The following is a 288,358-nucleotide window of genomic DNA, read 5'->3' on the forward strand; positions in this document are numbered from 1 at the left end:
GGTGGTGGGAATCTGGAACTCACTGCCTGAGGGGGTGGTAGAGGCAGGAACCTTCACAACATTTAAGAATTATTTGGATGTGCACTTTCGATGCCATGGCATACAAGGCTATGGGCCTCGTGCTGGAAAATGGGATTAGAATAGTTAGGTTCTTGTTTAACCGGCGCAGACTCGATGGGCTGATGAGCCTTTTTCTGTGCTGAGAACCTCTATGACTCTATGACTTTATGTAAAGGAGACTGCATTGGGACTAGCGAATACTGGGGCCCAGGATCGGAGGCCTAACACTTCAGCTTCAACTAAGCAGAGAGAGCGAGTTCCAGTTGGTTTTAAAAAGTATATTTTGAATCTCAATTCTAACTTGCTTTCAGATTAAAGGTAAATAGGAGAAATATTTTACAGATTGATAAACTAAAGACAAGTAGGAAATTTAAAAACAAACTAATTAAATAAAATAGAGATGCAGGGCCAGGCGATGTGTTGTAGCTGCATGATGTGGGAGCTGGTGGACCTCATTGTGGTTCCTAGTGACCACATCTGTAGCAAATGTTGGTTGCTCGAGGAACTCCGGCTCAGAGTTGATGAGCTGGAGTCTGAGCTTCAGACACTGTGACACATCAGGGAGGGGGAGAGTTACCTGGATGCTGTGTTTCAGGACACAGTCACACTCCTTAGATTAACTACCTTAAAGTCGGCCAGTGGTTAGGGACAGGAGGGTGTGACTATGAGTGAGGCAGGTAGGGGGATCCAGGAAGTAGCACTGAAGGAGCCCCAGCCCTTGCCCTTATCCAACAGGTTCGAGATTCTTGCTCCCTGTGTGGACGAGAGTGAGGACTGTAGGGAGGATGAGCAAATTGACCATAGCACCATGGCACAGGGAGACATTCAAGTGGAGGGAGAAAAGAGAAATGTAGTCGTAATCGGGTTTAGTATAGTTAGGGGAATAGATACTGTTCTCTGTAGCCAGGATCGAGAGTCATGAAGGCTGTGTTGCCTACCTGGTGCCAGGGTTAAGGATATCTCATCTGGACTGCAGAGGAACTTGGAGTGGGAGGGGAAAGATCCTATCGTCGTGATCCACGTAGGTACTAATGATATAGGTAGAACGAGGAAAGAGGTTCTGCTGAAGGAATATGAGCAGCTAGGGGCTAAATTAAAAAGCAGAACCTAAAAGGTAATAATCTCCAGATTACTACCTGAGCCACGAGCTAATTGGCACAGGGTCAATAAGATTAAAGAGATAAATGCGTGGCTCAAAGATTGGTGTGGGAGAAGTGGGTTTGAATTCATGGGACATTGGCACCAGTACTGGGGAAAGAGGGAGATATTCTGTTCAGAAGGGCTCCACTTGAATCATGCTGGGACCAGTGTCCTGGTGATTCGCATAACTAGGGTTGTAGATAGGGCTTTAAACTAAATAGTGGGGGGGAGGGTTCAGTTCCATGGAAATATAAAAAATCAAAGTTTAAGGAGAGGGTAAGAGTGCAGGTTAGTGACGAGGCTGATAGTTACCAAAAAGTGAAAGGAAGGGACAGAGTGTGTGAACGCCATGTTGCACTAAGGAATCATATAAGAGTAGGGAAAATTGACAATAGGGCAAACTTAAAGGCTTTGTATCTGAATGCGTGTAGTGTTTGGAATAAAATTAATGAGTTAACAGCGCAAATAGAAATAAAAAGGTATGACTTGGTGGCAATTACTGAGACGTCGTCACAGGGAGAACAAGTTTGGGAGTTGAATGTCCCAGGGTACTCAGTGTTTCGGAAGGATAGGCAGGAAGGAAAAGGAGGTGATGTAGCTTTGTTAGTAAAGGAAGAGATCAGTGCCATAGTGAGGAATGATATAGGTGCTGGAGAGCAAGATGTAGAGTTAGTCTGGGTAGAAATAAGAAATAGCAAGGGAAAGAAGGCCTTGGTGGGAGTAATCGAAAGGTCCCCAAACAGTAGTTCAGCAGTAGGACACAGTATAAACCAGGAAATACTGGGAGCATGTAAGAAAGGGACAGCAATAATCATGAGTGATTTTAATATGCATATAGACTGGACCAATCAAATTGGCAAGGGTGGCCTTGAGGGAGAGTTCATAGAGTGCATTCAAGATTGTTTCTTGGAGCAATATGTTGTGGAACCAACCAGGGAGCAGGCAATTCTGGATTTGGTTTTGTGTAATGAGGTGGGATTAATTAATGATCTCAGAGTAAAGGATCCTCTAGGGAAGAGTGATCATAGCATGATAGAATTTCAAGTTCAGTTTGAGAGTGAGAAACTTGAGTCCCACACTAGTGTTCTGAAGTTAAACAAAGGTAACTACATAAGTATAAGCGCAGATTTGGCCCTAGTGGACTGGACAGGAAGACTACAAGGTAGGACAGTTGATGAACAGTGGCAGATATTTAAGGAGATATTCAATTCCTCCCAAGTAAAATATATTCCAAAGAGGAAGAAAGACGCTAGGAGGGGGAAAAAGCATCCATGGCTAAGCAGGGAAGTTAAAGATAACATAAAGGCAAAAACTAAGGCATACCAACTTGCAAAGATCAGTGGCAGGCTGGAAGATTGGGAAACTTTTAAAGATCAACAGAGGGTTACTAAAAAAAAATAAAAAGAGCAAAGGTAAATTATGAAAGAAAACTAGTGCAAAATTTTAAAACTGATAGCAAAAGCTTCTACAAGTATACAAAAGGAAAGTGAATAGCTAAAGTGAATGTTGGTCCCTTGGAGCATGAGACTGGGGAGTTAATAGAAATGGCAGAGACGCTTAATCAATATTTTGCTTCAGTTTTCACGGTGGAGAACATTAGTACTACCCCAATAGTAACAGGTAGTGCAGAGGGTTTGGAGAAGGAGGAACTTAGAACAATCACCATCACTAGAGAAAAGGTATTAAGCAAACTATTGGGATTAAAGGGTGACAAATCCCCAGGACCTGATGGCCTACATCCCAGTGTCTTAAAGGAAGAGGCAGTGGAGATAGTGGGTGCATCGGCTATAATATTCCAAAATTCCCTGAATTCTGGAAAGGTTCCAGTGGATTGGAAAAATGCTAATATAACTCCCTTATTCAAAAAGGGGGGAGGCAGAAAATAGGAAACTATAGACCAGTTAGTTTAACGTCTGTCGTTGGGAAATTGTTGGAATCCATTGTTAAAGGAGCAGTAATGGGGCATTTGGAAAGTCAAAATACAATCCATCAGAGTCAGTGTGGTTTTATGAAGAGTAAATCGTCTTTGACTAATTTGCTAGAGTTCATTGAAGATGTGACAAGCAAAGTGGATAATGGGGATCCAGTAGATGTAGTATATCTGGACTTCCAGAAGACCTTTGATAAGGTGCCACACAAAAGATTATTACACAAGATAAGATCACACGGAGTTAGGGGTAATATATTAGCTTGGATAGAGGATTGGCTAACCAAGCAGAGAGTAGGGATAAATGGGTCTTTTTCTGGATGGCAAGCTGTAACTAGTGGGGTGCCACAGGGTTCGGTCTTAGGGCCCCAACAATTTACAATCTATATTAATGACTTGGATTCAGGATAGAAGGTACTATAGCTAAATTTGCAGATGGCACCAAAGTAGGTGGGAAAGTAAGTTGCAATGAAGAAATAAGAAATTTACAAATGGATATGGACAAATTAGGTGAATGGGCCAATATTTGACAGATGGAGTTTAACATGGATAAGTGTGAGGTTATCCATTTTGGTTGGACGAATAAAAAGGCGACTTATTATTTAAATGGAGAGAAACTTCAGAATGCTTCAGTGCAGAGGGATCTGGGTGTCCTTATTCATGAATCGCTGAAAGCTAGTATGCAGGTACAGCAGGTAATAAGGAAGGCAAATGGAATTTTGGCATTTATTGCTAAAGGAATAGAATATAAAAATAGGGAAGTGTTGTTGCAACTGTACAAGGCATTGGTGAGACCGCACCTGGAGCACTGTGCACAGTTTTGGTCCCCTTGCTTGAGGAAGGATGTAGCTGCATTGGAGGCGGTTCAGAGGAGGTTCACTAGATTGATTCCAGAGATGTGAGGCTTGTCTTATGAGGAGAGATTGAGCAGTTTAGGCCGACACTTGCTAGAGTTTGGAAGGATGAGAGGAGATCTAATTGAGGTATATAAGATGCTAAAGGGGATAGACAAAGTAGACGTGAGTGTATGTTCCCCCTTGTGGGCCATTCTAGAATGAGAGGCCATAGTTTTAGGCTAAGGGGTGGTAGATTTAAATCAGAGATGAAGAGGAATTACTTTTCTCAAAGTGTCGTGAATCTGTGGAATTCACTACCTCAGAGTGCAGTGGATGCCAGGACACTGAATAAATTTAAGGAGGAGATAGACAGATTTTTAATTAGTAACAGGCTGAAAGATTATGGGGAGAGGAAATTGGAGTTGAGACCGAAATGAGATCAGCCATGATCGTATTGAATGGTGGGGCAGGCTCAAGGGGCTGAATTGCCTACTCCTGCTCCTAGTTCTTATGTTCTTATACATAATTGAAGGAGGTGCAAGTGAAGCACTGCTTCACCTAAAAGAAGTGTTTGGGGTCTTGAGTGAGGAGGGAGTAGGTAAAGGGGCAGGTGTTGGATCTTTTGCGATTGTATCTGAAGGTGCCGTTGAAAGGGGCGAGGAGTTAGGGATGATGGAGGAGTGGACCTGGGTGTCACGGAGGGAATGATCCCTATGGAATGCCGCCGGGGGGGGTGAAGGGAAGATGTGTTTGGTGGTGGCATCATGCTGGATTTGGCAGAAATGGCGGAGGATGATCCTTTGAATGGGGAGGCTGGTGGGGTGAAAAGTGAGGACAAGGGGAACCCTATCATTGGTTCTGTGATGGAGGGGAAAGGGTGAGGGCAGAGGTGCAGGAGATGGCTCGGACATAGTTGAGGGCCCTGTCAAATACAGGAGGAGAAAACCTCTGTTAAGGGAGAAGGAAGGAAGCGCTGTTTTGGGTGGGATCATTGGAACAGATGTGACGGAGGTGAAGGAACTGAGAGAATGGGATGGAATCGTTACAGGAAGCAGGGTGTGAGGAGCTGTAATCGAGGTAGTTGTGGGTGTGGGAGTTGGTGAGCTTGTAATGAATATTGGTGGACAGTCTATCACCGGAAATGTAGTAACAGAGGTCAAGGAAGGGAAGGGATGTGTCATAAATGGACCATGAGAAGGTGATAAAGGAGTGGAAATTGGAAGCAAAATTGATAAATATTTCCAAGTCCAGACGAGCGCATGAAGCGGCACCAGAACAAAGAATGTTCCACATACCCCTCAAAAAGACAAGCATAATTGGGGCCCATGTGGGTACCCATAGCCACACTTTTTATTTGGAGGAAGTGAAACAAGTTAAAGGAGAAATTTTCAGTGAGAGTATATAAGTTCAGCAAGGCAGAGGAGGCTGCTGGTGGATAGGGATTGTATGAGCTCTGCTCAGGGAAGAAGCGGAGAGCTCTCAGACCATCCTGAGGGGATGGAGGTGTAGCGGGATTAGATACCCATTGTAAAGGGGAGGCGGTGTGGGCCAGAGAACTGGAAATTGTTGGTATGATATAGGGATCAGAGGAATCACGAATTTAGGTGGGAAGAGACTGGATGGGGGTGGGGGTGGGGAGAGAAAGAAGTCAATAGAGGAAGAAATGAGTTCTGTGGGGCAGGAACAGACTGACATGATGGGTCTACCAGTCCTGGGTCTACCAGGGCAGTCCTGTTTGTGGATTTTGGGAAGGAGGTAGAAGCGGACCGTCCAAGGTTGGGTGACTATCAGGTTGGAAGCTGTGGAGGGAAGATCTCCAGAGGAGATGAGGTCAGTGACAGTCCTGGAAACAATGGCTTGATGTTCGGTGGTGGGGTCATGGTCCAGGGGGAGGTAGGAGGAAGCCTTGGAGAGTTGGCGCTCAGCCTCTGTGAGGAAGAGGTCAGTATGCCAGACAACAAGACCACCCTTGTCAGCAGGTTTGATCACAAAGTCAAGGTTGGACCTGAGAGAACAGAGTGCAGCAAGTTCAGAAGGGGACAGGTTAGAATGGGTGAGAGGAGCAGAGAAATTGAGATGGTCGATGTCACACCGACAGTTTTCAATGAAAAGATCAAGAGCAGGTAAAAGGCCAGAGTCGAGGGAGAACAGAGACTGGTTAAAGGATCCATTGAACAGTGGGAGGACTCGTGCCCAAAGAAGTGAGCATGGTGAAAAGGGCAATGGAAAAAGAATTCAGCATCATGCCGAGCCATAAAAAAAAACATAAATTAATTGAGGTGAGGGCATAAGGGGATGGAACCTTTTGTTATCTTAGCTTTATGGCACTATCAGCACCTTCTTTACTCTTCACCATTACCATTGTCTTGTGTCCATGACATCTTTGTCATCTCCCCTTAGCTGTCACCTATCCCTGACCTTCTATCTTGTTCCACCTGCTCCACCACCTCTTAAATAGTATAAAATCCATCATATTTCTACTGTTCTTTAGCTCTGAAGAAGAGTCATGTGGACTCAAAACATTAACTCTGTTTCTCTGCCCACAGATGCTGCCAAACCTGCTGAGTTTTTCTGTGGAGAGAAAAACAGAATTAACATTTTGAGAAGAAAACTCTTCTTCTAAGAAGAGTTGTGTTCATCAGGAGGTCCGCTCTTCTTCAAGATAGCGTCATGGGAAGCATCTGTGGAAAGAAACAAATGAAACATCAGTTTAATTCTCACATGAAAGATGACACCTCCGACAGCACAGTACTCTCTTGGGACTACACTTGAATCTCAGCCTGAATTATGTGCTCAAATCCCTAGAAAAAAAGAGATGCCAATAGGTGAGGCAGGGCTTATTTCCAGAAGCCAGTGAGGAGATGTTTAAATTTGTACAAGCTCTTCCAAAGTTTGAGGAAAGGGATGTTGAAGCATTCTTTATTTCATTTAAGAAGATAATATAGTTATGGGTTAACCCATAAAGGATGAACTGGCCAAAAGGAAAACTGGACATTACCCATGCAGTGCAAATTGACAGGTAGAGCACAGGAAATTTTTGCTTCACTGTCAGAGGAGGTTTCTAGGGATTATAATCTGGTGAAAAAAGCCACTTTGAGTGCATAGGAATTGGTTCCTGAAGGATACAGACAAAATTTTCAAAATTTAAGGAAACAGCCTGGGCAAACTTACTTTGAATTTGAAAGGGTTAAGCAAAGTAGTTTTGACAGGTGGATACGAACAGTAGGAGTTGAAACTACCTTTGAAGTTCTCAAAGAGACCATTCTCTTGGAAGAATTTAAAAACTGCCTACCTTCTGTAATAAGAACCCATATTGACGACCAAAGGATTGCAGCTGCTAGACAGGCAGCAGTAATGGCTGACGATTATGAGCTGATTCTTAAAACTAAACCTTTTTTCCATCACCCCCATAAATTTGAAAAGGATAGAAAATGGGAGAGTGAAAGGAAGGCAAGTAGCCAGGGTAAAGAACGGGTAGCTGGGAATAGCTTGAGATCTCCTCCCCAGATCAGGAAGGAAGGTACTGAGGGTGGAGGTGACACTTGAAAACCTAAGTGGTTCCATTGTAATGAAGTGGGACACATTCATTCAGAATGCTGGAAGTTGCAAGGGAAGCCCATGGGGCTTATCGGTGTTTGTAAGAGTGAGTCCAGAAGAACACTCAAAAATAAAATGCCATGGGTTAAATTGTAGCTTTAACTACAAATAAAGGTCTGGAGGTAAACACTGCTGTGAATGCAGGTGAAGTAAATAAGGTAGATGAGAGGTAACCCCTTTATCATCAAATGATGCAATTAAACCCAGAACTATATTAAGAGACACAGAAGCTACTCAAACTCCTTTGCTGGTGAAGGACCTAGTTTTCCCTCCAGAGAGTTCAATGAAAGCTAAAGTATTGGAAAACGGGATAAGTGGAGAGTATATCCTGGTTCGATTTGTTGATGGATCGGTGGTTGTCGGAGTGGTTAAAAAATTACCCGTAGATGGAGTTGATTTACTCCTGGGGAATGACTTGGCAGGAGTGAAGATTATAGCTTCACCTATAATTACGAAAAGTCCGAGAGAGGCTACATAGACAGAGCAGTTACAAGAACAAGTTCCTGGTATTTTTCCATCGTGGCTGGTGACCAGAGAATGGCTAAACAAAGTCCAACACCAGAGGTTAAAGTAATACCACGAGCAGACGTTAGAGTAGCCAAAACTTTCTTTAAGGATGAGGATAATTTTAAGTGTTTGCCATGTCTTCATTAATTGAGGCTCAGAAAGCAGATCCAGAGTTAAACAAGTTAGCACAATCAGCTCACACTGAAGCTGAGGCTGATGGAGTTCCAGATGTTATTACATTAAAAATGGAGTTCTGATGAAGAAGTGGAGACACCCTCACTGACCTGCGGATGAGAATGGATGGTTGTTCATCAGATAGTGGTACTGCCCAAATATCATAAGGAGATATTGTGAGTAGCACATGAAATTCATTCGGCAGGACATGTAGGAATATGGAAAACCCAAGCATCAATAAGCAGGTATTTGACAAGGCCAAGACTTCATAAGGACGAAATGCAATTTTGTAAAACGTGCCATACATGTCAGGTAGTAGGTAAGCCTCAACATGTAATCAAACCAGCACTTTAATACCCATACCAATTTTTGAAGAACCATTCAGTCAGGTATTAGTAGATTATGTAGGATCATTATCCAAAACGAAAGCAGGACATTAATGTATCCTTACAATCATGGATATGACAACCCAATTTCCAGAAGCTATTCCTTTAAAGACAACTACAGCTAAGGTGGTAGTGGAAAAGTTAACTCAGTTTTCCACTCGTTATGGCCTGCCAATTGAAATACAATCTGGCCAAGGTCCTAACTTCATGTCTAAAATTCCCCAGGATATAATCAGCAGTTTGGATTTCAAACAACTAAAGTCTATTGCCTATCACTCACAGACACAAGGAGCTTTAGCGAGACACCATCAGACTCTCAAATCCATGATTAAGATGTATTGCCATGAATACCCAAAGGCTTGGAACAAAGGATTAGATTTCTTCTATTTGTTACCAGAGATTCTCCAAATGAATCTACTGGATTTTCCCTCCAGAGAGTTCATTTGATTTGATCTATGGTCATGAAATAGGAGGCCCATTAAAAGTGATTAAGGAACAGTTCCTAAAGCAGAAAGACGAATCCTCTTTGCTGGATTATGTGTCCATGTTTCTAGGAAGACTCACAGGAACATGTAAAGTAGCTGAAGCACATAACTGTGTGGTTTATTTAGACAATGTTGTAATATATAGAAACACATGGGAAGAACATGTGAAGCAATTAGAGGACCTGTCTAAGCAATTGCAGTTGGTGGCTTACCTCATACATCTGGCCAAAAGCGAATTTGCCTGGGTTACATTGTAGGAAAAAGGCAAGTGTTGCCAAGAATAGCAAAAGTGAACGGTCTAATAGAATTTCCCATTCCTAAAACTAAACAAGGAATCTTGAGATTTTTGGGGATGTGTGGGTTTTATAGATAGTTTGTGCCTAACTTCAGCACACTAGCTGTACCTCTCACCAATTTCTTAAGAAAACAGGCAAAAGTGGTAAGTTCAGCAGAACGACTAGCAGCCTTTGAAAAGCTGAAGGCAATCTTAATAAATGAACCAGTGTTGGCCTCCCCTGTCTTTACCAAACCTTTTAAAAATAGCAATTGACGCTGGTGACTTGGGACAAAAACAAAAAAATGCAGGAAAAAGTCAGCAGGTCTAACAGCATCTGTGGAGAGACAAAAATCAGAGTTAAAGTTTTGAGTCCATATGACTCTTCTTCAGAGCTTTGGGGGCAGGTGCAGTCCTATTACAAGATGATCAATTAGAGCTAAAGAAGACAGTGGGGCACTTTTCCAAGAAAGTAAATCAATATCAGAGGAAGTACTCTACAGTAGAAATAGAAACTCCTGCATTGTTGTTGTCTCTCCAACACTTTGAAGTTTATGTCTAACACAATAACAGAAACACTAATCTACACTGACCATAATCCACTGGCATTCATTGCAAAGTTTAAAACTCGAAATGTGAGACTGTTTAGATGGAGTCTATTGTTTCAACCATTCAATATAAAGATTAATCACACTGCTGGCAAAGATAATGAGATTGCAGATGCATTGTCCCGGGTGTAAAATACTAAAATAAGTTAAAGGGGTAAGAAATGCTGAAGATTGTATGGGGAGGTGGAAGGATGAATGGAGTAAGTCTCGTGTTTTGTTGTCCATGTGTCACATACCTTGTGATGAAACACATTTTTGAAATGGTGTTTCATCTCTTTAAGGGTGCAGGCTAGGCATGTTTTTCAAATATATCTTTTTACTTCTGTTGGACTGTTGTAAGGAACATATCTTTTTATTTCCTGTTGGAATGTGGATTAAAATTACAATGGCTGCAGTTTGAAAAACATGTCTCCTGGAACAGTGGGAGGGATATATACAATGTTGCAGTCTTGGAACAGAGTATGCCATGAAAGACAGGATGGTCCCAGAAAGGAGCCCGGTACCAAGGGAGCTGCCTGACTTTAGCAGTGCAGCGGAAAGACTCTGGCCTGCAATCTAAAATCTCTTTCCCTCATGTCTCTTTAACCTGCTCTCTCTGAGGAAACCCCTGTGAAAAGGAAAAAGGGGAAAACCACTGTTAGAGACATTCAAAAGCAGGTTCTCAACCAGTGAACTAAATACTGAAAGTGCTGGGAGACCGCCTCATGTCATCAACAAAGAACTGAAAGGAATTTGGAAGACATCAATCAAAATCAACCCATCGAATCTTGTACTCCAGATTGATGTTATTGAACTGTTTTAGCCCACCCTTAAAATCCATGTTTTGTGTGTCTTATGTGTGTGTATAGGGATTTAAGAAGGGGGTAGAGTTTAAGTGATAGTGTTAGAAGTTGGCAGTTCATATTTCTTTCTTTTGCCACTAGTTAAAGACAATTTGTTCAATAAACATTTATTTACTTATTAAGTTTACAAACCTGGTGCTCACATTCTGTTAACCTAAATTAAAGTTAGGTAGAACTGTGGCAATCTGGTGGTTTGGTCAAAACTTTTTTTTAATGGAAGAGAGTTCCAAACTTCTACCACCCTTTATTTTGTAGAAGTGTTTCCGAATTTCACTCTTGGAAGGTCTGGCCCTAATGTTTAGACTATTCCCCCTAGTCTTAGACTTCCCAACCAGCAGAAATTGTTTCTCTCTATTTGCCCTGTATGTTCTCCTTAACATCTTCAAAACTTTGATCAAATCACCCCTTAATCTTCTAAATTCCAGGGAATACAATCCTACTCTTTCTTTGTACTTTAACCGTTGGAGTCCAGATATCATTCTAGTAAATCTATACTGTACTCCCTCCAAGGCCAATATATCCTTCCTCAGGTGTGGTGCCCAGAACTGCTCAGAGTAATCCCGGTGTGGTCTAAGCAAGGCTATATATAGCTGAAGTGTGACTTCTATTGCCTAGTACTCCAGTCCTCAAAATATAAAGGCCAGCATTCCATTTTGATTATTTTCTGTACCTGTTCATGATAATGTTAATGATCTGTGCACATAAGCCTCTGGTTTCTTCGGGCCTCCACTGTTTTCTAGATTTTCACTATTTATTCCTTTTAGGTCAAAAGTGGATGATCTCACATTTACGAACATACGAACAAGGAGCAGGAATAGGCCACTCGGCCCCTCAAGCCTGCTGTGCCATTTAATATGATCATGGCTGATCTGATAGTAGCCTCAAATCTGCATCCCACCTAACCCCGATAACCTATCGCCTCCTTGCTTACCAAGAATCTATCCACCTCCGCCTTAAAAATATTCAAAGACTCTGATTCCACCACCTTTTCAGGAAGAGAGTTCCAAAGACTCACGATCCTCTGAGTGAAACAATTTCATCTCATCTCTGTCTTAAATGAGCGACCCCTTATTTTTAAACAGTGACCGCTAGTTCTAGATCCTCCCACAAGAGGAAACATCCTCTCCACATCCACCCTGTCAAGACCCCTCAGGATCTTAATGGTTTCAATCAAGTCACCTCTTATTCTTCTAAACTCCAGCAGATACAAGCCTAACCTGTCCGACCTTTCCTCATAAGACAACCCGCCCATTCCTGGCATTCCTGGTAAACTTTCTCTGAAAAGCACAATTTTATGCATTTGTCTACATTGAAGTCCATTTGCCACAGTTTTGCCCATCCAGTTAATCTAATAATTTCTTTTGCAATGCTTTCATCTACAATGCTTGCAATGCTGTCTATATTTGTGTCCTTGGCAAATTTTGATATGTGGCTTCCTATAGCATCATTCAAGCTGTTAATAATATAGTGAACAGTTGAAGCCCCAACAAACATCATTCTAGAGACTAGTCACATTCTGCCAATTAGAATACCTGCCCATTATCCCTATCTCTGTCTCCTGTCACTCGGACAATTCCCTAATCAGGAAATAATTTGCCTTCAATTCCATGAGCTTCTTTGGCTAACAGTCTCTTATTAGGCACTTTATCAGATGCCTTCTGGAAGTCCATATAAATAACATCCATAGATATTCCCCTGTCCGCTGCTTTAGTCACCTCTTCACAAAATACAATCCAGTAAATCAGGTATAACCCATCCGTTACAAATCCATGCATGATACCATGGCTAACAAAAGAAATTAAGGATAGTAACAGACCCAAAGAGGGGTCATATAAAGTTGCTAGAAAAAGTAGCAAGCCTGAGGATTGGGAGCAGTTTAGAATTCAACAAAGGAGGACCAAGAGATTGATTAACAGGGGAAAAATAGAGTATGAGAATAATCTTGCAAGGAATATAAAAGTGGACTGTAAAAGCTTCTACAAGTATGTAAGGAGAAAAAGATTGGTGAAGGCAAATGTAGATCCCTTACAGTCCGAAACAGGAAAATTTATAATAGAGAACAAGGAAATGGCAAAGCAATTAAACAACTACTTTAGTTCTGGCTTCAGAGAGGAAGACACAAATAACTCCCCAGAAATGCTAGGGAATTGAGAGTATAGTGAGAAGGGGGAAATGAAGGAAATTAGTATTACTAAAACAATAATGCTGGAGAAATTAATGGGATTGAAAGTGAATAAATCCCCAGAGCCCAATAACTTACATCCCAGGGTAGTAAAAGAGGTGGTCATGGAAATAGTGGATGCTTTGGTTGTCATCTTCTAAAATTCTGTAGATTCTGGAACAGTCCCAGCAGATTGGAGGGTTTTTTTTTAAAAAGGAGGGAGGGAGAAAACAGTGAATTACAGACCAGTGTTAGTCTAATATCTGTAGTATGGAAAATGCTAAAGTCTATTATGAAGGATGCGGTAACAGGACACTTAGAAAATATCAATGGGATTAGACAAAGTCAACATAGATTTATGAAAGGGAAATCATGCTTGACAAGCCTACTGGAGATTTTTGAGGACATAACTAGCAGAATAGATAAGGAAGAACAAGTGGATGTGGTGTATTTGGACTTTCAAAAAGCGGAGTGGCAGGCAGTGACTAGTGGGGTACGACAGGGATCAGTGCTTGGGCCCCACAATATTTATCAATGATTTGGATGAAGGAACCAAATGTAATACTTCCAAGTTTGCTGATGACACAAAACTTGGTGGGAATGTCAGCAGTGAGGAAGCTTCAAGGTGATTTAGACAAGTTGAGTGAGTGGGCAAGTACATGGCAGATGCAGTATAATGTGGATAAGTGTGAAGTTATCCACTTTGGTAGGAAAAACAGAATGGCAGAGTATTATTTAAATGGTGATAGGTTGGGAAATGTTGATGTACAAAGGAACCTGGGTGTCCTGGTAGACCAGTCACTGAAAGCAAGCATGCAGGTGCTGCAAGCAGTTAAGACAAATGGTATGTTGGCCTTCATTGCGAGAGGACTTGAGTACAAGAGCAAGATTGTCTCACTGCAGCTGTACAGGGCCTTGGTGAGACCACACCTGGAGTATTGTGTACAGTTTTGTTCTCCTTACCTAAGAAAGGATATACTTCCCTTGGAGGCAGTGCAATGAAGATTCATCAGACTGATTCCTGGGAAGGCAGGATTGTCGAATGAGGAGAGATTGGGCCGACTAGGCTTGAATTCACTAGAGTTCAAAAGAATGAGAGGGGATCTAATTGAAACATATAAAATTCTGACAGGGCTGGACAGACTGGATGCAGGGATGATGTTTCCTCTGGCTGGGGGGGTCTGGAACAAGGGGTCACTGTCTCAGAATACGGGGTCGACGATTTAGGACTGTGATGAGGAGAAACTTCTTCACTCAGAGGGTGGTGAACCTGTGGAATTCTCTACCACAGAAAGCTGTGGAGGCCAAGTCACTGAATATATTTAAGAAGAAACTAGATAGATTTCTGGACTATAAAAGCATCAAGGGGTATGGGGAGAGAGCGGGAGTAGGGCGTTGAAATAGAGGATCAGCCATGATCATATTGAATGGCAGAGCAGGCTCAAAGGGCCGAGTGACCTACTCCTGCTCCTATTTTCTATGTTTCTTTGTTTTCCATGTAGGGTAATTGCACGGTACATGTTGTTCACTTGAAGCTGCCATACAGACTTGTACCAGGAGAGGGAGTCTGCAAACAGAAGCAGAGAGTAAGGCAGAACAGATTTCATTAAGGGGCTCTGTGGCTCTCTCTGATCAGCTGGAAGTTTTCTAGGGGCTGAATTGTTAGGTTGGTGGGTGGGCGTGATCGAGGGGCCCGGGATCAGCTGGGGAACGGACCACTGACCGCGGTCAGGCCCCTGACTGACCATTTCACGCTGGCCGGCCAATTAATGGTCAGCCAGGGTGAAGCGCGCGCTGAGAAGCTCAGCGTTGCTGGGGTGGGGGGTGGGAGGAGGGTGGGCGCTGACGTCAGCCTGGGCGTGGGCTGGGGCCGACAGAAAGCTGCCTGAGGTCAGGGAAGCCGAAGACCCGAAAGGCACTAAATAACGGTTTTAAAATCAGGAAAAAAATATGCAAGCACCACAATCAGTCACCTGAACACATACACCATAAAAGACGTTCTCCATAGATTTTTCTTTTTCTTTCATTTAATAACAGAAACCTTCCCCCGCCCCCCCCCGCCCCCACCCCCCTGACCTGGGCATGAGGTTTCATGAAAAATCCGAAGCCTGCCTGTCTGTAAGGTTGGACGGACCACAAAAAATCGGAGGCAATTGCACCTTTAATAACCTTAATGAGTTGTCGGCGGGCGCGCTTCCGACTTTTGCCCGTGTCCACCGACCGCAATATCGCCCGAGCGCAGGATGGCGTCGGCACGTTCGCCCCTTGTCATCTCGCACGATTTTGAGTCCGATTGGATCGGGTGCACGCCCGCCCGCGGACTGAAAAAAAAAAACCTGCCCAAGGTGCTCCGTTGCCCCTGTCTACCCTGAGTTACAGACTCTGTCCTTGCCTGAAGTTCCCACTGCCAAGTTTCCTCAGCGAGGAGGCAACCCCATGACAATCAGGAGCGGAAACCGGGGGGCGGAATTTAGCCCTGGGATGGGCGGGCGGGCGGGCCCCACCGGCTCGGCGGGCGGCTGAACTCCGCCGCCGAAACGGGGCCGGCCGGCCGCCATTTTGGGTGGGCGGGCCAATTGAGGCCCCGCCCCCAGCGGCCTTCCCGACGGGGAACGAAGACAGACTAAGTGCTGTCTCAGGGAGATTCGTGAAAGGTAAGTAATGTCAAAACATAGGGAAATATTAAAATTATTAACATGCCCCCCCCCCCCCGCCCATATGACAATGTCACACGAGATGGGACATGTTGATAACAAACTCATTACATTTATGACACGGTTACAAAACGGTAATGGAACTTCATCCCGCCGGTGGTTGAAGTTTCATTAATAACCTGCAGCCCGCTGGGGGCTCCTGGCCTGCCCGCCAGCCTTAAGGTTGGCCAGTCAGGGTGTTTAACTATCTTACCGAGCCTGGCAGTGGCATCAGTTGGCCATTGACAGGCTGGCGGGTGGACAGCTGATTTCGCTCGCCCGCCTTCCTGAAGATTTAAATGGCCCGGGATGATGTCAGGGATTCCTCCCAATGTCATCCCGCGTCATTTTTCCAACGGCAAGCGGGCCCCGCCCCCCACAAATCGCCAAGGGGAAAATCCTGGCCCTTATCTCTCTCTCTCTCTCTCCATAACTTTGTGGCTCTGGGCCCATTTGCAGCACAGATCAGATTCTGAAGCTGTGTCCCTCCTTATCTGCCAAGGTGACAGATAGGAAATAATTCAATTAAAATAAAAACCACATCTACACTTTATCAACATGCTGGTTAGACCTCAGCTAAACTATGTCCAATTCTGGGCATCACACTTTAGGAAGGATGTCAAGGTTTTGGTTGGGGTGCAGAGGAGATTAACTCGAAAGTTACCAGGCACGGGGGCCTTCAGTTGTGTGGGGAGACCCGAGAAGCTGGGATTGTTCTTCTCAGGGCAGGGAAGTTTGAGGAGAAATTTGATTGAGGTGTTCTAAATTTTAAAGGGTTTTGATGGAGTAAACAAGGAGAAACTGGTTCTACTGGCAAGAGGGTCAATAATCAGAGGACATAGATTTAAGATAATTGGCAAAAGAACACCATGGGTTCTGATAACCTGGAATGTGCTGCCTGAAAGGGCCGTGGAAGCAGATTGGAAAGGAATTGGATGAGCATTTGAAAGGGAAAAATATGCTGGGCTGTGGGGAAAGAGCAGGAGAGCACGAGACACTGGAATTGTGGTAATGTCACTCAACCAGTAATCCACAGCTCCAGGCTAATGCTCTAGGTTCAAATGCCAGCATGGTGGCTGGTGGAATTTAAATTCAATTAATTAAAAATAAATCTGGAATTGAAATCTTGTCTCATTGATATGAAATTGTCATCAATTGTCCTAAAAACCAACCTGGTTCACTAATGCCCTTTGGGGAAGGAAATCTGCTGTCCTTACCTAGTCTGGCCTACATGTGACTCCAGACCCACAGCAATGTGGTTGACTCTGAACTACTACATAAAGGGGCCTACCAAACTGCTACAGAATGGACTGCAGTAGTTCAAGAGGGTGGTTCAGAAACACTTTCTCATGGCCAACTGGGAATGGGCAATGGAAGTTCTCCTCCAAGTCACTCACCTTCCTGACTTGGAAATATATCACTGTTCCTTCATTGTCGCTGGGTCGAACTCCCTTCCTAACAGCACCTGTGGGTGTACCTACACCATATGGACTGCAACAGTTCAAGAAGGCAGCTCACTGCCACCTTCTCAAGGCCAACAAGCGATGGGCAATACATGCTGGCCCAGCCAGCGAAGCCCATATCCCATGAATGAATAAAAAACACATCCCTTGGCAGAATAAAAAAAAGCTTTTAAAGGAGCTGGCACAGGCATGATGGGCAGAATGGTCTCCTTCTGTGCTGCACGATTATATGATTCTGCAAGCAAGCTAAAGGTGCTGGAAGATTTATATTCTGGACTCTTCTGACCGTCTCGGCCAGAGTCTGTCTGAGGTAAACGTTGAGATATCTGTTAGAACTGAAAACCGACTTCATTTCAAGGATTTGATCCTGAGTGAAGCTTGTACGTTTTCTGCTCTGAAGCATCAATGTCAGCTCTCCATGGGGTGGCAGAGGAAGCAGCTTTGGATTACTATACTCCATGGACTCGGTGAAACCTGTTTCTTAATTTAAAAAAATATATTTACATTGATCAGCATTTAGTTAATCACTTCATTTAGTGTAGGGGGAGGCAGTGGTGTAGTGATAATGTCATTGGGCTAGTAATCCAGAGGCCCAGGCTAATGCTGGAGGGACGTGGGTCAAATCTCACCAAGGCAGCTGGTGGAATTAAAATTCAATTAATAAATCTGGATTATAAAGCTGCTTTCAGTAATGGTGACCATGAAGCTATCATCGATTGTCCTAAAAACTCATGAAACCACCATCAATTATTCTTAAAAAAAACCCATCTGGTTCACTAATGTCTTTTAGGGAAGGAAATCTGCCACCCTTACCTGGTCTGGCCGACATGTGACTCCAGACCCACAGCAACGTGATTGACTTTTAACTGCCCACTGAAATGGCCTAGCAAGCCCCTCAGTTCAAGGGCAATTAGGGATGGGCAACAAATGCTGGCCTTGCCAGCGATGCCCACATCCCATCAAAGAATTAAAAGGAGTTGGACCTAAATTTCTGCAGCCCAACACCTCCCCCCCGCGCTGCCTCCCCCACTGCATCCATACACCTTCTCACGGCACCAACTCCTTTAGGTAGCTTGCTTGTGTGAGCTCCTCCAGTCAGTTCCCCTGCACTGCTCTTTCCCCATAGCCCTGCAAAATTTCCCCCAACTAGTATCGGTCCAATTCCATTATGACTGAATCCGCTTCTGTCACCCTTTCTGACAGTGAATTCCGGGTCAGAGTAATTGCCTGAATAAATAAAATTCCCATCAACTTGCCCGGTTCTCTTACAGTTCCACAAAGGGAATGAGCCACATGGATCGGGAGTCATCCAGGGCTGAACCACCGCGCTCCCCTCCCCCGCCCCATTAGAGCCACCACCCCCCACACCCCGCCTCTACCCCACTTCACAACCATCATCCCCCCCACCCACCCCATCAGCCACATTATCAGGAACGTCTGGTGAATAGCGACGTACTCCCCGGGGACCCCCTGTAATTAATGACACACTCCCCGGGGACCCCCTGTAATTAATGACACACTCCCCGGGGACCCCCTGTAAATACTGACACACTCCCCGGGACTTCCTGTAAATACTGACGCACTCTCCGGGGACCCCCTGTAAATAATGACACACTCCCCGGGGACCCCCTGTAAATACTGACGCACTCCCCGGGGATCCCCTGTAAATACTGACGCACTCTCCGGGGACCCCCTGTAAATAATGACACACTTCCTGGGGACCCCCTGTAAATACTGTCACACTCCCCGGGGACCCCCTGTAAATAATGACACACTTCCTGGGACCCCCTGTAAATACTGACACACTCCCCGGGGATCCCCTGTAAATAATGACACACTTCCTGGGGACCCCCTGTAAATAATGACACACTTCCTGGGACCCCCTGTAAATACTGACACACTCCCTGTGACCCCCTGTAAATAATGACACACTCCCTGGGACTTCCTGTAAATACTGACACACTCCCCGGGACTTCCTGTAAATACTGACACACTCCCCGGGACCCTCTGTAAATACTGTCACACTCCCCGGGGACCCCCTGTAAATACTGTCACACTCCCCGGGGACCCCCTGTAAATACTGACACACTCCCCGGGGACCCCCTGTAAATACTGTCACACTCCCCGGGGACCCCCTGTAAATACTGTCACACTCCCTGGGGACCCCCTGTAAATACTGTCACACTCCCCGGGGACCCCCTGTAAATACTGTCACACTCCCCGGGGACCCCCTGTAAATAGTGACACACTTCCCGGGGACCCCCTGTAAATACTGTCACACTCCCCGGGGATCCCCTGTAAATAATGACACACTTCCTGGGGACCCCCTGTAAATAATGACACACTCCCTGGGACTTCCTGTAAATACTGACAAACTCCCTGGGACCCTCTGTAAATACTGTCACACTCCCCGGGGACCCCCTGTAAATATTGACACACCCCCGGGGACCCCCTGTAAATACTGTCACACTCCCCGGGGACCCCCTGTAAATACTGTCACACTCCTCGGGGACCCCCTGTAAATATTGACACACCCCCGGGGACCCCCTGTAAATACTGTCACACTCCCCGGTGACCCCCTGTAAATACTGTCACACTCCCCGGGGACCCCCTGTAAATACTGTCACACTCCCCGGGGACCCCCTGTAAATACTGTCACACTCCCCGGGGACCCCCTGTAAATATTGACACACCCCCGGGGACCCCCTGTAAATACTGTCACACTCCCCGGGGACCCCCTGTAAATACTGTCACACTCCCCGGGGACCCCCTGTAAATACTGTCACACTCCCCGGGGACCCCCTGTAAATATTGACACACCCCCGGGGACCCCCTGTAAATGCTGTCACACTCCCCGGGGACCCCCTGTAAATATTGACACACCCCCGGGGACCCCCTGTAAATACTGTCACACTCCCCGGGGACCCCCTGTAAATATTGACACACCCCCGGGGACCCCCTGTAAATGCTGTCACACTCCCCGGGGACCCCCTGTAAATATTGACACACCCCCGGGGACCCCCTGTAAATACTGTCACACTCCCCGGTGACCCCCTGTAAATACTGACACACTCCCCGGGGACCCCCTGTAAATACTGTCACACTCCCCGGTGACCCCCTGTAAATACTGACACACTCCCCGGGGACCCCCTGTAAATACTGTCACACTCCCCGGGGACCCCCTGTAAATACTGTCACACTCCCCGGTGACCCCCTGTAAATATTGACACACCCCCGGGGACCCCCTGTAAATACTGTCACACTCCCCGGGGACCCCCTGTAAATACTGACACACTCATAAGGAGCCTTTAAATTCTGATTAGTCAGGGACCTCATGACTGCTTAGAATTTGACGAATCTCCTACACCCACACTTGTGTTATGTTAATGGATGAAAATTAGTGGTGATCATTGTCCAGGTTCCTGACAGTCCGTCCCAGCAGGTGAAAGTCCGTGTCACAAACATAAATTTTGAGTTCCCAACCCAACTCAAATTGTTTTTATAGCTACAGTAGTTTAGTTAAGCTTTGTCTCCATCCAGTGGCCGTTCTATGTGCTGCAATTGTTGTCGGCTGCCCCTCAATTCGTGGGTAATGTCTGCTCCGGGTTGCCAGTTTCTACCATGGGTCTTCATGTGACTAAACAGGCTGATTCTCGACCCACAGGTCTTTGGGCATGTGGGGCAGGATGTCCCACGAGGTAGTGGGACCCGGAGGGCAGGATTTGTTTCCCTTTCTTCCCTTCCCGGCCACCGCTCTGTCTCATCATGATGACATTGTGACTCCAAATGTGGGGCAGCTCGATGGACAAGTTGTCTCCATTCTGAACCCCTGGTAGTGAGCCCCTCCCAGTCATTTACAGTCAATGCTGCTGTGCTTCACGGAGAACTTGAGAGTGTTTAGGTAATGCACTTGGGGAGGGCTAATAAGACAAGGATTTACACTATGAAAGGTAGGACCCTGGAAAGTACTGAAGATCAGAGGGACCATGGTGTGCATATCCATAGATCCTTGAAGGTAGCGGGACAGGTAGATAAGATGGTTTAGAAGGCATATGGGATACTTGCCTTTATTAGCTGAGGTGTAGAATACAAGATCAGGGAGTTTATGCTGGAAGTGTACAAAACGCTGGTTAGGCCACAACTGGATTACTGTGTGCAGTTCTGGTCACCACATTATAGGAAGGATGTGATTGCACTGGAGAGGTTGCAGAGGAGATTCACCAGGATGCTGCCTGGGCTGGAGGGTCTGAGAATGAGGAAAGATTGGATAGGCTGGGATTGTTTTCCTTGGAGTAGTGAAGGTTGAGAGGGGACCTGAGATTATGAGAGGTTTAGATAGGATGGATAAGAAGGCACTTTTTCCATTAGTAGAGGGGTCAATAACCAGGGGGCATAGATTTAGGGAAAGAGGTAGAAGGCTAAGAGGGGAGTTGGGGATAATTTTTTTTCACCCAGAGGGTGGTGGGAATCTGGAACTCACTGCCTGAAAGGGTGGTTGAGTCAGAAACTTTCGTAACATTTAAGAAATATTTAGATATTCACTTGTGTTGCCAAAGTCTCCAGGGCTATGGGCCAAGCACTGGAAAATGGGATTACTGTAGTCAGATTTTTGTTCACTGGCGCAGACACGATGGGCCAAATAGCATCTTTCTGTGCTGTAAGCGTCTTGAGAGAGAGAACGAGAGGGGAGAAGAGAGAGAGAGAGAGAGAGCACACAAGAAAAATTAAGGATGTGTAATAAATGCTGGCCAACAATAAAAAAGGGAGAAAGATGTAGCGAGCATGAGAAAGTAGACAGTAAGATGTACAAGTGTGAATGAGAAAGAAGTGGGAGAAAGTGTCAGACTTTAGTGTGAGAAAGACAATTAGAGGAAAGAAGAATAAAAAGGTGAGACATCAGCAATAGAAACTAATGAGATGGAGGAGAAAAAGAGACCATTTTAATTATATATTATCTTTATTTATAAATATTTAAAGCTGCTTTCAATTTTATACACCATACAAAAGGTAACATATCTGAAAAGGCAGTACTACATACACTAATTCTGATTTAATTACAACGGTATATAGAACTATCTGCTTGAAATTGAGAAATTTTGAAAGAGTGCAAGGGGAAGATTCTATTTACATTGAGAACTAGAAAGGGAGAAAGAAAAGAGGCACTAATACTAACAAAAGATACAGACTTTAAAAAAAAACCTTTTCAACCATAACCAAGTACAAAACCTGTTAAAGTTTGAAAATAATAGTTCTGTGAATGTTTTTTTGCTTTTTTCTAAAACATTTAAAAAGTTACCTCAGTTTCTCCATCCCCAGGTTTGCTTAATGATCAAAAATGATTATTTGTAATGGTTTCCCCTAAAGTTACTCTTCAAATTGGGAATTTATTAAAGATTCAAAACTTTACAATAATCTACATTAAACTGGAAACATTTATTTACCCACTCATTACAATATAAACATTTAAACACACTTTAAAAAAAAACGACCAACTTTCACATGACAGATTTGCTCCCCTGCATCACTTGCATTGACATGTCCTGTGATCCTAGGAGAGGGGGCATGGGAAGAGAAAGGATGGGGCAGTGTGGGAGGCAGTGACATGAGGACAGTCCCAACCGTCATAGTAAACTGCTTGTTTATCAGGTGGGGAAGAGATAGTTTCTCAGACAAGTGAAGTCACAGACATTTTTCAGCATCTCCTGACAGTATCAGCTTCTTCTCCCTCAAAGGCATTAACTCCTCACTACAGCTCCACAGGCAATACTCATTATTACCCGAATACGGGTGTCACTGTTGGAAGTTACAGCACAGAGAATTGGACTCAGCTAAGCACAACACCCCTCCTCAACCCCATATATACACACACACGCACACAAATAGTGCTTTGCTAGACAGCAGGGAGATTGAGAAGCCCAGCCAATTCTAACACCCTGCCTCAGCTGTACCACCAATCAAGACCGGGATCTTTCTGGTCCCATTGTGAGCAGAGTAGAGGACAAAGACTTGAACTCTGAGAGGAGGCCAAAGGGAGGACCAAGGCATCTTATTACACCCTCTCTCCCCTCTTTAGCCACTTGTCTTCGTGCGGCGCTTCACTTGAAAAGCTGTTGCGTTTTTTTGCTGCGAGTGGCGGACATCTTCTTGGCCAACACAGGTTAATGAGTTCTCGCTTTGCTCCCCAAAACCAGAGGTAGAACTCAATCCGGGGGTGGTACTACAATGAGTAAACCTTTTGACTGGAGGTGTAGACCATTCAGTCATTCACGCCTGTTTTGAAGGTGGGGAGTGAGGGGGAGAAAAATCATGACACAAGTGGAGACAGAATAGAAATATTTGAGCAATGTGGAACTCCAGGACTGGAAGATGCAACCGGTGCATCAGGAGATCTCTGTCATGACATACCTTTTTTTTTGTGTTTTTAAAAATAAAAACTATTTACATTTTTACATAATTCAGCCTGACATTCCTCAGGTGAGTCGGTATCTACCTCAGTTTACAATTAATATTTACAGTTAGAGAAAGCATGAGTAATAAACCTTTAAATGACAAAACATACAAAAATAAATCAGATTCCTGAAAAGCTCAGGGTGCTGCGCTACATATTTAATGAAAAAAGTACAGAGAAAGAGCACAGAAATTGCTCTCCCTCTTGTTTGTATGTGTTTTAATTATTTTTTTTTTAAAAAAAAAACCTCTTCTTTCCTTCTGCCACTCATGGGGCAAGCTCACGATTGACCCATGCGACTGCCTGGAGAGGGGTTTAACATGTTTCCTTCAATCCCTGTTTGTGTTGTTGGCAGTGAAGGCATGGAGGTTCCCCATCTGGCTGAGGCCGCTCTGGATGTGGGCGACGTGGATTTCTACGTTGTTTTGGAAGCAGCTACAGAAACAATAACACATATTTAGATCACCCCTTTTACACAGGAAAGCATCTCAAGGCACACTAGACCAAAAGGTTAGTCAAAGAGGTAGATTAAGGAGTTTTAAAGGAAGAGAAACGTAAAGGGGTGGAGAGGTTTGGGGAGAGAATTCCAGGGCTTAAGGGCTCGGCAGCTGAAGGCATGGCTGCCAATGGTGGAGCGATTAAAACTGGGGATGAGGAAGATGTTAGAACTGGCATCTGTTGCGACGAAAGGTCATCAACCTGAAATGTTAACATGTTTCTCCCTCGACAGATGGTGCTGGAACTGCTGAGCATTTCCAACATTTTCTACTTTTATATCAGAATTGGAGGAGTGCAAAGGTCTTGGAGGCTTGTTGTAGGGCTGGAGGGGATTATAGAGGTAAAAAAAAGGGGCAAGGACATGGAAGGGTTTGAAAAAAAGGATGAGACTTTTAAAAAATCATGGTATTACTGGAACGGGAGCTAATGTAGGTCAGTGAGCGCAGGGGTGGAGGGTGACGAAGGCTTGGTGTGGTATGGGCAGTAGAGGTTTGGATGAGCTCAAGTTGATGGAAGGCAGAAGATGGGAGGGCCAGCCAGGACAGTATTGAAATAGTCAAATCAATAGGTAACAAAGGCATGAATGAAAATTTCAGCAGCAGATGAGCTGAGGGAATGGCAGAAACAGGCAATGCTGTTGAGACAGAAGTAGGCATTGCTCATTAAGAGGATATGTAATTAGAAGCTCAGCTTCAGATCAGATAGGATGCCAAGGTTGTGAGTGGTCTCATTCTGCCTCAAACAGTGACCAGGGAGGGAGAGGGATGGAGTTGGTGGCAAGGGAAAGGGGTTTTGGTGAGAACCAGAGACAATAGCTTTGGTCTTCTCAATACTTAAATAGATGATATTGTGGCTCTGGATCTTGGATGATGGGGTGTTGGACAAGCAGACTGGAGGAGTCGAGAGAGCTGAGTGTTAACATTCACATAGAAACGGATGTTTTGTTTTTGGATGATGTTGCCAAGGGAAAGCATGCAGATGAGAAATTGAAAGGAGCCCAAATAGGTCCTTGGGGGCTACCAGAGGCAACAGTGCAGGAGTGGGAAAAGCAGCCTTTACAAGTGGCTCAACTGAATAGGAACAGTGGAATCAGGTGAGAGCAGTCCCACCCACTTGGACAATGAAGGAGAGGTGTTGGAAGAGGATGTTGTGGTCAATCATATCAAAAGCTTGAGAAGGATGAGGAGAGAAAGTTTACCTTTTGTCACAGTCACACACAATGGGCAGGATTTTACATATCGGCGAGCGGGGGCAGGGCCCACTCGCCAATGCATAAAATAACGCAGGATGATGTCGGGTAGAACTCCCAATGTCACCGCACCCCACTTAAATTTTCAGGTAGGTGGGGGCTCAGCAAAATCAGCTGCGGGTCCGCCAACCTGTCACTGGCCAATTGAGGCCATTGACAGAGTCAATTAAGTAATTAAAGGACCTGCCTGTCCAACCTTAAGGTTGGTGAACAGGCCAGGAGCCCCGGCGGGGAATAGAAAAAGCATCAAACCTCATCCACCGGCGGGATGAGGTTTCATGAAGGGTTTTAAAAACTTTAATAAAGTTTTTGTAAAAATTATGGACATGTCCCAACTCGTGACATTGTCCCATGAGAGGACATGTTAGGAAATTTTATTTTTCCATTTTTAGCTTTTTGACATTTTGAGCCAATCTCCCTGAGGCTAAGTGCAGCCTCAGGGAAATGACTGCACTCTTTTGTGCGCATGCGCGAGAGACCGCACTCTCGATTTTGGGATTCCCCCCCGTGTGCACAATGCTTCGGTGCGGATGTCACGCTGGGCGGGCCTTAATTTGCCTGCCCATGTAAAATGGTGCCGTGCCCCCAACTGGGGGCGCCGATCGGAAGTACATCTGTGCACGCCCGCCCTTCAACTTCGCCCCTGACTGGGGGGGGCGGGGGATCCTGCCCAATGTCATATGTAACGTTGATGATGTTGCTCAGTATTGTGGCACGGACAGAAAGCCAATTGGAAGGACTCAAACATCAAGTTCCAGGAAAGACAGGCATGGATTTGGGAGGGACAAAACATTCAAGATCTTGAGGGGAAAGCGAGGTTGCAGACAGGGTGGTACTTGCAAGGACAGAGCATTAAGGGCGGGATTTTATTTAAAGGAGGTGGGTGATGATAAATTTAAAAAGGGAGGTAATAATAATTGGCTAACATGGGGACAAGGAAGGGAAGTTGGGTGGCTAGCAGTTTAGTGGGAGTAGGATCAAGAGAATAGGAGGGTTAGTCTTATGGACAAGAGAAGGCACGAGGGGAGATGGGATAGAAACTGGAGAAAATGTCAGTACAGGACTCAGGCAATGAAGTTTGGTCCAGTGGCCCAGGGGAAGGGAGGAAATTAGCAGAGACAGCTGAACAGACAGTCTCAATTTATTTACAAAGAAAAACATGAACTTCATTGCACTTGTTAGAGGTAAGGTGGGGTGGGGAAGAGGTTTGCAGGGGAGGTTATCATTGCTTTTGAGGATTGGGCCTTTATTAAGGGTGAAAATAGAATTACCCCAGTCCATTTCTATACTGTTGAGCTGGTTGGGACCCATACACTTGTGCCAGGCTCTCTCTCTCTGTCTCTCTTTAGATCCCTGCTTTCTCTTGTCAAATGATTGACCCATATTGTGCTAGTTTAGAAATGAAGATTTTCCTGCAGAACCTTGGCTTACTGATCCTTGCTTCCACATCAGCCCAGACAGTACATGCCTGCAGGCTGATGAACTTTAAGCAGCAAAACAAATCCCTGCCTAACACCTATGCTTTCCAGGAATTGGATGCAGGAACCGTGGTTGAATTTTCCCAATCCTAATCCAGGGACATGGAGACCCTCTATGACATGCCCAACTCTTGCCATCATCTAACCAAGACATCTAACCTTAGCCAACACCTTCCAAGCTCAGGACCACTACCATCTAGAAGGACAAAGGCAGCAGACACATGGGAATACCACTACCTGGAAGCTCTCCTCCAAGTCACACACCATCTTGACTTGAAAATATATCACCATTCCTTCACTGGCGCTGGGTCAAAATCCTGAAGCTCCCTTCCTAACATCACTGTGGGTGTACCTACACCACATGGACTGCAGCAGTGCAAGAAGGCAGCTCACTACCACCTTCTCAAGGGCAACTAGGGATGGGTAATAAATGCTGGCCTAGCTAGTGATGCCCACATCCCATGAATGAATAAAAACAAACTCAGTGCAGTCCAGGGATAGGATCTGAGAATCTTGCTGGGGGTTTATAGCTCTCAGCAAACGGTTTGGGAGGAAACCACATTTCACCTACCTTATATTAGAAGCATCTATAGAGCTCTTGATGTCATTCAAAGAGTCTGTCAATGACTTGAATTCAAAAGAGTTTAAGTCCCCTCCTTCTGCCAGACACTGGAAGGAGAAAAGATCAATGAGTTTAGTTTAATTAAAAACAAAGTTTTCAATGCATGAAATCTGAAATAAATGTGTGCTTGATTTAGAATCAAGGATGTAAGCCAACTACCGGTCCACTGAAACTCAACCCTTTAGTTCAGCTTCTTCACACTTTTCCCCATCCAAACATTTATCATTGGAGATCACATCAAGAGGAAGTTGGGGCCGGGGGGGGACCACCGGGGGACCCAAAAGCAGTCCACAAAGTGTGGGGGGGCAAGTGCAACAGGAGGGAAGCCAAGAAGAGACCACAAAGGGGTGGGAGGGAGATAACAGGAGCCCCTCTCTTGCAAAGAGTTTCCAGATTTCTAAACATGATTGGTGGTAGTTTATTCAGAATGCCTCTATTGTATACCACTCTTCCATCAGATCACAGTGACATATTAGATGAGGTGTCCGAGATACAAGCTGCCTGGGTGTTGTTAGTGTTACAATATGAAGGCTGGGTGGTATACACCCCGATACAAGAACCAGAGGGAGCGTTAATTTAAGTTTTGTCTGTAAGCAAAGAGGTAGGAAATTGACTAGTGATATTTACGACTGAAATATTTGAAAGATTAAATCTCTGGTGCTGTCTGGTGTAAGAATTGGTGACATTCATATCTTTCTTACCATCTCTCAAAACTATTATTGAGGCCTAAGCTATTCTAGCAGTTTTATGTATTTTAGAGCGGTTACAATGTGCACATACACACACACACTAGCAGATCTTGTGTGACATTGTTTATAGAGAGTTGGAAGGCGCACTGTTTTTTTTGACTAGTAGAGTGGAGTGAAAACACTGGCAAAGACCAGCCGTGCCAAATGGTCTTTAAAAGAAAAACAATCGGTTCATTATGACACAGCTCCAGCCCTATTCACTCACTCCCTCTCCTTTCAGGAATTAATTAGTTGTGCTCAAATTTGTTGATGTAAAACCTGCATTCTGATTATTGCTGTTTAAAAATTTAATCGGCCAATAGTGAACCTTTAACCACCATGCTCATGTCAGTTTCTAGCTTTTAGGCTGTAGGCAAACATGGTAACTGACTCACTTCTTTCAAAAGGCTCTGAACCGATGCTGGTAAAGGTGGAGGGGCAGACATGTTTCGCCTTGTATAGTAGCAGCAGGAGTCAACTCCCTTCTACAGCTGGCTACTCTGCAGATTCCAGTTCCACATAAAAGAAACATGCACACTGTTTACCATTATCCCTGAAGTCTGGGCTCAGATCTCTCAACTCAATCAGGACTTCCTCTTGATTTCAGCTTAGTCTGTCCCCAAAATCCTCTGGTGCCTTTTCCCCCTTTGAGCATCTCACACTAACATTCCATAGTGAGTAACACCATCAGTAGCAAATAGACAAACTTTCTCATGCCTGTAGAGAATCTGACCATCAGCATTAAGACAACATAAGTCATGGTGCAGTACGTTGCCATCCTGATTACCCTCTAACCAGGCTTCTGCTTTTTATTCTCTCATGGGATGTGGGCGCCACTGGCTAGCCCAACATTTATTGCCCATCCCTAGTTGCTCTTGAGAAGGTGGTGGTGAGCTCCCCTCTTGAACCTGCTGCAGTCCATGTGGTGTAGGTACACCATAGTGCTGTTAGGGAGGGAGTTCCAGGATTTTGACCCAGCGACAGTGAAGGAACGGTGATATATCGTCAAATCAAGATGGTGAGTGACTTGGAGAGGAAGTTCCAGCTGGTGGTGTTCCCTGCCACAGGACCGACCAGCCCTATTAAATGTCACAAGTGATGTACCTCTCACTGTGGGTAAGCTAACCCTCAAATTTCTTGACATGGCTTTAGCCTTTTGACACAGTTGACCACACCATCCTTTTCCAATGTCCCTCCTCTGTGACCCTGCTGAGTGGGACCACACTCGCCCAGTTCCTTTCTAATTGATCCAGTTGTATTTATCCAATGGCTTACCTACAATGGTTCCTCTTCGCACCCATACTCCATTACTGCTTTGCTCCCCAAGGATCCATCCCTTGCTCCTCTTATTCTTCATCTACATGCTGCCCCTTGGTGACTTCATCCAAAACACATTAGGTTCCACATGTACAATGATGACAATTGATTCCACCTCACCGCCACCTCTCTTGATCTTTACACGTTTTGTCATCTGACATTCACTCCCAGATGAGCTGCAATTTACTTGAATTAAACATTGGAAAGACCAAAGCCATTTTACAGAGGTCAGTAGCAAAGGTTGAGAGGGGACCTGATGGAGTTGTGTAAGATTATGAGGGGCATAGATAGGGTGGATTGGAAGGCACTTTTTCCAATAGTAGAAGGATCAATAACCAGGGGGCTTAGATTGAAGGTAAGAGGTAGAAGGCTATGAGGGGAGTTGAGGAGAAATTTTTTCATCTAGAGTGTGGTGGGAGTCTGGAATTCACTGCCTGAAAGGGTGGTTGAGTCAGAAACTCTCGTAACATTTAAGAAGTATTTAGAAATTTACTTGTGTCGCCACGGCCTCCAGAGCTATGACCAAGTGTTGGAAAATGGGATTTAGTGTAGTCAGATCTTTGCTTACTGGTGAATGGCTGTGCCTCATAGATATTTACAGCACAGAAAGAGACCCATCATGTCTGCAGCAGTCAACAAAGAACTGACTACACTAAATCCCAGATCTTTGTTGACTGCTGCAGACATGATGGGTCTCTTTCTGTGCTGTAAATGTCTATGAGGCACAGCCATTCACCAGTAGGCATGACAAAGATTGTGCCAGTCCCCAACCAGTGCCTTTGCCATAACTAAGGGATTTCACAGGATGATTTGATAGGTTGACAAGGCTGCAGTTACATATCCAATTCCCTTTTGAAAGTTGCTAAATACTGGAAGGGGATACTTTGCAGAGTTATAGGGAAAGAGCAGGGAGAGTGGGACCAATGGGATTGCTCTTTTAAAGAACCAACACAGGCACAATGGGCCAAATAGCCTCCTTCTGTACTGTATCAATCCATGCGTGTGAAAAATGCATACTAACAACATTCTCACCAAGTTACTGAGCAGGATTACATGCAAACCATTCTCCCACTAACATGGAGCAACATTAGAGTAGACCAGATGGTACAAAGTTCAGATCTGTTGCTCTTAGGATTCTCAGGATTTGAGCTACACTGGAAACGACCCATTTCCACTTACACTGATGGTACAGCTAGGTGACTTGCTAGGCTACAGAGGTCATTATAGTGTCAGAGAGACACTGGAGTTACCTGTAGGCCATACCACATCCAGGTTCTTTCTGACATTGCTGAGTCAGATGAGTTTTTTTTGACAATCCGAAAGTTTTCAATGCAATTTCTAATCTGCTGATGAACCACAAACCACAAGATTATTAAATCAAGTCTCACAACTTTCCTGGCGAGCCTGTGAGATTGCGACCTTTGGGTTGCTAAGCCCAATAGCGTGCACCACTGCGGCCTGGAAATGAGCTCTGCACTTACCTTTATCTGTAGCAGCACTGCTGTGAGCCTGGCTATTAGATCAGTGAGGTTTTCATTCCTAACACTGGCCTGCCCGGTTTGTGAAGTGTTTGCTTGTCTTACTAGCTCGTGAGCCTCCTCCTCACACCTCCTGCGCATGTCTGTGGGCTGGTCCATGGGCTGCAAGCCCTGGTCAGGAGCAAGCTGTTATTTTTAAGATAACATAAAAGGCAAGGTTAACAACTGAAGCATAAAATCTCAGCCACTGCACATCAATATCACCTGAATTTTGACAGCTACCAGGAGCAAGCAACACAAAGCATGAAGGCAACTGAGTCGACAACTTACGTTTATATAGCACCTCTGATGTAGTAAAACAACCCAAGGCTCTTCACAGAGTATAATCAAACATAATTTGACACTGAGCCACATAAAGAAATATTAGCTGTAACTTCTGATGGAGTGGTAATTGACTCAGTATGAGGCCTTGGGGCTGGGGGTTGGGGTAGCGGGAGTTAGTTACCCAGAAGCTACAAGTGGTTTTGATTCTCTTGACTGTTTCCGGTAACTACTGATGTAACGTAGTCGGAACCACCTGAAGTTTGCAATTTAAAATTGCATTTTTGGATGGTTCCCAGTGCAGGGCAATTGCTCATGGGAAGTTTGCACTTCCCAGGCAACTGCCATGCAAACCTTACCTGGGAACTTCTGGGGAGTTGGCTGGGGGTGGGGTGGTCTTCAGTGCATCTTTGGAGTGCCTCCCAGATACGACACCCTGGAGCTCGGAAGTTACGGTCCATTAGGACATTTAAAATTTGGGATTTAAGGAGCAACTTAAAAGGGGGAGAGAGGGAGGTTTAGGGAGGGAATTCCAGAGATCAGGGCCTAGGCAGATGAAGAAATGGCCACCAAGGTTGGAGCAATCAAAACTGAGAATACTCAGGAGGCCAGAATTGGAGGGATGCAGAGATCTTGGGAGAATTTCAGGACTGGAAGAGAGTAACAGAAATAGAGGGGGACTTTTAACACACGAATGAGGATTTTAAAATTAAGGTGATGCCAGACCAGGAGCCAATGTAGTCCAGCAGACAGAGGGGCCAGAATATTGCTGTTGACGTGCGGAGGTGGGCCCAATACACCGATGCTGGATGATGTCGGGCGTGCATGCTCACCCGCCGACCTATCAAAGGCCTTTTAAGGCCATTAGGGAAGTAATTTAGATAATTAACAGCGCTGTCTATCCAACCTTAAGGTTGATGGGCAGGCGAAGAGCCCAAGTGGCCTTTGCATTCTTCAGGAAACCTCATCCAGGGTGGGATGAGGCTTCCTCAAGGTTTAATAAACTCAATAAATAAATTTTGCTAAATTGACATACATGTTCCAGCTCTTGTGACACTGTCACATGAGGGGACGTGTAATAATTTTTCTCTTTCTTTATTAAAAAATTTCAGTATGTACTTAATCTCCCTGAGACAGCTCCGTGCCTCAGGAAGATTGCTACGTTCTTTCACACGCATGCACGCAGGCCCCGACTCTCCCTCCTCCCCCCGCCCGCACAGGTAGTGCTGAACGCTACCGGCTATGCGTCATGTAAAATGGCGGTGTGCAGCCGATCACAGGCAGCGATCGACCCCGCGCCCACTTCCGCCCAGCTCAGCCCGCCAGGGGTGCTGGGTGAGCAGGGCTTGGTGCTAGTTAGGATACGGACAGCAGAGTTTTGAATGAGCTCACGTTTCACACAAGTGCAGCACGTGACATCCATGCAGAGCAAGTGTCACTGTGCACAGGAGGAATGGAAGGAGGGGAGAAATTAATAATACTTGAAATAAAAGTGGAAATTTTAATCACATGCGGCTTCCTTCATGCTCGGGTGACGCCAGATGCCTGTCTCTGTCCAGGTCCAGGGTCTGGGGAAAGAGAAGGAACCCAGGGCAGATTACAAGTTTAAGAAAGCCAGGTAAACAATGTGAAGGACGCTCACCTCATAACAATACTGTTGGACTTTATTCAGAACCTTGTTCAGATCTTTGTTCAGCTGCTCCAATTCTAAAACAATCATCGCATATCGTTTTTGAAAGTCTATGCCAATGGGTGCCGAGTATGATTTCTGAGGGGGTGAGAAAGTAATCAGTCATTTCCTACCTTAATAGGTCCGACACTGTCCTTAAAGTCAACTCCTGAAGGGCGGGTTTGGGTGGGTGAGAGAGGGAATGGGAGAGAAAAGAAAAACCCACATTTGCAGGAATAATTACTAAACGTTCCTCCCTCAAGTTCTACTACCATCACCAACAGGCAATATACTAACTTGCTAATTAACCGTTTATAGGTTCTTACTGAAGACTAGCTACCATGCTAGTCTACGTGCACTTTGAAAGGTTAATTGATTCTGCGAAAGGTAAGTCTTGCATTTCATAGAATCTTACAGAACACAACAAGGCCATGTGACTCAGCATTCTTTTTCTGGCTACTTGAAAGATTGATCTAATTAGTCCCATTCCTCTCCACTTTGTCCATAATCCTGAAAACCTTTCAAGTATTCATCCAATAGCCTTTTGAAGTTATTGAATCTGCTTCCGCCACCTTTTCAGGCTGTGTGTTCCATAACTCATACCTTGCTGCATTAAAAAAAATCTCCTCCTCTCCCTCCTGTTTTTTTTTTTGCCAATTACCTTAAATCTGGTTGCTGACCCTCTTATCAGTGCACACGATTTCTCCTTATCCGCTCAAAGCTTTCATAATTTTGAATACTTCAACACTTATATCGTGCCTCATCCGGTTTCACACGTTACAAAATGCCCCACATTGGCAGGGGGTGGAGGTGTGGGGAAGAGATGGTGATGTTGTGGTAATGTCACTGGACAAGTAATCCAGAGGCCCAGTCTAATGGTCTGGACAAGTGTTCAAATCCCACCATGGCAGCTCGTGGAATTTGAATTCAATTAATAAAACCTGGAATTGAATGCTAGTCTCAGTAATGGCAACCATGGAACTACCATCAATTGTTGTAAAGACCCATCTGCTTCACTAATGTCCTTTGGGGAAGGAAAACTGTCGTCCTTACCTAGTCTGGCTAACATGTGACTTCAGACCCACAGCAATGTGGCTGACTCTTAACTGCCCTGGCCCAGGAAGGGCAATTAGGGATGGGCAACAAATGCTAGCCTTGCCAGCGACATCCACGTCCCATAAAAGGTTCCCTTTGAAGTCCAGTGACTTCAGTAGCCAAATACAGCATTTCCTTCAACAGCAATGATATGAATCACCCGTTAATTTATTGTTTCTTGTGGTATCAGAAAGAATATTATCTTGAAGTATGGGAGAACTTCCTGGTCGAAGAGGGCTGGGGAACCTTAGGGTACCTGAGGATTACCAGGACAGGTGGAGAGGACCTCAGATTATTGTTCTAATCAGAAACAAACACCTCTGACAGGGTAGCATGCCCTCAGCACTGTCAGTCTAGATTACTCACTCAAGTTTTGGTCTGGGGTTCAATCTCTGACTCAGGAAAGACCGCCATCCACTCTTACTTTGACTTGATGCATTTCCTGAACTCCCTTATAGATTGATAAAATCTGCTTTCACCTGGTTCAGCGTCTCTACCGCCTGGCAACATCTCCAACGTTTTTCTAACGTGGATGAGACTTGATGTCTTTCAGCTCAACATTGGAAAAACCAAAACATTTTCCTTTGGTCCCCACCACAAGCTTCGCTCCATCGCCAGTGATGCCCAGTTCCCTCCCCGGGCACTGCCTCAAGATGAACCAGATGGTACAATTATCCCATTCTGTTCGACCTTGAGGTGGGTTTCAGGTCTTTATCCTTCTATTGCGAAGTCCATCCACTTCCTGAAGTGTTGCCCACTTCAGCCTCTTCACCAACTTGCATTGATGTTTTCATCATCTCCAGACTTCACCACTCGAATCCTCAATATACAGACCTCCTGTCACCTGTAAACTCTGAGTTAAACTGGTGTCCTGCAGAGGGCCACTCCCAAATCCCCTCCCCCTCCTGCCCTCAGATCAATCACCAGCCTAGTCCTCACTGACCTAGGTTAATTTACACCCTTGAAGGTCTCAAATGTAAAATCCATGACCTTGTCTTCAAATCCCTCCATGGTTTCACTTCCCATTCGTACAAACTCTTCCAGCCTTATATTACTGCCCTCCCCAGCCCTACCACAGAACACTCCATTCTATGTCTCTGACCTTTCGCGCACTCCCATTCCTATGTCCCACCATTGATGGTTGTGCCTATCCTGTGGAACTCCCTCCCTAAACACTTCTCTCTGCCTTTAAAGAAATCTCCTGAAAACACATCTCTTCACCAAGGTTCTGGCCAGTTTTCTAATCCTACCTCTCCCAGCTTGATATCTGTTTTCCACATTATTTACTTGATTGTACCTCAAGCAATAGGGGCGGGGGGGGGGGGGGGGGGGGTGCGATGGCATAGTGGTATTGTCACTGGACTAATAATCCAGGGACCCAGGGTAATGCTCTGGAGACCTGGGTTCAAATCCTACCATGGCAGATGGTGAAATTGGAATTCAATAAAAATCTGGAATTAAAAGTCTAATGATGACCATGAAACCATTGTTGATTGCTGTAAAAACCCATCTGGTTCACTAATGCCCTTTAGGGAAGGTCTGGCCTACATGTGACTCTTAAATGCCCTCTGACATGGCCTAGCAATCCACTCAGAGTAACAAACTGCCACAAAGTCACAAAAAAAGAAAAAGGAATAAAACCGGATGGACCAGAGACGACAATGGCAATTACAGCCTGTCGACTAACATCTGGGGGCTAGTGCCAAAATTGGGAGAGCTGCCTCCCAGGCTAGTCAAGCAACAGCCTGATATAATCAGTCTCATGGAATTATACCTTACAGATAATGTCCCAGACACCATCACCATCCCTGGGTATGTCCTGTCCCACTGGCAGGACACACCCAGCAGAGGTGGCGGCACAGTGGTATACAGTCAGGAGGGAGTTTTCAACATTGACTCCGGACCCCATGAAGTCTCATGGCATCAGGTCAAACATGGGCAAGGAAACCTTCTGCTGATTACCACGTACTGCCCTCCCTCAACTGATGTTGATGAGGAAGCACTGAGGGTGGCAAGGGTGCAGAATGTACTCTGGGTGGGGAACTTCAATGTCCATCACCAAGGCTGGCTCGGTATCACCACTACTGACCATAATTGCTAGACTGGTTCTGTGGCAGGTGGTGAAAGAACCAACAAGTGGGAAAAACATACAGCACTACCACCTTGCTAAATGGGATAGATTTTGAACAGATTTAGCAACTCAAGACTGGGCATCAATGAGGTGCTGTTGACCATCAGCAGCAGCAGAATTGTACTCAAATCTGTACCAATCTGTAACCTCATGGCCCGGCATATCCCCCACTCCACCATTACCATCAAGCCAGGCGATCAACCCTGGTTCAATGAAGAGTGCAGGAGGGCATGCCAGGAGCAGCAGCAGCACCAGGTATACTTAAAAATGAGGTGTCAGCCTGGTGAAGTTATAACACAGGACGACTTGCATGCCAAATAGCATAATTAATAAGTAGCAGGTGATAGACAGGGCTAAGCAATCCCACAACCAATGGATCAGATCTAAGCTCTGCAGTCCTGCCACATCCAGTCGTGAATGGTGGTGGACAATTAAACAACTCACTGGAGGAGGAGACTCCACAAATATCTCCATTCTCAATGATGGAGGAGCCCAGTACAGCAATGGAAAAGATCAGGCTGCAGCATTTGCAACAATCTTCAGCCAGGAGTGCCGAGTGGATGATCCATCTCGGCCCCCTCCGAAGGTCCCCAGCATCACAGATGCAAGTCTTCAGCCAATTCGATTCACTCCATGTGATATCAAGATATGGCTGAAGGTACTGGATGCTGCAAAGGCTATGGGCCTTGGCAATATTCCAGCAATAGTACTGAAGGCTTGTGCTCCAGAACTTGCAACATCCCCAGTCAAGCTGTTTCAGTACAGCTACAACACTGGCATCTACCCGCCCATGTGGAAAATTGGCCAGATAGGTCCTGTACTCAAAAACCAGGACAAATCCAACCGGGCCAATTACCGCCCCATCAGTCTACTCTCGGTCATCGGGAAAGTAATGAGGGGGTCATCAACAGTGCTATCAAGCGGCACTTGCTTAGCAATAACCTGCTCACTGACGTCCAGTTTGGGTTCTGCCAGGGTCACTCAGCTGCTGACCTCATTACAGCCTTGGTTCAAACAAGGACAAAAGAACTGAACTCTCCTGAGGTGAGGTGAGAGTGACTGCCCTTGACATCAAGGCAGCATTTGACCGAGTGTGGCATCACACCTAACCCTAGCAAAACTGGAGTCAATGGGAATCAGGGGGAAAACTCTCTGCTGGTTGGAGTCATACCTAGCACAAAGGAAGATGGCTGTGGTTGTTGGGGTCAGTCATCTCAGCTCCAAGACATCACTGCAGGAGCTCCTCAGGGTAGTGTCCTAGGCCTAACCATCTTCAGCTGCTTCATCATAAGATCAGAAGTGGGGATGATCGCTGATGATTACACAATGTTCAGCACCATTCGCCACTCCTCAGATACTGAAGCAGTCCATGTCAAAATGCAGCAAGACCTGGACAATATCCAGGCTTGGGCTGACAAGTGGCAAGTAACATTTGCGCCACACAAGTGTCAGGCAATGACCATCTCCAACAAGAGAGAATCTAACCATCTCCCTTGATGTTCAATGGCATTACCATCACTGAATCCCCTACTATCAACATCCTGGGGGTCACCATTGACCAGAAACTGAACTGGACTAACCATATAAATACCGTGACTACAAGAGAAGGTTAGAGGCTAGGAATCATGCAATGAGTAACATACCTCCTGACTCCCCAAAGCCTGTCCACCATCTACAAGGTGCAAGTCAGGAGTGTAATGGAAACCCCCCACTTGCCTGGATGAGTGCAGCTCCTACAACACTCAAGAAGCTTGACAACGTCCAAGACAAAGCAGCCCGCTTGATTGGCATCCCTTCCACAAACATTCATTCCCTGCACCACTGACTCACAGTAGCAGCAGTGTGTACCATCTACAAGATGCACTGCAGGAATTCACCAAGGCTCCTTAGACAGCACCTTCCAAACCCACGACCACTACCATATAGAAGGACAAGGGCAGCAGATAGATGGGAACCCCCACCACCTGGAAGTTCCCCTCCAAGTCACTCACCATCCTGACTTGGAAATATATTGCTGTCCCTTCACTCTCACTGGGTCAAAACCCTGGAACTCCTTCCCTAACAGCACTGTGGGTGTACCTACACTACATGGGCTGCAGCATGTCAAGAAGGCAGCTCACCACCAGCTTCTCAAGAGCAATTAGGAATGGGCAATAAATGCTGGCTCAGCCAGCGACGCCCACATCCCGTGAATGAGTAAAAAAAAATGCCAATAGATTTTCTACAACGTCTATATGCTGTGACTTACGACACACACGAGCCTGTACAGGTGTAATGCCTTGGGATCTTTTTATTATGCTAGAATTGATAGTTCACCTTCAGAAAATATTTTGATACATAACATATCGTAATTTGAGACATGATGCGTGGTATGTGTAACATGTTTGGGAGGAACAGGTAACTTAGGGCCTAGGTTCCAGAACATTTTGAACCCCTCCATTCCAATAGGGAGTTATCCTTGTCTCACGTTTGGGTCTGTTGTTGACTAATCAATACAGATTCATTGCTATGACTAGTCAACAACTTCAACTTCATTACTGTTCTATCATGTGACTGCTGGGATGGTAGAAAATAAGATAGGTGAAATTTGGTCTGTTATCATTTTGAAATTCAGTTACCAGAATGCTTTTTTGTACAAACCCACCCTGTAGCAGCAACATTGTGGGGCGGATACCCTCAGCAGCCACAGTATAAAATCTATCTGGTTCTCTGAGTCTCGGTTCACATCTACATCAGTGGCCACTGTGCCTTCTCCAATATCCAGGCAATCAGGGTTGTTGGCCTGCACTAGTTGCCAGAAAACATGGCCACATTCATGTTAGTACAGCCAGGGACACCAGTGCCTTATGGCATTGATAAGACTATATGGTTAATATTGGTAACGGAAGGGGAAATGGTTAGGTGACACGTAGAAGCAGCACCGATACTGGCCATTTGGCCTACTGCACCTATGCCAGCTCTCTGAAAGAGTTACCAGCTTAGGTCCACTTTCGTGTCTTATCCCCGTACAATTTATTTTTCTCCAATGTCTGCTTCCCTTTTGGAAGTTATAATGGACTCTGTTTCCACGCCTGTTTCTGGTAGGGCACTCTGTGCCCTCCGCGGAAACCAACAATTTCTTCCAACATCACCCTACCCCCTCTCCCCCACCCTTTGTTCCCTGGTTGCCTGTGCACACCTGGGGCTACCAAGACTAGGTTCTAGCAACCTAAGCTCTCTGGGATTCAGTGGGTGGGATGGGTTCTTATGGGAAAGAGAGAACCCACACTCTACATCAGGCAGGCAGAACTCTGTGGCTTGGGGAGGACCCTTTATGGAAATTACTTTGGTGATGGGTTTGGTGATGCATGTCAAACATCCGGCTGATCTAACGGGGAAAAAGAAGAGCAGTCAGGGCACCAGGACCGCCCATCAGCATTCCCTCAACCAACACCAAAATCAATGTCAATCTCTGGGTGGACAACCATTGGAGAAAACAATCATTAATCAAGTGCTTTACTTAAAGCCTGAGGGAAAAAAACTGGGAAGAGCCTTTACCAGTTTCTCTGCTTCCGTGTTCATTTCTTTTAACTGTTTGATGTGTTCTTTCTTGATCATGAGAATTTTTGATAATCTTGTCTAAAAGGTAAGACAAAGGTAACAGGAATCAGACAATGAAGATGAACTTGCTGTGGCTCCACATGGCATGGAAATTGTTTTCCTCTCCGCACAATGAGGATAAGTAACTTGATACGAGGGATGGTTACTCGATAGTTACAGCAAACTGTGCTATGTACAGCAAATATAGAAATTCACAGGATATTGCACTATGACAAAAACCACTTGCACTGCATGAGCGTCATGGCCAGGACCTCCGTTCCTGTGCCGCTTAGTGACTATAAGATGTAGGAGCAGAAGCAGGCCATTCGGCCCATCGAGTCTGCTCCGCCATTCAATGAGATCATGGCTGATCTGATAATCCTCAACTCCACTTTCCTGCCTTTTCCCCATAACCTTTGATTGCCTTACTGATTAAAAATCTGTCTATCTCAGCCTTGAATATACTTAATGATCCAGCCTCTCTCCCCCTCTGCTAAAGTAATCTCATGCCAGGGAAACTGGCAGCGCTCTGGTAGCTAACCCAAGTGTTGCATGTGACAGGGAAGATCAGCAGGTTATTCAACTATCAAGCTCAGTCCTGTCTCATCAAACATACATGTGCATATATTTACCATCTGACCTGGCGCCATCTCTATTAGATACCATTCTTCGCTGCCTTAGTAAATTTGTAGCCTCCTAATAACTATTAATTCCACCGGTTGAGGTGGAACCTTTACATAAGGAAGGATGTACCTCCCTGAGGGGCACTGCAGCAAAGATTTACTAGGCTGATTCCTACCATGAGAGATGAAGTAAAACAGAACTATACTCTCCAGAGTTTAGAAGAATCCAAGGTGATATGATTGAAATATTCTGAGGCTGCTTAATGGGGCCTGGTAGGGAGTGGGGTAGATGCTGAAAGGCTGTTTCCCTTGGGGCAGGGGAGTTTAGAACTGGGAGACAGTGTGTTAAGATAAAGGATCAATCTTTAAGACTAAGATGAGGAGGAATTTCTTCACTGAAAGGATTGCGAATCTTTGGAATTCTCTAGCCCAGAGGGTCCCAGTGCTCAGTTGTTGAATATATGCATGGCTGAGACTGACAGAGGAATCAAGGGATTATGGGGATCCGGTGGGAAAGTATAATTGAGGTCCAAGATCAGGCATGCTCGTATGAATGGTCGAGCAGACTTGATGGGCTGTATGGTCTACTCCTGCTCCTATTTCTTATGTTATTAATCTTTTCTTTACTCCTTCCGTAGTTTTAATATTCCTCTTACAACAGGGTACCCAGAGCGCTACCCAATACTCCAAATGCAGCCTAAACAGGGAGTTCAGATTTGTAAAGTTTAATTACATAAAAATAAAAAGGTTGCAGTTGGTGCACAGGGAACCCTGTTGTACAAGTAATATATAAAGGAGGTAATAAGAAAGTTGTGAAAAACAGAAAGAGATGCACACATGCAGAATATGACGGACACACTCACTTCCTGCAATGCTTTTCTGTGGGCAGCTGATCAGATCTTTCAGAATTTAGTGTCGTACAATGTGTCATTATTTGCAGAGGATTCCACAGCACTAACCTGTGAAAGCAACTGCACTGTACAGATTGACAGTCAGATATTAAACCACAAGTTGTGCATGCACCTTGTGCCACACTGCTTGGAGCAAAGTGACGTGTGCAATTTCATACACCATATTCAGGCTCTGCAATGAGTCACTCAATCGGGGATGTAATCAAAACTTTGAGTGAAAGCCTGTTTCGCATTTGTTGGTTAGTGCCTGTTTTTCAGTCTCATTAACCAAGCTGGATGATGCCCATTTCTCAGCTCCATACCTCTTACATGAATTTCTTCCATTTGCTCAATATAATTTATGAATTTATTTAAAAACTCTTAATATTTATAAGAACATTTGATATTTAAACACACATACTCACCACCTGAATAAGGAATTCAATAGGAAATCCTCCAAGCGTGTCTCCTTCAGTGGCCGACAGTTTGCTTTTCCAAGGCGATTGACCCAAAAGTGGATCGTTATCCTGTCAAGTGCAAGGGGTGGGGGGGGAATAAAACTGTTAACGCAAAGTGGCAGCGGCATGGAGAAATATCGGGAATGACTCCCAATGCAAAAATTGGAGTTTGGGGTTAGCTTTAGCTCAATTGTAGCACGCTCCCTTCTAAATCCGAAGATTGTGGGTTAAAACTCATTCCAGGGTGGTAAGCTGTATTGCGATGACATTTCAGTTAGGATTGTCTGGAGTCTCCCAGGGACTACTGCTTGAAGAACAGGGCGATTGTTGCCCTTTAAATTCCTCTCTGTAGCAGCACAGCACCTCTCTGCACCCCCCTTGTGTCTTCACCAGCCACATAGAAGCTTCTAGATTGGTAACATCGCTCAACAGATCATAAGAAATATGATAAGCCTGCTCCGCCATTCGATAAAATCATGCTGATCTGATTGTGGCCTTAGCTTCACTTTCCTGCCTGTCCCCCATTACCCTGAACTCCTTTGTAGATAGATGTTGATATATATTCAATGAGCCAGCCTCCACTGCTCGCAGGGAAAGAGAATTCCAAAGATTAATCACCCTCAGAAGAAATTCCTCCTCAGCTCTGTCTTAATTGAGAGACACCTTATTCTGAAACTGTGCCCCCTAGTTCTAGGTTCCCATTCAAGTGGAAACATTCAGTCAATATCCATCCTGTCAAGCTTCTCAGAATCTTATATGTTTCAATAAGATCACCACTCATTCTTCTAAACTCGTGATTATTGGCTCTGCTCAGCCTGGGTTAAAGCAAATATAGGACATGGGAGCAGGGTTAGGCCATTTGGCTTGCTCTGCCGTTCAATAAGATCATGGCTGATCAGATGTGGCCCCAATTCCACTTTCCTGCCCACCCACCATAACCTCTCTTGTCTACCAAAAATTTAACTTGGTCTTGAATAACTTCAATGACTCAGCCTCCACTGTTTTCTAAGGAAAAGAATTTCACAGACTAATAAACCTCAGAAAGAATTTCTCCTCATCTCCATCTTAAAAGAGAGAACTCTTGTTTTAGACTGTGTCCGTGTGTTCTAGTCTCCCCGACAAGAGGAAACACCCTCCTGGTATCCACTCTATAAAATCCCCTCAGGATCCTATATGTTCCAATAAGATCACCTCTCATTCTTCTAAACTCCAGTGGGTGTAGGCCCAACCTGCTCAACCTTTCTTCATAGGATAAGCCTTCATCCCAAGAATGAGTCGAGTGAAACAGCATGGGAGTGAGCCTAATTAGCTCTTTCAAAAGAGCTGGCACAGGCATGATGGGCTGAAATGTCTCTTCCTGTGCTCTAAGATTCGATGAAACTCCATATCCCCACTTTGTGTGTAAAGAATTTCCTCCTAAATTTTTTATTTGATCTGTGCAGTACTGAGGGTATACCACACTGTCAGAGGTTTCTTCTTTCAGGTGAGATGATAAAGAAACCTGTTTACTCTCTCAGATGGATGTGATTTCTGGGGCCTTGTGTTTAGACTGGCTGTGACGTTTGTCCACATTGCTAATGTAACTATAGCTCTGGCTGTGAATCATAGTTCTTTTTCTAAGCGCTGTGCTGCTGCAGTACTGTTTAGTTCCACTAAGGGGAGCTCTAACATACTGTATATGATCATACTGTTTCTCCCTTCAACTCCTCTCACTTCCTCCAAATAAAAGGTGTGGTTATGGGCACCCGTATGGGCCCCAGCTATGCCTGTCTCTTTATGGGGTATGTGGAACATTCCTTGTTCCAGTCCTACTCCGGCCCCCTTCCACAACTCTTTCTCCGGTACATCGATGATTACTTCGGTGCTGCTTCATGCTCTCGTCTGGACCTGGAAAAATTTGTTAATTTTGCTTCCAATCTCCACCCCTCCATTTTCACGTGGTCCATCTCTGACACTTCCCTTCCTTGACCTCTGTCTCAATTTCTGGTGATAGACTGTCCACCAATATTCATTATAAGCCTACCGACTCTCACAGCTACCTCGACTACAGCTCCTCACATCCCGCTTCCTGTAAGGACTCCATCCCATTCTCTCAATTTCTTCGCCTCTGTCGCATCTGTTCCGATGATGCTACATTCAAGAACAGTTCCTCTGACATGTCCTCCTTCTTCCTTAACTGAGGTTTTCCACCCACGGTCATTGATAGGGCCCTCAACTGTGTCCGATCCATCTCCAGTGCATCTGCCCTCACGCCTTCTTCTCCCTCCCAGAAACATGATAGGGTCCCCCTTGTCCTCACTTATCACCCCACCAGCCTCCGCATTCAAAGGATCATCCTCCGCCATTTCCGCCAACTCCAGCATGATGCCGCCACCAAACACATCTTCCCTTCACCCCCCCCCGGCGGCATTCCACAGGGATCGTTCCCTCCGGGACATCCTGGTCCACTCCTCCATCACCCCCTACACCTCAATCCCCTCCCATAGCACCTTCCCATGCAACCGCTGAAGATGCAACACCTGCCCCTTCACTCTCCTCACTGTCCAAGGGCCCAAACAGCCCTTCCAAGTGAAGCAGCATTTCACTTGCACTTCCCACAATTTAGTCTACTGCATTTGTTGCTCCCAATGCGGTCTCCTCTACATTGGAGAGACCAAACGCAGACTGGGTGACCGCTTTGCGGAACACCTTCAGTCTGTCCGCAAGCATTACCCAGACCTCCCTGTCGCTTGCCATTTCAACACTCCACCCTGCTCTCATGCCCACATGTCCATCCTTGGCCTGCTGCATTGTTCCAGTGAAGCTCAACGCAGACTGGAGGAACAGCACCTCATCTTCCAACTAGGCACTTTACAGCCTTCCGGACTGAATATTGAGTTCAACAATTTTAGATCGTGAACTCTCTCCTCCATCCCCACCCCCTTTCCAATCCCCTTTTTTCCAATAATTTATATAGATCTTTCTTTTCCCGCCTATTTCCATTATTTTAAATGTATTTCCATCCCTTGTTTTATCTCTACCTTTTAGCCTGTTTTGATCCCTTCCCCTCACCCCAAACCCACTAGGGCTATCTGTACCTTGCTTGTCCTGCTTTCTACCCTTAATTAGCACATTCCTTAGATAATATCACCACCTTCAACACCTCTTTGTCCTTTTGTCTGTGACATCTTTTGGTTATCTCCACCTATCACTGACTCTTTATTCAGCTCTACTTGGTTCCCCCCACCCCCACCCCTTAAACCAGCTTACATTTCACCTCTTTTCTACTTTTACTTAGTTCTGTTGAAGGGTCATTTGGACTTGAAACGTTAACTGCGTCCCTCTCCGCCGATGCTGCCAGACCTGCTGAGTTTCTCCAGGTATTTTTATTTTTGATTTGGAGTTCCAGCGTCTGCAGTTTTTTGCTTTTATCTTACTGTTTTCCCCTGGTGCCAGGTCTTGGGCAATGTACCGTGTGGTAGTGTTATTGGTAAACCTCATATAACCAATGTAGTTTCCAATAAGTTATAAAACAGGTCTAGTCTAGCCTATTTCACTTTTTAAAGGAAAATCAAAAGGAACATAGGAGCAGGAATAGGTCAGTCAGACCCTTGGAGACTCCTCCACTATTCAAATAATTCAGGGCTAATCTGGACCCCATCAACTTGCTTCCGTAACTCTTAATACCCTTGCCTAACAAAAAAATCTCAGTTTTGACATTTTCAACGGATCCTCAGCTGCTTTCCTGTGGGAAAGAGTTTGCGACTTCCATTTGTGTGAAGTGGTGTTTCCTGACATCACCTCGGAACAGTCCAGCTCTCAAGGTGAGGTCCATCTCCCCTCGTTCCGAGCTCCCACCAGAAGAAATAGTTTCTCTCTGTCAATTTATCAACTCTTTGAATCATTTTAAACACCTTTTAGATATGCAAGTTTCAACCTCAGGAGAATCATCATTAGACTCCGTTATAAACACGTACACTGACCTTTCTCCCTTCATGTTTCAAAGCAGACTAGCAAGACCTGCTTTCTCTAACTGGAAGATATGCCAAGTTACCAAACCTTTAGTCTCACTGACGCTTTCTCACAGCTTCACTGTCTTAAGGGTCGCCAAGATGGGTAGGGAGTTCGACACTGCTCTGATTCAGACTACCTCCTTTGAACATCCTCACCAGCCACATCCACTGCCCAGCAATCCCCACCAGACACACCACAATAATTGCTGCTTGTGTTTATAAAACCTTTTACATAGTGAAGCATCCTGGGGGCTTCACAAGAGCATTACCAAATGAAATTTAACGCTTATGACCAATGCAGTTGGGTAAAGCTGAGTTATTTTAAAAAAACCCAGAGGGAAACTTTAAACAACTGTCATAACCTATAATTTTAAGTGTTATGTTTGAGATGCAACTCTAAATTCAGGAATCAGACCACCAGTTCGAGAGATTTTATATTAAGCTAAATGAAACATTTTATTAATTTACACAAGTTAAATACATACACATGGCTACAAATTACTACGATCATGACTTTTATCAAATTCCCAAACTAATCTCCATTAAGGCCACAGCGACCCATAGACTAAACCAAACACCAGGCAAAGCATTTTCACCTTACAAATTTCAAATGAGGTCCTTTTTGCTTTGGTTCCTGTGGAGACAGTTGGAAGTTTACAGCTGCTTTTGATCTCACATTGCCTCTGCTCTGCACACACAGCCCGTTGAATGTAAATTCTCATTGTAACACCAGCCTTTTCTAACAATAAAACCTCTTTTATAGTGCCAATTTTATTAGCAATATAAACATATCGCTTGGTCTCTGCTCACTAGGTGCCAGAATTCACCCCATTTCTTGAATGGTCTATTCAAAAAATGCAAATGTACTCTATCTCTCTTCCATACCAAATCTAATACACATCAAAGCACCCAGACTAGCTGGCTTTAATCCAATTAAGACACACCCACAGACTAAACCTCTATTTTAAAAGAAAAATATTTTCCAATAATATATACATTAATAGCTTCATGACAAACACCGAGAAAAAGCTTGGCCAAAGAGGTGGCTTTTAAAGGATCATTGTAAAAGGAGGAGAGAGAGGTTTAGAGAGGAAATTCCAGAACTTAGGGTCTAGGCAGCTGAAGGCCTGGCCAGCAATGGTGCAGCGATTAGAATTAAGGATGTGTAAGAGGCCAGAATTAGAACAGTGCTGCTATACTGGAGGGTTGTAGAGCTGAAGGAGGTTACAGAGATATGGAGAGGTAGGCCAGTGAGTTCAGAGGTGATAAGGGACTTGGTTCGTGTTAGAATACTGGCAGCAGAGTTTTGACTGAGCTTAAGTTTATGGAGACTGGAAGATGGGAGGCAGGCCAGGAATGCCTTAGAAAAGTCAAGTCTAGCTGTAATGGATGAGGGTTTCAGCAGCAGAGGAGCTGTGACAAAGGTGCAGTCAGGCAATATTATGTGCTCTTAATGATGTCGTGAATATGTGGTTGGAAGCGCATCTTAGAATCAAATATGACACAGAGGTTGCGAACAGTCTGGTCCAACCTCACAACTGCCAGAAGAATGGAGTTTGAGGTTGGGACTGAAGATAATGACTTCAGTCTTCCCAATACTTAATGAAGGAAATTTCTGCCCATCCAATACTGGATGTTGGACAAGCAGTCTGATGATTTAGACATTGAAGAGGGTCAAGGTGTTGGTGAGGTAGAGCTGGGTGTTGTCAGCATACATGTGAAGCATGATGTTGCATTTTCAGATGTTGCTGGCAAGGGGCAGCATGTCGATGAGAGGTAGGAGGGGGTCAAGGATACATCCTTGGGGAAACTGAAGGTTCCAGTGCAGAGATAGAAGAGAAGTTACTGTAGGAGATTTTCTGGCTATGGCGGAATAGGTAAGAAAAGAACCAGGTGAATACAGACACACCTTGAAACAGCCCCCTCCAGACCCAGCCACGTCCGCCTCGAAACAGCCCCCTCCTCACTCAGCCACGTCCACCTCGAAACAGCCCCCACCACCCAGCCTTGTCCGTCTCAAAACAGGCCTCCCACCCAGCCACATCCGCCTCGAAACAGCCCCCTCCTCACTCAACCACGTCCACCTCGAAACAGCCCCCACCACACCCAGCCACGTCCATCTTGAAACAGCCCCCTCCTCACTCAACCACGTCCACCTCGAAACAGCCCCCACCACACCCAGCCACGTCCATCTTGAAACAGCCCCCTCCTCACTCAACCACGTCCACCTCGAAACAGCCCCCACCACACCCAGCCACGTCCATCTTGAAACAGCCCCCTCCACACCCAGCCACGTCCATCTTGAAACAGCCCCCTCCACACCCAGCCACGTCCATCTTGAAACAGCCCCCTCCACACCCAGCCACGTCCATCTTGAAACAGCCCCCTCCACACCCAGCCACGTCCATCTTGAAACAGCCCCCACCACACCCAGCCACGTCTGCATTGAAACAGGCCCCTCCACACCCAGCCATGTCTGCACTGAAACAGGCCCCTCCACACCCAGCCATGTCTGCATTGAAACAGGCCCCCTCCACACCCAGCCACGTCCATCTTGAAACAGGCCCCTCCACACCCAGCCACGTCCATCTTGAAACAGGCCCCTCCACACCCAGCCACGTCTGCATTGAAACAGGCCCCCTCCACACCCAGCCACGTCCATCTTGAAACAGCCCCCTCCACACCCAGCCACGTCCATCTTGAAACAGCCCCCTCCACACCCAGCCACGTCCATCTTGAAACAGCCCCCTCCACACCCAGCCACGTCCATCTTGAAACAGCCCCCTCCACACCCAGCCACGTCCATCTTGAAACAGCCCCCTCCACACCCAGCCACGTCCATCTTGAAACAGCCCCCTCCACACCCAGCCACGTCCATCTTGAAACAGGCCCCACCTCACTCAGCCACGTCCATCTTGAAACAGCCCCCTCCACACCCAGCCACGTCCACCTGGAAACAGGCCCCCCCTCCATGCTACACCCACCAATAACACCCACCTCTGAATAACTGTATCACCTTCTGAAAGCCACTATCTTGAACATAAGTCTAATCTTGAGAAGGCATGTCTCTCTCTCTCTTTCTCTCCCTCGAAGGAAGTCAATTTTCAAGCAAATGCTCAAGACCTCGCCCTCCCATATAAACTTATAACAACAATTCATATGCACTGATGCATTTGAATCTCTTAATTGTTGTATATGCTGTGATTATGATCATTTGTATTGTCTGCGAATTGTATGGGAATAAATAAATATAGTCCCCAAAAATCTGAACAGAAAAAATGGTCTAATGTGAAAGCATGTAATTACGTTATATGTGCAGTGGGCCATGGGTTTGTACCTTACACTGGAGGTATCCTACACAATCTTTTAGTACGTGATAGTTTGAAAGGAGATAGAAATGTTGATCAGATTTTTTTGGGGGAGGGGGAAGTGGGGATGGCCTGGATTAGGCTCCCTCCACCGCCTCCCTAAACCCAGAAACACACTTTGTTATTTAGGATACTACCAATTACAATATGCATTGCATTTTTGAACCATCTTAAAATCGGGTATTTGTTCAACTTCACTGAAAACTGATTTTCATTCACTATTCAGGAATGAATTTTTCCTTTAGATTGTAAAATCCTGATTCGCTCAGTAGTAGGAGGAGGTTACTGGGAGAAAAAATATAGATCATTTTTTGGTTTATAAATGCCTAACAATTGGAGGAATTGAGTTCCATCTAATTGACCATCAGGTCAGCTCAGTCAGAGCTGTGGTTAATGGCAACCATCCTTCCAAACTGGTGTAATATTGTTCGGAATTTTAAGGAATGAGCTACCTTTGAAAATTCTGAATGATCACATTAAAAATGTAATTTAATTTTAACCATTTATATTGTTTACAAGCAATTGCTTTAAAGATGAAAGAAAATCAATGACCTTTGTGGGTTCAGAACAGAATAATTAAACCTAGTTCCTGAAAGAGGGTTTTGATGGAGAAAGTAAGGGCAAACCATTACAGCAGCAGAAGGGCCAGTAACTAGGGGACTAGATTTGGGGTAACTCATAGATGTTTACAGCACAGAAAGAGGCCATTTGGCCCATCGTGTCCACGCCAGTCAACAAGGATCTGATTGCACTAATTGGCAAAACAGCCAGAGGCGAGATAAGGAATTATTTTTACATAGCGACTTAAGATGATTTGGAATGCACTGCCTGAAAGGATAGTGGAAACAGATTCAATGTTAAGTTTCAAAAGGCAAATGGATAAATACTTGAAAAGGAAAAATTTGCAGGGGTCAGGAATTGGGACTAAGTGGATCGCTCTTTCAAAGAGTTGGCACAGGCATGATGGGATTAATGGCCTCCTACTGTGCTACAACATTCCATAGTTATCTCCAGTTCAAAAGACTGGTGTCCCTAAATCCAATGAAGACGGCCACACAATATCCTTAAGGTGGGACTGGCGGGGGGGGGGGGGGGGGGAATCACAGAATGACATCACCACATTCAATTCTGAACATTTCCTTTTGCTTATAGGCCAGTAAGAGAGCAAAATGAAAGAAGCAACTTACTGCGATGGGAGACTGGGCGCTGGTAGTGTAAGGCAGTCGCGGTGGTGTCAAGTAATACCTGGAGGGTCGCTGCTTCTGAGCGAAGGCAGTGATGGGCATAGTTTCATGAGGCTCGTTACTCTGAGGGTGACAGCAAAGTACAATAAAATTCTGAATTCAAATATAAATGTAGACTTTTCTTTTTTAAAATTGCAATTGTACAGCAACAAAACTTAAGGGCTTAGCAGTGTAGTGGTTATGGGTATTGGGCTAAGCTGTTGAAAGTTCAAACGCCCAATGTGACGAGTTGCACTATTAATAATGTAAATCTGGCGTTCTATGAGCTGTCATGAGAAAAAAACGAGAAGTCCTTGAAAAGCTACTGAATTGTAGTTTAAAACCTCAACCGGTTCATTAATGTCTTTCAGAGAATAGAACCAGCCGTCTCTCTCTCTCTCTGGTCAGGGCCTACAAGTAACTCCAGTCCCACGCTACTGACACTAAAAGCTGAGGGGGCAAACCACCCTGTCATAGAAACAATTGCTGAACACCTAGCACCGTCTTTACAGTAACCGAGAGCAAGGACAAACAGGGCTGTCGGGTAAGAGTGGTGGAGTGAGACTAGTTAGGCAGCTCTTTCCAAGAGCCAGCACAGGCATGATGAGCCAAATGGCCTCCTCCTGTGCTTTAAGGATTCTAGGTTATTAGTAGTAGCAAGGTTTATTATTTAATAGATAGAGGAATGGCAGGGCAGCTCTCACCTCAAGTGCACATCTTGGACTTTGTGGGAACTCCTGGATAACCATGTGTGCAGGAAGTGTCATCAGTTGCAGCAGCTCGCCCACTGGGTTTCGGAGCTTGAGCTACAGCTGGCATCACTGCAGCGCATCCATGAGGTTGAGAGTTACATGGATAGCTTGTTTATAGGTGTGGTCACTCTGCAGCTTAAGAGTGCAGAGTGGCGGAAGGAATGGGTGACCGCCAGGCAGTCAAGAAGAAACGGGTAGATAGTGCACGAGGCCCTGAGTGCATCCCACTCTCCACCTGTCTTCAGTTCTGAATACTGATGAGAGTGATGGTTCGTCTGGGGATTGTAGGCAGGGCCAAGTTCAGATGTACAGGGTTGGATGGGGGGTGGGGACAGGAAAAAGACTGGAAGAGCAATAGTGATAGGAGGTTCCATAGTTAGGGGAACAGACAGGTGTTTCTGCAGCTGCAGATTTGAATCCTGAATGGTATGTTGCCTCGCTGATGCCAGGCTTAAGGATTTCACTGAATGGCTGCAGAGCACCCCGAGGGGGGAGGGTGAACAGCCAGCAGTTGCGATCCACATCGGTACCAATGACATAGGTAGAAAGGGAGATGTAGTCCTACAGTTAGAATTTCAGGAGCTAGGTAGAAAATTACAGGCAGGACCTCAAAAGTATTAATCTCCAGGTTACTCCTGGTGTCACACATGAACGAGTAGAGAAATGGGAGGATAAAGCAGGTGATTGTGTGGCTGGGAAGGTAGGTGCGGGAGGGGAGGGCTTTAGATTCCTTTGACATTGGGATCTGTTTTGAGGGAGATGGGGTCTGCACAGGCTGGATGGGTCGCATCTAAACAGATCTGGGACCAATTTCCTTGTGGGGTGATCCGCTAGTTCTATTGGGGAAGGTTTAAATCAAAATGGCAAGGCTGTGAGAATCAAGAGGTAATATCAGAGAGGAATATCAAGTTACAGAGAATACTGGGGGAGACAGATAGCGCTAGAGTAGTAAACAGTGAGCTATTAGGTGGGTTCAGAGTAAGGAGAAAAGTCTAAATTAGAATTACTGCACATGTGTGTGAATGGGTGCAGTGTAGTAAATAATGTTGATGCGGTACAGACACGGGGTACCATTTGGGAATGTGATGTTGCGTTGATAACAGAGTCCTGGTTCAAAGGGCAGGACTGGGTATTAAATATTCCTCATACAAGGTGTTCAGGAAAGATAGGAAAGGAAGGAGATGGGGTGGGGGGGTGGGTGGGGGTGGGTGGGGGGGGGGGGGGGTTGTGTGTGTGGTGTCAGTATTGATGAAGGAGAACATTGCAGTGCTGGAGAGAGAGGATGTCCTAAAGAGGTGAAGGAAAGAATCTATTTATTAAGGCTAAGGAACAAAAAGGTGCAATTACATTGCTCGTTGTAATCTATAAGCCACAAACTATTGGGAAAGATTCAGAGGAACAAATTTGCAAGGAAATTACAAAAGTGCGTAAATTCTAAGAACATTACAATGGGGGAACTTTAATTATCCGACTATAGACTGGGATAGCAGTAGTATAAAGGGCAGAGAGGGTCAAGAGTTCTTAGACTGTGTTCAGGAGAATTTTCCATAGCAATCTGTTTCCAATCCAAAGAGAAAGGAGGCACTGATAGATCTGGTTCTTGGAAATGAGGTGGGCCAGGTGGATCAAGTGTCTATAGGGGAACATTTAGGGGACTGTAATCATTTTATCATATGGTTTAGGTTTGCTATGGAAAAGGACAAGGGGAATCCCGAGTAAGAATAATTAACTGGGAGAAAGCCAACTTCAATGGAGTGAGAATGGATCCGACCCAGAGAAATTGGAATCAAAGGTTGGCAGGCAAAATGGTAGCTGAACAATGGGCTGCCATTAAAGAAGAGATAGTTCAGGAACAGGGGAAAAGGTAGGGAAAACAAATCCAGAGCTCCTTGGATGACAAGACAGAGATTAAGATGATGAAATAAAAGTCAGGTGGATAATACAACCGAGAACCAGGCTGAATATAAAAGGTTCAGAAGGGAAATGAAAAAGCAAATAAGAGAAGCAAAGAGAGAGTATGAGAAGAGATCGGCAACAAACATAAAAGAGAATCCAAAAGTCTTCTACAGGCATATAAATAGTAAAAGGGTGGTAAAAGGAGGAGTGGGACCAATTAGGGACTAAAAACGGAATTTACACATCAAGGCAGAAGGCACAGCTGAGGTATTAAATTAATACTTTACATCTGTCTTTACCAAGGAAGATGCTGCTGCACAGGTCATAGGCAATGGCCCCTATGGAATGCTGAAAGAAGAGGGGAAGATGTGTTTGATGGTGGCATTGTGCTGGAGGTGGCGAAAATGACCGAAAATGATCTATTGAATATGAAGGCTGGTGGGGTGGAAGGGGTGAGAGCAGAATGTGGCGTATACAGTTGAGGGCCCTGTCAAACACGGTGGGTGCAGGGAGATTCCTCTTAGAAAAAAAAAATCTCAGAAACGCTGGTGTGAAAGGCTGCATTACTGGAACAGATGAAGAACAGATTTGTAAGTGAAGCTAAAGCTCATGGAATAAAAGGAAAAGTAGCAACATGGCTATGAAATTGGCTGATTAAGAGGAGACAGTCGTGGTGAACAGTTGCTTTTTGGACTACAGGAGATTTATAGTGGAGTTCCCTAGGGGTTGATATTAGGATCCTTGCTTTTCCTGACATATATTGATGACTTAGACCTTGGCGTACAGGGCACAATTTCAAAATGTAGAAGTATTGTGAACTGTGAGGGGATGATGTGGAACTTAAAAAGGACATGCAAAGATTGGTGGAATGGGTGGTCAAGTGGCAAATGAAATTTAATACAGGGATGTGTGAAGTGATTCATTTTGGTAGAAAGAATGCAGAGAGACAATATAGAATGAAGGATACAATTCTAAAGAAGGTGCAGGAGCAGAGGGACCTGGGTGCATATGTGCATAGATCTTTGAAGGAGGCAGGACGGGTTGAGAGTGGTTAATAGAGCATACAGTATCCTAGGCTTTATCAATAGCGGCATAAAAGCAAGGAAGTTATGTTAAAACTGTATAAAACTGTGGTTTAGCCTCAACTGGAATATTGTGTCCAGTTCTGGGCACTACACTTTAGGATGGATGCGAAAGTTTTAGAGAGGGTGCAGAAAAGATTCACTAGAATGATTCTAGGCATGAGGAACTTCAGTGACATAGATAGATTGGAGAAGTTGGGATTTTTTTCCTTGAAGAGAAGGTTGAGAGGAGATTTGACAGAGGTATTCAAAATCATGAGGAGTCTGGAGAGATGGGGAGAAACTGTTCTCATTGGTGGAAGGATTGAGAACCAGAGGGCATAGATTTAAGGCAACTGGCCAAAGCAATGGTGACATGAGGAAATACTTTTCACACAGTGAGTAGTTAGGATCTGGATTGCACTGCCTGAGATCGTGTGGTGGAGGCAGGGTCAACTGAGGCTGTTAATAGAGAATTGGATTATCTGAAAAATAAAAATGTGCAGGGTTATGGGGAAAAGGCTGGAGAGCGGCACTAGGTGAATTTCTCCTTCAGAGGGCCAGCACAGACACAATAGGCCAAATGGCTCTGGTTCTATAGGAAACTATGAAATGCTCCCTTGGCAGCGTTCTCCACACTGAATGAAAAAACAAAATGTCAGTATATCACCTAACTGATGTTTCTGCTTCTCAGATTTGGGAATTGTCACCTCACCACAAAAATGAAAAACCGGCAGTTAGTTACTTACAAGGACTTCATAATCAGGTACAGTGTGCGTTCCCAGTCCCGTCCGGTCAAACGTTACTCGGTATGTTGCGTTAATAGTGTCAACGGCATCAATTTGTCCCGTAAACAGGCCGTCATGAAAACCTCGAAGTCGTGCTAAGGTGGAACATGATGGAAGAAAGAAATAATCACAAACTTAACCAGGGTCCAATACGGTACTGAATGACAACACTAACTATTTTAGTGTTACCACTGAACCCAACCCAATACCTTACAATAGCCCATTCTGCACTTGGATTTAATCAGTAATTGGTACTGTTACTTATATTTACTTTGCATGAACTCCTGAGTTTTAAGGACTGTATTTATACATTTTGAATCATCATTGCTATGGGTGTTATTAGATACTTATGAAATTCTAAAAACTTTCACACAAAAAGTACAGCACAGAAAACAGGCCCTTCAGTGCAACTGGTCCTTGCCACTGTTTATACTCCAAATATGCCTCCTACCACCTGACTTCATCTAACCCTATCTGTATATCCTTCTAGTCCTTTCTCCCTCATGTGCTCCTCCAGTTGACTCTTAAATGTGTTTATGTTATTTGCCTCAGCTACTGTCTGTGGCAGAGTTCCCTATTCTAACACCCTTTGGGTAAAAATGTTTCTTCTGAATTCCCTGTTGGATTTGTTGGTGACTATCTTATATTGATGGCTCCTAGTTCTGGTCTCCAGACAAAAGGAAACATCCCTATGCCTATCCCATCAACCTCTTCATAAATTTGAGGCTCTCTATCAGGTCCACATTTAATACAAGGGTTCCAGCTGTTGATGAGAAGTATAATTTTTAGTTCTGATACCATTCTTGTAAATCATTTTTGCACCTTCGCCAATGGTTCTATATCCTTTTTATAATATGGAGTGTGCCAAGTGTGAGTGGTGGGGGAGAAAATAAGGACACAAGGCAGGATAGTGCTGGGGTAACTGACTTACCGGTGACTTTTGTCCCTATAACTAGAGGTAATGGGATTTCATCTGGGAGATCTTTGTACTGGGACAGCTCTGTCACTTTCCTCTGTTGCAGAAGTCTGATCTTCTGTCGTTTGTGTTGTAAGGCAGACCGCTCTTCTGCGAAGAATGCTGCCGAACATCTGCAGTACAGGAGAAAGTGTTACAACGGTATGCCAGGTATGACTTCTACCCAATGGCTGTAATCGTCATTGTAATGACTGCACTATCATTTTCATATAGGACATAATCCTGTATGAGATGTCAGGATCTCCATGATTTTATTGCATTGCACTGGTATTTTTTTCCAGGATCCAGAGCACTGCTCTGCCAAAGGGTGGCCAGTGGGCTCATGTGTCACAGTTAGCAACAGGGCAGCTCTGGATTAAATCATGCTGAATCACAGGTTAAACTAAACATCTAATTCCAACCTATTAAAGCTAGCTTTTCATCTGTGCGTGTGCATCACACCTGATGTTTCTCTCCTCGGTCATTGCTTTTCCTTCTTGCTCTCTTGCTTTTACTGCCATTTGTCAATGCCACTGAAGGTGAGAAAAAGCAGCAGCATCAGGACTGAGGCAAGCAGGTGAGTTTAAGGTAGCAACTTTTACCTCATAATGTCTGGAGTTTTGTGAGGAAGAGCTGACACAGACACAGCTGGACGCATGTAGGGTGAAGGGAAGGGAAGGGGAGGAGGTCTCTAGCTGCTGCCCTCCCATAATGGATGCAGTTTGACAGGCGGGTAGGTAGAGATATTGCCACACTCAGGGTCATGTGAGTTGCTCCAAGGCAGCCGACAAAGAGGTGAGCATCCCCCCCCGACCATTTCCAACAGAGTTGTGTTGGGTGAGACAATGTTGGCAGAAATGGGTAGCCTGCAGATGGAGGAATAAAAGAATCTGCACAGGAGTAACAGCAGCCCTGAAACATGCGGCCTGCTTCTAGTTGGGTCCCGCTGTGTTTGAATCCATTTTTGGTTGTCTTAAACCATCTCCTCACTCTACTCCATCCTCAGCTTCAACAGTAAGTGCAAGGAGCTCATGGACTTACTTGTCACTAAAATTGAGATCAGCTACCTCTGCTGGGTCACACCCTGCCACTATCCCACCTGGACAAACTTCCTCTGATGTTCCCCACACCCTAGGCCTGAACTTGCATCTTTCTTTAGTTTCTCTCCTACTGCTCCCTGTATCCTCTCTGAGCTCATTTTGTCCATGAGACCCATCCCTGTTCCCTTGGTTCCTATTCCCACTAAACTGATCACCCAAATTGCCTTTCTGGCCCCCATGTTAGTGGATATCGTTAAGGGTTCTCTCTCTTCCGATGTTGTTCCTCTCTCCTTTAAATCTGCCATCATCATCCCTCCCCTCAAAAAAACCAACCCTTGATCCCATCATCCTTGCAAACTATTGCCCAATCTCTAACCTCCCTTTCCTCTGCAAAGCTCCTAATCGTGTTTTTTGAAATTATTTATTCTTTCATGGCATGTGAGCATCGCTGGCAAGGCCAGCCTTTTTTTGCCCATCCCTAATTGCGCTTGAACTGAGTGGCTTGCTAGGCCATTTCAGAGGGTAGTTAGGAGTCAACTACATTGCTGTGGATCTGGAGTCATGTGTAGGCCAGACCAGGTAAGGATGGCAGATTTCTTTTTCTGAAGGACATTAGTGGATCAGATGGGTTTTCACAACAATTGACAATAGGTTCATGGTCACCATTACTGAGACTAGCTTTCAATTTCAGTATTTTATTTATCTAATTAATTGAATTTAAATTCTACCAGCAACCAAGGTGGGATTTGAACCAGTGTTGTCAAAGCTTTGGCCTGGGTCTCTGGACATTCCAGTGACATCATGACTACACCCTGTCTTTCTCAATGCCTCCCTAATCCATTATCTTTCCTGGAACTCCGCTGTTTAAATCCTTCCAGTCAGGTTATCACCACTGCCACAGCACCAAAATGTCTCTTCTTCAAAGTCACCAATGGCATCCTATATGACTGTGACAAAGGTAAACTTTCCCTCCTTGTCCTTCTTAACCTGTCTGCAGCCTTTGACACTGTTGGCCACACCATCCTGCTCCAACACCTCTCCACTGTCATCCCTGGGCAGGACTGCTCTCACCTGCTTCAATTCTTATCTAATTATAGCCACACATCAGTTGCTATGGCTTCTCCTCCTGCTCCCAAACCATTACCTCTGGTGTCCCACAAGTACTTATCCTTGGTCCCCTTCTATTTCTCAGTTACATTCAGACCCTCGAAGACATCATCTGAAGGCACAGGATTAGTCTGCACATGTATGCTGACAACACCCAGCTCGACCTCGTCACTACCTCTCTCAACACCTCCCTCCACTGTTGTTAAATTGTCAAACTGCTTATCCAACATCCAGTACTGGACGAACAAAAATTTCCTCCAATTCAACATTGGAAAGACTGAAGCTATTATGTTCAGTGCCCACTCCAAACTCTCTTCCCTAGCTACTGACTCTACCCCTCTCCCTGGCTGAGGCTAAACTAAACTGTTAGCAACCGTGGTGTCATATTTAATCAAAGGTGATCTTCTGAGCACATATTCATGCCATCATTGGTAACATGGGGAGATGGTGGCGTTAATGGCAATGCCACTGGACTACTAATCCAGAGGCCCAAGCACATGCTTTGGGGATATGGGTTTGAATACCACCACAGCAGCTAGTGGAATTTAGATTCAATTAATAAATCTGGAATATAAAGCTAGTCTCAGTGCCAAGGAGCATGAAACTATCATCGCTTGTTGTAAAAAAAAAATCCATTTGGTTCTCTAATATCCTTTAGGGAAGGAAATCTGCCATCCTTACCTGGTCTGGTCTACACACGACTCCAGATCCACAGCAATGTAGTTGACTTTTAACTACCCTCTGAAATGGTCTAGCAAGCCACTCAGTTCAAGGGCAATTAGGGATGGGCAAAAAATGCTGGCCTTGCCAATGATGCCCACATTCCATGAAAAAATAAAGACATTTTGCCCATCTCAGTTCATCTGCTGCTGAAACCTTAACTCACTCCTTTGTTACCTTTAGATAATTCATAGAATCACAAAGTTTACTGCAAAAAAAGAGACCACTTGGCCCATCATGTCTACACCAGCTGAAAAATGAGCCACCCAGACTGATCCCACTTTGCAGGGTTTGATCTGTAGCCCTGCAGGTTACAGCACATGAAGTACATATCCAGACGCCTTTCAAATGAGTTGAGGTTTTCTGCCTTTCAGGCAGCGAGTTCCAGACCACTACAACTCTAAGGGTGAAAAGCATTTCTCTTATCTCCCCGTTAATCTTTCTACCAATCACTTTAAATCTATGCCCCCTGGTCACTGATCTCTCTGCTAATGTAAACAGGCCCTTTCCATCCACTCTCCCCAGGCCCCTCACAATTTTGTACATCAAATCTCCCCTCAGCCTCCTCTGTTCCAAGGAGAACAATCCCAGCCTATCCAATCTTTCCTCATAGCTGCAATTTTCCAGTGCTGGCAACATCTTCATAAAACCCCTCTGTACCCTCTCTAGTGCAATTACATCCTTCCTGTAATGAGGTGATCAGAACTGCATTCAGTACTCAAGCTGTGGTCTAACTAATGTTTTATATAGTTCCAGCATAACCTCCCTGTCCTTATATTCTATACCTCGGCTAATAAATTAAGGGATTTCACATGCCTTCTTAACCACCTTATCAACCCTTCCTGCTACCTTCAGGAATCTGTGGGTATTCACTCCAAGGTCCCTCACTTCCTCCAATTTATCCTGTATTCCTTTGCTTTGTTTGAACTCCCCAAATACATCACCTCACACTTCTCTGGATTGAATTCCATTTGCCACTTTTCTGCCCACCTGACCAGTCCATTGATATCGTCCTGCAGTCTACAGATATCCTCCTCACTATGTACCGTGTGGCCAATTTTTGTGTTGTCTGCAAACTTCTTAATCATTCCCCCTACATTCGAATCCAAATTATTAATACACACAAAAAGCAGGGGACCTAGCATTGAACCCTATGGAACCCCACAGCCTTCCTGTTGCAAAAACACCAATCAACAATCACCCTTCGTGTCCTGCCACTGAGCCAATTTTGTATGGGAATTCTTTTATTTTTTTTAACCAATCTGGCATATGAACCTTGTCAAATGCCTTGCTAAAATCCATATGGAGCACATTGACTGCACTACCCTCATCAATCCTCCTTGTTACTTTCTCAAAAAATTCAATCAAATTAGTCAGGCATGGCCTTTCCTTAACAAATCAATGCTGACTGTCCTTGATTAATCCATGCCTTTCTAAGTGACAGTTTATCCTTCCCCTCAGAGGTCATTCCAATAATTTGCCCACTACTGAGGTCAGACTGACTGGCCTGTAATTATTTGGTCTATCCTTCACTCCCTTTTAAAACAAAGGTACAATATTAGCAGACCTCCAATCCTCTGGCACCTCACCTGTATCCAGTGAAGATTGGAAAATGATGGTCAGACCCTCTGCAATTTCCTCCCTGGTTTCTTCTAACAACCTGGGGTACATTTCACCCAGCTTGGTGATTTATCCACTTTCAAGGATGTTAATCCTCTTAATGCCTCCACTCTCCTATTGTTTATCACATTCAATACTTCACACTCCTCATCCTTAACTACAATGTTTGCAGTGTCCCCCTCTTTTGTGAAGACAAACGCAAAATATTCAATAAGAACCATACCCACATCTTCCACCTCCACATTTAGGTTACCTTTTTGTCTTTTATGGGCGCGACATTTTCCTTAGTTATCCTCTTACTCTTAATGTATTGATAAAACATCTTTTGGTTCTCCTTGATTTTGCTTACCAATATTAAATTCTAACACAGTCCTGGCTGGTCTTCCACATTCTACCCTCCATAAACTCGAGGTCACCCAAAACCCCGTCTTAGCTCGCACCAAGTCGTGGTCCCCAACAGTCCTGTGCTCATGGACCTACACAGGCTCCCAGCCAAGCAATGTCTTGGTTTCAAAATTCTCGTCGCTGTTTTCAAATCCCTCTGTGGGCAGGATTTTCTGCACCCGCCTGCCGCTGGGATCTTCTGGCTTGCCGCAAGTCATGGGCTTCTGGCTGGGGCTCTGCCTCGCCTGTGGCAGGTCTCCCCCACGACGGGGCCAAAATGTGCTGGCCCATGTCCCCGATCCTCCCTACCTCTAACCTCCTCCAGCTCACAACTCAGTTATCTGTGTTCATCTAATTCTGGCCCCTTGAGGATCCCCGGTTTTCATTGCTCCACCATTGGTGGCCATGTGTTCAGCTGCCCCGGGGGCCTAAACCCTAAAATTCCCTACTACACCTTTCCATCTCACTTTAAAACAGTCCTCTTTAGCCAAGTTTTTGGTCATCTGACCTTACATTTCCTTATGTATACCTTGATTTATAATACTCTTGGGAAGTGCATCGTTTCTCACATAAACAATGCTATTTTAGTGGTTGTCCCTGTTATTATTTTAGCCAGTAAAGCCTTTGTCACTGAACCTGCACGCAGCTGCTGAACATAGAAAACCAGATTCAACACTTTATTCATTCTTTTGACATGGCCAAACGTGGTGACTGTTTGGACAACCTAGCAGCTTGCTCGATCACTTCAATGGGTGATGAGCGAGGGCTTGGAACTGGAGTTGTGAGTAGGCTAGACTCCACTGGAGGTTAACCAGCGAATCAGCTGAGTGTTTAAAATAATCTGGCAGCTTTTGATGTAATTTATTTTCCCCCACCACCTGCCCTACGGTCAATTCACAATTCGCCACAGGGCTACAACTGGATGAGCAAGGGTCCTGAGCTCTAAAGCACCGTACTTGTGTTGCTGCTCCTCTCCCTGACACTTACCGCCGTGGTTTTCCCATTAGCCTCCTGATTTTGCCCCACTCGACTCTGGTCAATTTCCTGGTTTTTAGATTTGGGAAGGACTCCTTCAGGCACACGCAGAAATCATTATCCCCCTCAAAAAGCGGCCTAGAAAACAGAACGCATCAAAACTAGTACACAGGGGAGCAGGGAAGGACAAAGAAATGTGGAGTTTGCAGAATTAAATATTAGGAAAGTCAAATGAAACCCACTTGTCAATATTTGAGTAAAACCACTCGTAAATGCACCACTTGTGTGCCTTGGGAAGTTTCAGCAGGTTCCGTAGACGCAAGCCGATCTTCTGGGCAGCTTTCTTGTCGGGCGTTGCCAAAGCTGCAGAAAGTTTCTGACGAGAAATTGTGTTTTATTGCAAATGGAAGAAAAAGCCCATGATCATTTTTAAAACAACATCAGAAATGAGAAAGGTTGAAGCTGAATGTTTTATGAAGTTCAGATGAGCACATGGTAAAATGTTTGAAATCATTTTTTTGGGAGCGGTTTTGGTGATACTTGCCTTGTTACCCCTGTGTCTAGAGTTCAAAGTCAGCCTGGATGATTGGAATGAGGCATTATTACCATCATGAGGAACATGTTCGGACAGTCTTGGCCCAATTTCTAATAGACAAGAGCCGAGAGGACCAAACGTCCATGATTCTGAACTAACTGGCAACGTCAGCGATGACTGTTATGAGGGAAACTAAAAAACACCACTGTTTTGTTGAAGGTCTGTTACCTGCTGGATCAGGCTCAGGAAGTTTTAGCTTACATCTGAGCCAGGCCAGGGTCAGGGTCGGCGCCAGCCAGGCTGGCCCTGGTCGGAACTGCTCGATGTGCTTGTAGTTAATACTGGCTCCGAATGAAAGAGTGGTGTCACTTTTCAGCACCGTCTTTCCTCATCCGCAAGGATAATGATTTAAAAAGCTTGCTTACAATCGTCTTTAGGAGTTAAAAGCTAATCTACAGTATGGAGGGGGAAGGCCAGAGTGTTGCCGTATATAGGGAAGTGCCAGAGTTGTGGGCTTGATCTGTGCGTATGGCAGGTTCCTCAGGGCGAACATCCACAGAGACGGCATCACAGCCAACTGCAGTCAACCACCCAAAAAAAAGTCCCCTTGTCCCAAGGTCAGAATTCAAATGTTTGTTAAATTAGCCCAGTCTTTTTTCCCTACTACTCTTCCTGAAACTTTATTCCATGATCACAGCACGCTCCGAATTCCCCAGTGTCAGTCATAAGCTTACTTCTTGCCGGTTTGAACCCATGCCTTCTTGTTCTGTTGTCATAGTTTAATTACTATACCATTTAGTAATGTTATATATTGTACAAAGTTCTCTTCTGAGTCACCTCCCTTGAAGGCTGAAAGCAGCAGGTGCCTCTGCCTTTTAATGGTGAGGGGATCAAACACAAGGCTCCTCCCAGAAATACTTCCAGAACACAGTAGTCAGTGAGAACAGGACAGCACTCGAAATCTATTACCACCGGCACTCAACACTGTTTCAGCACAACATTCCCCACCTTCCACTGTACCACTCTGACAGTTTTGTTGCTTTTGTCTGGTTGTAGTTAAGGCTTCTCTGGAGAGGTGCCAAGTAGACAAGATACACTTCCCAAACAAGGAAGTGGGGGTTGCTGGAGGATTAACAAGGCCCCTCAGTATGCTCCGACCTACCTCTTAGCTGCTGACAAGAGAAGCACTGGCAGAGGCCTGGATGAAAGACAGCCATTCCACCCTCTGAGTCAGGGACGGTACAAACTGCAGGGAAACCCTTACCCTCTGAACTTTTATTTAAAAAAAATCTTTAGCCAGTCAGTCAGAAATGTGGTTTCATTCATAGTAGGGGAAATCGTACCTGAGGTTGCATGGCAACTCTCTGATTCCTTTTGGGAGACTTAGTGTTCTGCAGCTGCCTCTCCTCCTCTTCACTCAAAAGTCGACTCCTTTTCGTGCTTCTTGTTGGCTGAATGGATTGAACATTTTACAAAAAAAAGTCAGATCCCAAGAACTTTGTATCACAGACACAAGAACAGATTTCTATCAATTGCTGGGATTAGTCTGTATTCAGATAATGCAATATATGCAAGATCCACAGGACTTCAACAATTTATCTTCTAAAGCCCACTTTTCTGCTGAATCATGCTGCTGACATCCTTGTTGGGGAAATGGTTCCTTTGCCTTTCAGCAACATGGTCATGTCCAATGGCTGAGCAAAAAGGAAAAATAAGTACAGATGGGCTATTCAACTATATGGGACCTCACAGGCAGACCTGATCCAGTTCCCCTATCTGGTGTTTATACATGCAAACTCTTCTGGACAGTGACCTGGATCAGGAACCTGAGCTGATTTTCAAATAGAGAGTTCTCAAAGCCATTTACAACACCAACTATTTTGGAATAGGCAGAGGATTAGAGCTGGAGCTGCCTGGGCAATGCACTCAGCTGAGGTTTTACATCAGGACATCATTCAGCTTGTATCCAATCAGCCTGGAATAGAGTGGAATGGACAGAGGGGTTAGGCAGGCCCCATTTTGGGGTGGGAGGAGAGTGTTAATGGGGTGCCAACATGCTCCTCCTCCACACTTTCAATGAGAGCAGACTGACTGCAGGATATTCATAGGCAGTTTGGTAGAGGGGGTAGGGGTGGCCGGAAGGAGTTCAAGAATCACCTGTAGAGTCCCTGGCTTGCATTACTTTGCTCTGCAAATCCATATGATTACCTTTGTGTATTTAATGCACTTTTAACCATTTCCCAGCAACTGCTAAAATTGGCTGAGCTGCCCAAACAGAGCTACACACTTCTTTCTCCAACCCAGAGGGAGTGTTGTGTGGTGCAAAGCATCCTTCAGATGATCCAGTAGCTCACCTGTCCCAGGTGCAAGAGTGCAAATTAGAAACTCAATCTGGGCACCATTTTTAAAAATATTCAATCATGGGATGTGGGTGTCACTAACTGGGCCAGCATTTATTGCCCATCCCTAATTGTCCTTCTTCAGAGGGCATTTAAGAGTCAACCACATTGCTCTGGGTCTGGAGTCACATCCAGATAAGGACGGCAGATTTCCTTCCCGAAAAGTGAATTAGTGAACCAGATGGGTCTTCACCACAATCAGCCATGGTTTTGTGGTCATCTTCAGATTTAAAATTCCAAATTTTTATTAGATTCAAATTTCACTATTGGCCGTGGTGGGATTCGAACCCGCGTCCCCAGAGAATTACCCTGGGTCCCTAGAATACTAGCTCAGTGACAATACCACTATGCCACCACCTCCCCAGGATTTAAAATACAAGGTTGCCCAGTGAGAATTCTGCTGGCAATGAGCTTGGGCTTCAAATGTCTGCAGATTTTGGGAGGAAGGGAAAACTGGAGCAAGACTAGGAAGTCCAGAGCTTTGACATTTGTGAGAAGGAGAGAGAGTGCTGATGTACTGAGTGAATTTTGAATCTTAGTGACAAACTGTGCCAATAAAGGTCTGGTACATCCCTGCTACAACAGCAGGGGATTAAAGTAGTGTCGTACCATTCCTCACAACTCACATGAAGCCAGTTCACAGGCAGATCTCCAGATCAAAGTGACGCTGGCAGCTCGGCAGAATTGAGACCAAACCTGGCGAAGGTAGTCTGGTCACGCAATCTCTGTCGTTACTCAAAGGGGTTCTGGGGCACGGTTGTGATGTTTTGCTGCTAACCTGATCTTTCCAGAAACTGCTTAATAACCCTGCTGGGCCCCTTGTAAAAATATGCAGAAGTCAATTAAATAAAAAAGGTCAGCAAATTGTATATTTGAGACTCCAGGGCAGAAACCAGAGTAAAATGAACAGTTTTCTTTCACTGATTTTGTTACTGATGCTAAACAGTCTTTCCAAAGTGGGACAGTCATGATCCATCCTTGTATTAATGCAGGAAATGTTCATGTCGCAAGTCTTGCGTGTAGGTCACACATCCTGTAAGTTCTACATTTACTTTATAGCTATTCTTTTGTCACCTTTCTTACATAGAATTTACAGTACAGAAACAGGCCATTCAGCCCAACTAGCCTCGGTCAATCTCGAGGCTCAACTCAAGCCTCCTCCCACCTTACTTCATGGTACATCCTTATAGTCATAAAATATTGCACCTTCTGACTCACTATAAATAACACGAGGAGATCTGCTAGTATGTGTACAGTCACACAGACACAAAGTAAAATGCTCTAGTTATAGAATACATAAAACTACACAAGTGATTTAAGCCATAGTAGCCATTCAACAGTGGACAGGCATCACAATTGAGCGCAGCCCTTAATGTCTAGACCCACATTTTCCATCAATGATTACTGATTTTGCTCTCTCCCTCCATCCTCAGCCCACCTTCCCTCTCTCCAATATTCCCGACTGGTCAAGGTCAGCTAGCTCAGCAGAGTCTCAAGGAATGGACCTGGGACCTTTCTGTTGTGTACTGCTCAGTGTCACACATTTATCCATCGAGTCAATGGAAGGAGAGTGGATTTTTTCATTTTCTATTAAGTAGAGTTAAATGAACTGTACAGTACCACCTTTGACGCAATGTGGTCAACACACAATACATTTTTCTGCAGCAAAGGATTCATTATTGCTCAGAACTCTGCATTTACGCTGCCTACATTGCTTTTGCACAAGGTCCTGCTCGCTGACATACAAAATTCTCATCCCCCATGTTCAAGTCCCTCCATGGCCCTGCCCCTCCCCATCTCTGTAACATCCTCTAGTCCTACAATCTTATTTCTAATGCTCTTATGTTATCAGTCCTCCAAAATCTCTGCAATTCTCCAAGTCTGATCTCTTTTGCATCCCCACCCCACTTGCTTCCCCCCCTTCAATAGTGGTTATGCCTTTAGCTGCCTAGGCCTCAATCTCTAGATTTCTCTCCCCAAATCTCTTTCCTCCTTTATAACACTCTTAAAACCTCTCTCTTGGACTGCTCGGCCACCTGTCCTAAATTTCTTTTCTTCCATTAATTTTTTCTTGCATCATGTCATGCTTTACTGTGTGGTTGTTATTGTTTTGCGGGACACAAGCACAGAATTGCTACAGGGCAGAAGGAGGCCTTTCGGCCCGTTGAGCCTGCGCCGGCTCTCTGAAGGAGTAATTTATCTGGTGCCACTCTCATGTCTTCTCCACATAGTCCTGCACATTCTTCCTTCTCAGGTAATAATCCAATTCCCTTTTGAATGTTTTGATTGACCCTGCCTCCACCACACTCAGGTAGTGCATTCCAGGTCCTAACCACTCGTTGCATGAAGAAGTTTTTCCTCATGTCGCCATTGCTTCTTTTGCCAATTACCTTAAACCTGTGCCCTCATTCTCAATCCTTGCACCAATGGGAACAGTTTCTTCCTATCGACTCTGTCCAGACTCCCCCATGATTTTTACTACCTTCAAATCTTCTCTCACTCTTCTCTGCTGCAAGGAAAAAGTTTCAACTTCTCTAATCTACGTCACTGAAGTTTCTTATCCCTGGAACCATTCTCATGAATCTTTCCTGCACCCTCTCCAACACCTTCACATTTTTCTGAGAGTGTGGTGCTTAGAACTAGATGCAACACTCTAGTTGAGGCTGAAACAGTGTTTGATACAAGTTTAACGTAACTTCCTTGCTTCTATACTCTATGTTCCTTTTAATAAAACCCAGAATGCCATTTGCTTTATTAACTGCGCTCTCAACCTGTCTTGCCACTTTCAATGATTTATACACATATACACCCAGGTCCCTCCACTCCTGCTCCTACTTTAGAATTATACCCTTCATTTTATACTGTCTCCAAGTATTCTTCCTACCAAAATGAATCACTTCACACTCCTCTGCATTAAATTTCATCTGCCACTTGTTCACCCATTCCACCAACCTGTAACTCCTTTTCAAGTACGCTATTCTCCTCATAGTTCATAATGTTTCCAAGTTTCATTTCACCTGCAAATTTTGAAATTGTGCCTTGTACATCAAGGTCTAGGTCATTAATTTATATCAGGAAAAGCAAGGGTCCCAAACTGACCCCTGGGGAAACTCCACTGTAATCATTCCTCCAGTCTGAAAAACATCCATTAACCACTACCCACTGTTTCCTGTCACTCAGCCAATTTCAAATCCATGTTGCTACTGTCCTTTTTATTCTATAAGCTATAACTTTGCTCTGTTGTGTGGCACTTTATGAAAAGCCTTCTGGAAGTCCATGTACACCACATAACAGCATTATCCTCATCAACCCTCTGTTACCTTTTCAAAACATTCCAGCAAGTTAGTTAAACATGATTTTCCCTCAGCAAACCCGTGCTAGGGAATGGGGAAGAGTGGTCACATGATTTCATACTAAGCCATTTAGTCTAGACCTGATATACCTTTGTTTTACAATTCAGCTAGCTGGCTCAAGATCAAAGCTGTACACAAATCGTCCACATTTAATAGTGATGATTCGAGGCTCAGCAGCCCATTTTTAAACCACCAGAAACACTATTTCTTTTCACAGCAATGCTAAGCAGAGAGGAGGGAATACATTCTCCTTCAACTCACCCAAACACTAAAACAGTTACAAAAAATAGAAAGTAGAATGAAGTGCCTTACAGTGTCAACAATAGAGCAGGAGTTTCTCCCTTTCCATGGAGGAGTCTTGGATAATGCAATGTACTTCTCATTCCATGTGCTGGACAAGCTTCCTTCTGTTTGAGACAAAGACACCAGACTCAGAAACTATCTTGGCACCTTCACCCTTCTTTGCTGAGGCCTTGCAAATGCATATGGTTCAGAAAGAGAGAGAGAGAGAGAGAGACACAGACAGAAACACAGAGACTGAGAGAGAGGGAGAAGACAACAACAGCTCTGGGTTCAGTTAGAGCTTTGGTGCAGCATGCCAGGGAAAGGATTGTCTTTCTGCCAATGCTCTGATTGTGTGTGATCCTCTTAATAGCTGACCTCTCAGCACTGCCACCATCGACAGGCTGCAAACATCCCCCGGCACTTACCTGGACTGTTTGAGCCAGCCCATATTTGGAAGCGCAAAACACCTGTAACTGTTCAGATGGGGAAGCAAGTTATGCCAGGCCATTCAACTTATTATATATAGTGACATTATAAAGGTATGCATGAAGGTTTCCTCTGTATCCTGGCGATAATCTGAAAAGGCTCTATTCAGTTCCGACTGAGGGCTGACATCTAGGAAATTAACCTGCCACCGCCCTTTTCAGAGTCTGACTGATCTGCTGTGGATTTACAACACATTGTGATTTTACTTCAGATTTGCTGTCCTTTGAGTTTTTTTTTAATGTTCACAGTGTTGTTAGAAGTGTGAAACAAATCTTCTGAAAAATACATTTTCCATGCTGCACGTAGGAATTTCTGATCCCCCGCCCCTCCCCCAAAAAATAGAGCAGAAAAGCGCAGAAATTAGAGTATCTTTGAAGGCTACACCAATAATATCATGAACTGTGAAAACAAAGTTCTAGCATCTTATAATCTGAACACTGTAGCTAATTAAAGCTTTTGAAATGATATAGTTATTGGGGTGTGGTGGCATTGTGGATTGCTAGTCCCGTGACATAACCAGAGGCCTGGGCTAATGATTGAGAAACACAAGCTCAATTCCCATCATGGCAGATGAAGAATTTAAATTCACTTGAATAAAATCTGGAATAAAAACTTCATCAATAATGGTGACCATGAAACTATTGGATTGTCATTAATCCCACCTGGTTCACTAATATTCTTTCGGGAGGGAAATCTGCCATCCTTACCCAGTTTGCCCTGAGAGTCCAGACCCGCAGCAATGTGATTGACTTTTAACTGCTCTCTGTAAAGGGCTAGCAAGCCACACCATTATATTTAAGAAGGTGGTTCACCATCACCTTCTCAAGGGCAACTGGGCTGGGCAATAAATGTCAGCTTTACCAGTGATATGCTTAAATTTTTTTTTAATGTGACACATACAAGATTCAGTTGCATATACTCCAAAAAATAATGTAACCATTATGTTGGTTGAGGGGATTAAAAGGGGACAAAATGAAAAAGAGGGTGGGGAAAGAATATAAAGCAAAGGTAATGCTAAACCTATATAAATCACAGGAATACTGCATCCGGTTTTGGGCACTTTGATAAGGATACTTGAGGAAGATGCAGAAGAGGTTCACTAAGGTCCAAGGACTGGAGGCTTCAGTTGGGGCAGAGATGAGAGAAACCAGGACTTGTTTCACCACAGCAGAGATGGTTGAGACCAGATAGATCTGTTCAAAACTGAGAGGTTTTGTTGAGCGAAATAACGAGGAATTATTTCCACTGGTAAGCAAGGGTTGGTAACTGGAGAATATAAATTTAAAATCGCCTAAGAGAGATATTGACGTTTTTGAATTTTAAATGCAGACCATTTCTGAGATGTGCAATGGCGCAAAACAAAATGGTAGTGGAAGCAGAATCCATAACTACTCTTAAAAAAAGTGGATAAATATTTAAAAGCATGTAAAAAGGGAATGGAGAAAAGGCAGGACAATGGTACCAAGTGGGACAGTTCTGAGAGTCAGCACAACCATGATGGACCTAACAGCTCCTCCTGTTCTATAAAGCCTATGGGGAGATAGTGCATTCAGGACACATTTCATCAGCTTTGCCCTGCAGCAAACCTCAATTTTTAAACCAATATTTTCATTAAGGCGTTGATAGATTTCTGCCTGGAAATCTTCGCTCAAACCAAGAATGCGTGCATTGACAATTTGTGGTTAGGCACCTACAATACATTAAATCGTGTTTCTTTGGTGCTGCCCACAGAGCTGCCGTCAGAGTAATTCATTTGGGGGACTCTGTGTGCAGCAGGAGTTACACACTGGAGCTCAATAACAGATAAGTTAAGAAGCCAGAACAATGAGCAGGTTATATTGAGTTGCAATGAGCAGAGTATAGGGACATGATGGTTTTGCTCTTGGTTTCCAGCATCTCCCCCATGTCGGTGGTCAGGAAGGGTCTTGCATCTCCTCTGATTCCCAGAACAGCAGCCAACCAAAGGGCTCAATCACTGCTGTGTGGGCAGGTACTCTAGATCAGGAATTCAGCCATCCTTCGGGTCTAAAATTGAGGGCAAACTATAGACCTGGTTAGAAAATGACAGATGCGTACTCAAATTAGAAGAAGTGACTAGTGATGTCCCACATAGATCTGTGCTGGGGTCTCAACTATTTACTGTATTTATTAATGACTTTGATAATATAAGAGAGCCAAGTCTGTCAACGACACAACAATTGGTACTGTTAATGGGAACTTTGAATTACAAAAAGGGCAATGATTCTTGGAGTGGGCAAAACCGTGGCAGATGGATTTCAACACGTGGTAAATGTGAAAGCATCCATTGTGAAAATTTAGGAACAATGCAGGTCCAAAGAGATTTGGGGGAATTTGTGTACCCAGATCACTAAAATATAGTAGCCACAGAGCGATTACCAAAAAGGCTAATGGAATGTTAACCTTTCTAAACACATGGGCTGGAATATAGAGGGGAGGAAGTTCTGCTATAGCTATACAAAGCCCTGGTTAGACCACATCTGGAATAATGCATACAGTTCTGGAAACACCACCTTAGCAAGGATATGTACCTCACAACATTTATGAAGTATTTAGATGAGCGTTTGAAACACCATAGCATACAGGGCTATGGGCCAAGTGCTGGAAAATGGGATTAGGATAGATAGGTGCTTGATGGCTGGCACGGACACGATGGGCCGGGTTCTGTGCTGTATAACTCTATGACTCTATAATGCAGGAAATGCAGATTTAGCAGAACGTTACCAGGACTTCAAGGGTTAGAGCAAGGGGTGAGATTACATGAACTTGGCCTATATTCCTAGGAATACAGAAAAGGTTAAGGTATGACTTGATTAAAATTTTATGATTTTGAAAGGAATTGACAGGGTAGATAATTAAAATAAAAACTTTTTGAGCTGGGGGAGGAATTTTGAACAAAGGTACATAACCTCAGAACCTGAGCAAGATCATTCAGGTAGGAAAAGTTAAGAAATAATTTTGCATGTAAAAGGCGGTGGTAATGTAGAACTCTCCTCAATCAGAACAGTGGATGCTAGTTCAGTTAATAATTTTAAACCAGGGATTGACAGAATTTTGCCTACTGTGAGTATTAAGGGATATTGAGTCAAGATGCTTGGGTGGAGTTCAGTTATACATCAGCTCTGATCTCACAGTGATAGACAGGCTTGAGGGGCTGAATGACCTCCTCCTGGTTACTTTGTAAACTTCAATTCACCCAGCGCACAGAGGAAAGAGTTTTTCTAGAATCCTTCTTTCATTTTCAACACGGTAGATCATCTTTCAACCTTCTAAACTCGTGAATACAAGCCAAGTTTATCTGCCCTCACTATTTAACACTTGAAGCCCTGGTATCATTCTGTCTGTACTGGACCCCTTCAAGGCCTTCCTAAGATGCGGTGTTCAGAATGGAGTACAGTGCCTTAGATTAAGGGCGATCTTGTGCAACGCATTACCGTTTTCATAATGGGATGATTATGTTTAGATTCGGAGAGTTTGGCATCCCTTGAGCCAGCTCCCTTGCTTCTTCAATCTGTCTCCCTCATCCTGTTGACAGACTTGGAGAGCTGGTTTCTTGTAGGCCCTAGGAGTGTGACACCAGGCTAAGGGAGCTGGGTTTAGCAGTGCAAACACTTGTTGGGGGTGGGGCAATGAGTAAATTCACAAACAACAGGATCTTGGAATCAGAATTAAAAGCAGTGCCACTATTATTGAAGTGGTTCCAGGTTCAACTTCCTCACAGTTGGTCAGCAAAACTCTAGACTAACCACTGACAACAGATTCATTTCAGTCAAGAGGCAACAGTCACAACTTGAATGATTCTGCTGCTCATGGAGGAGTGGAAATAAAAAATGCTCACAAAAGACCCAGAGACTGACAACACCAGTCTGTTTTGTGCAGTGAACTGAAAGCCATACATTTGACAGAAAAGATTGTCTTTTAGAAAGCCTGAGAAGGAGAACAAAGAAACTGAGTGACACACTGGCCTTTCAGCTTGGAAACAATGCCCAAAATCCAGCTAAAATTAATTGCATGAGACATCTCCTCTATTGGTAGGAAGGTCCAATGTGAAATGGATCCAGGCACTCTCCAGTTTCTCAGGTTTTAGGCCTACTGAAAGCAGCCCTAATTCAGTCCTCACTGGCAATCTCATTCAACAGGCCAATGGATGGCTTCTGTGAGTCACAGGGAAGAAGAGACATAAACGCTCCGTTGAGGTTGGAAACGGAGACACACCAGAGCAGAGTACACTTTACTGTATGGGTAGCTGCCTTATCTGTGGCCTGGGAATGCTCAGAGAAATTTTATTCTGCATAGACTAAGGTCATGGTTTACCAGGCAGCAATGATCCCTGCACTCCTACATGTTTCAGAGTCTTGCACAACTTACAGCAGGAACCTCCTCAAAGCACTGGAGAAGTACTACCCAAGTGCTTTCGCAAGATCTTCCAAATCCAGTGGCAAGAAAGATGGTCCAACTGCAGTAACCTCTCTCTAGCCTATTTGCCCAGTATCAAGGCGCTAATCACTCAAAACCAGCTCCACAGGGCAGGACATGTCATTCGTTGGGAACTGCTCTACTTGGAACTCAGTCATGGCAGGAGATTCCCAGCAGGACTCTCAGGAGGGGGAAATGCTTTACAAGTGTCCTCTAGGCATCCCTGGAGGTCAAACATCACCGCCAACTCATGGGAGCCCTTGGCCTGTGACCTGCCAAAATGGAGGTGGTTTATTTGGGGAGGCACCGATCACATCGAGAGAATTCGTCAGGAACACGCAGAGGTGAAGCAGAGAGAACTCTCAACCCTCCATACACCTCATCTGCCCATCCCTTCAATCACCACCTTCCCCACATGAGGTGGAGTCTGCAGATCAGGCGTTGGACTTATCAGCCAGGTCGGAACCCATCAAGACAGAGTGGAAGCAAGAGATCCCAGATCCTGAGGTTCTACCTAGAGGTTCCCTCTTCTTGCCTGGGAATGTTCACAAACATAAAATAGTGGGGAGAGGGGAGCAGAGGATAGAAATATAATAACAAAAATATCTTACCTTTCAAACTCACAAGAGCTTTTGCTGAAGAGCCTGTAAATGGAAAACAGTGACAGTTAGGTTCACTGGGAATGGGCTGAAGTTCTTAAACTTTAAAAATGACATTGTCCAGTCACTGACAGAACTGAATTTATACAGAGGATTCAAATCAGACACACAATACTGCCTGTATGCCACAGCATCAGTTTAGTAATCACCATTAATACTTTGACAATAGCCCATCCCACTTAAGCGAACAATTGAAGAATATTTGTTTAGTTATTGCAAATTCAAACTCTTGAAACCATTTTCCTTTAATCCATTCCATTCACAGCCATTAACATGAACCAGTTATTTCCTTCAAACCTGATTCTAGAACATTCCCACTGCTCGCCTGACTCTGGCCTACCTCTGCACCCACCCCTCCCTGTTCTACCTTCAGTCACCCAGCCATCCATTGTTTTGGGTCTCAGATGCTGAAACAATGCACTTGCTTGAAGAAAGAGAAAATTGTCCCCATCAACATCACAATATTTACCCCGCAATCAACATCACTAACATAAGAAATAGGGTCAGGAGTAGACCACATGGCCCATTGAGCCTGTTCTGCCATTCAGTATGATCATGGCTTTTCTTCAGCTTCAACACCACTTTCTTGCCCACTCCTTGTATCGGTTGATTCTTTAGAAGACCAAAAATCTCATCTATCCCAGTCGAAAATATATTCAACCCTCTGGGGTAGAGAATTCCAAACATTCACAACCCTTTGATTGAAGAAATTTCTCATCTCAGTCCTAAATGATTGGCCCCTTATCCTGAGACTGTGCCCCCATGTTCTAGATTCCCCAGCCTGGGGAATCAATCTCTCACTATCTACCCTAAGACCCTTAGAATATTGTAGGTTTTAATGAGATCATGTATCATTCTTCTAAACTCCAGAGAATATAGGCTCAGTTTACTCAGCCTCTCGTCATAGGACAACCCCCTCATCCCAGGGACCAATCTAGTGAACCTTCGATGTACTCCTTCCTTAAATATGGAGACCAAAACTATACACACTACTCCAAAATTGTGTTCTGACCCTGTAAAACTGTAGGAAGACTTCTTTATTCTTGCACTCCAATCTCCTTGCAAATCTCTGCAACGGGTCATCTGGTAATGATTACTTTGCTGCTTCTGGGATCTTGCTGTGCTTTTGACTTTTTGGCTGCTGTATTCCCTACATTACAACATTGACTGCAGTTCAAAAAGAACTTTGCTGGCTGTACACTGCCCTGGGATGCCTGATAGTCATGAAAGGAGTTATTTAAATACAAGTTCTAACGTTGCAATATAGCTTATATTAAAAATAAATCAGTTATGAAAGGGTTTATTTCAAAGTTAAATTCTCATCACGAACATCAATGGGGAACTTCTGTTTGCTCAGCTTTACTCTCGTATTAATATTCTGCCTCTCTTGAATGCATTAAGATCCTGACTGGGATTCAGTTCCTTGGACAATTGTCACCCACTGCTGCCTCACCTACATGCCCATATAAGACCTCACATTCTACTGTTCACCCTGGTGAATCAGCAGACTACCAAGGCCAGATATTCCACCAACCATACCAGAGAAGCATGGCTGAGCATTATGCTGTCTGTACCAGTGAACCGTCGGACTGCTGGTGCCTGGCATTATACCGTCTGCACCGGTGAACCGACAGACTACTGGGGCCACCACGCCTTCTACACCGGTAAACTGGCAGACTACTGGGGCCAGGCATTGTGCCGTTTGCACCGATGAATCTGCAAGCTACTGAGGCCAGGAATTATACTGTCTGCACTGGTGAATCAGCAGACTACTGGGGCCAGGCATTCCACCGATGTTTCTGTATTGTATTGCACAAAGCCAAGAAGGAATGTGCACCCCAGTAATACAATGAATGGGAACATGACCAATACACCATCCTGGCTGATGCAGCCAATTGTAACCAACCATAAACAAATCAAAAGATAGTGAGGTGGAGAGTTGTAAAGAGGAACTTCCAGAGTTTAGGGCCTCGGCAGCTAAAGGCATGATCGCCAACAGACTAAATCAGATTGCAAGAGGAAGAATTGGATGAGCGCTGATATCTGAGAGGTCTGTAGGGCTGGAAGAGGGTACGAGGTAGGGATAGTGCAAGGCAACGTAGGGATTTGAAGTTAAAAAAAGAATCTGAATTTTTAAAATTGAGGACATGCGGGACAAGGAGTCCCATGTAAGGCAGCTAACACAGTAAAATTCACCTATTGAACATCAACTTGTGTGCTCAGGGACTGAGACTTTACGGTTTGGCTTTTTAAACATTAATGCTGTTTGATATCACTGCAGCTACAGACTTACAACTTTCCCTGGGAGCCCATTATTACCAAGATGAGCTGCATTCTTTACTTTACCAGATACTCCCAGATTATTTTGAATTCCCTCAGTAGGTACAAAAGAATTTGGTGAACATCTCACCTCCCAATATCTGCTCTCCTTCAAGTCCAGAAATTCCTGCACTAAACAAAATGATTTCATAGTAACCACACCGTCGCCAACAAACAGGAGACCAAAACGACCCAATTCGAAGTGCCCAGAGGCATGGCTATGACGACAATAATTACATGAAATTAATTGAATTATATGATCTGAAAGAGAAGAAAAATATTTGCACGTACACAAACTCACTGCTCAAAGATGAACTGGGACTGAACAGATGAGTAATGGGTGGAAGCTGGTAGTGGGGAACAACCCAACCACAAGATCTCATCGCATCAGTAGACAGCTCAGTAAGACAGCTTGGACAAGGATAAAAGCAAAAAACTGCGGATGCTGGAAATCCAAAACAAAAATAAAAATACCTGGAAAAACTCAGAACTTAGTTCTGTTGAGTCATACGGACTTGAAACGTTAACTGTTCCTCTCCGCAGATGCTGCCAGACCTGAGTTTTTCCAGGTATTTTTATTTTTATTTTAGCTTGGACAAGGAGTTGGCTCAATTAATATTTCACACCTGTGTACCAAGGACCCGATGATATCACGAACACCTGCTTGGGATGGCAAGTTATACATTTCTGACCAGTTCTGTTTGCCGACTGGAATCAAAACCCATTGCAGTCAGTCATTCTACTGAAGTGGAATTCTGCTAAATACTTGTATTTCAATAAAACACTAAAAAAGTCTCTGTTGGCTGAAATCCAAGACATTGGGTTTTGGATAAATTCAGTTCATATAGAAAAGCAGCATGTCACCAACAAAATCCTGGCATTTCATTTCAACTATAGAACTCTCTGCAGCTGTCAGCAAGCTCATACCAGACTGGAGGTGATGGGCTAAACCTGCACATCTCCCTGGCTTAGTGACAACGAAACGTGTCAAGTCGGAATATTGTGCAACTTGGAGGGGATGGCGTTCCCATCGTTTTCTTGCTCCTCACTGACAAGATTGCATTCACCCACGTTAATGTTCAGCCACTTCCTCGCCTCCCTGAATTCTGGTTTCAAAATCAAATTTTGACCTAATTTCAACTGAACAAAAGTGAAGCAATTTTAGCTATGCTCATTTTCATTCTCGTTTTATTTCATCCAAAACAGCGTGCGTGTGAAATGACTGCTCTCATTCTTCGACAGTGAGAATAAACTGCAACAGAAGTTTGCAACCACAAGACAACAGTGTGCGGTTTCAGAGCTAGCAAAAATGGATTCCATCTTGGGAGTAAATCTGTGACATTTACTATTTTTAGAAGTGAGAAGAGTTTCATGAGTTTACAGTTTAGAAGACTGGACTTATTGGTACCAAAACAACATAGGACAGCAACTCTCAAACTTGTGTGTGCATGCGGGCATGTGGATTGTTCTGCAAATATCGGCACTCCTAGGAATTTCCAAAATCTGAAAGATAGTGTCTGGCATCAGATGCAGCTGCTGCCTGTGCTGGTGGATCTGACAGAACAGATCACATGGAGTGTCTGCAGAACAGTCAACAACAAGTAAAAAAAAGGCATGCCTGCCTCCTGTGCAGCATTCACTTCTTCATACTAAACATTTATTAGTGTTTTGTAACACAGATCCTACCAGCATGGCTGGATTACAAGGCTCACATTTGGCAGGAGAGAACAGCAGCTTAGTTACATTTATTCATGGGTGCTTTGCCTAAGCCCTGATAATCAACAACCAAGGAGATTTTTCTGTCTGGAGGTTGAAGGGCAGCGGCCACAGCTCAAAGGCGGCAACAGCTATCCATGCAATGTGTGTAATCCCTGTAGTTTATATACAAGTAAAGCGTCTTTAACGTTGTAAAAGGTATAATGGGATACCGAGTCACAGGTATATTAGGGCAGGTGATTAGAAGCTTGATTGAAGAGCTGGTTTTAAACCTCTACTAGTAGTTAGTGGCATCCCTTTCCTTGTTTTAGATAAGGAGGCTGTTAATACCTTATTATCTTCATCTCCTCCATCATGCTCCTAATTTCATATTTTCTCTTATATAGAGGAAGTTCTTAAAATTCTGGCTAGATATATTGTGAACTTGCTGTCTCCTCACCCCCACCCTGGCAATGTACTATACAGATGTGAGAGGAAGAGGGGCCAATTTCCTTTGCTATGCGCGGCCTGTTTGTTGCACTGAGTAAGACTGCCATGCAGCTGCGTATGTACACATTTTAAAAGGACCACTTTTCGTGCGCAGCCCTTTAGTCTCCTGTGTGGCAAGTTCTGTACTGTACCCACACAGTTTACAGGGAATGTCGGAGAGGAGAGAGCTGATATCCAATACACTGGTTAGGGAGAGGATCCAATGGCACTATTTCAAAGAAGAACAGGGGAGTTAATCCTGGTGACCTGGCCAATATTCATTCCCTCAATCAACATCACTAAAACACAGGTTAACTGGTCACTACCACATTGCTATTTGTGGGAGCTTGCTGTGGGTGAAGTGGCTGTCGCGCTTCCTATGTTGCAACAGTGACCACAAGTATTTCATTGGCTATAAAACATAATTTTTAGCAGCCAACCACGAAATTTGATGTGAATATCCAGTTATCTGGAAATTGGAATTAAAACAATAACATTTTCAGAGAGCTGTTCAGCACTAATACATTTCTATTCAGTGCCTTTTGGTACACCTCATCAGGTAACTGTACAGTCTACTCCGCTTCAAGTTATGTATTTTTTCTCTCTTATTGAGGGTTGGTATCAATACTCTCAATGGTTATGCTGTAGACTCACTCTCTCTTTTCTTATGATATAGATGTAGAGCAACAACTGTAATTTTACATTCAGGTGGTTAAGCCAGATAACTGCACCAGGAGTAGCCAGCCAAATGTAGTGTTGAGAAGCTTCCAGTGTATTTGTGAACCAGGCACAGTCGTTATGTGCCATGACCTGTTCTGAGTGACCACAGTCACACACTGCAGGGTTTTCAGTTTTCCTTTTGTGAATCAATTATCTGCACCCACCATGGTTTGTGCAGATGGAGTTTAGGATTGTCCAGGAGTTTCATGGAAGATTGAAGGCAGAGATCTTTCATGTCAGGTCACTCAAGAGATGTTAGCGAATTCCCGTGAACTGCATTCGGCTCTCCAAGCTGCAGCAGGGCTGAAGTTGGCAGGACCTTTTAAACACCTTAATCAGGTAGAAGGGATTCAAAGTATTCGTGGAATTCTTGCTAATTTGTTAAGCAAATTTAGACCACTCAGAAGGATAGGTTGCCACTAAGGTGGTATGAAGTAGAGAGAACATGTTGGGGGAACATGTTGGTGGCACAGTGCTATTGTCACTGGGCTGGTATTCCAGAAGACCGAGGGCAATTCTCCGGAGACCCGGGTTTGAATCCCACCATGGCAGATGGTAAAATTTGAATTCAATAAAAATCTGGAATTAAAAGTCTAATGATGACCACAAAACCATTGTTAATTGTTGTAAAAACCCATCTGGTTCACTTATGTCCTTTATGGAAGGAGATCTGCTCCTTACCTGGTCTGGCCTACACGTGACTCCAGACCCACAGCAATGTGGTTGACTCTTAAGTGCCCTCTGAACAGGGCAATTAGGGATGGGCAATCAATGCTGGCCTGGCCAGCCACACCCACATCCCATGTGTGGAGGGGTGCATATGAAAAGACCAGTGAGAAAGCAAGGGAAGTTTTATGTTCAGCTGTCAATTCATTAATTGACGGTCCTTGGGACTCCTCGTTGCAGATTTAATAACATGACAGCTTCAGGCTAACACAAAGGAAGCTCAATTCCATGCAGCCTATAGAAACAATGGCGAGAATCCAAATGTAGTCAATGCCTCCTGTTAACTTGAAAGGGGCACACTACAAAATCCTACCTACAAATGAATTCTATACAACTGAAAAACTAAAAGAATTTAATTTTCAAAGTACTCTTCCCTTTTCTGGTTCCAATGCCTAAACCAGCACTGACTGCCAAATTTTTAACGACTTGTAAAATGGGCCAAGGTGCTTCACAGGAGTGTTATCAAACAAAATTTGACATTGAACCACAGAGAGATATATAGGACAGAAGAGGTGGGTTTTAAGGAGTGTCTTAAAAAGAAAGGGAGGTAGAAAGGCAGAGCTTAGGGCTCAGACAGCTGAAGCGCTACCACCGATGTTAGAGGGATGAAGCACTAAATTCAAAAAATAAATCAGCTGGTTAAAAGTAATTGAATTGCCTTTGAATATGACAATGGCTCTATTACCTTGCTAAAGTGCCTGGTGTTTGGTAGGCTGAAATTGTACACTTCCTGAACCTGAACTCAGTCACCATGCACTGGACATGAGGTGTCTACTTTCAGTATGATGGAGGAAGGCAGGGATGACTAACACTGATTCCCAGGATTTTATATGTTTTATAACATATGGGTTAAAAAAATACAAGCCAATAACACTTCAATATTATGTGGCGTTTAGCACTTTATAGCACACCAAACAAGTAGGAAGTTTGAAATCAGGGAAATTAAGGTGAGTGGTGGGGAGTGTGGATGAAGCAGGTCATGTCAAAGGGGAGGGTTTTGAAAGCAGCAGGAAATTGTATGGAAAGGAATAGCTGAACAATCGACCACTAGGACTGAAGCAGAGATGTAAGAAATAGTCCAGCGGTAAGAGGAGCAGAGTATGAGTTAGAAGAGCAGAGGGTGAAAGTGAAGACAAGAATTTTCATATGAATTTAATGGGAGCCAGGGAAGCCATAGAGTGGTTGGGAGAGGAGAAGATGGTCATGCAGATTTCTACCTCCAGATTGGGCTTCATTACAGATGTCCACCTGCTTTTTGACCCTAAACAGTCAGGGATTTCTTTTGTTCGGCCAGATGGAACACTGAACCCAAGTTGGATCTCATTCTTTCTTACAAAAGATGACAACATTCTCTTGTAAGCTTCATGAACAGTACTCAAAACCTTGCCATCGTAGCCAAAACCACTCCAGGGCTCTGCACACTAGGTTAGGAGTTCCACTTAGTGAATCAACACAGTGCAATAGCCCTAATTTTTAAGGTGACACATACAGGGTCTCGTCGATTTCCCAGGGTTTCTGTTCTCGAGTTCATCCAATTCTCTTGGATATTCCTGGTTTGCAACACTCCATCTTTGGTGAGTATGCCATAAACTTTGGAACTCCCTCCCTAAATCTCTCTCACCTCCTTGAAACCCTTTGACTAAGCTTTTGAGCACTGTCCAAATACCCGAGTCTCAGTATCACATTTTGTTTGACAACTGCCCCTACGAAGTGCCTTGGGTCATTTTCCTACACTAGAAGAATTATATAAGTGTAAGTAGTTGTTATGAAAGCTGCCATAAAACACTTCCCATGCAGCTATTGCAAGGTTTATAATCATCCTTGGTAGCCAGAGTTACGGGTATCTGAAGGATGTCACTACCGATAGTGCATTCCCTCAGTACCCCACTCAAGCCTCAACTTAAATTATGCCCTCAAGACCCTAGAGCGGAACTTGAAACCACAACTTTCTGATTCAGATGAGTGCTTTAACACTGAGCCAAGGCTGACACCAATAGGCACAATTATGCTTTACAATGACTGGTGGGAATTTTCAGCTGCATAATAGTCAGGTGTGGCAACAAGAGCAATCTGAAGTGATGCATTGGGAGCACTGCACAATACAAATTCCACAAAGTAAATCTGGAGAGAAAACCTGATGATCTTGGCATATATTAGAACACAGGAACTTTTGCAATTGCCTGCACTGGTCACCAAGATAATTACTAATACCAGCTATGCTCTACTCACATGACCCACAAGTTGGAGCTGGTCATTTGGGCACAGGCCTTGGGGGCATCAAGTGTGCATTTGCCAGAGTGCAACTGTCCTTTCAACTAAAGTGTATTATATGTACATCTTAGGATGAGAACAGGTACTTAGGAGCATTTGCTATATTACTGAATTATAACCTGTCTATATAGCAAAGTGGGGGAAAAGCAGTGTAACATATCCACATCCTCAACAAATTGCCTTCTAGGGACACAGGAACAACAGGACATTTAGTCAGCTCTTAGCTGATCTGTGACCTAACTCCCTATATCTGCCTTCACCAAGAACAACCCCCAACCTGCCACAATGTTCTTTAATTGCTTTGGTTAACATAAAAACAATTGTCAATTTTAATATTAACAATTGAACTAGCAGTTGTTGCTAGAATCCAATATTCTTGCAGGTAGAAGTGTTTCCTAATTTCACTCCCGAAAGACCTGTTAATAATTTTCAGGCCACGCCCACAATCCTGGACTCATCAACCAGCAGAAATAGTCTCTAGTGCCCTGTCCCCCTTAATATCTTAAAAACTGATATCACCCTTAATCCTCTAAATTTCAAGGAATGCGACTTGGTTTGTGTAATCTCATAACTTAACCCCAAAGTCCAGAAGTAAATCTATGCTTCACCCTTTCCATGGACAATACATCCTTCCTAAGGTATGGTCCAACTGTATAATAAGAGGATAATTATAGATGAGGAAACCACTGAAATCATAAATTAAATACATTTAGAAACACCGCGGCAGCATGTGATTGCCTTGTGAACAGTCAAGTGCTTTCAGTGCAGTACTTCCTGATATTAGGCTTTGTCACCTTGTCCTACTTTAGCAGTTTATTTTAAAGCAGTATCCCACATTTACATAGACCATTCAGCCTGCCCTGCCATTCAATTAGAACATGACCCATGCTGCACCTCAACTCCATCCTCATCTTGAAAATTTCAATCGACCCAGGATCAAGTGGCTTCGAGTATTCCAGATTTCCATTGTATCGAAAATGTCCTCTCTGATTTTCTAGCTTTAATTTTAAGATTATGTCCCCTTGTTTTGGATTCCCCCACCAGAGGAAATTGTTCCTCTGAATCTAATTTATCAAATCATGTTTGCATTTTTAATTGCACCTCGTTCAGATCACTCCTCACTCTTCAATATCAAGGGAATACAAGACATTAATGATCTAGACATGAATGTAGGAGGTACGATCAGTAAGTTCACATGACATGAAAATGGATGGTGTGATAAATAGTGAGGAGGAAAGCCTTAGACTACAGGACGATTTAGATGGGCTGGTCAGTTGGGGAGAACAGTGGCAAATGGGATTTAATCCTGAAAAGTGTGAGGTGATGCATTTTTGGAGGACTAACAAGGCAAGGGAATACATGTTGAACGGTAGGACTCTAGGAAGTACCGAGGATCAGAGGGACCATGGTGTACATGTCCATAGATCCTTGAAGATAGCAGGACAGGTAGATAAAAGTGGTTAAGAAGGCATATGGGATATTTGCCTTTACTAGTTGAGGCATTGAATACAAGAGCAGGGAGGTTATGATGGTGCTGTATAAAGCGTTAGTTAGGCCACATCTGGAGTACTGTGTGCGGTTCTGGTCGCCACACCGTAGGCACCGGAGAGGGTGCAGAGGAGAATCACTGGGATGTTGCCTGGGCTGGAGCGTTTCAGCTATGGAAAAAGACTAGATGGGCTGGTGTTGTTTTCCTTGGTACAGAGAAGGTTGAGGAGGACCTGATTGAGGTATACAAAATTATGAGGGGCATAGACAGAAAGAAACTTTTCCTCTTAGTGGAGGGTCAATAACCAGGGGGCACAGATTTAAGGTAAGGGCAGGAGGTTTAGGGGGGATTTGAGGAAAAGTGTTTTCACCCAAAGGATGTTTGGAATCTGGAACTCACTGCCTGAGGGGGTGATAGAGGCAGATACCCTCATAACATTTAAATAGTATTTAGATGCACACTTGAAATTCCATAGCATATAGGGCTATGGACCATGTGCTGGAAAATGGGATTAGAGTAGATAGGGGCTTGATGACTGGTGCAGACAGGATGGGCTGAAGGGCCTCTTTCCATGCTGTAAACTCTATGATTCTATGACATGTTTATGCCATCTGTCCTCATAATTTAACCTCTTTGCCCCAGTACAGTATTGTTCTGGTGAATCATTGCAAGATAAATATATCCTTTAACAGTGCAGTGTCCAAAACCTTAACGCAGTACTCCAGATGGGGTATAATCTGTCAAGTGGCTCCTTTCCAGGATGAAAAGCCTAAGTTTCTCTAGCCTTTCCTCACACCTCAGGCCTTTGGCATAAAGGATTGGCCTCATGCTTTTTTCTCTGCACTGTTCCCGGAATTTGAGCAACCACCTTCTGTTGTAGTGGCCAAAATGAGACACAGCAGTTAAGGCGCATTTAGGGTAGCCAGCTGTTACTTTCCCCCATGCCCCAGTCATTAGTCAGCCAATACATCCATCCTTGTGATGCACTGCCTTCCTACACCAATTGGAAAGCAAAAAGACTCATTGCTCATATTGGATGCTTTTAAAAAAAAATTTATTTGTCATGGGATGTGGACATTGCTGGCTAGGCCAGCATTTATTACCCATCCCTAACTGCCCTTGTTCAAAGGGCATTTTAAGAGTCAACCACATTGCTATGGGTCTGAAGTCACATGTAGGTCAGGCCAGGTAAGGACAGCATATTTCTTTCCTTAAAGGACATTAGTGAACCAGATGGGTTTTTACGACAATTGGCGATGGTTTTGTGGTCATCATCAGACTTTTAATTCCAGGTTTTAATTGAATTAAAATTTCACTATTGGCCATGGTGGGATTTCCCTGGGTCTTTGGAATACTAGTCCAGTGACAATACCACTATACCACAGCCTCTGAAGAGTCATATGGACTTGAAACGTTAACTCTGTTTTTCTCTCCACAGATGCTGCCAGACCTGAAGAGTTTTTCCAGCGTTTTCTGTTTTTGTTGTTGAACATTTTTATATCTGATAAAGAGAAATGTTCAAAACAAATGACAAGAGACTCAAAATCTTTTTTTTATGTCCTGGTGATTTTTCTCCAGGGGTAACACACAGCTGTGCCCTGGAGATTGATCTTCAATCCCTGGAGATTCCAGGCCAAACCTGGAGGGTTGGCAACCCTAGATGCAATCTAGCCAAATCGTTGCATGGTTTGATCTTGACTACTTCTGACAACAGCCCAGCTACAAAAAAGCAATCCCTTGCAAAGCGAAGATAGAAAATACTGCAGATGCAGGAAATCTGAGGTAAAAACATAAAATACTGGAAATACTCAGCAGGTCAGGCAGCAACTGTGAAAAGAAATAGAATTAACATTTCAGGGCGATGACCTTTCATCAGTTTTTGATTCGCTACAAAGGTGCTGCCTGTCCTGCTGGGTATTTCCAGCATTTTCGGTCATTATTGTAGAAAGGGGATAGATTTCTGTGCATTGAACAAAAGTGAATGCACTACAAGGCAGTAGCATACTGAGGCATTATGACAGATAAAACAAAATACTGATTTCTAACAAAAGGACTTCGCCCTCAGTGTTAACTTGTCTTTTCATTTCTCAGATGGTGATGGGTTTGCCATGTGTTTCCTGTTATTTCTAAGCTATACACTTGTGTTAACAGTCTCCACACTCCAGGCTGCACATTATCCCATGTTCAAACAGACTGCTGGCACTTACTCAAAAAAGTCTGCATGGACCACCACCTCTTAGGCCCTTGGAAAGCATTTGGGGTTCCTGTGGCAGACCAGTCCCTGCAACTGTACATCGAATAGATCTTCCACAGGAATCCCATGCAACGGAAACTGGACAAAACCAATGACTCTGATCACAGGCCCTCTGTATAATATAAGCACAGCTTCCAATTTCAACAGAAGAACTGGCAGAACTGCAGAACACAATTCCAAAAACTTAAGTTAAAAAAAAAAGAAAATCACAGAACTAATGAGTAACATTCAAGCAAAACACTCATTCAACATAAAGCAGGAGCCTGGATGCCAATTTCTGTAAAATTGGCCAAAATAATTTACCCAACTCTACAGACAAAAGGCCATAAATAGCCAATCTGCTGTTCATTTAGTGTGTGGAGTTTTGCCATGATTATTCAAGAGACTGTGTTAAATCAGAACCCTAGCTACATGGCAGCCTTGGGAAGTTAGTAGATTCTGTGACCCGACTCAAAAAGGACTGGGATTGATATTGGAGGAGAAGGGGAATTGATTGAGGAACTGACATTAATCTGCACGCGTTCACATAGGAAAAGGAGAAGTTACAAATGTGTTGTTGCAGACAGTAACTCAAAAGGCAGTTTCAGATGGTGTCTTAAACCTCTTGAAACTTAAAAGCATCAATGATCAACATGCTTAAGGAGAAGCTGGTTAGGTTCATGAGAGAGAAAGGAATAGAAAGATATACTGACAGGGTGAGATGAAGTAATGCAGGAGGAGGTTCACGTGCAATATAAATACCAGCAGAGATTAGTTGGGCTGAAGGAATAGTTTGTGCCCAAACAAGTAATATTCTGGGCACAGCAATTCAGTCCATTTTGCTGAAAAAAGAGGCATTCTGTCAAAGCTTCCAGTCTTCCACTCATCAGGACAAATTTGCAAGAGTACCAAATCTCAAAGGGAACAATTTATACTGCATGGGAAGGTGAAAAGCTTCGACAGCATGTCTCTTTTTTCAGCAACACTCAGTCCATTTTACTGTGAAAATTATAAATCAGTGGCCTAGACAATAACTTGCTGCCTGAGAGGGGCATAAAACAAATATCCAGCATTAAAGATAGAGGAAGTTGGGGACAAATGAATTTCCTTGGTCAGTTATGCCTGCATCGATCCCCGTGCCCAAACACATCTCAGTTCATTGTAACAGCTCTGCCAAATGCTAAAGAGACGACCACAAAAAATTCCTGCAGTTAAAGCAGTTAAAAAATGGATGCAAAATTATGCCGAGAGTTTCAGTGCAACAGACAAGTGATTTTTGACTCGCTATGAAAAATGTGAGACCTGCACTGTGTTTGACATTCAATGGCATTACCATCGCTACATCCCCCAATATTAACATCCTGAAGGTTACCTTTGACCAGAAACTGAACTGGACAAGCCATATAAATACTGTGGCTACAAGAGCAGGTCAGAGGCTAGGAATAGTGCGATGAGTAACTCACCTCCTGGCTCATCAAAGCCTGTGCACCATCTACAAGGCACAAGTCAGGAGTATGATGGAACACTCTCCGCTTGCCTGGATGAGTGCATCCAACACCACTCAAGTTTGACACCATTCAGGATAAAGCAGCCCGCTTGACTGGTACCCCATCCAGCACCTTAAACATTCACTCCCTCCACCACCAAGGTAGTGGTAACAATGTATACCATCTACAAAATGTACGGCAGCAACACTGCAAGGCTCCTTTAACAGCACCTTCCAAACCCATGACCTCTACTACCGAGAAGGAAAAGGGCAGCAGATGCATGGGAACACTACCACCTGCAAGATCCCTTTCAAGCCATTCACCATCCTGACATAGGACATAGTCGCTGGGTGAAAATCCTGGAACTCCTTCCCTAACAGCACTGTGGGTGTTCCTAAACCACATGGGCTGCAACGGTTCAAGGTAGCTGCTCACCACCACCATCTTAAGGGCAATTGCTTAGCAATAACCTGCTTACTGATCCCCAGTTTGGGTTCTGCCAGGGCCACTCAGCTCCTGACCTCATTACAGCTTTGGTTCAAACATGGACAAAAGAGCTGAAATCCCGAGGTGAGGTGAAAGTGACTGCCCTTGACATCAAGGCCGCATTTGACTGAGTGTGGCATCAAGGAGCCCAAGCAAAACTGGAGTCAATGGGAATCAGGGGGAAAACTCTCCGCTGGTTGGTGTCATACCTAGCACAAAGGAAGATGGTTATGGTTGTTGGAGATCAGTCATCTCAGCTCCAGCACATCACTGCAGGAGTTCCTCAGGGTAGTGTCCCAGGCCTAACCATCTTCAGCTGCTTCATCAATGACCTTCCTTCCATCATAAGGTCAGAAGTGGGGATGTTCGCTGAATATTGCACAATGTTCAGCATTATTCGCAACTCCTCAGGTACTGAACCATTCCATGTTCAAATGCAGCAAGACCTGGACAATATCCGGGCTTGGGCTGACAAATGGCAAGTAACATTCGTGCCATAAAAGTGTCAGGCAATGACCATCTCCAACAAGAGAGAATCCAGCCATCACCTCTTGATGTTCAATGGCATTACCAGCACTGAATCCCCCACTATCAACATCCTGGGGGTTACCATTGACCAGAAACTGAACTGGACTAGCCATATAAATACTGTGGCTACAGGAGCAGGTCTGAGGCTTGGAATTGTGTGATGAGTAACTTGCCTCCTGACTCCCCAAAGCCTGTCCACCATCTACAAGGCACAAGTCAGGAGTGTGATGGAATACTCTCCACTTGCCTGGATGAGTGCAGCTCCCACAACACTGAAGAAGCTGAGCACCGTCCAGGACAAAGCAGGCCGCTTGACTGGCACCACATTCACAAACATTTACTCCCTCCACCACTGACACACAGTAGCAGTAGTGTGTACCTTCTACAAGATGCACTGTAGCAATTCACCAAGGCTCCTGCGACAGCACCTTCCAAACCCAAGACCACTACCACCTAGAGGGGCATGGGCAGCAGACACATGGGAACACCACCACCTAGAAGTTCCCCTGCAAGCCTTTCACCATCCTGACTTGGAAATATATCGCCGTTCCTTCACTGTCGCTGGGTCAAAATTCTGGAACTCCCTTCCTAACAGCACTGTGGGTGTATCTACACCACGTGGACTGCAGCTGTTCAAGGTGGCAGCTCACACCACCTTCTCAAGGGCAACTAAGGATGGGCAATGAATGCTGGCCCAGCCAGCGAAGCTCACATCCCATGAATGAATAAATTTTAAAAATCTATTTCTTTCTGTTTTGTCCAAGTCATTAATATAGATTGCAAATAGCTGAAGTCCCAGCACTGATTCTTGTGGCACCCCACTATTATAGTTTGCTAACCTGAAAATTACCCATTTATCCTGCCTGTTTCTTACTAGTTCGTCAGTCCTCTTTCAATGCTAATATATCGCCCTCAACACCACAATATATTACTACACAAGGTAAGAGCTTATGTACCACCTTACTGAATGCCTCTTGGAAATTAAAATACACTACATCTGCTGGTTCCCCTTCATCCTCCCTGCCTGTTGCATCTTCAAAGAACTTCAATAAATCTGTTAAACACTATTACCGTTCACACTACCATATTGATTCTGCTTGATTGTATTATGATTTTCTAAATGTCCTATAAATACTTCCTTAATAATGAACTTTAGCATTTTCCCAATGACAGATGTCAGACTAATTGGTCTACAGTTCCCTGCTTTCCATCTCCCTCCTTTCTCGAATAGGAGCAGGCGGTACATTTGTATTTTCCCACTCTGCTGACACCTTTCCAGAATCTAGGGAATTTTGATAGATTACAACCTATGTATCCACTTTCTCTGCAGCCATTTCTTTTAAGACCTTAGGATTATGGCCATCAGGTCCAGGGGACTTCTCAACCTTTAGTCCTATTAGTTTCTTTGTACTTTTTCCTCTAGTGACAGTGATTGTTTTAAGTTCGTCCCTCCCTTTTGTCCCTCTATTTTCTAACATTCTTGGAGTGGGAAACAAAAGTTGATGTTTCAGGTCAATAACCTTTCATCCATGCCGATCCTTTTTTTCACTCTCTACAGACAAATGTCTGACATGTTGAGTGTTTTCCAGCATTTTCTGTTTTATATTAAGATTCAGTTTGATCAGTCAAGCCTATCGAGTTGCCAAAAATGTTCCTTCTAGATTTTCAAGAGAACTAGATTTACAAAGATGGGAGTGGAAACAGGTCAATTGGAAACTGCTTTGCCAAAGGGAACTGAAATAGCTTGAAAACCATGGTAATGCAAAAAGAAGCCCTGCAAGTCTCAAGCGAATTGAAAGGCACATGATGGAACAAAGGCAAACTGGCTAAGTGGTCACGTGCAAGGGCAAATTAGATCTAAACAAAAACACTTTTACAGACTGAAAGAAGACTGGAATGAAGCTCAGCTCAAGGGACCGTCAAAGGCGCCAAATGGTCAATAGGAAAGACAATGATGGTGGATAACTGTGGCAACAATATGTGTTAAGAGGACCACTACAAAAAAAGAGGTGCATTTTTATATCACTTTTCACAACCATCAAACATTGACAAAGTGATTTACAGGCAATGAAGTACTTTTTGAAATGTAATCATTGTTGTAACGCAGGAAGTGCAAAAGCCATTTTTTGCACAGCCAGCCCCCACAAACAACAATGTGAAAATGCTCAGATAATGTTTTTGTGATGTTGATTGAGGGGTAAATATTGGCCAGAACAAAGGGATAATTCCCCTACTTTTCTTTGAAATAGTGCCAAGAGTTCCTTCCTTTACATCCAACCAACCAGGCAGATGGGGCCTGTATTTAACTTCTTAGCCAAAAGATAGCACTTCTGATAACGCAGCACTCCCTCAGTACTGCACTGGAGCGCAGCCTTAATTTTTGTGCTGAAGCCCTGGAGTGGGGTTTCTACCCGGAATCTTGTGATTCAGAGGCAAGAGTCTACCAACTGAGCCATGGTTGATATAAATGTGCACCGCAAAAGGCAGATCAAAGTGGACTCCCAGAACCACAACTTTTAAACGACGACTTCACATCAGTTTTCACTCCAGTAGACTGCACTAATAAAGAAGTGTACAGTCCAAGTGTCAAAGTAGATGCAGATATGATTCTGAATAGTATTAGAGTTGTCAAACCAGACTCAGCTGCTGGTCCTGGTGACATTCACCCAAGCTGTACTCAGCAAGATTCTTGTCCATATTAAACAGCTCATTAGGATCATGGATTGTTCCCATGGAGGAGACTGACTTTTGTGGTATCAAGTGGTGCAACAGCACAAGACAAAGAAATTATACACCCTTTAACTTGACTTCAGTTATTGGCAATTTATTGGAAGGGATCAGTCCAGATTCTCTGCATGACCACTTTGACCAAGGAGGGGTTACTAGAAGGTCCCAACATAGCATCTGGTTTGGGGGGGTGGGGCAGGGGGGAAATCACATCTTACCTAGTTGACATTTATTTTTGGAAGATTGCTGGATATAGGCAGCCTGGATGACATTATAGATCTGGATTTCCAAAAAGCTTTTGATAGTCTAGGTAAAAGGATAGGGCCCTGTGGGGGTTGGGTAAGAAACTGGCACAGAAAATCGTTATTAATGGCAGTGATACTGTGTGGGGATGGGCGATGAGTCCGTTGGGATCAATGTTCGGACTGTTACACTTCACAATCTTTCACAATTTATATGAAAATGGGGGAAGATGGTGGTTTACTGATAATGTCACTGGACTAGTATTCCAGAGGCCCAAACTAATGCTGTGGGGGCAGGTTCAAATCCCACCATGGTAGCTGGTAGAATTTAAATTCAATTAATAAAATCTGGAATTGAAAGCTAGTCTCAGTAATGGCAACCATGAAACTATTGATTGTCATAAAAACCCATCTGATTCACTAAAGCCCTTTAGGGAAGAAAATCTGCCATCCTTACCTGGTCTGGCCTACACATGACTCCAGACCCACAGCAATGTTGTTGACTCTTAAATACCCTCTGAAATGGCCTAGCAAGCCACTCAGTTCAAGGGCAGTTGGGGATAGGCAAAAAATGCTGGCCTTGCCAGTGATACCGACGCACCATGAACAAAACAAAATAAATAAAGCAAAGGTATTGGGGCAATTATATGCACATTCATAGATGATGCAAAATTACTGCATGTTTTAAAACTATAAGAGGAGTAGAAAAAAATCAGATACAGATGTTACCAGGTAAACAGGTCCACATCTGGTAGATGTAATTTATTATATTGCTGAAAATGAGAGACACACCATCAAAGCTTTTCGTCTTCTACTCATCAGGACAGCTCTCAAGGAATTGCCAACAGTAATGGGGGAACAACAATTTATACTGCATGAGAAAAGTATGCTAATTGATTGGCAAGTGGACTTTGATTGGTGGAGCAGTTGCAATGGAGAATGCAGCATGCAACAGTTAACTGATCGGCTTTGTTCAAATTCAAACTGGGCAGGTCGATTCTAATTGGCCACCACTTTCAATCCTGAAAAGTGCCCAGTCTATCTTAGAGCACCATGGAAGAGTAAGGCGTCTCAAAAATTTGAGCAACAGATGAAGCTAACCGTTGCACGCTGTTACAATGTATTAGCACACAAGTGCTATTCTCTACTAACTGGATGCTGCTGCCAAGCCAAAAAGATGTTCTGCCTATCACACAAATGAATAATGCGGTATATGAATTCCAATGCTGGTGTGATGCAGGTATGTATGTCATATATTTCAATGACTGGCGGATTGTATCAAACAGCATGTCTCTCGGCTGTTCGCAACATAGTACTGACCGGACCAGCAACACGTGCTAATCAATCCTGTTTGTGCTAAGAATTTCACTGAAAATCAATTTAAGAGCATCAGTCAGGCTTGCAGCATGGTTCACCTACACATAGGCTAGAAGCCACATATATTCACACACAGCGCCCTGTTCCTTGCAGACGGACAGAACATGTCCACTCATAGTGCCTTAAAGCTTGGGGAAGTCATTCCCTGGTTCATCCCCCAGGGCAATGCTTTGACCAGAGTCGACCTGCCCGGTTTGAACTTGAACAAAGCTGGGCAGTTAACTGTTCCATGCTGCATTCTCCATGGCAACGGCTCCACCAATCAAAGTCAACTTGCCAACCAATTAGCACTTTCTTCTCATGCAGTATAAATAATTGTTCCTCTTCACTGTTGGTAATTTCTTGGGAGTTGTCCTGATGAGTGTAAGATGAAAAGCTTTGATAGCATGTCTCTTTTTCCAGTAATTTATTCTTGATAAGTACAGTGTTACACAGATGGGTAATGCTAATCCGAAACATAAGAAATAGGAACAGGAGTAGACCATTCGGCCCCTCGAGCCTGCTTCGCTATTCAATAAGATCATGGCTGATCTTCTTGTGTTTCGATTTCCACGATCCAATCTAACCCCGATAACCTGTGATTTCCTTGCCTAACAAAAATCGATCTACCTCTGCCTTAAAAATGCTGTATGACCCTGCCTCTACCACCTACTGAGGCAGAGAATTCCAAAGTTGCACAACCCTCAGAAAAAATTTCTCCTCATCTCTGTCCTAAAAGGACAACCACTAATTTTAAAACTGTGCCCCCTAGTTCTGGACTCACCCACAAGAGGCGACATCCATCTTGTCAAGGCTGTTCAGGGTCTTGTATACTTCAATTAAATCACCCCTCACTCTTCTAAGCTCCAGTGGAAACAAACCCAGTCTGTCCAACTTTTCCTCAAAAGGCAACCCATTCATTTCAGGTATCAATCTAGTAAACCTCCTTTGAACCGCCTCCAATGCATTTACATCCTTCCTTAAATAAGGAGACCAAAACTGCACACAGTATTCGAGGTGTAGTCTCACCAATACCCTGTATAACTGAAGCATAACATCCTTACTTTTACGTTCAATCCCTTTTGTAATAAAGGATAGCATTCCATTAGCCTTCTTAATTACTGTGGATTCTAGGCAGAGTTCAGCACTTAAAACTACAGAAGGGGTACATGGGCGTTCTGAATCTCTTCAGGTTCACATCAATGATGATAAGGAAAACAAGTAAGTATTCGGATGTATCGCTGGTATGATCCAATGCGCACATGCACAAACATGCCAACAATGCAAAATGAAAACTTGCAAAATGTATTTTCTGTTGGCTGGACCAGAGCAGTGCCCTGGACGCTGACTAACAGCTTACATGGAATTATATATAATCTACAGGACCGAAACAGGCTATTTGGCTCAACTGGTCCATGTTGATATCTGTACTCTACATGAGCCTACTCTCACTCCTTTTCATTTAACCCCATAAGCATATCTTTCTCCCTCATGTGTCTATCTAGCTTCCATTTACTGGTAAAAGCACCTAGGCTATTCATTTGCACTATCCTTTGTGGTACTGAGTTCCACATTTTCATCGGTCTAGGTGTAGAAGTTACTTAAAAAGCAGCTTGAGTGATATAACCTACTGTATGGTGAATCTACGGGAGAGATTCCCTTACAGATGGGAGCTCCTACTCTCACCTGTGCTTTCAGAAGAGTCCTGAGCAGACGCCTCATATTGTTTTGCTGGAAAGCAGAGGGAGATGTGGCAGGAAAAGGATCAGGAGAGGCTGGATGCAAATCTCTGAAAACCTCAGGGAAATAATGAAGTCTGACATTACATTATATTCACATTGTCCAAAGGAGAACTGCTAGACACGGGAGAAATAGCCACTATACTAGAACAGTCTGTTACTTCACACACTGTCAACTCACCATGTCATACATCTCCTCTCTGTGGAAACCTATTGACATTGTCAGGGTTCCCTAACTTATTCCACAACTCCTGTCTTTTGGGTGAACAGCGTTGCTCAGCTTTCCTTCTTTCTAACCGCATTTCATCTCTTTTCCCCTGTTATTTGAACCCTTCGCTGCAGTGAGCAATTAACCTGGATCAGCTATTAATGAGTCCACAGGAGTCTAGCAGTTAAATCAAATGCTCAACTCAATTGGGTGGTTGGCAGTGGCCGAAAACAGAGAGAATTTTTGTTATCTAAAAAGCAAATTATTTTTAGTATACAAGGTGAAGACTGCTGATTGTTAACCAGAAAAGATGAAAAGTGATCAAATTAAATGGGAATTTGTAAAAACAGCAAGGAAAATTAAAAAAAAAAGGTTTTACTAAACTTCAGTGTATATTCCTGTCAGCTATCTGGAGGGTTTAAGACTCGCAATGTCCAGCAGCTACATGCATGGTTTAAGAGGCGAGGTGATGTGTGCTGGCAAGACACACCTTTGATATTCTCTTCCCCACCATCCACCGCTCAAGTCACTATCCTATCCCTGTGTCATGCCATAAACGGGAGGAGGAGTAGGACACTTAGTTCTTCGGGTCTGTTCTGCCATCCAATTAGATCATGGCTGATCTGAGTCTTAACTCCATCCATCCATCTTGGTTCTGTAATCTTTACCTAATGAAAATTTAACAAGCTCAGTTTTGAAACTTTTCACTGACCCCCAGCCTCAGCTGTTTTTCTGAAGAGGAATAGGGTGAAGAAGGCATTCCCGTTTTCCACTATCCTCTGTGTAAAGAAGTGCTTACTGACAACACCAGTCAATAGCCTAGTTCTAATTTTAAGGTTATGTCCCACTTATCCTGGATCGCTCCATCAGAAGAAATAGTTTCCCTCTATCCAACCTATCAGCTGTACACATCAATTAGATCACCCCTATATATTCTACATTCAAGGGAATGGTCCATGGAACTTCTGCTTTATAGCCCTGGTATCATTCTGGTGAATCTGCACTGCATCATTCTCTCCACCATGTCAGACTATGTCTGGGTCTCACTGGCTGGCCAGCATTCCAGAAATGCTTTTTCTGCCATGGCCCAAAAATCAGTCAAAAACACACCCTATACTTGGATAAACACTTAGTTGAGATATTTGCCTGTGTCTCTAATCCAGTCAACTCTCATTTTCTCCAAATTATCCAACACAAGAATGCATAGCACAGGAACAAACATTTTGACCCATCTAGCATGTCATTAAGTGAAATACACAGCTCACTGCCTACATCTCTCAATTGATCTGCTTGCTAAATGTCTATTCAACCTATTCAAAAGTCCCCAGTGTTAACAGACTCAATCATTTCCCCGGATATTACAATCCAAACATTCACCACTCTCTGCACATAGTGGTTACATTAGATCTGTCTGTTCACCTCTACCTTGGAGCGATATTCCTTTTCCCTCCACCAGTCATTCTCATGGCACAGTGAATTGCTTTTGAGTTAATGCCCCTAAGGCTTTTGATGCGTTCAATGAACTTAGTTCCTACAGCTTCTACCTGCAGCTCACATGTCTGCTCCCACTTGTCAGCTGTATACAATAACTTTCATTTACTTAATGCCTTGAACATGGTAAAACATTCCAAAGGAATCGCTTCATGGGCATGACTGAACAAAATTTGACATTTAGCTGTATAAGGAGATTAGAACAAGTGACCAAATGCTCGATCAAAGAGTTACAACAGAAACCGTGAAGCCCTTTGGTGCACAGTTTTCAGTGCTGCAATATCTTTCCAGATCCTTTATAAAGATATCGAACAACTGGAGCTCCTGTCATATTCTCTCAGGATGATCAGAAGCCCAGAATCACAATTTTCTGGGTTCTATTGGTCAACCTATGGTGCACCTACTGTAAATAATTCCACTGATTCCCACTGTCCTTGTTTTCAGAACCAGGCTTTCCTGAGGAACTGAAAAGGCCTTAATGAAATCTAAGTACAGCAAATTACTGCTTTATCCCCAAATTCCTCTGTCGCACAATCAGCTGGGCTGACAAGGCTTCCTCTTCCAATGAATTCATTGACTATAGTTTTATTTCTTCCTAGTTGCCCCATGATCTTGGCCTGGATTTTGAAGGTGTTTTTAAATAGTGAACTGTCAGCACCCCTCTGAAACTGGCTGCAGCTTCAGGATTTATTACAAGCAGAGGTTAACACAGGAATCCTGAAGTTGCGGCCTGCCATAGGCTAGGTTGTGCTGCAAACCCCGGCCCCAATTCCACCGTTCCCCAGAGCCAGCAATCAGTGAAATCAGTTATCAACCAATTTGGCCCTGAAAAATAATTTTATGTCTGTGGAGTGTTGCTAAATGCCTCCAATATGATTAATTACTAGATTAAAAGAAATCATTTTCAGTCTACTCACCCCATGTGTATGGTCCAATATTTATTGTTCTTTATAGAAAGCTTTTTTAAAACAAGAGATTTGAATTTAGTGCTTTTCATTTCCTGGCTGCCTGTCTGTGAGATTCCATTCATGAGATTGGCTGCTTGGACAGCCTGATGACTTCACTACAGCTCCACACTAGGTATCCCCTTTGGACAGCATTATAATCCACTGCACAGTGGTTGGAGGTAAAATCCCTACCACCAACATCGCTAGATCTCACAATGAGGCTTTGCGCAAGGTCAGCAACAAGTGTCCTTCTTTCTCCATTGACCAGGCCATAATCTTCAAAATGCTTTAATGACTTCACCAACATTGTTCGTCAAACTCATTGATCTCTTGTTCCATGTGTCACTTTTGTTATCTTAAAAAAATAAAAGCAACATCTGCCTTTTGTCTGTGCCCATACAATACTCCAATAATTCCTGGGAGAATTGTGACAGAATTACAGCAAATTCCTTCTTTAGTTCCTTAAGGATCTCTGGATGCATTTTATCCGACTGAAGAATTATTTACCTTAAGTTGTACAGCCAATGTGCTGACACCTCTGGATAGTTGTGCGACTTACCTCTGCAACATCTTCTAGTTCCCTTTCTAGATTAAATGCATTATGATACTTATTTAGCACAATTGCAGCTTGCACAATATCAGTTGTTATGCCCTCATCCAATTGCTCCCTCAGAACTGTACGGAGATCTCAGCCTGAGTTTTCTGCTCAAGTCTCTGCAGTGGGACTTGAACACAATCTCTGGCAAGTGCGGAGCTAACTGAACCATGGTTGACATTAATGTTCATTCCAGGTACGGTCAAACAGTAAAAATGTATTTCAGCATGAATAAGTGATTTTACATTGGGCTGCTTGACTTAATAGGGAAAGTATGGGACTTATTTATCAGAAACTGAAGTTACATGATCAGGGGTTTTTTAAAACACCAAACATTGTAGTCCTCAGATAGAAAATCTTGCCACTTTCACCGAGTGAGCAATTCTTGACTTTATCATATGATTTTGGGATGTACCAATCACTGCCCATTCAGTGTGACCTCTCACTTCTACTCTGAAACTTGATAAATTCCCTCAACAGCTAACTACATTTCAAAATCCTTCATACCACAAGAATGAACCTCTGACAGCTTAAAATGCCCCCCTTCTCAAGAGCAACTTGAGATGGGCCATAAATGCAAGCAATGTCCATATCCGAGAATGAAATTAAAAACCCGATTGTGGCAGGAGGTAGATTTACAGACATTACAGTGACTATACTTCAAAACTACTCCATTGGAAATAAAATGCTTGGGAGGGACCTGAAGTTGTGAAAGGCACTACAGAAGTGCAAGTTCTTTACCCAAAATTATACAATCAGAATGGTTACAGCACAGAAGCAGGCCATGTGGCCCATCATGTCTGTGCTGGCCCTCTGAAGGATCAATTCACCTAGAGCCACTCCCCAGCCTTCTTCCTGTAGCCCTGTAAACCTTTCCTTTTCAGATAATGATCCAATTCCCTTTTGAAAGCTTCAATCGACCCTGCCTCCACTACACTTTCAGGCAGTGAATTCCAGATACTAACCACTTACTGCATGGAAAAATTTTCCTCATGTTGCCATTACTTCTTTTGCCAATTACTTTAAATCAGTGTCCTCTGATTCTCAAATCCTTCCACCAAAAGGAACACTTTCTCCTTCAATGATTTATGCATATATACACCAATGTCCCTCTGCTCATGCACACCCTTTTTTTATACTGACTCTGCGATCTTTCGACGAAATGAATCACTTCATCCTTCTCTGCATTAAATTTCATCTGCACTTGACCACCCATTTCACAAACCTATGTCCTTTTGAAGTTTTACACTATCCTCATGGTTCATAATTCTTCCAATTTTTGTATCATCTGCAAATTTTGAAGCTGTGCCCTCTACACCAAGGTCTAGGTCATTAATATATATATATTTCAGGAGGAGCAGGGGTCCTAACACTGACCCCTGGGGAACTTCACTGTAAACCTTCCTCCAGTCGGACAAACAACCATTCACCATCAGTCTTTGTTTCCTGTCACTCAGCCAATTTTGTACCAACGTTGCTACTACCCTTTTTATTCCATGAGCTCTAACTTTGCTTACAAGTCTGTTGTGTGGCACTTGATCAAATGCCTTCTGGAAGTCCATGTATACCATCAATAGCATTACCCTCATCAACCATCCCTGTTACCTCATCAATAATCTCCAGCAAGCTCATTAAACATGATTTTCCCGTAACAAATTATGGCCAGTGCCTCCACAATTTCCACTTTCAATCCGTTCAGTATCCTTAGATACATCTCATCTGGTCTTGGTGCCTTACCAACTTTAAGTACAGACAGTTTATCAACACCTCCACTGCTCTCTGTGGAGGAGAATGCCAAAGACTAACAACTTTCTGAGAAGAAATTCCTCCTCATCTCTGTCTTAAATGGGAGACTCCTTATTTTTAAACTGTTCCTTAGTTCCAGATTCTCCCATGGGTCCTGTACTTGTGCTACTCCACAGTTCACTGGTCGGAGTCATACCTAGCACAAAGGAAGATGGCTGTGGTTGTTGGATGTCAGTCATCTCAGCTCCAGGACATCACTGCAGGAGTTCCTCAGGGTAGTGCCCTAGGCCCAACCATCTTCAGCTGCTTCATCAATGACCTTTCTTCCATAATAAGGTCAGAAGTGGGGATGTTCACTGATGATTGCTCCATTTTCGGCACTATTTGTGACTCCTCAGATACTGAAGCAGTCTATGTCCAAAAGCAGCAAGACCTGGACAACAGTCAGGCTTAGGCTGATAAGTGGCAAGTAACATTTGTGTCACACAAGTGCCAGGCAATGACCATCTCCAAAAAGAGAGAATCTAACCATCTTCCCTTGACAAATCAATAGCATTAGCATCACCGAATCATCCACTAACATCATCCTGGGGATTACCATTGACCAGTAACTGAGCTGGACTAGCCATATAAATACTGTAGCCACAAGAGCACGTCAGAGACTGGGAATTCTGTGGAGAGTAATTCACCTCCTGGCTCCCCACAACCATCTACAAGGTATGAGCCAGGAGTGTGATAGGTCAGACAAGTGTAGAGTATTCTAACAGCACACAAGCAGCTTGATAACATTCAGAACAAAGCAGCCCACTTGACTGGCACTGTGTCCACCACCTTAAACATTCAATCCCTCCACCACCGATGCACAGTGGCAGCAGTGTGTACCGTCTACAAGGTGCAACAACTCACCAAACCTCTTCAACAGCACCTTCCAAACTGCAACCTCTACCATCAAGAAGGACAAGGCCAATAGGTGCAAGGGGACACCTCCAACCTCAAGTACCCCTCCAAGCCGCACACCATCCTGACTTGCAACCATTCCAGACCAGGAATTAAATCATCCAATGGAGGATTGGTTCCTTTCCTACTTCCCACCATCACTCCCTTTGTTGGGCTACAGGAATTCATTGCTTTTTCAAGACGCCATTATCTGCATGCGAGGTTAGTTGGCAGGAGGGGAGATTGGAGCCCTGCCAGATGCTATGCTCATCTGACAGCTACATACATTCATTGCAAGAGGGTTCATGTACTTCATTAACTAAAGTGCTGTGGCTGACATGACAAAGGAAAGGTCATTCGTTTTGGCCAATCTCGCCCTCCCCAGCTCAGGGCCACACAGAAAACGACAGCACTTTGATTTCCACCTCGAGTAAAATGAACTGACTCAACACAGGCTGGAGCAAAATGAAACCAGGGACCTTCCTGTCTGCTGTGTGTGTTTTACCCATTCACTGGATAGTCAGCCGCTGCAGATGCAAAAATTGGATTTAAAAATAAAATAAAGTTTCCAAAAAATCATGGTGAGATAAATAATCACTAGTATGTAACACCCTCACGTACAGGTGAAACCTTTAAGCAGCAATAACATTTTTTTAAATCCATTCTTTCAAGGGATGTGAGTGTCACTGATAAGGCCAGCAGTTGTTGCCCAACCCTGATTGAGAGAGTAGCTTTGCTAGGCCATTTCAGAGGGCAGGTCAACCACATTGCTCTGGGCCTTGAGTCACATTGGAGGCCAGACCAGGTAAGGATGGCAGGTTTTCTTCCCTAAAAGACATCTGTGAACCAGATGGGTGTTTCTTTTTTTTTAATACGTCAAATCGATGATAGTTTCATGGTCACCATCACTGAGCTTTTATATTCCAGATTTATTAACTGAATTCAAATTCCACCAGCCGCCATGGTGGGATTTGAACCCAGTCCCCAGAACATTTAACCTGGACTTCTGGATTATGAGTCCAGTGACATTACCACTGCACCACAGTCTCCCCAACATAACAGCAAGTGAGGTGGAAAATGGTGCAGTACTTGTTTGTCACAGTTATGGGCAACTCAGCTGTACTCTATCCCTTTTAAATTAATTTTCCTAAGTAAGTACATCCCCTGAGCACCATCCTCCACTTAGCGCACACGCACACAAGCAGACAATAACACTCCCATGGGATAACCCCAAGGCTTCCTCAATCAAATCCTACTATCAATCCCTGTTTAACATTTAGGGGAATCCAGAACGCTGTGCCAGAAAGACACTACCAACACAAAGTCCTTTCACATTGGAACTCAATAAAAAGTCACAACAGACCACTTGGTCCACAGCAGGTCGGCCCTCTAAATACTCCATACTCACCTACTGTGCCTGCCATTTCAGTGGTGCCATTTTTATCTCAACTATCTCACCTGGTAGATTATTCCAAATATTTAAATGGTACAAGCTCTTCCTAATATCTGCTTCAAAAGCTATTTTTCCATTATTTTCTCTTTGCTGGTTCAACTGAGATTACCCTATCTATAACATTTAATATCTTGCATACCTCACAAGATCCCTCCCTTGACTTCCTCCTTCTAGACTATCAACCTGGTGACTAGCAGTCATTCTTTTCAAGCCTAATGGATGTTGAGTTTAAACTGAAAAGCATTCTAGAATCTATTATGTAGTGCAGGAGGCAACTTATTGCACTAACTCACTTTCCTTTTCAGTGACTTATTACATCATTAAGCTATGCAAACACCTCAGCAACCCAAACAGAAATATCTTCCAGGATTAATCTCTATCTCCTTGGCTTGTTTGGCAGCAGTTTTACATGAATCACATGGCTATGGATCCAAGTCACAAAATCTAGGCTGATAGCCAGTGAGGGAGAGCTGAACTTTCACAGGTACAAAGGTCTACATTTGATGTTAAGTTTTTGCTATAGTTATAAGTCTGACACTGTCTTGGTACCAGAGGTACAGTCAAAGATCCCACAGCGCTATTCAAGGAGCCCAACATTCCTGCCTCAACCTACACAGGCAACAAAAACTACAACTTTGCATTTATACAATGCCTTTAATGTAGTAAAGCATCCCACGGTGCTTCACAAAAAAGTTATCAGATAAAATTGACGCCAAGTCACACGAAGAAATATTAGGAAAGGTGAGCAAAAGCTTGGTCAAAAAGGAGAATAGAGAAAGGGGTGGAGAGCTTTCAAGAAATCCCAGAATTTAGGGCCAAGGGAGCTGAAGGCATGACAGCCAATGTGGAGAGAAGAACCTGGAATGCTCTAAAGGCCTAAATTGGAGGAGCGCAGAAATCTTGGTGGACTGCAAAAGGTTACAGAGACAGGGAGCGGAGAAGCCACAGAGAGGCATGAAAATGAGGATAAGTTTAAAATCAAGACCTTATCTAAACTCCCCTCAAATGCATCTATATTGTTCACTTCAACTGCTCCCGGTGGTAGCGAGTTTACATTCTCAACACTCACTGGGTGAAGGTGTTTCTTTTGAATTCCCTATTGGATTTCTTGGTGACTATCTTATATTGATGTCCTCTAGTTATGCTCTTCCTCACAAGAGGAAACATTCTCTCTGCATCCACTCTTACCTTTCATAATTTTAAAGGCCTCTATTAGCTCACTCCCTCAGCCTTCTTTAGCTGGGTGAAAAGAGACCCAGCCTGTCAATCCTTTCCTGATACTCACATATTTCTGGTATCATCCTTGTAAATCTTCTCTGCATCCTCTTCAGTGTCTTTATACCTTTTTAATACCGTGGGCGACCAGAAGGTCAAGAATTACGTCAAGTGTGGTCTAACAAAGTTTGATACAGGTTTAGCGTAACTTCCCTACTTTTCATAGAGTCATAGAGTAATAGATGTATACAGCAGAGAAAAAGGCCCTTTGGCCCATTGAGGCTGCACCGGTCAAACAAGTACCTAACTATTCTAATCCCATTTTTCAGCAATCGGCCCATCGCCTTGTAGACCATGGTATCACAAGTGCACATTCAAATACTTCTTAAATGTTATGAGGGTTTCTGCCTCTACCACCCCTTCAGGCAGTGAGTTCCAGATTCCTACCACCCTCTGGGTGGAAAAATTCTTCCTCACATCCCCTCTAAACCTCCTGCCCCTTACCTTAAATCTATGCCCCTTGATTATTGATCCCTCCACCAAGGGGAAAAGTTCCTTCCTGTCTACCCTATCTACGCCCCTCGTAATTTTATACACCTCAATCATGTCCCCCCTCAACCTCCTCTGCTCCAGGGAAAATAACCCTAGTCTATCCAATCTCTCCTCATAACTAAAACTCTCCAGCCCAGGCAACATCCTGGTAAATCTCCTGTGCACTCTCTCTAGTGCAATCACATCTTTCCTATAAAGCGGATTCCAGAACTGCACGCCAGTACTCTAGCTGTGGCCTAACCAGCGTTTTATACAGTTCCAGCATATCCTCCATGCTCTTACATTCTATGCCTCGGCTAATAAAGGCAAACATCCCATATACCTTCTTAACCATTTTATCTACCTTTCCCGCTACCTTAAGGGACCGGTGGACGTGCTCACCAAGGCGCCTCCGATCACCGGTACTTCCCAGGGTCCTACCATTCATCCTTTATTCCTGTGCCTTGTTTGTCCTGTCCAAGTGCATCAACTCACACTTATCTGGATTAAATTCCATTTGTCACTGATCAGCCCATTTGACCAGCCTGTCTATATCCTCCTGTAATATAAGGCTATCCTCCTCTCTATTTACCACCCCGCCAATTTTCGTGTCGTCCGCGTACTTACTGATCAACCCTCATACATTCAAGTCTAAATCGTTTATATATACCACAAACAGCAAGGGACCCAACACCAATCCCTGTGGAATCCCACTGGGCACAGGCATCCAGTCACAAAAACACCTCTCGACTGTCACCCTTTGTTTCCTGCCACTCAGCAAAATCTGGATCCAATTTGCCAAATTGCCTTGGATCCCATGGACTCTTACATTCATTTTCAGTCTTCCATGTGGGACCTTATCAAAAGCCTTGCTGAAGTCCAAGCAGGCTATGTCAAATGCATTGCCTTCATCCACACACCTGGTCACTTCTTCGAATAATTCAATCAAATTGGTCAGAAATGACCTCTCCTTAACAAAACCAGGCTTACTGTCCTTGATTAATCCCTGCCTCTCCAAGTGGAGATTAATTCTGTCCCTCAGAATTGCTTCTAATAACTTCCCCACCACTGAGGTTAGACTGACTGGCCTGTAGTTCCCTGGTTTATCCCTTCCTCCCTTCTTGAATAACGGTTCTAACCTTCTAGAAATTAAGCTTAAAACTCAGTTTGTTTTTAATTTATGGCCTCTAACCAGTGGCACAAAGTTTCATGGTTGGTGTATTTGTACTCCAAGATCCCTTTGTTCTTCTACCACACCTGGACCTTAACCTTCCAAAGAATAAGTGACCTTCTCATTCTTTCAACCAAAATATATTACATCACATGTATCGGTGTTGAACTTCATTTGCCAATTATTAATGTCTTCCTGTAATTTAATGCATTCATCCTCAGTATTGATTATCCTCCACAATTTAGTGTCACCCGCAAATTTAGAAATTGTATTTTTGATTCCAAAGTCCAAATCGTTAATGTAAATTGTGAACAGCAGTGATCCCAGCATTGGTCCTTGTGAAACATCAATTCAGAATTCAGATTCTGCCACTCTGAATAACAGCTCTTTACTCCCACTCTCTGCTTTCTGTCTTGAAGCCAGCTCGCAATCCGTTCTGACGCTTGTCCCTGACTCCACATTCTCTGACCTTATTCATTGGTCTATTATGGGGCACCTTATCAAAGGCCTTTTGGATACCCAGATAAATATCTACTGGATCACCAATGTCTACTCTCTCTGTTATCTCCTCAAAAAACTCAATAAAATTGGTCAAGCAAGATTCTCCCTTTTTGAAACCATGCTGACTTTTTATTATTATATTTCTCATTTCTAGATGTTCTTCTGTTCCCTCCTTTAGTAAGGATTCCATTATTTTTCCCACCACTGATATTAAGTTGGTCTGGTCCATAATTCCATGGACATGTTCTGTTCCTATTAGTGGATATAGGAATTACATTAAGTATCTGCCAGTTCTCTAGCACTATACCCTTTTCTAATGAATTATTAAGTATAAGTAGTAACGTCTCTGCTATCTCTTCCCTACATTATTTTAAAATACATGGATGCCATCCGTCTGGATTTCAATTCTGATAGGGCTTCTTGACGCCACACTCGGTCAAAAGCTACCTTGATGTTGAGGGCAATTATTGAGCTCAGCTCCATGTTGGACTAAGACTGTAATGAGGTCAGGAGCTAAGTGATCCTGGCAGAACACAAAGTGAGCATCAGTGAGCTGATTGCCAAGTGCCACTTGATAGCAATGTCGACGACCCCTTCCATCACTTTGCTGATGATTGAGAGTAGACTGATGGGGCAATGACCGGCTGGGTTCGAATTGTCCTGCTTTTTATGTACAGGACATACCTGGGCAATTTTCCACATAGCTGGGTAGATGCCAGTGTTGTAGCTGTACTGGAACAGCTTGGCTAGGGGTGTGGCTAGTTCTGGAGCACAAGTCTTCTACTATTGCCGGAATGTTGTCAGGGCATATAGCCTTTGCAGGGGGAGGTGATGGCACAGTGGTACTGTTGCTGGACTAGTATTCCAAAGACCCAGGGTAATGCTCTGTGGGCCCGGGTTTGAATCCCACCATGGCAGATGGAGGAGTTTGAATTCAATAAAAATCTGGAATTAAAAGTCTAACAATAACCATGAAACCATTGTAAAAACCCATCTGGTTCACTAATGTCCTTTACAGAAGGAAATCTGTCGAACTTACATGTGACTCCAGACCCACAGCAATGTGGTCGACTCTTAAGTGCCCTCTGGGAGCAACTAATAGATGGGTAATGCCCACATCCCATGAATGAAAGCTGTTCTTGATATAATTGAATTGGCTGAAGACTGGAGAAGATGGATCATCCAATCAGCACTTCTGGCTAAAAACTGACATACATTCTGTATTCTTGCCACCTCCAAGTGGTGTTCATGGAGGCGTACTGATTCATCGACAGGAGGGGAGGGTACATGGTAATCAGCAGGAGGTTTCCCTGTACATGGAGTCAATGTTGAGGATTTCCAGGGCAACTCTCTCCTGACTGTATACCACAGTGCCACCACCTCTGGTGGGTCTGTCCTGCAAGTGGGACTGGGCATACCCAAGGGTGGTTGGTGATGGTTGTGTCTGGGATATTGTCTGTAGGGTTTTATTCTGTGACTATGTCAGTCTGTTGCTTGACTAGTCTGTGAGATAGCTCTCCCAATTTCAGCCCCCAGATTTTAAGGGGGGCTATGCAGGGTTGACAGTGAGTTTTCCGTCATCATTTCCAGTGCCTAGGTTGATGCCAGTGGTCCATTTGTTTCTATTCCTTTTCGGCTTTTTAGTGGTTTGATATAACTGGGTGGCTTGCTAGGCCATTTCAGAGAGCATTTAAAAGTCAACCATCTTGCTATTTGTCTGGAGTCACACGTAGGCCAGGATTGTAGATATCCTTCCCAAAAGGGCATTAGTGAACCAGCTGATTTTAATGGCAATCATTAGGCTTTTAGTTCCAAATTTTTATTGAATTTAAATTTCACCATCTGCTGTGGTGGGGTTCGATCCCAGGTCGCCAGAGCGTTACCTTGGGTCTCTGCATTACTATCCCAGTGACAATGCCACTACACCACCACCTGCCCCTAGTCAACCTTCTTGAGTATTGTTGGAGCTGCACTCATCCAAGCAAGTGGAGAGTATTCCATCACACTCCTGACTTGTAGATGGTGGACAGGTTTTGGGGAGTCAGGAGGTGAGTTATTCTCTGCAGAATATACAGCCTCTGACCTGCTCTTGTAGCCAGAGTATTTACATGGCTGGTCCAGTTCAGTTTCTGGTCATTAGTAACCCTCAGGATGTTGATAGTGGGGAACTCAGCAATGGCAATGCCATTGAATGTCAAAGGGAGATGGTTAGATTCTCTCTTGTTGGGAGATGGTCATTGCTTGGCACTTGTGTTATTCAGCCTAAGTCTGAATATTTTGTCCGTATGCAGCAACACATGGTCATGGCCTGCTTCAGTATCTGAGGAGTCATGATTGGTGCTGAACATTGTACAAACTTCAGTGAACATAAGACCATAAGACGTAAGAGCAGAAGTAGGCCATTCGGCCCATCGAGTCTGCTCTGCCATTCAATGAGATCATGGCTGATCTGATAATCCTCAACCCCACTTTCCTGCCTTTTCTCTATAGTCTTTGATTCCCTTACTGATTAAAAATCTGTTTATCTCAGCCATGAATATACTTAACAACCCAGCTTCCACAGCCCTCTGTGGTAAAGAATTCCACAGATTCACTACCCTCAGAGAAGAAATTCCTCCTCAACTCTGTCTTAAATGGGCACCCCCTTGCTGAGATTATGCCCTTAGGCTCTCCCACAAGGGGAAACAACCTCTCAGCATCTACCCTGTCAAACCCTCTAAGAATCTTACATGTTTCAATAAGGTCGCCTGCCTCTCAATCTTCTAATCTCCAATGAGTACAGGCCCAACCTACTCAACCTCTCCTCATAAGAAAACCCCCCCATACCCGGGATCAATCTAGTGAACCTTCTCTGGGCTGCCTCCAATGCCAGTATATTTTTCTTTAGATAAGGGGACCAAAATTGTTCACAGTATTCCAGATGTGGTCTAACTAGTGCCTTGTACAGTTTTAGCAAGACTTCCCTATTCTTATGTTCCATTCCCTTTGAAATAAAAGCCAACATTCCTCCCTATTAACTGTTGAACTTATATGTTAGCTTTTTGGGATTCATGCACAAGGAGTTCCAAATCCCTCTGTGCTGCATGCAGTCTTCTGCAATCTTTCTCCTTTTAAATATCATTCAGCTCCTCCTCTAGCTTTCCTGCCAAAGTGCATAACCTTGCATTTTCCCACATTATATTCCATCTGCCAAGTTTTTGCCCACTCACTTAACCTGTCTACATCACTCTGTAGACTCCTTGTGTCATTCTCACCACTTGCCTTCCCACCTATTTTTGTGTCATCTGCAAACTTGGCAATAGTACACTCACTTCCCTCATCCAAGTCATTAATATGTAGTCAATAATTGAGGCCCCAGCAATGTGGCACTCCACTAGTTACAGGTTGCCAATCTGAAAATGCCTCCCTTATCCCAACTCTGTCTTCTGTTAGTTAGTCAATCCTCTATCCATGCTAACATGCTACCCCCAACAACATGGGCTCTTATCTTATTAAGTAGCCTTATGTGCGGTACCTTGTCAAACGCCTTTTGGAAATCCAAATATATTACATTTACTGGTTCTCATTTATCTATCCTGCTTGTTAACTCCTCAAAGAATTCTAATAAGTTTGTTAGGCATGATTTCCCCTTCATGAAGCCATGCTGCCTCTGCTTGATTAGATTATGTATTTCTAAATGCTCTGCTATTACATCCTTTATAATAGGCGGCAACATTTTCCCAATGACAGATGTTAAGCTAACTGGCCTATAGTTACCTGTTTTTGTATCCCTCCCTTTTTGAATAAGGGTGTTAACATTGGCCATTTTCCAATCCTCTGGGACTTTCCCAGAATGCAAGGATTCTTGGAAGATTACTACCAGTGCATCCACTATCTTTGTACCCACTTCCTTTAATATCCTAGGATACAACCCATCAGGTCCAGGGGGCTTATTGGCCTTTAGCCCCATTAGTTTCCCTAGTATTTTTTCCTTTAGTGATAGTTTGTTGTATTTATTGCCTCCCCCCACCCCCGCCTTTTGCCTCTTGATTATTTAGTATTTTTGGAATGCTATTCGTATTTTCTACTGTGAAGACTGAAGCAAAGTATTTATTCAACTTCTCTGCCATTTCCTGGTTCCCCATTATTATTTCTCCAGCCTCATTCTCTAAAGAGTCTATGTTCACTTTGGCCTCTCTCTTCCTTTTTATATACTTAAAGAAGCTCTTACTGCCCGTTTTTATATTACTTGTTAGTTTAACCTCAAAAGTTTATTTTCTCCCTCTTTATTATTTTTTTGGTGATCTTTTGTTTGTTTTTAAAACTTTCCCAATCCTCTGGCTTACCACTCATCTTTGTCATATTGTACTTTTTTTCATTCAATTGTGATACTGTCCTTAACTTCCTTGGTTAACCATGGTTGGTTTATCCTCTTCCTAGAATCCTTCTTCCTCACTGGGATATATCTTTGTTGGGAGTCATGAACTACTTTCTAAAACATCTGCCATTGTTCATCAACCATCTTTTCTGCTAAACTGCTTTCCCAGTCCACTGCAGCCAACTCTGTCCTCATTCTATTGTAATTAATTACCCTTATTTAAGTTTAGCACAGTTGTTTCCGACCCAAGTTTCTCACTCTCAAACTGAATGCTAAATTCTACCATATTATGGTCACTGATTCCTAGAGGATCCTTTTCTCTGAGGTAATTTATTAAACCCGCCTCATTACACATTACTAGATCCAAAATAGCCTGATCCCTGGTTGGATTCACAACATATTGTTCTAGGAAACTGCCCTAAATACACTATGAATTCCTGCTCGTGTCTACCTCTGCCAATTTGATTTTCCCAATCTACATGAAGATTAAAGTTACCCATGATTAATGTACTGCCTTTTTTACATATCCTCATTATCTCCCGATTTATTCTCTGTCCTACAGTATAGCTACTGTCAGGGTGCCTATAGACGACTCCCACCAGTCTTCTTCCCCTTGTTATTTCTTACCTGCACCTTGTGGATTCTACATCTTCGGATCCAAGATCATTTCTTGTTATCGTACTTATTCCATCTCATACTAACAAAGCTACCCCACCACCCTTTCTTTCCCGCCTGTCCTTTCAAAAAAATCACATACCTCTGAATACTCACTTCCTCGCTTTGATCTTCTTGTAATTATGTCTCCGTAATGGCTATAAGATCATACCCACTAACCTCTATTTGTGCCGTTATTCCATTTATTTTGTTCCGAATACCATATGCATTTAAGTAAAGGGCCATTAATTTTGCCTTTTTACTATTTTTTCCCCCTTTGACCCTATTTGCTGCTTTTTTTAATGTTTGTACACTATCCCTTCCTGTTACACTCTGGGTATCATTACCTAAATAGCTGCCGTACAAGGCTGCCATATCCTTTTGCTTTGTAAGCTTACATATCCCTTTTTCAGAACCACCCCCCCCACCACCCCCCCAGCTGTATTTAGTTTAAAGCCCTCTCTACAGCCTTGTTATTCGGTTCACCAGGACGCTGGTTCCAGCATGATGCAAGTGAAGCCCATCCCACCAGAACAGCTTTCTTCTACCCCAGTACTGGTGCCAGTACCCCATGAACTGAAACCCATTCCTCCCCACACCAATCTCTGAGCCACGCATTTAACTCTTTGACTTATTTACCCTATGCCAATTTACCTGTGGCAATCCCGAGATTATTGCCTTGGAGGTTCTGCTTTTTAATTTAGCTCCTAACTGTTCAAATTCTTTCAGCAGAACATCCCCACTTCTGATCTGATGACACAGAGAGGGTGGGATGAAGATGGTTGGGCAGAGAGAAGTTACTGTTTTCAGTCCCCGCCCCAAACTGCAGTCCAACCCTCTCCCTTGCAAAGGTCTAATATTAAGCCAGTCTGTTCGCAACTTGGTGTCACACTTGATCCCAAGATGAGTTTCCGACCCAAGACCGTTTATTTCCACCTCTGTAATATTAGTTGACATTGCCCGGTCTCAGCTCATCTGCAGCCAAAACCCTCATCCATGTCTTCATCACCTCTAGGTTTGACTATTCCAACGCACTCCTGGCTGGTCTCCCACATTTTATCCTCTGTAAACTTGAGGTTATCCAAAACTCTGCTGTCTGAACTGATAGTAAGTGCCGTTCCCCGACACCCGTGCTCACAGGTCTACATTGACCCTGACCTGAACCAATATCTTGATTTTAAAATTCTCGTTTTCAAATCCCTCCATAGACTTGCCCCTCCTTATCTCTGCAATCTCCTCCAGCTCCATTACTCACCAACATAACTGGCATCTTGTACATTCCCAATCAAATTTACTCTACCATTGGTGGCAGCGCTGCCAGTTGTTTCAGTTCCAAGCTCTGGAATTCACTCCCTACCCCTCTCACTTTCCACCTTCAAGACACTTCTTAAAACCTACCACTTTGCGGAAGCTTTTGGTCATCTGACATAATTTATGGCTCAGTGTCACACATTGTTTCATTACGTTCATGTGAAGCACCCTGGGATGGTTCATCGCATTAAAGTCACTAAATATAAAATTTTTTGTTATTGTTGTGTAGGTACACCCACAGTGCTGTTAGGATGGGGGTTCCAGGGAGAGCGAAGGAACGGCAATGTTGTTCTAAGTCAGGAATGGTGTGTGGCTTGGAGTGAAACTTGGAGATGATGTTCCCATGCATCTGCTACTCTTGTCCTTCTAGGTGGTAGAGGTCAGGGGTTTGGAAGGTGCTATTGATGGAGGCTCGACGAGTTCACAGAATCGTTACAGTGCAGAAGGAGGCCATTTGGGTCATTGAGTCTGCACTGGCTCTCTGAAAGAGCATTCTACCTAATCCCATTCTCCTGCCTTATCCCCATAACCTTGCACATTCTTTCTTTTCAGATAGCAATCCAATTCCCTTTTGAATATCTCGATCGAACCTGCCTCTAACACCATTTCAGACTCCAACCAACCTCTGGGTGAAATTTTTTTTTCCTCACATCACTTCTACTCCTTTTGCCCATTATTTTGAATCTGTGCCCTCTAGTTCTTGATGTATGCGAGTAGAACAGTTTCTCACTATTTACCATGTCCATACCCCTCAGGATCTTGAATATCTCTATCAAGTCTCCTCTCAGCCAGAATGAATTACCTCACACTTCTCTGCATTGAACTTCATCTACAATTTGTCTGCCCAATCCACCAAAAAGGCTATGCCCTTTTGAAGTTCAAGACTATCCTCACAGTTGACAATGCTTCCAATCTTCGTACCATCCGCAAATTTTGAAATCAGGCACAGTCTAGGTCATTGATATATATATCAGTTGCTGCAAAGCATCTTGTAGATGGCACACACCGCTGCCACTGTGTGTCGGTGGTGGAGGGAGTGAATGTTTGTGGACTGGGTGCCAATCAAGTGGGCTGCTTTGTCCTGGATGGTGTCAAGTTTCTTGAGTGTTGTTGGAGTTGCACTCATCCAGGAAAGTGGGGAGTATTCCAATCACACTCCTGACTTGTGCCCTGCAGATGGTGGACAGGTTTAGGGGAGTCAGGTGGTGAGTTACTTTCTGCAGAATTCCCAGCCTCTGTTCTGCTCCTATAACCATAGTATTTATATGGCTAGTTCAGTTCAGTTTCTGGTCAATGGTAACCCCCAGGATGTTGATAGTGGGGGATTCAGCCATGGTAATGCCACTGAATGTCATGGGGAGATGGTGTGTTGTTGGAGATGGTCATTGCCTGGCACTGCGTGGTGTGAATGTTACTTGCCACTTATCAGCCCAAGCCAGAATGTTCCAAGTCTTGGTGCATGCAGACAAGGCCTGCTTCAGTATTTACCATCTCCTTATTTACTCTATGAGACTATTTTGTCTATTGTATAATTGTGGGTTCTCTGCACTATGGCATTTCACCATTTCCCAAGGTTCCTCAATAAACCAAAGGATCTAATGGAAGGGAATTATAACCCCTAAAAATTACTCTAGGGGAGGGATGGAAGGGAGGATTTAAAAAATCTTCACTGGACAGAATTTGTGTTTTAGAATCACCTTTCCAAATGGAGACAACAACTATGACTAGTCATTAATCTGACAGGGGATAAGGGGAAAACACACACACACACCTGGTACTCCCCGTCACGGGAGACAGGTTCTATTTATATCCCAAGCTACAGAGCAATAAGAACATCGTACCAGACGAGAAGGAAGAAAACAAGCACCTTTCCCACAACCTCCCATTTGGAGAACTGGTGAGACCATGTAGAAAGTCAAATCAAATCCCAGACTCAGTGAGGGCTAGTTTCAAGCCAAATAAGCACATTAATTCAATGGCCAGCATCAAAATCTCCAAAACCAGAAGTCACTTTGTTTTGCACGTGTATGTGTGTCTATGTATTTATAAACTACAAAAGTAGAGAGTAGAGTCACAAACAGATTAAGGCTGTACACACAGGTCTGTCAACAGCAGACAGAAAAAGCATTCCAGACAAGCACCTCTCATGACAACGTACTGTTAACCTGCTCCCCCTTGTTCCAATACTTACAGGCTGTATTAATTACGTTATCTCAAACTGACAGCAACTGTACTACTGTGCTTCTAAAACATCAATAATACTGACTCAGGAACTCCTATACTGAGCAATACAATATCAGGAAATAATTAAATGGAATCATCATAACCAAAACTTGTGGGAGGGGGGGATACACCACATGAGTAAGTCTGGAGTGATTTTTAAATGTCAGCAGAATCCAGCATTTGACTCACCTTGCACTCTCAACAATGTGGATATTGATCATCAGAGTACACTGAACTTGAATTGACCAAGTAGGTGGGCAGAGAGGGGGGGTGCATTTCTCTGCTAATATGTAATCACCTGAGTTTACAGCACACTCATGTTTGATGACTTTTACATTGCAGAACGAGCCATCAAGACAGAAACATTACAAAGCTAGCTGGCCAAAAACCCACAAGCGTGGAACAACAGCAAGGCCCCATTTACTGCCCACCCTGAGTTGTCCTGTAGTGGTGGGCTTCCTCCTTGAATCGTTGAACATTTTGTGGTGTTGGTGCATGCACCATGGAGTCAGACTTTGAGAACAGGAGTGAAGGTTTAAAAATAGGGAACTATTTAAAAAGGTGCTTTTATGCTCTGTGCTTCTGACATTTGTTTCACAAGACAGCAGCACCCATACACTGGGGCCCTGAAACAAACTGCAGAATCTCAAATTCTCAGAACAAAGTTGGCTTTTACAAACAGGAGACATCCATTCAGCTCTTTGAGCCTGTTGTACCATTCCATTGGTTTTAGTAAGAAATGTGCAATGCCTCAGAACAGCAATGCTTCTGAGGTAAGACATGGAAGTGTAGGAGATGTCAAACACAAAGCACATATAAAAACACTTGTGCTGGGGGAGGGGAGATGAACTGGAGTTTTCTTGGATGGATGAACTGAAAGATTGGCCTGATCCAGATTTAACTTGTGTGATCTTGTGAAGAGGTGAATGGACCCAAGATAAAATAGCTTTCAATTTACTCTCAGTCCTTTGTTTTCAATTAAGTTCATTTCGGTGTAATAACTGCAGCCCAGTTTCAGTTCTATATAGGGAAGGCCACACTGTAGAAGTAATAATTTGCCATACTGGTTTAATTAAGTGATTGGCAAACCAAAAACTAGGGCTGTCACGGGATTTCACTAAAATGTAATGGTGGGTGCGTGAGATTGGTACAATACATATTTACGTGAATTCAAAAAATTCTATGTTGTCTGGAGAGAGCGCATCATGCATCATAAGCTGTAGATGGTAAGTACTGGTGGTTGCAGATCTGTCACTAGGTTAGAACAATAATTTAAAATGAATTCAAAGCATCATACAGACAAAGATTTACTTGCACAATTTACGTATCACTGTTGACGTGTTAAACAAGCTCAACAATGAAAAATCAGTTCCACACAAAACTTTATACTGTTACCTCTACACAATGCTGTACCTCTCAGGAGCTCAGCCATCATCCACCAGTAACCACACTCAGCAACCCTGCTACACTGGAGAACATTCAGCCCATCGTGTTTGTGCCAACTCTTTAAAGGAGTTTCCAAGTACTCCCACTGCACCCCCCCCTTGCTCTTTCCCCAGAGCCCTGCAAATTTCTCCTTTTCAACTATATATCAATTCCTTTTACAGCAGGCAAAGGAACTCTCCTCAGCGGCATCACAGTTCTATCAAAGGTTGGACTTAAAAATGAAGGACTAGACATCCAGTTCCTTGAAATCTGTGATTATGCTTTAGGTCTGTGAAGGCAATTTACAAATACACCACAACTTTGATTCATCTGAAGCAGCAGCCTGTTAAGAGCTCCAAGTGCTTGTGCAGCACACAAACCTGTCACTAGTAGTGACAATTGTAAACATTCATTCAGCACAGTTGTGAAAATTACCCAAAGTGTACACAAAAACGTTCCCTCTCACCTAAAACAGCGTTTCTTCAGACTGTCTCGATGGACCACTTGTCCACCCCTCCCACAAAGACAAGCACTGACACGAACTCGAGAGATATAAATCAGCATCCTTAACTAAAACCTTATTTCACAGTCATGGAAATAAAGCATTAGTAAATAGGAAAATGCACCAACTTGTATTTATATTACACTTTGAATACAGAAAATGCTCCAAATGCATTTTACATGAAAGAGAGAATAAACAACAAACATAAAAATTTGGTGGCCTCTCAGGTGCTTTATTCTCCCCACCTCCATAACCAAGATAGCCTCAGACCACAGATTAAAAACCTGCAGCAGAAGCATTTATTTACAGAGTGCTGCAAGTGCAGTAAAACATTCCAAGGTGCTTCACAGGAGTGAAGCCAACAAAATTTGACACCATGCAAGACAACATTAGGGCAGGTGACCAAAAGCTTGATCCAAGAAGTAGCTTTTAAGGAATGTCTTTTTTTTAAATTCGTAGGTGTCACCAGCTAGGCCAAAATGTATTACTGAGCCCAAATGACCTTTGAGAAGGTGGTGGTGAGTTGCCTTCTTGAATTGCTGCAGTCCAGGTAGTTTAGATACACTCACAGTGCTGTTAGGGGGGGAATTTTGACCCAGCAACAGTGAAGGATGGTGATATCATTCCAAGTCAGGATGGCTTGGAGGGGAACTTCCAGGTGGTGGTGTTCCCATCTATCCGCTGCCCTTGTCCTTCTAGATGGTAGTGGTCATGGGTTTGGAAGGTGCTGCTGAAGGAGCATTGGTGTGTTGCTGCAGTGTGTCTTGTAGATGGTGCACACTGCTGCCACTGTGCATCAGTGATGGAGGCAGTGAAACTTTGAAGGTGGTGAATGAGGTGCCAATAGAGTGGGCTGCTTTGTCCTCGGTGGTATTGAGCTTCGTGAGTGCTGTTGGAGCTGCACTCATTCAGGCAAGTGGAGAGTATTCCATCACACTCCTGACTTGTGCCTTGTAGATGGTGGACAGACTTTGGAGAACCAGGAGGCGAGTTACAATCCACAGAATTCCCAGCCTCTGACCTGCTCTTGTAGCCACAGTATTTATATGGCTATTCCAGTTTGGTTTCTGGCCAATGTTAACCCCCAGGGCGTTGACAGAGGGGGATTCAATGATGGTAATGGCAGAATGTCATGGGGTGATGGTTAGATTCTCTCTTGTTGGAATTGGCACTTCTGTGACATGAGTTATTTGTTATTTATCAGCTCAAGCCTGAATATTGTCCAGGTCTTACTGAAGCAGTCTGTGTCCATATGCAACATCTGAAGAGTCGTGAATGGTGAACATTTTGCAAACATCAGCGAACATCCCCACTTCTGGCCTTATGATGGAGGGAAGCTCACTGATCAAGTAGCTAAAGATGGTTGGGCCAAGGACAATACTCTGGAGAACTCCTGGGACTGGGATGATTGACCTCAACTATCTTACTTTGTGCTAGGTATGACTCCAACCAATGGAGAGATTTCCCCTTGGTTCCCACTGACTTCAGTTTTGCTAGGGCTCCTTGATGCCACACAGTCAAATACTTCCTTGATGTCAAGGGCAGTCACTCTTACTTCACCTTAAAGCAGGAAAGGGCAATAAAGAGGTTTATCGAGGGTATTCTAGAGCTTGAGGCAATTAGAAATTAGAAAAACAAATGCTGGCCTAGCCAGCAACACCCACAGCCTGTGAAAGAATTTTAAAAAATTGGCCTGGGCAATTGAATGCACAACTGCCAATATGGGAGGGGTTAACATCAAGAATGTTCAAGAGGTCAGAATTAATGGAGTGCGGATATCTTAAGGTTGTGGGGCCATGGAGGGATTTGAAAACAAGTAAAATTAAAGCATTACTTAACTGGGAGCCAACTTAGATCAACTAGCACAGGGATAACAACAGAACAGACCTTGGTCAGACTTAAGAATGGGCAGCAGAGTTTTGGATGACCTCAAGCTTACGTAAGATGGAATGCAGGGAAACCAGCCAGGAGTACAGTGGAATAACAGTAACAGGCCATTCAGCCCCTCAAGCCTGCTTGCAACACCCGTAGCCACCAAATGCCCAAACACTGGGAACATGTCCAGGAAACCCCAATGAGAACAACAGGGAACCCAAGAATCAGTCTGACCAAATTACCTGCAACCTTAGGACTTCTGGCAAAGCAGAACAAAGCAGTATTAAGTTACACTGTCAAATAACTTATTATATAAATACAGACATTAAAAACAGGAACCAAATTCAACCCCAAATTTAAATAAATATCACAACTTTTCTTCCAGCAGTGGGAGTGTGTTGAAGGTGATTTCCACCGCCCCCCCCCCCCCCCCCCCCCAACCCCAACCCCAACCCCAACCACAGCTTCTGCTGTGATTTATATTTTCTAACCAGGGACCCAGTCCCCCCTCCTCCCCTCCCCAAATGTCTCTGTCTGTCCTGGGCACTGACCCCCGAGGAGAGGTGGGGATGCGGGTAGAGACCCGGGCTGGGGGCGGGGCGGGGTGGGGGGGAGCCTGAGCCTGACAGCCGGCCGGCCGGCCGCCCATCCTCAGGCAGCCCCAGGGCCGCCTCCACTCCAGCTCGCTGTCCCGGTCTGCGGCAGAGGTGAACGCCCGGCCCGGCCCGGCCCGGCCCAGTCCAGCCTGGCTCGGCTCGCCTCGGCTCGGCCCGGCTGGCCGGCCTGTCAGTGCCGGCTCCTCGGCCTCATCAGGCGGATCCCTGTCCCTCTCTCTCTCTCCCCCCCCCCCCCCCCCACCCCACACACCCACCGCCTATGGGGTGGGGGGGGAGAGAGAAGGACAGCAGGTAGCGGAGGACCAGCCGGCGGCAGCAGCGGCAACAACTTAGACAAGCTCCCCAACACCACCGGGGGAGGGGAAGGGGGGGGGGGGGGGGGGGTGTGGGGAGTGAGGGTGAGGGGGGTGGGGGGTTGCAAAGAGGAGGTGGCTCCTCGCTGTCCGCTCCCCTCAGGCCGGGTCCCCGTGTCTGGTTCAGCCCCCCCACCCCCACTCCCACTCCCCGGGCTGCCGGCTCTTCATTCCCGTCCCCGGACTCACTCTCATCCGGCAGCTCCTCCACCTCCGCCATCTTGAATCGGCCGCGCCGCTTTTCAAAGGGAGCCGCGCGGCATTGTGGGTCCGCCAGGGCGGCAGAAACAAAACCCCAGACACCGTGGCCTAGTGGTCATGTCACTGGGGCTGGAGAGCCAGAGGCTCTTGGGGGACACGGGTTCAAATCCCACTCCTAGATTCAATTCAACCCCAGGCCTGGTGGTCATGTCACTGGGGCTGGGTAGGGTACAGGGGTATCTAAATTCAATTAAAGCAAAATACTGCGGATGGAAATCGAACAGATCAAAATGCTGGAAAAAAATTCAGGTCTAACAGCACAGGTGGAGGAGGGGAAAACAGCGTTCGTTTTGAGACCCGAAAGGTTTCTCCAGCATTTTCTGTTTCAATGAAACCCAGACCTTGTGGTCACGTCACTGGACTGGAGAGGCAGAGGATCCGGGGACATGGGTTCAAATCCCAAATCTAAATTCAATTAAACCCAGACACCAAGGCCGGGTGGTCATCTCTGGGGACATGGGTGAATTGCCAAAGAAGCTACTGCTCCTCAACCCATCTGGTCCCTTTAGAGAAAGGAATCTGCCATCCTTACCTGCATCCAGACTGTCAAACAAGCTGAGTACAAAAAAGTACCACCAGAAATAACAATGGCACACCTGGCCTTGTGGACTCCACAGTCTTGCTTACTAGCCAAAATTGGGGAATCATACATTACCACTAGTCTCAGACACTATCACCACCAACCCACTGACAAAACAGACCCAACATAGGTGGCATGGGAGGGAATTGGGGCCATCCTGAGGTGGTATAAACGGGATGGGGGAGGGACAGCGGGACTGAACAAACCAGGTTTTGATCCCTGGCCAATGCTGAGTTAGTGGACTTCAATCAGGTTGGAGAAGCCAAAGTGCATCAACATTGCCAGCCTGTCACTAGTGTGTCACCGTAGTGCCACCTCCTGGCCTGTGACACTCCACAAATGAGGGAAAACAGACTTATAATTAAATATCTTTACACAGCCTCAGGATGTCCAAAATGTCCTTGTTATAAACAGCGCTAAAGTAACTGACTTTAGCAGAAAGGTCAAATGGTTAAAGACAGACATTTATATAGCACCTTTCATCTGCTCAGGATGTCCCAAGGCAATTTGCAGCCAATGACATTGTTGTCACTGTTGTAACGTAGGAAACACAGCAGTCAATTTGCACACAGCAATCTCCCACAAATAACAATATGATAATGGTCAGATAACCTATTTTTAATTATGTTGGTTGAGGGTTAAATGCTGGCCAACAGAGAATTCCCTGCTCTAATAGTGCCATGGGATCTTTTAACATTGCTTTAGGGGACAAAAGCCTCAGTTTAATGTCTCTACCTGAAAGTTTTGTACCATTTGCCTAATAAACCAGCTGAATTATATACTTATTGGGATACAGAAGCAGAGGTCTCCTTGTAAAAGGGGTCAGTACCTGGGAACATTGATCAAGGCTAGCATAAATCTTTCCCAGTCTGTCGTTCCTCGAATGTTTGCAGTCAGTGTTAAATGGCGGAATCTGTATCCAAAAAAAGGGAACCATCCATGAGGGAGAGAATGGGCTGAATGGTCTTCCCTACTGCGCTTAGGATTCCAGCAATCAAATATAAAAGATACCATGTACAGAAAAACATCTCACAGGCTGTCTTAAAGCTACTTAAAGCAAGGGACAAAAAGTTTAAATTATGAGCCAGATCTTCTCTGAGGTAAATGGAAAATGAATTTTTTTTTAAAAAAAACAAGTCAAACAGTTAAGTAACCACAAATGACCCTCACTCTTGGCCAGAGAATACCTAATTAACTTACCATGGGACAATACAAGTTGACAGCTGCACTCCCCCCTGTGATAATAACAGTGATCCCCACGGTCAAGAGATGAGCTTAGGTCTTCACACTCCTCGGAGGCACTAATTAAGCATTTCTCTGGGTCAGCTCGCCCTCTGCTGTTACATGTTTGGGCTGAGTGGTTAACCTCATTTGTGAAGATCCCAATTCCATGCAATGTCGGAAGCTCATGATGGTTACGCCCACCCCTTCATCATGGCGGATGAATAACCAAGTATTCCTTTGCTCCATTCCCAGCTCGTGGCTTGTGCGGTTGACTTAGCTTGCAGTGTGCAGTGGGTTTCCCAAGCTCAAATCGTGGAATGGCCGCCATCTCTGCTGGAGGATTTTACAAGTTGTTTCACAATGTCAGGCCACCGCAGGGCTCTTCACACTCAATGAATTGCATTTGAACAGTCGCAGTGTAGGAAAGGCAGCAACCCATTTGTGCACACCACTTGAGGCCTAGGTTTAACATCCCAATGGAAGGACGGCACCTCTGGCAACACAGCACTCCCCAAGTAGTGCACTGGGAGTGTCAGTCTGGATTATGGGCTCAAGTCCTGGAGTGGGACTTGAACCTATGATCTTCTGACTCGGGCGAGAATGCTACCGGACTACTGACACCGAAGGACAGGCAATAAATTGCCAGCTTTACCACACTGTTAGAATGAAGAACAACTCGAAGGTACAACTAATTATTCTAGCATTATAATAAACACAGACGCAAGGTTATTTTTTTAAGCTATCCTTTATTCCTCACATAATATAAAATGGAAAAAGAAAATGCTGAAGGGATGGCTGAAGTGAAAGAGAAATAGAATCACCTTTTCAATGAAGAGAAGGTGGTAGCAAATACAAAAAAAACTATACAGCCCTGGGTCTGTCAGCCTTTAGGGTTGGTAGGGATCGCTATCCCCTACCTCTCTTTTCCCTCCCATCTCGCAACAAAGGTTTCTCACAAGTAAACCAAATGCTTTCCAACTGTCAGTTAAGCCACTTCACTTACTAAATAAAATTAACAGCCATTTTAACGCTCAATCAAACCCCTCCCCCAGAGTAGTCAACTTGCACTTAAAAAAACTCTAAATAACAATCATCCTCATTTATGGCTTTTGTCAGTTTGTAATATGGGGAGGGGGGGGTGGGTGTTATTTCTCCCCCACCTTCACCCAAAGCCTCCCCCTCCCCCAGGCCACTGCCCAGCTGAGTATGAGAATGCCAGCTCTGATCTTGTCCCTGTTGCTGCCCCCTAACCTTGGTTCTTCCTATAACCTGACTTTGCGAATGGTGGGATTTATTTAGTGGGAGGTGGAGTGTTCACCACAGCGAGCTTTTGTACTTGAAGTTCAGTTTCAGCAGGTACTTCATGTTCACCTGGGCCACATCATAGACAATGTACCTGAAAGGTCATGAGTTAAGGTAGAAAACCACACCCCAGTGAAACAACCGTGCTTCCCCTCCCACATTTGTCCCATCGCTGGCTGACTCACCCTGTGGTACAGCTTCACCTGTGGTCTGTTCTTCACTAGACACATCAGCAAGTGTTGAAAGACTGAGTCTCAGCCAGTGGATGTTGGGTGTCTTAGCCAGTGAGGGCGTAGTGTGTGGAGGTCATCTCAGCCAGTTAGCACACAGTGAGGTTCACTGTGAGAGTCGTGTGTTGGGGATCTTGGCTGGTGAATGCAGAGAGGGGCTGAGCCCTGCCTTGGCTAAATATTGAGTGCGCAGAAGGGTTCTTGCACAGGGTAGGCACAGATAGGATGGGCCAAATGGCCTCCTTCTGCTCTGTATTGCTCTAAGGAAGCCCCTTCCACTAACTGTTGGGATAAGCAAGGTGTGCCCAGCTCTTGCCTGTATGCGTGGAGGTGAGCATGGGGGATGGGGAGTGGGGTTCCTCACCCACTTAAGTCCCATAGACCAGCTTGTAGCAGCAGCTCTCTTCGAGAGTCCAATTGGATCCAAGTCCATTTCTCATTGGGCTCTCATCCATTAGAGCAAGGCCAGCTTCCCATCAAGTCTCCCCTTGAATTTGGTTCAGGTGTCAGAAGTGAAAGGTCGGCAGCCTGTTTGAAACAAAAACGCATCAACTTGTGGCCCCTTCCCCAACCTGGACAGCAGGGTTGCAGTACCACAGGCCTGGTTAGTTTGAAAGTGCCCGCACTGCTCCCACACAGAGAAGGATACTCGTTGTACAACAAGCTGGAGTCTGTGACTTGTGTTTGGACGCCTTTCCCCAGTGGAACGTCCACTCCATCCATCTTGATGGTGGCATCAGGATCTGGAGCTGTCTTCCCAACGCCTGTGAAGAAACAGGAAGCACAGTTTTCTCGGAGATGCAGTGATATTCCTAGCCAGCCTGACGCTCTTTGCCCAGTCCCCAGCAGCTAACAGGGAATTGAAGCTAGCCCCTTGTAAACTGCTACCACCCCCCCAACCTCCCTCCCCTAGCTACTGCCATCACCTTAAATTGGAGAGTGGGGCCTCAGGACCCAAAGCCATCTGGTTCCACATCGTCCCCTCCATCAACATCATCAATTGGCCCTCAGACCCGTCCCTGCGACCAAAGCCCAGCATCAGAAACAAGTACAAATTCTTCCTGGTCTCCCTCTAGAGGAAACACTCCAACCTGTGCGGGATCATCGCACACAAACTGGAAAGGGATGGAGATATTGATACTGATTCCAAGTCTCTGTGTTCTTCCCTCAGAGAACGGAGTGCAGGAGTGGAAGAATCGACGGTCTTAACAGTCACAGTGTGAGCTCTCCTTTCAAGTCAACCTACAGCTCAGTCCTGTATGCTGGGAGGGCTTTATGGGCTGCGAAAGGGTGGGGCCACACACACACCCACCAGACAGGAGGACCAGCCCCCCGCCCCCACCACCCCACTCCCACAACCCAACCCCACTGGGCATCAATGCAGACTTCAAAGCCTGAGTTCTGGTCTCCCCTGGCTGGGAATGTCTGGAGAGGAATTCAAACCCTCCAACTTGTGACTTGGATGGGATTGCTACCAAACAGTTCCAGATAGCTTCCTTCAGTGGGGAAGACACTGGCAAATTGGCACTCTGAGGCTGGGGGAGGGGGTGAGGAAGGAAACCCCAAGAACCAAGGCAGAGTGAATGCCAGGGACGAGGTATAACAATGAGTGGTGATATCCCAGTGCGTCATTTATCTCACCCCAACACACTGGGAAGAATTCCTTCACACTCAGCTTCATTATATCATGGAACAGAATGCACCCTTCGCGCCATGCTCATCCTTCATACTGTACTTACCTTTCACACTGTGCTTGCCTTTCGGTAGTTTTGTAATATGATTTGCTCGTTTCAACTCATGCCTGTGAAAACACAATATTAGACACTAACTGCCCTTGCGAACAGCACTGGACTTTGAACTGTGCCCATCAGTTCAATAGAAAAGTTAGAATTTCATCACAGTAGGAAGCTACGAACTGCAATCCCAAAGTGAGCTCCACAAAGTAGGTGCCAATCCAATCTTGGTCCTAGTTCCACACTGGAGCTACCAACACCCACCTCAGTCCTAGCTCCGCACTGGAGCTACCAACTCCCACCGCAGTCCTAGCTCCACACTGGAGCTACCAACTCCTATCTCAGTCCTAGTTCCGTACTAGAGCTACCAATTCCCACCTCAGTCCTAGTTCTGCACAGGAGCTACCAACTCCCACCTCAGTCCTAGTTCCACACTGGAGCTACCAACTCCCACCTCAGTCCTAGCTCCACACTGGAGCTACCAACTCCCACCTCAGTGCTAGCTCCGCACTGGAGCTACCAACTCCCACCTCAGTCCTAGCTCCACACTGGAGCTACCAACTCCCACCTCAGTCCTAGCTCCACACTGGAGCTACCAACTCCCACCTCAGTCCTAGCTCCACACTGCAGCTACCAACTCCCACCTCAGTCCTAGCTCCGCACTGGAGCTACCAACTCCCACCTCAGTCCTAGCTCCACACTGGAGCTACCAATTCCCACCTCAGTCCTAGCTCCGCACTGGAGCTACCAACTCCCACCTCAGTCCTAGCTCCGCACTGGAGCTACCAACTCCCACCTCAGTCCTAGTTCTGCACTGGAGCTATCAACTCCCACCTCAGTCCTAGTTCCGCACTGGAGCTACCAACTCCCACCTCAGTCCTAGCTCCGCACTGGAGCTACCAACTCCCACCTCAGTCCTAGCTCCACACTGGAGCCATCAACTCCCACCTCAGTCCTAGCTCCACACTGGAGCTACCAACTCCCACCTCAGTCCTAGCTCCGCACTGGAGCTACCAACTCCCACCTCAGTGTTAGCTCCGCACTGGAGCTACCAACTCCCACCTCAGTCCTAGCTCCGCACTGGAGCTACCAACTCCCACCTCAGTCCTAGCTCCGCACTGGAGCTACCAACTCCTACCTCAGTCCTAGCTCCGCACTGGAGCTACCAACTCCTACCTCAGTCCTAGCTCCACACTGGAGCTACCAACTCCCACCTCAGTCCTAGTTCCACACTGGAGCTACCAACTCCCACCTCAGTCCTAGCTCCGCACTGGAGCTACCAACTCCCACCTCAGTCCTAGCTCCACACTGGAGCTACCAACTCCCACCTCAGTCCTAGCTCCACACTGGAGCTACTAACTCCCACCTCAGTCCTAGCTCCGCACTGGAGCTACCAACTCCCACCTCAGTCCTAGTTCCGCACTGGAGCTACCAACTCCCACCTCAGTCCTAGCTCCGCACTGGAGCCATCAACTCCCACCTCAGTCCTAGCTCCGCACTGGAGCTACCAACTCCCACCTCAGTCCTAGCTCCACACTGGAGCTACCAACTCCCACCTCAGTCCTAGCTCCACACTGGAGCTACCAACTCCCACCTCAGTCCTAGCTCCGCACTGGAGCTACCAACTCCCACCTCAGTCCTAGCTCCGCACTGGAGCTACCAACTCCCACCTCAGTCCTAGCTCCGCACTGGAGCTACCAACTCCCACCTCAGTCCTAGCTCCACACTGGAGCTACCAACTCCCACCTCAGTCCTAGCTCCGCACTGGAGCTACCAACTCCCACCTCAGTGTTAGCTCCGCACTGGAGCTACCAACTCCTACCTCAGTCCTAGCTCCGCACTGGAGCTACCAACTCCCACCTCAGTCCTAGCTCCACACTGGAGCTACCAACTCACACCTCAGTGCTAGCTCCGCACTGGAGCTACCAACTCCCACCTCAGTGTTAGCTCCGCACTGGAGCTACCAACTCCTACCTCAGTCCTAGCTCCGCACTGGAGCTACCAACTCCCACCTCAGTCCTAGCTCCGCACTGGAGCTACCAACTCCCACCTCAGTCCTAGCTCCGCACTGGAGCTACCAACTCCCACCTCAGTCCTAGTTCCACACTGGAGCTACCAACTCCCACCTCAGTCCTAGCTCCGCACTGGAGCTACCAACTCCCACCTCAGTCCTAGCGCCGCACTGGAGCCATCAACTCCCACCTCAGTCCTAGCTCCACACTGCAGCTACCAACTCCCACCTCAGTCCTAGCTCCACACTGCAGCTACCAACTCCCACCTCAGTCCTAGCTCCGCACTGGAGCTACCAACTCCCACCTCAGTCCTAGTTCCACACTGGAGCTACCAACTCTCACCTCAGTCCTAGCTCCACACTGGAGCTACCAACTCCCACCTCAGTCCTAGCTCCGCACTGGAGCTACCAACTCCCACCTCAGTCCTAGCTCCGCACTGGAGCTACCAACTCCTACCTCAGTCCTAGCTCCACACTGGAGCTACCAACTCCCACCTCAGTCCTAGCTCCACACTGGAGCTACCAACTCCCACCTCAGTCCTAGCTCCGCACTGGAGCCATCAACTCCTACCTCAGTCCTAGCTCCACACTGGAGCTACCAACTCCCACCTCAGTCCTAGCTCCACACTGGAGCTACCAACTCCCACCTCAGTCCTAGCTCCGCACTGGAGCTACCAACTCCCACCTCAGTCCTAGCTCCGCACTGGAGCTACCAACTCCCACCTCAGTCCTAGCTCCACACTGGAGCTACCAACTCCCACCTCAGTCCTAGCTCCGCACTGGAGCTACCAATTCCCACCTCAGTCCTAGCTCCACACTGGAGCCATCAACTCCCACCTCAGTGTTAGCTCCGCACTGGAGCTACCAACTCCCACCTCAGTCCTAGCTCCACACTGGAGCCATCAACTCCCACCTCAGTCCTAGCTCCGCACTGGAGCTACCAACTCCCACCTCAGTCCTAGCTCCACACTGGAGCCATCAACTCCCACCTCAGTCCTAGCTCCGCACTGGAGCCATCAACTCCCACCTCAGTCCTAGTTCCGCACTGGAGCTACCAACTCCCACCTCAGTCCTAGCTCCGCACTGGAGCTACTAACTCCCACCTCAGTCCTAGCTCCGCACTGGAGCTACCAACTCCCACCTCAGTCCTAGCTCCGCACTGGAGCTACCAACTCCCACCTCAGTCCTAGCTCCGCACTGGAGCTACCAACTCCCACCTCAGTCCTAGCTCCGCACTGGAGCTACCAACTCCCACCTCAGTCCTAGCTCCGCACTGGAGCTACCAACTCCCACCTCAGTCCTAGCTCCGCACTGGAGCTACCAACTCCCACCTCAGTCCTAGCTCCGCACTGGAGCTACCAATTCCCACCTCAGTCCTAGCTCCGCACTGGAGCTACCAACTCCCACCTCAGTCCTAGCTCCGCACTGGAGCTACCAACTCCCACCTCAGTCCTAGCTCCGCACTGGAGCTACCAACTCCCACCTCAGTCCTAGCTCCGCACTGGAGCTACCAACTCCCACCTCAGTCCTAGCTCCGCACTGGAGCTACCAACTCCCACCTCAGTCCTAGCTCCGCACTGGAGCTACCAATTCCCACCTCAGTCCTAGCTCCGCACTGGAGCTACCAACTCCCACCTCAGTCCTAGCTCCGCACTGGAGCTACCAATTCCCACCTCAGTCCTAGCTCCACACTGGAGCCATCAACTCCCACCTCAGTGTTAGCTCCGCACTGGAGCTACCAACTCCCACCTCAGTCCTAGCTCCACACTGGAGCCATCAACTCCCACCTCAGTCCTAGCTCCACACTGCAGCTACCAACTCCCACCTCAGTCCTAGCTCCACACTGGAGCTACCAACTCCCAACTCAGTCCTAGTTCCGCACTGGAGCTACCAACTCCCACCTCAGTCCTAGCTCCACACTGCAGCTACCAACTCCCACCTCAGTCCTAGCTCCGCACTGGAGCTACCAACTCCCACCTCAGTCCTAGTTCCGCACTGGAGCTACCAACTCCCACCTCAGTCCTAGCTCCGCACTGGAGCTACCAATTCCCACCTCAGTCCTAGCTCCACACTGGAGCCATCAACTCCCACCTCAGTCCTAGCTCCGCACTGGAGCCATCAACTCCCACCTCAGTCCTAGTTCCGCACTGGAGCTACCAACTCCCACCTCAGTCCTAGCTCCGCACTGGAGCTACCAACTCCCACCTCAGTCCTAGCTCCGCACTGGAGCTACCAACTCCCACCTCAGTCCTAGCTCCGCACTGGAGCTACCAACTCCCACCTCAGTCCTAGCTCCGCACTGGAGCTACCAACTCCCACCTCAGTCCTAGCTCCGCACTGGAGCTACCAACTCCCACCTCAGTCCTAGCTCCGCACTGGAGCTACCAACTCCCACCTCAGTCCTAGCTCCGCACTGGAGCTACCAACTCCCACCTCAGTCCTAGCTCCACACTGGAGCTACCAACTCCCACCTCAGTCCTAGCTCCGCACTGGAGCTACTAACTCCCACCTCAGTCCTAGCTCCGCACTGGAGCTACCAACTCCCACCTCAGTCCTAGCTCCGCACTGGAGCTACCAACTCCCACCTCAGTCCTAGCTCCACACTGGAGCCATCAACTCCCACCTCAGTCCTAGCTCCGCACTGGAGCTACCAACTCCCACCTCAGTCCTAGCTCCACACTGGAGCCATCAACTCCCACCTCAGTCCTAGTTCCGCACTGGAGCTACCAACTCCCACCTCAGTCCTAGCTCCACACTGGAGCTACCAACTCCCACCTCAGTCCTAGCTCCGCACTGGAGCTACCAACTCCCACCTCAGTCCTAGCTCCACACTGGAGCTACCAACTCCCACCTCAGTCCTAGCTCCACACTGGAGCTACCAATTCCCACCTCAGTCCTAGCTCCGCACTGGAGCTACCAACTCCCACCTCAGTCCTAGCTCCACACTGGAGCTACCAACTCCCACCTCAGTCCTAGCTCCACACTGCAGTTACCAACTCCCACCTCAGTCCTAGCTCCACACTGGAGCTACCAACTCCCACCTCAGTCCTAGCTCCACACTGCAGCTACCAATTCCCACCTCAGTCCTAGCTCCACACTGCAGCTACCAACTCCCACCTCAGTCCTAGCTCCACACTGGAGCTACCAACTCCCACCTCAGTCCTAGCTCCACACTGCAGCTACCAACTCCCACCTCAGTCCTAGCTCCACACTGGAGCTACCAACTCCCACCTCAGTCCTAGCTCCGCACTGGAGCTACCAACTCCCACCTCAGTCCTAGCTCCGCACTGGAGCTACCAACTCCCACCTCAGTCCTAGCTCCGCACTGGAGCTACCAACTCCCACCTCAGTCCTAGCTCCACACTGGAGCTACCAACTCCCACCTCAGTCCTAGCTCCGCACTGGAGCTACCAACTCCCACCTCAGTCCTAGCTCCACACTGGAGCTACCAACTCCCACCTCAGTCCTAGTTCCGCACTGGAGCTACCAACTCCCACCTCAGTCCTAGCTCCGCACTGGAGCTACCAACTCCCACCTCAGTCCTAGCTCCACACTGGAGCTACCAACTCCCACCTCAGTCCTAGCTCCGCACTGGAGCTACCAACTCCCACCTCAGTCCTAGCTCCGCACTGGAGCTACCAACTCCCACCTCAGTCCTAGCTCCGCACTGGAGCTACCAACTCCCACCTCAGTCCTAGCTCCACACTGGAGCTACCAACTCTCACCTCAGTCCTAGCTCCGCACTGGAGCTACCAATTCCCACCTCAGTCCTAGCTCCGCACTGGAGCTACCAACTCCCACCTCAGTCCTAGCTCCGCACTGGAGCGACCAACTCCCACCTCAGTCCTAGCTCCACACTGGAGCTACCAACTCCCACCTCAGTCCTAGCTCCACACTGGAGCTACCAACTCCCACCTCAGTCCTAGCTCCACACTGGAGCTACCAACTCCCACCTCAGTCCTAGTTCCGCACTGGAGCTACCAACTCCCACCTCAGTCCTAGCTCCGCACTGGAGCTACCAACTCCCACCTCAGTCCTAGCTCCACACTGCAGCTACCAACTCCCACCTCAGTCCTAGCTCCGCACTGGAGCTACCAACTCCCACCTCAGTCCTAGCTCCGCACTGGAGCTACCAACTCCCACCTCAGTCCTAGCTCCGCACTGGAGCTACCAACTCCCACCTCAGTCCTAGCTCCGCACTGGAGCTACCAACTCCCACCTCAGTCCTAGCTCCACACTGGAGCTACCAACTCCCACCTCAGTCCTAGCTCCGCACTGGAGCTACCAACTCTCACCTCAGTCCTAGCTCCGCACTGGAGCTACCAACTCCCACCTCAGTGCTAGCTCCACACTGGAGCTACCAACTCCCACCTCAGTCCTAGCTCCGCACTGGAGCCATCAACTCCCACCTCAGTCCTAGCTCCACACTGCAGCTACCAACTCCCACCTCAGTCCTAGCTCCGCACTGGAGCTACCAACTCCCACCTCAGTGCTAGCTCCACACTGCAGCTACCAACTCCCACCTCAGTCCTAGCTCCACACTGGAGCTACCAACTCTCACCTCAGTCCTAGCTCCGCACTGGAGCCATCAACTCCCACCTCAGTCCTAGCTCCACACTGCAGCTACCAACTCCCACCTCAGTCCTAGCTCCACACTGGAGCTAACTACTTTACGCCACGTTGGTATATTCTCTAGTTCCCCCAAACTACTGCACTGTCAATTCCAGGGTCCTCACCGCCTCCTATTCTAACCTACTGCAAAGGAGGTCTTGCGGAGCAGTGGGTAGCATCCCTGCCTCTGAGCCAGGAGCTCCAGATTCAAGTCCCACTCTGGGACTTAATAGCAAAGGAAGGTGTGCTCATATTGTGGCCAAACAGGTTCGGTATCAGCTTGTAAATCCTTCCAAAATACGCCAATGGTAGGCCGTAAGAGGAGAGATTCCTCGTCAGCCATGTGCTGGAAAGTAATTGGAGCCTCTACCATCACTATCCATAGCTTCGAGACTACAAGATGCATGCAAAAGTACATGTTGCCACAGCAACTTGGCCTCCTGGGGAGGCTGGTCGGCTGGACAGCCAGTGCGGATCAGATTGGTGCTAACAGCACGGGGTTCAATCCCCCTTTCTGGCTGGGGTGGATTTGGGACCTGCCTCCTTACCCTGCCCATGGTGGAGGTTCTGACCCTGTGGGTCGGACCTGCGTTCAGACTGAGAAAAGAAGAATGCCAATCATAAATGTCAATCGCCCTCCTGCTGAGTGAGAACCTCTTGAAATGTGTCTTTTACTGGCTGGGACCTGTCTCCACTTGTTTAAAGTATTTTCACAGTTTCAAGTATTTTATGAAACTACTTTTTTTCCCCCCTGAATCACTTCCTGTTAAATTAAATAAATGAGCTTGAGTAGTCTAGCTCTTCTGTATTTATTTTTCTCCAGGCTGTGTGTACAGTGCAAGACTTACGCCTGCGCTCCAGCCAGGGCTGTGGATGGTGACTAGGAGCAGGACTACAGCTGGTTTCCCTCTTGCTGACTTGGGGAGGGGCTTTACTGCACCTGGCTCAGGTTAGTGAACTCAGCCAAGACCAGGGATCGTATCCAGGGCCTTCCAAATCTGTACAGCCAAGTGCAGGATGTGCTTCACATTACTGAGCCTTCAGCTCTAGGCATCACAGCTCAGCATTGATATATTAGACAGAATTAACTGGAACCAGATGAGTTAAAGTACAAACACAGGTTGCATAATCTAGGTTTGTACTGCTTTGAGGTTTGAAGTTTAGTGGGTGATCCAATTGAGGTGTTTAAAATGATTAAAGGAGTTGATAGAGAGAACAAATTCCTCTGGTGGGGAGTCGAGGGCACAAAGGGAGAATCTTTAATTAGAGCAAGGCTGCTCGGAAACAAAAACAGAAAATGCTGGAAAAATTCAGCAGGTCTGGCAGCATCTGTGCAGACAGAAAATAATTAACATTTCAAGTCCAGGATGACTCTAACCTCTATTCAGGGGTGATGTCAGGAAGCACTCCTTCGCACAAAGGGTAGTAGAAATCTGGAACACTCTCCCCCCAAAAAACTGTTGAGGCCGGGGGCTCAATTGAAAACTTGACAAGTGAGATTAATATTAGCAAGGGGACTAAGGATTATGGAACCAAGACAGGTGAGTGGAGTGAAGATACAGATTTGTGAAGAACTAATGGCAGAGCAGGTTTGAGTAGCTGAGCAGCCTACTGCAGTTCCAAAATCAAATCACTGTGACATGAATTGCAAATTGATTCTTCACAAACTGACACACATACAGACAACGAAAGCCAGCTTTGCTACTCACATGTTCCCCAACGCCACTTCAGCCAACAGAATGAGCCCCACAGGTTCGGCCTGTGACGTGTGGCAGTAATTTGCACTTTTGGAGACCATGTCAGCAAAATAGACGCCTTTACCGAACATGTAACCGGTCTATTAGGAAGCAAAAGAATGATAAATACAATGATGGAACATTCTCCTTCACACATCTGTTAGAAAATAAGAGATATTTAAGTAAGTTATATTTGTATTTGGGTGTGTTAGCTGCAAGGTATATCTTTAAGTTTAATGTATATTTGTGGGTTAAGGGTGAAACCTGGGATCTAGTTTCATTTTGGATTGAACACAGAGTGTTTAAGGGTTTGTTTGTGTGCCTGCATTCTAATGAGATTTTATGACTCTTGAAGGCAAGTTAAAACAAACGCAAGGTAGGAAAAACTGTGCTGTTGCTTAGCAACAGGGGTGCAGAGAGAGGTCCAGTGTCAGAGGATACCAGAAAAGCAATTTTAGTTCAGTTGAAGTCAGGATTCCAGAGAGGCTGAACATAGCAGAGGGAACTGCAGAGAGAGCAGATTTCCAATAAAAACTGAAGGAGAATGTCCCAGAAACCAGGGAATAGGTTCTAAAGGAAAAAACTAAAGTCGCAAGAATACCTTCTAGTCAAAAGGAAGGACATGAATCCGGAAAAGGTCCTGTTAAGTGACGTTAAAAGTAAAGGGCAGAGAGAAAGGCTCCAAGCTTCAAGAGAGAAAGCTACAGGATGCAGATTTAAGGCAATATAGGCTTGCGAGAAGCCAGAAGATCCAAGGAGGCAGCTGAAAGTCTGTAACCCTTGACAATTGGCATGTGAAGCAGTAGTGTTCTGTTGGCATGGCTGAATATCGGAGAGGGAGTACACAGAAGGAAGCTTGAATGCATGTGGCGATCCAGGGGAGAGGAACATCAGAAGGAGAATTTCAAAGCTTGGAGGTGGACCCTTGTGGAAGCTGTCCGAGAGAAAGTGTCATTTCGGAGAATATTCTGAAGAGAGTTCTTTGAGAGTGGAGATTGGAAACGCTTGTGTGAAAGACGGAGTTCAATGAGACTGGATGACTCACAGTATGACAAGTGTCTGTGGGGGTTGGGGTGGGAGTGGGGTGGTGGTGGGGGGGGGGTGGTGGTGGTGGGGGGGGGGGAGCGGTGGTGGTGGTGGCAGGGGGTGATTTGATTGAGACCCATTGCATCTGTTTGGGGTAGCATCTGTCACTTGATTTCAGAGTGTGGTGCTTGACCACAGGTCACCTATTGGTTTACATGGACTGTGTACTTACTGGGAACGTTAGAGCATAAAATAGCTTTTATGACTTGTGATATCCTTACAAATCTGTATACATCTGTAAAGGTATAGTTGTGGGTGAAGGAGTGTTGTAATATAATTCATCTTCTCTTGTTTAGTAAGTGTTTTATTCTTTTGTTAAAAGTTCATCAGCTGACTCCAATGCCTCTGTTCAGGAGCTGCCCTCCACGTTTCTAAACAAAAAATGAAAGTTAGGATCTATCAATCCGGATTCCACCTTGGGATCTGACTTGTCCAGTAGTATCATCTGGGATTATAACACATCCTCCCACCCATCACTGCCTCTAACCCAGGAGGCCGCATGCTGCCTCCCTCTGAGCTGGGAGGAGGCCCCATGTTGCCTCCCTCTGAGCCAGGAGGGAAGTGGGCCAGGAGGTTGCAAAAACAGTCCAATCAGTTGAAGGAGAGCAATTGACTGAATAGGGAAGCAAAAAACTGCGGATGCTGGAAATCCAAAACACCTGGAAAAACTGAGCAGGTCTGGCAACATCTGCGGAGAGGAGCACAGTTAACGTTTCGAGTCTGAATGACCCTTCAACAGAATAGGGAAGCAGGTTGGAAATGGAGCAGTGATGTGGAGCACAGATCTGGAGCCAGATTGAGAATTTATATGGGTGCATATCTTACAAACCCATCAGTGTAAGGCCCAATTGAAAGGCAGGTAAGATACTGGTTTGCATTAACAGAGGGACACAGTACATATCAACAGATTGCATTTATATAGCACTTTTAACAAATGTAAAACATTACTAAGATGCTTCAACAAATGAATTAGCAAACATAATTTGTTACTAAGCCATGCAATTAAATATCAGAACAGCCAACCGTGAGCTTGGTGGATTTTGAGGGGTATCTAAAAGGAGTAAAAAGATGTTTATAGAGGGAATTCCAAAGCTTAGGGCCTTGGCAATTGAAAGCATGGCCACCAATGGTGGAGGCAAAGCATGTGTAAGAGGCCTGAATTGGAAGAATGCAGTGATCTCAGCTGTAGAGGTGGAGATCACCGAGCTAGGGAGGGGATGTTGCCATGGAGGGATTTGGACAGGAGGATGAGAATTTTAAAACTGAGGTGTTAGTAGACAGGGAGACAACGTTAATTAGTGAGCACAGGGAAGTTTGCTTTCTTGGTGGACGACACACTGACGTCACACTCTTGTCTGGAGCACCGTACAAAGCCCCAGTCACCAGGTCGCTGGAAAATGTTAAAAGTTAGACCAGTGACTTTAGTCAAATCCTGGGAGTAGATTTTCGGCCCATGTGCAAAATCAACTCCACCAAATGGGCGTAAAGTAAGGTCGGGCGTTTTAAAAAAAAAATAACAGGGGCTGATCCAGCCTCAGTTTTATGAGTTCAGTTGTTCAGCTGAAAATCCACCACTACTGGGGACAGCTCTGGCTCAGTGAAAACACTCTTGAATTCACAAGCCCTTGGCTCAGACAAGTCCCACTCCAGGGACTGGAACACAATCTCGGCTGACACCCCCAGTTGAATAATGAGGGATGGAACGTTATAACTCAGGTTCCTGAATGGAGGGTGGGGGGATATGAAAGATCTTGGACCCTGTGGGGTAGGTGGTGAGCCTTGCACCTCCCTCCCCACCTGATAGAATCAATAAATAGCAGCAATGAAAGTAAAACACAAGAGCCATGATCAGAATGACTGCTTCACCATTTACAGCTTGCTCCCCACCTCCCTCACTCACCACGGGAGCCTCTGGCGGCGCGATGCGGAGACCCTGTGACAAGATGCCAGCAAAGTTGGTGATGCGAGACCCGTGCCAGAGTAGCTGGCGGTTGTGAAGCTCGCTGAAGGGCCCGAAACGCTGTTCTTCCCCTTCACGCTTAATCTTAAATATCTACGGAAAGGAAAAAGACGACTCCACAATGTGAAAACTGACCCATTCCAGACTTTTATGTTACACATGCCAAGGGGTGAAAACTGACCATGCTAAATACAGGCAACAGGTGCTCTGGCAATATGTGTGGGGACATACATATCAGCGTGTAACAACAAGGACATAGTTTGCAGCCAAAACTTATTCCAGCATTCTTTTGTGAAGGTGTTGAATCACAACTGACACTGTCCCAAAGGAGCAGACTTCTTGCTCATTCTTCCCACAGCTCCCCAGACTAGCCAGCTACTTGACTGCAGAGGGGACTTCCGGAGCGACCTGGGATCAAAACCCGGGAGCCTCCTGGTCTGTGTAGCTGAGTTCCCCACTGCCTGGGGCACTGACTCACCAAATCAGGGAGCTCCAGATTCTGTTTCAATGGGGAGTCACTTATGTAGATGTACGTACACCACAGAACTGATGTGAGGGGAAACCAGACAGCAAGTGTGATACTAGGGCCTGGATTTCATAATCGACAAGGTTGCTGTCATCTGAGTTGCAGCAAGGAAGTACTGAAAGAGAAGACCAGGGCTCATGCCAAGGGCAGGCCTGAGGTCCCCCGCTTGGATTACCTCAATGTCACCGGTTTAAGCAGTGTGAGGGAGGACATTCAGAAACGGTGTTCCCTTTCTCTCCTGGAGAAAAAGAAAAGCTGGAGTGGAATGGACCCAGATCTAAATGGTCTGGTAACCTACTGGGAAGACCTCAAAATAGAGCCAGTGCAGGCCCCTAATAGAGGCCTCCCACCAAGGCCACGGAAGGGGACAGCTATGTATCCATGGCAACTCCAAACGGCAAGTGCTGTCCCGAGATCAGGCTGAGATCAGTCTGTGAAGTGTTAGCACACTCACCTCCATCACTTCGAGATCGTACTGGTTGTGCGTAGCAGCGTGTGTGTTTTTAACATAGTCTCTTATTAACTTGGCTTCATCTGTTTTCTTGTCCAGAACCTAAGACACGGAGTTGACAGAAAGCAGAAATGAATTGAGTGACAAATACAAATACAGCAATGTCAGGGTTAACTCTCAGGCGATCACTTTGGGAAATGATGGAGGGAATTGGGAGGGGAATGGTGATCAAGGGAAATGTTGCCGTGGGAGTGTTAAATAAGATGACAAAATTACAATAATTCAGGGATTATTCCACAGCGGGAGCCACAGCCCAGCAACTGAGTGCTGTCATCATTATACGATGATCTCCCCAAACCGCCATTTCCTCTCTTTAACATAGAGACTATCGTTGAGGGTGAGGCCCAGCCTGATATCCCGGCAGTGAACGTTAGCAGAATATTTAACAGAGTGGTTGTGTGTGTGTGTGTGTGTGTGTGTGTGTGTGTGTGTTGGGGGCCTGGGGGGTGGGGGAGTTGCGGGGGGGAGCGCATCAACATTGCAGCCAGATCCAAAACTTCACAGTCCTTCCACCCAAAGTCCAGGGACACAGATTATCTGCAGTAACCTGCTGAAGCTCAGAACACCCACTGTGCACAGTTCAGCTAACGGTGCATTGATTCAGGAAGCTGCTGGGGAAAGTTACAGGGATTTGGTTTAAAAGGAGAGGGCTGCACCAGTCACCTGAATGTCTGTGTGCAACTTCTCGTAATTAACATCGATGGGGTTCTTGGCGTCATCTTCCTTGCCACCTTTCAGGAGACTGTAGGCGACCTCAATGTCCAGTAGGCTGTCCAACATCTGCACTTTGGCCTGAAGGTCAAAGAAAGAAACAGCGAGGTTAGAAAAGCACCAAATGACAGATCTCAAAAAGGTCAGGTTATATGGGTGGTGACATGGTTGGGGTTGCAGGGGTGTTTATGGGCACAGGGAAGGGAGAAAGAGCAGGGGGTTGGGAGGGAGAGGGAGAGAGAAAGCTGCCGGCGGGAGGGGGGGGGGTAGTAAGAGGGAGCTGGGGTGGGGGGGGGAGTAAGAGAGAGTGTGTTGGAGGACAGGAGAGAGAGAGAGAGAGAGAGTGAGTTGGGGGGTAGGGGAGAGAGAGTTGGGGGACGAGAGAGAGGGAGAAAAGGAGTGTTGGGGGGGCGGGAGACCGAGCTGGGGTTGGGAGAGAGGGGTGGAGAGTGGGAAAGAGAGAGAGGGGGCAGAGATAGAAAAGTAGTGGGTTATTCAAACTTTTACAGCATCACAATCGAATCCCATTCTGGACTTTCTGACCAGGACAGAGCAATTCCCATTTACTGAATATAACCTAATTATTCCCATCTCCATCCCAGCCAAAACCAATTAAGCTAAACCCAGATTGAAACTGTATTGTCCAGAACACACAGTACAGTTAGCTACTGACCCAATAGGCAAAAAAACACTGGTGTCTTGAAGATTATATTTTGCCTGCGACTGTACTTGGCATGAACCTGGTCCAGATCCTGAAATCCCCTCTGGATATTTCATAAAATAGAATGCCATAACATAGGAAGGGGCCATTCGGCCCATCGTGCCTGTGCCGCTCTTTGAAAGACCTATCCAATTAGTCTTAGCCACCACCCTCCAGCCAACTCTTTCCCCCTTCCAAGTACTTCAGTACAAAAACAGAATTACCTGGAAAAACTCAGCAGGTCTGGCAGCATCGGCGGAGAAGAAAAGAGTTGACGTTTCGAGTCCTCATGACCCTTCAACAAAACTGTTGAAGGGTCATGAGGACTTGAAATGTCACTCTTTTCTTCTCCGCCGATGCTGCCAGACCTGCTGAGTTTTTCCAGGTCATTCTGTTTTTGTTTTGGATTTCCAGCATCTGCAGTTTTTTGTTTTTATCCAAGTACTTCAGTATTTCAGTCAGTGTATTCCAGGTCATCACAACTCTCTGGAAACGTGTGTCGTGAAGGAGAGAGGATCCATGAGTCGCTTTGGGCATCAGAGCACAGACCCAAGGATGGAAAAGCGTCACCTAACTCTACTGCCCACCTTAGTTTAAAAATAAATCACTGGCTCTAGAAATTCAAAAATGGAAAACATGCTGGAGCCCGCTATGCTGCAAGTCTGCAGAGCCTGTCTCCTTTCACCCCTCCAGTCAAGGCTATGAATCCAGACAAACATGATAACGAGCTGCTCTCTCTCTCTCAGATGGTCCAGTTTAATTTGCGTTTGGGGCTGTCTAACAGGTGTAGCTGCAAAGTAAAGGACAAGGAAATGACTGCCTATATTTCAGTAATAAGTGATCAATCTCAACTCAGAAGGGGATCGTGAGGATGAGAACTGAAGTGCCAATTTCTGCCAAGGCTGTAGTTTAAGGGACAAGCACAGGGAGGGGGAGCAACGAAAGGGAATTTATTCCAGGTTGTGACATGTAGCAAACTTGGACACACGTTGTTTTGGTATGAAGTCGATGATGTAGCTACACACAGCACACCCATCATTATTCTCAATGGGAGCAGTGAGTCACAAAGGTCTCAACTCCTTACCTTACCCAGCAGTAAAATACCCCAACTGCATCACAGAATTATACAGCACAGGATAAGGCCATTCGGCCCATCATTTTTAAATTCTTTCATGGGATGTGGGCACCGTTGACTAGGCCAGCATTTATTGCCCTTGAGAAGGTGGTGATGAGCTGCCTTCTTGAACCACTGCAGTCCATGTGTTGTAGGTACACCCACAGTGCTGTTAGGGAGGGAGCTGCAGGATTTTGAACCAGCGACAGTGAAGGAACGGTGATATATTTCCAGGTCAGGATGATGAGTGGCTTGGAGAGGAACTTGCAGGTGGTGGTGGTGTTCCCATGCGCTTGCTGCCCTTGTCCTTCATCATAACTGCGCTAGCTCTTTGACGGAGTTATCCTGTTAGTCTCATTTCCCAGCCTTTTCCCTAACAGCCCTGCAAATCAAGTACGTACCCAATTCTCTTTTAGAATATTAGGAATAGGATCAGGCCTCTCGATGTCTCAAGCCTGCTCTGCCATACAATGGCCGACCTTCCACCTCAACTCCACTTTCTCACTCAATCATCGTATGTCTCAATCCCCCTCATCATTGAGTGTGTCTCCATCACTCAATTCACAACAACTCTGCATGAAAATATTTCTCATCTTGGTCTCTGGCTCTTTTTGCCAATTATCTTTAATGTGTGTTCTCTGGTTACTGACCCTCCTTGCCAGTGCAAACTGTTCCTCCCCATCTGCTCCAATCAAAACCCCTCATCATTTTGGAAAAAAAAAACTTGTACTCAATCTATTTATCACCCTGGTTACCTGGATATATTCTTCATTATTCAAGAGTGGCGGTTTCTTCATTCCAAAGTCATGTGGTATGAGTGTGTAGAAGCGATTGGAGAGGTCCAGTATCTGAGATTCCGTCCCATTGCCAGCGACAACCTTAACACAGCAAAATGATAGACGTTTACCATCTTCTGTAGAGATTTATCTCTCTCATCATGCAATTTTTTTTTGGGAAAAGGAATCGACTCCCACCTTTTACATTTTATTTGGCCTGGGGCATGAGGATGCTGCTTGGCAAGACATGCATTTATTGCCCCCTGCCTGGGGTGCCCTGAGGTGATGGCGGGCCTTCTTCTTGTGGTCCTTTTGGTGTGCTTACAGAAGGGTTCAGTAGGGCAATAACCAGCTCCCCTCATGGCTTAGCTCCTTGGTGGAACTATCCAATTAGTGAATGAAAATACTTCCCAGTGTAGTACTGAGTCACAAAGGCCAGGGAGAAGCACTGCCCAATGCACTATTGCAACGCACAGACCTGGACGATGTACTGGAGTCGCACGGACAATATCGACTCTGTTGCCAGTCCCACGGCGATCTGATTTTTTTTGGCAAGTTCGCTTTCACAACTCACCGTGGTGGGATTTGAATTCACAGCCTCTGAGCACTGCTATCGAATTCCCCTAACCACTAGGCTACCATAAGGAGAGACAGCTGCAGTCCTACCTGCTGAACCTCACTGAGAATGGCATAGGCACTCTGGATCTGTCTCTTGCTCAGTTTGCCCAGGGGCATCTTCTGAAGATCGATCTGTTGGGAAAGAGACATAGCAATTGATGGCATTAAATACCAGATGGTCCCAGGGAAGCATGAATTACAGCCCTTCCACTACAGCCAGATACATACAGAAAATGTATTTTGTATATAGAAGTGTTCATATATCTTCACGTATCACAGAAGAAAGCCCATTACTTTGAATCTACAGTGCAACTTGCCCAACGAAAGGAAACATTTGCAGATTATCTTTGAGTCCCGTCCTCTATATACCCAAGTATTAGCCAACAAGCAATTAGCCTGAGTGACCCAGGAAGGTACAATAATTACAACTTGTAGACACACCCAGCTGCACAGCAGAATAATACCCAATCCTAGGAGATCCCCAGTGGCATTGCTCCCTTCAGGGCCAGAGGATAAAACTGGAGCCACAGCACCACCCAGTGAATACAGCGTGACCAGGGCCTGTTTACATAGGGAAATCTCATTCAAAATGTGCACAGCTGGTTTCAATATTAAATGTTGATATCAAAAAGTGTGTCCAAAAATTGCAACAGGAAGTGAAGCTTGATAATGGGAAATATGTCCTTATGGAAGGCTTTTAAGCCACATATTTCATGGTATAATACAACAGTTTCTCCTCCAACCTAGTGTGAGCAGCAACAGGGTAAGGATTTGCTATTATTTCAGAAGTGAGGCAAATTGGATAGCTCTTTCAATGAGCTGACGCAGGCACAATGGACCGAATGGCCTCCTGTGCTGCAAAATTCTCAAATTAAAAGAAAATGGTAGTATACAGGCCCAAATAGGTTTACTACTGGAATGAAACACTTTTATTTCTAAGACTTTGTCAAAGGGTCTAGCTCCAACAATCCGCCAGCTTGAATTCGTCCTATTCATTAAAGGACGTGACAGGCTGCAGCTCAGTTTCCGCGCCCTGTACTTGACCCCATGACGACCCCACCCCACCTCCAATTGTGCCCTTCCCCCGGCAAATCTTCATACCTCAAACTCCACCATGGCTTTCTTCATACTCTCTACATCGAAGATAGTCTTGATGAGGTCCTGCACAGCCTTATCAAGCTTGGATTTGGTACTGGAATTTGCAGTTAGCTTCTTCACAGCTTCTTCATCCTATGGGCAGAGGGACTGAGAAACATTAGTTACTGAAGGTACATTATCAGTACAGTGACATCCCAGAGACTGAGGGGAGTGTATGTACACAAATCTTTGGAGGAAATGGGGTAATTAAAAAAAATTCATGGGATATGGGTGTCAGTGGCTAAACCAGTATTTATTGCTCATCCTTAATTATCCTTGAGAAGGTGGTAGTGAGCTGCCTTCTTGAACCGCTGCAGTCCATGTGGTGTAGGTACACCCATAGTGCTGTTAGAGAGGGAGTTCCAGGATTTTGACCCAGTGACACTGAAGGAACGGTGATATATTTCCAAGTCAGGATGGTGAGTGACTTGGAGGGGAACTTCCAGGTGGAGGTGTTCCCATGTGTCTGGTGCCCTTGTCCTTCTAGATGGTAATGGTTGTGGGTTTGGAAAGAACTGTCAAAGGAGCCTTGTTTTGTTCCTGCAGCACATCTGGTAGGTGGTACACACTGCTGCCAGTGTGTCAGTGGTGGGAAGAGAGAAACAGGGTTAACATTTCAAGTCCGTATCAGGGCAGGGGTCATACGGACTCGAAACGTTAACTCTGTCTTTTTCTCCACAGATGCTGTTAGGCCTGCTGAGTTTTTCCAGCATTTTCTGTTTTTGTTTCAGATTTACAGCATTTGCAGTATTTTGCTTTTATCACAGGTTTAAGATAACTGGCAAAAGGGCCAGAGGGAAGAGCACAAGTTTTTTTACGTAGTGAGCTGGAATGTGCAGTGTGAGGGGGCAGCGTGAGCAGACTGAATAACTTTTAAATGGGAACAGAGTCAATACTTCAAGGGGATTATGTAGTCAGGCTATGAGAAAAGAGCAGGGCTGTGAGCCTAGGTGGACAAATGCTTCAAAAGAGCCAGCACAGGCATGATGGGCCAAATGATCCACCTTCTGTGCTGTACCTTTCAATGATCAATTAACCAACCAAGAACTGCAGGAACATTGTGATTGCTCGATGCACAAAGACCATGATCCATCTAGCTTGGCGAGTACCATGCTGGTACAATGTTAGAGAGACAATGGAGCAATCAACCTCTATCTATTCATCATCTTTCCGATCGGTGTGGGTGGGGTGGGGGTGGGGGCGCGGCGGTGGGAGGGTGTCCAGGGTGGGGAATGGAACCCACCTGGCCATAGTCGATCTCCAGGGGGTAGAATCTGTTGGGGTATTTGGTGAAGTTCTTGGAATGCCAGGCATTGCCTGTCTTTTCCTCATAAAGCCCCAGGAAATGGTCGACAGCTTCCTCTTTGGATGACATCTTCTCCAGTTTGTTGCCTCCGATGGTAGTCCCCACGCGGCCCCAGGACCTGAAGACCCAGTACCTATGAGAGCGGAATCAAGCTTCCAGTCAACACAGTAATCACTGGACTCCGGGAGGCTTTTTCTGTTTCATCCCCCAACTCAATGCCTGGTGTTGCCAGGATGAAGTCCCACCAGCTTTCCCCCACCCACCACATGGGGAGAGCGAGGTGTAGAGGAAGAGAGAGACAGAGAGAGAGAGAGAGACAGACGGAGAGAGAGACAGCGAGAGAGAGAGACAGCGAGAAAGAGAGACAGCGAGAAAGAGAGACAGCGAAAGAGAGAGAGAGACAGCGAAAGAGAGAGAGAGACAGCGAGAGAGAGAGACAGCGAGAGAGAGAGACAGCGAGAGAGAGAGACAGCGAGAGAGAGAGACAGCGAGAGAGAGAGACAGCGAGAGAGAGAGAGAGACAGCGAGAGAGAGAGAGACAGAGAGAGAGAGAGAGACAGAGAGAGAGAGAGACAGACAGAGAGAGAGAGAGAGAGACAGACAGAGAGAGAGAGAGAGACAGACAGACAGAGAGAGAGAGAGAGAGAGAGTGACAGAGAGAGAGAGAGACAGGCAGGCAGAGAGAGAGAGAGACAGGCAGGCAGAGGGAGAGAGAGACAGGCAGGCAGAGGGAGAGAGAGACAGGCAGACAGAGGGAGAGAGAGACAGGCAGACAGAGGGAGAGAGAGACAGGCAGACAGAGGGAGAGAGAGACAGGCAGACAGAGGGAGAGAGAGACAGGCAGACAGAGGGAGAGAGAGACAGGCAGACAGAGGGAGAGAGAGACAGGCAGACAGAGGGAGAGAGAGACAGGCAGACAGAGGGAGAGAGAGACAGGCAGACAGAGGGAGAGAGAGACAGGCAGACAGAGGGAGAGAGAGACAGGCAGACAGAGGGAGAGAGAGACAGGCAGACAGAGGGAGAGAGAGACAGGCAGACAGAGGGAGAGAGAGACAGGCAGACAGAGGGAGAGAGAGACAGGCAGACAGAGGGAGAGAGAGACAGGCAGACAGAGGGAGAGAGAGACAGGCAGACAGAGGGAGAGAGAGACAGGCAGACAGAGGGAGAGAGAGACAGGCAGACAGAGGGAGAGAGAGACAGGCAGACAGAGGGAGAGAGAGACAGGCAGACAGAGGGAGAGAGAGACAGGCAGACAGAGGGAGAGAGAGACAGGCAGACAGAGGGAGAGAGAGACAGGCAGACAGAGGGAGAGAGAGACAGGCAGACAGAGGGAGAGAGAGACAGGCAGACAGAGGGAGAGAGAGACAGGCAGACAGAGGGAGAGAGAGACAGGCAGACAGAGGGAGAGAGAGACAGGCAGACAGAGGGAGAGAGAGACAGGCAGACAGAGGGAGAGAGAGACAGGCAGACAGAGGGAGAGAGAGACAGGCAGACAGAGGGAGAGAGAGACAGGCAGACAGAGGGAGAGAGAGACAGGCAGACAGAGGGAGAGAGAGACAGGCAGACAGAGGGAGAGAGAGACAGGCAGACAGAGGGAGAGAGAGACAGGCAGACAGAGGGAGAGAGAGACAGGCAGACAGAGGGAGAGAGAGACAGGCAGACAGAGGGAGAGAGAGACAGGCAGACAGAGGGAGAGAGAGACAGGCAGACAGAGGGAGAGAGAGACAGGCAGACAGAGGGAGAGAGAGACAGGCAGACAGAGGGAGAGAGAGACAGGCAGACAGAGGGAGAGAGAGACAGGCAGACAGAGGGAGAGAGAGACAGGCAGACAGAGGGAGAGAGAGACAGGCAGACAGAGGGAGAGAGAGACAGGCAGACAGAGGGAGAGAGAGACAGGCAGACAGAGGGAGAGAGAGACAGGCAGACAGAGGGAGAGAGAGACAGGCAGACAGAGGGAGAGAGAGACAGGCAGACAGAGGGAGAGAGAGACAGGCAGACAGAGGGAGAGAGAGACAGGCAGACAGAGGGAGAGAGAGACAGGCAGACAGAGGGAGAGAGAGACAGGCAGACAGAGGGAGAGAGAGACAGGCAGACAGAGGGAGAGAGAGACAGGCAGACAGAGGGAGAGAGAGACAGGCAGACAGAGGGAGAGAGAGACAGGCAGACAGAGGGAGAGAGAGACAGGCAGACAGAGGGAGAGAGAGACAGGCAGACAGAGGGAGAGAGAGACAGGCAGACAGAGGGAGAGAGAGACAGGCAGACAGAGGGAGAGAGAGACAGGCAGACAGAGGGAGAGAGAGACAGGCAGACAGAGGGAGAGAGAGACAGGCAGACAGAGGGAGAGAGAGACAGGCAGACAGAGGGAGAGAGAGACAGGCAGACAGAGGGAGAGAGAGACAGGCAGACAGAGGGAGAGAGAGACAGGCAGACAGAGGGAGAGAGAGACAGGCAGACAGAGGGAGAGAGAGACAGGCAGACAGAGGGAGAGAGAGACAGGCAGACAGAGGGAGAGAGAGACAGGCAGACAGAGGGAGAGAGAGACAGGCAGACAGAGGGAGAGAGAGACAGGCAGACAGAGGGAGAGAGAGACAGGCAGACAGAGGGAGAGAGAGACAGGCAGACAGAGGGAGAGAGAGACAGGCAGACAGAGGGAGAGAGAGACAGGCAGACAGAGGGAGAGAGAGACAGGCAGACAGAGGGAGAGAGAGACAGGCAGACAGAGGGAGAGAGAGACAGGCAGACAGAGGGAGAGAGAGACAGGCAGACAGAGGGAGAGAGAGACAGGCAGACAGAGGGAGAGAGAGACAGGCAGACAGAGGGAGAGAGAGACAGGCAGACAGAGGGAGAGAGAGACAGGCAGACAGAGGGAGAGAGAGACAGGCAGACAGAGGGAGAGAGAGACAGGCAGACAGAGGGAGAGAGAGACAGGCAGACAGAGGGAGAGAGAGACAGGCAGACAGAGGGAGAGAGAGACAGGCAGACAGAGGGAGAGAGAGACAGGCAGACAGAGGGAGAGAGAGACAGGCAGACAGAGGGAGAGAGAGACAGGCAGACAGAGGGAGAGAGAGACAGGCAGACAGAGGGAGAGAGAGACAGGCAGACAGAGGGAGAGAGAGACAGGCAGACAGAGGGAGAGAGAGACAGGCAGACAGAGGGAGAGAGAGACAGGCAGACAGAGGGAGAGAGAGACAGGCAGACAGAGGGAGAGAGAGACAGGCAGACAGAGGGAGAGAGAGACAGGCAGACAGAGGGAGAGAGAGACAGGCAGACAGAGGGAGAGAGAGACAGGCAGACAGAGGGAGAGAGAGACAGGCAGACAGAGGGAGAGAGAGACAGGCAGACAGAGGGAGAGAGAGACAGGCAGACAGAGGGAGAGAGAGACAGGCAGACAGAGGGAGAGAGAGACAGGCAGACAGAGGGAGAGAGAGAGACAGGCAGACAGAGGGAGAGAGAGACAGGCAGACAGAGGGAGAGAGAGACAGGCAGACAGAGGGAGAGAGAGACAGGCAGACAGAGGGAGAGAGAGACAGGCAGACAGAGGGAGAGAGAGACAGGCAGACAGAGGGAGAGAGAGACAGGCAGACAGAGGGAGAGAGAGACAGGCAGACAGAGGGAGAGAGAGACAGGCAGACAGAGGGAGAGAGAGACAGGCAGACAGAGGGAGAGAGAGACAGGCAGACAGAGGGAGAGAGAGACAGGCAGACAGAGGGAGAGAGAGACAGGCAGACAGAGGGAGAGAGAGACAGGCAGACAGAGGGAGAGAGAGACAGGCAGACAGAGGGAGAGAGAGACAGGCAGACAGAGGGAGAGAGAGACAGGCAGACAGAGGGAGAGAGAGACAGGCAGACAGAGGGAGAGAGAGACAGGCAGACAGAGGGAGAGAGAGACAGGCAGACAGAGGGAGAGAGAGACAGGCAGACAGAGGGAGAGAGAGACAGGCAGACAGAGGGAGAGAGAGACAGGCAGGCAGAGGGAGAGAGAGACAGGCAGGCAGAGGGAGAGAGAGACAGGCAGGCAGAGGGAGAGAGAGACAGGCAGGCAGAGGGAGAGAGAGACAGGCAGGCAGAGGGAGAGAGAGACAGGCAGGCAGAGGGAGAGAGAGACAGGCAGGCAGAGGGAGAGAGAGACAGGCAGGCAGAGGGAGAGAGAGACAGGCAGGCAGAGGGAGAGAGAGACAGGCAGGCAGAGGGAGAGAGAGACAGGCAGGCAGACGGAGGGAGAGACAGGCAGGCAGGCAGACGGAGGGAGAGACAGGCAGGCAGACGGAGGGAGAGACAGGCAGGCAGACGGAGGGAGAGACAGGCAGGCAGACGGAGGGAGAGACAGGCAGGCAGACGGAGGGAGAGACAGGCAGGCAGACGGAGGGAGAGACAGGCAGGCAGACGGAGGGAGAGACAGGCAGGCAGACGGAGGGAGAGACAGGCAGGCAGACGGAGGGAGAGACAGGCAGGCAGACGGAGGGAGAGACAGGCAGGCAGACGGAGGGAGAGACAGGCAGGCAGACGGAGGGAGAGACAGGCAGGCAGACGGAGGGAGAGACAGGCAGGCAGACGGAGGGAGAGACAGGCAGGCAGACGGAGGGAGAGACAGGCAGGCAGACGGAGGGAGAGACAGGCAGGCAGACGGAGGGAGAGACAGGCAGGCAGACGGAGGGAGAGACAGGCAGGCAGACGGAGGGAGAGACAGGCAGGCAGACGGAGGGAGAGACAGGCAGGCAGACGGAGGGAGAGACAGGCAGGCAGACGGAGGGAGAGACAGGCAGGCAGACGGAGGGAGAGACAGGCAGGCAGACGGAGGGAGAGACAGGCAGGCAGACGGAGGGAGAGACAGGCAGGCAGACGGAGGGAGAGACAGGCAGGCAGACGGAGGGAGAGACAGGCAGGCAGACGGAGGGAGAGACAGGCAGGCAGACGGAGGGAGAGACAGGCAGGCAGACGGAGGGAGAGACAGGCAGGCAGACGGAGGGAGAGACAGGCAGGCAGACGGAGGGAGAGACAGGCAGGCAGACGGAGGGAGAGACAGGCAGGCAGACGGAGGGAGAGACAGGCAGGCAGACGGAGGGAGAGACAGGCAGGCAGACGGAGGGAGAGACAGGCAGGCAGACGGAGGGAGAGACAGGCAGGCAGACGGAGGGAGAGACAGGCAGGCAGACGGAGGGAGAGACAGGCAGGCAGACGGAGGGAGAGACAGGCAGGCAGACGGAGGGAGAGACAGGCAGGCAGACGGAGGGAGAGACAGGCAGGCAGACGGAGGGAGAGACAGGCAGGCAGACGGAGGGAGAGACAGGCAGGCAGACGGAGGGAGAGACAGGCAGGCAGACGGAGGGAGAGACAGGCAGGCAGACGGAGGGAGAGACAGGCAGGCAGACGGAGGGAGAGACAGGCAGGCAGACGGAGGGAGAGACAGGCAGGCAGACGGAGGGAGAGACAGGCAGGCAGACGGAGGGAGAGACAGGCAGGCAGACGGAGGGAGAGACAGGCAGGCAGACGGAGGGAGAGACAGGCAGGCAGACGGAGGGAGAGACAGGCAGGCAGACGGAGGGAGAGACAGGCAGGCAGACGGAGGGAGAGACAGACAGGCAGACGGAGGGAGAGACAGACAGGCAGACGGAGGGAGAGACAGACAGGCAGACGGAGGGAGAGACAGACAGGCAGACGGAGGGAGAGACAGACAGGCAGACGGAGGGAGAGACAGACAGGCAGACGGAGGGAGAGACAGACAGGCAGACGGAGGGAGAGACAGACAGGCAGACGGAGGGAGAGACAGACAGGCAGACGGAGGGAGAGACAGACAGGCAGACGGAGGGAGAGACAGACAGGCAGACGGAGGGAGAGACAGACAGGCAGACGGAGGGAGAGACAGGCAGACAGAGGGAGAGACAGGCAGACAGAGGGAGAGACAGGCAGACAGAGGGAGAGACAGGCAGACAGAGGGAGAGACAGGCAGACAGAGGGAGAGACAGGCAGACAGAGGGAGAGACAGGCAGACAGAGGGAGAGACAGGCAGACAGAGGGAGAGACAGGCAGACAGAGGGAGAGACAGGCAGACAGAGGGAGAGACAGGCAGACAGAGGGAGAGACAGGCAGACAGAGGGAGAGACAGGCAGACAGAGGGAGAGACAGGCAGACAGAGGGAGAGACAGGCAGACAGAGGGAGAGACAGGCAGACAGAGGGAGAGACAGGCAGACAGAGGGAGAGACAGGCAGACAGAGGGAGAGACAGGCAGACAGAGGGAGAGACAGGCAGACAGAGGGAGAGACAGGCAGACAGAGGGAGAGACAGGCAGACAGAGGGAGAGACAGGCAGGCAGGGTGGAGTCAGAGAGTTAGAGGGGGACGGGGAAGCAGAGATAAGGGAGAGGGGGAGGGGGCTCGTCCATACTGAAAACTTCCTATGGTTTCGATGAGTGAGTGTTCCTGCACTTCATGTTCACCCAGTGTCTCTAGTGAAGAGTGAGGGCGAGGGTGAGTGAGAGCATGGCAGATAGCCCACCACCAGGAAACCTGTTCACACAAAGTGCAGGCACTGAGGCCAAGGAAAACTAGGGGATTGCTGAGGAGGAAGGCAGAGAAAAACAAAACCAAAACAAACTGTTCTCCCCTCTTCCTTCACCCTCCCCACATCCCTGAATACATCAGAAAATGGGGTAAGTAAAGGTGCTGTGTCGCACCAGATTGTTTCATGGACTGTTGGTACCAGGGGTATCTCAATCCCAAAATGCCCCTTCAGACCAGGCTTCTTGCTGATGGTCACACAATCAAACTCATCTAAAACACCTCAGTTGGCAATGATATAGTTCACCAACAAAGACCTGGTTTAAAATCCTCTCCATTCTCTAATAGAGGTCTAGGCTGGGCCAGCAGGAATGATCCACTCGTATCCCAGCAGAGAGGCCTGGTTGACCATAAGCACCCCCCTCGGTTGGAGGGTCCTTTTGTATAAGCTGGAGCCGACACTGAACCCAGCACCAACCTCCTCTTGTTGTCGTCCTCCAGCAGTTGCAGCTTGTAGTAGGAGTTTGAACCACGGGAGATATCGACCAAACCCAATGTGGCGCTCAGAATTCTGCCGCCCTGCTCAAAGACATGAGCCGAGTCCTCTAGCCCTGAAAACGAGTAAACAAGAGTATGGGGTCCTCCAATTCACAACTCCCCCACCCTTGCCCCCTCCCCCACATCGACCTTCTCACTCCAGGGCCAGTTCCACTCCTAATATTCCCAAGCTGCCAGGCTGAGCAACCTTGGCTCTCCACCACACCACCCCCATCAGCTTAAACTCTCAGTCATGGTTCAGTGGGTAGCACGCTAGCCTTCGAGTCAGAAGGTCATAGGTTGAAATCCCACTCCAGCACAAAAATCAACACTGACAACTCCAGTGCAGCATTGAGGGAGTGCTGCTCTGCCAGAGATGCTGTCTTGAACGAGGCCCCACCTGTCCCCTCAGGCGGATGGAAAAGATCCCCCACCGGCAGATTTTTTTTTTGAAGAGCCAGTCTCTCCGGGCTCCTGGTTAGTTCTTGGACCGAACTGAAGACGGATTTTACGAGCAGTCACTGGAGCCGAGGCCTAAAGTGTACGCCTCGCAACCCCAACCTTTCAGTGAGTGAGCAGATTAACGGGTCCTTCACATGCTTGTTCCGAAGTTTCAGTTTTAGTGCTCAGGAAGCCAGCAGAGATGGTAAAAGGATTTTTTAAAAAAATAAGTAATTTGAGACCTGACATGTGGTGAGTGGAACTGGCTTGGGAGGAACAGTTGACTATGGCTCCCAAATCCCTCCAACGCTGGGGGCTTTCCTAACCTCATGTCTGTGTCTGTTGTAGGCTAACTGAAAGAGATTGGTCACTATGTATAGTCAACAACTCCACTATTATATCATTGTATCGAGAGGAGGATAGGTGGTGAGTGAAATGGACCTTCAGCTTCTTAACATCTGGCAATTGCTATGTTCCTATGGAAACACTTGCAGTTGGTGCTGATATTCAGGCTCCACATACCAGAGTCAGGATCCACAGCACCTCCTCCTTTAACCGTCAGCTTCATCTTCTTTTCAGATTTGCTGGTGCCTGTAAGAAAGAGAGAGAGAGAGAGTCAAAACTGGCTGGGTTTCATCCTTACCAATACAAACATATGAGCTTAGAGCAGGAGTCGGCCTTTTGGCCCCTTCAGCCTGCTCCGCCATTCAGTAGGATCATGGCTGATCTGATTGTGGCCTCAGCTCCACATTCCCGCCTACCCCTGGTAACCTTTCACTCCCTTGTTAGTCAAGAATCTATCTCCTCTGCCTTAAAAATATTCATTGATCCAGCTTCCACCGCTCTCTGGGGAAAAGAGTTCTAAAGATTCACACCTCTTTCAGTCTTAAACGAGCAACCCTTTATTTTTAAACTGTGTCCCCTTGTTCTAGTCTCTCCCACAAGGAGAAACATCCTCTCCACATCCACCCTGTTAAGTCCCCTCAGGATCTTATATGTTTCAATAAGATCATCTCTCATTCTTCTAAACTCCAATGGAAACAGGCCCAGCCTGTCTGACTTTTCCTTTTAGGATAACCCCTTCATTTCAGGAAGCAGTCTTAGGAATCTCCTCTGAACTTCTCCTAAGGCATTTATATCCTTTCTTAAATAAGGAGGCCAAAACTGTACACCACATCTGCAGTACAACTGCAGAAAAACATCACTACTTTTATATTCTATTCAGCTTGCAATAGAGGACAACATTCCATTTCCCTTCCTAATCACTTCTTGCAACTGCATGCTAATTTTTTGAGATTCATGTACTAGGACACCCAGATCCCTCTGTACCTCTGCAGTCTTCCTCCATTTAAATGATATACCGCTTTTCTATTCTTCCTGCCAAAGTGGACAAGTTCACATTTTCCAACATTGTACTCCATCTGCCAAATTTTTGCCAAAAATTGAACCATCTAAATCCCTTTACAGACTCTATGTTCTCTTCACAACTTAATATCCTACCTATTTTTGTGTCATCAGCAAATCTAGCACCCAATACTTCAGTCCCATCATCCAAGTCATGGATATAATTCTCAGCCAGGAATCTGAAGTTTATTTTCGAACAATGTGGCTGACCCTTAACAACGCTCTGAAGAAATTTCTTCAGTCGACCCCCAAACCACTACAAATCACAACTGAGAGACAGGATCTGCCCCACAGGGAGCAGCAGGGGTTCAAGGCAGCAGCTCACCACCATCTTCTTAAATACAATCAGGGATGGGCAATAAACATCAGCCTTGCTGGTGGCACTACATCTCAAGGATTATTTGCAAAACATTTATAAACTCTTAAGCCCAACCTCGGTGTCAGCTGTGGTTCAGGGGGTAGCAGCCTCGCGTCAGAGTCAGAAGGTCATGGGTTCAAGTCCCACTCCAGTGCAGTACTGAGCGAGTGCCGCATTGTGGGCAGTGTCGCCTTTCAGGTGCGTTATTAAACCGAGGCCCCGCTTGCCCTCTCAGGTGGAGCTTTATGAAGAGTTATTCCCAGCATCTTAACCAGTATCTACCCCTGAACCAACCAACCCCTTGAGCCTGCCTTGCCATCATAGATCACGGCCGACTTGTACTTAAAATCTATATCCCTAGTCATATTAGTGAAACAGGTTATCTAGTTATATGTTTCCTTGCTGGTTGTGGAAGCTTGTTGTGCACAAATTGGCTGCCCCAGTTCCTACATTATAACAGTGACTGCACTTCAAAAAGTACTTCATTGGCTGTAAGAGCTTTGGGGTGTTCTGAGGTTGTGAAAGGCACTGGTATGAATGCGTCTTTCCTTACAGACGATCATGTGGAACTCCGTTACCTTCCTCCTGCTTGACTTTGCCACTGGAGCTTTTCGCAACCTTGTTCCCAGTGGACTTCCCAGCGACAGGTGGCTCCGACACCACCTCAGGGGCAAGTTCAGCTCCCCAAGAAGAGATCTTGTGGACTGACAGCAACTCTGGAAGGCCCTTCCCTGACTGAAGATCATCGAGGAAGTCCTCAGAAACCACCCTGACATTGGCTTCCTTCACCTCTTCCATCTTCTTGTTCATTTTGTCCAACTCCTCTGCAGGAAAATCACCAGCAATCAGTTAAAACCGCCCAGAGGGAAAAATTCAACAGAGGATAATAGAATCAGGCCATTCAGCCCCTCAGGCCTGTTCTACTGTTATAGAGGAACACAATAACAAGAGGCCATTCAGCCCCTCAGACCTGATTCACTTTTGTAGAGGAACACAGTGACAGGAGGCCATGTCTTGCCATTCAATTAGTTCCTGGGGATCTGCACCTCAATTCCATCCACCTGTTTGAAGTTAACTCTCCAGTCAACACACTTGATGACGCTGTTCCATCAAACACTCCCAAGACAGGTACAGCACAGATTTAATATAGAGTGAAACTCCCTCTTTTCCCTATCAAACAATCCCAGGGCAGGTTGGCCATTAAATCTTGATTCTAACAATGAGCTTCATTATTAATCCCAGTAGAGCCTCTGGAACTTATTGAAATCTCCCTCAATAAACCTGTGGCCCTGGTGAGGTAGAGGTTGAAACCAGCCCTAAATTAGCAGCCAGATGGTGGCCGCATGAGGGTGTGATAGAGTCTGCGGGGGGAAGAGAGGGGCGGGGGGAAGAGAGGGAGGGGGGGGAGGAGAGGGGAGGGAAGAGAGGGAGGGGGAGGGAAGAGGGAGGGGGAGGGAAGAGGGGGAGGGAGGGGGAGGGAAGAGGGGGAGGGAGGGGGAGGGAAGAGGGGGAGGGAGGGGGAGGGAAGAGGGGGAGGGAGGGGGAGGGAAGAGGAGGAGGGAGGGGGAGGGAAGAGGAGGAGGGAGGGGGAGGGAAGAGGGGGAGGGAGGGGGAGGGAGGGAAGAGGGGGAGGGAAGAGGGGGAGGGAAGAGGGGCAGGGAAGAGGGGCAGGGAAGAGGGGCAGGGAAGAGGGGCAGGGAAGAGGGGCAGGGAAGAGGGGCAGGGAAGAGGGGCAGGGAAGAGGGGCAGGGAAGAGGGGCAGGGAAGAGGGGCAGGGAAGAGGGGCAGGGAGGGGGAGGGAAGAGGGGCAGGGAGGGGGAGGGAAGAGGGGCAGGGAGGGGGAGGGAAGAGGGGCAGGGAGGGGGAGGGAAGAGGGGCAGGGAGGGGGAGGGAAGAGGGGGAGGGAGGGGGAGGGAAGAGGGGGAGGGAGGGGGAGGGAAGAGGGGAGGGAGGGAAGAGGGGGAGGGAGGGGGAGGGAAGAGGGGGAGGGAGGGGGAGGGAAGAGGAGGGAAGAGGGGGAGGGAAGAGGGGGAGGGAGGGGGAGGGAAGGGGGGAGGGAGGGGGAGGGAAGAGGGGCAGGGAGGGGGAGGGAAGAGGGGCAGGGAGGGGGAGGGAAGAGGGGCAGGGAGGGGGAGGGAAGAGAGGGAGGGAAGAGGGGGAGGGAGGGGGGAGGGAGAGAGGGGGGAGGAAGAGAGGGGGGAGGGAGGGAGGGGGGAGAAATGGAGGGGGGAGAAATGGAGGGGGGAGAAATGGAGGGGGGAGAAATGGAGGGGGGAGAAATGGAGGGGGGAGAAATGGAGGGGGGAGAAATGGAGGGGGGAGAAATGGAGGGGGGAGAAATGGAGGGGGGAGAAATGGAGGGGGGAGAAATGGAGGGGGGAGAAATGGAGGGGGGAGAAATGGAGGGGGGAGAAATGGAGGGGGGAGAAATGGAGGGGGGGCATCCATTTCCTTTAATCCAGTTAGAAAGGAAATAATTTCTTGCTCCTCAGTAAAATCCTCACATTAAAGCTGCTGAAGTGATTCAGTTAAAAGCTTTGTTCCTGCACTAAGAGATTCCATACTTTGTGAGCTGATGCACAGCTTGGCCTTGCTGGCTGTTCCTGTGATCTTCCCTCCAAACTCCTCCACCAGGCGCTTCAATTCATCCTTTTTCTTTGCGAGTTTTCCCAGGGGGAGGACCTTCATGTTCGCCAGAGGTAAACCTACAAGGAGAGGAGAAAAACATGACACCATTAAGGAGGCATAAAAAATACCCCTTCCTCCCCCAGGTGATGCTGGGACCCAAGTTTCAGGCCCATTCACGGATTAGTTACGGTGGTTGGGGCTGATGTGGAGCCTACGAGTGGCCTCAGGGGGGGTTGAGGGCAAAGCATTCAGTCAGGTTCCCAGTGCTGACTGCTCCCCTCCAATCCCAGTCCCAGCTCCACACTGGTGCTCTCTCACTGGGCCTCTACCCATTGGAGTTCAGAAGAATGAGATGTGATCTTATTGAAACATATAAGATCTTGAGGGGACCGGATAGGGTGGATTCCAGGAGGATGTTTCCCCTTGTGGGGGAGACTAGAACCAGGGGACACAGTTTAAGAATGAGAGGTCTCCCGTTTAAGACAGGGATGGGGAGAATTTTTTTCTCTCAGACGGTCATTAGCCTGTGGAATTCTCTTCCCCAGAGAGCAGTGGAGGCTGGGTCATTGAATATAATCAAAGCACAGTTAGATAGATTTCTGATCAACAAAGGAGTCAAGGGTCAAGGAGAATAGGCACACTGAGTTTGTCCCACACAGGCATGATGCTGTAAGATCATAAAAAATAGGGGTGGGAGTAGGCCATTCGGCCCCTCATGCCTGGTCCACCATTCCAAAGGATCATGATTTGGCCTTAAACTCCACTTTCCTGCCTGCGCCCCCCACCCCCCCACCGCCCCCAGAACCCTCGAGTCCCCTGCAGATCAAAAACCTAACTCCGGCTCGAATATATTCAAAGATCCAGTGATCTCGGAGGGAAGGGGATTTTAATGAAGGTGCTCATTGTTCAGAATCCCGACACCGGCCTTTACCAGCTGTGATTCTACTTTTTGAAAGACCCCGACTTTTAAAGAAAGGAGTCAGTCCACTTGAATCAACTGCAAAACAGAGATTATTTCTAAACTCTCCCCTCCAGTTGAAATATGTCATTACAGTTTTTCCTCATTGGCACACTGCAAAAGATCCCCCCCAAATCCTCTCCCAGTTTTGAATTGAGCCAAAGGCAGGCTTGCGGAAAACAGTGCGATCCCGGGCCGGGCCTTGCGTACCTACGGGTGTCGAGGCAACACCGGCATCAGCAGAGGCAGAGTTCTCAGTGCTGGCAGCCGGGGGCATGGGTGGGAAAATCCGGACCTGCCTCTTGAACTTGAACTTCTTCAGGTAGGGAATCTCGTGGAATTCCTGGAAATCACAAAATTCCGCAGATGAAGGTAAATCCTGCAAAAACACAGTGAAGGACGGGCAAAGGAAGGATAGAGGAGGCAGTGACGGCCTTGGGAGAGAACGTAGGGCTCCAGGTCGAAAACTGAAGGCCCGCCCGAATTAAAAGGCAACATCTCATTCCCACTGTGCTCTGGGAATAGGGTCAAAGACACTCATCCCCTTGAGGTCTGCCAGGCTGGGGTTGGATGGGAATCCCATTTTAACAATTGGAGACCCACACATTGACCCCACAGTTGACAGGCCCAATGTGAAATTGGCCTTTATACCTTGATTACTATAAAAAAAAACCCAAACCTTCAGCAGCAGCAGCAAGAAAAGGTAAATGTGAGCAATGTAGAGGTTGCAAGTTCAAATCTCACTGTGGCATGTTTATATCTTAAACATTCCTGGGATGTGCGCATCACTGAATCTCCAGCGACTGAGAGCGACCACCATTCTTTCACCCATCCCTAGTACATAACTGCTCTCTGAAGAAGAGTCAACCACATAATCGTGGGTCGGCAGTCACATGTTGGTCAGACCAGGTAAAAGTGGCATCTTTCCTGCCCTGAGACTTCAGTTCAAGCAGTTGCATTTTTATGACAATCTTTGGCAGCTTCATCTTCACTTACACAGACACCAGAATTATTTATTTTTACCCCAAACTCAAATTGCGAAACTGCCCTGGTGAGATTTGGACTTCCATTCCCTGGCTTACCAGTTGCTGAACCTAACCACTACAGACAAGATAATAAAGACAGAAAATGCTGGAAAAACTCAGCAGGTCTGACAACAGATCATCTTCAGAGGTCATACGAACTCAAAACGTTAGCATCTCTGGAGAGAGAAACAGAGTTAACGTTTCGAGTCTGTATGACCTCTGAAGACCAGCTGCTGAGTTTTTTCCAACATTTTCTGTTTTTATGCAGTTCTTTGCTATTATCACTACAGACAAGACCCTGTCTAAACAGAGTGGGTAGCAGAAAATTAAGCTTTCTGTGAAGCTGTGCCCAGTATTGCTCACTCCTCAAAAATATACATGCTTTCTATTTAAGGTTAATATGACACAGAACATGATTTTTATGAGTGAGGTATAGCCTTATAACAGATATTGGCAAATAACTTCTATAACTAGGAAAGTGAGAATGTTTGGAATTGACAGTTAAAAAAATAAAAGGCATTTTCAAAATTCAGCAACAATAAGAACTGGAAAGAATAATACAGCACAGGAGGAGGCTATTCAGCCCATTGTGCCTGTGTCAACTCTTCGAAAGAGTTACCCAACTAGCCCCATTTCCTCTTTCCCCATGGACCTGCAATTTCCCCCTCCCCCCTTGCATATTTATCTAATTCCTTTTTCAAAGTTATTATTGAATCTGCTTCCACCCTCCTTTCAGGCAGAGTATTCCAGACCATACCAACTCGCTAGGTATAAAAAAATCTCATCTCCTTCTGGTTCTTTTACTTAATTATCTTAAAAGGGAGGATTTGAGAGCATGATGAATACTTGTGGCCTTTTTCCCAACTAGTTCACTCCATCAGTTCTTACTAATAGTGAGCAGGGACCTGGCACCCTCCAGCAGAGCTAAAGGCTGCAGCAGTGACTGACACAGCTATTCTGCATCAAAGATTCTTCCAGCTTAAGGTCCGGGGGCTTACTGGGATTTGCACGATACCATGTAATTGGTTCGTGCAGCACCATGTCCAAAGGGACCATGTTGGACCGCTCTCTGTTGACCACTAGAGTGAGCTGCCAGTATGGCAGCACGCCGCCATCTAATGGCTGATGACCAATACTACACCACTCTTCACTGCCATCTCCTGGTTGGAGCTGGGTAAACGGCAGCAACTGGTCAAGTGGGTACCCAGCAGACACAAAGTGAGTCCTGATATCCCTCGCCACTAAGAAGAAGTGAACTTGCATTTATATAAGTCCCAAAGTATATTGTAGCCAATAAAGCCATTTTGAAATGTAGCAGCCAATTTGTGCTGTTCGTGGAAACTTGCTATACAATTTAACAATAACCAAACGGTCTGCTTTTGTGATGTTGGTTGAGGGATAAATACTGTCCAGGAAACCAGGGAGAAAGTACAGAGGAGGTTCACAAGAATGATTCCAGGGTTAAAGAACTGTAGCTGTGAGGATAGATTGGAGAGGTTGGGACTGTTTTCCTTGGAGAAAAGAAGGCTGAGAGGAGACTTGATAGAAGAATTCAAGATCCTGAGGGGTATGGGACAGGGTAAATAGTGAGAAACTGTTCCACTCGAGTACATCAAGAACCAGAGGGCACAGATTCAAAATAATTGGCAAAAGGAGTAAATGTGTTGCGAGGAAAATTTTTTCACCCAGAAGGTGGTTGAAGTCTGGAACGAACTTCCTGAAAGGGTGATGGAGGCAGATTCAATTGAGGAATTCAGAAGGGAATTGGATTACTACCTGAAAAGAAAGAATGTGCAAGGTTACAGGGATAAGACAAGGGATTGGGACTATGTAGAATGCTTTTTCAGAGAGCCAGTGCAGGCTCGATAGGCTGAATGGCCTCCTTCTGCACTATAAAGATTCTGTGAGGTCCCTGCAGTAGGACTCAAACACACAACTTGGGTGCCAATGTGCTATCATTTGAGCTACAGCTGACACCTAATGGAACAAAAATAAATTGCAACCAATAAAAGCTGTAAACACGGAATTTTCATCATGGCAGTGATATCACGTACCTTCGGCATGACCCAGTCCTTGCGGTTGGGTGTTTGGATGCTAACACAACACTTGGTCCAGGCGGTGATGTTACCAGTGCAGCAGTAGGCATCCCCTTTCAACACCAACTGCCCTTTGCATTCTTCACAGGGCAGCAGTGCACCAAACAACATCCCGTCTGACACTTGATCCAGGATCTACATAGAATCAGAGCAAAGCAGACGTGAGCAGCAGACTGACCCAGCAGGGGAGGGGGCGACAGAACTCAAACCTCCTGCAGTCAGCATGCTCCATCCCCATAGCAACAACCTAAATGACATTAATATAAAGGTTGACACACACGCCTGTCATTCCCTGCTCCCACGTCATCCCTGGCTGCTAATATGAACACTCCACTCCGTTCTCATTTATCCGCTACTGAATCCACAGCACTGAGGGAATCAATACTCATGCAAACCTGTAAAGACACACCAGACTACTAAATACAACAAGGGCAATGTTGTCCAGCTTCCATTTTGCCTGATCAGCCAGGGTTTGGGCCTTCCTCATCCAGGAGGGGCAGGGCTGGGTGAGCCAATTGCAAGAGGAGGGGCAGGGCTGGGCGAGCTAATCGCAAGAGGAAGAGCAGGGTTGGGTGAGCCAATCGCAAGAGGAGGGGCAGGGGTGGGCGAGCCAATCGCAAGAGGAGGGGCAGGGCCGGGCAAGCTAATCGCAAGAGGAGGGGCAGGGGTGGGTGAGCCAATCGCAGGAGGAGGGGCAGGGGTGGGGGGTGAGCCAATCGCAAGAGGAGGGGGCAAGGCCGGGCGAGCCAACCGCAAGAGGAGGGGCACGGCTAGGCGAGCCAATCGCAAGAGGAGGGGCACGGCTAGGCGAGCCAATCGCAAGAGGAGGGGCAAGGCTAGGCGAGCCAACCGCAAGAGGAGGGGCACGGCTAGGCGAGCCAACCGCAAGAGGAGGGGCACGGCTAGGCGAGCCAACCGCAAGAGGAGGGGCACGGCTAGGCGAGCCAACCGCAAGAGGAGGGGCAGGGCTGGGCGAGCCAATCGCAAGAGGAGGGGCAGGGCCGGGCGAGCCAATCGCAAGAGGTGGGTGAGCCAATCGCAACAGGGGAGACTGTACCTGGCAGTCAATCAAAGTAACTGGAATATTTCTGAAAGAACCAATCAAAATAGTGGGGCAGGATTATGAGGTGAAAGGGGTTTGGACCAATATAACTTTTAATAGAAAGGACCCCAGACCCTTTCCCAGTCTCATTACACACTCCTTTCCATATCTACCATCACATATAGGGAAAGGAAATTAGGAACAGGAGGAAGCCATTCAGCCCCTTGAGCTTCTTCCACCATTCAACATGACAATAGTGGATTTGTGCCTTAATTCCATTTGTCCCCCTTTACTCCACATCCCCAAATAAAAATCATTCAATCTCAGTCTCAAATACTCTGACACCAGCTCAGATTATTGGGGCTGAGGAAAGAGTTCCAGTTTTTCATCACTCTCTGGGTGAACATTCCTAGTTTGAGCAAAAGACAAGGGAAATACAAAAGTCACTCACGGCTGATTCTCCAGAGGCAACCTCTTGCTTGTTGGCGATCAGAAGCTCTCTGAGGTCATTAGTAGAGCAGCACTTCTTCAACTCATCTTTAATACTCCAGATTAATTGGCTCTGTTCCTGCACAGAGGGAGTGACAGAGGGTGAGGGAGCATACAAACATATGAATTAGGAGCAAGAGCAGGCCACTCGGCCCCTCGAGCATGTTCCACCATTCAATAAGATCATGGCTGATCTGAATGTAACCTCGATCCCAGACTCCCCCGATAACCTTTCACCCCCTTGTTATTCAAGAATCTATCTAGCTCTGCCTTAAAAACATTCAAAGGCTCTGCTTCCACCACCTTTTGAGGAAGAGAGTTCCAAAGACACTCAGCTTTCAGAAAAAATTTCTCCTCATCTGTCTTAAATGGGCGACCTCTTATTTTTAAACAGTGACCCTTAGTTTTAGATTCTCTCACAAGAGGAAACATCCTCTCCACATCCATCCTGGCAAGACCTCTCAGGATCTTATATGTTTCAATCAAGTCACCTCTTATTCTTCTAAACTCCAGCGGATACAAGCCGAGTCTGTCCAACCTTTCCTCATAAGACAACCCACCCATTCCCAGTGTTGGTGCAGTAAATCTTCCCTGGACTGCTTCTAACACATTTACACCTGTCCTTACATAAGGAGACCAGTACTGTGCACAATACTACAAATGTGGTCTCAGAATTTTAACAGCACAGGAGACCATTTAGCCCATCATGTTTGCACTGGCTCTCCAAATGAGCTTTATGACCTAGTGTCATTGCCCTGCCTTTTCCCCATACCTTTGCACATTGTTTCTATTCAAATAATCATCTAATGTCCTCTTGAATGCCTCACTTGAACCTGCCTTCACCACCTTCAGGCAGTGCAATCCATACTGAACCACTTGTTGTGTGAAGAAGTTTTTTCTCAAGTCACATTTACTTCTTTTGCAAATCACTTTAAATCTGTGTGCTCTCATTTTTGATCCTTTTGCGAGCGGGAAAGGCTTCTCCCTATCTACTCTGTCCAGCCCCCTCATGACTTTGAACATCTCTATCAAATCTCCTCTTAGCCTTCGTCTCTCCAATCTATCCTCATAGCTGAAGTTTCTCATCCCTGGAACCATTCTTATAAACCTCTTCTGCACTCTCTCCAATGTGTTCACATCCTTCCTATAAAGTGGCGCCCAGAACTGTACATAATATTCCAGCTGAGGTCTAACGAGTGTCTTAGATAAATTCAGCACAACCCCCCTGCTCTTGTACTCTATGCCCCTCTTAATAAACCCAGGATACCAAATGCTTTATTAACTTCTCTCTCCACCTGTTCTGCCACCTTCAATGATCTATGCACATGTACACCCAAGTCTTTCTGCTCCTGCACCTCTCAAAATTTCATCCTTTTTTTTTATTCATTCATGGGACGTGGGCATTTATTGCCCATCACTAGCTGCCCTTGAGAAGGTGGTGGTGACCCAACTTCTTGAGCCGCTGCAGTCCATGTGGTGTAGGTACACCCACAGTGCTGTTAGGGAGTTCCAGGATTTTGACCCAGCAACAGTGAGTGACTTGGAGGGGAACTTGCAGGTGGTGATGTTCCGTCTATCTGCTGCCCTTGTCCTTCTAGATGGCAGTGGTCGTGGGTTTGGAAGGTGCTGTAGAAGGAGCCTTGATGAATTGCTGCAGTGCATCTTGTAGATGGTGCACACTGGTGCTACTGTACGTTAGTGGTGGAGGGAGTGAATGTTTGTGGATGTGGTGCCAATCAAGTGGGCTGCTTTGTATTGGATGGTGTCAAGCTTCTTGAGTGCTGTTGGAGCTGCACTCATCCAGGCAAGAGGGGTTTATTCTGTCACACTCCTGACTTGTGCCTTGTAGATGGTGGACAGGCTTTGGGGAGTCAGGTGGTGGGTTACTCACTCGTTGCATGACTCTTAGTCTCTGACCTGCTCTTGTAACCACAGTATTTATATGGCTAGTCCAGTTCAGTTTCTGGTCGATGGTAACCCCCAGGATGTTGATAGTGGGGGATTCAGTGATGGTGATGCCATTGAACATCAAGGGGCAATGGTTAGATTCTCTCTTGTTGGAGATGGTCATTGCCTGGCACTTGTGTGGTGTGAATGTTACTTGCCATTTGTCAGCCCAAGCCTGGATATTGTCCAGGTCTTGCTGCATTTGGACATGGACTGCTTCAGCATCTGAGGAGTCATAAATGGTGCTGAACATTGTGCAATCATCAGAGACCATCCCTACTTCTGACCTTATGATGGAAGGAAGGTCATTGATGAAGCAGCTGAAGATAGTTGGGCCGAGGACACTACCCTGAGGAACTCCTGCAGTGATGTCCTGGAACTGAGATAACTGACCTCCAACAACCACAACCATCTTCCTTTGTGCTAGGTATGACTCCAACCAACGGAGAATTTTCCCCAATTGCCACAGACTGTTAGTCAATCTCACCTCACCTCGGGAGTTCAGCTCTTTTGTCCATGGTTGAGCCAAGGCTGTAATGAGGTCAGGAGCTGAGTGGCCCTGGCGGAACCCAAACTGAGCATCAGTGAGCAGGTTATTGCTAAGCAAGTGCCGCTTGATAGCACTGTTGATGACCCCTTCCAATACTTTACTAATGACATTCTGCCTAATCTTCAGACCTGAAACCCATCTTTTTGCAATTATATACATTTTGTTCAACTTTGATACTGTCTTTAACTTTTTTAGTTAACCATGGATTGTGGGTGTGGGGGTAGAGGGGGCAGGGGGGAAAAAGAGGAAGGGGGAAAAAGAGGAAGGGGGACAAAGAGGAAGGGGGGAGAAGAGGCGGAGATTGGCAGAAAGTGGGGAAGAGGGCATAGGCACGGAGAGAGCGACATGGGTAGAGGGACAGGTAAAGAGACAGTAATGACAGGCAGACAGAGGGGAGAGAGAGTATCCCTTTGTGATAGTAATACCAGATTGACAGCTGAGTGGCCTGTCCCGAGCATTACTGATACCACACTGTCCTGTTGCCCACCCCACATACTTCAACCCCTCACTTCCCACATTCCGGCACCATCTACCCCACACACTCCGCACCCCCCCCAAACCCCTGCTCATGCCAAGCCCCCATTCACATCCCAATTCCCCCAACCAGTCACACTGCAACCCCCATTCCCAGCCCACGAACACTCCCCAACCCACTTGCACCCTAAACGCCCACCCTCCTCACATTCCAATCCCCCCACCCCCATCCAAAACCCCTGAACACAAACACTCTCTCCCCGACCTTCAGCTCCTTCTCCAGCTTCGACATTTTCTCTTCCTTCTTCTTTTTCTTTTTGGCCGTTGCTTCCCCATCGACCTCGTCCCCTTTCCTTTTCCTGTAGGATCAAGAGAAGTGTTAAACCGGGAGCCCAACACCCTTGTTCCCCCAGGGCCCAGCAAACCCACTCATCCACCCAACCCCACACCCCCACCACCTCTCCCCCCGCAACCTAGCCCAGCACACCACACCATCACCGCTGGATGGGAGTGTGTGGGGATAACAGAGTGTGACTGGGGCCTGTCGGTTTGGACGAGATGGGGAGGTGGGAATGATGACACTAGGGCCTGTCAGTGCAGACGGGGGGATGGGACACTGGGGCCTGTCAGTGCAGACGGGGGACGGGACACTGGGGCCTGTCAGTGCAGACGGGGGTGGGGACGGGACACTGGGGCCTGTCAGTGAAGATGGGAGTGGGGACGGGACACTGGGGCCTGTCAGTGCAGACGGGGGGACGGGACACTGGGGCCTGTCAGTGCAGACGGGGGGGACGGGACACTGGGGCCTGTCAGTGCAGACGGGGGGGACGGGACACTGGGGCCTGTCAGTGCAGACGGGGGGGACGGGACACTGGGGCCTGTCAGTGCAGACGGGGGGGACGGGACACTGGGGCCTGTCAGTGCAGACGGGGGGACGGGACACTGGGGCCTGTCAGTGTAGACAGGGGTGGGGACGGACACTGGGGCCTGTCAGTGCAGACGGTGGGGGGGACCCTGGGAGTGTGTTGACACTGCCGAGGAAGCCCAAGTACAACAGTATCTGAATGTTTCAGAACAGGTTACAAAGGGTCAGGCAATAAAATCTAATCTAGTCTCTCCACTCGGACCCAAGCTATTTAAATTTTCAAGCATTTTCTACTCATTCTAGATGACATCTTGTCAATTCCTGGCCATGCTCAAAACACAAACACACAGGGCTGTGGGCGAGTCTGCCCACTGCCACTGATTAAAAAAAACACTTCACTAATGATCAGCTCCTTCCCCCAGCTCTCCAGTGAGGCCATTATTCCGGGTGGGAGGGGGAGCACGGGACACTGTTAACTCAGATTCATGTCATCTGCAGCCTCTCACCTGGAAACCTATCTTTAAAAAGAGCCTCTCAATTAGAGCAGCAAGTCACGTAGCTGACAGCTCCTCGCACGGACGACATCTCTCCGAACGGACAGATGGAGGGCGCCAAGCAACGAACAGATGGTCCAGGTACACAATCAATGCAGGTAAGGGAGGTTGGAGCTGCAGCCTCACTAAAAGTGAGACTGAAAGCCCTGGCTGTTGTAAAAACCCATCTGGGTCACTCATGCTGCGTAAGGAAGGAAATCTGCCACCCGTAACTACCCTCTGAAATACCCTAGCAAGGGCCTCTCACCAACAGCCTCTAACACTGATCAACCCGATCTCACAACACTGACAGGGAGAGGTGTGAGCTGCTGATCCTGGAGTGCAGGGTGGACAGGGGGAAAGGTGGGTGACTGAATGCCTGATTGAGCAGCTAGGTGGCTTTTGCAGGCAGGAGGCTGGTTCACAAAGGAGCCCAGTCTGAAGAGCAGAGGGTACAAGATGGGGAATAGGATTGAAGGATGGGGAGAGACTACAGTCTTTCCTAAACAAGGATTTTAGTTCCACAACATCCATTAGTTGAGGAAAACCCAAAGCAAAACTCTGTAGATGCTGGAAATCTGAAATTAAAACAGAAAGTGCTGGAAAAACTTAGGTCGGGGTAGGGGAAGGGGGAGAGAGAGAGAGAGAAATAGAGTTAATGTTTCTGATCTGTCATCCTTCACCAGGACTGGGAGATGTTTGTGAGAAACAGATTTTAAGCAAGGTATTCCTAGCACTGCAATTAGTTAAAATCTGTTTCTCTAACATCTCTCAGTCTGAAGAAGGGTCATCGCAGTGAAACGTTAACACTGTCTCTCTCTCTCTCTGTCTCCGCAGATGCTGCCAGATCTGCTGAGAGTTTCCAGTATTTTCTGAGCTGAATAAAAAGGACTAGCATTTCTATTGCACTCCCTCAGTACTGCCTAGATTCTGTGAGCATCATTGGAGCAGGACATGAACCCATAACCTGCTGGCTCAGGAGGCGAGCGTGTTACCCAATGTGTCACAACGGACACTGTGCTGAATCCAAGATCCTCGTCTAGAAGGCTGAAGGCTGTCAGGTCATTTCATGCTTAAAACAATGAGTCGTTTTATGTGGAGGTGGTTTGGGGGGGGGGGGGGGGGGCGGCGGGCGGGCTGCAGGTGGATATCTGTTGCTGCAGTTTTCAGTTTAGCATCACAGAACGAAGGAAAGTCTCGTGGCACCCTGATAGTGTCCCTACCTCTGGGCCACAAGCTCTGGGTTCAAGTCCCAATTCAGGACTTGATAGCCATAGAAAGTGTGTTCATAACATGGCCAAGCAGGTTGATAATCACTCTGTAAATCCTTCCAATATGCCGGATGGCAGGCGGTAAAGGTTGGGAGAGTTTCCAGGTCAGCCAAACTGCAGAAGGCAACGGCAAACCACTGCCAAGTATAATCATGGACCTATCAAATGTAAGTCCCTGGTCACCAATGTTCTCTTAGGAGGCGGTACCAGGAGGCCATTTGGCCCATCATGCTTGTCCCAGCTCTTTGAAAATGAATTCCACTTCCTTGTCCTTTTACCATAGCCCTATAAGGAGTTATTTAATTCCCTTTTGAAAGTTATCATTCCTTCCAGGCACTACATTCCAGATCAGCAGAACTTACTATAGAAAAAGAAGTTCTCATCTCACCTTTTATTCTTCCGCCAATTCCCTTAAATCTGTGCCCTCTGCTTACCTGTCAGTGGAAGCATTTTCTTCACAATCGCTCTATCACAATCACTCATGATTTTGAACACCTCTATCAAATTTCCTTTTAAGCTTCTCTTTTCAGAGGTGAACAGCCTCAGCTTTCTCCAATCTATTCATATAACTGAAAGTCCTCATCTCTGGAGCCATTCTTGTGAATCTTTTCTGCACTCCCTTTACCTCCTTCACATCCTTCCTAAAGTGCGGTGCCCAAAACTGGACACAATACTACAGTCGAGGCTTAACTTCATTGGCTGCAATACATTTTCAGACATCCTGATCACATCCAGATTGTGAAAAGAGTTAGGTAGGGTGACATAGGATAGTCAGCACACACACGGGCCATTCAGCCCAGCCAGCTCATGCCAGTGATTATGCTTCACTCAAGCCTCCTCCCGTCTTTTCTCATCTAAATCTATCACTGTAACCCTGTATTCCTGTCTCAAATGCTTGACAAGTTTCTCCTTAAGTGCCAGAACACAAGATAGTGGAGCAGAAGACCACATGGCCCATTGAACCTGCTCCGCCATTCAACACAATTGTGGCTAACCTTGGACTTCAACTCCAATTACCTCCATCTCCCCCTGACCAACTGCCCATGTCCCTTGATTCTCTGAGAGACCAAAAATCTGCCCAGCCCAGCCTTAAATGTATCCAACGATGGAGCATCCACAACCCTCTGGGGTAGAGAATTCCAAAGATTCACAACCCTTTGAGAGAAGAAATTTCTCCTCATCTCAGTTCTAAATGTTTGGCCCCTTATCCTGAGACTATGCCCCTGTGTTTTACATTCCCCAGCCAGAGGAAACAATCTCTCTAGGGAGACGATAGCATAGTGGTATTGTCGCTGGACTAGTATGCCAGAGACCCAGGGTAATGTTCTGGGGACCGGGGTTCATATCCCACCAAGGCAGATAAAAATCTGGAATTAAAAGTCTAATAGTACCATTGTCAATGGTCATAAACACCCATCTGGTTCACTAATGCCCTTTACAGGAGGAAATCTGCCATCCTTACCTGGCCTGGCCTACATATGATTCCATGTAAATGCCCTCTAAAATGGCCTAGCAAGTCACTCATTGGAATCAAACCACTACAAAGTCTCAAAAAAGGAATGAAACCGGATGGACCACCCGGCATTGACCGAGACACAGGAAACGACAATTGCAAACTCAGCCCTGTTGACCCTGCAAAGTCCTCTCTACTAACATCTGAGGGCTAGTGCCAAAATTGGGAGAGCTGATTCAGACTAGTCAAACAATAGCCTGACATAGTCATCCTCACAGATTCATAACCAGACACCACCACTAATTCTAATGTCCTACCGACAGGCAGGACAGGCCTAGCAGAGTGGCGGCACAGTGGTAAACAGTCGGGAGTGAGTTGCCCTGGGAGTCCTCAACATCGACTCTGGAGCCCATGAAGTCTCATGGCCTCAGGTCAAACATGGGCAAGGAAACCTCCTGCTGATTACCACGTACCACCATCCCTTAGCCGATGAATCAGTGCTCCTCCATGTTGAACGCCACTTGGAGGGAGTATTGAGGGTGGCAAGGGTGTAGTATGTACTCTGGGTGGGGAATTTCAATGTCCATCAACAACAGTGGCTTGGTAGCACCACTACTGACCGAGCTGGCTGAGTCCTAAAGGACATAGCTGCTAGACTGGGTCTGCAGCAGGCAGTGAAGGAACCAACAAGAGGGAAAAACACACTTGATCTCATTCTCACCAACCTGCCTGCCTCAGGATACATCTGTCCATGACGCTGTTGGTAGTCGTCGTGGAAACAAAGTCCTGCCTTCAAATTGAGGATACCCTCCATCCTGTTGTGTGGCACTACCATCATGCTAAATGGGATAGATTTGAACAGATCTACCAACTCAAGACTGGGCATCCATGAGGCACTGTGGGCCATCAGCAGCAGTAGAACTGTACTCGAACACAATCTGCAACCTCATGGCCCGGCATATCTCCCACTCTACCATTACCATCAAAGCAGGAGATGAAATCTGGTTCAATGAAGAGTGCAGGAGAGCATGCCAGGAGCAGCACCAGCATACCTAAAAAATGAGGTGTCAGCCTGGTGAAGCTATAACACAGGACTATTTGCGTGCCAAACAGCATAAGCAGGAAGTGACAGACAGGGCTAAGCAATCCCACAACCAGCGGATCAGATCTAAGCTCTGCAGTCCTGCCACATCCAGTTGTGAATGGTGGTGGACAACTAAACTGCTCACTAGAGGAGGAAGCTCCACAAATATCCCCATCCTCAATGATGGAGTGACCAGCACATCAGTGCAAAAGAAAGGCTGAAGCATTTGCTACAATCTTCAGTCAGAAGTGCAGAGTCAATGATCCATCTCGGCCTCCTCTGGAGCCGCCCTGCATCACGGATGCCAGTATTCAGCCAATTCGATTCACTCCACGTGATATCAAGAAATGGCTGAAGGCACTGGATACTGCAATGACCACGGGCCCTGACAATATTCCAGCAATAGTACTGAAGACGTTTGCCCCTTGACATTCAATGGCATTACCATCACTGCCTCCCCCTATCAACATCCTGGGGGTTACCATTGACCAGAAACTAAACTGGACTAGTCATATAAATACTGTGGTTACAACAGCAGGTCAGAGGCTAGGAATCCTGCAGCGACTAACTGACCTCCTGACTCCCCAAAGCCTGTCCACCATCTTCAAGGCACAAGTCAAGAGTGTGTATGGAATACTCCCCACTTGCCTGGACCATCCAGGGCAAGCAGCCCGCTTGATTGGCACCACATCCACAAACATTCACTCCCTCCACCATTGACATACAGTAGCAGTAGTGTGTGCCATCTACAAGACGCACTGCAACAATTTACCAAGGCTTCTTCGACACCACCTTCCAAACCCATGACCACTACCATCTGGAACCACAAGGGCAGCAGACAGACGGGAACACCACCATCTGTAAGTTCCCCTCCATGTTATTCACCATCCTTACTTGGAAATATATCGTCATTCCTTCACTGTCGCTGGGTCAAAATCCCTCCCTAACAGCACGGTGGGTGCACCTACACCACATGGACTGCAGTGGTTCAAGAAGGCAGCTCACCACCTTCTCAAGGGCAACTAGGGATGGGCAATAAATGCTGGCCCAGCCAGCGAAGGCCATATCCCGCAAATGAATAATAAAAAAAAACCCTATCAAGCCCCTTCAGAATTTTGTATGTTGCAATGACATCATCTGTCATTCTTCTAAACTCCAGAGAATATAAGTCCAATTTACTCAGCGTCTCATCCCAGGGACTAATTTACTGAACCTTCACTGTACCATCTCCAATGCAAGAATATACTTCCTCTCTCCACAGGTGCTGCCTAACCTGCTGAGCTTTTTCAGCACTTTAACTTCATTTATGATCTCCAGCATGTGCAATATTTTGTGCTTTGGGTTTTCTTTAACCTCCATTGGCTCCCAGTCATGGAATTAAAATCCTTGTTTAGGAAACATTGTAGTCTCTCCCCAACCTTCAATCCTATGCCCCATTTTGTACCTTCTGCTCTTCTCTCTGGGTTCCCAGTCTCTTTGTGATTCAGCCTCCTCGAAACTGCAGAGTACTCCAGATGTGGTCTCACCAAAACCCTGTATAATTGTAGCAAGACTTCTTTATTCCTGTACTCCAATCCCCTTGCAATAAAGGCCAACATGCCACTTGCCTTCCTAAATGCTTGCTGTACCTGAATGCGTCTTTGTACAAGGAAAGACATTGGTATGATTCACTTGAACTGCTCCCTGTGGTAGTGAGTTCCACATTCTTAACTCTCTTTGGGTGCAGATATTTCTTCTGAATTCCCTATTGGATTTCTTAGTGGCTATCTTAAACTAAGTTATTCCCCACAAAAGAAAACATTCTCTCTGTATCCACTCTGTCAAAACATTTCATAATTTTAAAGGCCTCTATTAGCTCACTCCCTCAGCCTTCTTTAGCTGGGAGAAAAGAGACCCAGCCTGCCAATCCTTTCCTGATATCCACATATTTCTGGTATCATCCTTGTAAATCTTCTCTGCAGTGATTTTATATCTTTTTTATACTATGGCGACAAGAAGGGCAAGAATTACGCCAAGTATGGTCTAACAAAGGCTGATACAGGTTTAGCGTAATTTCCTTACTTTTCAATTCTAACCTTCTAAAAATTAAGCTTAAAGCTCAGTTTGTTTTTAATTTATTGCCCTGCTGACCTGTTTCACGTTTGGTGTATTTGTAGTCCGAGATCCCTCGTTTCCTCTACCACACCTATACTTGGAGAGCCAGTGCAGACAAGATGGGCCAAATGGGCTCTTTATGCGCCATAACAATTGTGATTCCAAGTAATAAGTGACCACCTTATTTTTTCTACCAAAATGTACTACCTCACATTTATTGGTGTTGAACTTCATTTGCCAATTATTAATGTCCACCTGTAATTTAATGCATTCCTCCTCAATATTGATTATCCTCCACAGTTTAGTGTCAACCACAAATTTAGAAATTGTATTTTTGAGCCCAAAGTCCAAATTGTCATTGTAAATTGTGAACAGCAGTGATCCCAGCACTGATCCTTATAAAGCATTACTCCCACTTTCTGCCTCTCTGAATAACAATTCTCTACTCCCACTCTCTGCTTTCTGTCCTGAAGCCAGCTCGCAATCCGTTCTGACACTTGTCCCTGACTCCACATTCTCTGGCCTTATTCACTGATCTATTATGGGGGACCTTATCGGAGGCCTTTTTAAAACCCAAATAAGTATCTACTGGATCACCAATGTCTACTCTCTCTGTTATCTCCTCAAAAAGGTTGGTAAATCCTAGATGTTCTTCTCTTCCCTCCTTTAGTAAGGATTCCATTATTTTTCCCACCACTGATGTTAAGCTGTAAAGACAAGATCTTTCTTCCTTGTTTTTATACCCTGTGCCTCTATAAAGCCAAGGATCCTGTATGTTTTTTTTTAAAAAGATTACCTCATAGGCTTGTCCTTGCACCTTCAAAGATTTGCGTTTGTTTCTGCACCCTCTTTAAATCTTTATCAGCTAGTTAATAACTGTACCAGCTAGTTAATAACTGTACAATCATTCTGTATCAGATTTAAGGTGAAGAGAACCCTGCAAGCAAAGGGAAGACAAAGGCTGTCGGACCAGCTCGTTCAAGTTTGACAGAGTCTAAAAACAAGGGGAAGATAGAGGTCAATAGACCGAAAGCCCACGCCAAATCAGAATGCCTTTTGACACAGACACACAAAATGGTGACTCCAACGAGCATGGCCATTGGGCAGACAAATGCCACGCTTACCAATCTAAATGCCATGACCCTCAATCTTCCCTATGTGCTGGCAGAGCTAGTGATTGCAGTAGCATCCACCATAGGGAATGTGCTAGTCTGCGCCCGCCGTGCTCCGGGATCATCGACTGCGCGCTGTCACCAACTACTTCCTGGTCTCGCTAGCTGTGGCTGACATCTGTGTGGGTGCCCTGGCCGTCCCCTGCGCCATACTGACTGACCTGGGAATCCCCAGGCACAACTTCCACCTCTGCGTGCTGATGCTCTCTGTCCTCACCATGCTGACTCAAAGTTCCATCTTTAGTCTACTGGCTGTGGCCATCGAGCGCTATGTGGCTATCTTCCGTCCCCTGCGCTACCAGTCCATTGTGACGCCCAGAAATGTGGGTGCCAACATCGCCATCACCTGGCTCCTGTCTCTGCTCATTGGCCTGGTGCCCCTGATGGGCCGGCATCAGCTTCTGCTGGCAGACGGGCACTGCTTCTTTGTGACAATGATGGATATTACCTACATGGTCTACTTTAACTTCTTTGGTTGCATCCTGGGACCCCTGGCTGCCATGTTTGCCATCTATGCCCACATCCTGGCAGAGGTGCGGCGGCTGGTAGCCCGGAGGTTGGGTGAGGGGCGGCGGGATAGGGCACAGGCTGTGGGAGCCAGACCAGAGATGAAGACGGCTAGCTCGCTCTTCCTGGTGCTCGCCCTCTTCGCCATCTGCTGGGTTCCCCTCCATGTGATCAACTGCGTTCTCCTGCTGTGCCCGCAGTGCCCTGTCCCAATGCCACTCCTGCTGACTGCCATCATCCTCTCTCACGCCAATTCAGCCGTCAACCCAATTCTCTACGCCTTCAAAATGAAGGCCTTCCAACGGGCCTTCAAGGCCATATTCCTATGTCACCCTTCACAAGTGGGGCCTGCCATGAGGGTAGAATGACCCCTGCTCCCCTTCCCGAGGTAGCCGGTGCACACGCTCTCCATGTTTCACAACCAAGGATTCCAAGACCAGAATTGCCCTCTTCTCCCTCTCTTAATGGTCTCACCTCGTGCCACACTGCAGCTGCAAAGGCAGCTCACAGTGCCCTAGCACTCTGCCAGTGTGGGCAGCCAGAGTACGATGGCCAGTGTCAATAGAATAGACAACAACGAGGAGAAGCAGCATCACAACCTAGCCTAAACCAGTCTTCAACTAGCACCCAGTTGCTCTTTCCAACAGAGCACACGGAGCAGGAATCAGGGAACAGGTCCCCTCTCCAATCCAGAGTATCTGAAATACTCTGTCCATTATCTCCTCTCTCTAAACCTCAGTCTGAGGAACACTGTGGGTAGTACCTAGCAATCTGTATTGAAATTTACAATTGATCTCTAACCTTCACAAGTGGTTGTGGGAGAGAGCTCCATGGCACTCTGTGTGAAGAAATGATACCTGACATCACCCCTGAATGGCCTAGCTCTAATTTTAAGATTGTGCCCCCTTTTCCCGCAGCTTCTCTCGTCTATCCATGGAATTGCAATTCCTCATCCCAGAAACTAATCCTGTTCCGATGTCAGAGGAATCACAGCCATTAGTCCCTCTCCATAGCCCAACGTAAATGCAAAATCACAACATTAAATTATAAAAAGAGAGAAGGCCAATGTTCGAGTTGCAGGCCCAGTAGCTCAGAAACAGCTTTACTGACCTGGATTTGCCTGCTGCAAGCAAAGGCCTTAAAGGTACAGGCCAGGCTAGCAGCAAAACCAGCCTTCATACCGCACGCATTAGAGATATCCTGGGAGAGGAAAACTTGTAATTATGTGTTAAAATTATGTACTGGGTGAGACGGTGGCATGGTGGTAATGTCACTGGACCAGTAATCCAGAGGCACAAGCTAATGCTCTGGGGATAAGCGTTCAAATCCCATCAAGGCAGCTGGTGCAAGTTAAATTCAATTAATAATCAGGATTGAAAGCCTAGTGTCAGTAATGATGACAGTCGATTGTTGTAAAAACCCATCTGATTCACTAATGTCCTTTAGCGAAGGAAATCTGCCATCCTTACCTGGTCTGGCTGACATGCGACTCCAGACCCACAACAATGTGGCTGACTTAACTGCTCTCTGAAATGGCCTAGCAAACCACTCAGTTCAAGGGCAATTACAGATAGGCAACAAGTGCTGGCCTTGCCATTGACACCCACATTCCATGAAAGAAGAAAGAAAAAATATACAATACAGACAGGGTTTTCTAATTATACCCAAGAAAGCTCACCTTTCCTTGAGCATTCAAACTAAAATGATAAGCAACCAGCAATTCCACACAGTTGGCAGACTGAGACACATCAACAACTGTGCACATTTTCATTTTACATGCGGCTCATGATACGTTTCCTCTTGGTCAATGACCAGTGTTACTTCCGACTGGTCAATCATTGGGTGGAACTGAGGAATGATTGACAGTGGTGACTGGCCTGTCAGAAGAGGAGGCAGGACAATCATTCACCAATCTGAAAGGCCCATACTTGTGCCCACTGAAGCCACATGGCCAGTCCTCTGGAGTGGCAACCAATAGGACAGCCCTAATGGTGACACAAGAGAGAAAAGTAAACTCCTCTTTGTAATCTCCTCCAGCCCCACGATCCTCTGGGATATCTGAGCTCCTCCAATTCTGGTCCCTTGAGTATGCCTAACTTCAATCATTGGTTGCCATGGCTTCGGCTGTCTAGATTCTAAGCTCTGGAATTTCCTCCCTAAACTTCTCTGCCTCTCAATGTCTTTAAACCTTTGTAGGCTTGAGGAACCGTATGGTCTAACCACTGCTCATATTGCTCAAACTCTCATTCCTCCTTTAAGACACTCCTTAAAACCCCACCTCTTTGACCCAAGCTTTTAGTCACCTGTCCTAATGTCTCTCAAATATTGTTTGATAATTGCTCCTGTGAAGCACCCTGGGATATTTCATTATGTTAAAGTGCTATACAAATGCAGATTGTAGCTGTTGTACCTGTGATACTCAATACAGGTTACATGGAATATCAGGATCAAATAATGTACTATATAAATTATTTAGAAACCACAAGGGTTATCTGCAAATGCACTGGGACAGACTCTCAAATATGTTTAAGATGGAAATTCACTGGCTTTCATTTATAATAGTGACAATGAAAACCATTTGTACAAAAAAGCATACGGAAATAGCTTCCTGCTCTTTGTGGAGTCTGGCTGCAAAGGTCTAATTAAAAATTGAAATTGGAGGACTTCTTGAGGTACTGGAAGGGAGTAGAGTCAGGTGGAATGCTGAGAATCTAATCGAAGGGTTCAGATGGTTTATTTATAGAATAATGGATATCTGGGAGTGATTACAGACTGGAATCTAATCGAGGGGTTCAGATGGTTTATATATAGAATAATGGATATCTGGGAGTGATTACAGACTGGAATCTAATCGAAGGGTTCAGATGGCTCATATATCTGGGAGTGATATCAAGTATTTCAGTGCAGAATGCAGTCCGTTAACGGGCATTTGAATTTTCATGAATAGATAAATACCCTTCACTCTTGACAGCTGGAAGCTGCTTCTTCAGTTCTCCCTTGTCTTCTGCACTCAAAGCATTGAAGCCCTTCAGTTGGCTGGCGCTGTAGGTGGGCAGAAAGCCAAGTTCTGCTTTGTTAGCCACAAAGCAGTCAGGGTGGTACCAGTGGTCGATCATCCCCAGCTGTGGCTTCTCAGGGTTGATCATTTTCTTGGAGACACGGACAGTATCCTGTGTGGCAGAAATGCAACAGGGTTTTTACAGAGCAGTGAACGGCAGGGGGGGGGGGGGGGTACAGATATAGCTGTGTTCCTTAGCCTAACTTCTCTGCTAGAAGGACATTCCCTCTCTCCACTACCAACACACAGTAGCAGCAGTGTGTATCATCTACAAGATACACTGCAGCGACTCACCAAGGATCCTTTGACAGCATCTTCCCAAGGCAACTACTACTGAGAAAAACAAGGGCAGCAGACACATGGGAACACCATAACCTGGAAGTTCCCCTCCAAGCCCCTCACCACCCTGACTTGGAAATATATCGCCGTTCCTTCACTGTTGCTGGGTCAAAATCCTGGAGCTTCCTCCCTAACTGTACTGTGGGTGTACCTACGCCACATGGGCTGCAGCAGTTCAAGGCAGCAGCTCACCACCACCTTCCAAAGGGCAGATAGGAATGGGCAATAAATGCTGGCCCAGCCAGAGAAACCCACATCCCAAGAATGAATGCAAGAAAATGATAGCAAATTTGCCTGTCATATAATTTATATCAAACCAATGCCTAAACATCCAGCAGCGAACCATTAGCCCTTTCATCAGAGGCTTCTCAACATATGCGTTGCCATGTGTAGTATTGAGCCCCACACCGTGGGGTGACACTCTGAAGGAAATTGATTCAATTCTGCCCTTACCAGACTTCCACACAGCCTCCTTCCAGGAGGGATACTGGAGGAAGACGGGATGGGTGGAGTGGAGGTGGAGGACGCTGGGGCAGAGAAGACAACCATTGTGGTATCAACCCTCCTGCTACTCAGGAAAGCCTCAGTATAACACCTCAGCCAGAAAATAACACCTCTGATGGTGCAGCACTCCTTCAGTGGTTTATGGGCTCAACTCTCTGGAGTGGGACTCAAATACACAAACTCAAAAACAACAGCACTACCCACTGACACCTACATGAAAGTGAGATTATCTTCCTCCTGTATTACCAATGCGATTTAAAAAAAAATGCATAATACAAATGAGGTGCCAAACCTCGGACTGTGTACTTCTAACTAGAACTGAACTCCTGCAGTGTGCTATTCTACGTTTTGTTTTATAATGCTGCTGCAAAGCATCAAGGGAGGTTTTATTACATTTATTTTGCCCCTTTAATGTAAGTTGTTTTAGAACTAGGCCCCAACTCCCAGACTGTGTTACTCTAATTAGGCCCTAACTCCCAGACTGTGATACTCTAATTAGACCCCAACTCCCAGACTGCGTTACTCTAATTAGATCCCAACTCCCAGACTGCGTTATTTAACTAAGCCACAACTCCCAGACTGTGCTATTCTAACTAGGTCACAACTTCCAGACTGTTTTTTCTAATGTTATGACCACAGCTGATGTAATTTGCTGAGCAACCCATATCCCAGAGGGAAAATGGTCTTACTGATCATACCTTTTTTTTGTATTTTGAAAACGAGGGAAAGAACTACTGATCCCAGAAGCATAGAATCCGAGTAACACTTTTAGGATATTAAAATTAAAAGATTTATTAACAAGAAGGAAAAAAAAATCTTAAGCACCCAAGATTAAAGCTACAAAACATCCCCCCAAAACCCCCCACCTTGGTCAGGACACTCAAGTAAACTACTTGGCAACAGCTCCCTTATAGATTTTTAACCATAAAAATCCAGTAATATTACCCAAATGTTACAAAAGTATAATTTTCATAATATTGTGATTTATTGTAAAAGTAAGTTAATAGTGGGGTTTGGATGGTTTGTGTGTGTGTGTGTGTGTGTGTGTGTGTGGGGGGGGGGGGGGTGCGGGGGTGGATTTAATTGAATTGGAGACAGCTGGTCTGGAGATTTTGACTCATCAAAAGAAACTAGGTTTGAAATGCTAAATACGTAAACATGTTTGAAGTATTAGAATGTAAGGTTTTGAGATAAATCAGGGCAGTTTGAATTTCAAAGAGTTGCAGGATTTTACACCTAGCCAAAGAAACTAGGCCAAGCAATATGTTTATTTTTCCCAAGGGTTACTGACAATAGTCGCATCGTGAAAAGTTTTATATTATGGGAAAGTACATTTTCAAAGACATATAGGACAATGGAATTTACAGATTAAAAAGAGAGAAAACTTATATAAAGGGGGGATGAAAGGCTATGTTGAGAGAGATGCTGTATAGCAGAAGCTGGTGAAACATCCTCAGAAACCGCTGTAGCCATGTCTGTATGAGTTTTGCTGCGTCCAGCCTTAAAGGTGATAATTGTACTGGTCTGGTTTTTTCTAACTTTAAGATCTATTTGGGACTGTTGCCTTACGAGGGGGTGTATTTGGGAATCAGGTTAGGCAGGAATTTTAGTATTTACTATGGTATGAAGTAACTGGAATTTTATGTATGTGTTTGACACCTTTTAAAGTTTTAAATTAAAATATTTATTAACAAAAGAAAATTCTAAAGGTCTTAGTGGACTCATTACTTCTGATTTCAGTGCTCAGTCTTCTCGTAATAAATACAAATTGCAAAAACTGTTGTGACCAAGGAACCTCGTGGATTTGGGCCCGCCTGGCACACATCATCTGCTGCATCACAATACAAGGCAAAAACTGCTGTCGCTTTAGTAAAGGTATGGTACACGACTTCTCACCCTCTTCCAATCTGCTGTGGAAATCCAAAAGAAAGGTTCAGAAACAGGCTGCTTTCTGAAAACAAGGAGTTCTCCGGCTTTAAAACTCGATGGCTGCTTCAAATTCATAACTTTCACACCTTCTCCCAGCACAGATCTGGTCTCAGGACATCTCCCCCACACTGCCACCCAACTCAGCTCAACATCTTTCCTTAAATATCCTTTTCCCCTTTCATCTGAGATTCCATTGTTCTAAGCACCTCTTTGAACTCAACTTTTCCAAAATGTAAAACTTTTTTCATGCTTTCCTATTGCCTCCACTTTCAGGTCAAATAAAATTTAATAAGCTTCCCTTGTTTACTTATGAAACTTTTGTAGTAAGTCTTGTCACTTGTAAACTCCCCTTTGAAATTCAATAGCTAAAAAGTCAAGTCCCTACTTATTTCATAATGCAAATTCTACCCAACCTATTTACATGTAAATCCAACCTCACCAGCCTCTCATTACAAATGCATGAATCTAACGCCTTTACCTTTCATCCCTCAGTTCCCACAGACAAGTTGTCTTTACTGAATTACTACCAGTTTAATCATGGACACACACACACAGCCTTCTTTACAGAATACCACCATATTTCCAAAAATATTAAAAAAAAACATTCATCTTCACATCTAACTAGCCCCCAACTCCAACACGATGTTATTGTAGCCAGGCCCAGGCCGGGCTGGGCTACTCGAACCAGGCTCCGGCTTCCAGGCCGGGCTGGGCTACTCGAACCAGGCCCCGGCTTCCAGGCCGGGCTGGGCTACTCGAACCAGGCCCCGGCTCTCAGGCTGGGCTGGGCTACTCTAACCAGGCCCCGGCTCCCAGGCTGGGTTATTCTAACCCCTCAACGTCAGAAGTGACTGTTCAACATCCACTCACCTTTTCTATTTTTTTACTGCAGCCTTTACACACGCTCCTGTTTGACTTGGCGTATTCCACTACAAAGTCATTCAGGGTCTTCTCCCCTTTTCCCTCTCCCGGCTCACCACCTTTTCCTGTGTGTTTGAAAAAGGAACATGTTTTACCGGCAAAGCAGAATGGAACCGCAATACTACATATTCAGTAGGGTGGATAAGAGTGCGTCCATGATTTGGCCTCATGAGTACCATAGTACAGCTATAATTTATGCCTCGTGCATCCAAACTTCTTATCCGAAGAGACTGGTGAAGCTGGAATTATTCTCTTTAGGGCAGCGAATACAAGTTTGTCTGTTAAAGAAAATTAAGGGGAGATTCGATAGAGGTGTTTCTAAATTATAAGGGGCTCTGGTAAGAGTAAATAAGGAGCAACTGTTTCCACTGGCAGAAGAATGGTAAGCAGAGGACACAGTTTCCAGGTAATTGGGAAGAGAACCTCAGATGGGCCTGCCTGAAAGGCGATGGAAATAGGCTCAGTAACAACTTTCAAAATGGAAGTGGATAAATACTTGAAGAAGAAAACATTAGGGATGTAGTGAAAAAGGAGAGTGGGATTAATAGGATATCTCAGACATGATGGGCCAAATGGCCTCCTTTTGGTGCTGTATCATTCTGTGATTAGGCGGTAGGGAGATAAATGAAGTTTGTTTGCGCTTCCCTAAATTTGTGGATATCTCAAACTGTTGAGGCCAATAAATCTCAGTGTTTTGATTTAAGATTAATCCACCAATAAGGCTGAGAATAGACATTCCTGAAACAACGCAACTCAAATAGGATGAACTGGCAAGTCAGGAAATGTAATCGTAGATAAAACTACAATGCCAGGTCTCCATGTCTCACAGGCACAGCTCTGGGTGGGAATAGGCAGGGAGAAGGACAATCATAACGTAAAATTGGAAATACGCTCTCATCTGCCTCATGCCTCGAGGAAGATTTACGCGAGACAGGAGGGATTGACATTGCGAGTCTGGATGTTGAGATGGCTATTTGTCCAAGACACTGTCCTGTGAAAATTTGGATGGTAAGCTGGAATGGTAGAGAGTCAGGATTCCACTGCATTTAAACAAAAACTCAGGATATTTACTTTGGAAAAGCAAAGCCAAGATTGTATAATTGAAACATGGCAAGAAACTTGGTTTTATTCCGTTTTGAATGAGTATGTTAAGCACCTCTATATAATCAGATGTCCTGTATCCGACGCATCCAGAGTGGCAAACCTTAGATGTCAGTGGTCTTTAAGGCAATAATAAGACTTAACCATCAAGTTGCCAATCACCTAACCAATCGAAACTACTTCTACACTCAACTTTTTAAAACAGTGAATAACAAGGAAAACAGCTCTGAAAACAGGGCAAATTGTTTCATTTGTTTTAAAGCCACTAATTTAGAATGATCCATCATTTTGAATTTTTTGATCTACATGAACAGTAACTTTAACAACACAATTAAAAAATAACAAAACAATTCTATTTAAGATGCTTATTATTCATCGAGCTGCCTGGAGTAGGTTGTAAATACCAGGGTGAGGGCAGAAAAAGCAGGGGAAGGGAAAGAGGTATCTGGGGAGAAGGACAGTCTCTTTCCTCATTCTAACCTGATATTTTTTAAAAGCTGAATTTTGAAAGCCAAATAAAAACCCTAAGGGGAAGAGATATGAGAGGTAGAATAAGATGGAGAGTCAAACCTGAGGTAAGTGAAAGTGGAGCAAGGGGGAAGGGAGTAGAGAGAGGTTGAGGGAGCAGTTTCTAGGAGTGTGCCAGTAGAAATATAAAAGTAATAATGTGTAGTACCTCCTCCTGCTCCTCCAGTTTCAATGGCCTTTTTAATCTTCTCTTGGTCGTCCCACCGAAGGTCTGACAACCCATCTACATCTGTGGGTGACACAACCCGTGCTCGCTTCCAAAAACAGGCATAGTGGTGCCAGTGGGGCACCTTCCCATCAAACATCGGCGACTGCAAGGGAACACAATTCACACAAGTGTCACACTGGGGCAACTTCAACATTGATCGATTGGCTAGATAGCCTGCAGCATCGGAAAAGGAGGAAGGAGGGAAGGAAAGAAAGAAAACAGCTACCTTCAATGATGTCAGGATGTCCCAAAGAACTTTACAGACCCTGAAATGTTGTCACTATTGTAATGCAGCAAACGCAGCAGCCAATTTGCAGACAGCAAACCCACTTACAAAGTAAGTGATAATGACCAGATAATGCTTTCATTGATGGGATGTGGGTGTCGCTGGCAAGGCCAGCATTTATTGCCCATCCCTAATTGCCCTGGTGGTGGTAAGCTGGCTTCTTGAACTGCTGCAGTCCATGTGGTATAGTTACACCCACAGTGCTGTTAGGGAGAGGGTTCCAGGATTTTGACCCAGTGACAGTGAAGGAACGGCAATATATATCCAAGTCAGGATGGTGAGTGACTTGGGGGGGGGGGGGGGGGAGAGAACTTCCAGGTGGTGGTATTCCTATCTATCTGCTGTCCTTGTCCTTCTAGATGGTAGTGGTCGTGGGTTTGGAAGGTGCTGTCTAAGGAGCCTTGGTGAGTTTCTGCAGTGCATCTTGTAGATGGTACACACTGCTGCTACTGTGCGTCAGTGGTGGAGGGAGTGAATGTTTGAGGAAGGGTTGCCAATTAGGTGGACTGCTTTGTCCTGGATGATGTTGAGCTTTATGAGTGTTGTTGACTGACAGTTAAATATTGACCAGGAAAGGGCAAAAACCCCTCCTTTCAAATTGGACCCGCAGGATCTTTTGCATCCACTGGAGAGGGTGGACGGGGGCCTAGGTTTAACATCTCATCCAAAAGACAGCACCTCCCAACAATGCAACACTCCCTCAGTATTGCATTGGAAGTGTCAGTTTTGATTATGTGCTCCTGTCTCTGGAGCAAGATTTTAACCCACAGCCTTCTGATTCAGAAGTCATAGAGCTACCACTGAGCCTCGATCTCAAGCAGGTGAAAATGTTTAAACGGGAAGTCTTTCCTTTGCTTTAGGTTTGTGAAGGAAAACAAATGCTTGGACAAGTCGACTGTGTTCCGTAGGGTGGACTGTAATCTGATCATTCACTCAGTGGCCTAGTTCAGTCCAATTGATGACATGCTCGTCTCAAAGGCACTCTGGTGCTCAAGCATATAATCTAGGTCAAGACATGAAATATTAAAACAGCCTCTGTTGCTTGAATTGTACTTCTCACGATCCTGTTACATCCAGAACAAAGAGCTTGTTCAATCAATATTTGGCCTTGCTTCTTCATCCAAAATGGCTGCGATAAAAACAAAACTACAAACAATTCTTTGCTCCAGATTTTTTTTTGAGGGATTATGGAAACTGACTTTTCAGCCCAATCAAGTATCTAATGTCAAACAAACGTGGTCATGGTCTCTGCTCCAGTCGCCAATTCTGCAGCCTCACAAACCTCAATGGAATAAAAAAAAAAAATCACCCAGAGGGTGGGTTGGAGTCCAGATCGAACTTCCTGAGAGGGTGGCGGAGGCAGGTTCGATGGAGGTGTTCAAAAGGAATTGAATTTATACCTGGAAAGAAAGAATGTGCAGGGTTACAGGGATAAGGGAGGGGATTGGAACTAGATAGGATGTTCTTTCAGAGATCCTGAGCAGACTTGATGGGTTGAATGGCCTCCTTCTGCACTGTAAAGATTCTGTGAAAAAGATATTCTCCAATTTTGTGTCCTGTATCTATGTCCCCTCAGTAGAAATCTTACTATCAGTGCAAATAGTCTTTTATGGTGCCATATAAATGCCAGACCCTCTTTCCATAAGGATTAAGTCTGTACTACGTTGGGTACAACAGGAGGAATCTCCCCCCACACCTGCCCATCGGGGCCCAAGCAGGTGAAAAGATGTTCTCCCTCACAAAGAGAGTGAGCAATACATGGGAATGAATTCCCAGAGAGAGCGGTTAAGGTTAATAAAAACTCGAACTATTTCAGAAACAGTTGGATGTCTCAGTGGGAGGGATGAGCGGACTATAGAGTGTTTCTACATAAATAAACAAAAAGATGGGCTGAAAGGAAAATATTGCGGATGCTGGAAATCTAAAACAACAACATAAAAGACTGATGAAGAGTCATATGGACTCAAAACGTTAATTCTGTCTTTCTCTCCACAGATGCTGTTAGACCTGTATTTTCTGTTTTTGTTGTTGAAAAAGATGGGCTGAATAGCCTTCCTTGTTCAGAGTGATCGTCATCACTGTTCCAGAGACCCAGGGTAATGCTCAGAGGACCCGGATTCAAATCCCACCACGGCAGATGGTGAAGTTTGAATTCAATTAAAATCCGGAATTTTAAGTCTGATGATGGCGCAAAACTATTGCCAATTGTTGTAAAAACCCATCTGTTTCACAAATGTCCTTTTAGGGAAGGAAATCTGCTGCCCTTACCTGGTCTGGCCTGTGACTCCAGACCCACAGCAATGTGGTCGACTCACCATCCTGACTTGGATATATATTGCCGTTCCTTCACTGTCACTGGGTCAAAATCCTGGAACCCTCTCCCTAACAGCACTGTGGGTGTACCTATACCACATGGACTGCAGCAGTTCAAGAAGCCAGCTCACCACCACCAGGGCAATTAGGGATGGCAATAAATGCTGACCTAGCCAGCGACGCCCACATCCCATGAACGAATAAAAAGAAACCCAAGGATGATTTATTCACCGTAATCCTCAATGTACCATTCTTCTCATGGTTTATTAAGTCAAACTTGCCAAGCAGCATCAAAATAGTGCAGGCTGAAGGATGGCCTGACAGATTATGAAAGGGTTTGATAGGGCAGAGAGAGAGAGATGATGTCTTTGTTTGTGGGGGAATCCTAAACTAAAGGTCATAAACGTAAGACAGAAACTAATAAATCCGATAGGAAATCCAGGAACAAACTTCTATCCTCCGTGTGTTTAGAATGGGATACTTGTTACCATAGGGAGTAGTGGAGGGGAATGGGGCACATATTATTCAAGACGAAGCTAGATAAGCACAAGAGACAGAAAGAACCAGACAGATCTGTTAGTTGGGGAGGGACGAGAGAAGACTCATGAGGAGCATGGCACAGAGCAGGTGAGCTGAACAGCCAGTTTCTGTGCTATAAATTCTACATAAGCGCTTATGTCACTGGCAGCGTAACATCTTGTGACTTGGAGTCTACACAGCTTGTGCTTTTAACGGAGACAACTCTACACCGTAAAATGACAGAGCAAGGCTGTTTTATCTCTCAAGAAGCATGCGATCTTGACTGGGACTGAGGGCCTAAAAAATGCAAGGCTGTCCACTCCACAGGCCGGCACTGCTCATCTCAATAAGCAGAAAACTACCCAAACTGAATGCATGTTTAATCCATGTCACTACGATGCCGTCCTTCACGACAACATTAAATGGTTACAGCATGGAAAGAGTTCATCGGCCCACTGAATCCGTGCCAGCTCTTTGCATGAGCAACTCAGCCAGTCCTCCACCCCTGCCTTTTCCCCAGAACACCCCCAGTGTTCAGCCTTCAGGTGTTTATCTAATTCCCTTTTGAAAGCCACAATTGAAACTGCCTCCACCACATTCTCCTGATCCTAACCACTCACTGCATCATGTTGCCATTGATTCTTTTCACTTTGTATCTCGATCCTTCTGCCAATGAGAACATTTTTCCCTATTTACTCTGCCCAGACACCTCATGATTTTGAAGAGCTCTAATAAATCTCTTCTCAACCCTCTCTTCTCTGTGGAGAACAATCCCAGCTTCTCCAATCTACCCTCGAGTTGAAGGCCTCCATCCCTGGAACTATTCTCCTGACTCTTTTCTGCACTCCCTCTAAAGATTTCACATCCTTTTGAAAGTGCAGCACACAGAACTGGACACAATATTCCAGTTGAGGCTGAACCAGTGTTTTATAAAGGTTCATCATAAAAGTTCTGAAGAAGAGTCATACAGATTCAAAACGTTAACTCTGTTTCTCTCTCCAGATGCTGCTGGACCTGTTGAGCTTTTACAGCATTTTCTGTTTTTATTTCAATGTAATTTATTTGCTTCTATACTCTATGCCTCTATTTATAAAGCCCAGGATGTTGTATGATTTTTTTTTAAACCACTTTCTCAACCTATCCTACCATCTTTGAATGTTTGCACACTTATACCCCCAGGTCTCTCCATTCCTGCACCCCATTTACAATTGTACCTTTTAGTTTAAATTGCCTCTCCCCATTCTTCCTACCAAAATGGATCACTTTGTAAATAAAAGATGCTGCTAGGAGAACCTACTTGGGTCCTCACTAAACAGGTCATTTTGTAGGATATGTGGAACTTTTCTTGCTTCAGTCTTCCCCCCATCCTCAACACTTTTTCCAGTATATTGATGTCGGTATCATTGCAGTTTCCTGCTCTTATTCTGAATTGGAAAACTTCATCGACTTTGCTTCCAAGTACTTCCCTTTCCTTCTCCAATTCTGGGATAGGCTGTCTGCTAATAGTTATTACAAGCCCACCACTACCACAGCTACCATGACTACACTTCCTCACATCCTGCTTTCTATAAGGACTCCGTTCCATTCTCCCACAGTATCTCCATATCCGTCGCATCAATTCTGATGATGCGACCATTCATAGCATTGCTCTCAAGATATCTTCCCTTTTCTTCAACCAAGGATCCCTTCCCACTTTATTTCAGATTTCCAGCATCCGTAGTATTTTGCCCTTGGATCACAATACTCCTCTGCATGTTCCACCTTCCGTTTGTAAAACAAACATTTCCACAACGACACTCTCCTCAGAATCCAACTCCGCATTTCAATGTACAACATGATAACTGGCGCAAAACAAAAAGAACAGACAACAGAGAAGTAGAGGGCTGGATAAAATGGAGGAATCCTACAGAGGAAATGCAGGGTCTAGTCACGTGAAGACCCTAGCAGCGGGGAGGCTGGTCCGGGGAACGGGGAGTTTGGTCTGGGCAGTGGGGAGGCTGGTCCGGGGAATGGGGAGTTGGGTCTGGGCAGTGGGGAGGCTGGTCCGGGGAATGGGGAGTTGGGTCTGGGCAGTGGGGAGGCTGGCCTGGGCAGCGGGGAGCTTGGTCCGGGCAGCGGGGAGGCCGGTCCGGGCAGCAGGGAGGCCGGTCCGGGCAGCGGGGAGGCCGGTCCGGGCAGCGGGGAGGTGGGGAGGCTAGTCTGGGCAGTGGGGAGGCTGGTCTGGGCAGCGGGGAGGCCGGTCTGGGCAGCGGGGAGGCCGGTCTGGGCAGCGGGGAGGCCGGTCTGGGCAGCGGGGAGGCCGGTCTGGGCAGCGGGGAGGCCGGTCTGGGCAGCGGGGAGGCCGGTCTGGGCAGCGGGGAGGCCGGTCTGGGCAGCGGGGAGGCCGGTCTGGGCAGTGGGGAGGTCGGTCCGGGCAGTGGGCAGGTGGAGAGGCTGGTCTGGGCAGTGGGCAGGCGGGGAGGCTGATCTGGGCAGTGGGGAGGTCGGTCTGGGCAGTGGGGAGGCTGGTCTGGGCAGTGGGCAGGCGGGGAGACCGGTCTGGGCAGTGGGGAGGTCGGTCTGGGCAGTGGGGAGGCTGGTCTGGGCAGTGGGGAGGCTGGTCTGGGCAGTGGGCAGGCTGGTCTGGGCAGTGGGCAGGCTGGTCTGGGCAGTGGGCAGGTAGGTCTGGGCAGTGGGGAGGTAGGTCTGGGCAGTGGGCAGGCTGGTCTGGGCAGTGGGCAGGCTGGTCTGGGCAGTGGGCAGGCTGGTCTGGGCAGTGGGGAGGTAGGTCTGGGCAGTGGGGAGGTAGGTCTGGGCAGTGGGGAGGTAGGTCTGGGCAGTGGGGAGGTAGGTCTGGGCAGTGGGGAGGTCGGTCTGGGCAGTGGGGAGGTAGGTCTGGGCAGTGGGGAGGTAGGTCTGGGCAGTGGGGAGGTAGGTCTGGGCAGTGGGGAGGTCAGTCTGGGCAGTGGGGAGGTCAGTCTGGGCAGTGGGGAGGTCAGTCTGGGCAGTGGGGAGGTCAGTCTGGGCAGTGGGGAGGTCAGTCTGGGCAGTGGGGAGGTAGGTCTGGGCAGTGGGGAGGTAGGTCTGGGCAGTGGGGAGGTAGGTCTGGGCAGTGGGGAGGTAGGTCTGGGCAGTGGGGAGGTCAGTCTGGGCAGTGGGGAGGTAGGTCTGGGCAGTGGGGAGGTCAGTCTGGGCAGTGGGGAGGTCAGTCTGGGCAGTGGGGAGGTCAGTCTGGGCAGTGGGGAGGTCAGTCTGGGCAGTGGGGAGGTCGGTCTGGGCAGTGGGGAGGTAGGTCTGGGCAGTGGGGAGGTAGGTCTGGGCAGTGGGGAGGTAGGTCTGGGCAGTGGGGAGGTCAGTCTGGGCAGTGGGGAGGTAGGTCTGGGCAGTGGGGAGGTCAGTCTGGGCAGTGGGGAGGTCAGTCTGGGCAGTGGGGAGGTAGGTCTGGGCAGTGGGGAGGTCAGTCTGGGCAGTGGGGAGGTCAGTCTGGGCAGTGGGGAGGTCAGTCTGGGCAGTGGGGAGGTCAGTCTGGGCAGTGGGGAGGTCAGTCTGGGCAGTGGGGAGGTCAGTCTGGGCAGTGGGGAGGTAGGTCTGGGCAGGGGGGAGGTCAGTCTGGGCAGTGGGGAGGTCAGTCTGGGCAGTGGGGAGGTCAGTCTGGGCAGTGGGGAGGTCAGTCTGGGCAGTGGGGAGGCTGGTCTGGGCAGTGGGGAGGTCAGTCTGGGCAGTGGGGAGGCTGGCTGTCCATTTGCAACGATTTGGAAACTCGACTCTCAATTATCCACCTATTATTCCAGAAAATAAAAATGATTTCAAATTGTAATAATAAATGCCGAAGTTTAGGGAATAGGATGGGGGGGCGGGGGGGCGGGGGGGAGGATTTGAACTTAGACAAGCCAGTTTGAGCTGAGAGGGTAGGAGCAGTGGTGCAGAATGAAAGTTGCAGCCTGAGCCGGTGTGAGGTGGGCCTGCCTCCCCGAGAGGTTCAGCAACACCAACTCAAACTCAAGGCAAAGCGACCAGCTCAGCCTCCAAGTACCGGGTGGAAAACCGACAATGTAAATAAAACGGGCGCCTCCCGGCAGAGAAAAACACGGTTATTATTTGAAAAAGGAACGGCCGCGCGTGGCAGCACGAGGGCTGGCTGCAGGGGGGAGGGGGCCCGGGGCCGGGAGGCCGCGAGGGGGCCGGGGTCAGTGAGCAGGCTCGGGGACAGCGAGCGGGCCCGGGGGCAACGAGGCAGAGAGCGGGGCCTGGGCCCGGGGGCAGCGAGGGGGCCGGGGAACGGGGGCAGCGAACGGGGCCTGGGCCCGGGGGCAGCGAGGGGGCCGGGGACCGGAGGCAGAAAGCGGGGCCGGGGGTCAGAGAGCGGGACGGGAGCAGTGAGCGGGGCCGGAGACCGGAGGCAGAGAGCGGAACCGGAGACCGGGGGGCAGAGAGCGGGACGGGGGCAGAGAGTGGGGCCGGAAACCGGGGCCGGGAGCATTGAGCGGGCCCGACACACACAAACCTCACCCTCCGCACCCCCGCCATTTACCTGCACCATGATCGCCAGCCGCAGGCACTCCTTGGCGATGCTTTCGCCGCATTTCTTGCAGGAGGCCCGGCCGCTCTTGGCGTACTCGGCTTTGAAGAGCTTGGCCTCAGCCATGTCTGTGGAAGCAGCAGGGTCAGCCGCGCCCGCAGGAGGGGAGGGAACCCGGAGCAAGCGCGGCACAGGCGGAGGGGGAGTGACAAGAGGATTGATTGACAGGGAGAGAGAGCACGGGGACACTGAGGCCCGGAGTGATTGACAAGGAGAGGAGAGCACGGGGACACTGAGGCCCGGAGTGATTGACAAGGAGAGGAGAGCTCGGGGACACTGAGACTCGGAGTGAGAGACAGGGAGAGGAGAGCACGGGGACACTGAGACCCGGAGTGAGAGACAGGGAGAGGAGAGCACGGGGATACTGAGACCCGGAGTGTGAGTAAGCGAAGTGCGGGTACGGGGACACTAAGACCCGGAGTGAGAGACAGGGAGAGGAGAGCACGGGGATACTGAGATCCCGCATGGGGGACGGGGAGAGGAGAGCACGGGGATTCTGAGACCCGGACTGAGAGACAGGGAGAGGAGAGCTCGGGGACACTGAGACCCGGAGTGAGAGACAGGGAGAGAGAGCACGGGGACACTGAGACACGGATTGAGAGACAGGGAGGGGATAGCACGGGTCACTGATAGCCGGAGTGATTGAAAGGTAGAGGAGAGCGCGGGGACACTGAGTCCCGGAGTGAGAGTCAGGGAGAGGAGAGCACGGGGACACTGAGACCTGGAGTGAGAGACAGGGAGAGGAGAGCACGGGGACACTGAGACCCGGAGTGAGAGACAGGGAGAGGAGAGCACGGGGACACTGAGACCCGGAGTGAGAGACAGGGAGAGGAGAGCACGGGGACACTGAGACCCGGAGTGAGAGACAGGGAGAGGAGAGCACGGGGACACTGAGACCCGGAGTGAGAGACAGGGAGAGGAGAGCACGGGGACACTGAGACCCGGAGTGAGAGACAGGGAGAGAGAGCACGGGGACACTGAGACCCAGAGTGATTGACAAGGAGAGGAGAGCTCGGGGACACTGAGACACGGATTGAGAGACAGGGAGGGGATAGCACGGGTCACTGATAGCCGGAGTGATTGAAAGGTAGAGGAGAGCGCGGGGACACTGAGTCCCGGAGTGAGAGTCAGGGAGAGGAGAGCACGGGGACACTGAGACCCGGAGTGAGAGACAGGGAGAGGAGAGCACGGGGACACTGAGACCCGGAGTGAGAGACAGGGAGAGGAGAGCACGGGGACACTGAGACCCGGAGTGAGAGACAGCGAGAGAAGAGCACAGGGACACAGACCTGGAGTGGGAGACAGGGAGAGGAGAGCACGGAGAAACTGAGAGCAGGAGTGAGAGTCAGGGAGAGGAGAGCCCGGGGACACTGAGACCCGGAGTGATTGACAAGGATAGGAGAGCAAGGGGATACTGAGACCTGGAGTGATTGACAAGGAGAGGAGAGCTCAGGGACACTGAGACTCGGAGTGAGAGACAGGAAGAGGGTAGTGCGGGGACACTGAGACACAGAGTGAGAGACAGGGAGAGTAGAGCACGGGGACACTGAGACCCGGATTGAGAGACAGGGAGAGTAGAGCACGGGGACACTGAGACCTGGAGTGAGTGACAGGGAGAGGAGAGCACGGGGACACTGAGACCCGGAGTGAGAGACAGGGAGAGGAGAGCACGGGGACACTGAGACCCGAAGTGAGAGACAGGGAGAGGAGAGCACGGGGACACTGAGACCCGGACTGAGAGACAAGCAGAGGAGAGCATGGGGACACTGAGACACGGAGTGATTGACAGGGAGAGGAGAGCACGGGGACACTGAGACCCGGAGTGAGAGACAGCGAGAGAAGAGCACAGGGACACTGAGACCTGGAGTGAGAGACAGGGAGAGGAGAGCATGGAGAAACTGAGACCAGGAGTGAGAGTCAGGGAGAGGAGAGCACGGGGACACTGAGACCCGGAGTGATTGACAAGGAGAGGAGAGCAAGGGGATACTGAGACCTGGAGTGATTGACAAGGAGAGGAGAGCTCAGGGACACTGAGACTCGGAGTGAGAGACAGGGAGAGGAGAGCACGAGGACACTGAGACCCGGATTGAGAGACAGGGAGAGGAGAGAACGGGGACACTGAGACCCGTAGTGAGAGACAGGGAGAGTAGAGCACGGGGACACTGAGACCTGGAGTGAGAGACAGGGAGAGGAGAGCATGGGGACACTGAGACCCGAAGTGAGAGACAGGGAGAGGAGAGCACGGGGACACTGAGATCCGGACTGAGAGACAAGCAGAAGAGAGCACGGGGACACTGAGACACGGAGTGAGAGACGGGGAGAGGAGAGCACGGGGACACTGAGACCCGGAGTGAGAGACAGGGAGAGGAGAGCACGGGGACACTGAGACCCGGAGTGAGAGACAGGGAGAGGAGAGCACGGGGAGACTGAGACCCGGATTGAGAGACAGGGAGAGGAGAGCACGGGGATACTGAGACCCGGAGTGTGAGTAAGCGAGGGGCCGGCACGGGGACACTAAGACCCGGAGTGAGAGACAGGGAGAGGAGAGCAGGGACACTGAGACACGGAGTGAGAGACGGGGAGAGGAGAGCACGGGGACACTGAGACCCGGAGTGAGAGACAGGGAGAGGAGAGCACGGGGAGACTGAGACCCGGATTGAGAGACAGGGAGAGGAGAGCACGGGGATACTGAGACTCGGAGTGTGAGTAAGCGAGGGGCCGGCACGGGGACACTAAGACCCGGAGTGAGAGACAGGGAGAGGAGAGCAGGGACACACTGAGATCTCGCATGGGGGATGGGGAGAGGAGAGCACGGGGATTCTGAGACCCGGAGTGAGGGACAGGGAGAGGAGAGCTCGGGGACACCGAGACTCGGAGTGAGAGACAGGGAGAGGAGAGCATGAGGACACTGAGACTCGGAGTGAGAGACAGGGAGAGGAGAGCACGGGGACACTGAGACCGGGAGTGATTGACAGGGAGAGGAGAGCACGGGGACACTGAGACCCGGAGTGAGAGACAGGGAGAGGGAAGCACAGGGACACTGAGACTCGGAGTGAGAGACAGGGAGAGGAGAGCACGGGGACACTGAGACCCAGAGTGATTGACAAGGAGAGGAGAGCTCGGGGACACTGAGACTCGGATTGAGAGATAGGGAGGGGATAGCACGGGTCACTGATACCCGGAGTGAGAGACAGCGAGAGGAGATCACGGGGACACTGTGTCCCGGAGTGAGAGACAGCGAGAGGAGAGCACGGACACACTGAGACCCTGAGTGAGAGACAGGGAGAGGAGAGCAAGTGGATTCTGAGACCCGGAGTGAGTGACAGGGAGAGGAGAGCACGGGGACACTGAGACCCGGAGTGAGAGACATGGAGAGGAGAGCACGGGCACACTGAGACCCGGAGTGAGGGACAGGGAGAGGAGTGCACGGGGATACTGAGACGCGGAGTGAGAGACAGGGAGAGGAGAGCACGGACACAGTGAGACCCCGCGTGAGAGACAGGGAGAGGAGAGCATTGGGATTCTGAGACACGGATTGAGGGACACGGAGAGGAGAGCACGGGGACACTGAGACCCGGAGTGAGAGACAGGGAGAGGAGAGTACAGGGATACTGAGACCCGGAGTGAGAGACAGGTAGAGGAAAGCACGGGGACACTGAGACACGGAGTGAGAGACAGGTAGAGGAGAGCATGGGGACACTGAGACCCGGAGTGAGAGACAGGGAGAGGAGAGCACGTGGACACTGAGACCCGGATCGAGAGACAGGGAGAGGAGAGCACGGGGACTATGACCCGGAGTGATTGACTAGGAGAGGAGAGCACGGGGACACTGAGACCCGGATTGAGAAACAGGGAGAGGAGAGAACGGGGACACTGAGACCCGTAGTGAGAGACAGGGAGAGGAGAGCACGGGGATACAGACCCGGAGTGAGTGACAGGGAGAGGAGAGCACGGGGGCAATGAGACCCGGAGTGAGAGACAGGGAGAGGAGAGCTCGGGGACACTGAGACACGGATTGAGAGACAGGGAGGGGATAGCACGGGTCACTGATAGCCGGAGTGATTGAAAGGTAGAGGAGAGCGCGGGGACACTGAGTCCCGGAGTGAGAGACAGCGAGAGGAGAGCACAGGGACACTGAGACCCGGAGTGAGAGTCAGGGAGAGGAGAGCACGGGGACACTGAGACCCGGAGTGAGAGACAGGGAGAGGAGAGCACGGGGACACTGAGACCCGGAGTGAGAGACAGCGAGAGAAGAGCACAGGGACACAGACCTGGAGTGGGAGACAGGGAGAGGAGAGCACGGAGAAACTGAGAGCAGGAGTGAGAGTCAGGGAGAGGAGAGCACGGGGACACTGAGACCCGGAGTGATTGACAAGGATAGGAGAGCAAGGGGATACTGAGACCTGGAGTGATTGACAAGGAGAGGAGAGCTCAGGGACACTGAGACTCGGAGTGAGAGACAGGAAGAGGGTAGTGCGGGGACACTGAGACACAGAGTGAGAGACAGGGAGAGTAGAGCACGGGGACACTGAGACCCGGATTGAGAGACAGGGAGAGTAGAGCACGGGGACACTGAGACCTGGAGTGAGTGACAGGGAGAGGAGAGCACGGGGACACTGAGTCCCGGAGTGAGAGACAGCGAGAGGAGAGCACAGGGACACTGAGACCCGGAGTGAGAGTCAGGGAGAGGAGAGCACGGGGACACTGAGACCCGGAGTGAGAGACAGGGAGAGGAGAGCACGGGGACACTGAGACCCGGAGTGAGAGACAGCGAGAGAAGAGCACAGGGACACAGACCTGGAGTGGGAGACAGGGAGAGGAGAGCACGGAGAAACTGAGAGCAGGAGTGAGAGTCAGGGAGAGGAGAGCACGGGGACACTGAGACCCGGAGTGATTGACAAGGATAGGAGAGCAAGGGGATACTGAGACCTGGAGTGATTGACAAGGAGAGGAGAGCTCAGGGACACTGAGACTCGGAGTGAGGGACAGGAAGAGGGTAGTGCGGGGACACTGAGACACAGAGTGAGAGACAGGGAGAGTAGAGCACGGGGACACTGAGACCCGGATTGAGAGACAGGGAGAGTAGAGCACGGGGACACTGAGACCTGGAGTGAGTGACAGGGAGAGGAGAGCACGGGGACACTGAGACCCGGAGTGAGAGACAGGGAGAGGAGAGCACGGGGACACTGAGACCCGAAGTGAGAGACAGGGAGAGGAGAGCACGGGGACACTGAGACCCGGACTGAGAGACAAGCAGAGGAGAGCACGGGGACACTGAGACACGGAGTGAGAGACAGCGAGAGAAGAGCACAGGGACACTGAGACCTGGAGTGAGAGACAGGGAGAGGAGAGCATGGAGAAACTGAGACCAGGAGTGAGAGTCAGGGAGAGGAGAGCACGGGGACACTGAGACCCGGAGTGATTGACAAGGAGAGGAGAGCAAGGGGATACTGAGACCTGGAGTGATTGACAAGGAGAGGAGAGCTCAGGGACACTGAGACTCGGAGTGAGAGACAGGGAGAGGAGAGCACGAGGACACTGAGACCCGGATTGAGAGACAGGGAGAGGAGAGAACGGGGACACTGAGACCCGTAGTGAGAGACAGGGAGAGTAGAGCACGGGGACACTGAGACCTGGAGTGAGTGACAGGGAGAGGAGAGCACGGGGACACTGAGACCCGGAGTGAGAGACAGGGAGAGGAGAGCACGGGGACACTGAGATCAGGACTGAGAGACAAGCAGAAGAGAGCACGGGGACACTGAGACACGGAGTGAGAGACGGGGAGAGGAGAGCACGGGGACACTGAGACCCGGAGTGAGAGACAGGGAGAGGAGAGCACGGGGAGACTGAGACCCGGATTGAGAGACAGGGAGAGGAGAGCACGGGGATACTGAGACTCGGAGTGTGAGTAAGCGAGGGGCCGGCACGGGGACACTAAGACCCGGAGTGAGAGACAGGGAGAGGAGAGCAGGGACACACTGAGATCTCGCATGGGGGATGGGGAGAGGAGAGCACGGGGATTCTGAGACCCGGAGTGAGGGACAGGGAGAGGAGAGCTCGGGGACACCGAGACTCGGAGTGAGAGACAGGGAGAGGAGAGCATGAGGACACTGAGACTCGGAGTGAGAGACAGGGAGAGGAGAGCACGGGGACACTGAGACCGGGAGTGATTGACAAGGAGAGGAGAGCACGGGGACACTGAGACCCGGAGTGAGAGACAGGGAGAGGGAAGCACAGGGACACTGAGACTCGGAGTGAGAGACAGGGAGAGGAGAGCACGGGGACACTGAGACCCAGAGTGATTGACAAGGAGAGGAGAGCTCGGGGACACTGAGACTCGGATTGAGAGATAGGGAGGGGATAGCACGGGTCACTGATACCCGGAGTGAGAGACAGCGAGAGGAGATCACGGGGACACTGTGTCCCGGAGTGAGAGACAGCGAGAGGAGAGCACGGACACACTGAGACCCTGAGTGAGAGACAGGGAGAGGAGAGCAAGTGGATTCTGAGACCCGGAGTGAGTGACAGGGAGAGGAGAGCACGGGGACACTGAGACCCGGAGTGAGAGACATGGAGAGGAGAGCACTTGCACACTGAGACCCGGAGTGAGGGACAGGGAGAGGAGTGCACGGGGATACTGAGACCCGGAGTGAGAGTCAGGGAGAGGAGGGCACAGGGCCACTGAGACGCGGAGTGAGAGACAGGGAGAGGAGAGCACGGACACAGTGAGACCCCGCGTGAGAGACAGGGAGAGGAGAGCATTGGGATTCTGAGACACGGATTGAGGGACACGGAGAGGAGAGCACGGGGACACTGAGACCCGGAGTGAGAGACAGGGAGAGGAGAGTACAGGGATACTGAGACCCGGAGTGAGAGACAGGTAGAGGAAAGCACGGGGACACTGAGACACGGAGTGAGAGACAGGTAGAGGAGAGCATGGGGACACTGAGACCCGGAGTGAGAGACAGGGAGAGGAGAGCACGTGGACACTGAGACCCGGATCGAGAGACAGGGAGAGGAGAGCACGGGGACTATGACCCGGAGTGATTGACTAGGAGAGGAGAGCACGGGGACACTGAGACCCGGATTGAGAAACAGGGAGAGGAGAGAACGGGGACACTGAGACCCGTAGTGAGAGACAGGGAGAGGAGAGCACAGGGATACAGACCCGGAGTGAGTGACAGGGAGAGGAGAGCACGGGGGCAATGAGACCCGGAGTGAGAGACAGGGAGAGGAGAGCACGGGGACACTGAGACCCGGATTGAGGGACAGGGAGAGGAGAGCACGGGGAGACTGAGACCCGGATTGAGAGACAGGGAGAGGAGAGCACGGGGACACTGAGACCCAGAGTGAGAGACAGCGAGAGGAGAGCACCGGGACTCTGAGACCCGGAGAGAGATACAGGGAGAGGAGAGCACGGGGACACTGAGACCCGGAGTGATTGACAAGGAGAGGAGAGCACAGGGACACTGAGACTCAGAGTGATTGACAGCGAGAGGAGAGCACGGGGACACTGAGACCCGGAGTGAGAGACAGGGAGAGGAGAGCACCGGGACAATGTGACCCGGAGTGAGAGACTGGGAGAGGAGAACACGGGGACACTGAGACCCGGAGTGATTGACAAGGAGAGGAGAGCTCAGGGACACTGAGACTCGGAGTGAGAGACAGGGAGAGGATAGTACGGGGACACTGAGAGCCGCTGTGAGAGACAGGGAGAGGAGAGCACGGGGACACTGATACACGGAGTGAGAGACAGGGAGAGGAGAGCACGGACACACTGAGATCCCGCATGGGGAATGGTGAGAAGAGAGCACGGGGACACTGAGACCCGGAGTGATTGACAAGGAGAGGGGAGCTCGGGGTCACTGAGACTCGGAGTTAGAGACAGGGAGAGGAGAGCAAGGGGACACTGAGACCCGGATGAGAGACAGGGAGAGGAGAGCACGGGGACTCTGAGACCCGGAGTGAGGGACATCGAGAGGAGAGCACGGGGACACTGAGACCTGGAGTGAGAGACAGGGAGAGGAGAGCATGGGGACACTGAGACCCGGAGTGATTGACAGGGAGAGGAGAGCACGGGGACACTGAGACCCGGAGTGAGAGACAGCGAGAGGAGAGCACAGGGACACTGAGATCTGGAGTGAGAGACAGGGAGAGGAGAGCACGGAGAAACTGAGACCAGGAGTGAGAGTCAGGGAGAGGAGAGCACGGGGACACTGAGACCCGGAGTGATTGAAAAGGAGAGGAGAGCACGGGGACACTGAGTCCTGGAGTGATTGACAAGGAGAGGAGAGCTCAGGGACACTGAGACTCTGAGTGTGAGACACGGAGAGGATAGTACGGGGACACTGAGACCCGGAGTGAGAGACAAGCAGAGGAGAGCACGAGGACACTGAGACCCGGAGTGAGAGACAAGCAGAGGAGAGCACGGGGACACTGAGACACGGAGTGAGAGACAGGGAGAGGAGAGCACGGGGGTACTGACCCGGAGTGAGTGACAGGGAGAGGAGAGCACGGGGACACTGAGACCCGGAGTGAGAGACAGGGAGAGGAGAGCACGGGGACACTGAGACCCGGAGTGAGAGACAAGCAGAGGAGAGCACCGGGACACTGAGACACGGAGTGAGCGACAGGCAGAGGTGAGCACGGGGACACTGAGACCCGGAGTGAGAGACAGGCAGAGGAGAGCACGTGGACTCTGAGACCCGGAGTGATTGACAAGGAGAGGAGAGAATGGGGACACTGAGACTCGGAGTGAAAGACAGGGAGAGAAGAGCATGGGGTCACTGAGACTCGGAGTGAGAGACAGGGAGATGAGAGCAAGGGGACACTGAGACCCGGAGTGAGAGACGGAGAGGAGAGCACGGAGAAACTGAGAGCAGGAGTGAGAGTCAGGGAGAGGAGAGCACGGGGACACTGAGACCCGGAGTGATTGACAAGGATAGGAGAGCAAGGGGATACTGAGACCTGGAGTGATTGACAAGGAGAGGAGAGCTCAGGGACACTGAGACTCGGAGTGAGAGACAGGAAGAGGGTAGTACGGGGACACTGAGACACAGAGTGAGAGACAGGGAGAGTAGAGCACGGGGACACTGAGACCCGGATTGAGAGACAGGGAGAGTAGAGCACGGGGACACTGAGACCTGGAGTGAGTGACAGGGAGAGGAGAGCACGGGGACACTGAGACCCGGAGTGAGAGACAGGGAGAGGAGAGCACGGGGACACTGAGACCCGAAGTGAGAGACAGGGAGAGGAGAGCACGGGGACACTGAGACCCGGACTGAGAGACAAGCAGAGGAGAGCATGGGGACACTGAGACACGGAGTGATTGACAGGGAGAGGAGAGCACGGGGACACTGAGACCCGGAGTGAGAGACAGCGAGAGAAGAGCACAGGGACACTGAGACCTGGAGTGAGAGACAGGGAGAGGAGAGCATGGAGAAACTGAGACCAGGAGTGAGAGTCAGGGAGAGGAGAGCACGGGGACACTGAGACCCGGAGTGATTGACAAGGAGAGGAGAGCAAGGGGATACTGAGACCTGGAGTGATTGACAAGGAGAGGAGAGCTCAGGGACACTGAGACTCGGAGTGAGAGACAGGGAGAGGAGAGCACGAGGACACTGAGACCCGGATTGAGAGACAGGGAGAGGAGAGAACGGGGACACTGAGACCCGTAGTGAGAGACAGGGAGAGTAGAGCACGGGGACACTGAGACCTGGAGTGAGTGACAGGGAGAGGAGAGCACGGGGACACTGAGACCCGGAGTGAGAGACAGGGAGAGGAGAGCATGGGGACACTGAGACCCGAAGTGAGAGACAGGGAGAGGAGAGCACGGGGACACTGAGACACGGAGTGATTGACAAGGAGAGGAGAGCTCGGGGCCACTGAGACTCGGAGTGAGAGACAGGGAGAGGAGAGCATGGGGACACTGAGACTCGGAGTGAGAGACAGGGAGATGAGAGCACGGAGAAACTGAGACCCGGAGTAAGAGACAAGCAGCGGAGAGCACGGGGAAACTGAGACACGGAGTGAGAGACAGGGAGTGGAGAGCACGGGGACACTGAGACCCGGAGTGAGAGACAGCGAGAGGAGAGCACAGGGACTCTGAGACCCGGAGTGAGAGACAGCGAGAGGAGAGCACGGGGACACTGAGACCCGGAGTGAGAGACAGGGAGAGGAGGGCACGGGGACACTGAGACCCGGAGTGTTTGACAAGGAGACGAGATCACAGGGACACTGAGACTCGGAGTGATTGACAGGGAGAGGAGAGCACGGGGAGACTGAGACCCGGAGTGAGAGACAGGGAGAGGAGAGCAAGGGGACACTGAGACCCGGATGAGAGACAGGGAGAGGAGAGCACGGGGACTCTGAGACCCGGAGTGAGGGACATCGAGAGGAGAGCACGGGGACACTGAGACCTGGAGTGAGAGACAGGGAGAGGAGAGCACGGGGACACTGAGACCCGGAGTGATTGACAGGGAGAGGAGAGCACGGGGACACTGAGACCCGGAGTGAGAGACAGCGAGAGGAGAGCACAGGGACACTGAGATCTGGAGTGAGAGACAGGGAGAGGAGAGCACGGAGAAACTGAGACCAGGAGTGAGAGTCAGGGAGAGGAGAGCACGGGGACACTGAGACCCGGAGTGATTGAAAAGGAGAGGAGAGCACGGGGACACTGAGTCCTGGAGTGATTGACAAGGAGAGGAGAGCTCAGGGACACTGAGACTCTGAGTGTGAGACACGGAGAGGATAGTACGGGGACACTGAGACCCGGAGTGAGAGACAAGCAGAGGAGAGCACGAGGACACTGAGACCCGGAGTGAGAGACAAGCAGAGGAGAGCACGGGGACACTGAGACACGGAGTGAGAGACAGGGAGAGGAGAGCACGGGGGTACTGACCCGGAGTGAGTGACAGGGAGAGGAGAGCACGGGGACACTGAGACCCGGAGTGAGAGACAGGGAGAGGAGAGCACGGGGACACTGAGACCCGGAGTGAGAGACAAGCAGAGGAGAGCACCGGGACACTGAGACACGGAGTGAGCGACAGGCAGAGGTGAGCACGGGGACACTGAGACCCGGAGTGAGAGACAGGCAGAGGAGAGCACGTGGACTCTGAGACCCGGAGTGATTGACAAGGAGAGGAGAGAATGGGGACACTGAGACTCGGAGTGAAAGACAGGGAGAGAAGAGCATGGGGTCACTGAGACTCGGAGTGAGAGACAGGGAGATGAGAGCAAGGGGACACTGAGACCCGGAGTGAGAGACAGGGAGAGGAGAGCACGGAGAAACTGAGAGCAGGAGTGAGAGTCAGGTAGAGGAGAGCACGGGGACACTGAGACCCGGAGTGATTGACAAGGATAGGAGAGCAAGGGGATACTGAGACCTGGAGTGATTGACAAGGAGAGGAGAGCTCAGGGACACTGAGACTCGGAGTGAGAGACAGGAAAAGGGTAGTACGGGGACACTGAGACACAGAGTGAGAGACAGGGAGAGTAGAGCACGGGGACACTGAGACCCGGATTGAGAGACAGGGAGAGTAGAGCACGGGGACACTGAGACCTGGAGTGAGTGACAGGGAGAGGAGAGCACGGGGACACTGAGACCCGGAGTGAGAGACAGGGAGAGGAGAGCACGGGGTCACTGAGACCCGAAGTGAGAGACAGGGAGAGGAGAGCACGGGGACACTGAGACCCGGACTGAGAGACAAGCAGAGGAGAGCATGGGGACACTGAGACACGGAGTGATTGACAGGGAGAGGAGAGCACGGGGACACTGAGACCCGGAGTGAGAGACAGCGAGAGAAGAGCACAGGGACACTGAGACCTGGAGTGAGAGACAGGGAGAGGAGAGCATGGAGAAACTGAGACCAGGAGTGAGAGTCAGGGAGAGGAGAGCACGGGGACACTGAGACCCGGAGTGATTGACAAGGAGAGGAGAGCAAGGGGATACTGAGACCTGGAGTGATTGACAAGGAGAGGAGAGCTCAGGGACACTGAGACTCGGAGTGAGAGACAGGGAGAGGAGAGCACGAGGACACTGAGACCCGGATTGAGAGACAGGGAGAGGAGAGAACGGGGACACTGAGACCCGTAGTGAGAGACAGGGAGAGTAGAGCACGGGGACACTGAGACCTGGAGTGAGTGACAGGGAGAGGAGAGCACGGGGACACTGAGACCCGGAGTGAGAGACAGGGAGAGGAGAGCATGGGGACACTGAGACCCGAAGTGAGAGACAGGGAGAGGAGAGCACGGGGACACTGAGACACGGAGTGATTGACAAGGAGAGGAGAGCTCGGGGCCACTGAGACTCGGAGTGAGAGACAGGGAGAGGAGAGCATGGGGACACTGAGACTCGGAGTGAGAGACAGGGAGATGAGAGCACGGAGAAACTGAGACCCGGAGTAAGAGACAAGCAGCGGAGAGCACGGGGAAACTGAGACACGGAGTGAGAGACAGGGAGTGGAGAGCACGGGGACACTGAGACCCGGAGTGAGAGACAGCGAGAGGAGAGCACAGGGACTCTGAGACCCGGAGTGAGAGACAGCGAGAGGAGAGCACGGGGACACTGAGACCCGGAGTGAGAGACAGGGAGAGGAGGGCACGGGGACACTGAGACCCGGAGTGTTTGACAAGGAGACGAGATCACAGGGACACTGAGACTCGGAGTGATTGACAGGGAGAGGAGAGCACGGGGAGACTGAGACCCGGAGTGAGAGACAGGTAGAGGAGGGCAAGGGGACACTGAGACCCGGAGAGAGAGACAGGGAGAGGAGAGCACGGGGACACTGAGACCCGGAGTGATTGACAAGGAGACGAGATCACAGGGACACTGAGACTCGGAGTGATTGACAGGGAGAGGAGAGCACGGGGACACTGAGACCCGGAGTGAGAGAGAGGGAGAGAAGAGCACCGGGACACTCTGACCCGGAGTGAGAGACTGGGAGAGGAGAACACGGGGACACTGAGACCCGGAGTGATTGACAAGGAGAGGAGAGATCGGGGACAACGAGACCGGGAGTGAGAGACAGGGAGTGGAGTGCATGGGGACACTGAGACCCGGAGTGAGAGACAGCGAGAGGAGAGCACAGGGACTCTGAGACCCGGAGTGAGAGACAGGGAGAGGAGAGCACTGGGACACTGAGACCCGGATTGAGAGAAAGGGAGAGGAGGGCACAGGGACCCTGAGAACCGGAGTGAGAGACAGCGAGAGGAGAGCACGGGGACACTGAGACCCGTAGTGAGAGACAGCGAGAGTTGAGCATGGGGACTCTGAGACCCGGAGTGAGAGACAGGGAGATGAGAGCAAGGGGACACTGAGACCCGGAGTGAGAGACAGCGAGAGGAGAGCACGGGGACACAGAGACCCGGAGTGAGGGACAGGGAGAGGAGTGCACGGGGATACTGAGACCCGGAGTGAGAGTCAGGGAGAGGAGGGCACGGGGAAACTGAGACGCGGAGTGAGATACAGGGAGAGTAGAGCACGGACACAGTGAGACCCCGCATGAGAGACAGGGAGAGGAGAGCACGGGGACACTGAGACCCGGAGTGAGAGACAAGCAGAGGAGAGCACCGGGACACTGAGACACGGAGTGAGCGACAGGCAGAGGAGAGCACGGGGACATTGAGATCCGGAGTGAGAGACAAGGAGAGGAGAGCACGGGGGCAATGAGACCCGGAATGAGAGACAGGGAGAGGAGAGCACGGGGACACTGAGACCTGGATTGAGGGACAGGGAGAGGAGAGCAAGGGAGACTGAGACCTGGATTGAGAGACAGGGAGAGGAGAGCACGGGGACACTGAGACCCGGAGAGAGAGACAGGGAGAGGAGAGCACGGGGACACTGAGACCCGGAGTGATTGACAAGGAGACGAGATCACAGGGACACTGTGACCCGGAGTGAGAGACTGGGAGAGGAGAACACGGGGACACTGAGACCCGGAGTGATTGACAAGGAGAGGAGAGCACGGGGACAATGAGACCGGGAGTGAGAGACAGGGAGTGGAGAGCATGGGGACACTGAGACCCGGAGTGAGATACAGCGAGAGGAGAGCACAGGGACTCTGAGACCCGGAGTGAGAGACAGGGAGAGGAGAGCACTGGGACACTGAGACCCGAAGTGAGAGACAGGGAGAGGAGGGCACATGGACCCTGAGAACCGGAGTGAGTGACAGCGAGAGGAGAGCACGGGGACACTGAGACCCGGAGTGACAGACAGGGAGAGGGAAGCACAGGGACACTGAGGCTCGGAGTGAGAGACTGGGAGAGGAGAACACGGGGACACTGAGACCCGGAGTGATTGACAAGGAGAGGAGAGCACGGGGACAATGAGACCGGGAGTGAGAGACAGGGAGTGGAGAGCATGGGGACACTGAGACCCGGAGTGAGATACAGCGAGAGGAGAGCACAGGGACTCTGAGACCCGGAGTGAGAGACAGGGAGAGGAGAGCACTGGGACACTGAGACCCGGAGTGAGAGACAGGGAGAGGAGGGCACATGGACCCTGAGAACCGGAGTGAGTGACAGCGAGAGGAGAGCACGGGGACACTGAGACCCGGAGTGACAGACAGGGAGAGGGAAGCACAGGGACACTGAGGCTCGGAGTGAGAGACAGGGAGAGGAGAGCACGGGGACACTGGGACCCAGAGTGATTGACAAGGAGAGGAGAGCTCGGGGACACTGAGACTCGGATTGAGAGACAGGGAGGGGATAGCACGGGTCACTGATACCCGGAGTGAGTGACGGGTAGAGGAGAGCGCGGGGACCCTGAGTCCCGGAGTGAGAGACAGCGAGAGAAGATCACGGGGACACTGTGTCCCGGAGTGAGAGACAGCGAGAGGAGAGCACGGACACACTGAGACCCCGAGTGAGAGACAGGGAGAGGAGAGCAAGTGGATTCTGAGACCCGGAGTGAGTGACAGGGAGAGGAGAGCACGGGGACACTGAGACCCGGAGTGAGAGACATGGAGAGGAGAGCACGGGCACACTGAGACCCGGAGTGAGGGACAGGGAGAGGAGAGCACGGACACAGTGAGACCCCGCGTGAGAGACAGGGAGAGGAGAGAACGGGGACACTGAGACCCGTAGTGATAGACAGGGAGAGGAGAGCACGGGGACACTGAGACCCGGAGTGAGAGACAAGCAGAGGAGAGCACCGGGACACTGAGACACGGAGTGAGCGACAGGCAGAGGAGAGCACGGGGACACTGCGACCTGGAGTGATTGACAGGGAGAGGAGTGCACGGGGAAACTGAGACCCGGCGTGAGAGACAGGAAGAGGGAAGCACATTGACACTGAGACTCGGAGTGAGAGACAGGGAGAGGAGAGCACGGGGACACTGAGACCCAGAGTGATTGACAAGGAGAGGAGAGCTCGGGGACACTGAGACCCGGAGTGAGAGTCAGGGAGAGGGGAGCACGGGGTCACTGAGACCCAGAGTGATTGCCAAGGAGACGAGAGCACGGGGACACTGAAACCTGGAGTGAGAGACAGGGAGAGGGGTGCACGGGGACACTGATACCCGGAGTGAGAGACAGGGAGAGGAGAGCACGGGGACTCTGAGACCCGGAGAGAGAGACATCGAGAGGAGAGCACGGGGACACTGAGACCCGGAGTGAGAGACAGGGAGAGGAGAGCACGGGGACACTGAGACCCGGAGTTATTGACAGGGAGAGGAGAGCACGGTGACACTGAGACCCGGAGTGAGAGACAGCGAGAGGAGAGCACAGGGACAATGAGACCCGGAGTGAGAGACAGGGAGAGGAGGGCACGGGGACACTGAGACCCAGAGAGAGAGACAGGGAGAGGAGAGCACGGGGACACTGAGACCCGGAGTGATTGACAAGGTGAGGAGAGCACGGGGACACTGAGACCTGGAGTGATTGACAAGGAGAGGAGAGCTCTGGGACACTGAGACGCAGAGTGAAAGACAGGGAGAGGATAGTACGGGGACACTGAGACCCGGAGTGAGTGACAGGTAGAGGAGAGCGAGGGGATACTGAGTCCCGGAGTGAGGGACAGGGAGAGGAGTGCATGGGGACACTGAGACCCCGAGTGAGAGACAGGGAGAGGAGTGCATGGGGACACTGAGACCCCGAGTGAGAGACAGGGAGAGGAGAGCACGGGGACACTGATACCCGGAGTGAGAGACAGGGAGAGGAGAGCACGGGGACACTGATACCCGGAGTGAGAGAAAGGGAGAGGAGAGCATGGGGACACTGAGACCCCGAGTGAGAGACATGGAGAGGAGAGCACGGGGACACTGATACCCGGAGTGTGAGTAAGCGAGGGGCGGGCACGGGGACACTAAGACCCGGAGTGAGAGACAGGGAGAGGAGAGCACGGAGAAACTGAGACCCGGAGTGAGAGACAGGGAGAGGAGAGCACGGTCACACTGAGATCCCGCATGGGGGATGGGGAGAGGAGAGCACGGGGATTCTGAGACCCTGAGTGAGGGACAGAGAGAGGAGAGCACGGGGTCACTGAGACACGGAGTGATTGACAAGGAGAGGAGAGCTCGGGGCCACTGAGACTCGGAGTGAGAGACAGGGAGAGGAGAGCATGGGGACACTGAGACTCGGAGTGAGAGACAGGGAGATGAGAGCACGGAGAAACTGAGACCCGGAGTAAGAGACAAGCAGCGGAGAGCACGGGGAAACTGAGACACGGAGTGAGAGACAGGGAGTGGAGAGCACGGGGACACTGAGACCCGGAGTGAGAGACAGCGAGAGGAGAGCACAGGGACTCTGAGACCCGGAGTGAGAGACAGCGAGAGGAGAGCACGGGGACACTGAGACCCGGAGTGAGAGACAGGGAGAGGAGGGCACGGGGACACTGAGACCCGGAGTGATTGACAGGGAGAGGAGAGCACGGGGAGACTGAGACCCGGAGTGAGAGACAGGGAGAGGAGAGCATGTGGATTCTGAGAGCCGGAGTGAGGGACAGGGAGAGGAGAGCACGGGGACACTGAGACCCGGAGTGAGAGGCATGGAGAGGAGAGTACGGGGATACTGAGACCCGGAGTGTGAGTAAGCACGGGGCCGGCACGGGGACACTAAGACCCGGAGTGAGAGACAGGGAGAGGAGATCACGGACACACTGAGATCCCGCATGGGGGATGGGGAGAGGAGAGCACCGGGATTCTGAGACCCGGAGTGAGAGACAGGGAGAGGAGAGCATGAGGACACTGAGACCTGGAGTGATTGACAGGGAGAGGAGAGCACGGGGACACTGAGACCCGGAGTGAGAGACAGGGGGAGGGAAGCACAGGGACACTGAGACTCGGAGTGATTGACAAGGAGAGGAGAGCTCAGGGACACTGATACTCGGAGTGAGAGACAGGGAGAGGATAGTACGGGGACACAGAGACCTGGAGTGATTGACAGGGAGAGGAGAGCACGGGGACACTGAGACCCGGAGTGAGAGACAGGGAGAGGGAAGCACAGGGACACTGAGACTCGGATGAGAGACAGGGAGAGGAGAGCACGGACACACTGAGACCCGGAGTGAGAGACAGGGAGAGGAGAGCAAGTGGATTCTGAGACCCGGAGTGAGTGACAGGGAGAGGAGAGCACGGGGACACTGAGACCCGGAGTAAGAGACCTGGAGAGGAGGGCACGGGTACACTGAGACCCGGAGTGAGGGACAGGGAGAGGAGTGCACGGGGATACTGAGACCCGGAGTGAGAGTCAGGGAGAGGAGAGCACGGACACAGTGAGACCCCGCGTGAGAGACAGGGAGAGGAGCGCACTGGGATTCTGAGACACGGATTGAGGGACACGGAGAGGAGAGCACGGGGACACTGAGACCCCGAGTGAGAGACATGGAGAGGAGAGCACGGGGACACTGATACCCGGAGTGAGAGACAGGGAGAGGAGAGCACGGGGACACTGAGACTCGGAGTGAGGGACAGGGAGAGGGGAGCACGGGGATACTGAGACCCGGAGTGTGAGTAAGCGAGGGGCGGGCACGGGGACACTAAGACCCGGAGTGAGAGACAGGGAGAGGAGGGCACATGGACCCTGAGAACCGGAGTGAGTGACAGGGAGAGGAGAGCACGTGGACACTGAGACCCGGAGTGACAGACAGGGAGAGGAGAGCACGGGGCCAATGAGACCCGTAGTGAGAGACAGGGAGAGGATAGCACGGGGACACTGAGACCCGGAGTGAGAGACAAGCAGAGGAGTGCACCGGGACACTGAGACACGGAGTGAGAGACAGGCAGAGGAGAGCACGGGGACACTGAGACCAGGAGTGAGAGACAAGGAGAGGAGAGCACGGGGGCAATGAGACCCGGAGTGAGAGACAGCGAGAGGAGAGTACGGGGACACTGAGACCCGGAGTGAGAGACAGGGAGAGGAGAGCACGGATACACTGAGATCCCGCATGGGGGATGGGGAGAGGAGTGCTCAGGGATTCTGAGACCCTGAGTGAGAGACAGGCAGAGGAGAGCACGGGGACAATGAGACCCGGAGTGAGAGACAAGGAGAGGAGAGCACGGGGGCAATGAGACCCGGAGTGAGAGACAGGGAGAGGAGAGCATGTGGATTATGAGACCCGGAGTGAGGGACAGGGAGAGGAGAGCACGGGCACACTGAGACCCGGAGTGAGAGACATGGAGAGGAGAGTACGGGGATACTGAGACCCGGAGTGTGAGTAAGCAGGGGGCCGGCACGGGGACACTAAGACCCGGAGTGAGTGACAGGGAGAGGAGATCACGGACACACTGAGATCCCGCATGGGGGATGGGGAGAGGAGAGCACCGGGATTCTGAGACCCGGAGTGAGGGACAGGGAGAGGAGAGCTCGTTGACACCGAGACTCAGAGTGAGAGACAGGGAGAGGAGAGCATGAGGACACTGAGACCTGGAGTGATTGACAGGGAGAGGAGAGCACGGGGACACTGAGACCCGGAGTGAGAGACAGGGAGAGGGAAGCACAGGGACACTGAGACTCGGAGTGGTTGACAAGGAGAGGAGAGCTCAGGGACACTGATACTCGGAGTGAGAGACAGGGAGAGGATAGTACGGGGACTCTGAGACCTGGAGTGATTGACAGGGAGAGGAGAGCACAGGGACATTGAGACCCGGAGTGAGAGACAGGGAGAGGGAAGCACAGGGACACTGAGACTCGGAGTGAGAGACAGGGAGAGGAGAGCACGGACACACTGAGACCCGGAGTGAGAGACAGGGAGAGGAGAGCAAGTGGATTCTGAGACCCGGAGTGAGTGACAGGGAGAGGAGAGTACAGGGATACTGAGACCCGGAGTGAGAGACAGGTAGAGGAGAGCATGGGGACACTGAGACCCGGAGTGAGAGACAGGGAGAGGAGAGCACGGGGACATTGAGACCCGGAGTGAGAGACAAGGAGAGGAGAGCACGGGGGCAATGAGACACGGAGTGAGAGACAGGGAGAGGAGAGCACGGGGACACTGAGACCCGGATTGAGGGACAGGGAGAGGAGAGCACGGGAGACTGAGACCTGGATTGAGAGACAGGGAGAGGAGAGCACGGGGACACTGAGACTCGGAGTGAGAGACAGCGAGAGGAGAGCACCGGGACTCTGAGACCCGGAGAGAGAGACAGGGAGAGAAGAGCACGGGGACACTGAGACCCGGAGTGATTGACAAGGAGACGAGATCACAGGGACACTGAGACTCGGAGTGATTGACAGGAAGAGGAGAGCACGGGGACACTGAGACCCGGAGTGAGAGACAGGGAGAGGAGAGCACTGGGACACTGTGACCCGGAGTGAGAGACTGGGAGAGGACAACACGGGGACACTGAGACCCGGAGTGATTGACAAGGAGAGGAGAGCACGGGGACAATGAGACCGGGAGTGAGAGACAGGGAGTGGAGAGCATGGGGACACTGAGACCCGGAGTGAGAGACAGCGAGAGGAGAGCACAGGGACTCTGAGACCCGGAGTGAGAGACAGGGAGAGGAGAGCCCTGGGACACTGAGACCCGGAGTGAGAGACAGGGAGAGGAGGGCACAGGGACCCTGAGAACCGGAGTGAGTGACAGCGAGAGGAGAGCACGGGGACACTGAGACCCGGAGTGAGAGGCATAGAGAGGAGAGTACGGGGATACTGAGACCCGGAGTGTGAGTAAGCACGGGGCCGGCACGGGGACACTAAGACCCGGAGTGAGAGACAGGGAGAGGAGATCACGGACACACTGAGATCCCGCATGGGGGATGGGGAGAGGAGAGCACCGGGATTCTGAGACCCGGAGTGAGAGACAGGGAGAGGAGAGCATGAGGACACTGAGACCTGGAGTGATTGACAGGGAGAGGAGAGCACGGGGACACTGAGACCCGGAGTGAGAGACAGGGAGAGGGAAGCACAGGGACACTGAGACTCGGAGTGATTGACAAGGAGAGGAGAGCTCAGGGACACTGATACTCGGAGTGAGAGACAGGGAGAGGATAGTATGGGGACACAGAGACCTGGAGTGATTGACAGGGAGAGGAGAGCATGGGGACACTGAGACCCGGAGTGAGAGACAGGGAGAGGGAAGCACAGGGACACTGAGACTCGGATGAGAGACAGGGAGAGGAGAGCACGGACACACTGAGACCCGGAGTGAGAGACAGGGAGAGGAGAGCAAGTGGATTCTGAGACCCGGAGTGAGTGACAGGGAGAGGAGAGCACGGGGACACTGAGACCCGGAGTAAGAGACCTGGGGAGGAGGGCACGGGTACACTGAGACCCGGAGTGAGGGACAGGGAGAGGAGTGCACGGGGATACTGAGACCCGGAGTGAGAGTCAGGGAGAGGAGAGCACGGACACAGTGAGACCCCGCGTGAGAGACAGGGAGAGGAGAGCACTGGGATTCTGAGACACGGATTGAGGGACACGGAGAGGAGAGCACGGGGACACTGAGACCCCGAGTGAGAGACATGGAGAGGAGAGCACGGGGACACTGATACCCGGAGTGAGAGACAGGGAGAGGAGAGCACGGGGACACTGAGACTCGGAGTGAGGGACAGGGAGAGGGGAGCACGGGGATACTGAGACCCGGAGTGTGAGTAAGCGAGGGGCGGGCACGGGGACACTAAGACCCGGAGTGAGAGACAGGGAGAGGAGGGCACTTGGACCCTGAGAACCGGAGTGAGTGACAGGGAGAGGAGAGCACGTGGACACTGAGACCCGGAGTGACAGACAGGGAGAGGAGAGCACGGGGCCAATGAGACCCGTAGTGAGAGACAGGGAGAGGATAGCACGGGGACACTGAGACCCGGAGTGAGAGACAAGCAGAGGAGTGCACCGGGACACTGAGACACGGAGTGAGAGACAGGCAGAGGAGAGCACGGGGACACTGAGACCAGGAGTGAGAGACAAGGAGAGGAGAGCACGGGGGCAATGAGACCCGGAGTGAGAGACAGCGAGAGGAGAGCACGGGGACACTGAGACCCGGAGTGAGAGACAGGGAGAGGAGAGCACGGATACACTGAGATCCCGCATGGGGGATGGGGAGAGGAGTGCACGGGGATTCTGAGACCCTGAGTGAGAGACAGGCAGAGGAGAGCACGGGGACAATGAGACCCGGAGTGAGAGACAAGGAGAGGAGAGCACGGGGGCAATGAGACCCGGAGTGAGAGACAGGGAGAGGAGAGCATGTGGATTATGAGACCCGGAGTGAGGGACAGGGAGAGGAGAGCACGGGGACACTGAGACCCGGAGTGAGAGACATGGAGAGGAGAGTACGGGGATACTGAGACCCGGAGTGTGAGTAAGCAAGGGGCCGGCACGGGGACACTAAGACCCGGAGTGAGTGACAGGGAGAGGAGATCACGGACACACTGAGATCCCGCATGGGGGATGGGGAGAGGAGAGCACCGGGATTCTGAGACCCGGAGTGAGGGACAGGGAGAGGAGAGCTCGTTGACACCGAGACTCAGAGTGAGAGACAGGGAGAGGAGAGCATGAGGACACTGAGACCTGGAGTGATTGACAGGGAGAGGAGAGCACGGGGACACTGAGACCCGGAGTGAGAGACAGGGAGAGGGAAGCACAGGGACACTGAGACTCGGAGTGGTTGACAAGGAGAGGAGAGCTCAGGGACACTGATACTCGGAGTGAGAGACAGGGAGAGGATAGTACGGGGACTCTGAGACCTGGAGTGATTGACAGGGAGAGGAGAGCACAGGGACATTGAGACCCGGAGTGAGAGACAGGGAGAGGGAAGCACAGGGACACTGAGACTCGGAGTGAGAGTCAGGGAGAGGAGAGCACGGACACACTGAGACCCGGAGTGAGAGACAGGGAGAGGAGAGCAAGTGGATTCTGAGACCCGGAGTGAGAGACAGGTAGAGGAGAGCATGGGGACACTGAGACCCGGAGTGAGAGACAGGGAGAGGAGAGCACGGGGACATTGAGACCCGGAGTGAGAGACAAGGAGAGGAGAGCACGGGGGCAATGAGACACAGAGTGAGAGACAGGGAGAGGAGAGCACGGGGACACTGAGACCCGGATTGAGGGACAGGGAGAGGAGAGCACGGGAGACTGAGACCTGGATTGAGAGACAGGGAGAGGAGAGCACGGGGACACTGAGACTCGGAGTGATTGACAAGGAGACGAGATCACAGGGACACTGAGACTCGGAGTGATTGACAGGAAGAGGAGAGCACGGGGACACTGAGACCCGGAGTGAGAGACAGGGAGAGGAGAGCACTGGGACACTGTGACCCGGAGTGAGAGACTGGGAGAGGACAACACGGGGACACTGAGACCCGGAGTGATTGACAAGGAGAGGAGAGCACGGGGACAATGAGACCGGGAGTGAGAGACAGGGAGTGGAGAGCATGGGGACACTGAGACCCGGAGTGAGAGACAGCGAGAGGAGAGCACAGGGACTCTGAGACCCGGAGTGAGAGACAGGGAGAGGAGAGCCCTGGGACACTGAGACCCGGAGTGAGAGACAGGGAGAGGAGGGCACAGGGACCCTGAGAACCGGAGTGAGTGACAGCGAGAGGAGAGCACGGGGACACTGAGACCCGGAGTGAGAGGCATGGAGAGGAGAGTACGGGGATACTGAGACCCGGAGTGTGAGTAAGCACGGGGCCGGCACGGGGACACTAAGACCCGGAGTGAGAGACAGGGAGAGGAGGGCATGGGGACACTGAGACCCGGAGTGATTGACAGGGAGAGGAGAGCACGGGGAGACTGAGACCCGGAGTGAGAGACAGGGAGAGGAGAGCACGTGGACACTGAGACCCGGAGTGACAGACAGGGAGAGGAGAGCACGGGGCCAATGAGACCCGTAGTGAGAGACAGGGAGAGGATAGCACGGGGACACTGAGACCCGGAGTGAGAGACAAGCAGAGGAGTGCACCGGGACACTGAGACCAGGAGTGAGAGACAAGGAGAGGAGAGCACGGGGGCAATGAGACCCGGAGTGAGAGACAGCGAGAGGAGAGCACGGGGACACTGAGACCCGGAGTGAGAGACAGGGAGAGGAGAGCACGGATACACTGAGATCCCGCATGGGGGATGGGGAGAGGAGTGCACGGGGATTCTGAGACCCTGAGTGAGAGACAGGCAGAGGAGAGCACGGGGACAATGAGACCCGGAGTGAGAGACAAGGAGAGGAGAGCACGGGGGCAATGAGACCCGGAGTGAGAGACAGGGAGAGGAGAGCATGTGGATTATGAGACCCGGAGTGAGGGACAGGGAGAGGAGAGCACGGGGACACTGAGACCCGGAGTGAGAGACATGGAGAGGAGAGTACGGGGATACTGAGACCCGGAGTGTGAGTAAGCAAGGGGCCGGCACGGGGACACTAAGACCCGGAGTGAGTGACAGGGAGAGGAGATCACGGACACACTGAGATCCCGCATGGGGGATGGGGAGAGGAGAGCACCGGGATTCTGAGACCCGGAGTGAGGGACAGGGAGAGGAGAGCTCGTTGACACCGAGACTCAGAGTGAGAGACAGGGAGAGGAGAGCATGAGGACACTGAGACCTGGAGTGATTGACAGGGAGAGGAGAGCACGGGGACACTGAGACCCGGAGTGAGAGACAGGGAGAGGGAAGCACAGGGACACTGAGACTCGGAGTGGTTGACAAGGAGAGGAGAGCTCAGGGACACTGATACTCGGAGTGAGAGACAGGGAGAGGATAGTACGGGGACTCTGAGACCTGGAGTGATTGACAGGGAGAGGAGAGCACAGGGACATTGAGACCCGGAGTGAGAGACAGGGAGAGGGAAGCACAGGGACACTGAGACTCGGAGTGAGAGACAGGGAGAGGAGAGCACGGACACACTGAGACCCGGAGTGAGAGACAGGGAGAGGAGAGCAAGTGGATTCTGAGACCCGGAGTGAGTGACAGGGAGAGGAGAGTACAGGGATACTGAGACCCGGAGTGAGAGACAGGTAGAGGAGAGCATGGGGACACTGAGACCCGGAGTGAGAGACAGGGAGAGGAGAGCACGGGGACATTGAGACCCGGAGTGAGAGACAAGGAGAGGAGAGCACGGGGGCAATGAGACACGGAGTGAGAGACAGGGAGAGGAGAGCACGGGGACACTGAGACCCGGATTGAGGGACAGGGAGAGGAGAGCACGGGAGACTGAGACCTGGATTGAGAGACAGGGAGAGGAGAGCACGGGGACACTGAGACTCGGAGTGAGAGACAGCGAGAGGAGAGCACCGGGACTCTGAGACCCGGAGAGAGAGACAGGGAGAGAAGAGCACGGGGACACTGAGACCCGGAGTGATTGACAAGGAGACGAGATCACAGGGACACTGAGACTCGGAGTGATTGACAGGAAGAGGAGAGCACGGGGACACTGAGACCCGGAGTGAGAGACAGGGAGAGGAGAGCACTGGGACACTGTGACCCGGAGTGAGAGACTGGGAGAGGACAACACGGGGACACTGAGACCCGGAGTGATTGACAAGGAGAGGAGAGCACGGGGACAATAGACCGGGAGTGAGAGACAGGGAGTGGAGAGCATGGGGACACTGAGACCCGGAGTGAGAGACAGCGAGAGGAGAGCACAGGGACTCTGAGACCCGGAGTGAGAGACAGGGAGAGGAGAGCCGTGGGACACTGAGACCCGGAGTGAGAGACAGGGAGAGGAGGGCACAGGGACCCTGAGAACCGGAGTGAGTGACAGCGAGAGGAGAGCACGGGGACACTGAGACCCGGAGTGAGAGGCATGGAGAGGAGAGTACGGGGATACTGAGACCCGGAGTGTGAGTAAGCACGGGGCCGGCACGGGGACACTAAGACCCGGAGTGAGAGACAGGGAGAGGAGATCACGGACACACTGAGATCCCGCATGGGGGATGGGGAGAGGAGAGCACCGGGATTCTGAGACCCGGAGTGAGAGACAGGGAGAGGAGAGCATGAGGACACTGAGACCTGGAGTGATTGACAGGGAGAGGAGAGCACGGGGACACTGAGACCCGGAGTGAGAGACAGGGAGAGGGAAGCACAGGGACACTGAGACTCGGAGTGATTGACAAGGAGAGGAGAGCTCAGGGACACTGATACTCGGAGTGAGAGACAGGGAGAGGATAGTATGGGGACACAGAGACCTGGAGTGATTGACAGGGAGAGGAGAGCACGGGGACACTGAGACCCGGAGTGAGAGACAGGGAGAGGGAAGCACAGGGACACTGAGACTCGGATGAGAGACAGGGAGAGGAGAGCACGGACACACTGAGACCCGGAGTGAGAGACAGGGAGAGGAGAGCAAGTGGATTCTGAGACCCGGAGTGAGTGACAGGGAGAGGAGAGCACGGGGACACTGAGACCCGGAGTAAGAGACCTGGGGAGGAGGGCACGGGTACACTGAGACCCGGAGTGAGGGACAGGGAGAGGAGTGCACGGGGATACTGAGACCCGGAGTGAGAGTCAGGGAGAGGAGAGCACGGACACAGTGAGACCCCGCGTGAGAGACAGGGAGAGGAGAGCACTGGGATTCTGAGACACGGATTGAGGGACACGGAGAGGAGAGCACGGGGACACTGAGACCCCGAGTGAGAGACATGGAGAGGAGAGCACGGGGACACTGATACCCGGAGTGAGAGACAGGGAGAGGAGAGCACGGGGACACTGAGACTCGGAGTGAGGGACAGGGAGAGGGGAGCACGGGGATACTGAGACCCGGAGTGTGAGTAAGCGAGGGGCGATAACGGGGACACTAAGACCCGGAGTGAGAGACAGGGAGAGGAGGGCACATGGACCCTGAGAACCGGAGTGAGTGACAGGGAGAGGAGAGCACGTGGACACTGAGACCCGGAGTGACAGACAGGGAGAGGAGAGCACGGGGCCAATGAGACCCGTAGTGAGAGACAGGGAGAGGATAGCACGGGGACACTGAGACCCGGAGTGAGAGACAAGCAGAGGAGTGCACCGGGACACTGAGACACGGAGTGAGAGACAGGCAGAGGAGAGCACGGGGACACTGAGACCAGGAGTGAGAGACAAGGAGAGGAGAGCACGGGGGCAATGAGACCCGGAGTGAGAGACAGCGAGAGGAGAGCACGGGGACACTGAGACCCGGAGTGAGAGACAGGGAGAGGAGAGCACGGATACACTGAGATCCCGCATGGGGGATGGGGAGAGGAGTGCACGGGGATTCTGAGACCCTGAGTGAGAGACAGGCAGAGGAGAGCACGGGGACAATGAGACCCGGAGTGAGAGACAAGGAGAGGAGAGCACGGGGGCAATGAGACCCGGAGTGAGAGACAGGGAGAGGAGAGCATGTGGATTATGAGACCCGGAGTGAGGGACAGGGAGAGGAGAGCACGGGGACACTGAGACCCGGAGTGAGAGACATGGAGAGGAGAGTACGGGGATACTGAGACCCGGAGTGTGAGTAAGCAAGGGGCCGGCACGGGGACACTAAGACCCGGAGTGAGTGACAGGGAGAGGAGATCACGGACACACTGAGATCCCGCATGGGGGATGGGGAGAGGAGAGCACCGGGATTCTGAGACCCGGAGTGAGGGACAGGGAGAGGAGAGCTCGTTGACACCGAGACTCAGAGTGAGAGACAGGGAGAGGAGAGCATGAGGACACTGAGACCTGGAGTGATTGACAGGGAGAGGAGAGCACGGGGACACTGAGACCCGGAGTGAGAGACAGGGAGAGGGAAGCACAGGGACACTGAGACTCGGAGTGGTTGACAAGGAGAGGAGAGCTCAGGGACACTGATACTCGGAGTGAGAGACAGGGAGAGGATAGTACGGGGACTCTGAGACCTGGAGTGATTGACAGGGAGAGGAGAGCACAGGGACATTGAGACCCGGAGTGAGAGACAGGGAGAGGGAAGCACAGGGACACTGAGACTCGGAGTGAGAGACAGGGAGAGGAGAGCACGGACACACTGAGACCCGGAGTGAGAGACAGGGAGAGGAGAGCAAGTGGATTCTGAGACCCGGAGTGAGTGACAGGGAGAGGAGAGTACAGGGATACTGAGACCCGGAGTGAGAGACAGGTAGAGGAGAGCATGGGGACACTGAGACCCGGAGTGAGAGACATGGAGAGGAGAGTACGGGGATACTGAGACCCGGAGTGTGAGTAAGCAAGGGGCCGGCACGGGGACACTAAGACCCGGAGTGAGTGACAGGGAGAGGAGATCACGGACACACTGAGATCCCGCATGGGGGATGGGGAGAGGAGAGCACCGGGATTCTGAGACCCGGAGTGAGTGACAGGGAGAGGAGAGCACGGGGACACTGAGACCCGGAGTAAGAGACCTGGGGAGGAGGGCACGGGTACACTGAGACCCGGAGTGAGGGACAGGGAGAGGAGTGCACGGGGATACTGAGACCCGGAGTGAGAGTCAGGGAGAGGAGAGCACGGACACAGTGAGACCCCGCGTGAGAGACAGGGAGAGGAGAGCACTGGGATTCTGAGACACGGATTGAGGGACACGGAGAGGAGAGCACGGGGACACTGAGACCCCGAGTGAGTGACATGGAGAGGAGAGCACGGGGACACTGATACCCGGAGTGAGAGACAGGGAGAGGAGAGCACGGGGACACTGAGACTCGGAGTGAGGGACAGGGAGAGGGGAGCACGGGGATACTGAGACCCGGAGTGTGAGTAAGCGAGGGGCGATAACGGGGACACTAAGACCCGGAGTGAGAGACAGGGAGAGGAGGGCACATGGACCCTGAGAACCGGAGTGAGTGACAGGGAGAGGAGAGCACGTGGACACTGAGACCCGGAGTGACAGACAGGGAGAGGAGAGCACGGGGCCAATGAGACCCGTAGTGAGAGACAGGGAGAGGATAGCACGGGGACACTGAGACCCGGAGTGAGAGACAAGCAGAGGAGTGCACCGGGACACTGAGACACGGAGTGAGAGACAGGCAGAGGAGAGCACGGGGACACTGAGACCAGGAGTGAGAGACAAGGAGAGGAGAGCACGGGGGCAATGAGACCCGGAGTGAGAGACAGCGAGAGGAGAGCACGGGGACACTGAGACCCGGAGTGAGAGACAGGGAGAGGAGAGCACGGATACACTGAGATCCCGCATGGGGGATGGGGAGAGGAGTGCACGGGGATTCTGAGACCCTGAGTGAGAGACAGGCAGAGGAGAGCACGGGGACAATGAGACCCGGAGTGAGAGACAAGGAGAGGAGAGCACGGGGGCAATGAGACCCGGAGTGAGAGACAGGGAGAGGAGAGCATGTGGATTATGAGACCCGGAGTGAGGGACAGGGAGAGGAGAGCACGGGGACACTGAGACCCGGAGTGAGAGACATGGAGAGGAGAGTACGGGGATACTGAGACCCGGAGTGTGAGTAAGCAAGGGGCCGGCACGGGGACACTAAGACCCGGAGTGAGTGACAGGGAGAGGAGATCACGGACACACTGAGATCCCGCATGGGGGATGGGGAGAGGAGAGCACCGGGATTCTGAGACCCGGAGTGAGGGACAGGGAGAGGAGAGCTCGTTGACACCGAGACTCAGAGTGAGAGACAGGGAGAGGAGAGCATGAGGACACTGAGACCTGGAGTGATTGACAGGGAGAGGAGAGCACGGGGACACTGAGACCCGGAGTGAGAGACAGGGAGAGGGAAGCACAGGGACACTGAGACTCGGAGTGGTTGACAAGGAGAGGAGAGCTCAGGGACACTGATACTCGGAGTGAGAGACAGGGAGAGGATAGTACGGGGACTCTGAGACCTGGAGTGATTGACAGGGAGAGGAGAGCACAGGGACATTGAGACCCGGAGTGAGAGACAGGGAGAGGGAAGCACAGGGACACTGAGACTCGGAGTGAGAGACAGGGAGAGGAGAGCACGGACACACTGAGACCCGGAGTGAGAGACAGGGAGAGGAGAGCAAGTGGATTCTGAGACCCGGAGTGAGTGACAGGGAGAGGAGAGTACAGGGATACTGAGACCCGGAGTGAGAGACAGGTAGAGGAGAGCATGGGGACACTGAGACCCGGAGTGAGAGACAGGGAGAGGAGAGCACGGGGACATTGAGACCCGGAGTGAGAGACAAGGAGAGGAGAGCACGGGGGCAATGAGACACGGAGTGAGAGACAGGGAGAGGAGAGCACGGGGACACTGAGACCCGGATTGAGGGACAGGGAGAGGAGAGCACGGGAGACTGAGACCTGGATTGAGAGACAGGGAGAGGAGAGCACGGGGACACTGAGACTCGGAGTGAGAGACAGCGAGAGGAGAGCACCGGGACTCTGAGACCCGGAGAGAGAGACAGGGAGAGAAGAGCACGGGGACACTGAGACCCGGAGTGATTGACAAGGAGACGAGATCACAGGGACACTGAGACTCGGAGTGATTGACAGGAAGAGGAGAGCACGGGGACACTGAGACCCGGAGTGAGAGACAGGGAGAGGAGAGCACTGGGACACTGTGACCCGGAGTGAGAGACTGGGAGAGGACAACACGGGGACACTGAGACCCGGAGTGATTGACAAGGAGAGGAGAGCACGGGGACAATGAGACCGGGAGTGAGAGACAGGGAGTGGAGAGCATGGGGACACTGAGACCCGGAGTGAGAGACAGCGAGAGGAGAGCACAGGGACTCTGAGACCCGGAGTGAGAGACAGGGAGAGGAGAGCCGTGGGACACTGAGACCCGGAGTGAGAGACAGGGAGAGGAGGGCACAGGGACCCTGAGAACCGGAGTGATTGACAGCGAGAGGAGAGCACGGACACACTGATACCCGGAGTGAGAGACAGGGAGAGGAGAGCACGGGGACACTGAGACTCGGAGTGAGAGACAGGGAGAGGGGAGCACGGGGATACTGAGACCCGGAGTGTGAGTAAGCGAGGGGCGGGCACGGGGACACTAAGACCCGGAGTGAGAGACAGGGAGAAGAGAGCACGGTCACACTGAGATCCCGCATGGGGGATGGGGAGAGGAGAGCACGGGGATTCTGAGACCCTGAGTGAGGGACAGAGAGAGGAGAGCACGGGGACACTGAGACACGGAGTGATTGACAAGGAGAGGAGGGCTCGGGGCCACTGAGATTCGGAGTGAGAGACAGGGAGAGGAGAGCACGGGGACACTGAGACCCGTAGTGAGAGACAGGGAGAGTAGAGCACGGGGATACTGACCCGGAGTGAGTGACAGGGAGAGGAGAGCACGTGGACACTGAGACCCGGAGTGAGAGACAGGGAGAGGAGAGCACGGGGCCAATGAGACCCGTAGTGAGAGACAGGGAGAGGATAGCACGGGGACACTGAGACCCGGAGTGAGAGACAAGCAGAGGAGAGCACCGGGACACTGAGACACGGAGTGAGAGACAGGCAGAGGAGAGCACGGGGACACTGAGACCAGGAGTGAGAGACAAGGAGAGGAGAGCACGGGGGCAATGAGACCTGGAGTGAGAGACAGCGAGAGGAGAGCACGGGGACACTGAGACCCGGAGTGAGAGACAGGGAGAGGGAAGCACAGGGACACTGAGACTCGGAGTGATTGACAAGGAGAGGAGAGCTCAGGGACACTGATGCTCGGAGTGAGAGACAGGGAGAGGATAGTACGGGGACACTGAGACCTGGAGTGATTGACAGGGAGAGGAGAGCACGGGGACACTTAGACCCGGAGTGAGAGACAGGGAGAAGGAAGCACAGGGACACTGAGACTCGGAGTGAGAGACAGGGAGAGGAGAGCACGGACACACTGAGACCCGGAGTGAGAGACAGGGAGGGGAGAGCAAGTGGATTCTGAGACCCGGAGTGAGTGACAGGGAGAGGAGAGTACAGGGATACTGAGACCCGGAGTGAGAGACCGGTAGAGGAGAGCAAGGGGACACTGAGACCCGGAGTGAGAGACAGGGAGAGGAGAGCACGGGGACACTGAGCCCCGGAGTGAGAGACAGGGAGAGGAGAGCACGTGGACACTGAGACCCGGATTGAGAGACAGGGAGAGGAGAGCACGGGGACTCTGAGACACGGAGTGAGAGACATCGAATGGAGAGCACGGGGACACTGAGACCCGGATTGAGAGTCAGGGATAGGAGAGAACGGGGACGCTGAGACCCGTAGTGAGAGACAGGGAGAGGAGAGCATGGGGATACTGACCCGGAGTGAGTGACAGGGAGAGGAGAGCACGGGGACACTGAGACCCGGAGTGAGAGACAGGGAGAGGAGAGCACGGGGACACTGAGACACGGAGTGAGCGACAGGCAGAGGAGAGCACGGGGACATTGAGACCCGGAGTGAGTGACAAAGAGAGGAGAGCACGGGGGCAATGAGACCCGGATTGAGGGACAGGGAGAGGAGAGCACGGGGACACTGATACCCGGAGTGAGGGACAGCTAGAGGAGAGCACGGGGACACTGATACCCGGAGTGATTGACAAGGAGAGGAGAGCTCGGGGACACTGAGACCCGGATTGAGAGACAGGGAGAGGAGAGCACGGGGACTCTGAGACCCGGAGTGAGAGACAGGGAGAGGAGAGGACAGGGACACTGAGACCCGGAGTGAGAGACAGGGAGAGGAGGGCACGGGGACACTGAGAACCGGAGTGAGAGACAGCGAGAGGAGAGCACGGGGACCCTGAGACCCGGAGTGTTTGACAAGGAGACGAGATCACAGGGACACCTAGACTCGGAGTGATTGACAGGGAGAGGAGAGCACGGGGACACTGAGACCCGGAGTGAGAGACAGGGAGAGGAGGGCACGGGGACACTGAGACCCAGAGAGAGAGACAGGGAGAGGAGAGCACGGGGACACTGAGACCCGGAGTGATTGACAAGGAGACGAGATCACAGGGACACCTAGACTCGGAGTGTTTGACAGGGAGAGGAGAGAACGGGGATGCTGAGACCCGGAGTGAGAGACAGGGAGAGGAGAGCATGTGGATTCTGAGACCCGGAGTGAGGGACAGGGTGAGGAGAGCACGGGGACACTGAGACCCGGAGTGAGAGACATGGAGAGGAGAGTACGGGGATACTGAGACCCGGAGTGTGAGTAAGCAAGGGGCCGGCACGGGGACACTAAGACCCGGAGTGAGAGACAGGGAGAGGAGATCACGGACACACTGAGATCCCGCATGGGTGATGGGGAGAGGAGAGCACCGGGATTCTGAGACCCGGAGTGAGGGACAGGGAGAGGAGAGCTCGGGGACACCGAGACTCAGAGTGAGCGACAGGCAGAGGGGAGCACGGGGACATTGAGACCCGGAGTGAGAGACAAAGAGAGGAGAGCACGGGGGCAATGAGACCCGGATTGAGGGACAGGGAGAGGAGAGCACGGGGAGACTGAGACCCGGATTGAGAGACAGGGAGAGGAGAGCACGGGGACACTGAGACTCGGAGTGAGAGACAGCGAGAGGAGAGCACCGGGAGTCTGAGACCCGGAGAGAGAGACAGGGAGTGGAGAGCACGGGGACACTGAGACCCGGAGTGAGAGACAGCGAGAGGAGAGCACGGGGACACTGATACCCGGAGTGAGGGACAGGGAGAGGAGAGCACGGGGACACTGATACCCGGAGTGACTGACAAGGAGAGGAGAGCTCGGGGACACTGAGACCCGGATTGAGAGACAGGGAGAGGAGAGCACGGGGACTCTGAGACCCGGAGTGAGAGACAGGGAGAGGAGAGGACGGGGACACTGAGACCCGTAGTGAGAGACGGGGAGAGGAGGGTACGGGGACACTGAGAACCGGAGTGAGAGACAGCGAGAGGAGAGCACGGGGACACTGAGACCCGGAGTGTTTGACAAGGAGACGAGATCACAGGGACACTGAGACTCGGAGTGATTGACAGGGAGAGGAGAGCACGGGGACACTGAGACCCGGAGTGAGAGACAGGGAGAGGAGGGCACGGGGACACTGAGACCCAGAGAGAGAGACAGGGAGAGGAGAGCACGGGGACACTGAGACCCGGATTGAGAGAGAGGGAGAGGAGAACACGGGGACACTGAGACCCGGAGTGATTGACAAGGAGAGGAGAGCTCGGGGACACTGAGACCCGGATTGAGAGACAGGGAGAGGAGAGCACGGGGACTCTGAGACACGGAGTGAGAGACAGGGAGAGGAGAGGACGGGGACACTGAGACCCGGAGTGAGAGACAGGGAGAGGAGGGCACGGGGACACTGAGAACCGGAGTGAGAGACAGCGAGAGGAGAGCACGGGGACACTGAGACCCGGAGTGTTTGACAAGGAGACGAGATCACAGGGACACTGAGACTCGGAGTGATTGACAGGGAGAGGAGAGCACGGGGACACTGAGACCCGGAGTGATTGACAAGGAGAGGAGAGCTCGGGGACACTGAGACCCGGATTGAGAGACAGGGAGAGGAGAGCACGGGGACTCTGAGACCCGGAGTGAGAGACAGGGAGAGGAGAGGACAGGGACACTGAGACCCGGAGTGAGAGACAGGGAGAGGAGGGCACGGGGACACTGAGAACCGGAGTGAGAGACAGCGAGAGGAGAGCACGGGGACCCTGAGACCCGGAGTGTTTGACAAGGAGACGAGATCACAGGGACACCTAGACTCGGAGTGATTGACAGGGACAGGAGAGCACGGGGACACTGAGACCCGGAGTGAGAGACAGGGAGAGGAGGGCACGGTGACACTGAGACCCAGAGAGAGAGACAGGGAGAGGAGAGGACGGGGACACTGAGACCCGGAGTGAGAGACAGGGAGAGGAGGGCACGGGGACACTGAGAACCGGAGTGAGAGACAGCGAGAGGAGTGCACGGGGACACTGAGACCCGGAGTGTTTGACAAGGAGACGAGATCACAGGGACACTGAGACTCGGAGTGATTGACAGGGAGAGGAGAGCACGGGGTCACTGAGACCCGGAGTGAGAGACAGGGAGAGGAGGGCACGGGGACACTGAGACCCAGAGAGAGAGACAGGGAGAGGAGAGCACGGGGACACTGAGACCCGGAGTGAGAGAGAGGGAGAGGAGAATACGGGGACACTGAGACCCGGAGTGATTGACAAGGAGAGGAGAGATCGGGGACAATGAGACCGGTAGTGAGAGACAGGGAGTGGAGAGCATGGGGACACTGAGACCCGGAGTGAGAGACAGCGAGAGGAGAGCACAGGGACTCTGAGACCCGGAGTGAGAGACAGGGAGATGAGAGCACTGGGACACTGAGACCCGGATTGAGAGACAGGGAGAGGAGGGCGCAGGGACCCTGAGAACCGGAGTGAGAGACAGCGAGAGGAGAGCACGGGGTCACTGAGACCTGGAGTGAGAGACAGGGAGAGGAGAGCACGGGGATTCTGAGACTCGTAGTGAGAGACAGGGAGAGGAGAGCACGGGGACACTGAGACCCGGAGTGAGAGACAGGGAGAGGAGAGCATGGGGACACTTAGACCCGGAGAGAGAGACAGGGAGAGGAGAGCACGGGGACACTGAGACCCGGCGTGAGAGACAGGAAAAGGGAAGCACATTGACACTGAGACTCGGAGTGAGAGACAGGGAGAGGAGAGCACGGGGACACTGAGACCCGGAGTGATTGAGAAGGAGAGGAGAGCACGTGGACACTGAGACCCGGAGTGTGAGTAAGCGAGGGGCTGGCACTGGGACACTAAGACCCAGAGTGAGAGACAGGGAGAGGAGAGCACGGACACACTGAGATCCCGCATGGGGGATGGGGAGAGGAGAGCACGGGGATTCTGAGACCCGGAGTGAGGGACAGGGAGAGGAGAGCTCGGGGACACCGAGACTCGGAATGAGAGACAGGGAGAGGAGAGCATGAGGACACTGAGACCCGGAGTGAGAGACAGCGAGAGGAGAGCACGGGGACACAGACCCGGAGTGAGAGACAGGGAGAGGAGAGCACGGGCACACTGAGACCCGGAGTGAGGGACAGGGAGAGGAGTGCACGGGGATACTGAGACCCGGAGTGAGAGTCAGGGAAAGGAGGGCACGGGGAAACTGAGACGCGGAGTGAGAGACAGGGAGAGGAGAGCACGGACACAGTGAGACCCCGCGTGAGAGACAGGGAGAGGAGAGCACGGGGATTCTGAGACACGGATTGAGGGACACGGAGAGGAGAGCACGGGGACACTGAGACCCAGAGTGAGAGACAAGGAGAGGAGAGCACGGGGGCAATGAGACCCGGAGTGAGAAACAGGGAGTGGAGAGCACGGGGACACTAAGACCCGGATTGAGGGACAGGGAGAGGAGAGCACAGGGAGACTGAGACCCGGATTGAGTGACAGGGAGAGGAGAGCACGGGGACACTGAGACCCGGAGTGAGAGACAGCGAGAGGAGAGCACGGGGATACTGAGACCCGGAGTGTGAGTAAGCGAGGGGCCGGCACGGGGACACTAAGACCCGGAGTGAGAGACAGGGAGAGGAGAGCACGGGGACACTAAGACCCGGAGTGAGAGACAGGGAGAGGAGAGCACAGACACACTGAGATCCTGCATGGGGGATGGGGAGAGGAGAGCACGGGGATTCTGAGACCCGGAGTGAGAGACAGGAAGGGGAGAGCACGGGGACACTGAGCCCCGGAGTGAGAGACAGGGAGAGGAGAGCACGTGGACACTGAGACCCGCATTGAGAGACAGGGAGAGGAGAGCACGGGGACTGTGAGACACGGAGTGAGAGACAGGGAGAGGAGAGCACGGGGACACTGAGACCCGGATTGAGAGACAGGGAGAGGAGAGAACGGGGACACTGAGACCCGTAGTGAGAGACAGCGAGAGGAGAGCACGGGGATACTGACCCGGAGTGAGTGACAGGGAGAGGAGAGCACGGGGACACAGAGACCCGTTGTGAGAGACAAGCAGAGGAGAGCACCGGGACACTGAGACACGGAGTGAGCGACAGGCAGAGGAGAGCACGGGGACATTGAGACCCGGAGTGAGAGACAAGGAGAGGAGAGCACGGGGGCAATGAGACCCGGAGTGAGAGACAGGGAGAGGAGAGCACGGGGGCACTGAGACCCGGATTGAAGGACAGGGAGAGGAGAGCACGGGTACACTGAGACCCGGAGTGAGAGACAGCGAGAGGAGAGCACCGGGTCTCTGAGACCCGGAGAGAGAGACAGGGAGAGGAGAGCACGGGGACACTGAGACCCGGCGTGAGAGACAGGAAAAGGGAAGCACATTGACACTGAGACTCGGAGTGAGAGACAGGGAGAGGAGAGCACGGGGACACTGAGACCCAGAGTGATTGACAAGGAGAGGAGAGCTCGGGGACACTGAGAACCGGATTGAGAGTCAGGGAGAGGGGAGCACGGGGTCACTGAGACCCAGAGTGATTGACAAGGAGAGGAGAGCACGGGGACACTGAAACCCGGAGAGAGAGACAGGGAGAGGGGTGCACGGGGACACTGATACCCGGAGTGAGAGACAGGGAGAGGAGAGCACGGGGACTCTGAGACCCGGAGTGAGAGACATCGAGAGGAGAGCACGGGGACACTGAGACCTGGAGTGAGAGACAGGGAGAGGAGAGCACGGGGACACTGAGACCCGGAGTGAGAGACATGGAGAGGAGAGCACGGGGACACAGAGACCCGTAGTGAGAGACAGGGAGAGGAGAGCACGGGGACACTGTGACCCATAGTGAGAGACAAGCAGAGGAGAGCACCGGGACACTGAGACACGGAGTGAGCGACAGGCAGAGGAGAGCACGGGGACATTGAGACCCGGAGTGAGAGACAAGGAGAGGAGAGCACGGGGGCAATGAGAACCGGAGTGAGAAACAGGGAGAGGAGAGCACGGGGACACTGAAACCCGGATTGAGAGACAGGGAGAGGAGAGCACGGGGAGACTGAGACCCGGATTGAGAGACAGGGAGAGGAGAGCACGGGGACACTGAAACCCGGATTGAGAGACAGGGAGAGGAGAGCACGTGGAGACTGAGACCCGGATTGAGAGACAGGGAGAGGAGAGCACGGGGACACTGAGACCCGGAGTGAGAGACAGGGAGAGGAGAGCACGGGGACACAGAGACCCGTAGTGAGAGACAGGGAGAGGAGAGCACGGGGACACTGAGACCCGGAGTGAGAGACAAGCAGAGGAGAGCACCGTGACACTGAGACACGGAGTGAGCAACAGGCAGAGGAGAGCACGGGGACATTGAGACCCGGAGTGAGAGAGAAGGAGAGGAGAGCACGGGTTCAATCAGAACCGGAGTGAGAAACAGGGAGAGGAGAGCACTGGGACACTGAGACCCGGATTGAGAGACAGGAAGAGGAGAGCACGGGGACACTGAGACCCGGAGTGAGAGACAGCGAGAGGAGAGCACCGGGACTCTGAGACCCGGAGAGAGAGACAGGGAGAGGAGAGCACTGGGACACTGAGACCCGGAGTGATTGACAAGGAGAGGAGATCACAGGGACACTGAGACTCGGAGTGATTGACAGGGAGAGGAGAGCACGGGGACACTGAGACCCGGAGTGAGAGACAGGGAGAGGAGGGCACGGGGACACTGAGACCCAGAGAGAGAGACAGGGAGAGGAGAGCACGGGAAAACTGAGACCCGGAGTGAGAGAGAGGGAGAGGAGAACACGGGGACACTGAGACCCGGAGTGATTGACAAGGAGAGGAGAGCTCGGGGACACTGAGACCCGGAGTGAGAGACAGGGAGAGGAGAGGACGGGGACACTGAGACCCGGAGTGAGAGACAGGGAGAGGAGGGCACGGGGACACTGAGAACCGGAGTGAGAGACAGCGAGAGGAGTGCACGGGGACACTGAGACCCGGAGTGTTTGACAAGGAGACGAGATCACAGGGACACTGAGACTCGGAGTGATTGACAGGGAGAGGAGAGCACGGGGTCACTGAGACCCGGAGTGAGAGACAGGGAGAGGAGGGCACGGGGACACTGAGACCCAGAGAGAGAGACAGGGAGAGGAGAGCACGGGGACACTGAGACCCGGAGTGAGAGAGAGGGAGAGGAGAATACGGGGACACTGAGACCCGGAGTGATTGACAAGGAGAGGAGAGATCGGGGACAATGAGACCGGGAGTGAGAGACAGGGAGTGGAGAGCATGGGGACACTGAGACCCGGAGTGAGAGACAGCGAGAGGAGAGCACAGGGACTCTGAGACCCGGAGTGAGAGACAGGGAGATGAGAGCACTGGGACACTGAGACCCGGATTGAGAGACAGGGAGAGGAGGGCGCAGGGACCCTGAGAACCGGAGTGAGAGACAGCGAGAGGAGAGCACGGGGTCACTGAGACCTGGAGTGAGAGACAGGGAGAGGAGAGCACGGGGATTCTGAGACTCGTAGTGAGAGACAGGGAGAGGAGAGCACGGGGACACTGAGACCCGGAGTGAGAGACAGGGAGAGGAGAGCATGGGGACACTTAGACCCGGAGAGAGAGACAGGGAGAGGAGAGCACGGGGACACTGAGACCCGGCGTGAGAGACAGGAAAAGGGAAGCACATTGACACTGAGACTCGGAGTGAGAGACAGGGAGAGGAGAGCACGGGGACACTGAGACCCGGAGTGATTGAGAAGGAGAGGAGAGCACGTGGACACTGAGACCCGGAGTGTGAGTAAGCGAGGGGCTGGCACTGGGACACTAAGACCCAGAGTGAGAGACAGGGAGAGGAGAGCACGGACACACTGAGATCCCGCATGGGGGATGGGGAGAGGAGAGCACGGGGATTCTGAGACCCGGAGTGAGGGACAGGGAGAGGAGAGCTCGGGGACACCGAGACTCGGAGTGAGAGACAGGGAGAGGAGAGCATGAGGACACTGAGACCCGGAGTGAGAGACAGCGAGAGGAGAGCACGGGGACACAGACCCGGAGTGAGAGACAGGGAGAGGAGAGCACGGGCACACTGAGACCCGGAGTGAGGGACAGGGAGAGGAGTGCACGGGGATACTGAGACCCGGAGTGAGAGTCAGGGAAAGGAGGGCACGGGGAAACTGAGACGCGGAGTGAGAGACAGGGAGAGGAGAGCACGGACACAGTGAGACCCCGCGTGAGAGACAGGGAGAGGAGAGCACGGGGATTCTGAGACACGGATTGAGGGACACGGAGAGGAGAGCACGGGGACACTGAGACCCAGAGTGAGAGACAAGGAGAGGAGAGCACGGGGGCAATGAGACCCGGAGTGAGAAACAGGGAGTGGAGAGCACGGGGACACTAAGACCCGGATTGAGGGACAGGGAGAGGAGAGCACAGGGAGACTGAGACCCGGATTGAGTGACAGGGAGAGGAGAGCACGGGGACACTGAGACCCGGAGTGAGAGACAGCGAGAGGAGAGCACGGGGATACTGAGACCCGGAGTGTGAGTAAGCGAGGGGCCGGCACGGGGACACTAAGACCCGGAGTGAGAGACAGGGAGAGGAGAGCACGGGGACACTAAGACCCGGAGTGAGAGACAGGGAGAGGAGAGCACAGACACACTGAGATCCTGCATGGGGGATGGGGAGAGGAGAGCACGGGGATTCTGAGACCCGGAGTGAGAGACAGGAAGGGGAGAGCACGGGGACACTGAGCCCCGGAGTGAGAGACAGGGAGAGGAGAGCACGTGGACACTGAGACCCGCATTGAGAGACAGGGAGAGGAGAGCACGGGGACTGTGAGACACGGAGTGAGAGACAGGGAGAGGAGAGCACGGGGACACTGAGACCCGGATTGAGAGACAGGGAGAGGAGAGAACGGGGACACTGAGACCCGTAGTGAGAGACAGCGAGAGGAGAGCACGGGGATACTGACCCGGAGTGAGTGACAGGGAGAGGAGAGCACGGGGACACAGAGACCCGTTGTGAGAGACAAGCAGAGGAGAGCACCGGGACACTGAGACACGGAGTGAGCGACAGGCAGAGGAGAGCACGGGGACATTGAGACCCGGAGTGAGAGACAAGGAGTGGAGAGCACGGGGGCAATGAGACCCGGAGTGAGAGACAGGGAGAGGAGAGCACGGGGACACTGAGACCCGGATTGAAGGACAGGGAGAGGAGAGCACGGGTACACTGAGACCCGGAGTGAGAGACAGCGAGAGGAGAGCACCGGGTCTCTGAGACCCGGAGAGAGAGACAGGGAGAGGAGAGCACGGGGACACTGAGACCCGGCGTGAGAGACAGGAAAAGGGAAGCACATTGACACTGAGACTCGGAGTGAGAGACAGGGAGAGGAGAGCACGGGGACACTGAGACCCAGAGTGATTGACAAGGAGAGGAGAGCTCGGGGACACTGAGACCCGGATTGAGAGACAGGGAGAGGAGAGCACGGGGACTCTGAGACCCGGAGTGAGAGACAGGGAGAGGAGAGGACGGGGACACTGAGACCCGGAGTGAGAGACAGGGAGAGGAGGGTACGGGGACACTGAGAACCGGAGTGAGAGACAGCGAGAGGAGAGCACGGGGACACTGAGACCCGGAGTGTTTGACAAGGAGACGAGATCACAGGGACACTGAGACTCGGAGTGATTGACAGGGAGAGGAGAGCACGGGGACACTGAGACCCGGAGTGAGAGACAGGGAGAGGAGGGCACGGGGACACTGAGACCCAGAGAGAGAAACAGGGAGAGGAGAGCACGGGGACACTGAGACCCGGAGTGAGAGAGAGGGAGAGGAGAACACGGGGACACTGAGACCCGGAGTGATTGACAAGGAGAGGAGAGATCGGGGACAATGAGACCGGGAGTGAGAGACAGGGAGTGGAGAGCATGGGGACACTGAGACCCGGAGTGAGAGACAGCGAGAGGAGAGCACAGGGACTCTGAGACCCGGAGTGAGAGACAGGGAGAGGAGAGCACTGGCACACTGAGACCCGGATTGAGAGACAGGGAGAGGAGGGCGCAGGGACCCTGAGAACCTGAGTGAGAGACAGCGAGAGGAGAGCACGGGGTCACTGAGACCTGGAGTGAGAGACAGGGAGAGGAGAGCACGGGGATTCTGAGACTCGTAGTGAGAGACAGGGAGAGGAGAGCACGGGGACACTGAGACCCGGAGTGAGAGACAGGGAGAGGAGAGCATGGGGACACTTAGATCCGGAGTGAGAGACAGCGAGAGGAGAGCACGGGGACTCTGAGACCCGGAGAGAGAGACAGGGAGAGGAGAGCACGGGGACACTGAGACCCGGAGTGATTGACAAGGAGAGGAGAGCATGGGGACACTTGACCCGGAGTGAGAGACAGGGAGAGGAGAGCACGGGGACACTGAGACCCGGAGTGATTGAGAAGGAGAGGAGAGCACGTGGACACTGAGACCCGGAGTGTGAGTAAGCGAGGGGCTGGCACTGGGACACTAAGACCCAGAGTGAGAGACAGGGAGAGGAGAGCACGGACACACTGAGATCCCGCATGGGGGATGGGGAGAGGAGAGCACGGGGATTCTGAGACCCGGAGTGAGGGACAGGGAGAGGAGAGCTCGGGGACACCGAGACTCGGAGTGAGAGACAGGGAGATGAGAGCATGAGAACACTGAGACCCGGAGTGAGAGACAGCGAGAGGAGAGCACGGGGACACAGACCCGGAGTGAGAGACAGGGAGAGGAGAGCACGGGCACACTGAGACCCAGAGTGAGAGACAGGGAGAGGAGAGTACAGGGATACAGAGACCCGGAGTGAGAGACAGGTGGAGGAAAGCACGGGGACACTGAGCCCCGGAGTGAGAGACAGGGAGAGGAGAGCACGTGGACACTGAGAACCGGAGTGAGAGACAGCGAGAGGAGAGCACGGGGACACTGAGACCCGTAGTGAGAGACAGCGAGAGTTGAGCATGGGGACTCTGAGACCCGGAGTGAGAGACAGGGAGAGGAGAGTACGGGGACACTGAGACCTGGAGTGATTGACAGGGAGAGGAGAGCACGGGGACACTGAGACCCGGAGTGAGAGACAGCGAGAGCAGAGCACAGGGTCACTGAGACCTGGAGTGACAGACAGGGAGAGGAGAGCACGGGGATTCTGAGACTCGTAGTGAGAGACAGGGAGAGGAGAGCACGGGGACACTGAGACCCGGAGTCAGAGACAGGGAGAGGAGAGCATGGGGACACTTAGACCCGGAGTGAGAGACAGCGAGAGGAGAGCACGGGGACACTGAGACCCGGAGTGATTGACAAGGAGAGGAGAGCATGGGGACACTTGACCCGGAGTGAGAGACAGGGAGAGGAGAGCACGGGGACACTGAGACCCGGAGTGATTGAGAACGAGAGGAGAGCTCGTGGACACTGAGACCCGGAGTGTGAGTAAGCGAGGGGCTGGCACGGGGACACTAAGACCCGGAGTGAGAGACAGGGAGAGGAGAGCACGGACACACTGAGATCCCGCATGGGGGATGGGGAGAGGAGAGCACGGGGATTCTGAGACCCGGAGTGGGGGACAGGGAGAGCAGAGCTCGGGGACCCCGAGACTCGGAGTGAGAGACAGGGAGAGGAGAGCATGAGGACACTGAGACCCGGAGTGAGAGACAGCGAGAGGAGAGCACGGGGACACTGAGACCCGGAGTGAGAGACATGGAGAGGAGAGCACGGGCACACTGAGACCCGGAGTGAGGGACAGGGAGAGGAGTGCACGGGGATACTGAGACCCGGAGTGAGAGTCAGGGAGAGGAGGGCACAGGGAAACTGAGACGCGGAGTGAGAGACAGGGAGAGGAGAGCACGGACACAGTGAGACCCCGCGTGAGAGACAGGGAGAGGAGAGCACTGGGATTCTGAGACACGGATTGAGGGACACGGAGAGGAGAGCACGGGGACACTGAGACCCGGAGTGAGAGACAGGGAGAGGAGAGTACAGGGATACAGAGACCCGGAGTGAGAGACAGGTGGAGGAAAGCACGGGGACACTGAGCCCTGGAGTGAGAGACAGGGAGAGGAGAGCACGTGGACACTGAGACCCGGATTGAGAGACAGGGAGCGGAGAGCACGGGGACTCTGAGACACGGAGTGAGAGACATCGAGAGGAGTGCATGGGGACACTGAGACCCGGAGTGAGAGACGGAGAGGAGAGCACGGGGACACTGAGACCCGGAGTGAGAGACAAGCAGAGGAGAGCACCGGGACACTGAGACACGGAGTGAGCGACAGGCAGAGGAGAGCACGGGGACATTGAGACCCGGAGTGAGAGACAAGGAGAGGAGAGCACGGGGGCAATGAGACCCGGAGTGAGAAACAGGGAGTGGAGAGCACGGGGACACTAAGACCCGGATTGAGGGACAGGGAGAGGAGAGCACAGGGAGACTGAGACCCGGATTGAGTGACAGGGAGAGGAGAGCACGGGGACACTGAGACCCGGAGTGAGAGACAGCGAGAGGAGAGCACGGGGATACTGAGACACGGAGTGTGAGTAAGCGAGGGGCCGGCACGGGGACACTAAGACCCGGAGTGAGAGACAGGGAGAGGAGAGCACGGGGACACTAAGACCCGGAGTGAGAGACAGGGAGAGGAGAGCACGGACACACTGAGATCCTGCATGGGGGATGGGGAGAGGAGAGCACGGGGATTCTGAGACCCGGAGTGAGAGACAGGAAGGGGAGAGCATGGGGACACTGAGCCCCGGAGTGAGAGACAGGGAGAGGAGAGCACGTGGACACTGAGACCCGCATTGAGAGACAGGGAGAGGAGAGCACGGGGACTCTGAGACACGGAGTGAGAGACATCGAGAGGAGAGCACGGGGACACTGAGACCCGGATTGAGAGACAGGGAGAGGAGAGAACGGGGACACTGAGACCCGTAGTGAGAGACAGGGAGAGGAGAGCACGGGGATACTGACCCGGAGTGAGTGACAGGGAGAGGAGAGCACGGGGACACAGAGACCCGTAGTGAGAGACAAGCAGAGGAGAGCACCGGGACACTGAGACACAGAGTGAGCGACAGGCAGAGGAGAGCACGGGGACATTGAGACCCGGAGTGAGAGACAAGGAGAGGAGAGCACGGGGGCAATGAGACCCGGAGTGAGAGACAGGGAGAGGAGAGCACGGGGACACTGAGACCCAGATTGAAGGACAGGGAGAGGAGAGCACGGGTACACTGAGACCCGGAGTGAGAGACAGCGAGAGGAGAGCACCGGGTCTCTGAGACCCGGAGAGAGAGACAGGGAGAGGAGAGCACGGGGACACTGAGACCCGGCGTGAGAGACAGGAAAAGGGAAGCACATTGACACTGAGACTCGGAGTGAGAGACAGGGAGAGGAGAGCACGGCGACACTGAGACCCAGAGTGATTGACAAGGAGAGGAGAGCTCGGGGACACTGAGAACCGGATTGAGAGTCAGGGAGAGGGGAGCACGGGGTCACTGAGACCCGGAGTGATTGACAAGGAGAGGAGAGCACGGGGACACTGAAACCCGGAGAGAGAGACAGGGAGAGGGGTGCACGGGGACACTGATACCCGGAGTGAGAGACAGGGAGAGGAGAGCACGGGGACTCTGAGACCCGGAGTGAGAGACATCGAGAGGAGAGCACGGGGACACTGAGACCTGGAGTGAGAGACAGGGAGAGGAGAGCACGGGGACACTGAGACCCGTAGTGAGAGACAGGGAGAGGAGAGCACGGGGACACAGAGACCCGTAGTGAGAGACAGGGAGAGGAGAGCACGGGGACACTGAGACACAGAGTGAGCGACAGGCAGAGGAGAGCACGGGGACATTGAGACCCGGAGTGAGAGACAAAGAGAGGAGAGCACGGGGGCAATGAGACCCGGATTGAGGGACAGGGAGAGGAGAGCACGGGGAGACTGAGACCCGGATTGAGAGACAGGGAGAGGAGAGCACGGGGACACTGAGACTCGGAGTGAGAGACAGCGAGAGGAGAGCACCGGGAGTCTGAGACCCGGAGAGAGAGACAGGGAGTGGAGAGCACGGGGACACTGAGACCTGGAGTGAGAGACAGCGAGAGGAGAGCACGGGGACACTGATACCCGGAGTGAAGGACAGGGAGAGGAGAGCACGGGGACACTGATACCCGGAGTGATTGACAAGGAGACGAGAGCTCAGGGACACTGAGACCCGGATTGAGAGACAGGGAGAGGAGAGCACGGGGACTCTGAGACCCGGAGTGAGAGACAGGGAGAGGAGAGGACGGGGACACTGAGACCCGGAGTGAGAGACAGGGAGAGGAGAGCACGGGGACACAGAGACCCGTAGTGAGAGACAGCGAGAGGAGAGCACGGGGACACTGTGACCCATAGTGAGAGACAAGCAGAGGAGAGCACCGGGACACTGAGACACGGAGTGAGCGACAGGCAGAGGAGAGCACGGGGACATTGAGACCCGGAGTGAGAGACAAGGAGAGGAGAGCACGGGGGCAATGAGTTCCGGAGTGAGAAACAGGGAGAGGAGAGCACGTGGACACTGAAACCCGGATTGAGAGACAGGGAGAGGAGAGCACGTGGAGACTGAGACCCGGATTGAGAGACAGGGAGAGGAGAGCACGGGGACACTGAGACCCGGAGTGAGAGACAGGGAGAGGAGAGCACGGGGACACAGAGACCCGTAGTGAGAGACAGGGAGAGGAGAGCACGGGGACACTGAGACCCGGAGTGAGAGACAAGCAGAGGAGAGCACCGTGACACTGAGACACGGAGTGAGCAACAGGCAGAGGAGAGCACGGGGACATTGAGACCCGGAGTGAGAGAGACGGAGAGGAGAGCACGGGTTCAATCAGAACCGGAGTGAGAAACAGGGAGAGGAGAGCACTGGGACACTGAGACCCGGATTGAGAGACAGGAAGAGGAGAGCACGGGGACACTGAGACCCGGAGTGAGAGACAGCGAGAGGAGAGCACCGGGACTCTGAGACCCGGAGAGAGAGACAGGGAGAGGAGAGCACTGGGACACTGAGACCCGGAGTGATTGACAAGGAGAGGAGATCACAGGGACACTGAGACTCGGAGTGATTGACAGGGAGAGGAGAGCACGGGGACACTGAGACCCGGAGTGAGAGACAGGGAGAGGAGGGCACGGGGACACTGAGACCCAGAGAGAGAGACAGGGAGAGGAGAGCACGGGAAAACTGAGACCCGGAGTGAGAGAGAGGGAGAGGAGAACACGGGGACACTGAGACCCGGAGTGATTGACAAGGAGAGGAGAGCTCGGGGACACTGAGACCCGGAGTGAGAGACAGGGAGAGGAGAGGACGGGGACACTGAGACCCGGAGTGAGAGACAGGGAGAGGAGGGCACGGGGACACTGAGAACCGGAGTGAGAGACAGCGAGAGGAGTGCACGGGGACACTGAGACCCGGAGTGTTTGACAAGGAGACGAGATCACAGGGACACTGAGACTCGGAGTGATTGACAGGGAGAGGAGAGCACGGGGTCACTGAGACCCGGAGTGAGAGACAGGGAGAGGAGGGCACGGGGACACTGAGACCCAGAGAGAGAGACAGGGAGAGGAGAGCACGGGGACACTGAGACCCGGAGTGAGAGAGAGGGAGAGGAGAATACGGGGACACTGAGACCCGGAGTGATTGACAAGGAGAGGAGAGATCGGGGACAATGAGACCGGGAGTGAGAGACAGGGAGTGGAGAGCATGGGGACACTGAGACCCGGAGTGAGAGACAGCGAGAGGAGAGCACAGGGACTCTGAGACCCGGAGTGAGAGACAGGGAGAGGAGAGCTCGGGGACACCGAGACTCGGAGTGAGAGACAGGGAGAGGAGAGCATGAGGACACTGAGACCCGGAGTGAGAGACAGCGAGAGGAGAGCACGGGGACACAGACCCGGAGTGAGAGACAGGGAGAGGAGAGCACGGGCACACTGAGACCCGGAGTGAGGGACAGGGAGAGGAGTGCACGGGGATACTGAGACCCGGAGTGAGAGTCAGGGAAAGGAGGGCACGGGGAAACTGAGACGCGGAGTGAGAGACAGGGAGAGGAGAGCACGGACACAGTGAGACCCCGCGTGAGAGACAGGGAGAGGAGAGCACGGGGATTCTGAGACACGGATTGAGGGACACGGAGAGGAGAGCACGGGGACACTGAGACCCAGAGTGAGAGACAAGGAGAGGAGAGCACGGGGGCAATGAGACCCGGAGTGAGAAACAGGGAGTGGAGAGCACGGGGACACTAAGACCCGGATTGAGGGACAGGGAGAGGAGAGCACAGGGAGACTGAGACCCGGATTGAGTGACAGGGAGAGGAGAGCACGGGGACACTGAGACCCGGAGTGAGAGACAGCGAGAGGAGAGCACGGGGATACTGAGACCCGGAGTGTGAGTAAGCAAGGGGCCGGCACGGGGACACTAAGACCCGGAGTGAGAGACAGGGAGAGGAGAGCACGGGGACACTAAGACCCGGAGTGAGAGACAGGGAGAGGAGAGCACAGACACACTGAGATCCTGCATGGGGGATGGGGAGAGGAGAGCACGGGGATTCTGAGACCCGGAGTGAGAGACAGGAAGGGGAGAGCACGGGGACACTGAGCCCCGGAGTGAGAGACAGGGAGAGGAGAGCACGTGGACACTGAGACCCGCATTGAGAGACAGGGAGAGGAGAGCACGGGGACTGTGAGACACGGAGTGAGAGACAGGGAGAGGAGAGCACGGGGACACTGAGACCCGGATTGAGAGACAGGGAGAGGAGAGAACGGGGACACTGAGACCCGTAGTGAGAGACAGCGAGAGGAGAGCACGGGGATACTGACCCGGAGTGAGTGACAGGGAGAGGAGAGCACGGGGACACAGAGACCCGTTGTGAGAGACAAGCAGAGGAGAGCACCGGGACACTGAGACACGGAGTGAGCGACAGGCAGAGGAGAGCACGGGGACATTGAGACCCGGAGTGAGAGACAAGGAGAGGAGAGCACGGGGGCAATGAGACCCGGAGTGAGAGACAGGGAGAGGAGAGCACGGGGACACTGAGACCCGGATTGAAGGACAGGGAGAGGAGAGCACGGGTACACTGAGACCCGGAGTGAGAGACAGCGAGAGGAGAGCACCGGGTCTCTGAGACCCGGAGAGAGAGACAGGGAGAGGAGAGCACGGGGACACTGAGACCCGGCGTGAGAGACAGGAAAAGGGAAGCACATTGACACTGAGACTCGGAGTGAGAGACAGGGAGAGGAGAGCACGGGGACACTGAGACCCAGAGTGATTGACAAGGAGAGGAGAGCTCGGGGACACTGAAACCCGGAGAGAGAGACAGGGAGAGGGGTGCACGGGGACACTGATACCCGGAGTGAGAGACAGGGAGAGGAGAGCACGGGGACTCTGAGACCCGGAGTGAGAGACATCGAGAGGAGAGCACGGGGACACTGAGACCTGGAGTGAGAGACAGGGAGAGGAGAGCACGGGGACACTGAGACCCGGAGTGAGAGACAGGGAGAGGAGAGCACGGGGACACAGAGACCCGTAGTGAGAGACAGGGAGAGGAGAGCACGGGGACACTGTGACCCATAGTGAGAGACAAGCAGAGGAGAGCACCGGGACACTGAGACACGGAGTGAGCGACAGGCAGAGGAGAGCACGGGGACATTGAGACCCGGAGTGAGAGACAAGGAGAGGAGAGCACGGGGGCAATGAGAACCGGAGTGAGAAACAGGGAGAGGAGAGCACGGGGACACTGAAACCCGGATTGAGAGACAGGGAGAGGAGAGCACGGGGAGACTGAGACCCGGATTGAGAGACAGGGAGAGGAGAGCACGGGGACACTGAGACCCGGAGTGAGAGACAGGGAGAGGAGAGCACGGGGACACAGAGACCCGTAGTGAGAGACAGGGAGAGGAGAGCACGGGGACACTGAGACCCGGAGTGAGAGACAAGCAGAGGAGAGCACCGTGACACTGAGACACGGAGTGAGCGACAGGCAGAGGAGAGCACGGGGACATTGAGACCCGGAGTGAGAGAGAAGGAGAGGAGAGCACGGGTTCAATCAGAACCGGAGTGAGAAACAGGGAGAGGAGAGCACTGGGACACTGAGACCCGGATTGAGAGACAGGAAGAGGAGAGCACGGGGACACTGAGACCCGGAGTGAGAGACAGCGAGAGGAGAGCACCGGGACTCTGAGACCCGGAGAGAGAGACAGGGAGAGGAGAGCACTGGGACACTGAGACCCGGAGTGATTGACAAGGAGAGGAGATCACAGGGACACTGAGACTCGGAGTGATTGACAGGGAGAGGAGAGCACGGGGACACTGAGACCCGGAGTGAGAGACAGGGAGAGGAGGGCACGGGGACACTGAGACCCAGAGAGAGAGACAGGGAGAGGAGAGCACGGGAAAACTGAGACCCGGAGTGAGAGAGAGGGAGAGGAGAACACGGGGACACTGAGACCCGGAGTGATTGACAAGGAGAGGAGAGCTCGGGGACACTGAGACCCGGAGTGAGAGACAGGGAGAGGAGAGGACGGGGACACTGAGACCCGGAGTGAGAGACAGGGAGAGGAGGGCACGGGGACACTGAGAACCGGAGTGAGAGACAGCGAGAGGAGTGCACGGGGACACTGAGACCCGGAGTGTTTGACAAGGAGACGAGATCACAGGGACACTGAGACTCGGAGTGATTGACAGGGAGAGGAGAGCACGGGTTCAATGAGAACCGGAGTGAGAAACAGGGAGAGGAGAGCACTGGGACACTGAGACCCGGATTGAGGGACAGGGAGACGAGAGCACGGGGAGACTGGGACCCGGATTGAGAGACAGGGAGAGGAGAGCACGGGGACACTGAGACCCGGAGTGAGAGACAGCGAGAGGAGAGCACCGGGACTCTGAGACCCGGAGAGAGAGACAGGGAGAGGAGAGCACTGGGACACTGAGACCCGGAGTGATTGACAAGGAGAGGAGATCACAGGGACACTGAGACTCGGAGTGATTGACAGGGAGAGGAGAGCACGGGGACACTGAGACCCGGAGTGAGAGACAGGGAGAGGAGGGCACGGGGACACTGAGACCCAGAGAGAGAGACAGGGAGAGGAGAGCACGGGGACACTGAGACCCGGAGTGAGAGAGAGGGAGAGGAGAACACGGGGACACTGAGACCCGGAGTGATTGACAAGGAGAGGAGAGCTCGGGGACACTGAGACCCGGATTGAGAGACAGGGAGAGGAGAGCACGGGGACTCTGAGACCCGGAGTGAGAGACAGGGAGAGGAGAGGACGGGGACACTGAGATCCGGAGTGAGAGACAGGGAGAGGAGGGCACGGGGACACTGAGAACCGGAGTGAGAGACAGCGAGAGAAGTGCACGGGGACACTGAGACCCGGAGTGTTTGACAAGGAGACGAGATCACAGGGACACTGAGACTCGGAGTGATTGACAGGGAGAGGAGAGCACGGGGACACTGAGACCCGGAGTGAGAGACAGGGAGAGGAGGGCACGGGGACACTGAGACCCGGAGAGAGAGACAGGGAGAGGAGAGCACGGGGACACTGAGACCCGGAGTGAGAGAGAGGGAGAGGAGAACACGGGGACACTGAGACCCGGAGTGATTGACAAGGAGAGGAGAGATCGGGGACAATGAGACCGGGAGTGAGAGACAGGGAGTGGAGAGCATGGGGACACTGAGACCCGGAGTGAGAGACAGCGAGAGGAGAGCACAGGGACTCTGAGACCCGGAGTGAGAGACAGGGAGATGAGAGCACTGGGACACTGAGACCCGGATTGAGAGACAGGGAGAGGAGGGCGCAGGGACCCTGAGAACCGGAGTGAGAGACAGCGAGAGGAGAGCACGGGGTCACTGAGACCTGGAGTGAGAGACAGGGAGAGGAGAGCACGGGGATTCTGAGACTCGTAGTGAGAGACAGGGAGAGGAGAGCACGGGGACACTGAGACCCGGATTGAAGGACAGGGAGAGGAGAGCACGGGTACACTGAGAATCGGAGTGAGAGACAGCGAGAGGAGAGCACCGGGTCTCTGAGACCCGGAGAGAGAGACAGGGAGAGGAGAGCACGGGGACACTGAGACCCAGAGTGATTGACAAGGAGAGGAGAGCTCGGGGACACTGAGAACCGGATTGAGAGTCAGGGAGAGGGGAGCACGGGGTCACTGAGACCCGGAGTGATTGACAAGGAGAGGAGAGCACGGGGACACTGAAACCCGGAGAGAGAGACAGGGAGAGGGGTGCACGGGGACACTGATACCCGGAGTGAGAGACAGGGAGAGGAGAGCACGGGGACTCTGAGACCCGGAGTGAGAGACATCGAGAGGAGAGCACGGGGACACTGAGACCTGGAGTGAGAGACAGGGAGAGGAGAGCACGGGGACACTGAGACCCGGAGTGAGAGACAGGGAGAGGAGAGCACGGGGACACAGAGACCCGTAGTGAGAGACAGGGAGAGGAGAGCACGGGGACACTGTGACCCATAGTGAGAGACAAGCAGAGGAGAGCACCGGGACACTGAGACACGGAGTGAGCGACAGGCAGAGGAGAGCACGGGGACATTGAGACCCGGAGTGAGAGACAAGGAGAGGAGAGCACGGGGGCAATGAGAACCGGAGTGAGAAACAGGGAGAGGAGAGCACGGGGACACTGAAACCCGGATTGAGAGACAGGGAGAGGAGAGCACGGGGAGACTGAGACCCGGATTGAGAGACAGGGAGAGGAGAGCACGGGGACACTGAGACCCGGAGTGAGAGACAGGGAGAGGAGAGCACGGGGACACAGAGACCCGTAGTGAGAGACAGGGAGAGGAGAGCACGGGGACACTGAGACCCGGAGTGAGAGACAAGCAGAGGAGAGCACCGTGACACTGAGACACGGAGTGAGCGACAGGCAGAGGAGAGCACGGGGACATTGAGACCCGGAGTGAGAGAGAAGGAGAGGAGAGCACGGGTTCAATCAGAACCGGAGTGAGAAACAGGGAGAGGAGAGCAGTGGGACACTGAGACCCGGATTGAGAGACAGGAAGAGGAGAGCACGGGGACACTGAGACCCGGAGTGAGAGACAGGGAGAGGAGAGCATGGGGACACTTAGACCCGGAGTGAGAGACAGCGAGAGGAGAGCACGGGGACTCTGAGACCCGGAGAGAGAGACAGGGAGAGGAGAGCACGGGGACACTGAGACCCGGCGTGAGAGACAGGAAAAGGGAAGCACATTGACACTGAGACTCGGAGTGAGAGACAGGGAGAGGAGAGCACGGGGACACTGAGACCCGGAGTGATTGAGAAGGAGAGGAGAGCACGTGGACACTGAGACCCGGAGTGTGAGTAAGCGAGGGGCTGGCACTGGGACACTAAGACCCAGAGTGAGAGACAGGGAGAGGAGAGCACGGACACACTGAGATCCCGCATGGGGGATGGGGAGAGGAGAGCACGGGGATTCTGAGACCCGGAGTGAGGGACAGGGAGAGGAGAGCTCGGGGACACCGAGACTCGGAGTGAGAGACAGGGAGAGGAGAGCACGGGGACACTGAGACCCGGAGTCAGAGACAGGGAGAGGAGAGCATGGGGACACTTAGACCCGGAGTGAGAGACAGGGAGAGGAGAGCACGTGGACACTGAGACCCGGAGTGATTGAGAAGGAGAGGAGAGCACGTGGACACTGATACCCGGAGTGTGAGTAAGCAAGGGGCTGGCACGGGGACACTAAGACCCGGAGTGAGAGACAAGCAGAGGAGAGCACGGGGACACTGAGACCCGGAGTGAGAGACAGCGAGAGGAGAGCACGGGGTTACTGAGACCCGGAGTGTGAGTAAGCGAGGGGCCGGCACGGGGACACTAAGACCCGGAGTGAGAGACAGGGAGAGGAGAGCACGGGGACACTAAGACCCGGAGTGAGAGACAGGGAGAGGAGAGCACAGACACACTGAGATCCTGCATGGGGGATGGGGAGAGGAGAGCACGGGGATTCTGAGACCCGGAGTGAGAGACAGGAAGGGGAGAGCACGGGGACACTGAGCCCCGGAGTGAGAGACAGGGAGAGGAGAGCACGTGGACACTGAGACCCGCATTGAGAGACAGGGAGAGGAGAGCACGGGGACACTGAGACACGGAGTGAGCGACAGGCAGAGGAGAGCACGGGGACACTGAAACCCGGAGAGAGAGACAGGGAGAGGGGTGCACGGGGACACTGATACCCGGAGTGAGAGACAGGGAGAGGAGAGCACGGGGACTCTGAGACACGGAGTGAGCGACAGGCAGAGGAGAGCACGGGGACACTGAAACCCGGAGAGAGAGACAGGGAGAGGGGTGCACGGGGACACTGATACCCGGAGTGAGAGACAGGGAGAGGAGAGCACGGGGACTCTGAGACCCGGAGTGAGAGACATCGAGAGGAGAGCACGTGGACACTGAGACCTGGAGTGAGAGACAGGGAGAGGAGAGCACGGGGACACTGAGACCCGGAGTGAGAGACAGGGAGAGGAGAGCACGGGGACACAGAGACCCGTAGTGAGAGACAGGGAGAGGAGAGCACGGGGACACTGTGACCCATAGTGAGAGACAAGCAGAGGAGAGCACCGGGACACTGAGACACGGAGTGAGCGACAGGCAGAGGAGAGCACGGGGACATTGAGACCCGGAGTGAGAGACAAGGAGAGGAGAGCACGGGGGCAATGAGAACAGGAGTGAGAAACAGGGAGAGGAGAGCACGGGGACACTGAAACCCGGATTGAGAGACAGGGAGAGGAGAGCACGGGGAGACTGAGACCCGGATTGAGAGACAGGGAGAGGAGAGCACGGGGACACTGAGACCCGGAGTGAGAGACAGGGAGAGGAGAGCACGGGGACACTGAGACCCGTAGTGAGAGACAGGGAGAGGAGAGCACGGGGACAGTGAGACCCGGAGTGAGAGACAAGCAGAGGAGAGCACCGTGACACTGAGACACGGAGTGAGCGACAGGCAGAGGAGAGCACGGGGACATTGAGACCCGGAGTGAGAGAGAAGGAGAGGAGAGCACGGGTTCAATGAGAACCGGAGTGAGAAACAGGGAGAGGAGAGCACTGGGACACTGAGACCCGGATTGAGGGACAGGGAGACGAGAGCACGGGGAGACTGGGACCCGGATTGAGAGACAGGGAGAGGAGAGCACGGGGACACTGAGACCCGCATTGAGAGACAGGGAGAGGAGAGCACGGGGACTGTGAGACACGGAGTGAGAGACAGGGAGAGGAGAGCACGGGGACACTGAGACCCGGATTGAGAGACAGGGAGAGGAGAGAACGGGGACACTGAGACCCGTAGTGAGAGACAGCGAGAGGAGAGCACGGGGATACTGACCCGGAGTGAGTGACAGGGAGAGGAGAGCACGGGGACACAGAGACCCGTTGTGAGAGACAAGCAGAGGAGAGCACCGGGACACTGAGACACGGAGTGAGCGACAGGCAGAGGAGAGCACGGGGACACTGAAACCCGGAGAGAGAGACAGGGAGAGGGGTGCACGGGGACACTGATACCCGGAGTGAGAGACAGGGAGAGGAGAGCACGGGGGCTCTGAGACCCGGAGTGAGAGACATCGAGAGGAGAGCACGTGGACACTGAGACCTGGAGTGAGAGACAGGGAGAGGAGAGCACGGGGACACTGAGACCCGGAGTGAGAGACAGGGAGAGGAGAGCACGGGGACACAGAGACCCGTAGTGAGAGACAGGGAGAGGAGAGCACGGGGACACTGTGACCCATAGTGAGAGACAAGCAGAGGAGAGCACCGGGACACTGAGACACGGAGTGAGCGACAGGCAGAGGAGAGCACGGGGACATTGAGACCCGGAGTGAGAGACAAGGAGAGGAGAGCACGGGGGCAATGAGAACAGGAGTGAGAAACAGGGAGAGGAGAGCACGGGGACACTGAAACCCGGATTGAGAGACAGGGAGAGGAGAGCACGGGGAGACTGAGACCCGGATTGAGAGACAGGGAGAGGAGAGCACGGGGACACTGAGACCCGGAGTGAGAGACAGGGAGAGGAGAGCACGGGGACACAGAGACCCGTAGTGAGAGACAGGGAGAGGAGAGCACGGGGACAGTGAGACCCGGAGTGAGAGACAAGCAGAGGAGAGCACCGTGACACTGAGACACGGAGTGAGCGACAGGCAGAGGAGAGCACGGGGACATTGAGACCCGGAGTGAGAGAGAAGGAGAGGAGAGCACGGGTTCAATGAGAACCGGAGTGAGAAACAGGGAGAGGAGAGCACTGGGACACTGAGACCCGGATTGAGGGACAGGGAGACGAGAGCACGGGGAGACTGGGACCCGGATTGAGAGACAGGGAGAGGAGAGCACGGGGACACTGAGACCCGCATTGAGAGACAGGGAGAGGAGAGCACGGGGACTGTGAGACACGGAGTGAGAGACAGGGAGAGGAGAGCACGGGGACACTGAGACCCGGATTGAGAGACAGGGAGAGGAGAGAACGGGGACACTGAGACCCGTAGTGAGAGACAGCGAGAGGAGAGCACGGGGATACTGACCCGGAGTGAGTGACAGGGAGAGGAGAGCACGGGGACACAGAGACCCGTTGTGAGAGACAAGCAGAGGAGAGCACCGGGACACTGAGACACGGAGTGAGCGACAGGCAGAGGAGAGCACGGGGACACTGAAACCCGGAGAGAGAGACAGGGAGAGGGGTGCACGGGGACACTGATACCCGGAGTGAGAGACAGGGAGAGGAGAGCACGGGGACTCTGAGACCCGGAGTGAGAGACATCGAGAGGAGAGCACGTGGACACTGAGACCTGGAGTGAGAGACAGGGAGAGGAGAGCACGGGGACACTGAGACCCGGAGTGAGAGACAGGGAGAGGAGAGCACGGGGACACAGAGACCCGTAGTGAGAGACAGGGAGAGGAGAGCACGGGGACACTGTGACCCATAGTGAGAGACAAGCAGAGGATAGCACCGGGACACTGAGACACGGAGTGAGCGACAGGCAGAGGAGAGCACGGGGACATTGAGACCCGGAGTGAGAGACAAGGAGAGGAGAGCACGGGTGCAATGAGACCCGGATTGAGAGACAGGGAGAGGAGAGCACTGGGACACTGAGACCCGGATTGAGGGACAGGGAGACGAGAGCACGGGGAGACTGGGACCCGGATTGAGAGACAGGGAGAGGAGAGCACGGGGACACTGAGACCCGGAGTGAGAGACAGGGAGAGGAGAGCACGGGGACACAGAGACCCGTAGTGAGAGACAGGGAGAGGAGAGCACGGGGACAGTGAGACCCGGAGTGAGAGACAAGCAGAGGAGAGCACCGTGACACTGAGACACGGAGTGAGCGACAGGCAGAGGAGAGCACGGGGACATTGAGACCCGGAGTGAGAGAGAAGGAGAGGAGAGCACGGGTTCAATGAGAACCGGAGTGAGAAACAGGGAGAGGAGAGCACTGGGACACTGAGACCCGGATTGAGGGACAGGGAGACGAGAGCACGGGGAGACTGGGACCCGGATTGAGAGACAGGGAGAGGAGAGCACGGGGACACTGAGACCCGCATTGAGAGACAGGGAGAGGAGAGCACGGGGACTGTGAGACACGGAGTGAGAGACAGGGAGAGGAGAGCACGGGGACACTGAGACCCGGATTGAGAGACAGGGAGAGGAGAGAACGGGGACACTGAGACCCGTAGTGAGAGACAGCGAGAGGAGAGCACGGGGATACTGACCCGGAGTGAGTGACAGGGAGAGGAGAGCACGGGGACACAGAGACCCGTTGTGAGAGACAAGCAGAGGAGAGCACCGGGACACTGAGACACGGAGTGAGCGACAGGCAGAGGAGAGCACGGGGACACTGAAACCCGGAGAGAGAGACAGGGAGAGGGGTGCACGGGGACACTGATACCCGGAGTGAGAGACAGGGAGAGGAGAGCACGGGGGCTCTGAGACCCGGAGTGAGAGACATCGAGAGGAGAGCACGTGGACACTGAGACCTGGAGTGAGAGACAGGGAGAGGAGAGCACGGGGACACTGAGACCCGGAGTGAGAGACAGGGAGAGGAGAGCACGGGGACACAGAGACCCGTAGTGAGAGACAGGGAGAGGAGAGCACGGGGACACTGTGACCCATAGTGAGAGACAAGCAGAGGAGAGCACCGGGACACTGAGACACGGAGTGAGCGACAGGCAGAGGAGAGCACGGGGACATTGAGACCCGGAGTGAGAGACAAGGAGAGGAGAGCACGGGGGCAATGAGAACAGGAGTGAGAAACAGGGAGAGGAGAGCACGGGGACACTGAAACCCGGATTGAGAGACAGGGAGAGGAGAGCACGGGGAGACTGAGACCCGGATTGAGAGACAGGGAGAGGAGAGCACGGGGACACTGAGACCCGGAGTGAGAGACAGGGAGAGGAGAGCACGGGGACACAGAGACCCGTAGTGAGAGACAGGGAGAGGAGAGCACGGGGACAGTGAGACCCGGAGTGAGAGACAAGCAGAGGAGAGCACCGTGACACTGAGACACGGAGTGAGCGACAGGCAGAGGAGAGCACGGGGACATTGAGACCCGGAGTGAGAGAGAAGGAGAGGAGAGCACGGGTTCAATGAGAACCGGAGTGAGAAACAGGGAGAGGAGAGCACTGGGACACTGAGACCCGGATTGAGGGACAGGGAGACGAGAGCACGGGGAGACTGGGACCCGGATTGAGAGACAGGGAGAGGAGAGCACGGGGACACTGAGACCCGCATTGAGAGACAGGGAGAGGAGAGCACGGGGACTGTGAGACACGGAGTGAGAGACAGGGAGGGGAGAGCACGGGGACACTGAGACCCGGATTGAGAGACAGGGAGAGGAGAGAACGGGGACACTGAGACCCGTAGTGAGAGACAGCGAGAGGAGAGCACGGGGATACTGACCCGGAGTGAGTGACAGGGAGAGGAGAGCACGGGGACACAGAGACCCGTTGTGAGAGACAAGCAGAGGAGAGCACCGGGACACTGAGACACGGAGTGAGCGACAGGCAGAGGAGAGCACGGGGACACTGAAACCCGGAGAGAGAGACAGGGAGAGGGGTGCACGGGGACACTGATACCCGGAGTGAGAGACAGGGAGAGGAGAGCACGGGGGCTCTGAGACCCGGAGTGAGAGACATCGAGAGGAGAGCACGTGGACACTGAGACCTGGAGTGAGAGACAGGGAGAGGAGAGCACGGGGACACTGAGACCCGGAGTGAGAGACAGGGAGAGGAGAGCACGGGGACACAGAGACCCGTAGTGAGAGACAGGGAGAGGAGAGCACGGGGACACTGTGACCCATAGTGAGAGACAAGCAGAGGATAGCACCGGGACACTGAGACACGGAGTGAGCGACAGGCAGAGGAGAGCACGGGGACATTGAGACCCGGAGTGAGAGACAAGGAGAGGAGAGCACGGGGGCAATGAGAACAGGAGTGAGAAACAGGGAGAGGAGAGCACGGGGACACTGAAACCCGGATTGAGAGACAGGGAGAGGAGAGCACGGGGAGACTGAGACCCGGATTGAGAGACAGGGAGAGGAGAGCACGGGGACACTGAGACCCGGAGTGAGAGACAGGGAGAGGAGAGCACGGGGACACAGAGACCCGTAGTGAGAGACAGGGAGAGGAGAGCACGGGGACAGTGAGACCCGGAGTGAGAGACAAGCAGAGGAGAGCACCGTGACACTGAGACACGGAGTGAGCGACAGGCAGAGGAGAGCACGGGGACATTGAGACCCGGAGTGAGAGAGAAGGTGAGGAGAGCACGGGTTCAATGAGAACCGGAGTGAGAAACAGGGAGAGGAGAGCACTGGGACACTGAGACCCGGATTGAGGGACAGGGAGACGAGAGCACGGGGAGACTGGGACCCGGATTGAGAGACAGGGAGAGGAGAGCACGGGGACACTGAGACCCGGAGTGAGAGACAGCGAGAGGAGAGCACCGGGACTCTGAGACCCGGAGAGAGAGACAGGGAGAGGAGAGCACTGGGACACTGAGACCCGGAGTGATTGACAAGGAGAGGAGATCACAGGGACACTGAGACTCGGAGTGATTGACAGGGAGAGGAGAGCACGGGGACACTGAGACCCGGAGTGAGAGTCAGGGAGAGGAGGGCACGGGGACACTGAGACCCAGAGAGAGACAGGGAGAGGAGAGCACGGGGACACTGAGACCCGGAGTGAGAGAGAGGGAGAGGAGAACACGGGGACACTGAGACCCGGAGTGATTGACAAGGAGAGGAGAGCTCGGGGACACTGAGACCCGGATTGAGAGACAGGGAGAGGAGAGCACGGGGACTCTGAGACCCGGAGTGAGGGACAGGGAGAGGAGAGGACGGGGACACTGAGACCCGGAGTGAGAGACAGGGAGAGGAGGGCACGGGGACACTGAGACCCGGAGTGTTTGACAAGGAGACGAGATCACAGGGACACTGAGACTCGGAGTGATTGACAGGGAGAGGAGAGCACGGGGACACTGAGACCCGGAGTGAGAGACAGGGAGAGGAGGGCACGGGGACACTGAGACCCAGAGAGAGAGACAGGGAGAGGAGAGCACGGGGACACTGAGACCCGGAGTGAGAGAGAGGGAGAGGAGAATACGGGGACACTGAGACCCGGAGTGATTGACAAGGAGAGGAGAGATCGGGGACAATGAGACCGGGAGTGAGAGACAGGGAGTGGAGAGCATGGGGACACTGAGACCCGGAGTGAGAGACAGCGAGAGGAGAGCACAGGGACTCTGAGACCCGGAGTGAGAGACAGGGAGATGAGAGCACTGGGACACTGAGACCCGGATTGAGAGACAGGGAGAGGAGGGCGCAGGGACCCTGAGAACCGGAGTGAGAGACAGCGAGAGGAGAGCACGGGGTCACTGAGACCTGGAGTGAGAGACAGGGAGAGGAGAGCACGGGGATTCTGAGACTCGTAGTGAGAGACAGGGAGAGGAGAGCACGGGGACACTGAGACCCGGAGTGATTGACAAGGAGAGGAGAGCATGGGGACACTTGACCCGGAGTGAGAGACAGGGAGGGGAGAGCACGGGGACACTGAGACCAGGAGTGATTGAGAAGGAGAGGAGAGCACGTGGACACTGAGACCCGGAGTGTGAGTAAGCGAGGGGCTGGCACTGGGACACTAAGACCCAGAGTGAGAGACAGGGAGAGGAGAGCACGGACACACTGAGATCCCGCATGGGGGATGGGGAGAGGAGAGCACGGGGATTCTGAGACCCGGAGTGAGGGACAGGGAGAGGAGAGCTCGGGGACACCGAGACTCGGAGTGAGAGACAGGGAGAGGAGAGCATGAGGACACTGAGACCCGGAGTGAGAGACAGCGAGAGGAGAGCACGGGGACACAGACCCGGAGTGAGAGACAGGGAGAGGAGAGCACGGGCACACTGAGACCCGGAGTGAGGGACAGGGAGAGGAGTGCACGGGGATACTGTGACCCGGAGTGAGAGTCAGGGAAAGGAGGGCACGGGGAAACTGAGACGCGGAGTGAGAGACAGGGAGAGGAGAGCACGGACACAGTGAGACCCCGCGTGAGAGACAGGGAGAGGAGAGCACGGGGATTCTGAGACACGGATTGAGGGACACGGAGAGGAGAGCACGGGGACACTGAGACCCAGAGTGAGAGACAGGGAGAGGAGAGTACAGGGATACAGAGACCCGGAGTGAGAGACAGGTGGAGGAAAGCACGGGGACACTGAGCCCCGGAGTGAGAGACAGGGAGAGGAGAGCACGTGGACACTGAGAACCGGAGTGAGAGACAGCGAGAGGAGAGCACGGGGACACTGAGACCCGTAGTGAGAGACAGCGAGAGTTGAGCATGGGGACTCTGAGACACGGAGTGAGAGACATCGAGAGGAGTGCATGGGGACACTGAGACCCGGAGTGAGAGACGGAGAGGAGAGCACGGGGACACTGAGACCCGGAGTGAGAGACAAGCAGAGGAGAGCACCGGGACACTGAGACACGGGGTGAGCGACAGGCAGAGGAGAGCACGGGGACATTGAGACCCGGAGTGAGAGACAAGAAGAGGAGAGCACAGGGGCAATGAGACCCGGAGTGAGAAACAGGGAGTGGAGAGCACGGGGACACTAAGACCCGGATTGAGGGACAGGGAGAGGAGAGCACAGGGAGACTGAGACCCGGATTGAGTGACAGGGAGAGGAGAGCACGGGGACACTGAGACCCGGAGTGAGAGACAGCGAGAGGAGAGCACGGGGATACTGAGACCCGGAGTGTGAGTAAGCGAGGGGCCGGCACGGGGACACTAAGACCCGGAGTGAGAGACAGGGAGAGGAGAGCACGGGGACACTAAGACCCGGAGTGAGAGACAGGGAGAGGAGAGCACGGACACACTGAGATCCTGCATGGGGGATGGGGAGAGGAGAGCACGGGGATTCTGAGACCCGGAGTGAGAGACAGGAAGGGGAGAGCACGGGGACACTGAGCCCCGGAGTGAGAGACAGGGAGAGGAGAGCACGTGGACACTGAGACCCGCATTGAGAGACAGGGAGAGGAGAGCACGGGGACTGTGAGACACGGAGTGAGAGACAGGGAGAGGAGAGCACGGGGACACTGAGACCCGGATTGAGAGACAGGGAGAGGAGAGAACGGGTACACTGAGACCCGTAGTGAGAGACAGTGAGAGGAGAGCACGGGGATGCTGACCCGGAGTGAGTGACAGGGAGAGGAGAGCACGGGGACACAGAGACCCGTTGTGAGAGACAAGCAGAGGAGAGCACCGGGACACTGAGACACGGAGTGAGCGACAGGCAGAGGAGAGCACGGGGACATTGAGACCCAGAGTGAGAGACAAGGTGAGGAGAGCACGGGGACACTGAGACCCGGATTGAAGGACAGGGAGAGGAGAGCACGGGTACACTGAGACCCGGAGTGAGAGACAGCGAGAGGAGAGCACCGGGTCTCTGAGACCCGGAGAGAGAGACAGGGAGAGGAGAGCACGGGGACACTGAGACCCAGAGTGATTGACAAGGAGAGGAGAGCTCGGGGACGCTGAGAACCGGATTGAGAGTCAGGGAGAGGGGAGCACGGGGTCACTGAGACCCGGAGTGATTGACAAGGAGAGGAGAGCACGGGGACACTGAAACCCAGAGAGAGAGACAGGGAGAGGGGTGCACGGGGACACTGATACCCGGAGTGAGAGACAGTTAGAGGAGAGCACGGGGACTCTGAGACCCGGAGTGAGAGACATCGAGAGGAGAGCACGGGGACACTGAGACCTGGAGTGAGAGACAGGGAGAGGAGAGCACGGGGACACTGAGACCCGGAGTGAGAGACAGGGAGAGGAGAGCACGGGGACACAGAGACCCGTAGTGAGAGACAGGGAGAGGAGAGCACGGGGACACTGTGACCCATAGTGAGAGACAAGCAGAGGAGAGCACCGGGACACTGAGACACGGAGTGAGCGACAGGCAGAGGAGAGCACGGGGACATTGAGACCCGGAGTGAGAGACAAGGAGAGGAGAGCACGGGGGCAATGAGAACCGGAGTGAGAAACAGGGAGAGGAGAGCACGGGGACACTGAAACCCGGATTGAGAGACAGGGAGAGGAGAGCACGGGGAGACTGAGACCCGGATTGAGAGACAGGGAGAGGAGAGCACGGGGACACTGAGACCCGGAGTGAGAGACAGGGAGAGGAGAGCACGGGGACACAGAGACCCGTAGTGAGAGACAGGGAGAGGAGAGCACGGGGACACTGAGACCCGGAGTGAGAGACAAGCAGAGGAGAGCACCGTGACACTGAGACACGGAGTGAGCGACAGGCAGAGGAGAGCACGGGGACATTGAGACCCGGAGTGAGAGAGAAGGAGTGGAGAGCACGGGTTCAATGAGAACCGGAGTGAGAAACAGGGAGAGGAGAGCAGTGGGACACTGAGACCCGGATTGAGGGACAGGGAGACGAGAGCACGGGGAGTCTGGGACCCGGAGAGAGAGACAGGGAGAGGAGAGCACTGGGACACTGAGACCCGGAGTGATTGACAAGGAGAGGAGAGCACAGGGACACTGAGACTCGGAGTGATTGACAGGGAGAGGAGAGCACGGGGACACTGAGACCTGGAGTGAGAGACAGGGAGAGGAGAGCACCGGGACACTGTGACCCGGAGTGAGAGACTGGGAGAGTATAACACGGGGACACTGAGACCCGAAGTGATTGACAAGGAGAGGAGAGCACGGGGACAATGAGACCGGGAGTGAGAGACAGGGAGTGGAGAGCACGGGGACACTGAGACCCGGAGTGAGAGACAGCGAGAGGAGAGCAGAGGGACTCTGAGACCCGGAGTGAGAGACAGGGAGTGGAGAGCACGGGGACACTGAGACCCGGAGTGAGAGACAGGGAGAGGAGGGTACGGGGACACTGAGAACCGGAGTGAGAGACAGCGAGAGGAGAGCACGGGGACACTGAGACCCGTAGTGAGAGACAGCGAGAGTTGAGCATGGGAACTCTGAGACCCGGAGTGAGAGACAGGGAGAGGAGAGCACGGGGATACTGAGACCCAGATTGTTAGTCAGCGAGGGGCCGGCACGGGGACACTGATACCCGGAGTGATTGACAAGGAGAGGAGAGCTCAGGGACACTGAGACTCGGAGTGAGAGACAGGGAGAGGATAGTACGGGGACACTGAGACTCGGAGTGAGAGACAGGGAGAGGAGAGCACGGGGATACTGAGACCCAGAGTGTTAGTCAGCGAGGGGCCGGCACGGGGACACTGATACCCGGAGTGAGAGACAGGGAGAGGAGAGCACGGACACACTGAGATCCCACATGGGGGATGGTGAGAGGAGAGCACGGGGATTCTGAGACCCGGAGTGAGGGACAGGGAGAGGAGAGCACTGGGATACAGACCCGGAGTGAGTGACAGGGAGAGGAGAGCACGGGGACACTGAGACCCGGAGTGAGAGACAGGGAGAGGAGAGCACGGGGACACTGAGACCCGTATTGAGAGACAGGGAGAGGATAGCACTGGGACACTGAGACCCGGAGTGAGAAACAAGCAGAGGAGAGCACCGGGACACTGAGACACGGAGTGAGCGACAGGCAGAGGAGAGCACGGGGACATTGAGACCCGGAGTGAGAGACAAGGAGAGGAGAGCACGGGTGCAATGAGACCCGGATTGAGAGACAGGGAGAGGAGAGAACGGGGACACTGAGACCCGTAGTGAGAGACAGGGAGAGCAGAGCACGGGGATACTGACCCGGAGTGAGTGACAGGGAGAGGAGAGCACGGGGACACAGAGACCCGTAGTGAGAGACAAGCAGAGGAGAGCACCGGGACACTGAGACACGGAGTGAGCGACAGGCAGAGGAGAGCACGGGGACATTGAGACCCGGAGTGAGAGAGAAGGAGAGGAGAGCACGGGGGCAATGAGACCCGGAGTGAGAGACAGGGAGAGGAGAGCACGGGGACACTGGGACCCGGATTGAAGGACAGGGAGAGGAGAGCACGGGTACACTGAGACCCGGAGTGAGAGACAGCGAGAGGAGAGCACCGGGTCTCTGAGACCCGGACAGAGAGACAGGGAGAGGAGAGCACGGGGACACTGAGACCCGGCGTGAGAGACAGGAAAAGGGAAGCACATTGACACTGAGACTCGGAGTGAGAGACAGGGAGAGGAGAGCACGGGGACACTGAGACCCAGAGTGATTGACAAGGAGAGGAGAGCTCGGGGACACTGAGAACCGGATTGAGAGTCAGGGAGAGGGGAGCACGGGGTCACTGAGACCCGGAGTGATTGACAAGGAGAGGAGAGCACGGGGACACTGAAACCCGGAGAGAGAGACAGGGAGAGGGGTGCACGGGGACACTGATACCCGGAGTGAGAGACAGGGAGAGGAGAGCACGGGGACTCTGAGACCCGGAGTGAGAGACATCGAGAGGAGAGCACGGGGACACTGAGACCCGGAGTGAGAGACAGGGAGAGGAGAGCACGGGGACACTGAGACCCGGAGTGAGAGACAGGGAGAGGAGAGCACGGGGACACAGAGACCCGTAGTGAGAGACAGGGAAGGGAGAGCACAGGGACACTCTGACCCATAGTGAGAGACAAGCAGAGGAGAGCACCGGGACACTGAGACACGGAGTGAGCGACAGGCAGAGGAGAGCACGGGGTCATTGAGACCCGGAGTGAGAGACAAGGAGAGGAGAGCACGGGGGCAATGAGAACCGGAGTGAGAAACAGGGAGAGGAGAGCACGGGGACACTGAAACCCGGATTGAGAGACAGGGAGAGGAGAGCACGGGGAGACTGAGACCCGGATTGAGAGACAGGGAGAGGAGAGCACGGGGACACTGAGACCCGGAGTGAGAGACAGGGAGAGGAGAGCACGGGGACACAGAGACCCGTAGTGAGAGACAGGGAGAGGAGAGCACGGGGACACTGGGACCCGGATTGAAGGACAGGGAGAGGAGAGCACGGGTACACTGAGACCCGGAGTGAGAGACAGCGAGAGGAGAGCACCGGGTCTCTGAGACCCGGACAGAGAGACAGGGAGAGGAGAGCACGGGGACACTGAGACCCGGCGTGAGAGACAGGAAAAGGGAAGCACATTGACACTGAGACTCGGAGTGAGAGACAGGGAGAGGAGAGCACGGGGACACTGAGACCCAGAGTGATTGACAAGGAGAGGAGAGCTCGGGGACACTGAGAACCGGATTGAGAGTCAGGGAGAGGGGAGCACGGGGTCACTGAGACCCGGAGTGATTGACAAGGAGAGGAGAGCACGGGGACACTGAAACCCGGAGAGAGAGACAGGGAGAGGGGTGCACGGGGACACTGATACCCGGAGTGAGAGACAGGGAGAGGAGAGCACGGGGACTCTGAGACCCGGAGTGAGAGACATCGAGAGGAGAGCACGGGGACACTGAGACCCGGAGTGAGAGACAGGGAGAGGAGAGCACGGGGACACTGAGACCCGGAGTGAGAGACAGGGAGAGGAGAGCACAGGTACACAGAGACCCGTAGTGAGAGACAGGGAGAGGAGAGCACGGGGACACTGTGACCCATAGTGAGAGACAAGCAGAGGAGAGCACCGGGACACTGAGACACGGAGTGAGCGACAGGCAGAGGAGAGCACGGGGACATTGAGACCCGGAGTGAGAGACAAGGAGAGGAGAGCACGGGGGCAATGAGAACCGGAGTGAGAAACAGGGAGAGGAGAGCACGGGGACACTGAAACCCGGATTGAGAGACAGGGAGATGAGAGCACGGGGAGACTGAGACCCGGATTGAGAGACAGGGAGAGGAGAGCACGGGGACACTGAGACCCGGAGTGAGAGACAGGGAGAGGAGAGCACGGGGACACAGAGACCCGTAGTGAGAGACAGGGAGAGGAGAGCACGGGGACAGTGAGACCCGGAGTGAGAGACAAGCAGAGGAGAGCACCGGGACACTGAGACACGGAGTGAGCGACAGGCAGAGGAGAGCACGGGGACATTGAGACCCGGAGTGAGAGAGAAGGAGAGGAGAGCACGGTTTCAATGAGAACCGGTGTGAGAAACAGGGAGAGGAGAGCAGTGGGACACTGAGACCCGGATTGAGGGACAGGGAGACGAGAGCACGGGGAGACTGGGACCCGGATTGAGAGACTGGGAGAGTATAACACGGGGACACTGAGACCCGAAGTGATTGACAAGGAGAGGAGAGCACGGGGACAATGAGACCGGGAGTGAGAGACAGGGAGTGGAGAGCACGGGGACACTGAGACCCGGAGTGAGAGACAGCGAGAGGAGAGCAGAGGGACTCTGAGACCCGGAGTGAGAGACAGGGAGTGGAGAGCACGGGGACACTGAGACCCGGAGTGAGAGACAGGGAGAGGAGGGTACGGGGACACTGAGAACCGGAGTGAGAGACAGCGAGAGGAGAGCACGGGGACACTGAGACCCGTAGTGAGAGACAGCGAGAGTTGAGCATGGGAACTCTGAGACCCGGAGTGAGAGACAGGGAGAGGAGAGCACGGGGATACTGAGACCCAGATTGTTAGTCAGCGAGGGGCCGGCACGGGGACACTGATACCCGGAGTGATTGACAAGGAGAGGAGAGCTCAGGGACACTGAGACTCGGAGTGAGAGACAGGGAGAGGATAGTACGGGGACACTAGGAGCCGCTGTGAGAGACAGGGAGAGGAGAGCACGGGGACACTGATACCCGGAGTGAGTGACAGGGAGAAGAGAGCACGGGGACACTGAGACTCGGAGTGAGAGACAGGGAGAGGAGAGCACGGGGATACTGATACCCAGAGTGTTAGTCAGCGAGGGGCCGGCACGGGGACACTGATACCCGGAGTGAGAGACAGGGAGAGGAGAGCACGGACACACTGAGATCCCGCATGGGGGATGGTGAGAGGAGAGCACGGGGATTCTGAGACCCGGAGTGAGGGACAGGGAGAGGAGAGCACGGGGACACTGATACCCGGAGGCATTGACAAGGGGAGGTGAGCTCGGGGACACTGAGACCCGGATTGAGAGACAGGGAGAGGAGAGCACGGGGATACAGACCCGGAGTGAGTGACAGGGAGAGGAGAGCACGGGGACACTGAGACCCGGAGTGAGAGACAGGGAGAGGAGAGCACGGGGACACTGAGACCCGTATTGAGAGACAGGGAGAGGATAGCACGGGGACACTGAGACCCGGAGTGAGAGACAAGCAGAGGAGAGCACCGGGACACTGAGACACGGAGTGAGCGACAGGCAGAGGAGAGCACGGGGACATTGAGACCCGGAGTGAGAGACAAGGAGAGGAGAGCACGGGTGCAATGAGACCCGGAATGAGAGACAGGGAGAGGAGAGCACGGGGACACTGAAACCCGGATTGAGGGACAGGGAGAGGAGAGCACGGGGAGACTGAGACCCGGATTGAGAGACATGGAGAGTAGAGCACGGGGAGACTGAGACCCGGAGTGAGAGACAGCGAGAGGAGAGCACGGGGACACTGAGACCCAGAGTGATTGACAAGGAGAGGAGAGCACGGGGACACTGAGAACCGGATTGAGAGTCAGGGAGAGGGGAGCACGGGGTCACTGAGTCCCGGAGTGATTGACAAGGAGAGAGGATGGGGACACTGAGACCTGGAGTGAGAGACCGGGAGAGGAGAGCACGGGGACACTGACACCTGGAGTGAGAGACAGGGAGAGGAGAGCACGGGGCACTGAGACCTGGAGTGAGAGACAGGGAGAGGAGAGCACTGGGACACTGAGACCCGGAGTGAGAGACAGGGAGAGGAGAGCACGGGGACACTGATACCCGGAGTGAGAGACAGGGAGAGGAGAGCACCGGGAGACGAGACCCAGATTGAGAGACAGGGAGAGGAGAGCACTGGGACACTGAGACCCGGAGTGAGAGACAGGGAGAGCAGAGCACGGGGATACTGACCCGGAGTGAGTGACAGGGAGAGGAGAGCACGTGGACACTGAGACCTGGAGTGAGAGACAGGGAGAGGAGAGCATGGGGACACTGAGACCCCGAGTGAGAGACAGGGAGAGGAGAGCATGTGGATTCTGAGACCCGGAGTGAGGGACAGGGAGAGGAGAGCACGGGGACACTGAGACCTGGAGTGAGAGACATGGAGAAGAGAGCATGGGGACACTGAGATCCTGCATGGGGGATGGGGAGAGGAGAGCACGGGAATTCTGAGACCCGGAGTGAGAGACAGGGAGTGGAGAGCACGGGGATACTGAGACCCGGAGTGAGAGACAGGGAGAGGAGGGCACGGGGACACTGAGAACCGGAGTGAGACACAGCGAGAGGAGAGCACGGGGACGCTGAGACCCGTAGTGAGAGACAGCGAGAGTTGAGCATGGGAACTCTGAGACCCGGAGTGAGAGACAGGGAGAGGAGAGCACGGGGATACTGAGACCCAGATTGTTAGTCAGCGAGGGGCCGGCACGGGGACACTGATACCCGGAGTGATTGACAAGGAGAGGAGAGCTCAGGGACACTGAGACTCGGAGTGAGAGACAGGGAGAGGATAGTACGGGTACACTGAGAGCCGCTGTGAGAGACAGGGAGAGGAGAGCACGGGGACACTGATAACCGGAGTGAGTGACAGGGAGAAGAGAGCACGGGGGCACTGAGACTCGGAGTGAGAGACAGGGAGAGGAGAGCACGGGGATACTGAGACCCAGAGTGTCAGTCAGCGAAGGGCCGGCACGGGGACACTGATACCCGGAGTGAGAGACAGGGAGAGGAGAGCACGGGGACACTGAGATCCCGCATGGGGGATGGTGAGAGGAGAGCACGGGGATTCTGAGACCCGGAGTGAGGGACAGGGAGAGGAGAGCACAGGGGCACTGATACCCGGAGTGATTGACAAGGAGAGGAGAGCTCGGGGACACTGAGACCCGGATTGAGAGACAGGGAGAGGAGAGCACGGGTACTCTGACACCCGGAGTGAGAGACATCGAGTGGAGAGCACGGGGACACTGAGACCTGGAGTGAGAGACAGGGAGAGGAGAGCACGGGGACACTGAGACCCGGAGTGAGAGACAGGGAGAGGAGAGCTCGGGGACACTGAGACTCGGAGTGCGAGACAGGGAGATGAGAGCAAGGGGACACTGAGACCCGGATTGAGAGACAGGGAGAGGAGAGCACGGGGACACTGAGACCTGGAGTGAGAGACAGGTAGAGGAGAGCAGGGGGACACTGAGTCCCGGAGTGAGAGACAGGGAGAGGAGAGAACGGGGATACTGAGACCCAGAGTGTTAGTCAGCGAGGGGCCGGCACGGGGACACTGATACCCGGAGTGATTGACAAGGAGAGGAGAGCTCAGGGACACTGAGACTCGGAGTGAGAGACAGGGAGAGGATAGTACGGGGACACTGAGAGCCGCTGTGAGAGACAGGGAGAGGAGAGCACGGGGACACTGATACCCGGAGTGAGTGACAGGGAGAAGAGAGCACGGGGACACTGAGACTCGGAGTGAGAGACAGGGAGAGGAGAGCACGGGGATACTGAGACCCAGAGTGTTAGTCAGCGAGGGGCCGGCACGGGGACACTGATACCCGGAGTGAGAGACAGGGAGAGGAGAGCACGGACACACTGAGATCCCGCATGGGGGATGGTGAGAGGAGAGCACGGGGACACTGAGACCCGGAGTGAGAGACAGGGAGAGGAGAGCACGGGGACACTGAGACCCGGAGTGAGAGACAGGGAGAGGAGAGCACGGGGACACAGAGACCCGTAGTGAGAGACAGTGAGAGGAGAGCACGGGGACACTGAGACCCGGAGTGAGAGACAAGCAGAGGAGAGCACCGGGACACTGAGACACGGAGTGAGCGACAGGCAGAGGAGAGCACGGGGACATTGAGACCCGGAGTGAGAGAGAAGGAGAGGAGAGCACGGGTTCAATGAGAACCGGAGTGAGAAACAGGGAGAGGAGAGCACTGGGACACTGAGACCCGGATTGAGGGACAGGGAGAGGAGAGCACGGGGACACTGAGACCCGGAGTGAGAGACAGCGAGAGGAGAGCACGGGGACTCTGAGACCCGGAGAGAGAGACAGGGAGAGGAGAGCACTGGGACACTGAGACCCAGAGTGATTGACAAGGAGAGGAGAGCACAGAGACACTGAGACTCGGAGTGATTGACAGGGAGAGGAGAGCACGGGGACACTGAGACCCGAAGTGATTGACAAGGAGAGGAGAGCACGGGGACACTGTGACCCGGAGTGAGAGACAGGGAGTGGAGAGCACGGGGACACTGAGACCCGGAGTGAGAGACAGCGAGAGGAGAGCAGAGGGACTCTGAGACCCGGAGTGAGAGACAGGGAGTGGAGAGCACGGGGACACTGAGACCCGGAGTGAGAGACAGGGAGAGGAGGGTACGGGGACACTGAGAACCGGAGTGAGAGACAGCGAGAGGAGAGCACGGGGACACTGAGACCCGTAGTGAGAGACAGCGAGAGTTGAGCATGGGAACTCTGAGTCCCGGAGTGAGAGACAGGGAGAGGAGAGCACGGGGATACTGAGACCCAGATTGCTAGTCAGCGAGGGGCCGGCACGGGGACACTGATACCCGGAGTGATTGACAAGGAGAGGAGAGCTCAGGGACACTGAGACTCGGAGTGAGAGACAGGGAGAGGATAGTACGGGGACACTGAGAGCCGCTGTGAGAGACAGGGAGAGGAGAGCACGGGGACACTGATACCCGGAGTGAGTGACAGGGAGTAGAGAGCACGGGGACACTGAGACTCGGAGTGAGAGACAGGGAGAGGAGAGCACGGACACACTGAGATCCCGCATGGGGGATGGTGAGAGGAGAGCACGGGGATTCTGAGACCCGGAGTGAGGGACAGGGAGAGGAGAGCACGGGGACACTGATACCCGGAGTGAGAGACAAGGAGAGGAGAGCACGGGTGCAATGAGACCCGGATTGAGAGACAGGGAGAGGAGAGAACGGGGACACTGAGACCCGTAGTGAGAGACAGGGAGAGGAGAGCACGGGGATACTGACCCGGAGTGAGTGACAGGGAGAGGAGAGCACGGGGACACAGAGACCCGTAGTGAGAGACAAGCAGAGGAGAGCACCGGGACACTGAGACACGGAGTGAGCGACAGGCAGAGGAGAGCACGGGGACATTGAGACCCGGAGTGAGAGAGAAGGAGAGGAGAGCACGGGGGCAATGAGACCCGGAGTGAGAGACAGGGAGAGGAGAGCACGGGGACACTGAGACCCGGATTGAAGGACAGGGAGAGGAGAGCACGGGTACACTGAGACCTGGAGTGAGAGACAGCGAGAGGAGAGCACCGGGTCTCTGAGACCCGGAGAGAGAGACAGGGAGAGGAGAGCACGGGGACACTGAGACCCGGCGTGAGAGACAGGAAAAGGGAAGCACATTGACACTGAGACTCGGAGTGAGAGACAGGGAGAGGAGAGCACGGGGACACTGAGACCCAGAGTGATTGACAAGGAGAGGAGAGCACGGGGACACTGAGAACCGGATTGAGAGTCAGGGAGAGGGGAGCACGGGGTCACTGAGACCCGGAGTGATTGACAAGGAGAGGAGAGCACGGGGACACTGAAACCCGGAGAGAGAGACAGGGAGAGGGGTGCACGGGGACACTGATACCCGGAGTGAGAGACAGGGAGAGGAGAGCACGGGGACCCTGAGACCCGGAGTGAGAGACATCGAGAGGAGAGCACGGGGACACTGAGACCTGGAGTGAGAGACAGGGAGAGGAGAGCACGGGGACACTGAGACCCGGAGTGAGAGACAGGGAGAGGAGAGCACGGGGACACAGAGACCCGTAGTGAGAGACAGGGAGAGGAGAGCACGGGGACACTGTGACCCATAGTGAGAGACAAGCAGAGGAGAGCACCGGGACACTGAGACACGGAGTGAGCGACAGGCAGAGGAGAGCACGGGGACATTGAGACCCGGAGTGAGAGACAAGGAGAGGAGAGCACGGGGGCAATGAGAACCGGAGTGAGAAACAGGGAGAGGAGAGCACGGGGACACTGAAACCCGGATTGAGAGACAGGGAGAGGAGAGCACGGGGAGACTGAGACCCGGATTGAGAGACAGGGAGAGGAGAGCACGGGGACACTGAGACCCGGAGTGAGAGACAGGGAGAGGAGAGCACGGGGACACAGAGACCCGTAGTGAGAGACAGGGAGAGGAGAGCACGGGGACACTGAGACCCGGAGTGAGAGACAAGCAGAGGAGAGCACCGGGACACTGAGACACGGAGTGAGCGACAGGCAGAGGAGAGCACGGGGACATTGAGACCCGGAGTGAGAGAGAAGGAGAGGAGAGCACGGGTTCAATGAGAACCGGAGTGAGAAACAGGGAGAGGAGAGCACTGGGACACTGAGACCCGGATTGAGGGACAGGGAGACGAGAGCACGGGGAGACTGGGACCCGGAGTGATTGACAAGGAGAGGAGAGCACAGGGACACTGAGACTCGGAGTGATTGACAGGGAGAGGAGAGCACGGGGACACTGTGACCCGGAGTGAGAGACTGGGAGAGTATAACACGGGGACACTGAGACCCGAAGTGATTGACAAGGAGAGGAGAGCACGGGGACAATGAGACCGGGAGTGAGAGACAGGGAGTGGAGAGCACGGGGACACTGAGACCCGGAGTGAGAGACAGCGAGAGGAGAGCAGAGGGACTCTGAGACCCGGAGTGAGAGACAGGGAGTGGAGAGCACGGGGACACTGAGACCCGGAGTGAGAGACAGGGAGAGGAGGGTACAGGGACACTGAGAACCGGAGTGAGAGACAGCGAGAGGAGAGCACGGGGACACTGAGACCCGTAGTGAGAGACAGCGAGAGTTGAGCATGGGAACTCTGAGACCCGGAGTGAGAGACAGGGAGAGGAGAGCACGGGGATTCTGAGACCCAGATTGTTAGTCAGCGAGGGGCCGGCACGGGGACACTGATACCCGGAGTGATTGACAAGGAGAGGAGAGCTCAGGGACACTGAGACTCGGAGTGAGAGACAGGGAGAGGATAGTACGGGGACACTGAGAGCCGCTGTGAGAGACAGGGAGAGGAGAGCACGGGGACACTGATACCCGGAGTGAGTGACAGGGAGAAGAGAGCACGGGGACACTGAGACTCGGAGCGAGAGACAGGGAGAGGAGAGCACGGGGATACTGAGACCCAGAGTGTTAGTCAGCGAGGGGCCGGCACGGGGACACTGATACCCCGAGTGAGAGACAGGGAGAGGAGAGCACGGACACACTGAGATCCCGCATGGGGGATGGTGAGAGGAGAGCACGGGGATTCTGAGACCCGGAGTGAGGGACAGGGAGAGGAGAGCACGGGGACACTGATACCCGGAGGCATTGACAAGGAGAGGTGAGCTCGGGGACACTGAGACCCGGATTGAGAGACAGGGAGAGGAGAGCACGGGGATACAGACCCGGAGTGAGTGACAGGGAGAGGAGAGCACGGGGAGACTGAGACCCGGATTGAGAGACATGGAGAGTAGAGCACGAGGAGACTGACACCCGGAGTGAGAGACAGCGAGAGGAGAGCACGGGGACACTGAGACCCAGTAGTGATTGACAAGGAGAGGAGAGCTCCGGGACACTGAGACCCGGAGTGAGAGTCAGGGAGAGGGGAGCACGAGGTCACTGAGACCCGGAGTGATTGACAAGGAGAGAGGATGGGGACACTGAGACCTGGAGTGAGAGACCGGGAGAGGAGAGCACGGGGACACTGACACCCGGAGTGAGAGACAGGGAGAGGAGAGCACGGGGATACTGAGTCCCAGAGTGTGAGTAAGCGAAGTGCGGGAACGGTGACACTAAGACCCGGAGTGAGAGACAGGGAGATGAGAGCACGGGGACACTGAGACCCGGAGTGAGAGACAGGGAGAGGAGAGCCCCGGGAGACGAGACGCAGACTGAGAGACAGGGAGAGGAGAGCACTGGGACACTGAGACCCGGAGTGAGAGACAGGGAGAGCAGAGCACGGGGATACTGACCCGGAGTGAGGGACAGGGAGAGGAGAGCACAGGGAGACTGAGACCCGGATTGAGTGACAGGGAGAGGAGAGCACGGGGACACTGAGACCCGGAGTGAGAGACAGCGAGAGGAGAGCACGGGGATACTGAGACCCGGAGTGTGAGTAAGCGAGGGGCCGGCACGGGGACACTAAGACCCGGAGTGAGAGACAGGGAGAGGAGAGCACGGGGACACTAAGACCCGGAGTGAGAGACAGGGAGAGGAGAGCACGGACACACTGAGATCCTGCATGGGGGATGGGGAGAGGAGAGCACGGGGATTCTGAGACCCGGAGTGAGAGACAGGAAGGGGAGAGCACGGGGACACTGAGCCCCGGAGTGAGAGACAGGGAGAGGAGAGCACGTGGACACTGAGACCCGCATTGAGAGACAGGGAGAGGAGAGCACGGGGACTGTGAGACACGGAGTGAGAGACAGGGAGAGGAGAGCACGGGGACACTGAGACCCGGATTGAGAGACAGGGAGAGGAGAGAACGGGTACACTGAGACCCGTAGTGAGAGACAGCGAGAGGAGAGCACGGGGATGCTGACCCGGAGTGAGTGACAGGGAGAGGAGAGCACGGGGACACAGAGACCCGTTGTGAGAGACAAGCAGAGGAGAGCACCGGGACACTGAGACACGGAGTGAGCGACAGGCAGAGGAGAGCACGGGGACATTGAGACCCAGAGTGAGAGACAAGGAGAGGAGAGCACGGGGACACTGAGACCCGGATTGAAGGACAGGGAGAGGAGAGCACGGGTACACTGAGACCCGGAGTGAGAGACAGCGAGAGGAGAGCACCGGGTCTCTGAGACCCGGAGAGAGAGACAGGGAGAGGAGAGCACGGGGACACAGAGACCCGTAGTGAGAGACAGGGAGAGGAGAGCACGGGGACACTGTGACCCATAGTGAGAGACAAGCAGAGGAGAGCACCGGGACACTGAGACACGGAGTGAGCGACAGGCAGAGGAGAGCACGGGGACATTGAGACCCGGAGTGAGAGACAAGGAGAGGAGAGCACGGGGGCAATGAGAACCGGAGTGAGAAACAGGGAGAGGAGAGCACGGGGACACTGAAACCCGGATTGAGAGACAGGGAGAGGAGAGCAGTGGGACACTGAGACCCGGATTGAGGGACAGGGAGACGAGAGCACGGGGAGACTGGGACCCGGATTGAGAGACTGGGAGAGTATAACACGGGGACACTGAGACCCGAAGTGGTTGACAAGGAGAGGAGAGCACGGGGACAATGAGACCGGGAGTGAGAGACAGGGAGTGGAGAGCACGGGGACACTGAGACCCGGAGTGAGAGACAGCGAGAGGAGAGCAGAGGGACTCTGAGACCCGGAGTGAGAGACAGGGAGTGGAGAGCACGGGGACACTGAGACCCGGAGTGAGAGACAGGGAGAGGAGGGTACGGGGACACTGAGAACCGGAGTGAGAGACAGCGAGAGGAGAGCTCGGGGACACTGAGACCCGTAGTGAGAGACAGCGAGAGTTGAGCATGGGAACTCTGAGACCCGGAGTGAGAGACAGGGAGAGGAGAGCACGGGGATACTGAGACCCAGATTGTTAGTCAGCGAGGGGCCGGCACGGGGACACTGATACCCGGAGTGATTGACAAGGAGAGGAGAGCTCAGGGACACTGAGACTCGGAGTGAGAGACAGGGAGAGGATAGTACGGGGACACTAGGAGCCGCTGTGAGAGACAGGGAGAGGAGAGCACGGGGACACTGATACCCGGAGTGAGTGACAGGGAGAAGAGAGCACGGGGACACTGAGACTCGGAGTGAGAGACAGGGAGAGGAGAGCACGGGGATACTGAGACCCAGAGTGTTAGTCAGCGAGGGGCCGGCACGGGGACACTGATACCCGGAGTGAGAGACAGGGAGAGGAGAGCACGGACACACTGAGATCCCGCATGGGGGATGGTGAGAGGAGAGCACGGGGATTCTGAGACCCGGAGTGAGGGACAGGGAGAGGAGAGCACGGGGACACTGATACCCGGAGGCATTGACAAGGGGAGGTGAGCTCGGGGACACTGAGACCCGGATTGAGAGACAGGGAGAGGAGAGCACGGGGATACAGACCCGGAGTGAGTGACAGGGAGAGGAGAGCACGGGGACACTGAGACCCGGAGTGAGAGACAGGGAGAGGAGAGCACGGGGCCACTGAGACCCGTATTGAGAGACAGGGAGAGGATAGCACGGGGACACTGAGACCCGGAGTGAGAGACAAGCAGAGGAGAGCACCGGGACACTGAGACACGGAGTGAGCGACAGGCAGAGGAGAGCACGGGGACATTGAGACCCGGAGTGAGAGACAAGGAGAGGAGAGCACGGGTGCAATGAGACCCGGAATGAGAGACAGGGAGAGGAGAGCACGGGGACACTGAAACCCGGATTGAGGGACAGGGAGAGGAGAGCACGGGGAGACTGAGACCCGGATTGAGAGACATGGAGAGTAGAGCACGGGGAGACTGAGACCCGGAGTGAGAGACAGCGAGAGGAGAGCACGGGGACACTGAGACCCAGAGTGATTGACAAGGAGAGGAGAGCACGGGGACACTGAGAACCGGATTGAGAGTCAGGGAGAGGGGAGCACGGGGTCACTGAGTCCCGGAGTGATTGACAAGGAGAGAGGATGGGGACACTGAGACCTGGAGTGAGAGACCGGGAGAGGAGAGCACGGGGACACTGACACCTGGAGTGAGAGACAGGGAGAGGAGAGCACGGGGCACTGAGACCTGGAGTGAGAGACAGGGAGAGGAGAGCACTGGGACACTGAGACCCGGAGTGAGAGACAGGGAGAGGAGAGCACGGGGACACTGAGACCCGGAGTGAGAGACAGGGAGAGGAGAGCACCGGGAGACGAGACCCAGACTGAGAGACAGGGAGAGGAGAGCACTGGGACACTGAGACCCGGAGTGAGAGACAGGGAGAGCAGAGCACGGGGATACTGACCCGGAGTGAGTGACAGGGAGAGGAGAGCACGTGGACACTGAGACCTGGAGTGAGAGACAGGGAGAGGAGAGCATGGGGACACTGAGACCCCGAGTGAGAGACAGGGAGAGGAGAGCATGTGGATTCTGAGACCCGGAGTGAGGGACAGGGAGAGGAGAGCACGGGGACACTGAGACCTGGAGTGAGAGACATGGAGAAGAGAGCATGGGGACACTGAGATCCTGCATGGGGGATGGGGAGAGGAGAGCACGGGAATTCTGAGACCCGGAGTGAGAGACAGGGAGTGGAGAGCACGGGGATACTGAGACCCGGAGTGAGAGACAGGGAGAGGAGGGCACGGGGACACTGAGAACCGGAGTGAGACACAGCGAGAGGAGAGCACGGGGACGCTGAGACCCGTAGTGAGAGACAGCGAGAGTTGAGCATGGGAACTCTGAGACCCGGAGTGAGAGACAGGGAGAGGAGAGCACGGGGATACTGAGACCCAGATTGTTAGTCAGCGAGGGGCCGGCACGGGGACACTGATACCCGGAGTGATTGACAAGGAGAGGAGAGCTCAGGGACACTGAGACTCGGAGTGAGAGACAGGGAGAGGATAGTACGGGTACACTGAGAGCCGCTGTGAGAGACAGGGAGAGGAGAGCACGGGGACACTGATAACCGGAGTGAGTGACAGGGAGAAGAGAGCACGGGGGCACTGAGACTCGGAGTGAGAGACAGGGAGAGGAGAGCACGGGGATACTGAGACCCAGAGTGTCAGTCAGCGAAGGGCCGGCACGGGGACACTGATACCCGGAGTGAGAGACAGGGAGAGGAGAGCACGGGGACACTGAGATCCCGCATGGGGGATGGTGAGAGGAGAGCACGGGGATTCTGAGACCCGGAGTGAGGGACAGGGAGAGGAGAGCACAGGGGCACTGATACCCGGAGTGATTGACAAGGAGAGGAGAGTTCGGGGACACTGAGACCCGGATTGAGAGACAGGGAGAGGAGAGCACGGGTACTCTGACACCCGGAGTGAGAGACATCGAGTGGAGAGCACGGGGACACTGAGACCTGGAGTGAGAGACAGGGAGAGGAGAGCACGGGGACACTGAGACCCGGAGTGAGAGACAGGGAGAGGAGAGCTCGGGGACACTGAGACTCGGAGTGCGAGACAGGGAGATGAGAGCAAGGGGACACTGAGACCCGGATTGAGAGACAGGGAGAGGAGAGCACGGGGACACTGAGACCTGGAGTGAGAGACAGGTAGAGGAGAGCAGGGGGACACTGAGTCCCGGAGTGAGAGACAGGGAGAGGAGAGAACGGGGATACTGAGACCCAGAGTGTTAGTCAGCGAGGGGCCGGCACGGGGACACTGATACCCGGAGTGATTGACAAGGAGAGGAGAGCTCAGGGACACTGAGACTCGGAGTGAGAGACAGGGAGAGGATAGTACGGGGACACTGAGAGCCGCTGTGAGAGACAGGGAGAGGAGAGCACGGGGACACTGATACCCGGAGTGAGTGACAGGGAGAAGAGAGCACGGGGACACTGAGACTCGGAGTGAGAGACAGGGAGAGGAGAGCACGGGGATACTGAGACCCAGAGTGTTAGTCAGCGAGGGGCCGGCACGGGGACACTGATACCCGGAGTGAGAGACAGGGAGAGGAGAGCACGGACACACTGAGATCCCGCATGGGGGATGGTGAGAGGAGAGCACGGGGACACTGAGACCCGGAGTGAGAGACAGGGAGAGGAGAGCACGGGGACACTGAGACCCGGAGTGAGAGACAGGGAGAGGAGAGCACGGGGACACAGAGACCCGTAGTGAGAGACAGGGAGAGGAGAGCACGGGGACACTGAGACCCGGAGTGAGAGACAAGCAGAGGAGAGCACCGGGACACTGAGACACGGAGTGAGCGACAGGCAGAGGAGAGCACGGGGACATTGAGACCCGGAGTGAGAGAGAAGGAGAGGAGAGCACGGGTTCAATGAGAACCGGAGTGAGAAACAGGGAGAGGAGAGCACTGGGACACTGAGACCCGGATTGAGGGACAGGGAGACGAGAGCACGGGGAGACTGAGACCCGGATTGAGAGACAGGGAGAGGAGAGCACGGGGACACTGAGACCCGGAGTGAGAGACAGCGAGAGGAGAGCACGGGGACTCTGAGACCCGGAGAGAGAGACAGGGAGAGGAGAGCACTGGGACACTGAGACCCAGAGTGATTGACAAGGAGAGGAGAGCACAGGGACACTGAGACTCGGAGTGATTGACAGGGAGAGGAGAGCACGGGGACACTGAGACCCGAAGTGATTGACAAGGAGAGGAGAGCACGGGGACACTGTGACCCGGAGTGAGAGACAGGGAGTGGAGAGCACGGGGACACTGAGACCCGGAGTGAGAGACAGCGAGAGGAGAGCAGAGGGACTCTGAGACCCGGAGTGAGAGACAGGGAGTGGAGAGCACGGGGACACTGAGACCCGGAGTGAGAGACAGGGAGAGGAGGGTACGGGGACACTGAGAACCGGAGTGAGAGACAGCGAGAGGAGAGCACGGGGACACTGAGACCCGTAGTGAGAGACAGCGAGAGTTGAGCATGGGAACTCTGAGTCCTGGAGTGAGAGACAGGGAGAGGAGAGCACGGGGATACTGAGACCCAGATTGCTAGTCAGCGAGGGGCCGGCACGGGGACACTGATACCCGGAGTGATTGACAAGGAGAGGAGAGCTCAGGGACACTGAGACTCGGAGTGAGAGACAGGGAGAGGATAGTACGGGGACACTGAGAGCCGCTGTGAGAGACAGGGAGAGGAGAGCACGGGGACACTGATACCCGGAGTGAGTGACAGGGAGTAGAGAGCACGGGGACACTGAGACTCGGAGTGAGAGACAGGGAGAGGAGAGCACGGACACACTGAGATCCCGCATGGGGGATGGTGAGAGGAGAGCACGGGGATTCTGAGACCCGGAGTGAGGGACAGGGAGAGGAGAGCACGGGGACACTGATACCCGGAGTGAGAGACAAGGAGAGGAGAGCACGGGTGCAATGAGACCCGGATTGAGAGACAGGGAGAGGAGAGAACGGGGACACTGAGACCCGTAGTGAGAGACAGGGAGAGGAGAGCACGGGGATACTGACCCGGAGTGAGTGACAGGGAGAGGAGAGCACGGGGACACAGAGACCCGTAGTGAGAGACAAGCAGAGGAGAGCACCGGGACACTGAGACACGGAGTGAGCGACAGGCAGAGGAGAGCACGGGGACATTGAGACCCGGAGTGAGAGAGAAGGAGAGGAGAGCACGGGGGCAATGAGACCCGGAGTGAGAGACAGGGAGAGGAGAGCACGCGGACACTGAGACCCGGATTGAAGGACAGGGAGAGGAGAGCACGGGTACACTGAGACCTGGAGTGAGAGACAGCGAGAGGAGAGCACCGGGTCTCTGAGACCCGGAGAGAGAGACAGGGAGAGGAGAGCACGGGGACACTGAGACCCGGCGTGAGAGACAGGAAAAGGGAAGCACATTGACACTGAGACTCGGAGTGAGAGACAGGGAGAGGAGAGCACGGGGACACTGAGACCCAGAGTGATTGACAAGGAGAGGAGAGCACGGGGACACTGAGAACCGGATTGAGAGTCAGGGAGAGGGGAGCACGGGGTCACTGAGACCCGGAGTGATTGACAAGGAGAGGAGAGCACGGGGACACTGAAACCCGGAGAGAGAGACAGGGAGAGGGGTGCACGGGGACACTGATACCCGGAGTGAGAGACAGGGAGAGGAGAGCACGGGGACTCTGAGACCCGGAGTGAGAGACATCGAGAGGAGAGCACGGGGACACTGATACCTGGAGTGAGAGACAGGGAGAGGAGAGCACGGGGACACTGAGACCCGGAGTGAGAGACAGGGAGAGGAGAGCACGGGGACACAGAGACCCGTAGTGAGAGACAGGGAGAGGAGAGCACGGGGACACTGTGACCCATAGTGAGAGACAAGCAGAGGAGAGCACCGGGACACTGAGACACGGAGTGAGCGACAGGCAGAGGAGAGCACGGGGACATTGAGACCCGGAGTGAGAGACAAGGAGAGGAGAGCACGGGGGCAATGAGAACCGGAGTGAGAAACAGGGAGAGGAGAGCACGGGGACACTGAAACCCGGATTGAGAGACAGGGAGAGGAGAGCACGGGGAGACTGAGACCCGGATTGAGAGACAGGGAGAGGAGAGCACGGGGACACTGAGACCCGGAGTGAGAGACAGGGAGAGGAGAGCACGGGGACACAGAGACCCGTAGTGAGAGACAGGGAGAGGAGAGCACGGGGACACTGAGACCCGGAGTGAGAGACAAGCAGAGGAGAGCACCGTGACACTGAGACACGGAGTGAGCGACAGGCAGAGGAGAGCACGGGGACATTGAGACCCGGAGTGAGAGAGAAGGAGAGGAGAGCACGGGTTCAATGAGAACCGGAGTGAGAAACAGGGAGAGGAGAGCACTGGGACACTGAGACCCGGATTGAGGGACAGGGAGACGAGAGCACGGGGAGACTGGGACCCGGAGTGATTGACAAGGAGAGGAGAGCACAGGGACACTGAGACTCGGAGTGATTGACAGGGAGAGGAGAGCACGGGGACACTGTGACCCGGAGTGAGAGACTGGGAGAGTATAACACGGGGACACTGAGACCCGAAGTGATTGACAAGGAGAGGAGAGCACGGGGACAATGAGACCGGGAGTGAGAGACAGGGAGTGGAGAGCACGGGGACACTGAGACCCGGAGTGAGAGACAGCGAGAGGAGAGCAGAGGGACTCTGAGACCCGGAGTGAGAGACAGGGAGTGGAGAGCACGGGGACACTGAGACCCGGAGTGAGAGACAGGGAGAGGAGGGTACAGGGACACTGAGAACCGGAGTGAGAGACAGCGAGAGGAGAGCACGGGGACACTGAGACCCGTAGTGAGAGACAGCGAGAGTTGAGCATGGGAACTCTGAGACCCGGAGTGAGAGACAGGGAGAGGAGAGCACGGGGATTCTGAGACCCAGATTGTTAGTCAGCGAGGGGCCGGCACGGGGACACTGATACCCGGAGTGATTGACAAGGAGAGGAGAGCTCAGGGACACTGAGACTCGGAGTGAGAGACAGGGAGAGGATAGTACGGGGACACTGAGAGCCGCTGTGAGAGACAGGGAGAGGAGAGCACGGGGACACTGATACCCGGAGTGAGTGACAGGGAGAAGAGAGCACGGGGACACTGAGACTCGGAGCGAGAGACAGGGAGAGGAGAGCACGGGGATACTGAGACCCAGAGTGTTAGTCAGCGAGGGGCCGGCACGGGGACACTGATACCCCGAGTGAGAGACAGGGAGAGGAGAGCACGGACACACTGAGATCCCGCATGGGGGATGGTGAGAGGAGAGCACGGGGATTCTGAGACCCGGAGTGAGGGACAGGGAGAGGAGAGCACGGGGACACTGATACCCGGAGGCATTGACAAGGAGAGGTGAGCTCGGGGACACTGAGACCCGGATTGAGAGACAGGGAGAGGAGAGCACGGGGATACAGACCCGGAGTGAGTGACAGGGAGAGGAGAGCACGGGGACACTGAGACCCGGAGTGAGAGACAGGGAGAGGAGAGCACGGGGACACTGAGACCCGTATTGAGAGACAGGGAGAGGATAGCACGGGGACACTGAGACCCGGAGTGAGAGACAAGCAGAGGAGAGCACCGGGACACTGAGACACGGAGTGAGCGACAGGCAGAGGAGAGCACGGGGACATTGAGACCCGGAGTGAGAGACAAGGAGAGGAGAGCACGGGTGCAATGAGACCCGGAATGAGAGACAGGGAGAGGAGAGCACGGGGACACTGAGACCCGGATTGAGGGACAGGGAGAGGAGAGCACGGGGAGACTGAGACCCGGATTGACAGACATGGAGAGTAGAGCACGAGGAGACTGACACCCGGAGTGAGAGACAGCGAGAGGAGAGCACGGGGACACTGAGACCCAGAGTGATTGACAAGGAGAGGAGAGCTCGGGACACTGAGAACCGGAGTGAGAGTCAGGGAGAGGGGAGCACGGGGTCACTGAGTCCCGGAGTGATTGACAAGGAGAGAGGATGGGGACACTGAGACCTGGAGTGAGAGACCGGGAGAGGAGAGCACGGGGACACTGACACCTGGAGTGAGAGACAGGGAGAGGAGAGCACGGGGCACTGAGACCTGGAGTGAGAGACAGGGAGAGGAGAGCACTGGGACACTGAGACCCGGAGTGAGAGACAGGGAGAGGAGAGCACGGGGACACTGAGACCCGGAGTGAGAGACAGGGAGAGGAGAGCACCGGGAGACGAGACCCAGATTGAGAGACAGGGAGAGGAGAGCACTGGGACACTGAGACCCGGAGTGAGAGACAGGGAGAGCAGAGCACGGGGATACTGACCCGGAGTGAGTGACAGGGAGAGGAGAGCACGTGGACACTGAGACCTGGAGTGAGAGACAGGGAGAGGAGAGCATGGGGACACTGAGACCCCGAGTGAGAGACAGGGAGAGGAGAGCATGTGGATTCTGAGACCCGGAGTGAGGGACAGGGAGAGGAGAGCACGGGGACACTGAGACCTGGAGTGAGAGACATGGAGAAGAGAGCATGGGGACACTGAGATCCTGCATGGGGGATGGGGAGAGGAGAGCACGGGAATTCTGAGACCCGGAGTGAGAGACAGGGAGTGGAGAGCACGGGGATACTGAGACCCGGAGTGAGAGACAGGGAGAGGAGGGCACGGGGACACTGAGAACCGGAGTGAGACACAGCGAGAGGAGAGCACGGGGACGCTGAGACCCGTAGTGAGAGACAGCGAGAGTTGAGCATGGGAACTCTGAGACCCGGAGTGAGAGACAGGGAGAGGAGAGCACGGGGATACTGAGACCCAGATTGTTAGTCAGCGAGGGGCCGGCACGGGGACACTGATACCCGGAGTGATTGACAAGGAGAGGAGAGCTCAGGGACACTGAGACTCGGAGTGAGAGACAGGGAGAGGATAGTACGGGTACACTGAGAGCCGCTGTGAGAGACAGGGAGAGGAGAGCACGGGGACACTGATAACCGGAGTGAGTGACAGGGAGAAGAGAGCACGGGTCACTGAGACTCGGAGTGAGAGACAGGGAGAGGAGAGCACGGGGATACTGAGACCCAGAGTGTCAGTCAGCGAAGGGCCGGCACGGGGACACTGATACCCGGAGTGAGAGACAGGGAGAGGAGAGCACGGGGACACTGAGATCCCGCATGGGGGATGGTGAGAGGAGAGCACGGGGATTCTGAGACCCGGAGTGAGGGACAGGGAGAGGAGAGCACAGGGGCACTGATACCCGGAGTGATTGACAAGGAGAGGAGAGCTCGGGGACACTGAGACCCGGATTGAGAGACAGGGAGAGGAGAGCACGGGTACTCTGACACCCGGAGTGAGAGACATCGAGTGGAGAGCACGGGGACACTGAGACCTGGAGTGAGAGACAGGGAGAGGAGAGCACGGGGACACTGAGACCCGGAGTGAGAGACAGGGAGAGGAGAGCTCGGGGACACTGAGACTCGGAGTGCGAGACAGGGAGATGAGAGCAAGGGGACACTGAGACCCGGATTGAGAGACAGGGAGAGGAGAGCACGGGGACACTGAGACCTGGAGTGAGAGACAGGTAGAGGAGAGCAGGGGGACACTGAGTCCCGGAGTGAGAGACAGGGAGAGGAGAGAACGGGGATACTGAGACCCAGAGTGTTAGTCAGCGAGGGGCCGGCACGGGGACACTGATACCCGGAGTGATTGACAAGGAGAGGAGAGCTCAGGGACACTGAGACTCGGAGTGAGAGACAGGGAGAGGATAGTACGGGGACACTGAGAGCCGCTGTGAGAGACAGGGAGAGGAGAGCACGGGGACACTGATACCCGGAGTGAGTGACAGGGAGAAGAGAGCACGGGGACACTGAGACTCGGAGTGAGAGACAGGGAGAGGAGAGCACGGGGATACTGAGACCCAGAGTGTTAGTCAGCGAGGGGCCGGCACGGGGACACTGATACCCGGAGTGAGAGACAGGGAGAGGAGAGCACGGACACACTGAGATCCCGCATGGGGGATGGTGAGAGGAGAGCACGGGGACACTGAGACCCGGAGTGAGAGACAGGGAGAGGAGAGCACGGGGACACTGAGACCCGGAGTGAGAGACAGGGAGAGGAGAGCACGGGGACACAGAGACCCGTAGTGAGAGACAGGGAGAGGAGAGCACGGGGACACTGAGACCCGGAGTGAGAGACAAGCAGAGGAGAGCACCGGGACACTGAGACACGGAGTGAGCGACAGGCAGAGGAGAGCACGGGGACATTGAGACTCGGAGTGAGAGAGAAGGAGAGGAGAGCACGGGTTCAATGAGAACCGGAGTGAGAAACAGGGAGAGGAGAGCACTGGGACACTGAGACCCGGATTGAGGGACAGGGAGATGAGAGCACGGGGAGACTGGGACCCGGATTGAGAGACAGGGAGAGGAGAGCACGGGGACACTGAGACCCGGAGTGAGAGACAGCGAGAGGAGAGCACGGGGACTCTGAGACCCGGAGAGAGAGACAGGGAGAGGAGAGCACTGGGACACTGAGACCCAGAGTGATTGACAAGGAGAGGAGAGCACAGGGACACTGAGACTCGGAGTGATTGACAGGGAGAGGAGAGCACGGGGACACTGAGACCTGGAGTGAGAGACAGGGAGAGGAAAGCACCGGGACACTGTGACCCGGAGTGAGAGACTGGGAGAGTATAACACGGGGACACTGAGACCCGAAGTGATTGACAAGGAGAGGAGAGCACGGGGACAATGAGACCGGGAGTGAGAGACAGGGAGTGGATAGCACGGGGACACTGAGACCCGGAGTGAGAGACAGCGAGAGGAGAGCAGAGGGACTCTGAGACCCGGAGTGAGAGACAGGGAGTGGAGAGCACGGGGACACTGAGACCCGGAGTGAGAGACAGGGAGAGGAGGGTACGGGGACACTGAGAACCGGAGTGAGAGACAGCGAGAGGAGAGCACGGGGACACTGAGACCCGTAGTGAAAGACAGCGAGAGTTGAGCATGGGAACTCTGAGACCCGGAGTGAGAGACAGGGAGAGGAGAGCACGGGGATACTGAGACCCAGATTGTTAGTCAGCGAGGGGCCGGCACGGGGACACTGATACCCGGAGTGATTGACAAGGAGAGGAGAGCTCAGGGACACTGAGACTCGGAGTGAGAGACAGGGAGAGGATAGTACGGGGACACTGAGAGCCGCTGTGAGAGACAGGGAGAGGAGAGCACGGGGACACTGATACCCGGAGTGAGTGACAGGGAGTAGAGAGCACGGGGACACTGAGACTCGGAGTGAGAGACAGGGAGAGGAGAGCACGGACACACTGAGATCCCGCATGGGGGATGGTGAGAGGAGAGCACGGGGATTCTGAGACCCGGAGTGAGGGACAGGGAGAGGAGAGCACGGGGACACTGATACCCGGAGTGAGAGACAAGGAGAGGAGAGCACGGGTGCAATGAGACCCGGATTGAGAGACAGGGAGAGGAGAGAACGGGGACACTGAGACCCGTAGTGAGAGACAGGGAGAGGAGAGCACGGGGATACTGACCCGGAGTGAGTGACAGGGAGAGGAGAGCACGGGGACACAGAGACCCGTAGTGAGAGACAAGCAGAGGAGAGCACCGGGACACTGAGACACGGAGTGAGCGACAGGCAGAGGAGAGCACGGGGACATTGAGACCCGGAGTGAGAGAGAAGGAGAGGAGAGCACGGGGGCAATGAGACCCGGAGTGAGAGACAGGGAGAGGAGAGCACGGGGACACTGAGACCCGGATTGAAGGACAGGGAGAGGAGAGCACGGGTACACTGAGACCTGGAGTGAGAGACAGCGAGAGGAGAGCACCGGGTCTCTGAGACCCGGAGAGAGAGACAGGGAGAGGAGAGCACGGGGACACTGAGACGCGGCGTGAGAGACAGGAAAAGGGAAGCACATTGACACTGAGACTCGGAGTGAGAGACAGGGAGAGGAGAGCACGGGGACACTGAGACCCAGAGTGATTGACAAGGAGAGGAGCGCACGGGGACACTGAGAACCGGATTGAGAGTCAGGGAGAGGGGAGCACGGGGTCACTGAGACCCGGAGTGATTGACAAGGAGAGGAGAGCACGGTGACACTGAAACCCGGAGAGAGAGACAGGGAGAGGGGTGCACGGGGACACTGATACCCGGAATGAGAGACAGGGAGAGGAGAGCACGGGGACTCTGAGACCCGGAGTGAGAGACATCGAGAGGAGAGCACGGGGACACTGAGACCTGGAGTGAGAGACAGGGAGAGGAGAGCACGGGGACACTGAGACCCGGAGTGAGAGACAGGGAGAGGAGAGCACGGGGACACAGAGACCCGTAGTGAGAGACAGGGAGAGGAGAGCACGGGGACACTGTGACCCATAGTGAGAGACAAGCAGAGGAGAGCACCGGGACACTGAGACACGGAGTGAGCGACAGGCAGAGGAGAGCACGGGGACATTGAGACCCGGAGTGAGAGACAAGGAGAGGAGAGCACGGGGGCAATGAGAACCGGAGTGAGAAACGGAGAGGAGAGCACGGGGACACTGAAACCCGGATTGAGAGACAGGGAGAGGAGAGCACGGGGAGACTGAGACCCGGATTGAGAGACAGGGAGAGGAGAGCACGGGGACACTGAGACCCGGAGTGAGAGACAGGGAGAGGAGAGCACGGGGACACAGAGACCCGTAGTGAGAGACAGGGAGAGGAGAGCACGGGGACACTGAGACCCGGAGTGAGAGACAAGCAGAGGAGAGCACCGGGACACTGAGACACGGAGTGAGCGACAGGCAGAGGAGAGCACGGGGACATTGAGACCCGGAGTGAGAGAGAAGGAGAGGAGAGCACGGGTTCAATGAGAACCGGAGTGAGAAACAGGGAGAGGAGAGCACTGGGACACTGAGACCCGGATTGAGGGACAGGGAGACGAGAGCACGGGGAGACTGGGACCCGGATTGAGAGACAGGGAGAGGAGAGCACGGGGACACTGAGACCCGGAGTGAGAGACAGCGAGAGGAGAGCACCGGGACTCTGAGACCCGGAGAGAGAGACAGGGAGAGGAGAGCACTGGGACACTGAGACCCGGAGTGATTGACAAGGAGAGGAGAGCACAGGGACACTGAGACTCGGAGTGATTGACAGGGAGAGGAGAGCACGGGGACACTGTGACCCGGAGTGAGAGACTGGGAGAGTATAACACGGGGACACTGAGACCCGAAGTGATTGACAAGGAGAGGAGAGCACGGGGACAATGAGACCGGGAGTGAGAGACAGGGAGTGGAGAGCACGGGGACACTGAGACCCGGAGTGAGAGACAGCGAGAGGAGAGCAGAGGGACTCTGAGACCCGGAGTGAGAGACAGGGAGTGGAGAGCACGGGGACACTGAGACCCGGAGTGAGAGACAGGGAGAGGAGGGTACGGGGACACTGAGAACCGGAGTGAGAGACAGCGAGAGGAGAGCACGGGGACACTGAGACCCGTAGTGAGAGACAGCGAGAGTTGAGCATGGGAACTCTGAGACCCGGAGTGAGAGACAGGGAGAGGAGAGCACGGGGATTCTGAGACCCAGATTGTTAGTCAGCGAGGGGCCGGCACGGGGACACTGATACCCGGAGTGATTGACAAGGAGAGGAGAGCTCAGGGACACTGAGACTCGGAGTGAGAGACAGGGAGAGGATAGTACGGGGACACTGAGAGCCGCTGTGAGAGACAGGGAGAGGAGAGCACGGGGACACTGATACCCGGAGTGAGTGACAGGGAGAAGAGAGCACGGGGACACTGAGACTCGGAGTGAGAGACAGGGAGAGGAGAGCACGGGGATACTGAGACCCAGAGTGTTAGTCAGCGAGGGGCCGGCACGGGGACACTGATACCCGGAGTGAGAGACAGGGAGAGGAGAGCACGGACACACTGAGATCCCGCATGGGGGATGGTGAGAGGAGAGCACGGGGACACTGAGACCCGGAGTGAGAGACAGGGAGAGGAGAGCACGGGGACACTGAGACCCGGAGTGAGAGACAGGGAGAGGAGAGCACGGGGACACAGAGACCCGTAGTGAGAGACAGGGAGAGGAGAGCACGGGGACACTGAGACCCGGAGTGAGAGACAAGCAGAGGAGAGCACCGGGACACTGAGACACGGAGTGAGCGACAGGCAGAGGAGAGCACGGGGACATTGAGACTCGGAGTGAGAGAGAAGGAGAGGAGAGCACGGGTTCAATGAGAACCGGAGTGAGAAACAGGGAGAGGAGAGCACTGGGACACTGAGACCCGGATTGAGGGACAGGGAGATGAGAGCACGGGGAGACTGGGACCCGGATTGAGAGACAGGGAGAGGAGAGCACGGGGACACTGAGACCCGGAGTGAGAGACAGCGAGAGGAGAGCACGGGGACTCTGAGACCCGGAGAGAGAGACAGGGAGAGGAGAGCACTGGGACACTGAGACCCAGAGTGATTGACAAGGAGAGGAGAGCACAGGGACACTGAGACTCGGAGTGATTGACAGGGAGAGGAGAGCACGGGGACACTGAGACCTGGAGTGAGAGACAGGGAGAGGAAAGCACCGGGACACTGTGACCCGGAGTGAGAGACTGGGAGAGTATAACACGGGGACACTGAGACCCGAAGTGATTGACAAGGAGAGGAGAGCACGGGGACAATGAGACCGGGAGTGAGAGACAGGGAGTGGATAGCACGGGGACACTGAGACCCGGAGTGAGAGACAGCGAGAGGAGAGCAGAGGGACTCTGAGACCCGGAGTGAGAGACAGGGAGTGGAGAGCACGGGGACACTGAGACCCGGAGTGAGAGACAGGGAGAGGAGCGTACGGGGACACTGAGAACCGGAGTGAGAGACAGGGAGAGGAGAGCACGGGGACACTGAGACCCGTAGTGAGAGACAGCGAGAGTTGAGCATGGGAACTCTGAGACCCGGAGTGAGAGACAGGGAGAGGAGAGCACGGGGATACTGAGACCCAGATTGTTAGTCAGCGAGGGGCCGGCACGGGGACACTGATACCCGGAGTGATTGACAAGGAGAGGAGAGCTCAGGGACACTGAGACTCGGAGTGAGAGACAGGGAGAGGATAGTACGGGGACACTGAGAGCCGCTGTGAGAGACAGGGAGAGGAGAGCACGGGGACACTGATACCCGGAGTGAGTGACAGGGAGTAGAGAGCACGGGGACACTGAGACTCGGAGTGAGAGACAGGGAGAGGAGAGCACGGACACACTGAGATCCCGCATGGGGGATGGTGAGAGGAGAGCACGGGGATTCTGAGACCCGGAGTGAGGGACAGGGAGAGGAGAGCACGGGGACACTGATACCCGGAGTGAGAGACAAGGAGAGGAGAGCACGGGTGCAATGAGACCCGGATTGAGAGACAGGGAGAGGAGAGAACGGGGACACTGAGACCCGTAGTGAGAGACAGGGAGAGGAGAGCACGGGGATACTGACCCGGAGTGAGTGACAGGGAGAGGAGAGCACGGGGACACAGAGACCCGTAGTGAGAGACAAGCAGAGGAGAGCACCGGGACACTGAGACACGGAGTGAGCGACAGGCAGAGGAGAGCACGGGGACATTGAGACCCGGAGTGAGAGAGAAGGAGAGGAGAGCACGGGGGCAATGAGACCCGGAGTGAGAGACAGGGAGAGGAGAGCACGGGGACACTGAGACCCGGATTGAAGGACAGGGAGAGGAGAGCACGGGTACACTGAGACCTGGAGTGAGAGACAGCGAGAGGAGAGCACCGGGTCTCTGAGACCCGGAGAGAGAGACAGGGAGAGGAGAGCACGGGGACACTGAGACGCGGCGTGAGAGACAGGAAAAGGGAAGCACATTGACACTGAGACTCGGAGTGAGAGACAGGGAGAGGAGAGCACGGGGACACTGAGACCCAGAGTGATTGACAAGGAGAGGAGCGCACGGGGACACTGAGAACCGGATTGAGAGTCAGGGAGAGGGGAGCACGGGGTCACTGAGACCCGGAGTGATTGACAAGGAGAGGAGAGCACGGTGACACTGAAACCCGGAGAGAGAGACAGGGAGAGGGGTGCACGGGGACACTGATACCCGGAATGAGAGACAGGGAGAGGAGAGCACGGGGACTCTGAGACCCGGAGTGAGAGACATCGAGAGGAGAGCACGGGGACACTGAGACCTGGAGTGAGAGACAGGGAGAGGAGAGCACGGGGACACTGAGACCCGGAGTGAGAGACAGGGAGAGGAGAGCACGGGGACACAGAGACCCGTAGTGAGAGACAGGGAGAGGAGAGCACGGGGACACTGTGACCCATAGTGAGAGACAAGCAGAGGAGAGCACCGGGACACTGAGACACGGAGTGAGCGACAGGCAGAGGAGAGCACGGGGACATTGAGACCCGGAGTGAGAGACAAGGAGAGGAGAGCACGGGGGCAATGAGAACCGGAGTGAGAAACGGAGAGGAGAGCACGGGGACACTGAAACCCGGATTGAGAGACAGGGAGAGGAGAGCACGGGGAGACTGAGACCCGGATTGAGAGACAGGGAGAGGAGAGCACGGGGACACTGAGACCCGGAGTGAGAGACAGGGAGAGGAGAGCACGGGGACACAGAGACCCGTAGTGAGAGACAGGGAGAGGAGAGCACGGGGACACTGAGACCCGGAGTGAGAGACAAGCAGAGGAGAGCACCGGGACACTGAGACACGGAGTGAGCGACAGGCAGAGGAGAGCACGGGGACATTGAGACCCGGAGTGAGAGAGAAGGAGAGGAGAGCACGGGTTCAATGAGAACCGGAGTGAGAAACAGGGAGAGGAGAGCACTGGGACACTGAGACCCGGATTGAGGGACAGGGAGACGAGAGCACGGGGAGACTGGGACCCGGATTGAGAGACAGGGAGAGGAGAGCACGGGGACACTGAGACCCGGAGTGAGAGACAGCGAGAGGAGAGCACCGGGACTCTGAGACCCGGAGAGAGAGACAGGGAGAGGAGAGCACTGGGACACTGAGACCCGGAGTGATTGACAAGGAGAGGAGAGCACAGGGACACTGAGACTCGGAGTGATTGACAGGGAGAGGAGAGCACGGGGACACTGTGACCCGGAGTGAGAGACTGGGAGAGTATAACACGGGGACACTGAGACCCGAAGTGATTGACAAGGAGAGGAGAGCACGGGGACAATGAGACCGGGAGTGAGAGACAGGGAGTGGAGAGCACGGGGACACTGAGACCCGGAGTGAGAGACAGCGAGAGGAGAGCAGAGGGACTCTGAGACCCGGAGTGAGAGACAGGGAGTGGAGAGCACGGGGACACTGAGACCCGGAGTGAGAGACAGGGAGAGGAGGGTACGGGGACACTGAGAACCGGAGTGAGAGACAGCGAGAGGAGAGCACGGGGACACTGAGACCCGGAGTGAGAGACAGCGAGAGTTGAGCATGGGAACTCTGAGACCCGGAGTGAGAGACAGGGAGAGGAGAGCACGGGGATTCTGAGACCCAGATTGTTAGTCAGCGAGGGGCCGGCACGGGGACACTGATACCCGGAGTGATTGACAAGGAGAGGAGAGCTCAGGGACACTGAGACTCGGAGTGAGAGACAGGGAGAGGATAGTACGGGGACACTGAGAGCCGCTGTGAGAGACAGGGAGAGGAGAGCACGGGGACACTGATACCCGGAGTGAGTGACAGGGAGAAGAGAGCACGGGGACACTGAGACTCGGAGTGAGAGACAGGGAGAGGAGAGCACGGGGATACTGAGACCCAGAATGTTAGTCAGCGAGGGGCCGGCACGGGGACACTGATACCCGGAGTGAGAGACAGGGAGAGGAGAGCACGGACACACTGAGATCCCGCATGGGGGATGGTGAGAGGAGAGCACGGGGATTCTGAGACCCGGAGTGAGGGACAGGGAGAGGAGAGCACGGGGACACTGATACCCGGAGTGATTGACAAGGAGAGGTGAGCTCGGGGACACTGAGACCCGGATTGAGAGACAGGGAGAGGAGAGCACGGGGATACAGACCCGGAGTGAGTGACAGGGAGAGGAGAGCACGGGGACACTGAGACCCGGAGTGAGAGACAGGGAGAGGAGAGCACGGGGACACTGAGACCCGTATTGAGAGACAGGGAGAGGATAGCACGGGGACACTGAGACCCGGAGTGAGAGACAAGCAGAGGAGAGCACCGGGACACTGAGACACGGAGTGAGCGACAGGCAGAGGAGAGCACGGGGACATTGAGACCCGGAGTGAGAGACAAGGAGAGGAGAGCACGGGTGCAATGAGACCCGGAATGAGAGACAGGGAGAGGAGAGCACGGGGACACTGAGACCCGGATTGAGGGACAGGGAGAGGAGAGCACGGGGAGACTGAGACCCGGATTGAGAGACATGGAGAGTAGAGCACGAGGAGACTGACACCCGGAGTGAGAGACAGCGAGAGGAGAGCACGGGGACACTGAGACCCAGTAGTGATTGACAAGGAGAGGAGAGCTCCGGGACACTGAGACCCGGAGTGAGAGTCAGGGAGAGGGGAGCACGAGGTCACTGAGACCCGGAGTGATTGACAAGGAGAGAGGATGTGGACACTGAGACCTGGAGTGAGAGACCGGGAGAGGAGAGCACGGGGACACTGACACCCGGAGTGAGAGACAGGGAGAGGAGAGCACGGGGATACTGAGTCCCAGAGTGTGAGTAAGCGAAGTGCGGGAACGGTGACACTAAGACCCGGAGTGAGAGACAGGGAGATGAGAGCACGGGGACACTGAGACCCGGAGTGAGAGACAGGGAGAGGAGAGCACCGGGAGACGAGACCCAGACTGAGAGACAGGGAGAGGAGAGCACTGGGACACTGAGACCCGGAGTGAGAGACAGGGAGAGCAGAGCACGGGGATACTGACCCGGAGTGAGTGACAGGGAGAGGAGAGCACGTGGACACTGAGACCTGGAGTGAGAGACAGGGAGAGGAGAGCATGGGGACACTGAGACCCCGAGTGAGAGACAGGGAGAGGAGAGCATGTGGATTCTGAGACCCGGAGTGAGGGACAGGGAGAGGAGAGCACGGGGACACTGAGACCTGGAGTGAGAGACATGGAGAAGAGAGCATGGGGACACTGAGACTCGGAGTGAGAGACAGGGAGAGGGGAGCACGGGTATACTGAGACCTGGAGTGTGAGTAAGCGAGGGGCCGGCACGGGGACACTAAGACCCGGAGTGAGAGACAGGGAGAGGAGAGCACGGACACACTGAGATCCTGCATGGGGGATGGGGAGAGGAGAGCACGGGGATTCTGAGACCCGGAGTGAGAGACAGCGAGAGGAGGGCACGGGGACACTGAGAACCGGAGTGAGACACAGCGAGAGGAGAGCACGGGGACGCTGAGACCCGTAGTGAGAGACAGCGAGAGTTGAGCATGGGAACTCTGAGACCCGGAGTGAGAGACAGGGAGAGGAGAGCACGGGGATACTGAGACCCAGATTGTTAGTCAGCGAGGGGCCGGCACGGGGACACTGATACCCGGAGTGATTGACAAGGAGAGGAGAGCTCAGGGACACTGAGACTCGGAGTGAGAGACAGGGAGAGGAGAGCACGGGGACACTGATACCCGGAGTGAGTGACAGGGAGAAGAGAGCACAGGGACACTGAGACTCGGAGTGAGAGACAGGGAGAGGAGAGCACGGGGATACTGAGACCCAGAGAGTTAGTCAGCGAGGGGCCGGCACGGGGACACTGATACCCGGAGTGAGAGACAGGGAGAGGAGAGCACGGACACACTGAGATCCCGCATGGGGGATGGTGAGAGGAGAGCACGGGGATTCTGAGACCCGGAGTGAGGGACAGGGAGAGGAGAGCACGGGGACACTGATACCCGGAGTGATTGACAAGGAGAGGTGAGCTCGGGGACACTGAGACCCGGATTGAGAGACAGGGAGAGGAGAGCACGGGGATACAGACCCGGAGTGAGTGACAGGGAGAGGAGAGCACGGGGACACTGAGACCCGGAGTGAGAGACAGGGAGAGGAGAGCACGGGGACACTGAGACCCGTATTGAGAGACAGGGAGAGGATAGCACGGGGACACTGAGACCCGGAGTGAGAGACAAGCAGAGGAGAGCACCGGGACACTGAGACACGGAGTGAGCGACAGGCAGAGGAGAGCATGGGGACATTGAGACCCGGAGTGAGAGACAGGGAGAGGAGAGCACGGGGACACTGAGACCCGGATTGAGGGACAGGGAGAGGAGAGCACGGGGAGACTGAGACCCGGATTGAGAGACATGGAGAGTAGAGCACGGGGAGACTGAGACCCGGAGTGAGAGACAGCGAGAGGAGAGCTCCGGGACACTGAGACCCGGAGTGAGAGTCAGGGAGAGGGGAGCACGGGGTCACTGAGACCCGGAGTGATTGACAAGGAGAGAGGATGGGGACACTGAGACCTGGAATGAGAGACCGGGAGAGGAGAGCACGGGGACACTGACACCCGGAGTGAGAGACAGGGAGAGGAGAGCACGGGGATACTGAGTCCCAGAGTGTGAGTAAGCGAAGTGCGGGAACGGTGACACTAAGACCCGGAGTGAGAGACAGGGAGATGAGAGCACGGGGACACTGAGACCCGGAGTGAGAGACAGGGAGAGGAGAGCACCGGGAGACGAGACCCAGATTGAGAGACAGGGAGAGGAGAGCACTGGGACACTGAGACCCGGAGTGAGAGACAGGGAGATGAGAGCACGGGGACACTGAGACCCGGAGTGAGAGACAGGGAGAGGAGAGCACGGGGATACTGACCCGGAGTGAGTGACAGGGAGAGGAGAGCACGTGGACACTGAGACCTGGAGTGAGAGACAGGGAGAGGAGAGCATGGGGACACTGAGACCCCGAGTGAGAGACAGGGAGAGGAGAGCATGTGGATTCTGAGACCCGGAGTGAGGGACAGGGAGAGGAGAGCACGGGGACACTGAGACCTGGAGTGAGAGACATGGAGAAGAGAGCATGGGGACACTGAGACTCGGAGTGAGAGACAGGGAGAGGGGAGCACGGGTATACTGAGACCTGGAGTGTGAGTAAGCGAGGGGCCGGCACGGGGACACTAAGACCCGGAGTGAGAGACAGGGAGAGGAGAGCACGGACACACTGAGATCCTGCATGGGGGATGGGGAGAGGAGAGCACGGGGATTCTGAGACCCGGAGTGAGAGACAGGGAGTGGAGAGCACGGGGATACTGAGACCCGGAGTGAGAGACAGCGAGAGGAGGGCACGGGGACACTGAGAACCGGAGTGAGACACAGCGAGAGGAGAGCACGGGGACGCTGAGACCCGTAGTGAGAGACAGCGAGAGTTGAGCATGGGAACTCTGAGACCCGGAGTGAGAGACAGGGAGAGGAGAGCACGGGGATACTGAGACCCAGATTGTTAGTCAGCGAGGGGCCGGCACGGGGACACTGATACCCGGAGTGATTGACAAGGAGAGGAGAGCTCAGGGACACTGAGACTCGGAGTGAGAGACAGGGAGAGGATAGTACGGGTACACTGAGAGCCGCTGTGAGAGACAGGGAGAGGAGAGCACGGGGACACTGATACCCGGAGTGAGTGACGGAGAAGAGAGCACGGGGACACTGAGACTCGGAGTGAGAGACAGGGAGAGGAGAGCACGGGGATACTGAGACCCAGAGTGTCAGTCAGGGAAGGGCCGGCACGGGGACACTGATACCCGGAGTGAGAGACAGGGAGAGGAGAGCACGGACACACTGAGATCCCGCATGGGGGATGGTCAGAGGAGAGCACGGGGATTCTGAGACCCGGAGTGAGGGACAGGGAGAGGAGAGCACGGGGGCACTGATACCCGGAGTGATTGACAAGGAGAGGAGAGCTCGGGGACACTGAGACCCGGAATGAGAGACAGGGAGAGGAGAGCACGGGGACTCTGACACCCGGAGTGAGAGACATCGAGTGGAGAGCACGGGGACACTGAGACCTGGAGTGAGAGACAGGGAGAGGAGAGCACGGGGACACTGAGACCCGGAGTGAGAGACAGGGAGAGGAGAGCTGGGGGACACTGAGACTCGGAGTGAGAGACAGGGAGATGAGAGCAAGGGGACACTGAGACCCGGATTGAGAGACAGGGAGAGGAGAGCACGGGGACACTGAGACCTGGAGTGAGAGACAGGTAGAGGAGAGCAGGGGGACACTGAGTCCCGGAGTGAGAGACAGGGAGAGGAGAGCACGGGGATACTGAGACCCAGAGTGTTAGTCAGCGAGGGGCCGGCACGGGGACACTGATACCTGGAGTGATTGACAAGGAGAGGAGAGCTCAGGGACCCTGAGACTCGGAGTGAGAGACAGGGAGAGGATAGTACGGGGACACTGAGAGCCGCTGTGATAGACAGGGAGAGGAGAGCACGGGGACACTGATACCCGGAGTGAGTGACAGGGAGAAGAGAGCACGGGGACACTGAGACTCGGAGTGAGAGACAGGGAGAGGAGAGCACGGGGATACTGAGACCCAGAGTGTTAGTCAGCGAGGGGCCGGCACGGGGACACTGATACCCGGAGTGAGAGACAGGGAGAGGAGAGCACTGACACACTGAGATCCCGCATGGGGGATGGTGAGAGGAGAGCACGGGGACACTGAGACCCGGAGTGAGAGACAGGGAGAGGAGAGCACGGGGACGCTGAGACCCGGAGTGAGAGACAGGGAGAGGACAGCACGGGGACACAGAGACCCGTAGCGAGAGACAGGGAGAGGAGAGCACGGGGACACTGAGACCCGGAGTGAGAGACAAGCAGAGGAGAGCACCGGGACACTGAGACACGGAGTGAGCGACAGGCAGAGGAGAGCACGGGGACATTGAGACCCGGAGTGAGAGAGAAGGAGAGGAGAGCACGGGTTCAATGAGAACCGGAGTGAGAAACAGGGAGAGGAGAGCAGTGGGACACTGAGACCCGGATTGAGGGACAGGGAGACGAGAGCACGGGGAGACTGGGACCCGGATTGAGAGACAGGGAGAGGAGAGCACGGGGACACTGAGACCCGGAGTGAGAGACAGCGAGAGGAGAGCACCGGGACTCTGAGACCCGGAGAGAGAGACAGGGAGAGGAGAGCCCTGGGACACTGAGACCCAGAGTGATTGACAAGGAGAGGAGAGCACAGGGACACTGTGACTCGGAGTGATTGACAGGGAGAGGAGAGCACGGGGACACTGAGACCTGGAGTGAGAGACAGGGAGAGGAGAGCACCGGGACACTGTGACCCGGAGTGAGAGACTGGGAGAGTATAACACGGGGACACTGAGACCCGAAGTGATTGACAAGGAGAGGAGAGCACGGGGACAATGAGACAGGGAGTGAGAGACAGGGAGTGGAGAGCATGGGGACACTGAGACCCGGAGTGAGAGACAGCAAGAGGAGAGCAGAGGGACTCTGAGACCCGGAGTGAGAGACAGGGAGTGGAGAGCACGGGGACACTGAGACCCGGAGTGAGAGACAGGGAGAGGAGGGTACGGGGACACTGAGAACCGGAGTGAGAGACAGCGAGAGGAGAGCACGGGGACACTGAGACCCGTAGTGAGAGACAGCGAGAGTTGAGCATGGGAACTCTGAGACCCGGAGTGAGAGACAGGGAGAGGAGAGCACGGGGATACTGAGACCCAGATTGTTAGTCAGCGAGGGGCCGGCACGGGGACACTGATACCCGGAGTGATTGACAAGGAGAGGAGAGCACAGGGACACTGAGACTCGGAGTGAGAGACAGGGAGAGGATAGTACGGGGAAACTGAGAGCCGCTGTGAGAGACAGGGAGAGGAGAGCACGGGGACACTGATACCCGGAGTGAGTGACAGGGTGAAGAGAGCACGGGGACACTGAGACTCGGAGTGAGAGACAGGGAGAGGAGAGCACGGGGATACTGAGACCCAGAGTGTTAGTCAGCGAGGGGCCGGCACGGGGACACTGATACCCGGAGTGAGAGACAGGGAGAGGAGAGCACGGACACACTGAGATCCCGCATGGGGGATGGTGAGAGGAGAGCACGGGGATTCTGAGACCCGGAGTGAGGGACAGGGAGAGGAGAGCACGGGGACACAGAGACCCGTTGTGAGAGACAAGCAGAGGAGAGCACCGGGACACTGAGACACGGAGTGAGCGACAGGCAGAGGAGAGCACGGGGACATTGAGACCCGGAGTGAGAAACAAGGAGAGGAGAGCACGGGGGCAATGAGACCCGGAGTGAGAGACAGGGAGAGGAGAGCACGGGGACACTGAGACCCGGATTGAAGGACAGGGAGAGGAGAGCACGGGTACACTGAGACCCGGAGTGAGAGACAGCGAGAGGAGAGCACCGGGTCTCTGAGACCCGTAGAGAGAGACAGGGAGAGGAGAGCACGGGGACACTGAGACCCGGCGTGAGAGACAGGAAAAGGGAAGCACATTGACACTGAGACTCGGAGTGAGAGACAGGGAGAGGAGAGCACGGGGACACTGAGACCCAGAGTGATTGACAAGGAGAGGAGAGCTCGGGGACACTGAGAACCGGATTGAG

The 288,358-nt window shown here is 51.3% G+C and overlaps 2 protein-coding genes across 6 annotated transcripts; both read right to left on the reverse strand.

Annotated features, from left to right (window-relative positions):
- Positions 1-22,091: 22,091 nt before the first annotated feature.
- Positions 22,092-118,645, reverse strand: lin9 (lin-9 DREAM MuvB core complex component). Of its 4 annotated transcripts, none has more exons than XM_041188892.1 (15): positions 118,577-118,645; positions 73,722-73,754; positions 68,218-68,312; positions 63,497-63,604; positions 61,861-61,994; positions 61,631-61,756; positions 55,749-55,906; positions 54,779-54,912; positions 50,285-50,404; positions 41,705-41,806; positions 39,725-39,805; positions 32,935-33,060; positions 30,975-31,157; positions 27,398-27,495; positions 22,092-24,036 (listed from the first exon to the last, which is right to left on the reverse strand). In XM_041188892.1, the coding sequence occupies exons 1-15, from the start codon at positions 118,605-118,607 to the stop codon at positions 23,931-23,933; spliced, it is 1,635 nt and encodes a 544-aa protein (XP_041044826.1). In that variant the 5' UTR covers positions 118,608-118,645; the 3' UTR covers positions 22,092-23,930. The 4 variants fall into 4 exon arrangements, with proteins under 4 accessions (XP_041044826.1, XP_041044829.1, XP_041044828.1 ...); XM_041188895.1 differs by lacking the exon at positions 118,577-118,645 and adding an exon at positions 114,780-114,869; XM_041188894.1 differs by lacking the exons at positions 22,092-24,036; positions 27,398-27,495 and adding an exon at positions 30,519-30,836 and having other exon boundaries at positions 118,577-118,633.
- Positions 118,646-121,711: 3,066 nt separating this feature from the next.
- parp1 (poly (ADP-ribose) polymerase 1) lies at positions 121,712-188,342 on the reverse strand. Of its 2 annotated transcripts, XM_041188147.1 has the most exons (23): positions 188,159-188,342; positions 180,471-180,633; positions 178,643-178,758; positions 174,898-175,112; positions 163,229-163,322; positions 159,955-160,071; positions 158,420-158,596; positions 155,551-155,683; positions 154,319-154,459; positions 152,333-152,578; positions 150,515-150,583; positions 149,493-149,625; positions 142,458-142,653; positions 141,179-141,307; positions 140,126-140,209; positions 139,439-139,561; positions 136,822-136,950; positions 136,102-136,200; positions 135,062-135,214; positions 132,049-132,176; positions 123,724-123,785; positions 122,634-122,748; positions 121,712-121,848 (listed from the first exon to the last, which is right to left on the reverse strand). In XM_041188147.1, the coding sequence occupies exons 1-23, from the start codon at positions 188,270-188,272 to the stop codon at positions 121,767-121,769; spliced, it is 3,018 nt and encodes a 1,005-aa protein (XP_041044081.1). In that variant the 5' UTR covers positions 188,273-188,342; the 3' UTR covers positions 121,712-121,766. The 2 variants fall into 2 exon arrangements, with proteins under 2 accessions (XP_041044081.1, XP_041044082.1); XM_041188148.1 differs by lacking the exons at positions 121,712-121,848; positions 122,634-122,748; positions 123,724-123,785; positions 132,049-132,176 and adding an exon at positions 133,379-133,532.
- Between the last annotated feature and the right edge of the window lie 100,016 nt (positions 188,343-288,358).

Source organism: Carcharodon carcharias, chromosome 5 (genome assembly GCF_017639515.1).
Source record: "Carcharodon carcharias isolate sCarCar2 chromosome 5, sCarCar2.pri, whole genome shotgun sequence".
Classification (NCBI taxonomy): domain Eukaryota; kingdom Metazoa; phylum Chordata; class Chondrichthyes; order Lamniformes; family Lamnidae; genus Carcharodon; species Carcharodon carcharias.

Coding starts and splice junctions, on each gene's coding strand:
- lin9 (XM_041188892.1), bottom strand. CDS start 118,607: ATGGCGGAGGTGGAGGAGCTGCCGGATGAGA. Junction 50,405..54,778: donor TACCTGATTATGAAGTCCTT/GTAAGTAACTAA, acceptor TGTCACCCTCAG/AGTAACGAGCCTCATGAAAC. Junction 39,806..41,704: donor TTGAATTCCTTATTCAGGTG/GTGAGTATGTGT, acceptor CTTACCTTTTAG/ACAAGATTATCAAAAATTCT.
- parp1 (XM_041188147.1), bottom strand. CDS start 188,272: ATGGCTGAGGCCAAGCTCTTCAAAGCCGAGTACGCCAAGAGCGGCCGG. Junction 175,113..178,642: donor GCAGTAAAAAAATAGAAAAG/GTGAGTGGATGT, acceptor TCTGCCACACAG/GATACTGTCCGTGTCTCCAA. Junction 141,308..142,457: donor TGGAGATCGACTATGGCCAG/GTGGGTTCCATT, acceptor CTCTGCCCATAG/GATGAAGAAGCTGTGAAGAA.